At 36.1% G+C, this 288,358-nt stretch overlaps 2 protein-coding genes, 1 long non-coding RNA gene, 1 other non-coding gene and 1 pseudogene across 8 annotated transcripts; 4 read left to right on the forward strand and 1 right to left on the reverse strand.

The window, feature by feature from the left end:
* Nucleotides 1-9,182: 9,182 nt before the first annotated feature.
* On the forward strand, nucleotides 9,183-9,254 carry trnam-cau. The gene has a single exon. It is a non-coding gene; the product is annotated as a tRNA-Met (tRNA).
* Nucleotides 9,255-9,634: 380 nt separating this feature from the next.
* On the forward strand, nucleotides 9,635-26,132 carry LOC121295232 (zinc phosphodiesterase ELAC protein 2-like). The gene is made up of 22 exons (XM_041219662.1): nucleotides 9,635-10,246; nucleotides 10,676-10,726; nucleotides 10,817-10,887; nucleotides 11,422-11,486; nucleotides 12,106-12,163; nucleotides 12,466-12,534; nucleotides 13,425-13,595; nucleotides 13,768-13,826; nucleotides 14,341-14,453; nucleotides 14,752-14,850; nucleotides 15,246-15,384; nucleotides 15,654-15,739; nucleotides 16,450-16,569; nucleotides 17,482-17,577; nucleotides 18,427-18,565; nucleotides 19,986-20,024; nucleotides 20,773-20,882; nucleotides 20,990-21,089; nucleotides 21,541-21,661; nucleotides 22,421-22,499; nucleotides 23,004-23,148; nucleotides 25,245-26,132. Exons 1-22 carry the CDS (start codon nucleotides 10,056-10,058, stop codon nucleotides 25,527-25,529), a joined length of 2,406 nt encoding a protein of 801 aa, XP_041075596.1. The 5' UTR covers nucleotides 9,635-10,055; the 3' UTR covers nucleotides 25,530-26,132.
* A 1,476-nt stretch (nucleotides 26,133-27,608) lies between these two features.
* On the forward strand, nucleotides 27,609-134,582 carry LOC121295925 (annotated as a pseudogene).
* Nucleotides 76,967-83,342, forward strand: LOC121295541. Its single transcript, XR_005946939.1, has 3 exons — nucleotides 76,967-77,006; nucleotides 79,319-79,564; nucleotides 82,572-83,342. It is a non-coding gene; the product is annotated as an uncharacterized LOC121295541 (long non-coding RNA).
* Nucleotides 134,583-156,709: 22,127 nt separating the features above from the next.
* Nucleotides 156,710-255,986, reverse strand: LOC121295162 (protein shisa-6-like). Of its 5 annotated transcripts, none has more exons than XM_041219558.1 (8): nucleotides 255,879-255,986; nucleotides 254,420-255,376; nucleotides 251,114-251,271; nucleotides 237,376-237,474; nucleotides 173,135-173,173; nucleotides 168,498-168,560; nucleotides 164,326-164,454; nucleotides 156,710-157,387 (listed from the first exon to the last, which is right to left on the reverse strand). In XM_041219558.1, exons 2-8 carry the CDS (start codon nucleotides 254,956-254,958, stop codon nucleotides 156,825-156,827), a joined length of 1,590 nt encoding a protein of 529 aa, XP_041075492.1. In that variant the 5' UTR covers nucleotides 254,959-255,376; nucleotides 255,879-255,986; the 3' UTR covers nucleotides 156,710-156,824. The 5 variants fall into 5 exon arrangements, with proteins under 5 accessions (XP_041075492.1, XP_041075491.1, XP_041075489.1 ...); XM_041219557.1 differs by having other exon boundaries at nucleotides 156,710-157,384; nucleotides 164,299-164,454; XM_041219555.1 differs by having other exon boundaries at nucleotides 164,299-164,454.
* Between the last annotated feature and the right edge of the window lie 32,372 nt (nucleotides 255,987-288,358).

Consider the following 288,358-nt stretch of genomic DNA (forward strand, 5'->3'; position numbering starts at 1 on the left):
TATTATTATTATTATTATGGTGCTGTGAACCCAGTGTATTAACGTTGGCTCTACACTGCTGAGTAAGAGAGTGATGCCTTCTTTTCTCTCCCCACTGTTTTATTTTCTGAACCCTGCAGGGTACAGGCTCCAGTGAAGAAATCATAGTTGTGTTAACCTATAACACAGCTACTGTAAAGTTAGAAAATATAAAACAGCAGACAAGACTGTGATGTGGTTATATTGTAACTGGGGATAATAATAATAATAAATAATTAATAATAATAATAATAATAATAATAATAATAATAATAATAATAATAATAATAAAAGCTTCTAGGTGTCTATTGAATGATCTAAGCCAGGATTTAGCAACCTGAGTTAACCACTTGTGTGGCTCTCAATCAACCCTGAAGGCTCAAGGGCTCCCCTGCAAAACAGCTCGGTTATAAGAAGTTGAATTTTTGGATGTTAATAAGAATTTTTCTATTTTACATAAGAATACCGTTGGCTTTTTTTTTTCTGTCTGGAAAACAACTAAAAACAGTTTAAAGCATTACGACTCGCTTGATTTCGACACTCAGCCTTGCATCTGAGACATTCTGTAATGCATTGAAATTTTGATTGACGTCGCTGAGAGGCAGAGAGACTGTTCATCATAGCGAGGCCGAAGGTTGTGGAGGTAAACTAGAATGCACTGCATAGACTGCAAAGAGAGGTAGCTTTAAATGTACCTGTCTTGAAAATTATTAGCAGCTGTCATTGATTGAAAGTTGACATGGAGGCATGAACTCCCTAGTGTAATCCCTGCTGGACTTTTAAAGATGGTTCCACAGATTTATCTGCCAATCACATATTGATATTTTTAGATTATAAAATTTCCTGCCTGAAACTCAGCTTTACACTTTTGTTTTTATTGTATTGAAGCCAAAGTTTAATCATCTCAATGCTGTTGATTATCTGGTTTTGGTCTGATTTGAATACTCTTGTTTAAACAAAAACAACAATAAAAGAATAATTTGTAATGATATAGTCCTATTTATGATATAGGCCCACAGGCCACAAACCTCTGTAACACATAAACAATGTGAATTTTCGAATCAAAATAATCATATTTTCCATTTAGTGTACTTGTTAAACTAGCTTAGTCATATATTGTTTTTAGTTTTTTTTTTTTTTTTTTGTCACACTATGAAATTGTATAAATAAAACAGACCCTACATAGTGATTTGAAATTAAGAACTAGTAAACCACAGAGTACTATATGGAACACCTTTAAACTGAATCACTTTGAGTTGGAACATCTTTCAGTTATTTGAAACAGTCACCAGCCTGAAAAGGAAGACAGCCATATTTCTAATGGGCTCTTTCATATCTGTAATGAATAAGTCATGTATGGCTTTGTTGAGTTGTGTTATTGTCCATTGAGTCATTTTACCAAAAAGGAAATGGACACACACATTCCCTCTTTCTAACACTTCACAGTATTTCATTCTAAGTTTGAGAATAGTGAGAATGGTTCTGTTTAAGTATAGTTATATTATATCACACAAACTTAAGCTTTGGCACTGCAGAACTCCTTACAATATCAGAGAATATGATGTGAGCCATTCTGTGCAACGTTACTTGAGCTGACATTGAGACATAAAGTTTAAATTTAGTGCTTCTTACTACATTTCTGAGCAGTATCGAATGCAATATATTGCAGTTTACTATAATGACAAAACATCTGAAAAACTGACACTCAGCAGCATGCTTCATTACTGCTGCTATTATATAGTTGAATATATATATATATATATATATATATATATATATATATATATATATATATATATATATATAAAAATTAAGTTTGACAAAACAAACCAGTTTGGACCGGATGACCGCTAAGCTATTTAAAACGTAAATGAATATCCTTTGCTTGTTTTACTTCCCTGCATTACGCATAAAATAAGCGTCACAGAATCAACACAGATTATATGACAGGCGATAACAGGACACAATACAGTTTCAATAAACAAATGTCACAAAGGTTCCCTTTCACTGCACAGCCTGTAGCTGGATGGCTGATTCCATTGAAGTCAGTCTGACAGCAGAAGCAGCACAGTACTGACTTTTTAATTAAAATCCAAGATCGTTAAAAGAAAAGTGTTTAGAATTTGTTACATAACAGATTAGAGGATGCATCAAGAATACTAGGAGACAACAGCTTGTATAAAAACCTCCACGAGCCACTGAAAATAGTAGCATGGTGATGGCTGTTCACTTCACAGAGTAAAGCTTGAAAGAGGGAAGAAGCGTGTGTGCAGGCAACTAAAACTACCTCAGGTGAAATAAACAAATGCTGGGTTCCCCATGATTAGAGTGCACAGAAGGCTGAACTATGGGAGAATTTAGTAAACATTCACACATAGATTTTATTATTATTTTTTTTTATAGTGTGACTAAAAGGCATGTAGGCAAGGCATTATTAACAAATCAATCGCTCAGTTTAGATAAAAATAATAATACTCTGACTTGGCACATCATTTTTTTTTGTTGTTGTTGTTTTATGAGAAATATGTTGTTACACACAATCCTGTATATTTACTATACATAACATAAACACGTCTGTATAGTACGATGGTAGCAGATGTTTTTAGAAGTTTCACAAACTTTTTAATGTTCTAGCACCCCTTAGTGGACATAGTGGGTAATGTTCGACGAGACTTTACATGTACAGTATACAGTAGTAGTTTTCTCTAATCCAGTTTCGTAATTCAAATTGTATTTAAATGATCTATTTTTCTTTATGCCACCCATGCCTCTTGTTTTAGAACACTTTATAGTTCTGCTCGCAGGATAGTGTTTGGAATGTGTCTTTCTTTATGGGAGTTTTTATTTATTAGCAACCTTATATTGGAAATAACTGGTTTCATAATACTGTTATTTGATTTAATTTAATTAACCTATCTTTTATCCAAGGTACAGATAATGTACAGACCTTCTGATGCAACTTTTATGTCTTACAGAATACATACAGTACTTGAGGACTGCCATCTGTGAAACAAAATTATCAGTCATGTGAGACACTAATTTACAATCTATTTTACCTATACCAATACCTTATTGTGATATATCTTGTTCTACCTTTTAAGTGTATTTACAGCTATATCATTTATTTAAATAATGATTTACATGCTTCACTCAGCATCCCACAATCAAGTATACACCACTTTAGGGCCTGTCTTTACTCTGCTTTTATAGTTTAGTTTCGGTGCAACTTGTTTACATTCCCTTGGGGAGTTTTAGCATCAGGCACATAATGTATTTGCCAATTGAAAACTGCTTTCCAGTAACTAGACGCACTATAGGTCATGCACGTCACCCCCAACTCCTGTTACATCTCAAAAAGCAAAGGTGATTTATTTTTTATTTTTCTATGTTGATAAGATTTAAAAGGAACTATGCACAGCTCTTGTTTTCATTACCTACAACCTTTTGAAGACAAATGTATGGCACAGTACAGTTTTAAAAGCATAACAATAGCATGTGTTACAGTTTAGATATGCTAGTTGTCAGCATTTGATACACAGGGCTTAAAACAAAAAAATAAATAAAACAACTGCCCAATAAAATTTGGTGGCCATTTTTTTTCTCCTTGAAGGCCATTTAAAGCCCTGTCAACACTAGAAATCAACTACATTACTGTTAAAAACCACCTACATGAACCTTACTATGCTTCACGTACTGTAAGACACATTCTAGCTCTTTTGTCTATAAGGTTAGACTGATTTAGCCTACGTTACAAACGTCACTGGCAGACAACCGGAAGTGACAAGCAACTCCAGAACTCATGATCCAAACACTTGAGTAACTGCACTCAGAATAAATGTAAAGGTAATCATTAAAAGGTCAATGGGGACAGCAGAAATACTAAACACATTCAATGACAAACGTTCCGACTTGAAGTCTTTTTCAGTCTTGAAGACATTGCAAATTACTTCTAGTCGAAACGTTTGTCATTGATTGAGTGTTTAATAGGATGAAAAAGCAGGTTTTACATTTCCAACCGGAGAAAAGCATGTAGGCTGAACATGAAGGTTGTGAATATAGTATATCGTCAGTGTATTACACAGGTATTTTTTTACTTTTGTGTAATGACCGGTTGCAGATAGGATTACAGAATGTAGATAGAACCAGGAGCAGACCCAGTATTGATGTTGGAACAAGATGAGTTTTACACACTGCTTTCATGGTGCAGATGGAAATGTGGTGTTAGAAAATTAAATTTTAAGCAACTACCCTTTTAACATCAGAACATTAAGGACTATATAAAATCCTCCAATCTTTAATTAACTTCTATTTTTTTTAAATTATGTTAATGTTACAAAATGAAAAACAAAACACCCCAAGAGTATTTAAGCAAACTTGAAATATATGACCGTTGTTTGGTTCTAGATTTGTAAAATTAGCAGGTGTTTAACCTCCTTTAAAAAAATAAATAACAGTAAATTAAAGAGTGAAGCAAATGCTTTGAAAACATAGCCCTTTGGGACTAATGCAAAAAATAGTCCCTTGGTTTATATTTAAATTCCCATCACATTAACTAGCTCTTTTGGGACATGGTATTTTCCTTCTTTGTGTGGGAGTGCATCAAATTTGAACTCCCATGTCCAGCCTTGCACATGAAATAAATAACAAGTAGACCATGGTGGCTCCTTCCTCCTCAAGTTGCTTGAATAATTGAATTCTGAAGATTTTTATAAACTAAGTTCATGCACAGTGAAACAAGACAAAGGTGATGTTATTTTAATGCAGCGCTATCTTAAAAGCAGCACAAAATAACATGAATAAGTGTAAACTAAGAAGGGTTAAATAAATAAATTACTTAATATTTAACATGTTTCAAATCAAGACCAAATATTGCAGTATTCAGATTAGCTCTCAATTAAGACCATGCCACATACCATGTAACCAGTCTGTGAAACTAAATCACCTTTCTTTTGTTACACACGGGCCTAATGCCACGTGTACATAGGCCACTGGAAAGGGATTTAAAACTGGACTTTCAGCCCGTAAACATTAATCTTCTTCTGGTTTCTATTTCTGAGAACAAAGTGGTGGCTAGTTCAGGATTCAGGATGCAACACTTTATTGAGATCCAAAGTGGAAAAAAACAACAACAACAACAACAACAACAAAAACACTTCCTCAATTAGATTCAACAATAAATTGTATCATTTTCACATTATTTCTCTTTTCAGGTCATCTGCTTCAAATTAATCTTTCTGCTGTTGGATACCAAAATTACAGCATGTACTAGCAACATTCAGAGATCTACATACTTATTTTCACTTGAATTGTAAAGCTAGGTAAAAGAGAAGCAATGCCTGGAGATAGAACCAGTATTTAAAATATCATTTTAAATTATACAATGCTTATAAATTATTTTGTGCATTTAAGGGACATAGTAGACAAGCCTGCATATATGCCTTTATGTCACAGTTCTATTTTTACATCTGTCGAGAGAAACGCTTAAGGACTATCTAGAGGCAGGACCTACAAGATTTAGAAGGAGAGGAGAGTGCTTGTGACATTGTAAAGAGGTCAGGTTCTCGGAGAGCTGGGCTGCCAATGCTGGGGAGTGAGCTTTGTTTCCCCAAGAGGAAACAGAAAATACAGATAGCAGAAGAATCAAAAAGATGAAATGCAGATGTCTTTCCTGAGCTTGTTGGGAATCAACCTTGCTAAGGGAAGTCAGCACGGCCAGATCTCCAAGACTGGGTAGTGAGCATCACTTCCCTTGAGGGGGAGACTGGAACACTGGAAGGAGAAAGAAGAAAGAAACATACAAGGAGGCCAGGGGTCCCCAAGCTCTTAGAGAGCTGCGTTGGTGGAGCAGAGGCTGACATGGCCTGGCTTCAAGGCTGGGAAGCAGGCTTGCTTCCCCAGAGGGGGAGTCTGGCATGGGAGAAAAGAGAGTGAGCACGAGAATGGAAAAGAAAAAAGGGTTTACGAAGGTTTGGCCAGGGACCCCCCTCTGGCTCACGGAGAACCATCCTGGCGGAGGAAGAAACCGATGAGATGGGGTATATGGGCATGAATGAACTAGTATTTAAATAGATAGTTTGAAGGGATCAGAACAGGGGGGAGGAGCCCTAGGTCCTGCCTCCTGTACCACACAGCAAGGTTACAAAACTGACTGTGATGACAAAGGCATCAAGCTCATTCCAAACATGCATCTTGATAAAGATCTCAATATTGTGGAGGTCATGGAAGATTCCTGAAGTCTCTGTCATGTCCCTCAAATCATTTATGTACATTTCTGGCAAAGTGGATGTCTCAGAAGTAGCCATCAGGGTACAAGTGCAGCATTGTTGGATAGACTTGATCCACAAAGATGGTGCCAAATCCAATCTGACTGAAAAGTCCTAATTAAGTGTCCATGTATATCCCTGCCTATGGTCAGCACAAATTCAATGTTGGGTAAGGTAACAATTTAACTCAGTACTTTAATATCATTATATAAAAATATAAAAATATAAAAATATTTTAATAGTAAATTCAGAGTTTGTATGATTACATTTAATATGCAGTTGTTTTGTAAAAAATAAAAATAAATATGCAGAATTAGGAAATGCTGATACTTATCCTCCATCTGGAAGACTTGGCTCACTGAAAATTATATAATCGAAAGGTAATATTTCCACAAAATATTAAGTTACCCATTAAATTAGTCTGTGAGTTCATTCCATCAGTGTGTGCCAAATGATTATTAAAACATGGTCTTTTGATCAATTATATTAATAAGACCAAGGAAAACACATTTCTCCTAGACATTTTAGAGGAAGTTAGTTGACACTTGCCTTGGTTTAATTAAAAAGTACCATACATTACATTTACTGACAGTTCATTCTAGGCTTGCATGACATTGAGTGCATCTGACAAAAACAAAACATCCTTTTAGAAAATGTACCATTGAAAAGGTACTAAATAAATTATAAAACAATTCAGTGAAACAGTGGTATCAATGATTTAATTGTAAATGTATCCTCCCCATATTAAACTTCTGAAGTTAGACAATTTCATTGTCAAGGACTGGCTGACAAGTCTACGGTCAGTTTCTTTGGTCACAAAGGCAGGTACTGTAGAAAATCGAATCCGTTAAACAGTTTGAAGAATGTGAAAATAACTTTTTGTTTCCCCTCCTCCACTAACCCTGTCTCAGAGCCCTATCTTATCTGCTCTGTTGGGGCAGAGGGACCCCTGGGTAAAATAATTCCCAATTCCCACATTCATCACACCCACAGGAATACCGCTGGGTTCTATTGAATTGATCTGAACTGTACCAAATCTTTCAGTGAAAATGCAGTTTTCCCTACTGTTTAATTTATTAGCCCATGCTCCTGTGCCATGGTTGAAAAATGTGTTGTATAGTAAAACTGATAAAAGGCTTCATAGGTGAATTTCTCATAGAGTTTTGGTTAATGGTGTGGTAATAGGGACCACCACTGTTTATGTAACAGGATGGGCTTGGTGGTCATTAATTAGGGAATACTGACTAATGGATGTTGCTATGGCCGCCTTTCCATGCACATTAGAGTACAAATTAAGCATTTCAATTCAGCAAGGGAAATGTTTCATGCATATCTCTGTAGCCTCTAGATATAAGACATTACTTCATCTCTTAACATTTTGAGTAATTGGTCTTACTATTCCACAAGCATCAATTGAAAATTAATTGCTTTTGCTTCAGAAGAGAAGAAATGACATACTGCCAATCAACTGTCATTTAAAACCATATGACCATATTGCATTGAAAAACATATTCATTATGCTTTCATTCTCTGTCACCTCCAGACTCACTGTTAAACATTGTATTTAAAAGACCCCGAATGGCCAGTTATGTTTCTTTAGGGCAACACTTTGTTTTAAGTACTGTCAACTGCTTATAAATTCAGATTAAGTTCTCATGTCAACTGTTTTTTTCAGTTCTTATGTGCACTATTTTAAATGTATTTTCACTGTTGAAATGGGTCAAAGTTTAGCCCTGTTGCCTTTTCATTCAGGAATGTTGGTATAATTTCTATCTACAGTTGACAAGGCCAAGACATAGGTTAAAGCATATGGTGTGCTCCAACACCCACACTGTATATACAATAACTTTACAGCTATGGTCAAACGTTTTGCATCACCTATTCTTTTATGATTTTTTTTTTTAACTATATGAACATAATTTTGATCTTTTATTTTACATCATGCAATCAAAGACACTACAAAATTTGACTGCAAAAGTCTACCAGAAACCATAATAGTAGTACAGTATTTCATGTTTCATGAAATGTCACACATTTGTCAGTTTTACTTTAAAGGGAAACTACAAAACGGCATGTAATTCAATATGTATTAACTTAACATTATTCAGCTGGTTTCATTCGACTTTATGGCGCAACATTTGTTAATTCTATAAGCTGATGCAAAACTTTTCGACATGGCTGTACACATTTCAGAAGGTTGTTACATAATAAGTACGTCCTAAAAACATGGTTCTGTTCCTTTTAATATGTTATTAAACAAATAAAAGTTCCACGTTTTTGTATTGATGAATTAAGGAGCAACTTCGTGCACGTTAGTTAATGTGACAGTTGTATGCTTTTATGGTGATGTGCTGTGTGAGCGCTATGACCGCTAGCTTGGATTCTTACTTGTTTACTGGCAGAATTATATGTGTTTGCAAGGCCGTGACCAGCTATGAGGCAAGCACGTTGCTTAGCAACAATGCATGGGTAAGTCTCTCGGTGATTTTTCAAGGCTGGCTACTGCCCTGGTATGTGACTCACACAGCACAAAGGACGGGGCTGTGCTGCTTGCAAAGTGACTGAGAATTCACAAGAACTCCTGTGCCTCGCCAGAAGTATCACCCCAGATAAAACGGCAATGATAACAAATAGGAGGAATGCGTTCTAGAGTACAGTGCACATAAATAACTCAACACGGATAAATATAGGTCAACCATAAAATATGTTATAAATTCGAAGGGTACGTCCACTTTTCATATGCTAAGTTGTAGACGACGTTCACTATAGTTTACAGTGCTGGGAAAAACAACAACAAAAAAAGGTTACCTACCGTACATAAAGTTGATGCAGATACAAGTTCAGTAACATTCAGATACAAGTTACAGAACATTTGAATTTTCAATAGCTACATGTATGCAAAGCAGAGTGGCGCAGCGGAAGCGTGCTGGGCCCATAACCCAGAGGTCGATGGATCGAAACCATCCTCTGCTATGTTTTTAAGAACTAGTATTAAATTTGATATGTAATGCTGCATTTTTTAAAATAAATAATAAATACGCAACAGAAATGTAATTACTAAATACATGTATTTAAGCTAGCTACCTCATGATTAGAATGAAGTTATTAGTAAGGTACGATTCCATACGTAATTATTAAAAAAAAATACACACGCTAATGATATATTTTGACAAATATAATTCGTTTGAAATACACACAAAGGCGTATCTATAGCTTTTTAAAGCTCAGTTTAATTTAAACACCTTTATCGGGGACACTGTCTTCAGTCTTTATGGGTGGAGTTTGTGAGTGAAAATGTCATAATAAAGCACCGGAAACGTTTTATAGCAAGAAAGAGACCATGTGATAACAGGACGGGGCCGGTGGTATTGGAACTAAGGACTGTAAAGTCAAAGCAAAATAAATGGAACACGATTAAAACAATATTACTTTTTATGTGCATTTAATAAAGGCAGGCCCACCGCTGATACAAAACAAAATTACCTGTAAAAAAACAAAAAAAACTGTAAAAAAAACAAAAACAAAACAAAACACACAAAAAAACATTAACGTCACCAATTCAGAGAACAGAACAATATTATTATTAGTTGATATGACATTCACTCCACGCCGGCGTTACTGTTGGTTCGCTGAATGTTTATTATAAAGAAAATCACTTTAATAAAATTAACATCGCATGCAGCACGTCAGTAGGTTAAGGCATGCTTCGTGGCTGGTACTGGTATTAAACAGCGTTGTTGTTACAGCCTCTTGCCTACAGACTCTTTTTGCAAAATGTCTGATGGGAATCAGAGAAACGCCTCGAAAAAATCCAGACACCCAAAAGAGACACTGAGACACCTCAGAACACGAGAACAGAGAAAAAATGTGGACCAGCACGGACCTGCCACTGTATATGCGCAGGTTGTGGGTGCTGGTAGTCGAGATAATGGGCCATCCTTGTACGTTTTCTCTGAATTTAACAGGTAAATAAACAGCGTTGCCAAACATTTATCCAAATACTGCATTCATAAATTAACATGATGTGTTTTTATACAGTACATTCGAAATTATACGCAATTTGACACATAAAGAAAAAAGTGGGGTTTAAAAAAATTTTTTCACGTAAAAATATAATATAATTAGTATATTATATATCCATATATATTATATATATATATATTAAGCACTATATATATATATATATATATATATATATATATATATATATATATATTATTATTATTATATTATTATTATTGTTATTATTATTAATTCTTTCTATATAGACTACAAGCAGGGTAATATTAAGCGATCTGTGAGTCCAGCATAAAAAATGAAGGGATTCATTTTAAAATATGCCATTATTATATGCCAATTTATGCCATTATTCATCTGTGAGCATATATTTTCAGGTATCTCTTCAACTGTGGAGAAGGCACTCAAAGACTGATGCAAGAACACAAGTAAGCTGACTTGTTTTATTTGTTTGTTTAGCTAAAGCTACTTTTGTACAAGTTTCTTTTACTAATTCAGAATACTCCTTCTTCCCCCAGATTAAAAGCTGCCCGACTGGATAACATTTTCTTGACAAGAATGAGTTGGTCAAATGTTGGAGGATTATCAGGTAGGATTATGCAGTGAATAGAGAAAAAAAAAATGAGATACCCCCAACCCTAACCATTCTTTTTAATTTTGAGCCAACAGCCCTCAAATGAAAAGTTTCTCTCCATGGCTCCTTGAAGTTAGTTACTACTGTCATTCTGTTTTAATTTGAACAGAAAGTAATTATTCTGTCTGCGTAGGGATTAAAACTTGACAAAAGAGCAAGGCTTTAAAATTGGTTCTGTGTGCAAATCACTTGGTCACACTGGATGTAGCTTAATAATAATTCTGAATATAAATTTTGATGATCAAAGTAGTGTTTTAATTTAGCTATTGGAGCACATTTTAATTTTACTTATTTGAATAATATTTCATTTGACTATGATGCATGGGGATGCAGAATTCAGAATTTCAAATCCTATGCAAAATGTCTTTGCCTCTGTTTTTGACTTTGCACCCATTCAGAGTATTGTACAGTGCCTTGATGCTGACCTCTAAAAAGTTGAGTTGCAGTTATATACTAATGTATTGTTAAACACCTGCCCCTTGTATTTAGGGATGATATTAACACTGAAGGATACAGGGGTTCCTGAGTGTGTTATTTCTGGACCTCCACAGCTGGTAAGTACATATATAGATTTCACAGTAGTGGATTTCGTAGTATGCTATAACTTCTTAGACATGGCATGTTTTTTTTTTTTTTGTGCAATAAAAGAAACATAAATATCAATGTATCTGAGCAAATACAATTTAACAGTACCTATACTTTAACCCTAATGCTAATGTACAACTGCTTCTACCATCTAGTGGCCACATATTGACCTGCACATTTTTAAAAAAACGTAGAATATCAAAACTTTTGAAAATAACGTGGCAGAAATTTTCAGTGTGATTTTTAGATTAAGAAATCATAGCGGTCGTATGAGGAGGTTTTTTTTTTTTTTTTGCTTCCACTGTTAGAGTTGAGTTGTTTAACTGTTTTGTTTTATTTGAGGAGCTGTGGATCATTCTAAGCTCCCAGAGAGACCCCCTCCAGATAGACACATCTCATTAAAACAGGGCCCAATGAACGAGAAGTATATTTGTGCAATATTGCTATACCTGTGTGTTAATTTCCTATTACCTGAATGCACCCCTGTGTAGTTATCAGTTCCCCTCGGCATGGTGTGATTTATGTTATGACTAATGGTAAAACCATTGTACCTGCCTAATTATTTGTATCTTGTATGTATCCTTGAAGGAAAAATATGTGAATGCAATCCAAGTCTTCTCTGGACCATTAGAAGAAATCAAAATAGGTACACAATTTAATTTATCGAACTGTTTTCCTCAACAGGCAATGCAATCTTATTTGTGTGTAATACCCATAACCAATAAAGAGCCTGTGTCTCTGCCGACCATTTTTACCCAGGCTTTATAATGTGAATTAATACTGGAAATGCTTCTTGTTTGAACTGCCTGTAAAATATTGTAGAATAGGCAACGTCTTATTTTATTTTATTTATTTATTTTAAAGTAGTTTTTGGGTTGAACGTATGACACTGTTTTAATGTGGTTTGTGTGCATTCATTTAAAGTAAAGTCTTTGTTACTTTTTATAGCTGTACGGCCCTACACAGAACCACAGTACTCTGACAATACCATGACTGTTAATCAAGTACCCATATTTGGTAAGTGTCTTTTGTGTTTTTATGACTTACGACACATTTTTCACACAAATTTGTATACACTAAAATACGTTAGTAGAACTGTTTAGAAAAGGCAAGATAGTTATTGAGAGAAGGTTTTTCTCAGGTGTGAATACTACATTGCCTTATTTGGTTTGGCTACCCCTTTTACTGTTATGCAGCAAATGCTGGTTAGTGGAGGAATGTGCTTGTCAACGTTTTTGGAACGAGGAACCATATTGTAGATTTACTACCAGTATTTTGAAAATGTACTCTACTAAACATTTTGACTGGATTTTTTTTTTTTTTTTTTTTTTTTTTTAATATATATCATTAACTTAAGGTGCTGGATTTTAGCTCTATTCTAGACTACCATAAGGATCAAGATTGCTAAAGCTAGTGCATAATATGTAAATATATATGCAGTCAAAAATGTTTAGCAAATCATTCACGGGTAGGACAAAGCTGTCTTCTGGAATGTTGGCAATTGTTTTTTTTTTTGTATTTGTGTAGCGCTATGTCTGGGTTTATGTTTTATTTGCCTTTTTTTTTTTTGGCTGTTGCCAAGTGAAGGCTGCATTTGCTGTTCAACAGAACCTATAAAGTAATTATAAACCTAGTTTAACAAATCTGCACGAGATATCTAGTCACGCAAGGCCAAATTGGAACACTGAGAAATATTTATACCTTTCATACCCTTAAAGAAAACTGCATGTAAACATGAAGGCTGAGTTTCAGAGCAATATATTTTTAAAGGCTGTTGCTTCTTCATCCTGGTTGAGATCTGATAACACAATTTAAGTAGTGTTTGAGGATGTACTATTAGGAGTTTAGGACTATATAAATCACCATAGCCAGTTTATTTAATTTTTTTATCCCATTGCCCCATGCAGCACAGCTGAAGCCCAGCAAACGGAAGATGTCCCCCAGCCCAGAGAGAGGCAGCCCCAGCAACTCCCCTTGGTGTCGCTCTCAGACTCGCTCTCCACAGGCCGAGCGCTGGAACCTGGAGGACAGCGAGGAGCTAGTCAACGCCAGGGAGAGAGAGAGACCTGGCATGCCTGGTAAGCAGGCAATGCGTTGTACACTGTAGTTACTGCAAACAAAAGCATATTTATTTCTACACATGGCCCTTTGTGTCACCAGTATTTAAATTATATGTAATCATAAACTTTTTTGATGGGTATAAAAATATTTTGTTTTTTGTACTATCTTTTTATTATCGTTTTAATAAAGGAGGAAGTCCAAGAATTTTCACAAGAGATCTTTCTTTGGTGGTGGCTTTTGTTTGTAAGGTGAGATGTACAAGTACAGGCATTTCGCTTGGAAATTCTGGTCTGTGATTGGTTAAAACCTCATCATAGGAGCAAAAATAGATTTAACTATTGCCCTCACATCCTTACACCACCAGGCAATAGTCTCAGTGTGTCAAGTGATTGGGCACATCACTGTCAGCCCCGCCCCCTTTCAAAGGATCGCCCTCCACCTCCACTCCTAAACAACAAGATAAAAATGGCTGAATTAAAAAGCTGCTGAAGAATGATTCTGTTACACAAAATAAATTACAAAACATACTACAAAAAAAAGAAAAAAACTTGCTGTATGAACTTCAAAAACATTTTCTGTTATTTATTTGTTACTTAGTTATTTACATATGCTGTATCTTCTATATTTAAACAAAATACTGTAAAAACATAAATATTTACTACCAAACTATATATATATATATATAACTGGTTCGACTGAATTGAAGAACCGAACGAGCCACAGTTACTTTTATTAGAGAGGTTTGTTTTGCTGATATTGCAGATATTACCTGGAGAGGTCTGTACTCCAGCAGACCCGGGTCCTGCCTTCATTGTTGTGGAGTGTCCCAATGAAGACTTCATCGAGGCAGTCTGTAACAATGAGCTCCTGAAGAGGTACAGACTTGTAGTGTTTTCTAATATGCTCTTGTAATAGTCACCACACTGAGCACAGGACTTGCTCAAGGATCGGGTGGGGGGGTGGGGATACGGGTGTTGTAAAAAAAAATAGTACACAGTTGCTACTTGCTTTTGAAAGGACTAACTTGAGTGTAATCCTTGGACTGCAGTCTCCACTGTCATGCAAGAGTGTTTTCACATTATATATGCACACTAGCTGCAGTGCACTAAACTGTAGGAATTTATGCTTGAATTCAGTTTGCTACCTCTACTGTTTTGTTGCACTGTTTTTCAGGTACCATGCTGGAGGAGTGGAAGACCCTGCATCCTTAGTTGTCCATATGACACCAGAATCGATTTTGCAAATTGACAGATATAAGGAGTGGAAGGAGAGGTACAGTAAGCACAATTGGGCACCTTTCTAAACATGCCATTTTTTGCTACAGAAATTTTTTCTGTAGAATTGAAAGGCGTTCTGGCTCTATTTTAATGATCTGAACTGTGGCGGATCTTAATACCGCTGTCCTGAAATCTATAAACTTGATTTTGCATGGACCTCATTTCAATGTATTTTTATTGTATATAGTAATGTTAATGCCTAAGTCAGTAAATCAATCAACCAAGGAAAAAACCCAGCTTGATTAATCTAGAGTTAATCTAAGTTAGTACATGGCTGTATTCTATGATTTTCTCAATTGTCTCAAATTGTAATTATTTTATACTACTTTATTATTTTTAATGTGCAGTCTTAGATTTGTCTTTGACGTCATCTTGGGGTTTTGACTGCAGGTTTGGACCTACTACTGAACACCTGATTTTAAATGAACATGTACACACAATCCATAACATTCGGAGTCACAAGATTCAGACCCAACTCAACCTTATTCACCCAGAGATCTTTCCAGCACTGAGGAACTGTGAAACAAAGGTACCACTGTTCACATTTTGAGTTGTGGACCTGTGCTGAGTCATGCACTGAAGATTGGTGGCAGTTTCTGACATAGTGTATTTTACAGAAAGTGTAATATTGGGATGTTGTCGGTGTTTGTTTAGTCTTTAATATTTATTGTATCAAAATATTAATTTTGATTAATCAGTTTATAAGCAGTGATAATCTTGTTGCTTCTAGGACTGAATCTGAAACCCAAAGGCATCTTTGAAAATCAGAGACTAATGCAGGGTTTACTTTTATTTCAGGAGAAACAGGCTGCCCTGCATGTGCCCAGTGTCTGGGGGGAGTGTCTGCTCAAGTATCAGCTGAGGCCCAAGTTTGAGTGGCAAAGGTCAGTCTATATATCCAGTATTAGACATGACATGTCGTTAAAAATAATACATAAATAAATAAATAAATAATTTCAAATTCAAAGAACTACGAGTGATTGAAAACAGAATAAACACCAAACCACTTTAAAAGTAACATTTCATGAAATACTGCATTATGCTTGTTGTTTTTTTTCCCCCAAAACACAAAAAAAAAAATTTTTTTTTTTTTTTTTTTAGATTAGAGCCCCTGGTCTTGTACAGTAATAAGATTTACAAAGTGTTTTCAACAGTTATAGAATATCAGGCAAGTAAACTAAGCTAATATATTTGTGTCCATTTTTGTTTGTTTTTAGTAAAGCAGGAATGGAAATAAGATTCAAAAACTGCATAGCAGTGTCACTCATTTCAGTAAAACCAGGCATGGATCAAACTGCTATGCAATGGGAGTCTTATTTTCTTCCCTGAGTATAAGACACCGAAAGTATCAAACTATATAAAGTTACTTAGTGCTGAAATAGTTAAGCTACCTTGAATTTTATCACGTAGGTGCTTGGTAAAACTTTTTTAGTTAAACATTTCCCACCCCTCTTCAAAAACACAAGAGTTAATGAAACACTGATGTAAACAATTTGGAAATACTTTCAGTAGCTTCTGTAAACACGAACTAAATGCTGTCACTAGTTTTGTGACAAGTGCAGAGGTTATTAAAAGTTGATTTTGCAATTTGCAGAGATGCAGTTCCTTTGAGCGACTCCCGCAAGTTTATTAAAGAAGCGACCGAGCTTCCTGGATTCCTGGAAAGAGTGGAGGAGTGTAAACAGTCCCTGGCAACAGATCCCAGTTTTATCTGGTAATTCATCTTTTAAACCATTAAACGGGAGTGGATAAAACAGCAGACCGGTAGTCTGAAAATACTGTTTCATTTTTAGAAAGTTGGTTTAAAGTAAATCAATCTTTATGTGCAGTGGTTGAGATGATTGAGAACTGCAAGGTTGGCAGCTGGCGGATTACACAGTTACTCTCTTACCAACCTTAAACATGCTGCAGGGCTCAGTTATCTTAGATTAAACACACAAGGTTGTTTCAGGTAATCGTAGCACAGATAGATGTTCAGTTTTTACACAGCAGCAGCAAAAAGCCAATCAGACTATGGAAATATTCATGCAGTCTTATTGCTAAATGTGTAATTATAGCCGTACACTTATACAACAGCCCCTTATAAAATTTGCATCACAATTGAAGTAGACACAATGCATGTGCTGTTATAATAAAGTATCTTTTAGTTTGGTGACTTTATTTGGTGCATTTTCTTGAAAACATCTTGCTGATGACAATATATACCCTAACCACGCATCCTTAGTCATGTACGATCAACACACGTTGAAGCCACCTGATTGCCTTTCAATCAAAGTTTTCAAAATGAGTTGATCATGCATTATATAGGCAGCGCCTATAAAAGGTTATAAAAGTAAAAAGCTTTGAGAATCTAGCGGCTGTCGGAGGAATAGACCACCTGCACTGAGAAATAAGTTATTTTTCCAATTATGTTAGAGTGGGTTGCAGCTTTGAGTAGAGGTATCCTTGCCAGACCTGTATCTAAAGTGTTGAAAGACTGATAGAAATATTAGTAGCTGTTGTGGACAAAATGTAACGGCATGTTTTTCAGAATTTCAAGATCCCTGTGTTTCCCTAGGAAACCTACCTGTTCAGTTGTTCTTCATGTTCCCTGTGTAAAACACGCTACATGTTGGTGTTTCCTCAGGGAAGCTGACCGGTATCCAGAAGTGGTGTTTCTTGGCACTGGATCTGCCCTCCCTATGACGATTCGGAATGTCAGCTCAACACTGCTGAACATCAGGTAAGATGTGTTTTAAAAATTAAACTGCAGTGTGTGGTGGAAAGTTATAAAATAAACATTTGCACATTTTGTGGCCTCTTGATTATTATTTTTTGTGCTGGTTTTACTAGCAAGGATAAAGGAATACAATATAGCAATACTCAAAGTACGTAAAATGTATACAGAATAAACCCTGCTTGCGAAATACAAATCTGCTAAAAACAATAAGCAGTCAATAGAACTAGCAGATTTCATTTATGAAAACTGTTTTCTTTGTAACTCCAAGTTTAGTTTATAAAAAATAAATAAATAAATAAATTCAAACTTGATTAAGGGGCTTTTTAAAAACAGTCTTTATCAAAATCTGTAACTATCCAGAGAATCTAACCTTTTATCTGAATGTTTGAATAGTCTGTGTAGAAATTGTCTAAAATAACACTGTCCTGTAATGAAATGCCTTTTTACCAAAATTAGACATTCACTCAGCTGGCAGTTACAAATACATCTTTATTTTGTTTTTTGTTTTGTTTTGTTTGTTTACTTTCTAGGTACATTCTGTTCATTAGCTGGTTGGCTGAAAACCTAGGACATTTTGCAAACTGGGAGCAAGAACATTGTAACGAACAAAACCATAGTTTTAGACTGTAATGTTCATGAGTGATACACTGTCATTTTTGTGAACTTTTGTAGTAACAATGTCCTTGCAAGGCCAGTGATTTTAGCGAGTATGCACGTCCAAGTATGTTTGAGATTATGTAGTTTGGAATATGCAATATTGACAGTTGGGTAAAGTATCTTTCCTTACGTGAAAATGAGAAACAGCAAGTATTAAAAGTATTGCAGTATTTTTGACCACTTTCTTCTCCTTAGCCTTACTCAGTCTGTGCTGCTGGACTGTGGCGAAGGCACTTTTGGACAGCTGTGCCATCACTATGGCAACAATGTAGATGAGGTCCTGAGTAATTTGTCGGCAATTTTCATTTCGCATATGCACGCGGATCATCACACAGTATGTATTCAAATTGTTATTTTTTTATGGTACAGCTTTGATTCTAGATAAGCTAAACACCTTTCCCTCTGTATTTCACTATATAAAAATTAAATATCAATATGTTTCTTTCAGTACATAATTAATATTTGTCAAAAAGCTTGATATTAACTTTGGTATAGTTAAGAAGTATCACAAATGTATTCTTGTTGTGGCATTTTAAGTTCAGCTGGTATACCAGAGTGTAACAATCAGCCTACCTCTGCAACACCCAGTACCACATTAAATTCTATGTTTCTTGCTCAGATGTAGCAGATGAACTTAAGAACATAACACAGTTTACAAACGAGAGGAGGCCATTCGGCCAGACTTGCTCGTTTGGTTGTTAGTAGCTTATTGTTCCCAGTATCTCATCAAGCAGCTTCTTGAAGGATCCCAGGATGTCAGCTTCAACAACATTACTGGGGAGTTGGTTCCAGACTCCTACAATTCTCTGTGTAAAAAAGTGCCTCCTGTTTTCTGTTCTGAATGCTCCTTTATCTAATCTCCATTTGTGACCCCTGGTACTTGTTTCTTTTTGCAGGTCGAAAAAGTCCCTTGGTTCGACATTGTCAATACCTTTTAGAATTTTGAATGCCTGAATCGGGTTGCCACGTAGTCTTCTTTGTTCAAGACTGAATAGATTCAATTATTTTAGCCTGTCTGCATATGACATGCCTTTTAAACATGGAATAATTCTGGTCGCTCTTCATTGCACTCTTTCTAGAGCTGCAATATCCTTTTTGTAGCGAGGTGACCAGAACTGAACATAATATTCTAGATGTGGTCTTACTAATACTAATAGTAAAGTTTTAACATTACTTCCCTTGATTTAAATTCAACACTTTTCACTATATGTCCGAGCATTTTGTTGGCCTTTTTTTTTTATATAGCTTCCCCACATTGTCTCGATGAAGACATTACATGAGTCAACATAAACTCCTAGGGCTTTTTCATAGATTCCTTCTTCAATTTCAGTATCTCCCATATGGTATTTATAATCTACATTTGTATTGCCTGCGTGCAGTACCATACACTTTTCTCTATTAAGTGTCATTTGCCATGTGTCTGCCCAGTTCTGAGTGCTGTCTAGATCATTGATCACTGTTTGAGTTTTTAAAAAGTCACCAGGTTATATGAACTGAAACACAAACTGATACACTGTGAAATATAATTAAGATAACTTCGATATGTCATACTCATACCAAGTTGGCCTTAAGTTTATTATTTATAAAATACTTATGCTTGAAGCTTTAAATTGTTTGCCAAGAGAAATCAGGTTACGTCTTAAGAACAATTGATGGTAGTTTTTTAGTTTGACTCTTTACTGCAATAACTGCCTTGATATTTGTGTGATATTGAATAACTGTATGATATTTTTCTTTTCTTTCATTCTGCTTAGGGCCTGTTAAATGTACTATTACAGAGGGAGAGAGCTTTGGTAAGTATCCAGTTGATTTGTGTCTAATTCTTTGTATATGCCTGCTGATATTTTTTTGTTTTTGTTTTTTTTGTTCATTGTAATTTCACTTTTACCGTCTAATGGTCCCAAAAATGGTTTGGTGCTCGTTAAGGGCGCCAAGAGACCTTGACTCAATAAAAATATTGGAAAGGATTGGATGTTTAATAAATCCAAATTAATAAACCAGGACATCTACCATCTACACTTCTGAATGTTTAATTACATGTGTGTTTATAATCATGTTATGCCTGTTCCATATAACTTGGTTACTGTTTCTGCATAGATCATCTGGCTATTTAAGTAATGCCATTTATAATTACAATGGTGCTTCTGTAAAGACTCCTAAAAGCTGAATTTCTGAAGTAAGGCAATTTTAGAAATGACCGCTAGGAGTGTGCAACAGTGATTTGAACCTGTCTGCAATTCTGGCCTGTGAGTTAGTAGATAAAATGTTCTATACAAAGTCTCAGAGGGGGCAGAAATTATAACTACACACCTCTAGTGGGTTTTGTTTCTAAGCATCTAACCTGGTGTAGATTTGCTGCAACAATAGGCATGGCAAATCATGATCTATATCAGAAACAATTATAGAGAATGATGAAGAATACACACAATTGGATATTAAGCAGGAAATAAATAACATATTCTGAGATTTGTAGTTAATATAAGTATAAGCACATATTCAAGACTTGTTTCTTATCCTCTGCATTTATCGTTGTCCCCTTAGAATTCCCTAGGATTGCCCTTCACACCAGTTCTTCTAGTGGCTCCACTTCAGATCATGACGTGGTTAAACCAGTACCACGATCACTGCCAGGGAATCCTCAGCCATATCAAGTGAGTATGCACTGAGGATGCCTTTAGACAACAATAGCGTCCACATTGCAAGCATTTTATATGTTGCACCATCTTGCTCTTCAGTGTGATATCTTGATTTCTTTCAGCATCATTCCAGTCACTTTCCTCACAGAGGGAGCTGATGATCCCAAGTACAAAACCAAGATCTTCATACAGTCCCTGCTTAAGAAGTTAGATTTGGAAAAGGTAACTATTTTTTTTTTAGATATTCACTTTTCTATGTCTGGCATTCTTTGGCAGGTTCTCAATCTTTTCTGGTACAGTACTGGAGTTGGATGCAAACAAAAAAAGAAATGTAACACGCTTTGTGTAAGTGGGCTATCCTTGGCTTACATTACTGATTATTAAGTTGTTACACATATAGAATCCATGGCATCTATTTAATATATGTTGCAAGTCTCTGTCAAAGTCTAATGAACTTTCAGACAGTCCTGATTGTAGGCTTTCAGTTGTGCTTCTCTATCCAAGACAAAAACCTGATGTGTCACGAGGATCTGCCCCTCAAAGCCAATGACTCCTCTGAGATTCATCATAAGGAGTCGTGCCACCTTGGCTATTGACGCTGATATGGCATGTTCTTGTTTAAAAAAAAAACTTTGACTCATTTCCTTGTCCTGATTTTACCTTGTGCTCTTAGTTCCAGACCAGTGTGGTTCGTCACTGTAAGAACGCCTTTGCATGCTCTTTAACCCACCGTTCTGGTTGGAAAATCGTCTTTTCTGGAGAGACGATGCCTTGCGATGCTCTGGTACAGCTGGGTTAGTAAATGCTTTGTATAGTAAAGAAACTATCTTTTTTTTTCCACACACAAATTAAAAGGACACTGCCAGACACACTTTTGGAATATAATTATGTTTTTGTGTTAATTTGTTTTCTTGGCCTATCAAAAAAACATAAGAGAATTGTCCTCAAAAATAGGTAACTTTAATAAAGAAACAAATGGCAACTCCAATTCATTCAAAATGGATCCAGAAAAACTGACTGGATTATTTGTTGGACCTCCCTTTCATAGGGGTTATGTCTCCGTGGCAACGAGGATATAGTGATGGTGGCCAGATACGCATGTTGACTCTCTGTAATCTGAATCCCAGTAGTCCTAATTGACCTGTAATCCAAATTCATATTTTTCCTATCATCAACTGAAGAAACTTCACTGTCACAATTCTGTGTTTGAACATATCATGTTAATATGAATGTTTTAACTGATTGAAATTGGGTCCAGTCCCAACCGATTTGGATTAGCAAGAGTCTACTGCATGTGGTTATTCATAGCCGTTAAAGGTGAGGAAGTATGTTACCAACATGCGGATTATATTGCAGTGGTTGGGACCTTATCACGCCAACGCATTCAAGCTCACTTTCTCCACTCTCAGAAAGGCAGGGATGACTGTTTGCATATCCATTCAGAAATTTCTTTTGTTAATGTATGTTAATGTGCCTCAGTATATATTGAGGCAAGGTTCTGTCTGTGCACAGAGATGGAGCTCCTTATGTATTTGTGCCCTTGTGTGCTGCAGGAAAGGATGCCATGTTGCTTATTCACGAAGCTACACTGGAGGATGGTATGGAAGATGAGGCTACTGAAAAAAAACACAGGTAAACCCTCGATGAAAGAGCTGAGGTGTAACCAGTACATTATACTGGCAATACACGAGAAAGCATCAGAGAACATCATCGTGTTTTTCAGAAAGTGGTAGAAGCATGGCTTCAGTTTAGGTATTTTTGTGTGTGACATATTTATATGATGTATTCCTAGTTGTAATTACAGAATGACTACCCACTTGAAACCCAATATATTAAAGTATATACAACTTAAATTATCATCTTTCATGATTAGGCAGTAAAGCAGAGAGCTTACAAGTAGTGTCGGCCTGTAGCAGTCAAAAAGAAAAAAATAAAGGAAATAATTACAGAAATCAAGGCATGAAACTAATATTAATATTGTGGACTTCGTGCCACACATATTCAAATTACCTAGTCCAAGTTGACAGTGAAATATCGAAACACAATTTATGAAAAGTGCATATTTTTTATCTAGCTTTGTGTGGTAAAGTAAGTGTTTAAATAAAAATATAACAAAAAATGTGTCTCTCTTTGTAGCACTACCTCTCAGGCCATTGGCATCGGAATGGAAATGAATGCCAAGTTCATCATGCTGAACCATTTTAATCAGAGATATGCTAAAATCCCCCTCTTCAATGCAGATTTCAATGACAAGGTTGGAATAGCTTTTGACCACATGAGGGTGAGTGTAATCTGCTTGTAGTTTACACACTTCGTTTTGCTTTGTGGTTAAATGAGCAAAAGCTGAACAAAACTGTCCAGGTGCTGCTTACACCTTAAAGAAGGCCCCGCCCCAGGAACCTTTTACACCGACACATCTCTCATTATACTGATGGGAAAAATATCCCCTAAACTAAATCTATTTGAAGGTATTAATTATCCCGGTCTGCTGGCTTTCCAGCTCCAGGTCTAATTGATCATCAATTAATTAATTGGCACCTGGCCACATAACACACATGTTTTAGTAGGGAGGGGATCCTAACCCTAGCTCTGCCATATTTAGCACATACTTTTTTCAAACGTAAAAATCAAATTACAAAAAAAAAAACCCAAAAAAACCCACCACACTGTTTACCTGTGCAGGACCTCAGCCCTGCCTCAAGGCTCTGTTAGATAATAATAGGGAAGACAACATCAAATAGGAGGTATTTCCCTCTGGCCCAACAGTTGTTTACACAAAGTTAAAAAGTATTTTCTTGTTGGCTGCTCACTTCTATTTCTGACCATAGGTTGTGCTTTTTTTAATACAAAATATTAGTAACAAATGTAACCCGAGCGATCCACCACATCATTAGTGGTTCACATTACCTAAATAATGCAAGAAATGCGCAGAAATTAAGTGAAAGACAGTAATGTGGTTCAACAGGTGTTATTTATGTAGTGCAGAGGTATGTTATAAGAGAGCCTTCTGTAGTAGGTTGGTGGCTGCCTCGTAACCTCTCCTGTCTTTCACACTCCCTTTTAACCCATGGAACTGCCTTAGGTACTGTAGTTCAGAAAGTCACTTGACCAGGAGGCTCTATCTGCGAGCTGTTTACTTTCAAGCCTGCCCAACAGTCAGTTACCAGACAGCAATGCCCTATTTTCAGAATCTCTTACTCAACTATTTGTCAACAGAGGGAGCAAGTTAACAGGGTTGGTGTTCAAGGCAATACCTTCTACAATAAAGTTCTTCAAAACAATTTTAAGTTTAATAAAAATCAGATTTGCTACCTGGCATTTTGCTGAATAAGCCCGTTTTAAATATTTTATAAATGTATTCTGTGTGCAGAGAATTAATTTATAAAGGTCCCATATCCCTGATGCTGCAGATCAAATTGGAAATTGGCCAACAGATTATTATACTGGGGGACTGTTGTTAGAAATGTAATCAAGTGCTAGCTATAGTGGTCTATTTTATACCCCAAAGCAATCTTGGCAATTTTTTTTTTAAATCATTTGTGAAAAGATGAGTTAACGATTTATTTTTGCAGGACATTGTAAAATTATTCAGCATAAAATAAGGTAATTCCTGATCCAGTGGACCATGTTCTTGGGAGGGGTTTCCTTTATTTGTGGTTGACACATAAACCTAGTGATTGAAAAGATGGTGCTTAAGCAGGTGTCGTCTTGCAAGTAAAGAGCTTCGTGGTGCCTCACGTGGTGACAAAGTGCCTGAAGGTTATAAGAATGTCCATTTTGATTACCTTTTTTATAACCCTTTTCCATAATTGTTGAAAGAGGTTGATTAACGACCCTTTAGTCCCCTTGAGCTGGAGTGACCCATACGTTTCTGATGGGCATTACAGGACATTTCCAAACGTTATACCCTTCACGAATGGAAGAGACTCAATCTGATTGTGTTTCATTGCTGTTATTTTCTTATGAAAGCTTTTTCTTGATAATCGTGTCCATTTATGTAAAAATGTTTGGTATGGACATTCCTTGGCAAATGTGTTCTGAGTGTATTGGAACCTGGATAATGATGACCTTATGCATGAGTCCTTGCTTCAGTCTGGTTAATAAAAGCTTCTATGCATCTTAGAAACTTGGAAGCATCTTAAACTTTTTACATATATCTGTTGTTATTCAACATCCTTATGTATGCCTGACACGTTGTGATTAAACTATTTTAACCCAAATGTTGGCTTACTTACATGTAAATAAAGGATATATCTTTCAAACCGGGTTCCTGAGTCTGAGGTGCATTTGACAGAAATTAAAGTATGTAACGTAGCTGTTCAGAAAGTAATTAGCAGTTGTTTTAATTACTCTGATATACAGTTCTGCTTGTATTAGATTCGGTTTGGTGACTTTGGAGCCATACCTAAACTGATCCTGCCGTTGAAAGCGCTGTTTGCAGAAGAGATTGAGGAAATGGTGGAAAGGCGAGAGAAGCGGGAGCTGAAACAGATGAAAGAGGCCAGTTTAGATGTGTTAGACTCTGGCCGCATGAATGGTACGCAGGCCCAGCTATCTGTGAACAAAACTGCAGGAACTGAGGACCCAACCCCTGGCAGTAACAAGCAAGAGCTGGAACAACCACACCCAGAAGGGGAGAGCAAAAAACTGGAAGCTATCTAGGGAGAAGGAAGGAAGAAAGACAATGGACTGCATGACTCTTTGATTTTATGCACTGTTGAAGGTTTAGCAGCTTAAGGTTTTAAGTACTATTAACATCTCTTTACAATGGAGACCTGATCAAGAAGATGGCATAACATACCAAATAACAATAATTGAAATGAACGCAGCCAGTCCAAACAAGTTAAACAATATACCAGGATCTGGCAGTTCTCTTCATATCCACTGTTATCCTTTTAATTGTTTAGTAATTTCTATAAGTGGACTGGTTTTCAAGACAATCCTCTCATGGCCTCTAGGATTTAAACTAAAGTCATCTCAGTGATAGTGGCATGTGTATTCAGCACATTGGCTACATTATTGCTTCATATGTTGCTTTTTAACAGTTTATAAACATGATGGGTAGCTTCTTACATCTCTTTATATGCCACATTGACACATAAAACTCCCTATATCGTGTAATCTATCCTGCATGTAAACCTGCCAGTGCACCAGTAAAATACATGATGAGATACAGAAAATTAAATGATTTTTTTTTTGTACATAGAAATGGTAGTGTTTTAAGTTTGCTGTTTTGCTTTGTTAATAAAGCTAATTTGATTTTTCCTCCTATTGCATATTCTTTGAGTTTAAATACTATATGCAAGAGGAAATTGGTTTGTATGTACAACTATCAAATACATTATTTCCAGAACTTCCATTCCTTAGGTTCACGCTCAGTCATTGAGGTAAGACTATAAATAACCAATCAGTGTTATCGCTGATTATACATATGGTTATTGTGTTGGAGACACTGTACTGATACATGTAAAGGCCTGTTTTATCTTCAGTAATTTTGTATTGCACAACAAATAAGAGCCTTTAAACTGTGCACATACTTGCACCTGATCTTAAATTTCCAAACATGTCTGTTTAATATTGGTCAAATTGACATAAGTTTCTCTGTGGCTGCAGTGACCTGAAATAAAATGAATAGCCACACTGTGTTTGAATCCCTTTACTTCCAAAAGGTTATATTAGGAAAGAGGCACTCCGATGTTTATAAATCCATGTACACATTTACCAATTGATTAATTTGGGTAAAACCATTCGGAACTTCAGTAAGATAATGGTAAAGGAAAAACATTTTTCTAACATTTTAGCTTCTGACCTTTTTGTGTTTTAACTTCTTACAAATGTACAGTTAGATGCGTCAGCCATGCACAACTGGTTGTCACTTAGTTGCAGGTTAAGGTAGATAGCTGGACAGGACCACATACAGTGTTGATGATAGTCTTACCTTGTCTGTATACTTTTCATGGAAGGCATCTGCTGGACTACAAGTATGTTGCCCATGACCTGCTCACATGAATGATTAAGTCTGCATGTTGATTAACATTATAAGTTCCTGTTCACCATGACTAGACCTGAAATGACACATTGTGTAATGTTTTAGCCTTGTGTGTTTTGAATGGATCTATCCTGAGATGCAGGGCACTATTCACAACGCTTTCACACAGGAATGTTTTGTATGCATAATAAGCATTCTAGACTGTGGAAAGTAGAGATGAGTTTACCTTGGTGGGCAAAAAGCCTGCTATACTTTGACTTAATGAGGAAATGCAGCTTAATTAGACTAAGCAAAGTACATATGAACCTGAACTCATGTCCTAAAACCTAAAACCCTGATTTTCATTTGGCAACAATAAAAGCAAATAGTCTGATTTAGGAGTGCAGACAATAAACTATCTAAAATAATAGAATAGAAAATAGAGTTCTTTTTGGACCCACTTAATCAGCTCCAAGAGAAAGCATTATCATTATTATGTTACACTATTATTATGTTATATATTGTACCAACTGCCATACATACCGCTGCTTATCACAGGCAAAAAACAAACAAAAAAAAGACTTAAGCAACGCTTCTAAAAATCTAAGAGAATCTTTTGTACATTCATAGTTGAATATTTAACTTAACTCCGCCTTGGATCATGTTTAGTGACGCAAGAACGTCCAATTAGTTACCAAAGAATGTAGCAACAACCACCTGTAAGAAGAGAGAAGAAAAAAAAAAAAAAAAAAAAAAACTGGGTCTGGGTCATAGCGTAGTTGTCCCTGAAGCAACAGCGACTTCATTAAAGCAAACAGCCTAAGTACCTGGGTTTAGATCCTCCGTTTAACATTGTTACTGAAATATCTGCTCCGGAAACACACGCGTCTAAAAATGAGGGATATACCGACTACAGACAACAGGACGCTTTCAAAGAAGATAATGTGTTTAAAACTATGAAACTCAAGCCTTTTTTTAAAGATAGAACTGATTAATTAGTGCCACTGAGCGAGGCTGGGCAATTGACCACCTCTGCTGAATTTCCAGCAAGTAGTTCAAATAAAGCTGTTTACTTCGTGCAAAAGTCCAAAGATGCCCTTGCTCCTACTCGATTAAAAGTAATTTGGTGTTCAGGGATCTGCCTTATGACCCTGGAGCAGTTTTCATCCCTCGTGGAGGAGGTAAGATGCATTTTCAACGTGAAAACGTCACACGGCAGATAGTGTAGTGCATAAGGGAGCGTTGCTTTGCACCTGTGTTTTACAACGTTTTATACTTTAATGCACGTGTAACTTCATTGTGTACGTTAGAACAATGTATAACAACATAACTGTCACATTGTAACTAATTTGTGAAAACGGTTCATATCGGTACTTTAAAACTGGATCATAAAGTTTCAATCGCTCAGTTTCCAAAACAAACAATTAATTGCTGACAGCACATGGCTTTTTGCGGTACTTTTAAATCCTGTAGGTAATATTTGTGGAGGTTACAAGTAACAATGTTGAAGTGTAAAAACTAATTTTGCTACATTATAACTGATATAATGTATATGTATGTGTGTGTGTGTGTCTATGTATGTATGTATGTATGTATGTATGTATATATATATATATATATATATATATATAATATAATTGCAGTGTACAAAATTGAAGGCATATGAGAGGTTTTTAAAAAAAATGTTCACAAAAACATTTTAAAAACTTATTTTCTGGACGTTTTGGGCAAAAACCCTTCTTCAGCTGTTTAAAAAGAAAAGTAAACACAGTACAATACACTTGTTGTTATTCAAGAATTGTAATTATACAATAATTCGCTGGATGGTGTCCATTATTATTATTAGTAGTGGTAGTAGTGTTCATTCCCTGAGGTTCCAAAGTTCCCAGTTTGAAGTTAAACTCTTGTTCCATAGCACTGATAGATCACACAGACTATGATGCCTTCAGCAGTGTGAGCACCACTGTTGAAGTGATGGGCTACTGGAAATGCTGCTAAACACTTTAGTTTCTCCAGTATACAATTTGTCGCATTTCTTGCAGATAATGCAGTAGCCTATTGCTTTAGAGGTATTGTAAAATGTTCATGAATGTTTCAGAATGAATGTATTTACAGGTATTATGCTGTGGTGTATTACATGGATATGTACCTTTTCAAAGATTCCCCAGAAGGATTAATAGCATTGTGTACCCACATATTCTCTGATATTCTTGTTTCTTCTATATTACATCAAGGGGGGAGTCTTAAAAATAGGCGCTGTAGGCTTGTTGTAAAATTGTAAAATTTATTTGCACAATTGTCTGTATCTTTCTGGTGGTAAGTGAGGACCAGAGAGATTTTATCAGCTGTGCTGTATGTTGTTATTATATAAAGCATTTTTTTTTTCTATTTATATTTGAAATGTTTGAAATGTGGGATTTAGCTTCTTGTCCAGAAAGCCATAATTTCCAAAATGCACACACACACACACACACACACACACACACACACACACAAACATACATTTCCTTGCTTTTGGAGAAGAAATCTGGATCGTCCCTGCAAATACATCTGAGTCTAAGCAGTTGTGAATAGGGAATAGATTTACGCCAAGCCTTAGGGTGTGAGGAGTCATGCTGTAGATATGAATGTGAATCAGTTGGTTTGTAGTAGACTGTGGTGGAATTCAAAACAGTGATGGGAATGTCTGAAGATATACTCTTGCTTGTTTCTGATGTGTTCCATGTGAAATCCGGGGCTGGGTGGAAATTGTTACTGACTGAATGAACTGTTTTAATTCCTCACTGGAGTTGGTGAAAATTCCAAAGATGTTATATGTAATATTTGGAGATACAGTGAGACGCAGTAAAATGAAAGGGGGTGTTTTCAAAGTTATTTATTTATTTTATCCAAACTAGAAAAAAAAAACAATGGAGTGGTTCAGGCTATATTAAGAAAACTTTTAGCATTTTACCACAGTACTGTTATGAGTTTGATGACTGAGATGAAACCTGGTATTTACATGCATTTGCATTTTTTGCTAGATTCTTTTGTAAGCCTAATATGCTTATTATGCCCCGCTGGGATGCATACCCATAAAACAGTAATATGTCTCGCATATTAATAATGTCAAGATTGTTATTGGGTAAGCTAATAAAGGCTATAGCTGGCTGATTTGGGCAGATTTAACAATGTATTAAAACCAAAATTTAAATTGCACCATTTTTTTTTTTGTGAAATTAAAATAACTGTTACACAACTGATAACACAGTGCTACTTAAGCACCCTTTTGAACTTTTAATACAATGGTCTTCAATTGACTGCAGCATCTCATTCAATTGCATTGGAAAATGATTTGTCTGTCTTGTTTTGTATTTTGTCCATGCAGCGGAGAATTAGTTGACAAAACCATCATACACTCTATTGAGTCCATTGTGACTGAATCGAGCCACCAGATCAGAGGGGTTGTGAAGAGGGATTCTTCTGAGCAACTCTTTGAAGTATGAAACCCTACTCCTCAAGTGGAGCTGGAGTTCCTGAAAAACAGGTCAGTAAATGGGATCTAAGGGCCCTATTCACAAAGCTTTTAGGACTGCTTTAAGGAATGTTTTTAAGGACTTTTTTTTTTGAGGGTTCAAAAACAGTTCTTTGAAAACTGAGAACACATTATGTGACAGTAAACTTGATTTTAATTTGTCAAAATGGGTTTTTGAAAATACAGGGTCATTTCTCTTGGGTTTGTTTACAGTAAAACGCGAACTATTGCAAAAAAAGGTTTTCTTTAAAATCGGACTGAACACTTTCTTGTGGCTGTTATTATCACTGTGCGATGCATATCCTTGCTGGCAGAGATATCAATCAATCCATCAATCCTTATTTATCATACCGCCCTTCGCAATAGAATTGTCACAGAGCGCTTCACAGGGTGAAAAAATATAAAACACTACATGGTCAATTTAGAACAGAATCCAGGTACTATACAATAAGTATGTCACACTTATATTTTTAGCATCTGGCCTGGAATTGTGTCTCTGTCTTATTAAGGTGTGTTCAAAATGTCTATTTAGGTTACGTACCCCAATTCCAGCTTGTGAATAGTTTTGCTAATAAAGCATATGTCTTGGGAATCACTTGCTTAAATCTAGATGGAATACTGTGTACGATGCTATAATCTAGACCAGTGACACCTGCTTTTCTTAGCTATTGAAGGTCATATCTTGAGAAGCATTTTAAATATAACTATGCAAAAGACTATGATAGGCTGTTAATATTGTAGGTCATGGTGATCTACGTTATCATGATGTAGCCATGACAGGGATATGGGTTTAACTATCATAATGTACTTGTTGCAAACAATTTCAAGAAACAGGTTCATCTCTAATGTTCATTTCCATAACCTCCTTCACCCTGATATTTTCTGTTTTTATTTATAAAAAAGACCAGGCTAGCTCTAATGAGATCCAATACCTAATTTCAAAGCAGTCAAGTTACTGTTCTTTAAACTAAGAATTAAAACAGAAATTCTCATTATCTTTCTTTAGGTATTTTACAAGTACTATGTCCTGTGTTCAGTACGTTTCCTGTAATATTTATTTTTTGTGATTCTAATTCTTTGCCGCTACTACCATGAGTATATATTTTTTAGATATGCCGAACTGGACTGTATTTATGACCAGCTGAGCTCCACAGAGGTAGCAAAGATGGGTCAGCTGTTGGAAAGAATGGATACCAGCTATTACCCAGCATTCATAGCCACGTTCCGGGATGTAGTTGCCGTTGACGACTTCTTCAAGCACAATGCTACTAATTTGGTCAAGAGTTTTCCAAATATCTAGAGACTCGCTTATCCAAATGTGGTGAAACATGGCTAGAACAATCTTTAGCTTGAGTTTACTCTCATTTTTATTTATTTTTCAATACACAACAGTGCTCTAGAGGTGTATGTGCTTTTTAATATAGACACATATGTAACATGGGCTAGATCTAACTTATCTTTATATTAAGTGATAGGACCAACTAGAGATCATAGTACCTTAACGAGAGACTTATTATAGTGCACAGTATTTTAGAAACTGCAATAAGAACCACTCAAAATGATTGCAAAGATCATAAAAATGAAAGGGCACAGTACAAAAAAGAGAAAGGAAAATGCAATTTGACTCTACTTACTCTTTAAATAACAGATTATCCTCTAGTTAAACCAGTAACATAAACCTGCACTTAAACCCTTTACAGCATTTTGACGATATTGAGAATGTGGAGTTCAATGAAGCCAAGCCTATGATTTGCCCACTGATGCATCTGGTGTGTCTAGTGTGGGCAAACTCTAAATACAACAACACTCCATCCAGAATCATAGTGCTGCACCTGGAGACTTGCAACCTTCTAATACAACAGGTAGTTCAGAACTGTTTCAGGCTTTCAGATTTAAACTGGACTTGGAAATGCACCTAGGACAGGTTCCACTAAGCGTTGCATGGCAAAGATACATGTTTAATTGATGTTAAATCTGTTAAGGTTCAGGGACATGGTATTAAACAGCCAATTGGTGTGCACTACACTTTCATAGCGATGTCACACATACATTTGAAGTTATCATTTACTAATTTACTCTGAGATAAATGCGGTATAATGGAACTTTTAAGCTAAACTATGCATAGTATGAAGCATTTGACTTCTAAAAATAAATGTGCTCTGTGCTTGAACCCACAATCCAGATCTGAACTCTTAGACAGCTATGTAAACACTGGTTGTTATGTTTTGCAATAGAATACCGAGGTTTATTAGGTTTATTGCCTATATTAAACTGTACATTGGCAATGGCTAGATGATATTTCTGCATACAATCTCATTTGGATTGCAAAACCTGTCTGTTAATGTCTTTTCCATGCTTTGGCAGGCCCGTGCCTGTCTGAACACAGAGGATATTCTGAAAGGTGAAAATCAGGAGAGTTTGAACAAGGTGCTCCAGACACTGGATATCCTGCAGCTCTTCAGACAGACTTATGAAGAAAACAGAGGAAGCCTGGGCGAATATTACAAGCGTGGAGAGGAGGTGAGAGAGTGGGATTTCAGCTCTGTGATGGTCTTCACTGGGATGGATGGCTTCCTTACAGAGGTGGAGACTTTTGAGGTAAGACCTGTGTGCTGCAAACACAATCAGTAACTGACAAACTATGTTTAACGACCTAGAATAAAGCAATCGTGTAAGTTTTTTTTTTTTATTGGTAGTGTTTGAACATTGAAAATTGGCATGTAAATGTGTCCCTAGTATGGCTATTTTGTTCTGCATCCCAAGACTACAACTTTTTAATATTAGTTTTAACTGTCATTGTCTGTTTCTTTTAATGTAAACATAGTATCAGAGGCAAGACATTGTGTTATACCATGGTTCATTTGAATAAAGTACATACATTTCTGCTATGGTTGTTATGCTGTTGTGAGTTTATAGTTCCTTATTTATATAAGGGCTAAATTCGCCTCAGCAAAAAAGCAGGAATAATTTACAATATCTTGAATAGCAATTGCTGTATCAGCATATTGGACATAAACGTTTGGTTAGCAGTTAGTTTTGATTTATTAAATAAGCTTATCAGGGTAATAGTTGTGCAGATATTGATATTAATGTTTGAGGTAAAACAAAAAAAATGACACATGTTAGTTTAAGATTATTTTAAACTATATTAGAAGGGATTATGCAGTTTGCACACATATTTATAACATTGTTTTAATAATCGTAAGCATTGTTTTTATAAGTACAGTAGCCACATTACAAATGTAGCTATATAGCTGTAAATACATTAAGTACAATTAACTACAGTAAAACATTGTTAGATTTTGCAAAGAATATTGGTTGTTACAAGTTAACAAATACTGAATTAATTAATTGTTTAATTTATCATGAAACATGCTGAAATCATCTGCACATATTAAAGCATGAATTTCAAAGAAATATTATCACAAACTATCAGTGCAGGTCTTGTTATAATGAAGAGCCCTTCATGTCCCTAGTTGTGTGGAGAAGGGCTATTGTGTTCTTATTTAATACTGTTCTCTGACAGGTGTGAGATACAAAGCCTGTGCCTCCACTGGTAATTCGCTGGTAATCCTTAAAAAGATTGCAGCAAACAAATTCATTCAATAAATAGTACGCTGTACTGTGAACGCTATGAACTTCCATTCGTTCTGTACATTTCAGCACGTGCATTTTTATAATAAAGGCAGTATCTGGTACTACACTAGGTTATAGAAATCTGTGTTTGCAATCCATGCTTTCAGATAGTATTGCACTTCCTTGGTCATTTCACCTTCAACGGCTTCTTTCCTGTCATTAACCAATCAGCTGCTTACTTGATTGACTGACACTATAAGATGTGTTTCTTCAAAACGGCACATTTGAGTGTAGTTACTTGAAGTGCAAAACGGTAACATTTATGGGATTATTCTGTAAGCTACAGTCTATTCAAAGTGCCAGGCTTTTCCATCAGCAAAAGAATATTTTAAAGCATGATAAATATGTTGGAGTGGACTGCTTTTTAAAATGTGAATGCCCCAAACCTATATACTGTAAGACTGTGTACCCATGTACCTATACTTGAAAGGGAGGCAGCACAAATATACGCGTGCCTACAATTTCATCTTTCTTGCTGCAACGTGAAGCATCGAACAGTTTGCTCAACGCAATGGTTTTCTCATTAAAACTTCTCTTTGCTAAGATAGACAGACAGTCTGTTGCTACGGGACACTGATTTCCTTGAGTCTGTGATGCTCAAAGTATTAGTGTTGCTTTCAAAAGAGCAACTGATGCAATGAAACCGATCTCAGGCCCCTGGTACAGAATGGAAATGAGCTCTTGCTGTTGCAAAGTGCTTTCAAATGAATCTGTCTCTTGTAGGATCTCATGGTAACTGCTCTGGACATGATTAAACTGGAGAAGGTTGAATTTGGAGGGATCCGAGGGAAGGTTCTTAGTCAGCAGGTCCTGAGTATGTATGAAGAGTTTCAGGAAATCTACAAACTGTTCACAGAGCGCACTTATGACTGCCTGGATACCACTAACATGGTGGGTTTTGACTACTGGAGTTAGTCAAGTTTTTCAATTATTTTTCAAATTATGATAATGTCTACTGTTCCTTCCATTTGCTGTCTATTTCATCACTGTAGTTTAGTTTTTAATGAAAAATATTTCCACTTTCACCTGTCCCGTATTTGGCAATATATGAGGGAGAATTGCATCTACTTTATTTCCTACAAAACGCTGACAATAAGCAAACCCAAAAGACTCAAGTTTAAATTAAAAAAAAAAAAAAAAAAAAACAAACAAAAAAAAAAAAAAAAACAAAGTACTCCTTACAAGTTGTACAAATTGGTGTAAAGACCTGAAATGATAATGAAAATTTGTTTTTAAAAAAAATAATAAAAAAAAAAAAAACACTGAATTTCCTACTTAGGCCTTAAAGTACAGTAGCTACCATTAAACTACTTTTTATTTTGTTAATTTAGGGCACACCTGATCTCCCACTTTAGGAGTAAAATTATGTTTGATCAAGGGGACCTAATCCTTTCCAAATCCTTTTGCCACTCCACAGTTGAGTCAAAGCTGCTTGTACAGTACCGCACTGTAAGCTAATTACAATAAGTGATGTGAAATTCGTATATTAACCCCCTCTTTGCTTTCCTGGCTTTTAGGGATTTGAAAAACTGACTTTAAGCTGAAAGTAGAAGACATCGACAGGTGCCTGGGAACAGTTTTCAACCAGGCGTTTGAGGATGCGTTCGGCTTGGAGCATGCCTTCAAGGTTAGTATTTGTTACCTTTTGTTACTTTGATGAGAGTGTCTGTGTGATAGCTGTGCTGATAACAGAGCTCTCCAAATCCCTGAACATTAAGTTCTGCTTTGGATGATGCAAAACTGTTGAATAAATACAGCCTTATAGTCACAGCTGCTATTGTTTGTCATGCAGTAGAACATCAACTCACAATCATTTTGCCTTTATTTCTACTTCCCTGATAGGTAAAGCAGTTTTCTATAGTTTTGTGACAGTGATAAGTTACAGAACACTGAAGTGTTTAGAAAAATCTCATGACTGATATGCTTATTCTACATATTTATTATTTGTTCTACTGAAAATAGCATATGTAATTAATGTGTGCAATGCATGTGACTATACATTTTACTAGACATACAGAAGCATGTTATTTATCACTAACTTCAGAAACATTTTATTTGAGTTCGGGGATGACAGAAATATGAAATGTGAAATGAATAAAATAATAATTTTAGGACATTCTGCAAGGGTTAACTGCACATCGATAAGAACACTATTCTCACCTGGGATCCTTTTTGATTGTGTGTTTTGTTTGTAGTTGCTGGTCATGTTTGGCAGCCTGCTTGAACGACCATTGATTACAGCAGATGCTCACGATAAATGTCCTCGCCTAGTGAGCATGTTTGACAAGGAGCTGGATGGGTCTAAAATCCTCTACAATGGGCATGTGCAGGACGCGGAATTAGGTAAAACACACATTTTGTTTAAAAAGGCTGGGAGGCTTAGTGGTTTAGTATTTGGGTATTCAAGGACTACTTTATGCCAGCTACATTTTGTGTTGTTCTGTACCGCACTCCTATAGTTGTATTTGCAATCATTGTATTTCCTGCCCTTTTGTTTAGGCTACACACCAGTCAATAAGAACAAGCCATCTGTAGGTGGTGGGTTCCAGTGGGCTCAAGAAATTCAAGAATGTACCCGTGTGCCATTTGGAAACTTCAGCTGTGAGTATCTAGGTCTGGGTTGAATTATGTATGCTTTGTATGTTTATTGACTATGAATCTGTATCAGTTGATGCATTTTGGTAGCAATGGCTGTATTAAATGCATTGGTTCAGAGGTGCAAACAAAGGGCATGTTGGTTTGCTTTATTGTTGGACCACTATATAAGAAATACAAAGAAGGTTTTAGGAGTACTTTGGTCTCTTCATCAAGTTTATTTAAGAAATGATTGTGTTTTCCATATTGAATTGTATCATTAGAAATGCAGCACTCTTTCCATTCCTAAATTTACAGTTTTTGTGTGTGTGTTTTTTAAGTAGTCTTTACAATACTGTTGCACACCCTTGTACATGCTGTTGGGCTCAGTTACATTAGACTTATATACAGTATGCACATATTAAAAAGACATTTAAAAGCTAACTCAGTTTCATCTACCTAGATGCATGGAATCATTGGAGGGAAAGAATGATACAGAAATATGAAGAGATGATGGAGCTGCCTGACAAGTGGGGGAAAAAAATGCATTTCTATAACCTTAGATTTAACTAGAAAGACTATTACTGAAGCAGTGTATGGAAAGTCTGAAGTAACTGTTTAAATGGACAAAACATTGCAAAACTGTACAGCAGCCAAACACTTTTCTCATCTATCTAGGCTTGAAATTTAAACTCCACTTTGGCAATTCAAAAAACGACAGCCACTTGTATTTCATACAGTCATGGTAGTGGCATCCCGCAACCACATAACTCCTTGTCATTTTGGGAAAATGACTTGTACAGTGTATGGCTGTTACAATTAAAAGCATGTCAGTTGCAAAGGGAAGTTGTCTGACAACTGTTTGTTTTCAGTAGCTCCGAAGCTATGTGCGTGTGCACCAACTTACCCAGAGGTCCACACAAACCTATTAGAAGATTAATAAAATGTCATTGAACAGAAAGCAAAAAATACCTTCTTGTGTTCCAACAAAGTTCCACCAAAATCTCTAAGCAGCTGCAGTACAAACGAAGAGAACGAGTCGGAATTTACAGAACAATGCAGTTCAAATTTTGATCCCACGACTTCAGAGTCTTCTGAACGTGTTCAACAAAAAGTTCACACTGGATGTCAGTCATGATGCTAACAGTTCAGCTCATTAGTTAACAAATCTGGGGTCATGTACTGCAGTTATTGTAAGCAAACATAGTAACATTACTATTCAGAACTACCTATTCTAAAGTGTGTTTTGGACTGCCTTTTTTAAATTTGTTTTTTCTGCACAGAAAAAAAAAATAATAATCTGCAAAAGTATTGCATATATAGGCTATGCAAATAAAACATGCTTAGAGATGCGCATTATTGTTTACATTAAATGTATACATTAAGATTATATTATTTTGAACAATAGTTTTCATTTATATTTAACAAACTTCAATGCCGTTATGGGCAACCATTTTCTTTTTCTGGCGACCATAAAGAAAAAAAATAGGAGCCTGCTGGTGCCTAAAATATAAAGCTTACCTCGAGCACTGTATTAGCTTCAAAGCTACACAAATGCTACTTAACATTCAAGGAAAGTATACAGTATTTGATTTAATCTTTGGAGTACATTCTGTACCATTTAAAAGCGAAAGCTGCAGAACCAGTTTGCTGAGTTGAAAGAAATTTTCTTCACAGTGGAGTTTGTTTTATAATTCTACTTTATTGATGGCGGCAGGGTTGATGTTGGAGATTGCTATGCACAACCGTACTGATATCGCTGCGTTTGCAGAGAGAAAAAATACTCAAGACAAAACAAGAAAAGAGCACTGAGATAATGTTTTCTCCTTTATTGACTTGGCAACAAAATATGTTTTTGTAAGAGAAGCACTTTATTATTTTTTTAACTAGGACTTGCGTTACTCAGCAATGTTTTAATGCAGCACAATGTCAGTTTTCTGTCTTGAGACAGATCGTCAAATGGGACTATCATTCAATATAATAATAAACCAAGCCCTTAACTGAACAGGTGATGGGTTGTGGGAGTTTAAAAGTCCAGTTTTAAAGCGAAGTAACAAGTGTTTTGTTTCAGTTGAATGTTTGCAGAACAGAAAACAACTTTTTTTTATATTTGGAACATTAAAAAAAATCACCTGCTTCTTCATTAGAACCACTCTCCTTTAAAGGAAAAACATCTTTTACAATTTTGAAATGTATAAAAAAAAACAACTGAAGAGTTCTTACAAGCTCCAAATTTAAATGTTGGATTTATTTATTATTAACTTGTGTCCTTTCTCAGAGTAAATGGCTTAGAAAATCTAACCCCATGAAATGTGATAAACTCCAGAAGCAGAACAAAACTCTGAGTTAATGTACTTTGCATCATTAGATGTTAAGAGGTGTCTTCTGTGTAGTTTGCTTCAGCAATCAGTGCAATGCAGCAAACTGTAGTCTTTTTCTCCCAGGATAACAAATAATATAATAGGCAGGTTAAAAACTAAAGGGTCTTCAATCTATTTTGTATTAGATTAGGCTCCCTGTTCGCACACAGGCTTTGCCAAACTATTAAAAGTACCAAAGTGGAAGCAGTAAGGTGGCAGCCGTTACTTCTTAGCAAACCAAAGAGGTGTGTGATTTATTGCCATTACCTTGCTTGTGGATTGCTATAGCCCTGGTTCCAGAGCTTAAGATGAATACTCCTGAAACCCTGACTGATTAGGCAGCAATGCAACATAGACACATGGGCTCTGTAATCTGTTTCTTTGGTATGACAGTCCAGATAAATGTCTCTGGTTAGAAAGGGGTGCAGAATGGATAGTACTGCTTTTAGGACAATATTTTGAAATACCATTTTGTGTATGTTTCAGTTTCACCAGCGTTCTGTTAAGAAATAGAAAAGCACATAGAAACGGACAGTAATGCTGTACAATGTTCCTCAGTGTTCCTCTGGCTGTGTGGTTCAGTGGTTAAAGAAATGGGTTTGTAACCAGGAGGTCTGACCCTGAGCAAGTCACTTAACCTCCATATTTGGGGTGAGATGTTGTAAGTGAATCCTAGTCTTGTATCTTGTAAAGTGCTTTGTGATGGTGGTCCACTATGAAAGGCGCTATATAAAAATAAAGATTATATATTAAATATTTTCTTACATAGTCTTACATTTCTGTTGATTCAGGTTCAGAGTAGAGTGGTTATTATTCCACAGGTGGGTATCCTTTAAAAACTAACAGGCTTTAAAGGGTGACCTAATATAACCAAAAGAAAAGTTTGGTTTATAATAGCATTAATACCCACTGCAGCGGTCATTACTTGTAGATAATTGACCTAGTCTTTAATTAAGTACCATTCATCAAGTGTTGGACAGTAGTGCTTAAATTCTACGGTGCATTTCAATACCTCTTGCACACAGCGTACCTCAGCTTCTGTTGTAAAATTCTGTCAGCTTTGCTTCTGGGATGCTGCGGCAGATATTAAACATCCTTTGCTGTAGTTTCTGGTTTTATGTGTCTGAAAGCGCTTTTATATTTGTGAAGGTGACAGAGAAGCAATGTGTTTAATTCACACTCTCAATTGCAGGAACTTTCAGAAGCTCTATGATATCTGGATGCAGACAATTGCAGAAAAATCTCAGTACAATCTCGCACAGCCACTTATTTCACGCGATCCTGACTTCGAACTCATTGCTGTCAATTTTGATCCTGAGGTAGGCTGAAAATATGTGATTATTTTTAAATTTGTTTAAATTTGTATTTCTTTTTTCCAGGCAGGTTTGGGTGAACAAAATTGTTATTGGTTTTATGATTACAATTGAATTATCCCAAAACCATGACTTATTTTATTTACATATAGATATAAATCCTTATACTGATTGATTCAGTATGAAGGCTTATTTTTCATATGTTAATCCAGGGTACAATTGGGCCTTTTTTGTGAATGAAAAAATGTGTACTATTCTCCATGCGCATAGTGCTAGGCAGGAAATTTAAATACTACATAATGTAAACGAGAAAATGGGTGTCTCTAAAAAGGCTAAACATGTATCTTACGCAGTTCATATGAAGCAGGATGAAGCAGGAGTTTTACACCGCGATGGAGGTAAGCTCTTCTGTACGTCCTGCAACGTTACTGTGGATCACTACCAAGAATCGACTGGTGACAGGCATTTAGATTCAGGTATTCACTGAAAGAGAGAGGCGGAACTCCAGAGCAGTGCTGCGACTTGATTTGCTTGCAAAGAAACAAATACAGTGACTTCCATGTTCCAAAAGTCCACTGAAGCATGAAAGTCATTACATTTTGACCTTTTGTTTGCACAAATATCCCTCTTGAAAAATTGGACAACCAAAAGCTACGTAAATTCTTTAGACTGGGTGTCGCAAATGGTAGTGATTCCTTCATCTGCCCAGCTGATACTTTCCTAAAGTTGTATCACAAGCAGGAGATTATGGGATTGGTAAATCAGTCTGGTTGCTCGACTGAGGCCCAAGGTCAGTATGGGTTACAGATTGTATGTTTAGTATGGGTTACAGATTGTATGTTTTGGAAGACCTAAATGGTGAACATTTGAAGGTTTTAGGCACTTTTTTTTTTAACACCCCAGCCTTCCTCTGACAGGCTTCAAAAACAATTATGACCTGGCTCGAAGCAACAGTCACATTCATTTTAACAGGGTGAAGATCCATTATGCTGCTTTTTGTTTTTGCTTTGCTTAAGTGAAATGGACCCTGTTACTTTCCCTGGGTTACACTAAACTCAATATTGCTCCCAATCTCATATACACCATCAAGCACAAGTTGATGGCTTGCACATCAAATTATTACTCAAGCAGTACATTGCTACACAACCTAGCATATTTTTTTAAGGAATACACATTGTTAACATTACAGGTCCCTCTTTTGTTGTGCTCTGTGTGTGTAACATCGTCTGACAGTCGGTGTGAGTTTGAATTAAAACACATGAAATGATTAGGTACCGGGAAGAAGCGGCAACTTTTAAACTATATAATTGTATTCAAAATCTTTATTTAAAGAATAAAAAAACATGCAAAGAACAAAAACATACTCGGTATAAGAAAAAAGGGGGAGCAGTGACAATGTTGCTATTGCTAACAAGAGGTAAGAAATTGATTTTAAAACCTTGGTTAGCACTCCATTGATGTAGATAATACACACGTTAATGTTAGTTAAGCAATGATGTTTTCTGCTGGAAAGCAGCTCAGGTGACGCAGATCCTTACTGTGTGTTTGTTGTTAATTGTGATTCTCTCTGTTTAATATTGAAGGTGTCTGGGATTATATCCAGGCAGTCCAGGATGCTGTTCATGATCTTAAAAGAAGGTTACGATAAACAAGACAATGTGGAAGAGATGCAGATCATGAGAGGAGAGGAATATATATATATATATATATATATATAATATATATATATATACACACACACACACACACATATATATATATATATATATATATATATATATATATATATATATATATATATATATATATATATATATATATATATATATATAATGTGTGTGTGTGTGTGTGTGTCTTCAGATCCAAAGACAGATCCTTTGTTTGAAGCACATATCTCCATTTCCCAGATATGGTGTTCAACCCTTCCCTTGAGTTGGGGAGCAGCAATGGCTTTCATGACCTTGTGGAAGGCATCATTAACGATATCTACAGAATGTCTTCTCTGGTACAGAGGCTTGCAGAGCACAGTAGCTTCCCACATTGTCAGGTAGGTTTACACAGGTTCATTACCCTGATGTACCACACTGCTTCACCACTCCTCTGCTTTACAGATTGATGTACATGACTTTTGAAACACAATTGTGGGCAGTGAAATTGCTGCCTAAGTACTGTAATTAGAATATGAAGTTATACAAAGCGAATGTTTGAATGAAGAAATATGAGCTTTTTTGCTGTATGTTTTACTTGGAGGATTTGTTCAGAGGAAAGGCAATTATAATACAAAATACCTGAAAATTGATTCTACACAACATTAAGTCAGTATGTTGGTTTCATAATAAATATATATTTTTTAAAACTTTAAATCTCGTTGTTAACCAATCAATAAAACAAATAATTTTACAGTATACACAATAGCTTATCAGCTCAATAAGGATCCCTTCCTTAAATTTCAACATTTTACATTAGGTTGGATAGCAAACAAAAAAGTCAAACCTTTTTTAACTGCTGCACGCAGACTATAGGCTCCTGCTTTATTGATCAGTCACCTGGTCATAATTTTTTGTTGTGTTTTTATTGGCAGTCTGAAATCGGGCACACGGTTTAACCCTTTGCGGTCCCATGTCGGACCAGGTCCAACATTACAATTTTCCCTTTCCCGTCCCGGTGTCCTGACCCTGTCCGACATCATCAAAAAGACGCCAAGCACAGGTCTCCGAAAAAAGCAGAGAAAACCTTTCAATGACCGAGTGAGACTGATAGGAGCCGAGTGAAGCCGTAATAGATAACACGGACACAAACAAAGGAGATAACTGCTTCCGCATCTAGCTCTTAAATAATATCAGATGTTTGCAGAGCATTTTGAGATGTTGTAGTAAGAAAATAATGACTTGGATCGCATTATTGAGGAGTTTGGTGATAAAATGAGTAATCGGTAGAGGTTTAATCACTATTCATTAATATAAAGAGGTATGTGAAGAATACGGCGAACAAGGGGTGGGGCTTGGCTGAGATGCAGTACTGATGTCCTTTTGCTAGGCAGTGCCTTTTTAAACCTATTTTACACTCTCTCTCTCTCTCTCTCTCTCTCTCTCTCTCTCTCTCTCTCTCTCTCTCTCTCTCTCTCTCTCTCTCTCTCTCTCTCTCTCTCTCTCTCTCTCTCTCTCTCTCTATATCTATATATATATATATATATATATATATATATATATATATATATATATATATATATATATATATATATATATAACAGCACGTATGAAAATAAATTGGACCTGATGAGCCTGACAAGCGCTGAATAAATGGACCACTAAGGGTTAAAGTCTATAACTGGATACCCTGTTCTATAATTAATATACAGACTGTATGTTGATGTATGAACCATTAAGCTTTGCAACTGGTAATAAATTATAGCTAGAGTTATATGATTTTTAGTATGTGTGAACAGGATGGTTACCTGTTTTTAGCTCTTAAGTTTTTTATAGAAATAAATACTATATCTAAAAAATTGAAGGCTAGCTATTTATGATTATAATAATGGGAATATATTTTTTTTCCTAGGCGGTCATGGAAGACATAGTAGTCCTTGCAGACATGTGTCGGTTTATGATGGAGTGCGTTCAGCACGTCAAGTCCAAAAGCTGTGACTACAGGAACTCCTTTGACCATTACTCATACCTGTATGTAGATGATAGAAAGTTCATGTGACCGTTCTTGCTGTGTGGGCATGTTCTTACCAGTGAACAAATAGAGGCCCATGCTGTAGATGGGGTTTCCAAGACAACCCCCCTTGTTAGATCAGTTAAAAAAATAGGTCGTTTCCCATGAGAAGATCTACGTTGAAGTTAGCAGTCTGGAGCCCATCAGTGTTCTTGATGGATGGATGAAAGTAGATGGCGGTCGGCCCTTTAAATGTGTCCTTCTGAACGTCATTATATGGAGCGTTATGTTCAAGCAGCACCTCATTGAGCAAGTAACAAACAGGTAATAAGACCAGCTGTTTGAATAAAAATATATACTATTTTAAAGGGATGACATGAACATATCCTTAAATCGTGAGTGCTAAAACTTGAGTTATCCCCAGCGACTGGGATAAAGTAAAGCTGTGTACATGACAAACCATTGAGTGTCAACCATTTCGGTATATAGAAGTGTGACTGCTTTGGCCAAATACTCATTTTGGGTCACTGGAGGCATTCCTGCAATGTAATTGACCTGTAATGACCTAGAAAAATGTTCAACCCTTTTAACATTTGTTCAACATTTATATACTTCCCAGTGGTTACATATAACGTTCCTGTGTTTAGTTGATCAGGATGCTGAATAGACAATTCTGATTAATTCTTATTTTTGCAGTAGTGAAGTGGTGTTATACTGTTTTTATCCTCTAGGGGGCAGTAGCTCCTTTTTTTTTTTTTTTTTTCAGTCCTCTGTTCTGCAGATTCATGCTGATCAGAACACACCAGACACTGACATGACTGCAGTGATGCATTTCTTTTATATTAAACATTTTCTGTCCCCTATAGTTGCAGACCATTATAAATATAGTGCTGGATGTCCCTCCTGTGGCATTTTGTCAACGAAATATAGGCACACTGCAAAATAACAGAATCTACGAAAAAAACTAAATCTAAAATTAAACAGACTTCACATTGTAATAGTAGCTCCAAGTGTGTGTGTGTGTGTGTGTGTGTGTGTGTGTGTGTGTGTGTGTGTGTGTATATATATATATATATATATATATATATATATATATATATATATATATATATATATATATATATATATATATATATATATATATATATATATATATGTGTGTGTGTGTGTGTGTGTGTGTGTTTGTCTTCAGATCCAAAGACAGATCCTTTGTTTGAAGCACATATCTCCATTTCCCAGATATGGTGTTTTTAAAACTCAGTGGTTTTAAAAAGTTATTATTTTTATCCAGGTAGATCACTGAGATCCCGAAACATGTTTCTAGTAATAGTGGCAGGCAGTCACATTTTAAACAGTTATAAAAGAGCATATTGTATTTTAGAAATTGAATCCCTTTTTACTGCACAGGTTCAGTGACATCTTTCCAAGCTGTTTGGCAATACAGCAAAGATTAAGTTTGACACATACTCTGAAGATAACCCTACTAAAACGGGTCTGGGGATGTATAGTAAGGAGGATAAATATGTTACCTTCAATGAGCCATGTGACTACAGTGGGCACGTACTGTATATTCTCCTAAAATGTGTCCCTGTTTTTTTTAATTTAATATTTATATACAATGTAAGACTGCGAATTGAGGTGTCGAAGATATACATATAATCAATATTTAATCTAGTTATTATTATCTCAAATACATCTCCTGATTCCGTTGAGTAAATAAGGAATGTGTCGTCGTATGGAACAGGATTTTGTATCTTCAGTAGCTTAGCCTATTTTAGTAAAGTTAGAGGAAGCAGCTCAGTACATATCCTTGAAGTATATTGCTTATCCATAAAACACTGTGTATGTATTTGGAAAAGGCTGAAAAGGTACTTTTTAATAGAGTGTGTGTTGTATTCCTGTAGAATATGTACTTTGAAGTCCTTTTCATTGACCGGTGCTTGTATTTTATCTGAAAAGTCAATATTCCATGTTCATTTTACAAAAAAACAAACAACCCTGCTTTAAATTGTATTACAGAGCTGTTTGGTTCTAGTTTTGTAAAACTAACTGACTTTTTTTTTTTTTCTGTAACCCGTGTCAGGTTTTTAAACGCTCTTTTTGTTTTGTTGTCAGGTTGAGACGTGGCTGAACAGAGTGTTGGACAATGTGAGGTCAACTGTCCATCACGAGATGACCTGAAGCTGTTGTGGCTTATGAGGAGAAACCCAGGGAGCAGTGGCTCTTTGATTATCCAGCTCAAGTAAATCACAACTGCATTGTAATGGCTGTAAAGGAGGCTGTGACTGAGAATCAATGCACTGCAGTGCTATAGGCAGTCGCTGTTCAACACCGCTGCAGGAGAAGAGTCCCCAACCAGAGTAAATTATTCAACCATGGCAACCAAATTGATTGCACAATTACAAGGTTTATTAATGTTTTAATTAAGAGTCTCTGTCAACTTAGAACTAAACAATAACAACTGCAAAGTAATCGGCCCAGTGCGAGCTTTGTTTTGCAATTAGATGTATTTTTAATTTCAGCGGTACAGGTAATCAAAGATATGCTGTGTTGGTCCTAGTGGCTCACCTAGTAAAAGTGCCTGGAGTGCAAAGTGAGTCACGTTAATGTGGTTCAAATCCTGGTCTTTGTGCTCTGTGCTCTGGTATTCTTCCATTTGGGAGAGTTCCTAAAAATGAAGATCCTTATTGCGTTTGGCAGGGCGGTCTCAGGTAGTCGGCTTGCAAGTCTTTTGCCTTAATTGACATATATATACCATTTTACATTTCAGTCGGCCGATTTTTTATTTAGAAATTTTACCCTCTATCCTTAGGTGGCCCTAACATGCACTCAGATCTGGTGGACAACAGAGGTTGGCATTTCCTTTGCCAGACCTGAACCATCTGAACACACTCATCACCGTGTTGATTGGGCAGCTGTCTTCGGCAGACAGACAGAAGATCATGACCATCTGCACCATTGATGTCCACGCCAGAGATGTGGTGGCCAAGATGGTTTCTCAGAAGGTATGCTAATTTGTTATGGGGCAGATGGAACCCTTGAAATGAAATGTCTTTTGCATGCCATGTCCCCATTATAACCTAGAAGTGGCAACTGCACTTAGAACTTGGTGTTGAGTCGCATAAATAAAATATAAAGATTTTCTTCCTGGTTAATTTCTAATAGAACTGGACTGCCATACGAGGGCTACTGTTTGCAAAAATCTTGCTGCTAATTGTCAGTATGTGCATTAAACACTTTTGTAAGTGTGACCTAGAAATTATGCAGCAAGACATTAGCTTTGTAATAGTGGTGTTCTTTAACAGTTGTGAAATTCACAGGCATTTGTTTAGCTGTCTCAGCTTAGACAACGCTGGGGTGATGACAAAAAGCACTTTGCTTGGTAATCACACCACTGACAGAGAGGTGGGTTGCTGACTAGGTGTAAAAGGGTCTCAATACTCAAAACTGATAACTAATCAAGAGCCAGTGCTTGTATTTCTGTATTTTATTAAAAGATTGTCAGTGATGTATTCATCAAATCCAAATCCAAATAACCACTGCTCCACATCAGGCCAATTTTAATATATAATAATATAATACTATATTCAAATGATCTGTCAAATATGTTGGTCATGTATGAATATTTTAAAACTCAATGCATTTTTAACGTTGAACGCATTGATAAAAGGTTTCATGTTACCTGTTTGCCTCTGAAAAGTTATAAATCATTTTATTCACATTTTCCAGTTATGAGAGCAGGTATTGTGTGCTAAATTAAATGATATTAACCACCAGTGGTATAAAGCATATTAGCATAATGGTCTACCTTTTAAAAATGTAAAATAACATGCATTCACCTACCCTCCTGGGTCCCACAGTAAAATAACACTGAGGTAAATCAAGTTATTTGTATAGGAGTATTTTGATTGTTTTGTTAAATGCCATTTACACCCCAAGGCTACTGATGATTCAATTGCTAGTATCCAGTTTTGTATAATATTTCAGTAGATTAGATATATTATGTATTTTTTAAATTAAAATTACCATTTTAGCTCATGTTCCTTGCCGGGTATGACACACTGAAATTGTATTAAAACAGTAGGGTACACAATTCAATTAGTAAATTCTGTTCTGAAACACATTTAGTCTTTTATAACAGATTCACATTTACTTGCCAAAAGTTTACCTGCATTATTTAATTTTTAGCAATTGTGTGAATCCAGTCATTTTAAAAACTCCCTAATATTCAGCAGTGAAAGACTATAAGAAATATAAGAATTGAGTTTCTCTTTGTACTTATCAACGCTATCATACATTTAATTTGATGACTGTGGTGTACTAGGGTACATGACAACAGTCTTTAGCCCACATACATTGTTAGCAATGTGGAACCTTCTTTTGAATGTGATGTATACTGGTAACTTTTAAAATACATTCGATGTAGACAGGCGTGTGGCTCCAGATGATATGCGTGACTAATATAAAGCTCATTATGGTTTGATTTCTTTGATACAAGATGTTAGATGACTTTGACCCAGTCACTGCATCTGACAATGAGTGGAGCTCCAGCAGGTCCCGCAGGAACAGGCAAGACTGATACCACAAAGGATCTCGGGAGCCCTCGGAATCATGGTCTACGTCTTCATAGAACATCAATCATCATTTACAATATATACAAATGCCAAATGCCCATTATCGTTATTGTAGCGAACGTTCTGGATGGTTTGCATTAAGACGGCTTGCTTCATTTTCTTCAACACTGTTGCTCTGCACTGTAGCAAATACACAACCCCTGTCATCCCAAAATCAGGAAATTATAAATCTGGGTGGCGCTGTGGTCTGTCTTATCTTGTTCTTGGGCTCTGTTGGTTTGCCCTTTTACAGTGAATAACTGCGCCCAAAGAAAATAGATGACCTACCTTCCTTCAAATTTGTGTTTTGTGTTTTTGTAAGCAAATAGAGAAAATAGAGGGGACATAATACTATATCGATATACGAGTCCTTCTCTGCTTTAGGGGTACAAAAAAAGTAACCAAATATCTCTCAAGATAACATGTAAACAGATATTTATAAAAAAAACAAACAAAAAAACCAACCTTTTTGGATTAACGTACTAATAAAATTAAATGCATGCATTGTACATCAGAATTGCTCAGAATATTTCACTTTGAAAATTGCTTCAATTTATGCATAAGATAAACCACCGCTTTCACAATCTAATCAAAAATAAACTTTTCAAAATGCATCTGTGGACTTTTCTAAAAGGTGATTTAAAAACCCCAGAGAAAATAGCTATGTTTAGTATGTTACCTTGTCCAGATTTTCTGTACCCCTAGAGTAGAGAATGACCTAAATGTTGAAAAAACTAAAAATAGACACACGATATAATAAAAAATTAAATGAGATGCGTAGTTAATTTAAAAATGAACTATAGTTGCCTACATTTCACCTTCATTTCACTTTAAATACTGGGATAGCAACGCTACTGCTTCAGGTATTTAATAAATCCCAGCAACTTATATTAACACTGAATAGTTACATCCATGAACTCAGGTCTAAACTATTATTTAGCGAGTTCACACAGGTAGCCATTTACAACAGCACACATACTCTTCACATCTGACCAATCACACATCACTTATTTGTATATTAGAGGCCTGAGGTGATCTACTTACAAACACCTGGATATTGTATCCATCCATTATTGTATTTTTTTATATTATATTAAAGTATTTATTTACTGCTATATTTTGATTCATCGGTTACTGGTTACCATGGTCCAGTGCGTTAATCCGCCACTGGTTGAAACACAACACTGTAGCTTCTTCTTACCTATTCAGGGTGACTCACAGAAACCTACAGTAGATTATTATAAACTAAAATAGACATGTAAACAATCAAGCAGACATTTTAAATGGTTTCCTTAAATTATTACTGAAGCATTAATCTGTTAATAGCAGTGATACTTTTGTCAATGTTCAGTTATTTATTATTATTATTATTATTATTATTATTATATTATTATTATTAAGCATATCTACTCTACTTTCACTAAACCTGCAATTACAAAACAATTTCCCAACCACTGGTATCAAAACTTAGAACAGAAGCCATTGTGAAACAGTCTCTTAACAAAAAACCTTTAAACATTTAATTTATGATTTATAGAAATTGAGATGTGTACCTCTTAAAAGCACAGTCCACAACAGTGTAGTGGAACATCTTGCTTTTCTCCTAGGTCCTGTGCTATGGTGGTCCCTGACTTTGAGCTGATCTGTGAAATCATGTTGGTGGCAGAAGGGTTTATTGAGGCCAGACTGTTAGCCAGAAAGTTCATCACCTTGTACCAGCTGTGTAAAGAACTGCTTTCCAAGCAAGTAGGAAACAAGTCTGTTCTTTTACTCCTGTGCATGTATACTTATATACCTGCTTCATTGACATTCTGGATAAACTGTAGACAAAGTTTAAAAAAAAAAAGGCATTCACTAAAATGCTTGTGTTATTTTTCTGCAGTAAATGTTTATTTTAATTTTTTTTTGGCAGTAGCCAATTTACTTTCTAATCACCCTGTTAGTGTTGCACTAATGATCAAATTAATCTATTACCCAGTCAGGTTTTTTTTTTTTGTTTTATAATATATAAAAACAAGACAATTGCCCACACATTGAGAGTCTCCAACTTGAAATATTTACATTTTAATTAAAAAGCACCAAACATAATCAGTAAATCTGATCTGCTAGACCATGCAGCTGTTCTCAAGCTTCCTAATTCACTTTTAAAGCAATGTTTTATTTGCAGGGTTATTGTAGCAGTGCTGTGGCTAACAGTTCGATGATTTCGCTCTCTAATGAATACTGGACTACAGTGCTCCTTCGCTATAAGGCTCTCGGTTATAATGCGCCTTGGATATAACGATCCTACAGCATGTCCCCTTATTCCCTATACTAGTGATTCATGTAACATTTCTACAGTAAATACAGTACTAGTGTTACTGTAAACAACTTCTCAGTCTAACTTCCATTTCTGTCTCTCCCTTTTGATACAGTATCTGAACTGATGAAAAGCTGCGATGGCACTTTATAACACAGACATCTTATTCAGCATTCGTTTTGTAACTAAATATATATTACACCTATTATGTGGTTTCCTAATGTGTATACTTTTTTGCTGTGAGAGGAGCTGCAGCTTTCTTCAGGTGACAAGACGCTTCAGCATTGCTTCAGCCCCGCTCCGGCAACCGAACCTGGGACGAGCCCATTCCCTCTTTCTCTCACTTGGTTTGCTTGTTTGTCACTTCGAACTGCGAACATTTAGCCAGGCTATTTATAGTTTAAAAATGGCTAATTAAAATGATCGAGTGTGAATGTTACCTTTTTATTTTTTTGTAAAAAATATAGCGTTGATTACATGGTGCTTTATGAATGGTTAAGTCAAGCAACGTTATATTTTTGCTTCAGTATATGTGCATTAGAGTTTTTTTTTTTTTTTTGTACTTTAGACAGATGTGTATTCTGTCCATCTGTGCCCCCCCACCCCCTCCCTAGTTTATAATGCTCTTCGGTTACAACGCTCGTATTGTGTATCCCAAGTGACCTGCGTTATAATGAGGGAGCGCCGTATGGCAACTTGATTGCTGTGTCTCCCATCAGGACTATTATCACTGGTGTTAACGAGTGATCAAGTCTGTGCTTGTGGTAGCTGTCTCCTTGAAAAGATGGGATCCAGGGAGATGTGAAGACCAGGTGCTGATGAGAGCCCTCCGAGGCTTCAACATCCCCAAGATTGGGACTTATCGTAGATCTTTTCCCTGTGCTGGACATCCCCAGGAAGAGAGACCTTGATTTTGAGAAGTTCATGAAACCGTCTGTTCTGGATCTCAAATTTCAGGCTGAAGACAACTTCATACTGAAAGTAAGTAGATGGCTAATATTAATATAATAATTGTAATATTGCGTTTGTAATTGCAGGTGATCTGGTTCTAGATGACCACGCTTTTGTTATGTCTGAAAGTGCTCTTCTAAGACAGGTTACTGTGCATGCAGTTAACAGAATCTGTTCTGAAGGCATCTGGTTATTGCCAACAGTTGTGGTCTTTACACAGATTTGATCTATACTGACTGATGTCTAGAACAGGTTTATATTTACGTTTGCCTACTATTTTATATCTTACCTTTTTAATATCATATTATGTGAGTTCTCTGTCATCCACTATTACCTTAATAAAGTTTAATTGTAGATTTTTTGGTGGGGTGGGGAAGTATAGGAGTGTACAGGCCATTGGCATCGGTGCACAGTGCAATGCTAATATGCTTCCCTACCTCGCTGCAGAAAACTTGCCTCTAGGAGCCTTTTCAGAAGTAGTAGTTGCTGGTGTTTCAGTACTGAAGCATTCATAAGCCTGATGGTAAAATATTTTTAGATGTTCATTTTAGTTATAAATGTCTTATCTGTAGCCTCTCCTGAGAGTAACCTTGGAGAAGCAATTTAATGTGTGCTGAAATAGGACTTTTGGCCAGGCTTTAATAGACTAATTTGGAGGATATGGTGGGTTTCAGACTTCATAGTTATCTGCTTCTTGAGCCATGGGAAATATGTGTAATCTTCAGCAAACCACAGAGAAATGAGGATGTCTTGTAATACTGGGAAAAAAGCCTCTATGGTTTGAGTTGGGGGGGGGGGGTTATATATATATATATATATATATATATATATATATATATATATATATATATATAGATATAGATATAGATAGATAGATAGATAGATAGATAGATAGATAGATAGATAGATAGATAGATAAATAATATATCAATGGTAAGGAGTTGACAATAGAACAGAAGGTCATCTACTTTGGTGTTCTCTTGCAAACATGAAAAGTCCTGGAATTATGAATGCCTAGGTACTTTAAGCAGCAAGTTGTTTGATTGTTTTGGAGTCTGGTGTAACAGTGTGAGGTGGTTATCTGTTATTAACTGTAACCCCCACAGTGACATTCCATACAGTAACAATTTCAACCTTTTCCAAAATGATGGGCCTACTTTGAGTAGCAGGGGATAGGTGCATGATGGATGACTGATTGAACCCATCATACGTGACAAAGGAAAGGTTTCCTCGCTTCATGAGGAGCTTAGCTGTTGTTGGATTAAATGCTTTGTGGTCTCCGTAGATGTAAGAAACCCAGTTTATTTAAGGATTCTCAGGGTCCTAATATGCTTTTTATCTCAAAAGAGCTTGGAAGGCCTCGGGCAGCCAGTTTTAAAAAACCTAGCATGAAAAAAAAAACAAAAAACAAAACACTTCAATAAGAAGTAAATTCAGCAGACAATAACAAACCACCTAATTTTTCCTTTTTAAAGTAATTAATTGCTACCACCATTTCAGTTAGGTGTCATTTCATCTACATAGTCAAAGTAAAATTGAAAGTATTTTATTAGGTTTTTCAGCTGCATGTCTACCATTGCCTTAAAGGAGTGCTAACCTCATATTCGTTTTACATTATTATTGTGCTGAGGAACTTTGGGTTTATCATTTGTGTTTTTGCATGCATTCAGGACATAGAAATATTTCAAATATTAAGGGTAGATAGAATGCTGCATCCATGTACCTCTGCAGTGGACTGGGGTGAGTTTGAGCTACAACACTTGAAGTGAGGAAGCAGCAACGTTTCATCTACAATGTCCAAAATGAAAGAATATAGATCCAAAAAAGCCCAAAGGCTAGGCTTTTAGTGTGATACAATTAAAAACAATGTGGTCTCATCTTAAATATATGGTGTATTAAATTCAAATTCAGCTCTAGTCAAGCATTATCAAATCAAAAGGCGGCAAACAAGTGGAAGGATGGTAAGTTTATGAGATGCACCTGGAACTTCAAAAATGCTCAATGATAATTTCCTAGTTGATTTACCTATGAAGTTGCTTGTCAAAACATAGACGTTGAGGGATGTATACAGTAATACAATACTGTATGTAAAGCAATTGAAAATGGTGTTCATTTGTCTCATAGGTCTGCTTTCCAGCATTATGCGTGGCCTGGCGAATGTCAGCCATGATGGTCCGAAATGAATTGTGCTGAGTGGTGACACTGACCCATGAGGACTGAGTCTCTCGACACTGTTATGGATGACGACAAGATAAAGCCATTGTCAAACTGGGCAATCTTTTTCTTGACCAAACCCTTTATGTATTCTGTTTGTCACCATATGTTCACGTGAACTTCTGGAATGAATGCTTGTGGTTTCATATCTTGTTGCAAGTGCTTACATTGGTGAGCAATGAAAGGATTCCCCTAAACCTGGTCGTGATACTGGTGTTTGAAATCAGCCACCTTTGTACAGCTACCCCGGCTACAGCTTCCAGAGCAGGAAATCATATTACTGTTTGATGTGTTCCAGTTTTGGTACAAGTAATACTTCAACAAGACTCATTTTCATTAAAAAAATGACTTAATTGTTTTGTCCAATTGTGGCATCTTGTTATATGACATTGACAAAGAGTTTAAGTAGTGTGTCCAATTGTATAACTCATAGTTGTATGTTGTTTCTACCACTGAAGCCCAAGGATCAACAATGACCATGTGTTTGTATTTCTCTGTAGGACTCTTGTACATCAATTCTGTTGATCTGGGGTGGAATCCTCCAGTTACAAGCTGGATTGACCAGAGGGAGGTCCAATCGGAGAAGGCAAACCTGACCATTTTGTTTGACAAGTACCTCCCATTGTTCCTCGACACTCTCAGAACAAGGTATGTCAAGATTCCTTTGCTCTGTTGAACTGTTTTACTTACTTTAAATTACTATAATTTTGTAAGTAAACAGTGTTTGCATGAACTGGATGTCCCAAAAGCCTTGGGCTTTGGCTTTTCAATGACTGGTGTGTTTCTGTGACCTCCTTGTGGTAGAATGCAGGGACGTAGCAGAAGTGTGCTAGTTGTTCTTCAAAACCTTCTTGCACTGTGGGTAGCAGTGGGAGCATGTCAAGAGCAAGATGATGTCAAGGGAGAGGAAGTTTGACACTGCCAGCTTAAATTACTTTTGAAACTGAACAGTCACAACTTGATGTATGGTCAACCCATAGAAGTCTAAACTAGGCCTATAGAACAATGCTGCATAGAGACAATCCTACTTAATATAGCCTCAGATGGACATTTGCTGCTGCTTCCTGGTACCTAATCACTTCATGTGTTCTAGTTCACTCTCCAACAGGTGTATAAGATAACCAAAGGTAGCAGGATGCATCAGTTTATAGCACTGTATTTGAAATGTCTGTATAACGCTAATACAAAAAAGACAAGTGAAGAACCAACATAATGAAAGAGGGACCTGTTAATAAAACTAATGAGGTAAGAAGATGGATTTCAAAGAGCTGATTAAAACTCCTTTCCTGCAAGTCCTTAGCCGCCATTGTGTAACCAAATGCCAGATATGGATCTGAAGGACCACAGTATTTGCCAAGAATTGAACATCTTCCATTTTATTTGAAAATTAAATTCATATTTATTTTCTTTGTCCGAATAATTTTTTGATCATTATTATTCAGATTTAAGAAGATCATTCCTCTCCCCAGAGCAGAGTATGGTTTAGATGCTGTATATATTCATATATGTCATTTACACCTGTAATTGGGTATATGTACATACCCGTTTCTTTTGAAATGTATGTTTTATTATATTTTTTCACTGTTTGTAGTCATGTTGTATATGCGCTCATTTTGAAAATTAAAGCCTTTTATGTTTTATTTTTTTATTTAAATAAGGCTTTTCTGTGATGCAAATGTTATATGAATAAAATATTTGAGTTTCATCCGGTCTTTCATTTTCATAACAAAGCAGTTTAAAAATGTATGGGTCAAAGTGACCCAACTGATGGGTCTTGGTAGTTCGAAAATCCAGTGATTGTGGTGTTTTTATGCAGTAGGCGATGTGTCAGTCACAAATTGGAGAAGACCTGATTGGCTGCGCTACCGAAACAGGGTGTGACGGAGGGTGTTTAGGGGAAGTGGCCCCAGCAATCTTGTCCTTTTGATTGATGTGGTTATCACTAGGACCGAGGAAAGGAAGTGATCAGTTTGCAGTCATGAGTGAAGTGTTTTGTTTGTTTCATAACTGTGTATATTTGTCTTTGCCAGATGGCTAGTATGAATCCTGGAGCTGCTGCTTCAAGCCAGCAATTAACCCGGGCTGCACTGCACCTGTGTTCAAACCAACACCACTGTTTAATCACTGCACCTGTAACTAGAGCACGCACTGTCCAGAGAGATGTCTGTATCTGTGTTGTGTGTCTGTGTTTTTCTACTATTATTTTGGGACTGCAACCCCAGGTTTATACTCTGGCAATACCCACAGTTAGGTAGAGCCAGCATTATTATTTCAACGATCAAGCTGACCACTAAAGAGAATAAAAGAATATGAACTGTTTACTTTGTGCTTGTCATTATGTAGAGCACCTGCACCACCCCTACAGCTACGCACTGCAACCCACACGATCACGTACCCTCAGTGTATTCCCTCATTGTGAATACCTGTGGATATCAGCAAGCTGACAGTTCTAACCCTCACCTCACCCTAGCCGATGATTTTGTAAAATAATCCCGGGTCTGTTTTTCTGAACATGTATTCCCTTGCTGTGCTAATGGTTCAATTAAGCTCGATCAGCCTCTCTGTAAATGTCAGTTACCCGGACTAACTGCAATTCTCGACAGTGTGATGTTGTATTACCTGCTTTAGTTCCTTTGGAATGTCATTTGGAGCCAAAGGTGCAATATTGTGAAAAAACAGCAGCCCAGAGCTTTCTGTAAAGTAAACCTTATTGCACTTCAAAGAAGCAGGCCTTGAATGTGACCTTTCTTTACTAATAAAGCAGTTCCATTGCTTTAGTTCACTGTGGCTCTAATAACTAGTTTCTCAAAATCGCTGTCAGTGTCAGAAAAGCAAGTGGTATAGCTACAGTCTTTATATTTTACTAGTAGCTTTTCAATATAACAACATTGTCAAAATAATTAAGTTATCTGGTCATTTCTAAATGTTTAATGTTGTAAGCCATGGTAAAAGTGTAGCTGCGTATAGCATAATGAAGGCTTTGTGAAGCACAGGTAGACATGACCCATAGCAGTGCATTGTATGAATCATAATGAGCCAGGAAATGCACAGCTATATCACACCAGACCTGTGGAGATTTCTCATCTTTCTATCTTCTCTTCTGTTGTCAAGCTGTCCTTGAAAAGCCTTTGGAGAAGAAAGCTGGTAAAAACCATGGGCCGCATGGTAGCAAGAAACTAATCTACTTAGTTGATGACATGGACATGTCAGCGGTGGACACCTACGGCACCGTCCAGCCTCATACTTTCATCAGACAACAAAGGAATTACCACCACTGGTAAGGCTGCCTTTGGATGTCCTGAAATTTAAGCAAATATGTACGAGGTGCACTGCTACCCAGAATGTTGCCTTCTGCTTTTATAAATGTGATCTTGATGACTGACCCTTTATTAAAGACAAATGCCAATATTAAAATGTTTATAGCTTACAGAATAATGAAACACTCTGACCTGTCATGCACTTCTATGTAGGCCTTAGATGTGCAGTTCTGAAAGAAACACACATTATAGCAAACATCTTCATTTTAGAATATCTGGGTAATTGGGTTCCAGGGGTTTGTGTGCCTTACATTCAGGTAGTTTTGCACCTTCTAGGTCATTGCACAACCTTGTTGTTGTCTTACAACTCTATACAATAATGTTTAATATTTAAAAAATCATTTTAGATTTGTTAAGTAATCCAACAGCAGCTGTTAATCCTTTCACTATAAACAAACTTTATTTAATTCAGTAAAGCTTATAAATGCAAGTATTTATTCAAATTAAATGGAAATGAAATCATTATATAGACACTTGAAAATTGAGCTAATTTCATCTAATAACTGTGTCTGAGCAAATCGAATTAGGCCTATACGAAGGTCAAGAAAGTTGTTTTATTGCATTTTTTAAAAATATCTTTTAAGCATTACTTTGCAGGTAAACTAGATTTATCTAATTTTGTGTGCTGTAAGCAGCTGGCTGGCCAACATATTAGCTGAAGGAAGTTAAAGTAATAAATAAAATATGTGGAGTAATACTTTTATTTTCTATCGTGAACACTTCCTCTTTGTTTTATTTAAACCCAGACCTATCTTTCTACATAGACCATATTTATGCGTTGGTACATTCTAAAATGTTGTAAACTTACTTTGTAAACGTCTATGTTCTATCATTAAAGGTAAGACAGAAGCAAGCTGTCATTGAATGAGATTCACAATGTGCAGTATGTCTCCTGTATGAATCCTACGGCTGGCAGTTTCACCATTAATCCAAGGTATCATTTTTTTGCTTTCTCCATATTTATTCTGTAGATTTATAACTGAGCTTGTGGGTACAGTTCAGGAAAGCTTGGAAAACACGACAATGAAAAACACGTTCTGTAAAACCCTTCAAAACGTAATTTCATTTCTAAATTGGACACCTGGTATGTGGCATAAAAGAAAGTAAAATCGTCAAAAAAATGTATTCCATCAAGGTGGAAAAGTGTATAATGGAAAACAAAATGTATTTTACAAATGACTTTTATTCAATTCCCCCTTCATTTCCATTATGTAAATAGCAAGCCCTCTGCAAAAATAGTGACTATTGAATCTACAGCAGTTCAAAAATACTTACTCATTCCAGCAGTGATTTACTTTGACTTTGTCCTTTTTATGGAGCAAAAAAAATTTAAAAAAAAAAATCAATTTTGACTGCAGGGAGGCTATGTGTGGTAATTCACCCCAAAAAATATTTTGATGCAAGCAGCATTGCATTTAGACATTCCTCTTATCTGTTTGAAGCGCCAGGTGACAACCCTTATTAACCTTTTTTGACGTATAAATCTCTACACCGAATTTATCATCGTCATACTGTACCCCAGGTGGTTTATAGGCGGTGTTCTAAAAGTTTACTGTGTGAAACGTGTTCTAAATCCTGGTATGATAAAGCACAGGCAAGCATGGAAGAGCACAGTAAAAAAAAAAAAAAAAAAAAAAAACAACTTCACTTTAATACCAAATTTACTTTTTCTGTGTTTTATGAAAAAGTTTGGGCCTATAATCGTCAAGTTGGTTTTTGAAACTGGATTCTTAGGGACTAGTTTCATTGGTTCCAGAAGCACTATTTAGATCTACTGTAGACTGATATTGTAAGGTTTTAAGGTTTTTTTTTTTTTTTTTTTTTTTAAGCATCAGTAACCAAATAAATAAATAAATGAAATGATAAATGGCCCACCGGTCTTATGAAGGAACAACTGCTCTCCTCGTTACACTGTTTGAACAAAGCATCCAGTAGCAGTTGAAACTTATTTCTCAGTCACTTTTAACTGAAGCTGACTTTGGAACATGCCTTTTGACAACTGTTTTGTTAAAACTTTATTGACAGAGGATATACATGCTATATACATAACATGTTAGGTTATATTTGAATACCTTTTCAAAATTAACCTGCTAGAATAGAGCAAAGTAATATACTCTGAAGCCTTATCACTGTATTAACTTCTCTCCCTTGTGTGTAATTTTAATATTTAATGCTTCTCTGCCCCCCCCCCCCCCCCCCCAAAAACAACCTAATTTCTGTTTCTTTCCTTTCACAGAGTGGATGCTTTGGCCACTATCTACAACTTTATCTTCACGCAACATCTGAAAGTGGGGAACTTCTCCGTGGCTTGCCATGCAGCTCATTAATCTAGCCCTGGCACTGCCCCAGAAAGTTGCGTCAATCTTCCTTCCATCAAATTCCACTACATCTTCAACCTGAGAGACTTCTCCAATATCTTCCAGGTATCGTATTGTTTTCCCCCTGTTGGCTCATATTGTCATAGACTATTGCAAGCAAGACTGTCACTTACAACTGCCACAATCCTATTAATTTGTATTTACTAAAATATTATATAAATATGTTTATAGACAGCTTGGGATCTTTCATCCAACTGCAAAAATTCTAAATGGTGACATCACAATTGATTGTGTACCTCAACCAATTAACAGTTCTTTTCTTTTCAATGAAATTGACAATGGACTAAATAAGTTGGTAATGATTAGAAAACAAATAAAGCTGGATTTTTAACTTATGTTTTAATAATGCAGCAGTGTATAATAGATTTATAGGACAGTGAGCGTCTGTGTATGGATTAAATCAGCAGCCTGTACATATACTTCTACTCGTGCCAATATTGCTATGTTCTCTGTCCAGTAGCCCTACAATATATACGTTCACTCAGAGTTAAAAAAAATAAAAATAAAAAATAAAATAAAAAAGCCTTGTTAGCTTCTATTTTGTTGTTGGTTCCCCATAGGTATTTTATATGCCTTCCGTGGTCAGTCACTTAACTGCAGCTTTCTCTTTGCTTCAAATTCTGCCCAACTTCTCGCTCTCTAACCCTCTTCACAATGACCCACTGGCTTAACACGCCAATTGAGAGTTGTTGTTTTTTTTTTTTTTTACCTTTGCGCATACTGAGTGCTCCCAACATATGAATGGGACCATTTGTTAATATATTATTCAGGTTTCAATTATTCACAGTGCTGCACAACTCGCTCAGTAATGTAGGAACTATACATTTGGCAGCTTACCCTTTAGAGGAGGAAGGCAACTCGCTCAAGGCTTCCCTCATGCCCACTTGTTGTAAGACTAGCACTGCTACAAGTCTTTGCGCAATATGAGAGAACCACTCGCCCGATCACATGCATATTTGTATATTTTGAAATATGAACCACGATAACTAGAGATTGGATAAACAGGTTACTTAAAACTAAAGTATTTAGAGACTATTCATTTAGGATTGTTAAATGATCATTTGTTATTAAATATGTATATAATCACTATTGTACTAAAGAATAGTATATGGTTGTGTGATTGAATGGAGAAGTGAAAATGCAAATTTGTGAATTGTTGGTGTTGTATGCTTCATTCTCCACACAAGGTGTAAAAACAACCTGTACTGAGTCTGTGTGACAGAAATAGAATGATTCTTGGTGGTAAATCTCCCTCCCTACCTGTGAGGGCGCGAAGTACAGGGAACAGAGTACCCTGGACTGGATAGCCTGAAAATTCATAACCAGGGTTAAAAGGAAGTTGGTCATCTAGAAAGGGGACGGAACTCCGGTGCACTAACTTCCGGAAGGGAAATTATGTGGCAGCTGTAGCTTGGAGGAGCGGCTGCAATCGTTTACCAAGGGGTAATGCAGACGGTACAAATAGGGTACGGAGCGACGTGATCTGTTCCTTCGTTTTATATTTAAAGAAACTACACGGAAGGACCGTTGTTAAAAATATTGTACGTGGGTGCTTTGTTTGTTTTGTATCGTCTCTAATTGTTACTTGTTATTGGTAGATGGCTAACACGTTCCGAAGCTGTCGCCAGAGACCAGCACGAACCTGAACGTGACTGCACCTGTGTCACAATAATAATTGTATTAGCACCACAAGCATTGCAGCGTGCATCCAGGACTGGTGACCGTGTTTGTATATTGTATGTGTTACTGGACTGTGTTTATTAATTGGGACTGCAAACCCTTTATTTTGATGTGCAGTACACATTGCTGTATATTGCCTGGGATTATTGTTTGAGGTTATCAGACCTGGATTACAATATTGAAAGCCTTTCTAATTGGATTATCACTGTCTTGTCTCCTTATTAAACGCCGCATCACTTCTGCACCTGTACACTGTTAACCACTTTGACACAGTCTGTTAGTGTTTCAGCATTACATAGTGACTCTGTCCACCCATTCATTTACAGCCTTTTCTTTTCCTGCCTGCCAAATATCTGGCAAGCAACCAGAAGTATCTCTGTCGAAAGAATTTTTAAAGGGAACAGTTTCATCCTTTTGTGACTGAATAGAAATGGAAATGCAGAATTGCAAAACAAATAGAGAGAGGTGCTACAGAAACTGAAACTCGTTCAGTAGAGTAGACTAGATTGCCAAACTGGCTGTTTTTTTTTTTTAGTTCAAACTCTCTTCAGCTATGTAAGCATTTAACCTGCTTGATTAACTTTTTTGCAAGGGTTTGCTTGCACTCTGAGACATATTGTAAGATATGCTTGTTAGTCACTGAAGAGATATGGGGATTGTAATAGGCAGTCTCTTCTGAGGGTTTGCATTTTTTGCAGACTGACAGGTAAGATCAAACTGCAGAACAGGGAAACAGCAGCCCATTATACTGCTTGTTATTTTATACTTTTTATGTTTCACAATTCTGCAGAATACCAAGAGACTTCGAGTCAGGCATTGTATCTTTTGAAGTGTTGGCCCTAGTTATCCTTTGTTCTTTCTGCAGTAGGTTTAACTGCCTGAAGTACAGATTGCATAAACAAATTGTCCTTGAAGAAAAGAAAAAACACTTTTTTTTGTTTTTCTTAGCGTTTACGCCATTATTTCATGTCCACGTTCTAGACGTCAAAGCCAGTGACCCATATTAAAGCATGAAGCAAGATTCCATCTTTTAAGGATGCACCGAAAATCCAGTGACAAAGTAATCTCTCAGAAACACTGTTTTTGAGAGTCAGACCTTTAGTATTTATTAGAATTCTAGATTTCCTTGACGTGGGCTGCACCTTTTTATTCATTTTTTTTTCACCCTCCAAACATCCTCAAGCCTTCAATAATGCTGAAAAAAAAAACCCTGTTCAATATGGGTAAAAAAAACTGTCAATCATACACGGAATGTTAAGGTAGCTAGTGCTTGAAAGGATTTTTATATCTGTCTCTGTGTTGGACTGTTCTGAGTCTCAAAAATACTGCTAGCTGTGTCCTTCTCCAAAAAACTGACTTCAAACTAAAGTGTTACTTGCTGTAGGGATGCTCCCGTAAAAGAATGATTTGCCTTGCATCACATCCAGCCCTCAGCAAACCCCAAACCCCTTTAACCTATTAGTACCTACACCATTTGGTTGCTATTTACTCTAACAGTAGTTAAAGAAACGGGCTTGTAACCAGCAGGTCCCCGGTTCAAGTCCCATTTCAGCCACTGACTCATTGTGTGACCCTGAGCAAGTCACTGAACCTCCTTGTGCTCCGTTTTTCGGGTGAGACGTTGTTGTAAGTGACTCTGCAGCTGATGCATAGTTCACACACCCTAGTCTTGTATCTTGTAAAGCGCTTTGTGACGGTGGTCCACCATGAAAGGCGCTATATAAAAATAAAGTTATTATTATTATTATTATTATTATTATTATTATTATTATTATTATTGTTTTTTAGTGAAAATGTTTTTTTCTGTACCATGTTTCTTTGTGCTTTACATATCTATTCGTTTACTATATTGTATTGTCATTTCAACCTGCATTTAATCAAGTATTTAATAATAAATTAACATTTGGGTATGCCTGACTGTTCAAACGTCTACCTCTTGATAGATTAAATGATGATCTTAACTGACAGTAGTTCTACAACCCAGGAATGGGTGCAACACATGTACCTGTCTAACCATTTTAAATTGTTGCCTTTTTGAAGGCTGTATGTTTGTTTTTATCTGTTTATTTAATTTGTCCTTGTGCTTAGTTACAATTCCTGAAACTATGACATTAAGATCAACATGATTTAGAACGTCAAGGTTCTTTTATGACTGAGGCTTTTAGCTAGGACTCAAAGTGTAGGTCTCAAGGTTAGGATGGTGTTAGAAAGTAGGACATCTCCTCCTTTTGGGATGTTACTGACATGCTGTGTAAAGCCAAAAACGATCTGTGCTAGAATTAGAAAATTACCAGGGTTCTTTAAGTTTACAGTATGTGTAAAACATAATGAATTTAATGATACAATACACAAAATGAAAAAAATCAAACAATATGTAGCACATGATTTTTTACTATGCAAATGACTGGCATGTATTGTGTAATATAATTTTCTTCTGAAGCAGTGTTGTCCTGGATGATAACAATGACATAGCAAGTTTCTTATGTCCAGCCTCAGTCTAAAGTGTAGGGGTCGAACAGCTACTAAAGTGACAGAGTTGAATAGGTCACCAAGTTGCTGTTTCATCACACATTGCTGTTTGTGCTCTATGTTTAAAAAAAAAAAAAGAAAAAAAAAAAACTACTTGGATTTTTTAAAAGTATTTAATGGATTGCATCTGCAACTCCACTTCCATCTATCTGAAATCACTCGCTTCACAATTATTTCACAGCTATGTGACGTGCTATTAGTCCTATACCAATAGTTATAATTCATACAACTGAAAGGGCCTGCACGATTAAGATAGCATTGGATTGCAGATCATTTAAGACTCTCCTTTCTGTTCAGGTTTTATATTTCACTCTTGTTCTGAAACCAATGCAGTACCTCAGGTATCCTTTTGAGAGCAGCAGTACATGTTCTACAAATTGTGAGAGATTTAAACATTTTTTAATCATTTAATGATTGTCAGGAACCGGTTGAGGTTAAATTTATTTGCAAACCATCAGTCAGAAAACCATAGTTTTATAATGTAACAACACCACCTCAAATGACATGAGCCAGTCACTGAAATGTATTACAGTTTGAATTTTGTCCAAAAAAATAAAAATAAGTCCAATTAAAAGCTGCAGCCAAACGTATAGAAGCTGGTTGTTTTTTTTTTCTTGAGGGGGTTCTGAATTACTGTGGTGTGCAGTATGGAATTCTATATGGGAGCACAGTAAGCAAAGAGGAAGGATTTTCTTTTGTCAGCAGTAACTCTGATTCAAAGCGCAAGGCTGTATGTGTTTTCAGTGCAGGCCTGGTTTTACATTAAGAAGAGACTAGTTGGCAATTGCTTATATTATCTATGCCTCTATAATGTGTTATTACACACAGAGTGGTTTCTTGAGACTGACAGACATCTGTTCTTTCCAACCCTGTGCCTCATTTTGTTTGTAGAGCTTTGTTAATAGAAGAAAACACTAGTAGAGGCTTTGAGTAAATTGTTGATGCTCATAATGCATCAGAGTAGAAAAATATAACATGTCTAAGACTTTTTTTGCACAGCAGTGTGTGTGTGTGTGTGTGTGTGTGTGTGTATGTGTATATATATATATATATATATATATATATATATATATATATATATATATATTATAATATATATATATAAAATCACAAAAACAAAACCTTTTGAATGCAAAATGCTTTAAGGAAATTTGATTTGGAAAATATGGGCAAGCACTATTTTTACAGATCGGAAAACATATTTTCCAGTTTTTTGCCTAACCATGTCCTGGACTGTCTTATAGCAGCATCATGACATTAATGGAGCCTGTTGTAGATTTTGACAAAATTATTTAGACTGAACTTTGGCTTTCCCTGTTGCTTGGCTTAACCCTAGGGCATAAACCATATGCACATCTATATACAAATTCCATCAGCATTCTGAATATGGTACCTTTCATTTAAATATGGGATAGAAAATGTATTTTTCTATCACGTAATTTTGTATTCAGATTTGGTATGTGTAAGCATTAGGTTTCCTGATCTCTCTCTATTGGTTAAGACTATGGCTTGCCCTAAGTTTGTGTAAACAAACCCACCTCCCATCATGTATTGACAGTTGTCTCTGTAATAAAATGCTGTAGCCAAGCAACGTTTCGAGAGAAAACATTGTTTGATACAAAGAAAATAGCCTTTTAAACACTTTTCCATAACTTGAACACGTTTTTTTTTTTCCTCTTTTTTTTTTTTTTAAATTTTTTTATATTTTTTGTTTCTTCCCATAGCTCACATCACATTAGCATCTGGTCCAGAGTGCTGATAAATTGGAGAGAACAGTTTCAATACATTTGGTCAATTCATATTTTGTGTATTCATCTTTGCTCATGTTGGCGTCAGAATTAATCCTCTCACCATACACTCCGTAATCAGGGTAATTACTTGCACCATTTAACAATGGATTCAGATGGCAACACATTTAATACGGGACAAATCACCATTAGAAGGCTTTCAATAACAGTTACTGTTACTTTTGAGCAGAAGCCAGTAACTTAGTGTGGTTTTCATCACACGTTGACATTCTCTTATAAAAGACCTTAAAGAATAGTAAAAATAAACTGATGGCTGTAATTCACAGGTTGAAGACGCATGTGGTGTGGATGGAATGGAACTGCCCCCTGCCTTCTTAATTTCATGCTTGGTTACCATGTAATCATCCCAATGGGGAAATGACAGGTTTAAATCTCCCAGTGGAAACGTAACTAGAGATGAATGATGTCAGTGACCCCATTACTTCCCAGAGCCTGATTTCTAAGCATGAAAGATTGACAGAGTCCAGTTACAATATAGTTTGTTACTAATGATTTATAATGTGTGGAAGTCAAGCACTCAACATTTAATGGAAATAGACGCAAATCTTTGTATCTCTTTCAAAAACTATCTAGGGGCACAGTAACTACATGGACTACAAGGCCAACCTAAATCTTTAAAGTTTTTTTTACTGACAATTTTCGTCCAATTTCTATGTTATGAGCTGGTACTAATACATGTGTTGAATGAGTAGCTTGCCTCCCAAAAGCTACCATGAATTGCTTGTTTTGTACTGTTTGTAACATAAGCTTTGACACAATAGCAACGGTGTATTTGATACTGAAAAGCTGTCCATTCAACATTCAAGAAATATCTCTTCTTGTAGGTAACAAAGATTCCAAACGTATCACATTTCATTTTGAAACATTTTTTTTTTTTTTTTAAGAAGTTGTTTAAGAAGTTGTTGTTGTTGTGTACCTCTGCTGACATCGCAGTGTCCCTGGGCTACTGCATGTTATTCACACACTCTTTCTTGTGTGACAGCTTGCTGCATTGCTGATTTCTTTATGTAGATGTTTGGCATACTGGCTGCCACCTTGTCAGAATGGTTGTGATCTGTGTCGCCACAGTACGTTCTGTGCTTGTGACACACACATAACCGTTGTGATGGATTTAATGCTTGCATTGTACATGCTGTTTTTATTTTTTTATTATATATACATAAATTATAATCATAAATAAATGTATTGGGATACCATAACACATGACATCATACAAATAAATAAATAAGCTGACTGAAAAGGTAACTTTCTGTTTATTTAAATCCAGACTTTCACATTGATAGTTAGTGAGGCAACACTGATTTACCCTGGTTGATGTTTGTAATATATTGTCAAAGAACTTCTGAGGTGAAACTAAAGGTTACCTGTGTCATAACTTTGAAGGGGAAATGTTTGATATCATCTTGGTCGCATATCATTTACTCCAGTCCTGTTTTTTTTTTTTTTAAAAAAGGAAAAAAGCGCCTCTACTTTGAACTGTTACCTAATACCACATGTTCATCATCTTGTTGGTGACATAGGATTTAATCTAGTCTTCTGTTTTTTAAAGGTGCACAACATCTGACCATTTTAACTGTTAACTAACAAGAAGTTTAAGTTTTCGTTTTATGCACTCTCACGTCGTTTGATTCGGTTTTGTGAAAAAAAACTAAAGTACATTTAAATAGTTAAATAAATGCTTGCATAAACATTTATAGAAGTATGGAGTTTCTCATACTTTTACCTAAGAATTTAAGATTTCCTGTCAGTGATGTATTGGTAGAAATGCGAGGTAAAACTATTTGATTGACACCACTAGCTTTTATGATTTTGTGATTGCGTGTTTAAGAGAAACACGTCTTAAAAAAAAAAAAAAAAAAAAAACCTACATTCTTAGATTCCTTGACCTGCTAATACTACTTTTCAGAATCCAGCTGAACAAATATTTGAAGGATGGGAACTGTAGTAACTACATTTCTTCTCATTGTCAGCTGATAGAACATGACAGTGAGAAGTTCATTGTGCCATTATGATAATTAACCACTCATGTATCTATTCAGAATTGTCTAGGTAGCCAACCATCACATTCACCCAGTACTGTACCAGTGTGCAGCTCTTAATAACACCCCAATGTGATGATGCACAGTGGGGATTGTGTATCCTGTCTTCTTGGGGCACCACGCCCTGACATTCCCGTTGATTTTTTTAGTGGGAGAAGAACCATCTTGCAGTATTCACACTGGCAGTCCTAACAGAAAGATAAGATGTTAGCTTGGCAGTGTTGGGAGCTGAGGGAAGACACAGGGAGCCCCACAGGTTGTTGCTGTTGTGGTTATTGCAAGCTAAGAGAGACAGCTGCTGGAACCACTTATGCTAAATTACACACATTCGTGAGATGCAAGCTGGACTATTTTATGTTCTATAAGTTTGTAGCCTTTTTTTCTATTAGTACATTGGTTGAGAATGAAAAAAAACACACACATCTAATATCTTTTTTTTCTTCTTGTTTAGAATTACTTTGCCATTTTCTGCATCAGTCATGATATCCCTGGGGACTTTTTTAAAAATCTCCTCTGCCCCGTGTTTGAATTCTCAAAGATGTCTTAACTCCAAGTACAGCTGTTATACCAGCGTGTAAACTTTAATCTGTCCCCTTGCAACACTGTGCCCCCGATGGTTGTTAGAAATGTGCTATTTCTTACTGATGTATTTTATATCCAATTTGGGAGTTGTTTTTGGAGGACACGTTAATGGTTACACTCTAGTATATCAGCTGGGCTTACATAAGACATGCTGAATTAATAACTTTTCAAAACCTCCTGTGTCCACAAACAAAAGCAAAATATTATGCCAAACCCCTGAGAATGGCATGCTGTTGGAATATTCCAATTCTGTTTCTGCCTTCCAATGCCTTATTCCTTACTAATGTATTCTTCCTGTTCATATGTACATACAGATATTTCACATAATGAGATTGGGATGGTAAATTGTATCCCAGGCAGGGTATGCCAAAATAATAATAATAATAATAATAATAATAATAAAAAATAAACTCAGTAATTTAGTAGTGTTTGGTAAGTGGGCTTCTAATTCTGTTTCGATAGTATAAGACGTGATAAGAAATGTAGATGTCTGTTAGTCAAGTACAGTGGTCCTCATAGTATGGCACAGGTCACATGAGAAACTGAAGTTCACTCTTAAGAGAATATCTAATTATTGTAACTAAATTATATATTATTGCTATTGGTTTTTTAGGACATTCTTTTCTCTACGCATGACCTGTCTGAAAACTCCCCAGAACCCAGGAAAACTCCACAGAATTAAGTTATATCCAACAGGGTCTACAGAGACAAGATGGTGGATGAAAAGGATTTTGAAGTCTTTGATAAAATACAGACTTATTTAGTGAAAAGGTTTTATGAGGTGAAACTTTAATTTCATTATATTGAAAGCAACCACTCTGATGGATTGTGAACATTTTGAAGCTATTTGCTCATTAAATTGTTATTCTGAAAATAAATAATCTAAAACATTTGATTGCAGAACAGCAAGAGCTGACAGGTAGTTTTGTTCTGCAAAATAATGGTTTCTGCATATTGGTGAGAGGTAAGAATTTTTCTCTTATTTGAAGGATATCGAGGGAACTCTTGAGAGTGTACTGTCATTTTGCTAACAGCATCAGTAAGCCTAAGTACATGAAGGTTCAGTCCTGGCAGTCCTTGAATAGAACCCTAGTGGAAGCACTGGACAATTGTAACAAAGTCAATGCTGTGATGAACCTTGTTCTCTTTTGAAGATGCCGTGTGTCACATGTAAGATCTCAATGCATTAATAAAGTCGCTTATAAAATATTATCAAAGAGTAATAAGGCATAGTGAGGGCATTATAAAGCATAGATAAGCATTTTAAAAATGTACGGTGAAGCATATTGAATAGTAGATCCATAGAAAAACTGCAAAACTACTGTGAAAATATACTGTGGTAAACTTTTATAAGGGCAGTGAAACATTTCAACAACAACTAGTTTATTTTAGTGCCGTTAATTGTTTTTCTCTTGTGCTTCTAAGTCAAGGTCAATGTTGCAGTTAGATGGCTTTAATCAAATTCATACAGTTAGAAACGTTTCCTGAAAAAGGACATGTAAATTAGGGGTGTGCCAATTCATCGATTCACATGGTAAACCGTGATATTTTTCTTGACGATATGGTTATTGATACAGTGCCTGCTAACAAACATGAGCATCTATTAATTTGTGTCTACGCTGATAATTAGAGAATATTATTTATTAAAATGTAACAGCCTAGCCTACCAATCATGGTTTTGAAGGTTTGTCAAGTCAAAAAACTGATAGTCATTTTACACTTGCAACAGCAACTTGGGAGTACATCAAATACCTTTTGATTACATTGTTTACATGTTTTGATACTAATTTTGTAAAATTAAAAGTTTTGCCCCTTTCAAAAAAGTGAATTAAGGACTGGAGAAAATGTGGCCCTAATATGTGTTAAAAAAAAAAAAAAAAAAAAAAAAAAAAAACAGCAACAACAATTAATCTCGCACAGGATTACACGCCATCATTATACTACAGATACTACAGTGGATAGTAGTCAACGTAACATATACAACACATACTCTTACACAATTTGGACAGGACATTTTCAAGTGCTCACGAATATAGTAATGTATGAATATTGGGAGTGAACTGCTTCCTTCCCCACAAGCTGTTCTAGGGCTTTCCTGTCGGCGCCCAGGTTCGTCTATTTATGACCTCTCTAAAGCCCCTTGCCATCTTTTAACCTTTACGTTATTAGTACTATTATATCTACCTCTCTGTCTGTCTTGTTTCACCTCCACTGTATCTCTGTCTGAAACTACTTGTCAAAGCAGTGTTTTAGATATGCATAATCAAACAGAGGGTAAGCCAGCTCTTGAGTGAATCCATAAGTCTCCCCACCCTTCTTTTTTCATCTTCTCCTGCTACCGGTGTAGCTGTCGTATCATCCAGGAGTCACCTGGGGAAACTCTCTCCTGGTTGAAGTAGGCAGCAGCAGCAAGCAGAGCCTGACAAGACTAGCAGCTTCTATAAGCTCCTTGACGGTCTTTCACATTACTTTAAAGAAAGACTACAGCATTCCTGACCCTTAGGTAAGACCATGTATAACCAATGTCAGAAATTGATTTACGATTCTCTTCATGTCCCTTTTTCATATTGGAAAAGATCTCCCTGCATATTAAGGAAAAGCAAGCAAGTATACTTTTTTAGTTTTTTTATAAACCCAGCAGTGCCCACTTTTCTCCTAAAGAATACATTTGAATATGTAATGACTAGATATTATCCTTCAAGGAAATCACCTTAGGAATATCATAATACAACCCTACAAACTAGCTGAACCATTACCACAAAATTATCATTCTCAGCAATGGCAAACCCCCTTTTTTTTTTTTTTCCCAAAACTCTGGTCTTGGAAATGTTAGCATGGTATTGCAATAGTCTGCCAGTGTAGATTTAATGAGTAAATATAAAAATAGAGAGTCAGACATTAATGCACAGAATGTAACTAGTGAAATATTAAAACAAATATTGTTACTGTTTTAAAGTTGGCACATCATACTTTAAATGTGACCTCAGCTTGGTGAATGTTATGTTTTCTCCTCTCTAGACTGATTTGGTGACCTAGTATATAAAAGCTGGAGTAAAGAACATTGGTATGCATTGGTATTATTCCTAATGACTGATACCCAAATATCAGATGAGAAGTTCTTAGTCCTGGTCAATGATCTCCTGGCATCAGGTAGGGTCATGATAGATATGACAGTTATCACAGCTGCAACAAGTAATTCCACTTGCAGAGGGTATTAATAATATTATGAATTGAAAAATGTAGCTACCCAGTAGTCCAAACTAACATGCAATCTGAACCATGCTTTCATAATGAAATGCAAGCTGATAGCAGCTGTAGAAACTGACCAGCTTCAATAATTCTTTAGTTCAATATGTTTTTAAGGATTGATCACATGTACTTTTACAAACCATCAAACAAATAATCCATAATCTGAATAGGGTCCTTTTCCAACATGTTTGTATAGGCGAGTCAGCTGTAATGTATTTCCTCAGTGTGCCTGTGCATCAGGGAAGATTCTCATCTACAGATCATTTTTTATTCAAACATACAGGCACCATGCAGGTTACAGATAGCTACAGCTCAAATGTAGACCTTTGAAAATGTTATCCGCAGAATGAGCAGCTCCAGTAGGTGTGTACTGTAAATGGACTGGAATAGAGAGAAGTCAACGTTCTGCATCCAAAATTGTCTCCTGCTATCGAGCTTTTTCAAGACTCCAAAAGCATCCAAAGGGAAATGTTGCCAAGGAAACCATACATGTCGTACACTGTTTATGCAGTTATCTTGGAAACTGTGAGATAATATCGAAGCTGGTGCCTAGGAAAAAATAGAGAAATACTGCTCCAGGCAGTTTCAGAATTTGTGTGACTATATATGGAGTTCAGTCGCACATCTGTATGCTCATGATATGATAACTTAAATGGACAATACTTGTATTGAGATTAAAACACTTTAACAGCGTAATCAAGTGCTGAAATGATAACTTTTGTGTTCCAAGTTTCCATTAAATGTTTTTGACTTTTTTTTTTTTTTTTACACTGACTTACCGTGTGTAAATATTTCAGCTGCACTTCCTGTTCCGTGCATGGAAAAGTGGCATTTGACATTTTTAAGAGCATTTTAAGTAAGTTTGGGATTGTACTACTGTGGTTGTATTTATTTTTTCTGTATTTTTATAATGGGCTGAGCTCCACTCTGGTAATGTCAGTACTGATTGCCCTTAAACTCTACACATTTTGTGAAGTTCCCTAGAAGAGGAGCTCAGCCATGTGTGAAAGGGAATTGATGAAAAAAAAAAGCTTGTTTCAGACTTTCTTTATGTAAAGTCCTACGAGATTTGCATTACCAAAGAGAAATAGTCAGATTGTCAATTTTTTTCAGTCGCAAGCTAGATAGGATTGTGGCACTGTGCTGCAAAGTCAATGTATTTTTGGCTCGCATACAGCATGAACAATTTCTATAGCAGACTTTACTGAAGTTTGATGGAAAGGAACATGTCTGCACAAACAGGGAGTGAAACGCATGTGAACCGTACTTCTCTATACTAGATATGGAAATTCTATTGGTACTGCCCACATAAAATAAAGGTGGTTCATACGTGGAATCAATGGCCATATTTAACTCCCTAATTATTTAATCTATTTAGATGAAGGAGAAGTTTGATTTTCAACTGTTTTAGACTGTTAAAAACTCAACAACATCAATACCAAACTTAATCTGATGTAACTGGGGAGGTAAAGCTTTGTGAATAGGATCTTGTTTCATAGAAGCACTCATGTGAATGTCACTGCACTTTTACTATGTGAAATATAGTAAAAAAATATGTGACAGTTACTGTTGTGTTTTTGACTAATGTGGTTTAGGGGTGTTATTTGAAAAAGTGAATATACTAACTAAAACTATATATTGTTATGTTTCAGTACCCACATAGATCAGAATGTTAGCCCATAGGCATATACGCTGCAAGTCATTATATGAGATTTTGTACTGACTGGCATTCATGTTTTAAACTTTGGTCTAATCAGCTGTTTTCTTTTATTTTTCTTTGCTATTCCACTGTTATGTCCTAATAACCTCTTTGTAAATAGAGCTTCTCTGGCATAAGAGTCCCCAAGACATGATTAATGCCAAGTGCTCCAGCATTGCCTCACAGGCATGTTGTGTTTTAGCACCTGTAGGAGAAATCCCTGGTTTTGTTTCCAGACGATGAAGTTGAGAATATCATCAGCAACATGAGGAATGGAGTGAAGGGTCTGGGCTTTGATGGACACCCGAGAAAACTGCTGGAAATTCTTCACAGACCCCGTTCGAAGTCAGCTCAAGGTGAGGCAGCCGGCGCCAAAAAAGGCTTTGGAGGCGTTGATTAATGATCTGTCTGCAATTTAATTCTTAACAGTAATATCTGGAGCATGCAGGAGAATAATATAAAATTCAAATTTGCATTTTGCAGCCCCCACATCCAATTTTGATCCAAACTCATTTCATAATATATTTGTCACGTACCATAATATTCTTCATTCTTGTCATACCCCCCTCTCTGGTTATGAACAATGTATGGTCCCAGGGGCACTAAGTTATAGCTTATGACCCCTTTTTAATTTTAATGGATGACTTTTGTTTTTTGTTTTTCAGCCGAATTGTATTTAAATATGTTGTGGACCAAAAATGTGACAGTAAGGTCCTTTTTACAGGTGTGGTGTCCATATTGTCTTTTTTTTTTGTGTGTGTGTGTCTATATATATATATATATATATATATATATATATATATATATATATATATATATATATATATACACACACATACATAAGTATACTTATATTGCTTCAAGAATATGTGGTTTATTAACTTCGTTCCTCAGATGTAAACTGGGATGGATTATAATGCAGTGCCCTTCCATAATAGAGGAACAATTTCTCTATTTGTTTGTTTTTCAGACTGTCAGTGTGCAGTATTGGGAGTCGACTTTTATTACAGGATCAATTCCAGCTTATCTTTCCCCTAACGTTTAACAAAAAAGGATGTAGCTTTAAATAGGTCATTTACATTTTATTTTTTATTTTTGCATTACATCTACTATTTTAGCAAATATTTGGAGGGCTTCTGCTGCTCCACTATTGAGTTACTAAGTCTGCCTTTACCTGACTTCAGAGCAACAATAACCAGAACCTCTAAAAATGATTTCAAGCAACATGCAGCAGTACCAGAAATTTAAACAAAAAGAAGCAAAAAATGTAAACAAATAAAATGACCTTTGAATTACTTGATTTTTTAAAGTTACAAAACTAGAAAAATAAGCTTGCATTCTGATTTGTTTATTTCTAATTGTGCAACATTTTTAAAGCTACTGAAACTAAATTGGGCTCTTTGTCAGTCAAATAGAAAAACTGCCTTGATAAAGGCATCTGTTGCGAAGTTACATGCTTATCATTTAAAGTTTAAAATTATGGGTGAAGTGTTGGTTAAGACCCTGTGAGGTATGCAAGTCCCATTTGATTCCCATTACACTTAGTTCAGTTTGTCTGATTTTGTTTCTCCTCATTGCTCCAGATTGTCCTGTGCTTCTCACCCACTGGTAACAGGCTAAGAGTGCGCAGCAGGAAGTTCCCGGCTGTCGTCAGTTGCACAGCGATAGACTGGTTCTACGAGTGGCCTCAGGAAGCTTTAGAGTCTGTCAGCTTGCGTTTTCTCCAGGAGACAGAAAACATAGAGGTGAGGTGCTAGCGAGTTACTGATGTGATTGGAAATGAGCTGGCACGCTGCAACTGTGTTAAGAAAAAGCCCTGTGGTTTAACTTGCTGTGTGGGCTTCACAGGTCCAATGAAATGTGTACAGTACTGACAGATCAGAGAAATTTGACAATTTGTGATTTGTAATGAAAACTGTTAGTCATGTCTTGCCCCAAGGCACAAGAAGAAGCTTTACTGTAACAATAACAATAAAAATAAGTTAAATTGTAGTTCCTGTGTAGTCTTTTGTTTTTGTGAGTTTTATAGTAAGTTTGATTTAACATACATTTTGATCGGCCATAAAAGGTTAATTTCACAGTCCTCCCATCCAAACTGTATGATCTGGTATCTTTTTCACAGTAAGAGATGCACACCATGTTGACTTATACAGTAATTTTGATGTATTTTATTTTTTTTATTTTTTTCACATCTAAACATCATTTAGATGGCGGCTTGGTCTGGTGGGAAGAACAGACAGTATGGCTCTGTGGTTTGTTCTTTACGGTGCTCAATATGTAACTACAAGCATCTATAATTTTTGTTTTGTTTGTTTTATTTAGCCCTCAGTAAAGGAGTTGGTCAGCAAATTCTAGCCGTACCTTCACACCAGCATGAATGGGAGCTCCAAAGTTATCTGACCAATAATCGTCGCTACAACTACGCCACCCCCAAGTCCTTCCTGGAGCAGATCAAACTGTACAAGAACCTGATTGGAAAGACGAGCAAATAGCTGACAGCCAAGATGCAGAGTCTGGAGAATGGCTTGAGAAGCATGTCTTGCACTGGTCATTGTTCAAAGGGTCTAGCCTCTCCAACAGAGCTGCCGTTTTGGTGAATTAAATCAAATTCATATTTATGAAATTTGCATTTCTGACAGTGTGTCTCTTATCTGAACAGTGAGGTTTATTGTTAAGAAATATAAAGCTTTCTGATAAAAACAAAAGACAATTAACAGGAAAAGACAGCAAAGCCCGGTCAAGGTAAATGTACAGATAAATGACATTGGAGCAACAGATCCTACAACTAGAAACTGATTGCAAGCATCATAAAGTGTAAAGCGTTTGTAAATTGCCCTTGGGGGGGAATGCCAGCTGTAATAATACAGGAGTTAGATCAAAAGTGGCTCATATGGGTATTGAAAACCTACAGTGCATATAGAGAGTCTGCACCCCCTTTTCAGAATTTTCAACTTTTGTTGCCTTATAGCCTGGAATTAAAATGTGTTACTGTTTTTGTTTTGTTTTTCATTTATCTACACATCCTACCCTGTGACTTCCAAGTGAAAAAATCACACACCAAGTTAAGTGACCTCCACCTGTGTTAAATTGTAGTGATTCACATGATTTCAGGATCAATTCAGCAGTTCCTGTAGGTTCCCTCTGCTGGGTAGTGCATTTCAAAGCAAAGACTCAATCATGAGCACCAAAGAGCTTTCAAAAGAACTCCGGGACAAAGTTGTTGAAAGGCACAGATCAGGGGATGGGTATAAACAAAATAGCAAAGGCCTTGAATATCCCTTGGAGCACAGTCAAGATGGTTATTAAGAAATAAGTGTATGGAACCACCAAGACCCTGCCTAGATCAGGCCATCCCTCCAAACTGAATGACCGAACAAGAAGGAGACAGATCAGAGAGGCTACCAAGAGGCCAATGGCAACTTTGTAAGAGCTACAGACTTTAATGGCCAAGACTGGTCAAAGTGTGCATGTGACAACAGTATTCCAAGCACTCCACAAATCTAACCTTTAGGTAGGGTGTCAAGAAGGAAGCCGTTACCCTAGAAAGCCCACCTTGACTCCTGTTTTGAAGTATGCAAAAAGTATGCACTTGTCAGGATATAAGGGAAAATGAATGGAGCAAAGTACAGAGAAGTTCTTGTGGAAAACCTGCTGCCCTCTGCAAAAAAGCTGAAACTAGGATGGAAGTTCACCTTTCAGCATGACAACAACCCAAAGCACACAGTCAAAGCTACATTGGAGTTGCTAAGGAACAAAAAGGTAAATGCCCTTGAGTGGCCCAATCAGAGCCCTGACCTAAATCCAATCGAAAATTTAAAGACTGCTTTCCATCAACGTTCCCCAAGGAACTTGACGGAGCTTGAACAGTTTTGTAAAGAAGAATGGTCAAATATTGTCAAATCTAGATGTGCAAAGTTGGTAGAGACCTATCCCAGCAGACTCACAGCTGTAATTGCTGTTAAAGGTGCTTCCACCAAGTATTAACTCAGGGGGGTGGAGACTTATCCAATTATGATTTTTGAGTTTTGTATTTTTAATATATAATTTTTTTCTGAACAAAAACTTTTTTCCCCTTAACAGTGTGGAGTATAAGTGGAATTTAAATTCATTTAAATGCATGAAACTCTGAGGCACTGACAAAGCAAAATGTGAAAAAAAGTTCAAAGGGGTGTTTCTATGGGCACTGTATTTTCATAAAAAAAGTGATTTGGTAAACTGTTACTACATGTACAGTATTTCCCTTCCTAGGTCATTTCACCTCAGCAGTGTCTTCTGGCTATGATGAACTCACAGTGAAATTACCAAGGAAGTGCAGTGCTGCCTGAAAACAAGGCTTGCAAAAATAGATTTATTTTACCCTAGTATAGAATCAGTTATGTTTTAATATGAAAATATACATTTGTGATAAAACTGTATCTTTTTAAAGTAATTGTAGCTAGCTAAATAACCACATCTTATCTGATTTGCACTTCCATTGACAGAGTTGGTCTCAAAGTGTAGTTTTGAAAGAAACATCTTATGACACACACCTGTATATTCATTTTGAAAGATGATATCTGGTTCTTAACTTCCATGGCCATTTGACCTCAGCAGTGTCCTGTGGGTCAAATCATGTTACTGGCATACCAGTCAACACGGCAAAAGAATAGCTGGTTAGTTAATGACTGGAAAGAAGCCAGTTTCACCCTCCAGGTGAAATGACCAAGCAAGTGCAACTCTAGTTGAAAGCATGGCTTGCAAACTAAGATCTATTTAACTAAGTGTAGTACCATATACCATGTTTTTAAAATACAAGTCTTGTTTCCTTCAAAACTGGACATTTGAGACATTTAAGTATATAATGAATGGAAGAAGGCAGTGCCTCCTGCTGAAGAAATCAGCGATAGCATCAGTAACCTGGGGAACAAATGATTGATGTTTTTCAAGTTATCATTTCCTGTACATTAGGAAAACCTCATGCTGTGCGTTTGGCCTGTGGTAGTAATATACATCGGTTTGATAGCTGCCTCCCAGTGGTTGCCTAGTGTGCTTCGTGGATGTCAGCACCTTTTATGTTCATTGTGTTGTATTATTCCCACATCCTTCTCAGTAATAAGTTAAAACAATCCCAGTTGTATCCATTTATTAGTGTGTATGTGGTCTCTAAGCCATGCATGAGATCTGAGTCAACATCTGGAAGAGCAGATTAAGCTCACATTGAAATCTGACATGACATAAATAGAAATACAGTTGCTGACTTCTAATGATTTTGTAACTCATTGTAAAACTGAGTTGATACAAGCTCAGCAGATTTTATTTTGTATTAAATGTTTTCTCCTTTATGTATTTTACACTGTTTCATACTACTGTAGAAAATAAATAGGCAACAAGTTAACTGATTTACAAAATACTATATTCATGCTCTGAATACAAAATACTTAAAACAAAAAAAAATGCTGTTAGTTTGATCCGATTCGGGGGGGGGGGGGGGTGTAAGCTAGTGAAAAGCTTAATTGCTTTAGAAATAAGAGGGGAAAACATATAAAGGTGATTCTGAGCATGTTTATTTTCTGCAATAATGCCCCAAGTTTAGTCTGTGATTCTATTCCATTTAGTTTTTCTTCTGCCTTCCTGTTACTCACTGTGCTAATGCTTTTGGTGTAGGATGGAATGTACAGTTCAGTAAGCATGACTGGTTCTTTTGTTAGTGATAATCAGTTCTGATGTTTTATTTCTGGTGCTGTTTCCTACAGTTTAAGCATATGATGCTTAAGCTTTCAATTTCAAGCAAATGCGTTGGTGTTTCCCCCAATAAATTTTATTTTTGGTTTGAATGAATCACTTATACAATTGAATAAAGTAAGAACTTTGACATCTTTTTTGTAACTTTTTTTTTGTAAGAAAGAAATCTGAATATTTAAGATTTTTGTATTTTTTTAATCGTATGAATCCACTTGGCAGCTCATCAAAATAAATAAGCAGTATATCTCAAGTACAGTAAGGCTTTTTTTACTACCAGTTTTAAATGGCCTGTTTGACTTTCCCATGTGTGAAAAGGCCACTGATCCTCCTTTCTCTTCCTTCTCTGACAGGTAGATGACCTGAAAGCCAAACTAGCTGCCCAGGAAGTAGAACTGAAACAGAAAAATGAAGAAGCTTGCAAGCTGATCCAGGTGGTTGGGGTGGAATCTGCGAGGAGAAGACTATCGCTGATGAGGACTAGCAGAAGGTAGCTCTGATTGCTAAGGAAGTCAACAGGAAAGAGAATTGTAAAGATTTAGCCAAGGCAGAGCCAGCACTGCTTGAACCCCAGGATGCTCTGTATACTCTTAACAAATGTGGGTACTATTGTGGTTAATATTAATATATTCTCAAGAGCAATAAATTAAAGGAATTAAATCCAAGAACTATAGGGGATAAAGAGATGCCTTTGTTAGTCAAGGTCTCGTGGGACCTCCAATTAGAGCTGTTGGTACTATTGTAATGTACAAACCCGTTTTTAATATCGCTCTTTGAAAACGATGGCGGATTTACTCGTTACAACAAGCTGAAAATAGACCACATTCCAGACTGTTCAAAGTTCATAAATCGTGTTTGTTCAACATGAGCCAATGATTCAATACTGGGAATCTCTTCTTAGAAAGATGGTATTTATTAAGCATGCAACAAAATAAGTTTGAAAATCACCCAAAAGTTACACAATTAAATGTCGCATTAAAAGCATTACAATGAGAACTAAGGTTTAAAACAACAATTTACCAAAGAAATACTAGTACATACTGACACAAGGGGTCATAATACCTGAATAGATATTTTAAGAGCATTGTTACCTAGCCTGAAAAGTAGTCACTTTCAGCGTTCCGTTACCTTGCGTTTCTCCGAGTGTCAGGGCTCTCAACCTTGATGGATAAGTATTAGAGCTGAGGGCTCCAGGTGCAGTCTTTAGTTTCTTAGAGTCTTCTTAGGCCTGAGGCAGCTTCAAAGGTCTGGGGCGGCAATCGCAGTCTGGGGCAGCTAGCAAAGGTTTGGGGCCGTAGTCACAGGTTTGGGGCGGTAATCAAAGGTCCGGGGCAGCTAGCAGAGGTCTGGGGCAGCAGTCACAGTTTTGGGGCAGCTTTCAAAGGTTCGGGGCAGCGAGGAGCTGGGCTAAAACGGGGTTTTATACTTTTCAAACAAATAGATTATTTGAATTTCCTGCTGCATGCTCCAATTGGCTATTTTGCAGCACGTGGGCTTGCAATCTTGATTGATTGCTCCCCCACTTCCTCTGCCTGATTATCATAATCTGGAAAGGGGAAACTTTAAAACGTGCATAACTTTTGCTAAATAATTCAGATTTTATTCTGAATTCCCTTTATTTTTACCATAAGAAATTACATTTCTTTAGACTCCAAATGTGTCCGGTTGCGACTTTGGTTAGACATTGCAAACAGTTTAATTCTCTTAGGGATTTATTACCTGGGTTATTCTATACTTGTTAGGGAATTTAAGAATAAACACTTGCATCTTGTACTCATAGTGGTATTAAATCAATATGATGTGAAATTTGTCTTAAATCTTTTAAGCTATTTTTCTCTCTTTTTGAGACTCCTATGCTCAACCACCTCTTTCTCACTAGATGGGTTAATTAAATCACAGAGACGGGTTTGATTAGCTTTTTGTTTCCAGAGTGCCTGGTGCGTTCAAGGTGTTAGGTTGATTGTTATCTCTAGGCAAAGCTAGACAAATTAGATTAAGGTTCATTCAATGTAGATTCCTGATAATATAATATCATAAGAACATAACACAGGAAAGTCCATGACATTTGCAATATATTTGTGATGACAATGTCTATAGAACCTACACAAGGAACAGCATTTGTGTGACATCTCTTGAGAGGACTTACCGGATTTTCTTTTTATATCATCTACATTTTCAGAATATGTCATATAGTTTCTCTACTTTCTCACTATTATTTACACTTTTCCACCACTTCATTTTGGAAATTAGGTTCTTCACAAGGTACATTTTTTCCTTTACGTTTTCTCACTTAACTTGTCCAGAGAATGCTTTACTAACATTTCTCACTGAGAATGAACGTGCTTGCACAGGGAGGGAAGAACAGTCATTGGGACAGCACAGTGCTCATCAAGAATGCTGTTTAGAATGGGGTTCATGGCAGAGGAAATGCAACTCGTGTCAGGCCGCTTGCTTACCCATGTTGTTCCTGACTGCCAGTGTAGTAACATGTATATTTTTTGTTTTTCTACTTTTTAAGAAAAAACAATGATGTGAATTTTGTGCTGAAGCAAAAGCTATCTGCCTGTGTTATAGGGAGTATTTTGTTTAGTTCACTCATAGTCTGCACTGTAGCAGTAACCCAGTTAAAAACACAAAAAGTGGTGGATATGGAAAGAAAAAAAATAGAATTAAGGGAGAGAAAGCAATACTGGGCTCAACACCTTAATACCAGCATGCTTTCTGGTCCCATCATACCTCTTCAGGTTAAGTAAAGGCTAATGTAAGTAGGAACAGATACTAAAAATACAGCTTATGAAAAAGTAGTTCATATCTCCCCACTCCAGACTGCCTTTGATAAAAACTCTGTGGTAGTTCTGAAATTCCTATATTAAGGCATACTGAAATACATTTTGCCAACATTTAAGGGAACAGAATACTATATTGTAGATCATTATTACATTGTATTTACTGGGCTTCATTGTTTAAAAAACAGTGGTAGTATCCCTTTAGTTTTAATGGTGTCTTAATTGAGCCATTAAACAAAAACTAAAAGTAAGTTCAGTTCCATTTTAGTGGCTTTGAATTGATTGGTACTGAATTGGAAGCATGAGGAAGACAGTGTTTTTGTTTTAAAATCAACACGTAATGAATGGATTTATTGGGTGCCTGCTGATTTATTTATTTATTTAAATACTTCTTAAAGACGAGTATTCTGGATACCCCTACTTATGACCTGTTAAAGAAACCACAGCATTCTTTTGGTGTGAGTGGATAGCATAACACTACACATTTAGCATGTTTATGTAAAACTGGTTAAAGATCTATATAATATTGTTACACTTTTACTGTAAAATAAACATACACCATTGTTAAAATAGGCTGGAAAAGTGCATAAGAGGGTTCAACTATTCACAGTTAAGAAGCCTTGTGAGGGCTGTCATGCTACGACAGAGTTTCATTGCATGCGGTGAAAGCATTATTTAAAATTCAGAACGTAGCTCCAGGCTTCAAAGCTACTCTGTTTCAAATTGCTACCTCTGCAGACTTACTGCATTAGTGTCTATGCGTACAAAGAAAACTCATTAATTTCATTGTAACAACTTTTATCCCCTCCTTTTTTTTCAGAACAATTTGACAGAGCTAAAGTCTTTTAGCTCACCAGTCTCGGCTGTTACTAACGTCACAGCTGCCGTCACGGTGCTCCTACCACCTGGGGTAAAAGCTCCCAAAGACTGAAGCTGGAAAGCGGCAAAGTAGACAGCTTCTAGTCAAGTTCAACAAGGAGAATGTCCATGAAAACTGTCTGAAAGCTCTCCAGCCTTACCTGAAGGACCCCGAATTTAATCTTGAATTGGTGTCAAAGTCCCTTGCAGCCACTGTTCTTTGTTCCTGAGTTGTTAATGTTGTGAGGTTTTATGAAGTGCATTGTAAAGTGGTGCCCAAATGCCAGGCCCTGAATAAAGCCAACACAGTACTGTAAAAGTGGTTTTAGCCAACAATATTATTTCTTAAATCTGTTGGGCACTTTAATTCTCTATAGATATTTATGCTTTTTTAGATTTTAGTAAACATGTATTTTCAATTCAAAACATGATTTTTGGTACTATACCAGGTTTTTTACATTTTTTTATACTCTTATACAGGTAGTGTTGCACTGCCTGACACTCACAGTCTTGCGCTAAGTTAACTATGGCGCAGTTTACATTGAAAAGTAAAAATAGGTCTCACCTTTTTGTCACTATTTTGGTGGTGCCTTTTGGGCGATGTAGTTCTTTCAAGGAGAGAAATGATCCTTCAAAATTCAAATGGCCTAATTAATAGTAAAATCTGTGAGGGTGTATTTAAATGTTTGTGTCTGTGGTCCAGTTTGGCGTTGCGCGACTACTGATATTGTGCAGCTTTCTTAAACTGGGTTTACACAACGTTTTTAGGTTGTGTTAAAAAAACTGCAACCAAAAAAATAAAAAAAGGTTAATGATATAAAACAATAACCAGTCATAATGTTTAGTAGACTACATTTTCAAAATACTGGTAGTAAATCTACACTAGCCTATTATTATTATTATTATTATTATTATTATTAATAATAATAATAATAATAATAATAATAATAATAAATAGAGGGAGCAGTTAAGCCTCTATGCCCAATAAATCCGTATCTCTCATTATTTATTTTTTTTCTTTTACTTAACACTAATTGATTTGAAGATCTTTAAAATTTTAATGAGTTTGGATCAAGTTTTTCAAGTCTATGCCTCGATTTATCTTGAAATGAAGCCAATTAAAATGTTGGAGGAGATGCAGCAAAAATGAACATTTAAATTACTAGAAATTGGAGCGAGGATTGTTTGAACTGTGGACTAGTGTAGTACATTTATCCACTGAGCCCTGTTTTCAGGCTTTTCTTCAGTGACCACTTTTGAATAATTATCATTTATCTCAAACGATGTAATCTTCTTTTTAGATTTACACTTTCTTTTACAACTGACTTTTTTCCTAATGAAGTCACAATTCTTTCATTTATTATAGATCATGTTTAAAAACTAAAATACAGTATATATTATATTGATGTACTGTAATTCTGTGTAGAGAACACATGACGACAGTTGTATGTTAAATAGTAGTACAATCTTAAAGAATCATAATAAATCAGTTTTTGTGATTTCTAATAAGTTAAAACATGTGTAGCTTGTCTCTTACCATAAGGGACGTCACTTTGCACAATTTAAGCAGCTAGAACTACAGTATACAGGACGTGATGACATTTCTTGGGCCTTGTCACGTATGTTCTAATTTTGTAGCAGGAAAGTTATTGGTTCGTTACAGTTCGTAAAACAATCCTTGCTTTCTAGGTTGGAGGACTAGCATCAGAAAATGTGCGCTGGGCAGACACAGTTGGAAATTAAAAATACAAACAAACAGGAGAGTACATTATGTGGAGATGTTTTGCTGATCACAGAGTTTGTGTCCTACTTGGGATATTTCACCAAGAAATACATTAATGGATTGGTCTTGAAGGCCACATCACAATCAGTTGAAGGTAAGTCTTGTAAACCCAGTGTTCAGTCAACCAAAAAAGACAGATACTAACTAGATATAATGGGAGCTAGTATTGAGCTACACAGTGGCAGATCTAAATACCACTATTATTAAATATTTACTAAACCTGGCATAGACAAAACACACTGTTCCAGATGTTGCTTTTGACAAGGTTCACATCTTTTGATTATTTATTATTGATGTTTGGTTTTTGGAAACCCTTTGTATCTATTTTTTTTCAAAATGCAACCACAATTTTCAAACATAGCTGCAAAACAGTGAGCATAACTTGTGGCAATCATTAAAAAGACCATGTGTAGAAATCTTTCAAAAAGTACTTTGTTAATGCCAAATTCAATACATAGTGCAACGCTTCATTTGTTTAGCAGTTAAAGTGTTTATAGTTGGCTCAGTTTTAATTAGCATTTAATTTCCAGTGTTCTGGAACTGCAAGGTCATTGTTAATTTTCCCTGCATTTTCAGAAAGCTAAAACAGACGACTCTGCATTACTTACAAGTCAGATTGCTGGAACGTTAACCTTTTAGTTTTTAAAAAAAAAAAAAACTTTTGAGAACTACCAACTAATGATATAAATGCTGAAACTAGTTGTAAAAATAAAAATAAATAAATAAATAAATAAATAAGCCCCAAGAAGGTAAACCAATTTCAATTAAATTCATACCATGGCGTTTTATTAAGCATTGAGGCACAATCTCGGGGTAACATAAGATAATCACACCATAATATATTATGAGAACCCAAAGCCTTAATTCTCTTATTCAGTGTTTTAAAACAGATATTTTTCAAATAGTTTTGGGGGGGGGGGGGTTGTTTTATTACCTCAATGTGAAAATATGCATCGAATCTGTTGAAAAACTAATTGTTTTGATAAAAAACTAAACAAAAAATCATCATAATATCATTAACCAATGCTGTGCTGTAGTGGAAAGAAATGCATATTGATATAGAGAGTAGATATTTTCCTAATTTACCTTCAGTCTTACAAATGACTCATATCATATAAGAGCAACACAAATAATATCTAAGCAAAAAGTATTTTTTTACCAAAACTGGGAGCAGAGCGATTGCTGATGCCGTGTAACTAGTTGTACTTTGCTTCAATGGTGTGTTAAAACTTAAATAAGCAGGACATCCCTGGGAAAGCAGGACATGCTGATTATATACCAGTACTGTACAGTAGCAGCATTTTAGTGCAGAGCTGTCATTTGTGCAGCAGTCGGTAGTCCACAAGAGATTCATCTACCCCTAGCATGTCGCTAACTAACCACAAAGATGCATACTCCTGTAGTTATTAATGAAATGTCCTTCAATTATGTAAAAGTGGCATTGCCATACCATTTGTCTTTGTGTCAATTCCAGTCACTTCTGAATTAGACCCCTTCACGATGCTTACTGACGATGCAGATGTTGCAGCCTGGCAGAACGAGGCTCTTCCTGCAGATTGAATGTCTACAGAGAATGCCAACATCCTCACCAACTGTGAACACTGGCATTTAATGGTGGGCCAACAGCTGCAGGGAATCAAATGGATAAAAACCAAGTATGGGGAAAGTCCAGATTGACCAGAGAGGATAAATACAGTACCTAGATCATTTGTGTCATAAACTAAGGACTACAAATAGTGTAGTATTAATTTTTTATGTTCGTGGCAGAAATCTCAGTTGCATATGCCTAGTGGGCTTTTCTAAAACCACCACACTTCAATAATTCAGACTTCAGGAGGTTTATCAGATGCAGCTCCTGTAAAAAAAAAAAAAAAAAAAAAAAAAAAAAAAAAAACGGAAAAAACACTAGTTAGTAACCCTTGCAAATATGCAGAAACATTTATACAGAACACACATACAGTAATTGGAATTAGTCAAGAAAATACATTAAATATTGATAAAATGTAGGTGGTATTTCTCAAAGTAAATATCCTTGTATTGGTTAATATCCAATCTTCTCTTCTCCAAACCAAACCTCCCATCAAGTCACACATATAGTTATCACATTATTAATAAACCATATTCTTTTCATAGCCCCCTGCCCAATCCAATTCATGGCACTGTGGGAACTAACACGAATATTCTACTTGTTATATAAAAAATACTTACTACTTTAAGTGTTTATTTTGGAAATTTTGGATTTTGAGAACTGCATGTTTTGTTTCAGCTTGAAAATTGCCTATGCGCCTGTTTTTTTGTTTTTTGTTTTTCCCCCCAACATACATTAAATTCAGGCATGGTTTACATCCTACGTATATTAGTGAATTGCTGGCTTTCGTGAAGGAAAAAGCAGCATTTTTTTTTTTATTATCATTTGTTTATTCTTGTAAATTAATTTTAGCCACACATTAAGATTCAGCACGACTTGCTCAGATTAACGTGAGACGTTAATGCAGTTACTTTTAACAATGGATGCATACCTTGAGGATTGCGTCCAAGACAAAAAGGAAAATGCATTAGAAGTGAATACAATGATCTCTTGGCATTCTGATTTTTCAAGAGCTATCTCGACTCAGTGGAGAGAGGGCTGTCAGACGGGGAAGTGGTTTTGATTGAAAACTTGGAAGAGGCGGTCAGTCCAGTTTTGGGGCCGCTGTTGGGTCGTGAAACAATAAAGAAGGGCAGGTAAGTCATTTCTGAAATGTTTTCTGTTTGAATGATGTTAACTCTCCTAAATCTGTTGTGTTTTATCTTCAGACACTGCACCATCATGCTGATTTTGCTTTTCCTGTAAGTTGAGTTTTCTAGGTTAATAAAAAAACAAAAAAAAACACATGAAAAGTAAAAGGGAAATCAAGAGAAATATTATTCTACCCAGTGTTAGTCAGCAATGGAACCAGCCAAACTAATGGAAATATTAAATACTACAGTAATTAATATTTATAACACACATGGCACATGGATTACATCTCTTAAATAACATGCACCTCCTGTTCCTTATAAAAACACTATATAGATACTCTTAGTATACTGTATACCTTTTATATAGGGTATAACATGCAACTCTTTATGTAACACGCAGACATTCAAAAACATGCAGTAGTTAAATACATTTCTTAAATACATTTCATTTCTAATAGTGGACGACACTCGGAAGGACATTGTTCCTGACTCTCTCTTATTTTCTCTCCCATTCAGGTATTTGAAGATTGGAGATAAGGAATGCGAGTATAACCCCGGTTTCCTCCTCATTCTACACATCAAACTGGCAAACCTCCACTACCAGCCCGAGCTGCAGGCCCAGTGCACCCTCACCAACTTCACCAGTCGCCAGAGGACTGGAGGACCAGCTGCTGGCCACTGTGGTCAGCATGGAGAGACCCAATCTGGAAGAGCTCAAGGCAAGTTTCAAATATGAGCCAGTGCTCACGTCCCTGCAGGGATTTCCATAAGAACTAGAGATAAAAAACTTGTCAGTGAAGTATTGACAGAAGGGAGCAAAAGTTAGCTCCTTGTTCCTGACTCTGTCATTTTATTAATGGATTTACTCTACCAAAAAATAATACACAAAACCTTGTGAGTAATTTGAAAAGATAAGGAAAGGTAAGGGGTGCTTTTTAAATGAGACATGTAAAGTGAATTCAAACAGAAGAATATTGTTTGATATTGGACCTTCCTTTCACTTCAAAAAGTCTTTTCAGAACTACAACACATACTTCCCAGAAAGTATTTCCTCTAAGTTTGAGATGATGGCTCGAGATAAGTGGCAAGATATGTAATTACATAGACAACTGCACCATAGAGGTGGCTGCAATGGTTAATGAAGTATTTGCAATATGTACAACTTCACGCACCCAATGAGCACACACATTTACAATTACTCTTCTGTTCTGAAAGCCTAGATATGAGAGAGATTAAATCTTGCAGAGGGGCTTTGTAAAAGACCATTTACCAGAAATAATTCAAAATAAAGCCTGTTTTTTTTTTTTTTTTTTTTTTTTTTTTTTTGTGTGTGTGTATGTTTTACTTTTGGAAAAATAACAATTTAACAACAATTGTAACAATAACAATTTTTTCAAGTTGTCTATCATATCACATCACTTCTATTGAGCTTGTTAGGTCAGTGGTGAATCACAGCATTCGTTTTATTTATTTTGACAGATTTAGCAAAGCTGCTTTTCATTATCTTAACAACCAAGGGCTTTATTAATTCAGGTTATCTATCTCTGCTGTGTATCCTTCTCTCCTGGGGGCTCAGAACTAATTTAGTTCAGAACAACTTTGCTACGCTTGTTTGCCAGTTGCTCTTTGGTTCAAAGATTTGGTTGCTGATAGTTTGAAATTTCAATCTATGCAGGTCAGAGAGATTTAACAATAAATTTCAATTTTTCTATTCTTATCTAGCCAGCCTTTAAGTCAGTGTCCCCTTAGCAGTATTCAGTATTCTGTTGTAGTAAAGGAAGATGGTCTAATTAGAGTCTCGGTAGGAGGAAAGAATAATTGTGTGCAGTTGTTTTATCTTTCTAATCTAATTAGGCTGGAGAGATGTTAAGAAGACAACAACTACAAGGAGTACCTTCTATAAAACAGTGCCTTTGTAATTTTATAATTGATTTGTGCATGACGGCTTTTATAAGTAATCTTTCTGCCAGCAGCTGTCCAATTGCTTTGTTTCCTATGTGTGCTTCCCATAATTCCTTACAACAGGTTTCATATGAATAATATACTTTACCCATGCAGTGGATCTCTCTCGGAATTTGACTGAAATAATTCATATCGCTCAACAACATAAGGTTTAATTTAACTTAATGTACACTTGTTGGTTGTTATTTATTTGTTTGCAATACAATCAGGTGATCTGTTACTTTACAGCTATGCAAAGTCTACACAGACGGTGTGCTGTTGTTTCCAAGTTGAATATTGATTTTACTGCGATGACAGACATATCCTCTTAATTCCAATCACCATTTGCAGCAGATGATTAATTCCTGGCTTGGTTTTTTAAAAGCACAGTAAGCCAATACTAACGCACTGTCCCAGTACAATGTTAGATTTGGATGAGTTTTGCTTTTTGTAATCAGCTCTTGGACTGATCATTGCTCAAGTCATTTTATATCTGTGTTTTTTAAATGGTTGTTAAAACCTTTATTTTGTGGGAATAACAAGACACTGCTAGGCCACATTATTCAGACCTGTCTAGCTGATTGGATTGGACCTGTCTACCTGATCAGGCATTGCCTGATTTACTCTGGATGGTGGTCAAAAAATGTAGTTTATTTTAAGCATCACTGTGGATCAAGTCCAGCCAACAGTGTTGGGCTTGTACCCAGATGGCGATGGGTACTTTCAATACAATAGTGCACCCACCCAGTGTGCCTGCATTGAGGAGCATGCCAGAGACTTCAGGAATCTTGCATGGCCACCACAATCCTAATTGAGCATTTTTGGGATACATGTCAAGGCTGAGATCTGGGCAAACAATGGCCCAGTCAGATATTATTATTATTATTATTATTATTATTTATTATTATTATTATTATTATTTTTTTAGCAGACGCCTTTATCCAAGGAGACTTACAGAGACTAGGGTGTGTGAACTATGCATCAGCTGCAAAGTCACTTAAAACAGCGTCTCACCCGAAAGAAGGAGCTCAAGGAGGTTAAGTGACTTGCTCAAGGTCATGCAGTGAGTGAGCCGGGATTGAACTGAGGACGTCCTTGTTACAAGCCCTTTCCTTTAACCATCGGACCACACAGCCTCCTATGTATGGCTAGACAGTGCATCCTGAAAATGAACCTACCTGTGTTCTCTATGTGTTTCCTTTGCTAAATGATTTTTGTTGGAAGTGGCCTTACAATGACAATGCAATGTTTTGTTTTGTTTTTTCATTAAGGGGCAATGGTAGTACAATCCAATGGCAGCTACACTGATGTTGAATGATATCCGAGCCAGTATGCTATTGTATGTAGTCCAAATCAATTGTGTTGCCATTGCTACTAAAGCTATGGTCTGCTAATAGGACTGCTAGGAATTCTTCAAGACCATCATTTACCAGTATAAGAACTCTATATCGGGCAGTAAAAACAAACTTTCATAGTTGCGGAATATTTTTCTTAATTTATTTTTTTATAATTTATGTTACTGTATTACAGCATCAGTGCTGCAAGCCAGAACAATTCAATAGAGAATTGTTTACTCAAATATTGCACCAGTTGTTGCATAAATGCAGTATTTTCTGCCAGACACATCAGTTTGTAGGTGCAATAGCCCAGGAAGGATTTTGTGGCTGAAGCCTCAACTGTTGAAGTCAATCAACAATTGAAGTTTTCCAATAAACACTGCAATTCTGCAGTTTGCTATACAATTTTAAATGGTCTCGTTTGCATGGACGGATCAGATTGGAAGCCAGTCGTTTGTTATGAAACGTGTGTGTGTGTGTGTGTGTATATATATATATATGTGTGTGTGTGTGTGTATATATATATATGTGTATATATATATATATATATATATATATGTGTATATATATATATATATGTATATATATATATATATATATATATATATATATATATATATATATATATATATATATATATATATATATATAGCAGTTTAACTATAATATTGTACTGGTAGTATAGCTACCCTGAAAAAAGCTACAAAAACAAGTAAAACAAGTAAAACACCCAAATACTCTCAGTACTATAAAATGGGAACCAGTAATGAAGCTAATAAGAGGTATGGGAATTTTGTAAGCACATCTTGGTGTACTATACTGTACATAAGCTTAACCCACACTCAGAGTAAGGCATTTGGGTTCTGAGAAAGAGCAAGCATTTTATTCTTTCTAAATAAATTATATATCTGGGATTGTGATTACCAAGAGCTGCAGCTTAAACACTGGGGTTGTTTAAGATACAATTAGATACTGCCCTGCAGTTATGAGTGTGCTAGCAAGGGACAGGTCTCAATAGACAGAACAGCCTCTTCTCGCTCCCAGTATTTCTTATTTTCTTATGTCGCTATGTAGTTGATTTATGTGTTGGAAAGGTGAACCTATTCATTTTGTTGGATCTGTAACACCTGTTGCTGGGTGCAGCCTCTGTAGGAATTTCAAGAACTCAAATGAGAACACATTTACTTTCTTTGTCTCCTGGCAAGAGGACTGACTATCTCAATTCCTCAGAGACATGTCCTGCCTAGTGGCCTAGTTTAAGTCTTACTATTGAAGGTGAAGGTGTTGTGCAGGAGGAAGTTACCGGGAAACCAAACTGAAGAAGAAAGTTGATCTGTTGGCTTTCGGAATATTATAGTCTCGTATTGTATTTTAGAAAAGTAAATTGCTTCACATTTCAATGTATTTATAATTTTACTGCCTCCTTGGAATCATTCGGTATGGCGCTCAAATTTCAAATACTGTGTTTTCTTTTTTTATTGTTCAGGTGTTTAAACCTGAGTTCATATCAAGAGCTGCTCTCGGTTCTAGTGTCCCTCCATAGATATATGTAACATAGGCTAGATCAGCCATGTCTTTTTATGTCAATGCACTTCTGAGCATTGGGGTGCTGGTGCTTACTTTTTGGCTGAACAAGCCTACATTTCATGCATCTCTGGCATGTAACTAAAACTGAACAGCAGCCCTGTAATCATAACCAAAGCACCAGAAAGAAAATAAATAAATACAGTATTTGAGTAATAGCAATAAGAATCATGCAGAATGGTTTCAAACACCATAGGAAGTGAGGGAACAGTACAATAAATGTAAAAAATGTCGTTTGCAACTAAATTTCACATTCAGTTTTATTTATTAAACTGAAGGTTGGGGGAATTGGAGGTAGGGAACAGGTTACGCAGGTCAATGTTGCTGAAGTATAAAAGACGATGTACACTAAATCCTGTAAAGGAGGTGGTCTGAGATAGAAAACAGGGTTTAAAGGGAGTACAGTCACTACCTGGGTTCCTCCAGCAATTACTTTAGAATTTTAAGTAATTGCAGGAGCTGTACCTTGGATTCTGATTTTTTGATATGCATTATTGTTGATGAACTAAGGTAGATCCTGAAATGGCAAGATTGAATTAGATTTATGTTTTGATTTAAGGACCTGCTGAAAAGATCCTTCGATGTCACACTTTATTTTGTAATGAAGATTATTTGGGCAGCCATGCTACAGAAAGGGAAAACTACCCAACCAACATTTGCTTTCTATTGACCAGTTTGTTCCTTTGCAAAGTCCACAAGTTACATGTTGGTTAAACGTATCTGTGTCAAGCAAAGCTTTTATCACAGAATGCATTGCATCAATGGCTCTTAGAAGACTTAATTTGTGTTGAGAAGAGAGAGGATGGCTGGAACATGTAATCGATAACCTTTCAGAGTGATAGACTGGACAGGGGGAGGGGGGTAAACATTTACTTGAGTGTATTACTTATTACTTGCAAGCAGTACAGCGATGAAACTGATTCAGGTTAGCATGTTGGCACAAATCCAAAGCATTATAGAAAAAGGTCAATACCGGGAAATATATCTGAAAAGATGGATACCACAAATTGCATCCATTAATCATAGAACTTTTTTATGCTTGCAGGAGCGTGTTTGAAAAATAGCAACACATGTGATATGCAGCTCACACGTTTGTTTAAATGTGTGCCATGTAAATTATGGCAGCTGCTGGTCAGTTTCAGCTGTGTTGACCAAGAATACACAAAATAATGTTTTACGAGGAATGGCCTCAAAACTGCAGTCTCTACAGGCCATTCTGGATCTACAGATTTCCCATCCAACTTTTCTGAAGGCCTTAATTATTGAGGCATGTTCACTTATCTCTGCTGAGCATCTTGCAGCCTCAAATCTCTATCCTGGCCTGTACCTCATCGACAGTGTTATGGCAGGAGTTTTGGTTTACTCCCTAAATGTGTGTCTGTAGACGTGTGTATGCACAACCTTGCTAATAGACTCCTATATCATGATTTACGCTCATATCGGATTCCCACATGGTGAGATGTATACAAAACATGTAGTACAATACTCAATTTTGGGTCTCTTAACTAATTAATTTACTTGTTCTCCACAGTAAGATATTGATGATAAAAAAACACGTCTGGTACTTGTTAAAGAACACTTTCCCAAGCTGTTTCCTTCCAGGTGAAGGAAGCCAACATGACAGAAGCAAAAATCAATGAGGCGAGAGAACACTACAAGCCTGCAGCCTCCAGAGCGTCTTTATTGTACTCCATAATGAATGACCTCAATAAAATCCATCCCATGTACCAGTTCACTTTGAAGGTACACTTATTAAGGCCTACCTACAAAAAAAAGCCCCAGGTGGATTTCTCTTTGGCAGATATACTACTTTAATAAGTCATTCGAATCTGTTTTAAGGATGCTTCTAACCATTTTCATGTACTGTGGGTTTTTGTTAATTTAATTGTTTCTAATTTATTTATTTGTATTACATGAGAAGGTTTCATATATTGATAGCAAGAATCCCCTCAGGTTTTACTCGGAGGATCCTTGCACCAAAAGGAGTTGTGTGAACCAGCAATGTACAGTTTAGATCATTACAAAACTGTCAGCCGTGTTCAATAAGAATATTCCATTGTGTGGCCTTTGTTGCACAAAAGCAATTAAAAACCCATGGTGAACGTACAATTCACAAGACAATTTAAATTTACATTTAAAATGTTTACCTTTCTTTATCAGTTGTGCACAATTGTCTGGTGGTTTTATGAAACTCATTACAGTTGAGTTTCATAAAACCAGGCATTCAGCATGGCTGTGCAGAAAGACCCTTCAGGTGACACTATCAAGCAGGGAGTATCAAACCTCATCGATAGCATCACCTTTTCTCTCTTCTAATATACACCACGAGGGATGTTTTGAATATGGCAAACTAACCTACACAGCACAACTTGCCTTCCAGGTACATTCTGAAATCATACCAATTACTTGCCAACCACAAAGTTTAATTTCCAGTAGAGGGTGATGTGATCTATAGTGTAACTACAATATAGTGGGGTTCCACTTTTACTTTGGAGTTGAGGGACCTCACAACCTACTAAAACCACCCATGATAAAGAACTGGCATTTGCGATAAGTGGGCATACAATGCTATCTTCTGGTAATTGAACTTCATGAATATACAGAATGTGTTCCACACATGAATGGTGCAATGCTACTGTATTCAACACTGCTTTTTAGTATTCAGCGAATTATATAATAAGTGTGTATACTAAAGTGGTAATTTGAGCAGCATTTTGTTGTTTTAAACAAGTTAGTGGTTTTGATCAATTCAATTATCAAAGCAGTAATTACTGTTTTTAATACCATCGTGATTGTTTAGATTGAGTTCAGTAATATCTTCCAGAATTATTACATAAACTGAATCTGATGTGAATCATCAAGATATTGCTTCAGGAACTATTTGATAATATATCCTTTTTGTCAAGCCCATGCCCTTCACCAGGGTGATGCCAAATCCAATCAAGTATACAGAGCCTCATAAACTGGCCAGGCATAGGCAGTGTATTTTTCTGTATAATCCACGACCTGTTATGCTTATCAACATACTGCATGTTTTACTTGATTTGTGTGAATTAACGTTGTAAATAACCAGCATAAAGGAGACAGGGGTTATTGTGTATAACTCCTGTAGTAATACTCTTTTTGATGTACTTTGTCATAGAGATAACGCAGTTGGACTTCCTTCAGAGATATTCAACCTGGTCTCTCCAGTCCAGTTGATTTCCTCTCGAACGTCCTGGGTTGGAATCAAGGTAAAGCTTATTACATGGCACAGTGGTGTTGTTTGAGGTAGAGCAAAATATGAGAGAGACATCCAGTAAAGGGATCTATTGACCTGAATGGTGTCTAATCATTAGCCAAAAAGACACAAAAAACACCTGCAGGCACTGCTACACTTTACAACACAAATGTTTAGTTCAATTAAATAGAAACCAAAGTTATACATGGTCTCAACTAGGTGTCAGAGACTTCTCTAGGGCTGAAGGTTCACTCCCAATGGACCCAGACAACAGATAATGCAATGTTCTGAGTGGATCAATGTAGTTACATGATCACTGCTGTAATTTGCCTGAGGTTATTTCAGTAATACTACTACTTTCATATCTGCTCTATAATGGAGTCCCTATCATCATTTCCAATGCTTGAACGCTAGGTGTGACTATACAGCAAAAAGGGGGGGTTCTGAGTTAACACATTTACAAGTGTTTAACACGGCTGCTATTGCTGCATGTAGCTGTATCAAGCAGTTGTGTAGCTATAAATACTGGTTTCGCAATCAAAAATAACGTCTACCTCTCCAATTGCGATTCCTGTTTTTTTTGCCCTATAGTCCCCATAGTCACGAAACTGATCTCGCATGTTGTGAGAGTTCATAGAGCTTGGGGTCATTGGTTGATGCAGAAAGACAGTATCTGCAATAACAGTAATGACTTGCATAACTATAACCCCTCTTATCTGTCCCTGAGGGCTGTCAACCCCCAAATCAATTAAAGTCAAGAGCATTGAACACTCAACTGATTTGTGAAAGTGCATTACCTCCCATCAACTCATTCATGGGTTACTACATTCCTTGAAGGGATGGACATTTAGAGTAATAGTAGCTAAGGCTTATTTGACCTACAAACTGGTGTCGTAGGAAATAAGTTGAATGGGAAATAAATTGATCACACAAGCGCAGTAATGCAAAATTAAGGAGGGGCAACAGTTTGATTAAAGGGAAGGTTCATTGCATGGCTTTTTTAAATTTTTATCTGACAATTTTATTTGCAAGACTGCATGTTGGTGTGTGACTTTTTATGTTTCTATAACATCATTGTCAATCAGATGTATTTTATGTGTGATCACATATGTTTCAGTAATATAATCTAATGACATGCTGCATCCATAATATTAGTATGGCAAGGTTGTATTTCTACATTTTAATGTTAGTATAGCTGTAACTTAGTTTAGACGTGGCAAAACATAGGCTTACCACTGCCAGTTTATATATATATATTATATATATATATATATATATATATATATATATATATATATATATATATATATATATATATATATATATATTATTTTTTTCTGCATGTCTGAAGCATTAACATTTATTGTTACACATACAATTATGTTTATTAAAAAATGTTCTAGGTTTAGGGTTGTGGTTTTTAAATTAGGATAGGGTGAAGAAAATTAATCATATTGTCAGACGAAAGGTTTTTTTTAGAAAGGAATTGTGTTGTGTACTCAGGCTGGGAATTCAAAAAACAAGCTCATGTTGTTTGCACACACTACACTAACATAAATGCCATATTCTTCGTAAACGTGACACTTGTATTCCTTGCAGTGATACATAGTATTACTAAGGGATAAGATTTATACTATGTTAAAAAGGGACCCTGTCAAATTCTCTGTAGATAGGACAAATCACTCACATAGCTGTCCATACAGTAGTGCTTCCCAAAACAAAAACACCTCCAGAAATGTAAAACAACATTAAATATATAACACATTTTGCTAGTTAACATTTGTTACACAAACTAAAATACACATTAATATCACAGGCTACTTACAAATTTCATTTTAAATTATGTATTTGTTGCTAATATATATTACAGCTATATTCAAATTCCCTTATCTAGCATCATACTTATTAATATAAATGATATTACAAAATTCATTTTAAATTATTTATTATTTGTTAATATATCTGATCAGCTTATTTCCTGGGCTCGATCCACTTATGTCCCAGCCTAAGCTCGTAGACATTAGAAACAATGGAACCTCCCTTTTAAATTGTAGAGCTTGATCAACTTATTTCCCACCAAATTATTTCCTAGGACACCGGTATAGAGAAGAGAGAGAAAGAAAGCTCCAAGACCCTCTGTGAGCAGCACATGCCTCTATTTAACACTAGAACCGCCGGGCTTATGCTACTGCCTAGAACGACCAGCAGTAGTCATTTTGACGGGTACATTTTAAACAGCTTCGATATGAAAATGAAACACAAGATGTCAGATAGAACTCAAAAGTTTTATTTATGAACATCGTATCTAACAATTTCATAGAATATTTCAAAAGAATATATTGTGTAAACAGGTGTAAACTACTATATGTACATAAAAAAATTGTAAAAAAACAAAGTAATTATTTCCAAAAATAACATTAAAAGGCTTTTTTTCACATCAGTCTACTACATAGCATGACTTCAAAAAATGAAAAACTATAATAAAATAAACATTTCAAAAGAAAATATTGTGTAAGTGTAAATTGGTATATGTAGGCCTTTTCTGTTGCGTGTGTCAATTGATGCACACTGTATCCAGGATGAGCTGTGTTTCCCTGCTGCTTTGCAGTCTGATTGAAATGTTTCTGCCAAAGCTCCACGGCTACCATGATCAGAAATCTCTCCAACTGATATTTTCCCTGGTGTATTCATTGTACAAAATGAAGGAATTGATGGCTGCCATGTCCAGTACATTGTAAAATACAGCAACTGGACATTGGTGATTGCTTTCACTGAGTACTACATTTTGTGCAGATGGTGAAAAATCTCTTCTCATTTTGTTCACTGTTCCAACCAGGCTATTTTTTTCTTCAACTGTTTTATTAATTACAGTGAAATAAAAAAAAAAAATTGTCATTGGTAACATGCATCCCTTTTCCTAAGCACGGTTACATCAGCCTAACACATTGTCAACCAGTCTCTGACCAGCTGGGTGGGTTTCCTTTTTGCACAGGTAGGAGTAGGGTCCTCTGCCATCCAAAACTTGATCACGAATTTGACAGGTTTGTGCCCAGCTACACTGTGCTTGTGTCAGAAACAGTTGCTTGTCCATGTAATGTTTTATATTTAGCTTGAAACAGGCAATGCTGTTTTCAATTAAGTCATTCCAAATTTCTGATGCCAAGGCAAATATATCTGTAGTTGCTCTCAAATGCAAAAATCTCAAGATTTCTCAAAAAATTATTGCAATAGTAATGTTATACGACAGCCAGATGACAGTTCTCCAAGGAATTTATAGGATTACAATAGATATTTGGATAACACATATCTAGACTTCAAGAGCAATATTCTATTCAAATAGTGCTGTAAACTCAGTGGGGGTAGAGATAACAAACAGGCTTCTATACATGCAAAAAAAAAACTGTATTGTAGGTTATATTAACAATAAAAGCATGTATTGTCACAAGCTGTCAAAATGACTACTTTTGATGGTTCTAGGTAGAGGTGCTTATAACTTTTGTTTTTGCGATTCTGGCTTTCAAATGCTGTTAGGGTATTTTTAATACATGTATTTAGGAAAAGTCAAGAGCAGACAACCGTAGATCTTTTACACACGCAGAGTAATTTAAATTTTAAAAGTGAAAACCATCAAAGTGACTACCGTGGTGGTTCTAGTGTTAAGATGTAAAGGTATTTTAAAGCCTGTTTTATCATGCTTTTTAATGCATGTTACAATTCTGAAGCATAATATTGCTGAGCTGCTGCACTTGTCAAAGCAAGTCTTCAGCCTTGTTTCCATGCAGAGTCAGCTCACATCTGGCAACATTTATTTTATTTTATTTTTGTTTTACCTCCATTTGTAGTCATGCATCTACCAATTACATAAACAAGGATTTAAGTGTCATTCCTTTCTGCTTATTATTTATTGAGATGCCACCTTGGGAATACAGCTTTAAAGTTGATTAGATGGTGAACCATCCACTGGTTCTTCCTGTTTAATTAAACAAGCTTCTTTGGAATGGGTTTAAGTTCACAAGAGTTTTAATGCGCCGCACTGTTATTCAGCGTTACATTATGAAACACAGTTACTCGCCTTTCTGACTTTAAATTCTTTGCTTCCACAAAAATGTGTTGAAATACATTATTCAGAAAACCATGATTTCCATTGCATGAGAGTAGGTGTTAAAACTTGCTGATGTTGGACTCAGCTGTAGCCAAGATAAGCACTACCTAAGACATAGCTTATTTTATTGTAAACTAATGTGATCCATCTGTGTTTCCTTCCATCTATTGATGTAGATATCCTTCTGCCTGGTGTTTGGTGGCTGAAGTGTAATGCTGGCTCCAGGGATCAGCCTATTTTGCTTCCCTGGCACATCAACACACACAGCGGCTGCAATTCTGACTCCAGAGATCAACCACAGTGCAGCCTCCCTAGCACATCAGCATGACAACTGTCTGGACTGCGCTGAGTAGGGTACTTCTCTGGGGTCTTCAAGTGGGCACCTTTCATCCTTTGGTGTTTCTTAGACTAGCCCACGATCCCTTAAGAGGGCTAGACAATGATTCTGGCATCCCAGCATGACCCCCCCTCCCCCCCCAGCTAAGCCCAGCTTACTTACCTTCCTTTACATCAACATTTTTCTTCTTCTTTTTATTCTACTGTGCTTGAGGTCCCCAACCAGAATCTTTTCGTCTAAGCCAGATCCAGTTGTTGCTCCTCTCTGCTGCTTCAGATAAGTTCTTCACTATGTGTCGCAACTCTTGACCACTGAATCCAATGTCTCTGAGAAACCAAATTGTGCAGTGTGCCACAAATCCTCGACATCCTGGGTAAACCTAGACTTTCCATCCCCGCTGTACCGATTTAATTACTAGTTGAGCGTACTGAAGTTTCTTTCATACACCTCATCCACAGCATCCCCTCCATGGCACTGTTAACTTTGCTCCAATGGACGGAGAAATGTTTTTGTATACTGCTGGCATTGGTGGTAACATGATGGTCATGCTGCGCTTGTCTTCATATGCTAAGGACAAACGTCGCAGCACCTGGTCATGATGCCAAGTAAACCATCCTTTGCTAAGACCCGCCTTACATCCTGTCAAAATGTGTCTTAATGAAGCTGGCGATGGACACAAAGGACACCATGGATCCTCTCCCATCCATAGATTAAGGTTATGTGGTGATGGGAGAACATAATATGTGACCTGAAGAGGAAACTGATCCTGCTCAGTTCACTTGTCCATAGATCTTGCCAGCCAATCTTGTGTTGTTCCACACCCATCTCATCCATTCTCCCTGCTTGACCTGAGCTTTTGTACCTTGTTAACTACCAGCTTCCTTCGTTGAGCTTGGGCTGCTTTGTGCCATGTAGGAGGAGCCGAACTGAGACCAAGGCCTCCTCTTCCACGCTATACTTGCCCCATGATATCACTGATATGAAGGCCAGCCTTTGCATCTTTCACAGCTTCCTTTGCCGCCCACTTTTCCAGTTTTCAACACGGGTGCTGCCTCCCTCACACTTCCGTCGTGTGACTCAATGTAATTTCCAGTCGAACCTTGGCACACTTAAACTCCTTGGTTAGACCTGAGACTGGCAGCTGCAGTATCCCTTTAGAATACAGTGCCACTCTTCTGAGGCAGCGTGGAACTCCTAACCATTTCCTGACATATGAACTGATTAATGTTTCCAGCTTCTCTACTGTTGTCAAGGAAGCCTCATCGTCCTGAGTCCTGCCATTATTTAAATTTCTAGACATTGCCATGTTGTGGTGAATTCTGAAGTTGAAAAACAAAATTGCAAATCTCTGAAGTAATCTTTCACTAAGTGTTTTATTGTCCTTGGTACACTGAAAAAAATCAAATGCTGCCCAAAGAAGCTCATTTGGTACTGAATGGAATGTCACATGGATTTCCTTCCTCTCCTCTCCTTTTTAGCTGTGAATTTGCTGCCAGATCACACTGATGTGCTCTAAACTTCCTGGGAAACCTGGCATACGAGCTTTCTGTACACAAGTGTCAATGAAGCAGTTCTTCAATAGATAAGCTGACAATCTCTGAGCAACAATGCTGAAGAAAATCTTGCCTTCCACAGGGAAATAGCAGAACTAACCGATACTCGTAGAATCTTTTTCTTTGGGCATAAAGACCCCACCTGCTCTGCGCCACACTCTTTGTGCAACCTGTTTTTTCCATGCTACTTTCATCAATTTCCACAGGACTCGTAGAACACTCTTGTATACTCTGTACAGAACTCCATTAGGCCCAGGAGATGATGATGCCCTTGTCTTTTTCACAGCTTGCTCTACTTCTTTCCACATAGGTGCACAGTCCTCCATTTGGTATTCTGGTCGATTGATAGGTGGGATGTCTGAAAGAATGAACATTGTCTCCTGCCTTTTTTAATCTATGTGCATTTCCTCGAGATATCTCTCCAACTCAAACTTAATTACTTTTAGTGTGCCATTTTTCTCCCAGGTGAATAACTTCTTTGAAAATTTGAATGGGTCTTTTTAAAAATTAGTTCTCGCATGCTCATTCTTTTTGCAGAGTAGGCACTCGGCTCTCGTAGGCACTCGGCTCTGTAGGCACTCGGCTCTCGTAGGCACTCGGCTCTCGTAGGCAAGCTCGGCTTTTATGACCCTTTGTAATAGATTGAGTGCCTCCTTCTGACATTGTTCTCCTCTCCTCCAATGCTTCCTCATCTGCCCCTTTTCTCTCCTTTCTCTAACAATCTCCAGCTGCCATCTAGGCTTTACAGGAACTCCAAACCTCTCGTTTCCATATGCGTAGATGGTATCCTCAAATGTATCCAGCTTCTTTTCATCTGTTCCACCTAACCTTTCTAATGCAAAACAGAGATCTGTGTTTACTGTGTCCCATGCTGCTTTCTCAGAAGCTCTTGACCATTTAACTCCAGCTTTGTGCCTGTTGAGGACCTTTTCTCTCTTATGCTGGTTCATCTGACTGGGTTCACAAGGATCATTAGGTTCATCACTAGCTGTGTTTATGCAAGTCCTCCTCTTGTCTTTGACCTGGATGCTGATATCCTTCGAACTGTGGTTTGCTTCCTGTCACTGGATTTCATTGACTTTGTAAAAAGTACTGATCAATGCAAGGCCCTTGTGAATTTCTCCATCAAGTATTTCATTATCCCTTGATGAATCTTCAAACCCCTAACTGTTGTCACTTTGCTCCAGCCACAGACATAAACGTGGAGCTCCATGTCTTTGCTAACTGCAGATCTTGAGCTAGTTCTTTGCAAAGTATTGTTAACAAGACAATAAACCTCAAGTCTGAGATTTGGAACACATATTTTGATCAATGTGTGGAATAGCTTACATTTTCTCAAATATAATGAGAACGAGAACATAGATTTTGCACCCATATAAACATAAACATATTTAACATTTCTCTGTTCCTTAAAAAGCAAGTATATTAAACTTACTATAAAGCATTTCCTTTGTTCATTAACTGTAAAATACCTTCTGGTTGCCTATCATTCAATTACACCAGTCTCAATGTTGTACCTGGGAATTTATTTCTTGTCAAATCTGCTTAAACCATAGTAGGTGTTCTTTGATATTTCCTAAATTCCTTTGATAAGCAAAACTTATAATCCTGGGGAAATACATAGCAAATTGTTTTCTGAAATGAGTTAATACGAGGTGGTTATAATTAAAGCATATGAACATGTTTCATGCAATATATCAGATTTTAGCTACATTTCTGTGGGTTACATACATACATACATACAGCATATGTTTTGAATTTTACAATTGTTTGCTTTTGTGTTTCATTATGTCACAATGATTACATTTACAAAAAAGAATTGAGGTATCACGCTACGATTGTCACTGTTATTCCTGAAAAAAAAAAAAAATCCTTGGCCCTTCCTTTTATTTTGGTAAGGGTTTACAGCAAATGTCTAAGGGGCTATGCTAATGTTTCATATAGCATGCATCATAAGAACGTACCAGTAATTAAACATGCATTACATTAAATTTGTGTTTCCATTGAATTTGTAAGATTTTAGAATGTACCGAAACTTTTCAATTTTACTTGCCTAATCGTGGCTATCCGGATTTACAGTAGATCTAACTGGAGTCTGTGTGGTCTCTTTTCATTAACATCCTGACAATGTTTTACACTTATAACTTAAAAGTGTATTTCAAAGCTCTTTTCAAAATGGTCGCTCTAGTGCATTGATAGTGTCAGGATTATTCCCCACGTTATCAAGCAGGTAACACAGCAGTAACGATCCAAGATGTGGTACGGAACAGAAAAACCACAGCACTTGTTGTGTTTTTTTCAATCGCTCTTCCTGCAGTGATTTAAAAGACAGATCTCAAACCCCAGTGCACTAGAGCGGCCATTTTGAAAATTACAGGTACGTTATTTAAACAGTTGTAGCACCACATGGGGATGTGGAACGTTATATTTTTCGGAGCCCAGATACTTACTCTTTAAGCTTTCATGATCTCTTAGATGGATTGTCGTGGGTTTATAGTTTATAGATGAGTTTAGGTAAATCATGAAACGATTGAGGCAGTGTTGATTGAGGCTGTTTGCAATAACCATCCTGTGGGAGAGCTGGAATATTAATAATGTTATTCTTGTGGTACTTCTATCAAGGACAAAAAAGGTAAAAGCAATACACAATGTTTGTTTGGCTGCAGCTACATGTTGAAATGATCCACTTCCAGGCTGGAGGGAAAAAAAAAACATGCAGTCCTTAATAAAAACATTTTAATTCATTTAGTGCACAAGGCTATGTGAAGAAGAAGAAGAAGAAAAAAATATATTTGATTTTGCATAATCCTATTCGGATAGGGTCCTCTCTATGAACTGTGATTATCCAATGGATTTGCCAGGCACCATTTTCTACTTAATTAATATTCAAGGTTTCTAAGGCATTAAATGGATACATATTGCTTTGTTGTGTGACGTTTAATAATGGTGGTAAACCTGTTTGTATATTTAAACTTTAGCACTAGTGTCCATATAAACAAGTTTAAAAATAACTTTCTCTCATAAACAAGTAGCAAATGAATTAATTTTGTCGAAAAAACTAAACATAAACAGCTTGCAGCACAGACGTTATAACATGAATGCAATTAGTCATGCTAATTATTGACAAAAATGAGATGGAGAAGTGACAGGGCAAATTTATCTTCAGCAGGCACAGTATAGTTAATGAAGTTAATTTGTTTAAACCTCACACTGATACAAATATGGCATTGATACATTTTTTTAAGAAAACTTATTTTTGAATTATCTTGGCTCTGGGAGATTGTAGTTTTCTATTTTATCTTGACTCTCAACATTTGGGTGTGTTGCAAAATCTAGAATTATGCTCGTATGTCTCTTTTATAATTCAAGACAGGACATTTCTGTAAAGACAATTTTTCATGATTTAGAAATTACCTAATCACTATGGGGCATTTACCACATACCACTCTTGCTGTTACAGAAATAACATAAATCCCAACAAATGCTTTTTGTTTTTTTCTGATGGCACATAATAACAGGTGCATCAGTTTAAGCAGGTAAAAAGATATATTAAAATGCATGGATTTGTTCCTAAAACACTAGTGTGGGTTTTACAGACCTTCTAATATACACTGTGATTTCAGGCCTTGGCATCTAATTAATTGCATTACGGGCAATTTTATTATTCATAAGTAGCTTCAAATTACATTTTCATTTTTTTCTTCATTCCATGTGGCTATTACAGTTACTCAAACATTGCAGTTATTTCAGTTTCTGATATGTTTTAACCTTTGCTAACCAGCATAGCAATTACTGTATGTGAGCTCTGTAGTGATTAGTTGATAATAATAATGAACATTAAATATGGTGGTTAGCACACAGTAATCTGGCTCAGAAATCCTGCTGTAAAACAAACGATAGTGTTTTGACCAGATCTCAGGACCAGCTTTTGAGTTGCAGTCCACTAGTCAGCTTTTCTACTTGAACCATCTAATGAATCAAGCATCCTATTGTATTGCTGTCAATACACAGTAGCAGCATATAATACAATGTCATTGAATGGCACTAGCCTATACAATTATACAGAAACTGTGTTGATCTTGCATATGTTAGTTATGGTTTCGGTGGCAACTAGAGCTAGAGAGCTCCTCTTTAATTCAGTACCTTATCACCAGGCCCACTGACAGCAATTCAAGGCCCCAGGGCAGAACAGTCAATGTTTTTAATTTGATTATTGGTGAATTTCTAAAATAACCTTAAAAAGCTGAAAGAATTACTGAGTCTGACAGGCTGCCGTGTTAGCCCCGCTATTACACAGTCAACAAGCTTGTAAAAAAAACATTCCACTTTAAAATCCCTCTCCTCATCCTCTTCTCCTAATTTGACTTGTGTTTCATGCAATATTACTTTTTTATTTGGGATCTTTGTATTTTCTTCTATTTTAACAATGTTTGTTTTGTCAGTCTCATCTGTAGCAATCCCAATGTTACTGTTTTGAATATCGAATATTTCTTCCTGTTCAGCAATACTAGTTGTGACTGTTTTCATATTAAAATTAGTTGTTTCAACACTATCAATATCATCATCATCATCATCATCATCATCATCATCATCATCATCATCTGATGTATTTTTCTCAACAGTCTGCTTTGAATTGCTAGCTGTAGTAACTAGCAGTTCTGCCTGATCTTAACTGGCCTAACTCCACATTCAAACAAGGTACGACTACCCTTCTTACTTTTTTTAAGTCAGGCTGCTTTGTTTTTCTCTCCATTTCTGAGCTACTGATGTGTGTGTGTGTTCCATAATGTAGGGTAGTACAACATTAGGAACGATCCAAAATACCAGACTCTACTCTTCAGAGTTGAGACGTCACACTACAGAGTACTATACTCAGGCTGATGTTGCGGACACTCTGAGTCATACCAGCAGGGGGCAGCAGCGCGCTGGTAAACTGTCAATGTTACGATGGGGGACAGCGCTGTGTACAGGGCATCAGCTGCATGAAAACCCGGCAATTATTTTTGTGTTGCAAATCTTTTTTAATTTTTTTAAAAAAGCATCCTTTTACATGATACAATAGGTCAACTTCATATTAATGCAAAAATGATTCTGTTCAATCAAAGCTTACCTATATTGTACACAGAGCAATGAGTATGGGTAAATATAATCAAACCTAAAAGAACCACAGCAGCCAAGTGTATATTGTGGTTTTAATATGTTCAGAATCAGCATACACACATTCCTAATGATCCTGTACACTTTATCCGTATATTAACATCATTAGTTAATATACGGATATGAAACAATACTGAATACGTTGAAAATTGTTTGTCATTGGTTTGACTGAGCTTCTTTGTAAATATAAAACAGTATGCAGTGATCAAAGGGTACTTTAATTATAAAAATCCCAAGCCATTCTTCGTCAGTCATTTCTGTGTCTGTGTTTGACTAGTCACTGTCCTCCATGGACAAGTTCTGTAATTTGGACTGGGATATCGAGGGTTGTACAAAGCGCTGGAAGAAGTTTGTGGAATCAGTGTGTCCGGAGAAGAAGTTTCCTCAAGAGTGGGAAAACAAAACTGGCCTCCCATGGCTGTGTATAATGAGAGCGATAAGGCCTGACCGCGTGACCAACGCATTGAGGTAAAGGACTAAAGCGGTTTCAAGGAGATGCCATCGGTTCCCAAGCAGTTTCTCTGTAACAAGATTTACACAGTATAATAAACACAATAATCCCTCAGCCAACTTTAAGCACAATAATGCCATCAAAATATTTTACCTGTTATTAGCAGGAGCATGTTTAAACCATTCCCACAGAAAGACATTCACTTGCTCGTACTGCACCTGCATGCAGGGTTCAACTTGCTCGTACTGCACCTGCATGCAGGATTCAACTTGCTCGTACTGCACCTGCATGCAGGATTCAACTTGCTCGTACTGCACCTGCATGCAGGGTTCAACTTGCTCGTACTGCACCTGCATGCAGGATTCAACTTGCTCGTACTGTACTTGCATGCAGGTTCAACTTGCTCGTACTGCACCTGCATGCAGGGTTCAACTTGCTCGTACTGTACCTGCATGCAGGTTCAACTTGCTCGTACTGCACCTGCATGCAGGATTCAACTTGCTCGTACTGTACTTGCATGCAGGATTCAACTTGCTCGTACTGCACCTGCATGCAGGATTCAACTTGCTTGTACTGTACTTGCATGCAGGATTCAACTTGCTCGTACTGCACCTGCATGCAGGGTTCAACTTGCTCGTACTGCACCTGCATGCAGGGTTCAACTTGCTCGTACTGCACCTGCATGCAGGGTTCAACTTGCTCGTACTGCACCTGCATGCAGGGTTCAACTTGCTCGTACTGCACCTGCATGCAGGGTTCAACTTGCTCGTACTGCACCTGCATGCAGGGTTCAACTTGCTCGTACTGCACCTGCATGCAGGGTTCAACTTGCTCGTACTGCACCTGCATGCAGGATTCAACTTGCTCGTACTGTACTTGCATGCAGGATTCAACTTGCTCGTACTGCACCTGCATGCAGGATTCAACTTGCTCGTACTGTACTTGCATGCAGGATTCAACTTGCTCGTACTGCACCTGCATGCAGGATTCAACTTGCTCGTACTGCACCTGCATGCAGGATTCAACTTGCTCGTACTGTACTTGCATGCAGGATTCAACTTGCTCGTACTGCACCTGCATGCAGGATTCAGGAGCTTTCTGCTGGCCTTCAGGTTTTCTCCATATTGCTTTTTAAATTGACATCTTTTCTTTTTAGAATTTCTATTTGCCGAATTATACAGAATACTGTTTTATGGAGGGGCTGGATTAGACAGGTTTTACTGTTTTTTAATATGCAAAAATATTAATCCAGTGTTTTGGTACGTTCTGGTAAAACCTTATCAGTACTATTATTCAGCTTTTTAGTTTTAGTGAATAGAAGTATTTTAGATTACGTCCTTGTTTGTGAAAATGTTTTTACGGTGTCCATGTCTGAGATGTGTAATGTGCAGGACAATATGGCTGCACACAAGTGGTTTTTGCCACACTTGGGCTGTTTATACATAATCTCCTCTGCACCCTATTCTATGTGTTAAAGAATGTAATGGAATTTCAGAGCAGGATGTTCTAAAGACAGCTCTTGCTGTTTGGTCACACGCTGAAGAGCTGGAGTTTTGTGTTTGCTGTCACCAGATTGCTGAAGTGTGTAAACCAGGATCTTTACAGTAGATGTAACTCAAAAAAAAACAAAGTTGCTTATTTTACTCTTTCCTAAGACTGTCAGCATTTTTTTTTTTTTTTGTATGTGTTGTTCCAATATTTAATTTGTGACACGGCTCATATTCTCACAGCATTTTTATAGGTCGGTTGTCAGTCATTTATACTGCAGTTTTCTGTTTTGGCAGAAGTTTTTTTTATTTTATTTTTGTTGGGTCCTTCTACATCTGCTCTCTTAATCAGAATGTGATACAGGCCACCAGGACATTTCTGATTGGCATCAGTGACCATGTAAAAGGGTATTGAAAACAGATCAGAATTTCACAGAAAGGAACAACTAGTTTAGTATATTTTTAGGATAGTTTCCTGAGCATTAGTTATGTGTTTATTATTTATGTTGGTTGATGGAGTAGGGCCAGGATATGACCTAGGGAGCATTTGAAATTTTAACTTGCTCTGTCAGAAAGGTTGCTAACCCCTGTTGACACATTATTAAAATACTCTTTATGGTTTCCCTTCACAAGGATTCTGTGCAAGAGAAACTGGGAAGCAAGTACGTGGTGGGCAGATGTATGGACTTTTCAACCTTGTTTGAAGAATCTGGGACAGCTACTCCAATGTTTTTTATTCTTTCTCCTGATGTTGACCCACTTAAGGATGTTGAGAAACAAGGTAATGTCACCAGTCCTTTAGAGAACGGGCGCAAAGCACTCAATTCTCAGCTGTTACTTGCTGGTATATAATTCATAGAACTATTTACTATTTGCCTGTTGCCGCACTGTTTTGAAGACCACAACAAGTATTTGCTGGCCCTTAGAACACTGTATTTTTAGCATGCATTCATATCAAAACATGAACTAGGGTGAAGTATTCTGACAAGTGGACTGCTAGCCCTTAACAATTGATTGTCGTCTGTTATAAAGTCGATTTTATCCTAGCTTGATTTCTCTTCCAATTAAAGGCTCAAGGGCATCTCCTTAAGTTTGGTTAAGATACCAAGAGTAGGTTTAACTTGACCACTAGGCCTTCTTGTAATTCCTGTTGTTTACTTTCTGTATCTGTTTTGAAATAATACTATCCCCTGGGAGTGAGCAAATTGATTATCTATACCACTGTGACAAACACAGCAAGGTCAGCTCATACATTTAAGGGTTTAATTATGTATTTATTTATTTATTTATTGCTTCTGTTTGAGTCATACTGTTTTCAGATAGATAGTCTGAACACTAGAACCAGCATTATTTGATACAGATTCTTGATAAATGACCACTGTGTGTTCACAGGCAACTTATATTGTCAAGCATTTCACATACAGTTTTAAAACTATTTTATTACTCCTTTTTACTGTCTCAAGTTTGTGTTAAGGTGCTTTCACATGAGTTTAATTGTGACTCTTCAGTTCTAGTTGTCTGCCATAGACAAATGAATATAGGCTACTGTAGGTTACAGAGGTCTAAAAAAAATGAAGATCAAAGAAGCGTGCCTGCATTTTGCACGAATGGTCGTTACAGATTCTGACCCAGCTGGTGCTGAGGTTAAAAGCTCTTAACTGCTTGTACAAGGCGCCTGGTTTACGCCCAGCCTCTGCCCTGTTACACATGTATTAATAGCCTCGGCTTCTTTCAGGCAGGAAACTGGGTTATACCTTTGACATCAAAAACCAGTGTGTCTCTGGGACAAAGGCAGAACAAGCCTTCTACCTGCCAGCCAAAGATGGACACAGGGTGATTCTACGGGTGAGAAGGACAATATTTCAAATATGTATTACTTCTAAGAGAACTGTGAGGAAATTTTGTGGTTATAGTTCTGGGTTCTCTACTGTATTTTTTAGTTTCTTTTATCTTGCTATAGATAGAGACGTATCTATTTTAAAATGTTTTTTTTTTTTCAGGCTGTTTTTTATTTTTAATACAATTTTTTTTTTTTTTTTTTTTTTTTTTTTTTTTTTTTTGCAAGAGCTCTAAGTCTAACCCATAAATAGCTCTTACATTATTCATAACATGGTAGATTACAGGAACTAGCATTTGTTGCAAAAAAATATATATGTGCAGAAAATGTTGGAATGAAACTACTCTAGTATGCCATTTGAAAGAGGACTAGGTGGCACAGTGGACAAAGTCCTCTTAATTCTGTCATTTCTGGAGATCAGTAGACATTTGTCTCCACAGAATTGCAACTCAGTGCTTAGAGATACCTAGGACTAGATAGCAGGGGTGTTCATATCCATGATGTGCTTGCAAAATTGGGAGGGGAGATTCTGAATCACGCTTACCAGCACTGTTCCTGACTAGCAAGCCCTACCTACATTAAAATTTCCAATGATGTGCTTGCAGGAGATCTCGCTATGCTTCCAGCCAGTACATTAGAAAAGAAAAGCTGGTACACCACCCTGAGGTTATTCTTATAGACTAAATGTATTTCAGGTTAGAACTCTAGGGTAAAGTGGTGTGCTGAATCTCAGTGATTAATCTTGATGGCTATGGACAGATGCACACACAGGAGAACTTGATACTGTGTATCATGCAATTAATGAAATCGAAATCTGTGCTGAAAAAAAAAAAAGAGAAATTCTTGCCAGCTCAGACCAGTCTAGATCAGACCAGTATATGTATGTCTACTGTTGGATTTGGAATTGTTTGCAGCGTTTTTTTTTTTTTTTTTTTTTTTTTTTTTAATGTAGTTGTTTTCAGTTATCCACGCAGGTTATCCATGCATCAGTCAGTGAATCTTTACAATAGGTGTATACTGTTGGGCACTCTTTTAAAGTAACATTTTTCTACCAATTTTCCTGAATTAATTTTCTGAGGCATTAATTATTGAACAATACACATGCATTGCTCAAAAAGTATTTCAGTACCTTTGCAGACAAGCTACGTCAAATCATTTTGCTTTCAAGAGAAGGCAGATTGTGTTTTTAACATTTGTTTAAACAGTAGACTGCCTTTAGCCTTCAAAAGAACACAAGAACACATTGCAGAAGATAATAATTACAAAAATTTTATGTAAGGATGCCAGTTGTTCTTTTTTTTTAAAAAAAAAAAATATATATATATATATATATATATATATATATATATATATATATATATATATATATATATAAATAGAGATATATATTACACCACCCACTCTGTCGCAAGTGTCAGGATCCAATATAAATCTGCTATATGTCGAGGGCCCTGATATAACGAGAGACCTATAGAAAAACAAATAACTAATAACAAATACTGTACAACCACTCCTTTGTTTTATTGGGGGCATCAGGGTCCAACATAAGTCCTCTACGCAACCTGATTTTTGTCAATTTTCGTGTAAAAAGCAGCAAACCATTTTAATTCGTAGAGCGGTGGGTAATTGCTTCTCATCAACTTCAGTCTCCAATTAATTTCACAAGTCTTTCTCTCCTTTCTCAAATGCCCAAACCCGCTTCATTGAAAGAATCCATTCCCAACAGGCCCTGTGGCTTATGCTAGTGCATTGCTTCTGCCACAAGTGAACACCTCGCTGACTAAAATAAAAATTGCTTCAGCAAGTAGATATTTAATTTGCTTTTGTGTTATTGTGCAATGCGCCTGTATAGGATAATAACAGTACGATATCAATGCTTTGTTTTTAATTGTTTTGTATATTTGTTTGTGGTGTGCAGTATGAAATAAAATGAACAGTAATTCTAAGTGCCTATGTATATTGCAGCAAGGCATGCACAGTTAGACAGCAAAAATGGGAAGCCACCTCCAGGACCGCGATATATCTGAATCCACAGCATAGTGAGGGGCGATATAACGAGGGATGGGTGTATATGTTAAAAAGAAAAAAATACATACAAGGGTTAAGAACAAATGTGTAGTGATACGCTTGGCAACCAGGATGGCGCCGATTTGGATATGACAAGCATTGTCCTGGGTGATTTACTGTATGTGACCATTTCTTAATAATTACTAACCTTGTTCTAGGAGTTTTTGAATACTTGTGCATTTTTCCTTACAAACAGCAGTGCACTGTGCAGTGTTGATACAGAATCACCTCCCAACAGACTGCCTCTGTCAAACATATGTGCTACAGTACATATTAAATGTGTTTCTTTCTGTAAATCACCATGTAGTATTCAGTAGGGTTTGATACATTTTTCAAAGCAAGAAATGATTAATGCAATGCTATGCATTTCCAGGATTTGTTTTCCCATGAGTAGCATGTACTGAACATAAAGAATATATCGGTTCCCCACAGCACAGTATAAAAAACAAGGAAATATTAATCTTCACCTTTCTAACAGTTTTTACGTCATTCGTGCCTCTTTCCAAAGTAGGTGTCACAACTTTATGAGTTATATTTTAAATAAGGCATATCACATGTATGTTGGTTCCATGCTTTGTCTCTGGCTGACACAGAAAGGCATTGCCTGGTACACTGGGGATATAGCGGTATTGTGTTTTGGAAATCAAATACCTGTACATCTTGTGCCTGTTCCTTCAAGTACCTTGTTGTCCATCAAACTATGTCAGGTATTTTTGCGTTTGTGTTCTTTAACCCGTGTGATCATCTTTTTCCATTTGTATTCTATGTTGCTCCACTACATTGGGTTTGCATTCCAAATTTAACAACTAGCTCACCAATCTTCAGCTCTTTGTTAATTAAACTCTGGCAACCTAATTCTCCTTACACGTTCAGCCCTGCCGAACCTTTTCACTAGGAGTTATTCTTCATTAGCAAAATGAGCTAAATGTAATTTCAAAGATTGCTAGCTGAAAATGTTTTTATGTTTTTTTTTTTTTTTTTTTAAATTAAGACATACAGCTTATTTGACAGTAATGCTTTATTGTAATCCTCTTTCAAAAGTCTGGTAATAGGGCAGTATTTTTCATTATTTATATTTTGACAAAGAATAAGTTAATTAAAAAGGCAATGCATTTGTCAGCCTTTCCATTCCACTTTACATTATTATCCTTAAAGTTGACCGTTTACAAAAGATTAGATCTGAATTATACCAGCATTTCAATTTTAACTCTTGACAAAAGGGTAGAATGTAGATTTGTATGCAGCTTCATTAAAAAAAATAAATAAATAAATGCAACCAGAAAGCAGGTGTGGCAGGGCAAAAGCTCTAAATAATGTGTGTGTAGAGGGAATGTAAGGTTTAACCCCATCCCTGCCAGCAATCACAGGTGTGGCCATCCCCCAGTTAGGTCATTTATGCTAACTGGGTAGTGGCCATATGTATAAAAGGAAGCCCAATCCTTTGTTTTGTGAGAGTGAACGAGCTATGCTTTTTGTACTGTTTCAACTTGGTAGTGAATGCTAATGCCCACCCTAATAGTGTGTTATTCTTTTGTTTGAGCCTTTAGTTTGGCCCTTGTGCCGTGCTTTTGTTTTTTCCTGTGTTTTGTGTTGTTTTGTTTAATAAAGTGCACCACTGGTGCTTTCTGTCTCTGGGTCTATTTCCTGTCACACCAGATATTAAATGCCGTCCATTAAGCACACTTATTTGTTCCTGCTAGAATATCCACCTGGTAGCCAGGTGGCGGGTACCCTGTAGAAAAACCTGGAGCCAGCACAGTGAAGGCAACCACGAGGTGTTCCGTGTCTTCATTAGCGCCGAGCCTGCCTCCTCTGCTGACAGCAACATCATCCTTCAGAACATCCTGCAAAACTCCACCAAAATCACCAACAAGCCTCCAAAAGGAATGCATGCCAACCTACACAAGGCTCTGGACAATTTCAATCAGGTACACCCACACCTTCACTGCTACACATCGACACAGATTAGAGCCAGTCTGAATGATTGCAAATATCTTAAATAGGTAAGGGCTTTTGAAGCTACTTGCTGTTTAAAACTGTGTGATGTTTTGGTGTCTCTTTCCCTCTATAGTTTCATATGTACTCCAGCTTTGTTTAAAATTCAATGTGTAATGAAGTTCTATCTGCAGGGACACATGCTTTCTTTGTCATCCTAAAACTGGTTTACAAATGACATATTCAAGCAAGGTTTACAAGTGGTATATTTAAGCTCTGTTTCAGCTAAAAATGCAATACCGATATGATATTTATAGGAAATGCCTACAGATCTCAATTATTTCAAAGGTAGCAACCTTCTGAAATCCCAAATTTTCTCTCTTAAGTTGTGCCCTCAGTAAACAATTTCGTATCCACTTGATGTCAAAAGGCTCCCTTCTTTGCAAGCTTTTTTTTTTTATGAAGAGTTTGTGAAATCTAAAATTGTACATTGAAAAGCAACTCAATCATTTTAAAAAGGGTACTTTAATTTTCTTGATGGAACAGATAAAAAGCACTTAATGTATGCTGTTCTTCAAACACGGAAGGAAAATTTAAATCCTGTGGGAAATTTGCAATGGGAACGTCTCTGATATGTATACTCTCACAATAGACACAGTGCATAGATGTTCATTAAAAAAAAAAAAACCCTTTGTTTTGTAGTTTCTCTTTCTAAACATGTCAGGCTTGTAAGAGTAAGTCTGTTACAAAACTTTGGCCACAGTACAACGTTTACACGTATTAGAACTCACTTGGTTTCCCGGTTTTAAGTAATTTTACTTTAGCACCTCGCTTGGTGTCATACACCAGTCAGACACCATGTTCCTCTTCATTTGTGTTGTAAAAATATATGCTATAGCCCTGACATATCTCATTCAACACATCTTATCAGGCAAGCCTGTGAAAACCCATTACTTCTACAGTTGCTTACAACCCATTAAGACCGGATGAACTGATAAGATTGTTGTGTCTGGAGATAGTGTTACATGTTATGCTGTTGCAGCATTCAAGGGGTGCCACTTTAGTTTATTCAATATTAAAGCTGTTGTGCCGCGTATGCTGTTTTTTGTTATGCTGATAATGTTTTGCAGAAAAAACCAACATCTACATAAAGTACTATTCCCTGGGCATACAGTGGAGGCCTGTATGTGTCACATGATTTATACATGCAAGAACTGTACTATTGGATAAAAATGTCAGCTTCTGGATTTTGGCATTAGAAGAAAAACATTTAAAAGTTTAAAATAAATAAATAAATAAATAAAAGGTTCACAAATGTTCAGGAATTAACCCCCCCCATCCCCCCAATAAAAACAAAGACTAACTAATGAGTCCATGAAGGTACTTTTTTTAATGTGTTAACAAAAAATGAGGTGGTTCAAGATTGATTGAAATCATGTGTATGAGTACAGTTTGATGTTCATGGAACTTGTAATGAATTAGTAATACTGACAGCAGCACTAAGCTACAGTGCTTCTTTGAACTGTATGGTTTGCAGTTCAGCATCTAGCCTTGTCTTTCCATTCAATTCAATGGGCTGAGATGTCAATTCATTACACGCTGTTCTAGACTGACTACTTCTACAACAGGCAAGTACGTTTATCATGATGATTATACTGTACAGGTAAATACCAGTTATGGTTTTTTGGGGTGTCATCACCTGGTAATCCTTACCTTGACTGTTCTCAGTAAGTTCTGTTGCTATTAAAGGGATACAACTGAACTCCCTGACACAGAGGATTAATCAGAATTTATCCTCACAATTTAGAAAAGTGCAGTAAACATTTTACAGGGGTTATTGATATGGCTATTTAAGCTTCTCTCCTTGGAAACTATACTGTCATTTGTTTTTATTTAACTCATTTGAAATAACAAGCATCTGGGACTGCCAAAGTTGAGGATCTTTAACGGGCCGTAAATTAAAACTAAATCCAATTAGTGTCTGTCAGTCATGTGCCTGTCTGAAGAAACTTAGGATGCTTTGAAAATGAAAACTAATGGCTGCAAATATGTAATGGGAGCAGGTTTAAATGATAATGTATGAGCTTGTTTGAATTTCTAAGTATTTTAAATGCAGCCCTCTTTTATGCACTGTATATTAATGTTAGTTGTGTTTTATTTTTTGGTTGAGAATGTAGTGCTGTTTTGTCTTTCAGGACAATTTGGAGATGTGTTTATGTGAGAGCGAGTTTATTCTCTTTGCTCTGTGCTACTTTCAGAGGCCAAAATTTGGACCACAAGACTGGAACCGGTCGTACCCCTTCAACACCGGAGTCCTCACTATATCTCTTAATGTTCTTTACAATTATCTGGAGGCTAATTCCAAGGTAAGATAAGTGCAGACTGAGCAAACAAAGCTCCTCTCCTGTAGGAATCAAACGGAGCGAGAAGTCATTACAAATTAAATAAGATAGCAATCATCGCTAAGGGCCAACTCCTGCTTTTCCAGGGAATATAGAAGTTTGTAATTAAATCATGTTCCATTGTTGTAAGGAAATAAATCATTGAACAATCCATTTTTGCTGATAAGTTTTCAATTTCAACGAAAGCTCAGAAAAGTACAATACACAGATGGTTCAGTGTTGTTTTTTTAATGTTTTAATCCTTATCAGGCAGAGCAATTCTTCATTTCTATAATTATTCAAATTATGGCATACTACAGGTTGATGGAATCAGAGTTTGTATTTTATGTTTAATATAAAGATACATGTTAAGTTTTCAAAACAAAAGATGAGGTAGAACTTCCTAAAATTAAAAAAAAAAAAAAAATAGTATCCTACTGTGTGTGTGTGTGTGTGTGGAATATTACCAGTGTTCCCCGAGTATCGTGTTATTTGACCCTCTCGGTTCCCAGCACAAACTTGTCATTAATGGAAAGTTGCCAATAAGCGAAAATTTAACTACAGTTGTACTTCCAATGAGTAAAGCCAACATAACAAATATGTGTTGTGCTTACACATAATATGCAATTTTAAAATAAGACATTGTCCAACATTGTCTGCTTTTTACAATATACCACCTCCCGCTGTAAATCTTATCTCAATTTTGCATGCAGCTTCGTAAACAGTTTCAAAACCACGATTTTGCCTCGGTCCGCCAGAAACACGCAGTTGCGAAGTCAGTGTGTTATAAAACCTGCATCAATAAGCGGATTGCATTTGCTAATATGAGAATTCCGTTAACATTAAAGTCTATGGGATGGGATTGGTTCCAGGGAAAAATGTAATTGCACGACTAATAGGAGACACAGCATTTGCTTGTGATTGCAAAGGCTGATTGGAGGTACATTTTCCAAGAATTCCAACAGCTTTCTAACTCCCTTTCAAGCATTTAAACTAGAAAGGAAGGGGGGAGAAATTAACAAAAAACTGAAGGGGAGATTACATCAAAACAAGGTCAACAACTGTGGTAAGACAGCCATTTAAATGTATTTATCTAAATGCTAGCATTACCAGAAACAAAATGTTAGAACTTGAAGCTATTGCACTAACAAGTAACTATGATGTGATAGGTGTTACAGAAACTTGGTTATCTGAGAGTGATGGAGAAGAATATAATATTAGTTGGTATACACTGTATACGAGAGACAGGCAGGACAAAAGAGACTGAGGGTTAGCATTATCCATCAAAAATAGTCTTGAAGCCCAGGTGTTAAATCCTATAATAAAAAACAACGCAGAATCAATATGGGTCAGAATAATGGACAAAAATTCCAAGCCCATAATAATAGGAGCATGATGTAAACCATCAAAATCAAGCACTGACAAAATAATCTGTTATACAACGACTTTAGAAATGCGTGCTGCAAAGGAGAAGCCATATTAATGGGGGATTTCCACTCACTTTTTTACTTTTACTCAATTTTTACAAAGGAGGATATGGACAACTTGCTCCACATGTCAACCTGTTCCTATCCTGTTTTAAATAACTCTAAAGAGACTAGGAGCTCTTAATGAGATCCTCCCGATAGTACTCAAAGAAGTGAAAGATGTTATTTACAAACTGCTAACCAAGATCATGCAACAGTCTCTTGAGACAGGGGTTGTACCAACAGAATTGTAAACGTAATACTGATCCACAAAACTGAACCAGGTAACTATAGACCAATACGCCTGACTTCTATTATGTGTAAACATATGAAAACAATAATTAGATCCAAAATGGAAAATTACTTGTATGGTAACAGTATCTTGGGATGCAGTCAGCATGGTTTTAGGAAAGGGAGATCGTGTCTAACTAACCTGCTTGTTTTTTGGTTTGAGGATGCTACATCAACTATGGATAATTGCAAAGCATATAACTTGGTTTATTTAGATTTCCAGAAAGCTTTTGACAAAGTCCTGCATAAAAGATTAATTCTCAAACAAAGTATTAGGGATTCAAGGAAATGCATGCACATGGATTAGGTAGTGGTTAACATGTAGAAAACAGAAAGTACTGATTTAGAGAAGAAACCTCAAAATGGAGCGACGTAACCAGTGGATTACCACAGAGATCAATATTAGGTCCTCTGCTATTCCTTATCTACATTAATGACATAGATTCTGGTATAGTAAGAAAACTTGATGCAGCAGCAAAGGTCATCCAAAATGATCTAGACAACATTCAGAACTGGGCAGACACATGGCAAATGACATTTAATAAAGAAAAGTGTATGGTACTGCATGCAGGCAATACAAATGTGTATTATAAATACCATATGGGAGATACTGAAATTGAAGAAGGAAGATGTATAAGTATGTTGACTCAGAAATGTCTTCATCTAGACAATGTGGGGAAGCTATAAAAAAGGCCAAGATGATGCTTGGATATATAGTGAAAAGTGTTGAATTTAAATCAAAGGAAGTAATGTTAAAACTTTATAATGTATTAGTAAGACCTCATTTAAAATGCTGTGTTCAGTTCTGGTCACCTCACTACAAAAAGGATATTGCTGCTGTAGAAAGAGTGCAAAGAAGAGCGACCAGAATTATTCTACGTTTAAAAGGCATATCATATAAAGACAGGCTAAAAGAATTGAATCTAATCAGTTTTAAACAAAGAAGACTATGCAGCAATTTTGAGTCAAGCATTCAGAATTTAAAAGGTATTGACAATGTTGATCAAGAGGGACTTTTTCGACATGAAAATGAAACAAGGACCAGGGGTCACAAATGGAGATTAGAAAAAAGGGGCATTAAGAACAGAAAATAGGAGGCACTTTTTTACACACAAAATCATGGGAATCTGGAACCTATCCCCCCAGTAATGTTGTTGAAGCTGACACCCTGGGATCCTTTAAGAAGCTGCTTGATGAGATGCTGGGATAAATAAGCTAGTAACAACCAAACAAGCAAGATGGGCCGAATGGCCTCCTCTTGTTTGTAAACTTTCTTTTGTTCTTATGTTCAATCACTGTGTCTCCTGGGGTGATGTAATCAGACTAGCAAAGTAAATAGCATCGCTTTTAAGACAATATACCGAATCTATTTATTGAACTCTGCCGTAACTACACAACTACATGTGCTATTACTATACAATTAATGTGACATCTGGAAAACAGATGGCCGATGCTGAGCACTCCCACAGTGTAAATATATTTAGTAAATATTTTGTAATTTAAATCTACACTTTTAAAGTTTACGAAAACATGTAAATACCAGAATGAAGACACTTTGACGCTACTTTATTTTTAATTTAGATGGCTGGAAAGTATAGTCTTTATTTGAGGTTACATGTATGTGATTAAAAAGAAGCATACTGTAAAACTATACCATCACAATTTAAGGTAGGGCATTTTTGAGACTATTGGTTATGATTCATTTTAATATGCTATACATTGCAAGTGTGAACGATAAGAACAGCATACTTTTTATAAGGCGACCCTTAATATCTCTGAACCCATTTTAAAGCAGTATGGTTACGGCTCCAATGTGTCCTATGATACCATTTCAAACGCTTGTTACAAGGTGGAACACAATGGCTCATGGGTATAACATTCGAAAGGGGTGTCTGTGTATTACTTACTGTATTATTGAACTTATGTACATTTAAAATTGTCTTTGCTTTTCCCAGTGGGTTTTGTAAGTAGGCAGTTGTGCTTCCTCCAGAGCTTATTGATTTTCTTGTTTAATTGCTTAGCAAGCTAACCATGTCTAAATGAGAGAAAGGAAGGAACTCTGTTAAAGCACGTAGGTTTTATCCTTGGAGGTGCACAGTTAGTAGCAGCACATAAGGTCTACCTATTGCACCAGTTTAATATTGTTGTGTTTATCTGATTCAGACAGAGCCCTCAGGCAACAGGTTGTTTTTCTCTTCTACGCACACAGTACAATCTCTCAATTAATCATCACCTGCATCATACCTATGGACTGTGTGTAACGTACATCCCCCCCCCCCCCCCCCACATAACTCACAGTAGCATGAAGGTCAACTGGATAGATGCAGTATCTTTCATAAAAAATATATATATAATTACTAACATGTGTTGCCTCTTAAAAGTGTAATCCCACAATACGAAACCTATAAGAAAAAGCAGGTTAGCTGATGTGTTTGCACTCTGCAGCCCAATGTTTGCTTAATTATACAATCCTTATCAAAAGGTTGAAATTAAGTTATAATGAAGTAAATTGCAGTCCAATCGAGTGTATGATGGATTTCTGTTGTTTTTAAAAAGAAAAGGGTGAATTGTACAGCTTAGTATGGAGAGTACTTTTATTGGAATTAAAAAAAAAATGCTTGTAGAGTTACTGTTTAAACTGAGTCAACATTTTTCAAGAGAGACTTCCACCACCGTGACTGTAACTGTTGACGTCTCCCATTCAGATTAGACTTGGTTTACGTCTTTATTATAATTCACTAACCGTGTCGCACTCAGATTGACTACCGACCTGAATTTGTTCATGTTTTCCTCCCACACTCCCAACTCTTAATAACCCATTCAAATGGGTTGAGTGATTACAACAGCTATTGCTAAAGGGTAAAAGAAGAGTCCTTCCTGTTCTTCAACAAAGTAAAACGTGTTGTAAATGAAGACCGATGACCATGAAACGCTGCATACCTATAGGGATTGACATGGACTAGGAAGTGCGATTAGTTTGATTTCTGTCCCCATGTTTCTGCACACCAGAAACATTTGACATATATTAAAACAGCCACATTAGTAAAAAGGCTTTTAAAGTGAAGGTCTGTACATACTGTATATAGAGTAAATGACACGTATATATAATTGAAAGTCTGGCTTAGTGAGGTGGTGATGAATATATATCAATCTATGTATTTTGTGTATTTTAAAGTGCTTTGTGGCCTATATTCTTCTGTTACCAGGTCCCTTACGATGATATGCGCTATCTGCTTGGAGAGATTATGTATGGAGGTCATACCACAGATAACTGGGACTGACGTCTATGCAAGACCGATTTTGAGGTGTTCATTAAGCCAAAGATGATGAAGGGAGAGCTCTCCCTGGCACTAGGCTTCCCTCTGCTAGGCAACATGGACTATAATGGCTATAACCAGGTACCTCTTAATATTACATCATATAAATATGTGTAGCACATTTATAACTTTCTGATTTTGGTTATATCGTGTTATCAACCTATACTCCTGTACGTATTTAAAAAACTTTTTTTTTTTAGGGTTCTCATGGTTTTGTTCAACAAAATATCTCTTGCAAATGGGTAATACGACCTGTTTAAAAAACAAAAATTCACAGTGAGTTCTATCTGTAAACGTTGTCCTAATTAGTCAGAATGGTTGGTTTCAGTAAAGAAGCTTATAAGTAGGGGTCTACCTAAATCGCGATTTTGCGGAAAATCGTGAAATTAAGGGGTCACCGTGAAATTCACCTTTTAGGGGCTAATGCATACTGGAGAAGTACAGAGAGAGAGAAAAATAAACCTTGTTTAAATGAACTACTGCACAATGCAAGTGATGCAAACTATGCATCTTCCTTCTGTAGATAGCCCTTTTTTTATTCCTTCACTGTCTTGTGTGCATTGCACTTAAGCAAAAAACAGACAAACAAAAAAAGTCCAGAAATCATTTATAAAAAAAAAATAAATAAAATCTTCAAAGTGGTTAAGGTTTTTGTTTACCATTCAAATGACAACAAAGTTTTAATGAGCCAATCGGTGTGTCTGTACTGCTTTTCTGTGACCTGTACTGTGCCGAAGGGGGTGGGACAAAGTTGGTGCTGCATTGTTTTGATTTAGGTTGCTAAAAATCTAGTTTTCAGCATTGGAGGTAAAATAGCAGAAATGGACAACAAAAAAAGCAAAGTATATTTCGGCTAATGATCGTTTCAAGATATTTCCCAAAGAAACTGTACATCTAGATTGAGGTCATTGTTTTGCATATCTTAATGTGTCTTTGGAGAAAATACAATCGGCCGCTATTTAGCTTCAGAATCACACATTAAACAAGACTACAGAGGCTGCTGGCATTAAAACACAATTTGATACAAGACATATGTCTGTTTTGGTCTGTTTTGCTGACAAAACGATATACTAAAAAATATATATATATATATATATATTATATATATATATATAATATATATCTCAGTCATGAAAATTGTACATTAGACTGTTAGACACATCACCATTGTTTTAATGCCTCTGGTTATTCAAAGCCGAAAGGAAATAGGAAACAGTATCTCTCGAATAAAATAATTTGTCACTGAATGTTCAGGGTGTATTTTATCATATTTATATTGTATGAAGGCTTTTGAGAATACAAAACCATTTTCCCATAAAGTATTTAAACACTAGGGACTTTCTAAAGTGTTTTGGAGCAGTAAAACCAACATGGCTTGCAGTGACTTCTTGCCAGAAATTGCACAGATTTTAATAACAGTTAAGTTAGTGTCTTTGTTTTGAGGAGTGCGCAAAATACCGCAACAAATCACCTTTTGGAGTGAAATATTTATTTTGACCTTAGGGTTCTTCGTTGAATTGTAAATTATATTTTGCAACTTAAACAATTATGACCAGGTATATCTGGTAAACAACAGGAAAGCAAATGAGTTTAAATGGAAAATCAATCAACCCTCTTGTGTATACTTTAAATTGTTTTTTATTATTTATTTATTTATTTATTTAAATGTATCTGTCATGTAAAAAAGTAAATATTACAAAACCAATATTGCTTTATTTTCTTCTGTGCCCTCCCCAAGTCAGGCTACTTTACACATGATCAGAAGCAACAAATACATATAAATCTATAATTTGAAGCAGCAAAGCCTCTGTTTTACTGCCAACCTGACTATCAGGTTGTTTCAATGAAGGAGTCATCTCAAAATACTTTATTAATTACTCTAAATATGAGTGCTATATTGTAGTATTGTGTGTCTGCTCCTCTAGAAATATAAAGTGAAAACAAAGGATCCTACAGTTAAGTGACAATTAACTTTGTTCAGGACCGTGCATGTGACCTGTGGGCTTCATCAAATGCCCACTAGTCCTTATTTGACTGATGGCTGTGCTACTGTAATTCTGGCATCTCCTTACTGGTCTTCATTTTAGTTTTTCTGCCACTTTCTAAAATCTTCAGGGCTGTCACTGTTATAAGCAAAGCAGTCTGTCTTTATCAGTAATAGCCTAAAACATGCGAGTAGTGTGGCAGCTCCTTATTATACTGCCTTGCATCTCAGAATCAAACCACTTATTACATAGATCCTTTGTTAGCTGTTTCAATGGTGTGTTCAAAGGTGTCCTTATCACGTATTTCAGAAAATTACAGTACAGTGTGCGCTTCATTCCGTTTGAGTTCAAATTGCCATGATATTAAACTTTTTTGTTTTTCTCTCTCTAGCTTGACTACACTCATTTCAAACTATCAGTTTCTATTAACCTGCTACTGAAACCATGAATTATTAGCCCTTCTTAAGCTGCCCTCAGCAAGTGCCACTTAACATTCACTGTAGTAGATGTCTGCTCTTAAAACCGCGCCTTTGGTTGTCCTTAATAGTCTTGTCATACACAATTGTGACATGGTGAAGTGGGACATAGATCACCATCAAGAAAGGCAATCTCAGTAGTCGCGGCCAGGCGGAGTTCTGTTTTAATATGCAGAGAGCTGTCTGAGACTGGGAATGCTGGCTTCCTCATAGAATGCTCTTCTCCCCTTCCACTGCAGGTGAAGGTTGTTTTGAATGAACTTATGGAGAAGGTGATTTTAACATCCCTGAGCTGATTGGCAAGGTGGAAGAGATGACACCTTACATTGTGGTGGCTATCCAGGAATGCAAGTGCATGGACATGCTTCCCTGGAAGATCAAGCACTCCCTCAAAGAGATCAACCTGGGGCTAAAAGTAAAGTAAAGGGGAGTTGGGGGTGTCTAAAACTGAACAAAAATCCACTTTGTGGCTTGAAACTTGGTTTCAGAAGTCTAGGTTTCAGGCCATTGCATGGCACACCAGGGGAGACTTGGGGGTTTGATGCAGCAAAGTTGTCTCATACTAGGTCTCCTAGAACTCGGTTTCAAGTAACTGTAACTGAACAAGTGTCTTTGTGTTCCCTCAGCTTAACACATATAATATAAAAGCAACTCAAATTTGTTTCAATAGTTTATATAAGCTGTATCAAAGGTTAGAGGTTTTTACATATTAAATGAAACCTCAAACCACCATCATCAACTGCAAATAAAGGTTATTTTATAACAAATGTTCAGAGAGCTTTATTTCCATCTGCCAACCAAGATAAATCTCATTGACCACACTGATTGTTCTGATGCTGAATGATAAAATACAATACATTCTCCATTATATATTGGTGAACAAAAAAAGTACATTTTTAAAAAAACCCAGGGGTCTGCAGACAACTTTTAATACAAATATTTTTCAAGATGTGTAAATGGTTAAACCAGCCATTGTATAATCATTATTGAAGTGTATTATTAGATTTATGCATCTGGCATCATTTGCATTAAAATGTCAAGCTTTAGTGTGAATATTCATGCTGTTATAAAGTCATCGCTTCTGTTCACAATAAGCCTTCAAATATGATTCCACCTCATTCTTCTTATTGTACTGTGGCGCTTTTGTTTCCTGAACTGTAGTTCATAGTGATTGCCACATGTGTTTGTTTTCTGCAGACGCTGTTTATAAAGCAGCACAAAGCTACTGGTCAATCTCATCAATGCACCCACGCGAACAAATCTGTTATTTTACTGGGAACATTCCCAGAGCAGACAGAGAATATGAGGCCAATTGCACTTGCTCTTGTGGGAAAGAATATAAGCCTTTCACATTATTTTGTGTTAGACCCGCAGAAAAACTGAATTTTTGCATTATGATGGGAAGACAGTAGAATTCAAAATGTACTAATAATTATCATCTGAACAAGTTATGAATAATATATATATTCTTATTTTGAGAGAGAAGGAACAGGTGAATCGCTGTTCAAAATTGTGCTGCAATATAGGCAGCTTGGTCCAAGAGAAATAATTCTTTGAATTTAGCTTTTTACTTTAGGTTTATTCCTTTCTTTCTTTTTCTTTCTTTTTCATGCATTTTACTTGTTCCATAAACTGTATACATGGAGGATACACCATGAACATTCGTGGAGTGCTGTGATTACTTCATCCATGCTTGCGTTCTAAAAACATTTGGGTTATTTAATGTGTCCTTTGACATGGAGGGAGTATTTCCTGCTTGATGAGGACTGAATTAAACTTTACTGTACTCATTAGATTAGTTTGAAGCACAGCAGATCTGGTAATTTTTTTCACTTGCTAAAAATGTGTCACCCAATTAAATGCATTACTGAGAAAGACACATGTACCTGTCTATAAAGCATTATTACAGTATAAATAATGTAGCTGTTCAAGCAAAGATATGTCATCATTGACAAGGTAGATGGTAGCCTAATAAAGACACATGATAAAGCACACATGTTTAAAATCAGAAAGCACCAATATTTCTGATAGGTATAAATAAACCTGATTGAATAATGGACATTGGATTAGCCAATCAGGATGAAGGATCGTCAGTCTGTTGCACAATGGTATTAGATTCTACCACTGTAATTTGAAGCACAACACAAGGATGTTTGATAATACAGTTAAGTGATAGGATTGCTTGGCACTAAATTGGATTTCAGCACTCTTCTTATCTCTCGGATTACTTTAACTTGCATCTGTGCTGCTTTTATAAAGTTAAAATTGAACCTGCAGTACAGGTAGAACCGCAAGTGGGCTGGTTTGTAACCAAAACACAGTTACTCTGATGTGGAAGTTCTTGCAAGTTATTAACTGCCAGTAAACGATGTCCACATCAGTGTAATTGCGTAGTCTAGTTTTCAAGATGTTTTATTGTTTTAGCTTGGTTTTGGTCTTGTTTTCAGCCTCTCCCTCCTGTAAATTGTACAGTGGCAGTCCTCACTGAATACAGTTACTTTGATTTAATTGTCTAGTGCTAAAGTTCTTTATGTGGCATACTTCTAAACTAGAATCTGAATCTTGCAGGAACTCTATACTTCTGCAGAAGTAAAATGCACAAAATAACGCAGTCTCCAGTTGCCACATATTGAAGCCAAGAACAGTGTGTGTGCAGTTTCTATTGCCAGCATGGGTATGTTTGTCTTAACATCTATAAACAGTTAATGAGGTCGGTGTGATAAATGAGCATCTATCAGTCAGGGGAATACAGTGAAAAGGGGACAACTTTCAGTCATTGTAAACTACACTAATAAAAATGGAATGAGCTAACACTACAACACTTTTTTTTTTTTTTTTTTTTTTTTGCAGAAAGGTTGGAAAAGGTCATTTCAAAAAGCACTGACCACTTCTCTTTTGATGATGCAGTTTAATGAGGTTTTGAGAGAGTGGTATTTTTTTGTTTGTTTTTGTTTTATAATCTAAGACTTTTTGTGTGATTTAATTTTACCAGATTGCTTTTAAATAAATAATAATAACAAATAAAAAAAAAAGAAATCTGTATCTTGGAAGTCTTGGCTGCAGTCAAGAAAGAAACTTGTTAACACTATTTAAACTCATCCTCTCTCCATAAACCCTTAATTTACTACTTGTAATTAAATACTTACCTGTAGTTAAGATAAATGTTACTATTGATCACTACTAAGATATATCTGACATTTTTTTGTTCTATTTTCTTTCAGGGTGAACTAACAATGACCAGTGATATGGAACTTGCAAAATGCCATTTTCCTGAACCAAGTGACAGAGTCTTTGATCAAACGAACATACCTTTCGATGGCTGGACTGGCAGGCTGGTTTGTCGACATCCTCAGCCGGATCAAGGAGCTGGAAACCTGGACCTCAGACTTTGCTCTCCCAGTGTGGCTCGCAGGCTTCTTTAATGCCCAGTCCTTCCTTGCAGCCATGATGAGGTCCATGGCGAGAAAGAACTAATGGCCCCTGGATCTAGAACAGAGAGGATTTTAGTAGTTACCCGCGAGAGGGGGCCTATGTGCATGGCCTGTTCATGGAGGGAGCTTATTGGGACACTCAGGTAGGTTTTAATGGTTATCCATCTGGAGTGCAAAAATAGCAATGTGGAAATGGATCACATGCTGCGACCTGATCCAGCTCTGAGCCTGTATGCATGTACGCAGCCCCTGAACTAAACTGCCTGACCTCAGACATTGTATCTCTGTGACGACTTCACTGTACACAAGCCTAAAAGTTTATACAGATTTCCAGAGATAACAAATTATTTCAATCTTTCTTTTCATGTTCTAGATAATATGGCCCTTATTTGATCACTAACAAACATATATTGTAACATTACAAGCATTTTCTTTTTGTTACATTACAACCTGAGGACCCAGACAAAGCAGGGACCATGCAGGAGTATGAATTTTATATCTGTAGAAATCTGTATATGATACTGAAGTGCAGATATTTCGCCACTTAAAAAAAAAAACACTTTCTAGTGACTAGCAGTTGTGATATTCACCTTAAACATAAAGTAAACAACATGCCCGTCATATGTTTATTTCTTTCAGGTTGTTAAAATGCACTTTGTTTTTCGTACCGTTGCAAATAACATCTGAATTACAGAATACATCTTTTGCAAAGTCACAGAAATACAACACAGTATCCCTTTCAGGACCTCAACTAACGTTTTATTTTCTTTCAATATTTTTACATTTAGCTGTTTTAGTCAGTTTAGTTTTTTATTAGGTATACACAGAGTATTTTTTATTTTTATTTTATTTTTTTTTTTTTTTTTTTTTTTTTTTTCTCAAAAACTTCCTGCGCCAGCTTTTCTCTTAGGATGCATTAAAAAAAAAATAAAAATTGGTTTAGGGCACGCAGGCTCAGTATTTGCATATATCTGCTAGTAGTTGCACTAGCTCCTTTCATCAACAAATTAAAAAAAGAAAACAGACATCGGCACACTCTGACCGAGTACCATTTCAGTTCAGTTTTTTGTTTTGTCCGTATTGTTCAGTTTCGATGCGGTTTTGGTTTGGGGAAATTATTGCAACAGTGCCCTACCATAGTAAAAGTATAGCAAAACATAATAAAGCATAGGAAAGCAATGTAAAGAAGTATGGTATAGTATGGTAAATTATGGTTAATACATGGTATTACCAAGGAAAAAACATGGTAAAAGTGCAACAGTACTGTGCAAAAATACCATGGTAAACATGTATAAGGTTGTGTCCTACTTAAACATGTTTGACACTCAGACCTGGATAAATGTTGGAGAAGAGAAAACACATTTTCTTTAATACACATTCCATTCCGAGGACACAATACAAAGAAAATGCTTGTTAATGTGTGTCTCTTCATGTTTGCATCACACATACAATGCTTCAATAGATAGACACAGGGCAGCAGTTCTAATTGTATCATTACATAATAGAATTTGCAGGCTCCGTAGGACAGTTTAGTCTGCTTGAGGTCTACATCACCAGTGAAACTGGTAGAGCACAGCAGCTGGAGGAAGCGTGTGTTTAATTAAAAAAGTAACCCAATTGAACCGACATTTGAAAAAGCTGAATTCCAGCTGTGTCTTAATCAAACACAACATCTGAGTACCCCCCACTGATTGCAAATACAAGGCAGGTGTCCGTGGACAATTAGTAAATTCTTCTCAAAAACACCCAGCTGTTCAAATGTAGGCTGCAAGGTTATACATGTTGAATTGGCGCTGATGGGGGTCATCAAGCCAGTGAGTAAGAACGTATTTAGAGAGATTGCCATCTCCTTGTCATGAGGAATGTGCTTTTTTAAAAAAAAAAAACACAGAGCATAAACCACTTATGATCTATCAGAATTGCCTTGTTTTTTTTGCATAGGCATTTTGTTGCAATTAGTTAATCCACATGCTTTAAGTGTGGGCTATGGGGATGTACTTTTCATTTTGTTTGCACCTGATTACATGAGCTACGTCTTGAAGAGATTGAGATACATTTGTCAGTTAATCTTGAAGATTATTTTAGTGTTACTACATATTCTACCATTCTAGTTATTTTTTTATATTTGTGAACGATATATCTTGGGAATCACTTATGTTGTTCTCTTTGTTTCATAGGTAACCCCTTCTATAGAAAAACATACTATTTTCATAACATGAAGTTAAAATTTGCCAGGAAAGAAAGTTAATTAAACAAAAGGTTGTGCTTAATACGCCTGTTTTTGGTTCATTTGCTTTTTAAATCAAACTTGAAAGATAGTGAGAGGCTAAAGGTAGGTCATCACCTTGCTACATTCAAGTTGAGAACGTGTAGCTGCCTTGTGAGAACGATGGCTAATTAAAAGCTTTGGGGCAAAATAGAACGTTGCTCACGGCTAAAAGGCTTTCCCTGCTACTTCTGTTTAATGTATGATAGGCAGCATGTATTATCAATGAAGAACATGGATGTAGAGTGCAAAAACAGAAACATATTAGTTCCAATTCCCCTAGATAAAGTTGATCCTCATTCCAGTAAGTGACCACTTGCTTTCAGAAGTCTGGTGTGGCCCCTAGTAGGAGATGCAAGGCTGACATGTACATGGTTGTTCATTGATCCCATATATTTCTTTGAACTTGGAATTGAACGCTTCTTTACAGTAAAGAAAAGGAAAATATACACCACATATTATCTAAAATGTAAAAGTAAGCAGCCATCAAGGACTGTCTCCATTTAAAAGACCCCATACAAAGCCCTTAAGATGCATAAATAGAGTGCTGACACATGTTCTATCGACTGACATTATTAAGCCCCTTCCTATTGAAATTCAAGAGATGATGGGTCAAAGGAAAATATGTATTGCTCAAGGGATAGTTATCCACCCACTTAACAAAACCCTTGTGAAACAGACAGTAAAGAGGGGTTGATTGTTGTAAGTCATTCATCTGTATGCTAAAGAAAACATTGTCTGGAGAGAGGGGTATAGATATTTAGTATACCAGATAGATCAGCATGTGGGTTGGTAAATTTTTCAAATAAAAAGTTGGTTAACCATCCTTGCATTCACTGGTGCATATCCTTGCCTAGATATGACCCATGTAAGCAATGGGCAGAACAAAAGAAAACTGTGGAATGCACTGCCAAAATGCTGAATTAGACCAGGAAATACACTAATGTAACATGTGACTTAAATTGATTTATATGCTTTAAATGTAGTAGTATTTATTACATATTCTACCATTTAAGTGTTATATTCTCAAAGCTATTTATGTTATTAGCATTATTTGAATGAAGGGAAAAATTTACAATTTTACAATGAATTTGAAAAAAACTTCAGACTACTCATAAGGCCCTAAATGAAATGGTTATTGTTAATAACTGGTTTCGTAACTCTATTGAATTTTTACTGTCTGAAAAAAAACTGATGAGAAAAGTGTTTAGCATGCATGTGCAGTCGATTTGCAGGCCTGGTAAAGCCCAACCATTAACCAGTACTGTATGTCTTTGCAAAATTCAAACACATAACTTTTTAGTCCAACTTTGGGGGTCAGAAGGATGCAGTGGCAATACAATCTGTAAACAATTTGCTCAGGGCACTTTGCTGTCGCCACGGTCAATTATCTATCAGGTAGTGCCTGCTGTGGAGGGTATTAATGCTTCATTGTGACCTGGAACAGAAGAGATTATATAGTGCTCTGCTTATGTAAGTAAGAATATAGTGAAAAGCAACAAAACTTGGCTGAGACCTCCACTGGCCAGAATACCCTCAGATTGATGACTGGTAACTTTATCCCAGTCACCTTCATTTTATAAGCCTTGTACTGTCGCCTATTTTATACTGTGCGGCAATTAGTCACAGGAAGAAAGTCAAGGTTGAATCTAAGAAAGTTCTTAAAGCATTTCACTGAAATAACTGGTTCCCGATGGGTTCTTATGAACTAAATTCACTAATGAAGATGCCATATGACCCACTTTATAAATTGCTCCAGGTAAATAATCACTACAGTTAACTTTACAAAATCAGCTGAAAATGATAGCTACTGAGCTGTTCCCTTTGGAATCTGGACGAAGGGTGTTTAGAAGTGGCTCTATACGATTGCATCTTTTTAAAATACATCAGGATATGGTGAACACTCCAGTCAAATGCAATCACTGTACATGAACAAAATTATTAAATCATAAATTCAAGTAAATTTCCCCACTTAACTGTTGCTCATTTGAGCTGGCATGTATCTTAGTGAGGTGACAGGAATTTGATTACTCTTTGACTTTTATTTACAGCCAAGAACATTTATTTAGGGCTGGCTTTATTGTAATGTGTGCATTATTCTAACTGCAGTTCTATGTGAGGATACTTGTTTAACAGCTCTCTGTAGCCTTTAGTATGCTGGAATTGATATCGGGTTCAAAAGTGATAGTACACCAATTTTAACTTTCAATTTCTCCACCCATTCCTTCTGTCAAATTTCAAGTACATATTTCTCAAAGTACTTGATGCATCCCTTTAGTAATCTCTAAAATACACTTCTTTTTGAGTGTTATCTCCCAGGTAATTGCCACTTTGAGTTAAAAGTTCTTTAAATACAGAATTAATATAGTTAGACATAATCTAATCAGTAGCCATACACGATTTTTGTAGGGCTAATGAGATAATATTGATCTTGCTAGGATAAATTAAATTGTATAGATTTTTATCAGATTCCAATTTCAGATACCCATTGCAATCTGCTACTAGAAAAAACTTTCAGGACGTAGTATTAGTGTGATTTTTAGTTGTGTTGATGGTAATGAAGTAGAGTTTATAACATATGTCAGATTTTGATTAGATCTACGAAAACATACCTTGGTATTTAAGAAAAAGAGGGATAAGGTACAAGATGCAGAATTGAAAGTGAATCAAAAACTGAATTTACAAATCCTTCAAATGTTTCATTAACTGCCATATGATAATAATCAAGACATGCCTAAAGCATAAAGTTTCTGAACTTGTTACAACAATGAATTGTATATGTGAATCTTTAAGCACAGCAGCAGTACAGTATTCTCGACACTGCAGTATTGTGGACCCTGTAACTGCAGTTGTATGCATTGGGTTATGAATGATGCTTAACTGTTCATGGTATACATTGACTATTAATTCAGGGAGTTTCAAAATCAGTCTCACACCCTAACATGAATTGAATGTTACGGTGAAGCAGATGAAAGCAGTTTTCATTTATGATGATGATAATGATGATGATGATTTTCATTAGATACTGATACAGCATTTCTTTTAATGTTGGAATTTATACCACAGTTTACAGCAGTAATGCTTTGGTAAACTCTACATGCTTTATTAACACCATGGAAACCCATGGCCTGTTCATTTATATTGAAGTTTTATTTTTATTAGCTCTGAGAGTTAAAGAAATACAGCAATATGGTCCATGATCATGTAGTGCAACAATTGTTTTAGAAGCTATCCAGTGTTCCGTTATGTAAAAGTGCATCTGTGCAATAGTATTGCAGGGTTTAGCTGTCCTGTTCACAAACTATACAACTTTACCCCATCAACCCCAGCTGCATGACAAACATCTTTTAATATATTTATGAAATGATGTACATTGCTTACTCCCCACCTAAAATTAAGAGCTTTTTAATGACATTTGGTGAGAAATGACATTTTTTTTGCTTGAAATCCATCTGCTGAAAATAATACATCATCCTTAAACAGGAACAAAGCATTTATTGCATGAACATCTGCTGCAGTTCTAGCATAGACAAATGTACTGATTCTACAGTGAAATGAATTGAACCATATATATATATATATATATATATATATATATATATATATATATATATATATATATATATATATATATATATATATATATATATTATGCACTGGCTGACAAAGCATTCACAGAAGTAGTTTTTATTCCACACATTTATAGCAATACATGTCTTAAGAATTCTGAAGTAGGAGTTAATTGTGCTCTCTTTATCAATAAATCAAAAAACCTTTTTTTTTTTTTTTTTTTTTACTGAAATGTCCCAGAATACATGCAGGTTATCTTCTATGGTTTTATAAAATCAATTACTAATGTGTTTGTATGGCACTTCAACACCTGTCAGCATGTTTGCAGCTTTTGTATTGTACTGTATATCTGGTGCTAGACATTCTCTATAAACCTTTGTCTAAGGTTAACACTAGTGGGTAAAAAAAATGCCTATTATAGATGTACACAGGGCTTGAAGTTTTCAGGTTTTATTTTTCATCACATGGCGTCCCTTTTAAACTTATTTTAAAACGAAAAAGCGGACAGGGTCCTGTAGCTCGCAAAGTATCAAGTATCATACAGTTGCTTCTCCAGTCAAGCCAAACAGTATCCTGTCATATTTCATAATTGATTGCAAATGAGCATCACAGGTTTTTAAGTATTCATAACATGTTGTCATAAAATCTATCTGTTCTGGAATCGTAAAACCATGCTATATCAGGTTTGTGCACATATTGATGCATTTTTCTGACACTTTAGTTCTGCTTTTACAAATGAGTTATATATGCAGGGCCCCGTTTTAGCGAGATGAACAAAACAACTGGAACGTTTTAAAAGTAACAAAAGTAACTGATCCAAACCTCAAGTATGTTGTTGACCAGCATAGTGTGACTTGCTATTTTAATGCTCTGTTATATCACAATCTTTCTACCCAACATTAATTCATGTTCCTCTTTTGTTTAGACTGGAATAATGGCAGATGCTCTACTGAAGGAATTGACACCACCCATGCCAGTCATTTTCATTAAAGCAATCCCAGTGGATAAACAGGAGACCTGCAATGTGTACCCCTGTCCAGTTTACAAGACAAGGCAGAAAAGGCCTACCTTCGTCTGGACCTTCAACTTGAAGACCAAAGAAAACCCTTCAAAATGGGCCTTAGAAGGGGGGCACTTCTCCTGCAGCTTTAAAGGAGTACATTTCTTCTTGCCTTTAGAAAAGAAAAGAACATGTCCAGTAAAGCCTTTGTATATGTTATCATTTTTTCTTTCACCATTTAGTTTGAGCACAATTGAAAGCACAGTAAATGCACTTTATTTTCTATACAGACAGTTTATCATATATATATATATATATATATATATATATATATATATATATATATATATATATATATATATATATATATATATATAATATATATATATTATATAATTTTGCAGCATGAATTTGCATTCTTCTGTACAGTGATAAAATGTCATTTATAAACTCTGTGGTCTAGTTGTGTGTTGCACAAGTAGCTGCTCTTTGTACTGCATATATAACTACATTCAATGATTCTGAGAAACATTACTAGAATGTATGTCAAGTAGAGAACTGTTTCGGCTAATGCCTTTGTCACTGTGCAAGTGTAGCTTGTTCTGTATTTTTGCAAGTGCAGTAGGACTTAGGAAAGGCGGAAAGCACAATCAATTTAAGTCAAACCTTTGTATTTTCAGCATTCAGGTTTTTTTGGCTGAGAAAAGTAAAATGGTTATAGCTAATGAAATGATTCCATAATGTGATGTAGCCACCTGAAATTTATTTGTGTCAGGCAGTTGAGTCAGATGGTTTGTATCTGATGGAAATGAAAATTAGCTGTCCTAATTTTCATTCTGACACATATAAAAAAATTAATTAAAAAAAAAAAAAAAAAAACTATCATAGGGTGCTGTGTAAGACACAAGCTGATTGTCTCCATGTAAGCCCACTCTTGGCTAAGCCACTTGTAAGTAGCAGCCCTGACCCCTGGTGAAGTGAAGATTGTGTCGTACTGCACCCCATATGATAAGCCAAATATATCACATATGTTATGGTAATGCACAATTTCAAATTGTATTCAGTGCCTCGATATAGACATATATGTATCTAGACCAGTGCAGCTTTGGTTCTGGAGGGACATTCACATAGAGGTTTAAAACGACTACGTTAGACTATAGTCTGAGGATCAGCTGGTTCAGTGTAATATTTAAAGTGGTATACAGGTGGGATTTTAAAGATTTTTAAAGTTGAGTATATAGAGATAAATGGTCACACAGCTTGAACTTTTGATTTATTTAAGGCGTGCTAACATGCATTTTTCTTACCTCCATCTTTATTAATAATTACTACCCATGGCCATTGTATTGTGCATTAATTCAGAATATGCAAATATTTAAACCACAAAGCTATTGATATAGATTGTTGCATTCTAGTATCTTTGCTGTATTGTAAGCTGAATGGTTTTGTTTCAGTAAGGTATTAAGTTCCAGGGCACCAGCAACCGTTATTGAGAAAGGTTTCCTGTGGGATGTACATCCATTTACTCATTAATACAATGTTTCCTGCATTTGGTGCAGAGGATTGTGATGACAAATACAGCAGCTGTCAAGTTCATCCCAAACATGCTCAATTGGATTGATATCTAAGGACTGTGATCACCATAGAATATGGCTGAAATGTTATGCTCCTCAAATCTGTTGTGCAAAATACTGACAAGGTGGGCAGATGCATTATCATTTTAAAGTAGTCATTGCCATTAGGTTTACAAGTGCAATATTATTGGACTTGATCCACAACAATGTTTAAGTAAACTAGGAACCCTGAGTAAACCCGGAATTAATGTTGGTAACAGGATCTGCTAACAGTACAAATGCATAAACCACATAGAAACCATCTTGATTACAGTAGAATGTTTTATTTATTTATTTATTTTTATGTCAGACAATGCAGACATCTTTTTTTTTGTTAAAACAAAATAAATATATAAAATAAAATGACAGCAAAAGGGTTAAACATCAAGTATTTAGTTGGTCATTTGTCCCCCTCAGCTTGAATGATGTTATGTAGCCTATATTCATATTAATATATTTTTGGAGTGTTTTAAACTAAGTCTCATTTTACAGGGCTTTAAAGATGTAGTTTGTTTTTCCATCATTATATTATGTACCTTGTAGCATTTTCAAGAAAAGGAAAATATACCTAAATCAGTTATTACTCTGTGGACAATATATTTTACCTATACTTTACAATTTTGCTAAAAATGTGCTTTCTCTGCATATTGTTCTAGAGTCATATGTTTTTAAATAATTTCTGTTTGCATCATTTTGGTTTGTGCCTTGCAATATATACAGGTCCCCTAAGACCAGTGATGCTATCTAGATTGATGCCTGTATAGATAATGTTGTCTTATTAATTTGCTGGAGGGGGTCATTGCAGCACCTGAAGTACTTTCATATGAGGTATACTGTGCATAGCATTTGTAATGTTTCTACAGCAGTGATCCAAGTCAACATACACAGTACATCCCTTAGGCATGGTCTATGTCTTTTTTGCTGATGTTAATAATGCACACAGAGACTTCTTAGAGAAAGGACATTAAACCCCAGGAAGGTAATAGAAATATTATTCTTGAGTGACCTAAGGCCAAGGATTTATTATTGCCAATTTCTATATAACAAATAAACAACTTTATTAGCTTCAAAAAGGATTTTTTTTTTTTTTTGTAGTAAGCAAGTTCTAGCATCTGTCACTGTAATTTAAAAAGTAGATAGAAGTACAGCTAGACTTACTAGTAGTATTTATTTCAGGTATACCACAAACTATGTGCAACATTTTTTTTAAACACAGGGGAAATACACATAATAAAACAACCTTCCAAAGTGAAGAATGGCCCCTTAATCTAAATGTTTTTTTGGCATAGATGTTACAAAAGACAAATAATGGCTCCATAATCCTTTATTAAAAAAGAAATTAAAGAAAACCAAACCTATTCATTGTTCACATGACAAGAACAAATGTGACTACACTTGGCCACCCGCTCTCATGCCTTTGCTAACACAAAGCCAATTTGCAAAGGGTAAGTTTAAACTTTAAACAACATGTATTTGTATATAACATGTTTATATTTCTAACATGAGACATTTGTATAAAAGCACTTTGTGTATTACAAATGAACAGAGACATGACACGGATGCCAACACAGATAAAGTCCTTGCATAGTTTAGCCTATGTGCATTCTATATTACCAGAACCATGCTGATAATCACAAGTATTTATTTATTTATTTTTTAAACTATATATATATATATATATATATATATATATATATATATATATATATATATATTATATATATATATATATATATATATATATATATATATAATTTCAAAACTAAGAGTTTTTAAGTTAATTGAGCATGTAAATTTATTGTAAATTGTGTGTTTTTTATTTTATCTTTTTACATGGGGGGGGGGGGGGTTTTTACGCAGACTATTTTCCCTATAGTTTATAGGAATGTGTGGTATTGCACAGTAGGAAAAATCATCCATGTCTTTCAGCTCTTGAGGCTCAGGTTTGTCTCGGCATCTGCTTGATAACCCAAGACTAAAGAGAAGAGGGTGTTCAAGACAGGGATGAGGTGTAGCTAAAGGTTGCCATAGGAAGTCCACTGTACCTCATGAACACACAATCTACTGAAAACTCGTTGTTGGGTGATGATGAGTTGGTTTTGTTTTGGTGTGGATACCTAAAGCTGGTAGATCAATGAATTTTGGATTGCAAGGTCAGTGTTGATGTACCTTCACAGCCTGTGTGACTGACCCTTTTGTCAAACTCAGTATTCATTAATGTTCATCTTTCAAAGATGTTCTATAGATTTATTTTTGTTATAAAGAAGTTTATAGGAGATATTTTTTATTTTTATTTATGTTTTGCTGCAATCAAAAGTACCAAGGACAACCGGATTATATCCCATTCACTCAAACTTTTTTCCCTTTTATTTACAGCTACATAATTGATAGATAGTGGGCAGGAGAAGGCTTCTACAGCTATATAGATTTAAGAAAATAGTTCAAAGTTAAAATAATATTTTTAAATGAAGCTATACATTTTGAAAAAACAAAAATGTTGATACATCTTACATGTGTGCTCTTCATCTCTGAATATCAGTTCAAAGAACAGTGGTTTTGTTAGTTTTTTTTTTTTTTTACACCCCCAGTATTTTTTACTGTACAGATGTAGAACCTGTAGTAATTCTCTGGACCTAACCAATAGCCTTCCACTGACATATAAAAACATGCATGTGAAGAGATACCAGTCAGAATCACCACCTGTGTTAACATATATAACAAGACCATCTTGGTGTCAAGTACCTCTACCTTTTGAATCAAGTTTTAGGATTACTGGTTGGGAAAGAATTACATATCCAGAATGGAAGACTCCAGATAAGCATTTGAACATTTCAGAGAGTCGGGGGTTGGGGTAGGTGTCCTTTGTAATCTCCCTCTCTATACAGTATTACGGTTTTGATACATGATAGCAATTTTAAAGTTATTCTCGGTTATGGTATAGATAAGGTTACCTTGTCACATAAAGGCCAGTAAAAGCTGAGGTGATGCTTGTTTATCGACTTGCTCTTGCAGAAAATGTTTTGGAAGATAAAGATACCAGCTCATAAATATGTTTTTTAATACTCACAAGAGGTGGCCTGAAATCCATAATTGTGTTTACTAAGTTTAAAGATATTTAATTTTTATTATTAAAGTACTACATAATTCCAATGTAATAACACAACTCAAAATGTGCTTAATGAGTGCTAATGTATTCTTCTTTCCAGGTACACATTGGCAAGCATAACCAGCCCCTTTGTAGACTACTTGGGCTATCTGACAAAAACTACTTTTGTAAATTCAATGACAAACTTTTTGACCTATAGATCTTTCTCAGTTTCTTCAATCTGAAAGACGTTTGTCATGGAATTTACAAGTGTTTCTTTTAGTATTTCTGAATGTACCACTAAGTGTTTTGTAGTTATGAATCTGGTGAAAGTAGACTATAAAAAACTGTTAACAAAATATGCATACCATGCTCAGTAAAATAAAAACTATTTAGAAATAAGTTCAAAGTACACTTGTCAACATTTCTTAATGTTGACTATAATCCTCTGTGAGAATCATTTACCTGTCTCGTTTGTTGGTTCTCTTTCCCACTCAACAGAAGTCTATTACAGTACCATAAGACAGGGACAGCTGTGCATATTAACTTATAAAACATACTCACAAGTTTAAATCAGACTTAACCTAGAGCGTTCCTTTTTGATTCCATTGTAGAACTTCTCATGCTTGGTAATCGACATATGTGTCTTTCCCCTGCTTTGAAGTGGGGATCGTAGTGTAGATGACAGACATGTCAAAAGGATTTGCTGAGCTGTCAGCTCATCCATACAGTTATGTATTGTTAATGTATAGGTTTATATTAAAGGCCATCATAGTTTATTTTCAGACACCATGGAGTCAGTCATGAACTGTGTTCCGCAATATTGCTTCCATTCAGCTTGACCGCATAAATTCACAATGAACCCATTTAAGCAATGTGACGCTGGTGCTGGAAAGGGGAGTTTGTTAAAATAAGCCACTTAAACAGTGCTCCACTGGGCTTTTAGCCAGTGCTAATACATAAGTCCATTTAGTACACTAATTTGGTTTTGTTAAACACAACCAATTGCTTTACATTAAAGCAATCTCTCTGCTAAGCACACACACAAACACAACATTTAGCACCACATTCCATGTATTCATTGTTCTAGTCCTTAAATGAGCTTCTGGAGTGTATTTCTAATGAAGATATCTGTGTGCTTAAATCAACGGTAGCAGTTATTGCCAGAGACATTAAACCAATAAAGCACGACTGATAACTGTGCCTTAATAGATTACAGGGAAGATTTTCAAAAGGTTGTAAATGATAACTCCACTGTTAGTCAAGAAATCGGCATGCAACATTGATTTTGGCATTTTCAAGTGGTAATCATGCTTATTTCTTTATTAAATAATTGTCCTAATGTGATTTCCGAAATCGTTGATTTATGAAATAATGTTAATAACTTAATGAACAGTCCTTCTTGCGATTATTTCTTTTGTTTGCATGGGAATTTAAAAACAAATCCATCTTAATTGTCATAATTTATCAAGAGTTAATTTGCACTTGGAAAAGGAAGATTTTAATTAAAGAAACAGTATATAACTCACCTTGAAACCAGAAATTTGACAGACCGCGGCTGACGATACAGAGAGTGTGTACAGGACCAGAGTAAATTTCTTAGTCAACCTAGATAATTCAATATTTGTAGTTATGAAAATATTTTAGCCTTTTCTCTGTTTGTGGTTATGAAGTAGATTCATTCACTTTGTAACCTACAAAACATTTGTTGTATTGCTAAAATGATTACTGTTATTTGCACAAAGTGTACTGTTACTGCCAAGAAATTATCAATACAGCTGTAGCCTGTTTGAATTCTGCATATGCATATTATATGACAGCTGACCTCTGCTGTAGATTTTATTGGAATTATACAACTGAAATCTTGGTATAGAAAACAAAATATTCGATACTACAATAATGTTTCCTTAGGTGATTGCGGATTTGCAATGCGTACATGGCTTTTAACACCTGTGTCTTATCCACACAAGAACGAAGAACAGGCGTACAAGGGCATGCAAGGTCGAGATTGTTGACATAAAATGAGTATTTAATGTTGTCAGACTCCCCCCGTACTTCATGTTCAATGTAAACTATCACCTTCACAGTGTTCGGTAGCTACTTCTAACCATGTTAATTACACTATGTAACACAATTTTTGTTCCTGGGTAGTAAGTGTTATTTCTTAATTGCTTATGCCTCAAAAGTTTTTTTCTGACTTTATGTGAAAGAAAAGACACACATTTGCCCATTTTCCCATTGGAAATAGTGATATTTTGAAATATCACTGTCCTGGTCACAAAAACAAAGTTTGTGGGGAATAATAGCCATGTTCTATACTTTTGAGGCATAAGCAATTAGGAAATAACACTTACTACCCAGGAACACATTTTTTTTTTTTTTGTTTTTTGTTACACAGTGTTATATGTAGCGCAAGAGTACCAGAGAAAATGCATGATTAGAAGATTCACCAAACAATTAATTATAAACAAGCTGTGTATTGAGTTGGGACTGCTAGTGGAATTTTAAAAGCTATCTCTCTGCTGTTTATGGTATAGTCATACAATTTGTCACAAAATCTCTACATTGTTGATGTGAGAGAGAATACAGACGTTTGCCCAAGGGGAATATTATGTAATCAAGAACTAGGCTAAAATATGCAATTTGTTACTCAGAGGTGTTGATTGGGTAACGCTTTGATTGAAAATACATGAGCATTTCCACTACATTCTGTTGTTCCAACACCTTACTGTCACTTTGTAAAAACTATTACATGACAAAAAATGTAGTGTAACCATTCAAAATGATGGCAAACATGAGACATGTTATGATGACATCAGAGCTTTGGTTATTACAAATTGTAACGCTGGTGTATTTAGAGATGTGCAGTGGTGGACTGGATGATCGCAAGGTGTTAGCTGTTATCTGGGAAATGTATTTATTGTATTGACCAATATTATACGGATGATATTGCATTAAAGTGCAACAGAGCGATCACTACGAGGCGAAAATGTTTGCAAAACTGTCTAAATCACAGGTGCCTATTTAAAACTCCAATTAAATGTTGCATCAAATGTAAAGCATCTAGGCACTTTACCTGTTTTACTGTGTGTATAACTTGAGAGCCCTTGTCATTTGTCAGTTTGTGTTTAACTATTCTTTTTTGACCTACCAGTCACGTGGGTCTGTAAATTGGCCTATTATATTGCATGCACTGTAAACTAGGTTAACATGTAGCTGCATAAGGTGTATGCTACAGTTTCCTGGTAACCGTAGTTTGCAATAGTATAATTCTCACATCATCTGTAACTATAATGACAATTTAAAACATGTGTATAATTGTAATCACTTCTAATTTAACATGTTGACTTCTTTTTCTGAAACTGGATACATAATTTTGTACAAAAAATATGAAAAACGTGTGGCTTCATTGGAGTCAAAGCACAAGAAGTCGGTAACACTTTATATTAAGGTGCTGCTTATTCATGTTTTAGAAATGTTTTATTGATATATAATACATGCTTAATAATTGTTATAGAATATTAATAAACCATTATAGATGGTTTATAACCTTGCAATAGCTATAGATGGAATTACAGTTTTATAAATGGGACTATTTTTAGCCACCTATTGTACTTTGGGATGTTTAAACTTCCGTCTATGGCTGTTGCATGGTTAAAAATCATCAAATGTTTTTTTTTTAACATTCTATAACATAGTTATTATGCATGTGTTATATATTTATAACATATCAATAAGCATCACCTTAATATACAGTGGTACCACAAAGTCTTATAACTAAGGAAGCTAAAACTAGCCCGGTATTATTAGAACTGGAGACCTGGACAACATGAAATCTAATACCATGATGGTGGCTGAAGTAGGTCATAATTGTATTTCCTGTGGCTTTATCTGTACTCATTTTGCTTTGCACAGCGTTTGAACGTCATATGGAATTCCTTTAACCAAATTACAAACCAATTTAATTGTAGAAGGAGTTTGAGTTTCTAAAATCAGCTTATTCTAGCTTATTCTAATCTAAATGCAGATAGGCTGAGGTTTGTGTACATTGAAGAAATTATTTGATGGTGGAATGATATTTTAAAATGTTGTTTTCCGTGTAGGAGGTAATGCATTTTCATCTTGGCTTTTTAATGAATTTTAAGTAGTTTTGAATTAGTAGTGGGGAGTTTTGCAATGAAGTAATAGATGTAGAGAAAAATCTGATGTTTTTTAATCCCTGGGCTGATATTTTGGATGAAAAACTGAATTTCACCTGCCATAACACTGTCCGTGGGTATCAGACATCAAACTACCATGGACTGCATGGATGGGGTTGCTTTTCATTCAAGATGGCAAGGTTGTTTGGCACCTTCTCCAATGTCTTTTAAAAAGAAAAGCATGTTATATCTAACATTCATTTTCGTTTAAATATTATATCGTACAAAAAAGTTATTTTTGCATGCCTTCTTTCCTGTTGTCAAACAACAAGCTGCATCCCAGTTGACTGTTCTGCTTTCAAGTCAATGACCCACCTAAACCCCAACATCAGCACTGAGGTGAAATGTCCAAACAGTAGCAGACTGGGCTCTTTCTTTAACCTCGTATGGTGCCAGGTATAATTTATTTAAAATTAAAATACATGTCATTTATTGTAGGTGTTGCTCTATGCAAAGTGAAATAGTAGTGCACTTGAATATGCTGAAAGTGTGTGCTTACCGTACTGTTGTCATGGAAACCATTCACAAAACCATTCTGTATCAGTCAATTTAGTCTCTATACTTAAAGGGGCTATTCCCCTGCGATCGTAGCTGACAGCCAGTTATGAGAACAACTAAATGTCAGTTTACAGATTCACATTAAGACTCACACTAAGATGTGCATTTAATATTTCAATAATGTTCATCTTGTTCATGTAATTATACTACTGTGAGAATGACCACAAGATAGCTGACCCTGTATCCAAGTGAAGATGAAGGTGCTTAACAACACAGTCAATTTTCTTGGCAGTGGTGTCAGAGGGTATATTTACTGTTATGAATTAAAAGCATATAGGGAGACATCCTTATTTTATATTCAGTTTAACATTGCTTTGGCCTACAATAATTCATGTGTGGGGATTTGGTGCTATGGCAGGTTAGCACAGGCATATGACACAGAAGCACAGTCAGTGCTAGTGATTTATATATACCCAAGCTTAATTTATATCTGAAAGTTGAGGGAACACAAAGCCACTTTTTTTTCAGAAAGAGTTGTTTGAAACCTGGTTCCAGCAGACCTAGTTTGAAGCAACTGCTGTATCAAACCCAAAGTCTCCCTTCGTGTGCAATGTAGTGGCCTGAAACCAAATCTCCTGAAATCAAGTTCCAAGCCACAATGTGGCTTTGTGTTCCCTGAGCTTTAGATTTATACTGTAATAAAGTTTATGAATTGTAGAGTAGTTCTTCTAGCTATTGTGTTTATATGTGTCATCCATTAAGCACAAACATTTCTATTGAAAGTTGCTCAATATGTTGTACAGGCAAATGTTTTTTTTTTTTCTTCTTCTGTATTTAGTTTTCTTATTGTATATTGAAAACAACAACAGGTTAAGCTAAAGGATGGCTGTACAGTACTGGGATGTGGTGTCAGAGGGCAATAGTTTTTGCTAGGTCAATAGTTTAATTGCTTTCCAGGTTAATAGTTTAATCTATACTTGGTCCTTAAATTATGTTTAGGCCAATTCATTACACAGCTTTTATTAAGGGTTTAATAATGACAATCAGCTTGTGTTTTCTTCTACTACTTTAAGTACCTGAATCATTTCACATATTAGGAAGGTATAAGATGCATGTGCAGTGTAGCAGTTGAACTAGATGATACATATATGGAATATTATCATGGATCATTAAAGGTTTCCTTATTATATAAGGAGATAAGGGAGGCTAGCTTGATTCAAAAGACTGGTGGCTTTAAGTGAGTGAAATTAAGTTTGTGGTTCATTTGTATCCACATGCCATACCAGTATTGCTTGATCCCAACAAAACTGAGCTTACATTCTTTGAAACAGATGAAAGTAAAAAGGCCATTTTCACAGGCACATATAAATGTCACCAACAATGTGTACAAATGGATTTTCAGAAGTGGCAGTCAATTTAAAAAGAGGCTGTGTAATGAAAGAAGTTGACTGAAGATGATTGAGTCTGTGTTATTGCCTACAAACTGGCCAATAGTTGCTCTAGCAGTGCGTAGTCAAAGAACCATTGCCCTCTGACGTTACTTTGCATTCCATAGTCAAAACACTATTGGCCCTTGATATCACAGGGTTAATAATATCATTATCATAACTATAGTAGCTCTGTCTGCTCTCTGCATTTGTGCATATCTGTGGGTATTGAACGGGAGATGAATAGCTGAAGAGCTGAATCAATATGATGATGGCTGATGCCAAGTTTAAGATTACTGATTTAGCGATATCTTGATTAATGTTTTCTGAGTTTGCTTTTTTTCTTGTTTTATTAATCCCTAAGCAGTTTTCTTTGTCACAATAGACAGCAATGTCCATATCTATTAAATCTTGTTTAGCTGACCTGTGTTCCCATCTTTGGCTAATCTTGCTTATTTCAACCGTTTGCCTATATTTGAAGAGGGGACAATTATCTTTTCAGGGATACCAAGATATTTAAAAAGCAAGACATCTGGTTTGCCTGTGTCCCAGTCTCAACTGTTCTGCCAAATGGAGGGTGATGTCATTTTGTACAATTTAACTAAACTAAGCTCATACATTCTTGTAAGTCTTAAGGGGTGAATATGGTTACAGATTAATTTCCAACACATTACATCGCCTGAGGGCCTGAAGAATTTTTCAGGCAGCAAGCAAGATGAAAGAGTGGCCTTGTTATATTGTTAGCAAGAGGATGAAACACCAGTGAGAGAGAGAATGTTGGTGAGCAAATGTAATGATCTGTTTTCAAAAGCCAGATCTGTACCCTTTTTTTTGTTACTGAACATATACTAAGGCAGTATTCATTAAGCATTAGAACCCCAATAAATGTGTGACACTGTACAGGACAGGATTTAGTTTAGTTGGAAATAGTTTTGCCATATCACATAAAAGGAGAGCCCAGGGCTCCATCTGGAGAGAGGAGTTTGAGTGTACACTGTTTTTGTTACTGTGTTTCTGCACATTTTGTTTTTGTAATGTAGTGAAGGTGAATGCCCAGCCTACTTCTGTGTTTTGTTTAAACCTTTATTTTTGCCCTTCTACCTTTTTGTTTGTACTTCTGTGTTATTTTTATTTATTAACTTAGCACTTTAGCAATGGTACTGCAGTTTCCTGGCTTTCCTGTGCAAAAGGCGGGCACTATACAGTGTGCTGCCCCCTCTACGGTGAGAAGGAGGAGCTGCCACCTGCCCGGAACAGCAAAAAGGGGAAGAGTGGCCACTCCCAGAAGCAAGCCAGGAGGACAGGTCGTCCCCAGCGCCTCAGAGGGAGGATCCAAAGGATCACCCAGAAGGAGGGAGCCTGAGCGTCCAGAGCACAGAAGGGGGGGGCCCAAGCATCCAGAGCCTTAGAGGGGTGAGGCCAAGTGTCCAGAACCCTAGAAAGTCGCACCAGTGACCGAGGGAGAGCCGCTCCCACCTCCGTCCCTAGAGGAAGACTACCTGCTGCTCCCGCCTCCACGGCTAGAGGGACACTACCTGTCGCTCTTGCCTCTACCACTAGAGAGGCTACCTGTCATTCCTGCATCCAACACTAGAGGGAGACTAACTGTCACTCCCACCTCCTGCGCGAGAGGGAGAAGCCCCGCTGTCTCCAACGTGAGAGGGAGAAGCCATGCTGTCTCCTTTGAAACTAATAATTTTTCAATTTTTTTTTATTGATTTTGGTTATAATATATAATATATATATATATATATATATATATATATATATATATATATATATATATATATATATAGTATAGGGATCTGCTACCTGAGAAACACGTATTTTCAGCGCGAGAGGGAAAAGTCCCGCTGTCTCGATGTTGTCTACGGGACAACAGGCAGGCCAATCTCAGCAGGCACAGCATTTGCTGCTGATGGGAGCCTGGCGAAACCTGTTGCATGTCCGCGTCCTATCTCTGTCTGGTAAGATCTTGATGATTAACATTAAGGACAGCAATATGGTTCAGTCTACCCTGTCCTGTGGATGACTGAAGGTAGTTCTTAAGTCTTCTGAGGTTGGAGAATTAGTGTTCCACAACGTAGGATGACACGGGCACAGTGAGAAGGATTCTTATAAATTTGTAGTACTCCGGTAGCATATTCTGCAAATGTTCATTCCCTTCAGATTTTAGAAATGTGACTACATCATGAACACTGGGGACTGTGATACTTTACTTTTCTGCTGAGCTATATCCAAAAGCATGTCTCAATGAAGTTTTAATTTCTGCACATCCAAGTTATTTGCATAAATGTCTGTTACTTGCTCGACTTTAACCGCCTCACTGCCAGTTGCAAATTTGTTGCATTTGTGTCAACAGACTCGAATCTTAAATCAAGGCTAATTGTATAATTTTCGATGCAAGTCCTCTGGGGTTGAAAAAACATGGGGACTGCTTCTTTCATCAATCTTTTAGATTTAAGTTTTTTGCCGAGGTACAAGCTTCTTTCTCTAGATCCTCGAAATCATTTTCTCTTAGCATCTGTATCGTCTCGTTTAAAGAAAAAATTATTCTCTGCCCTTCTTGCAGACTTGCACATTCACAGCTCTTGGTTTTTTAAACTTGACCCTGGCATGCACTCCAGATAACACACCACTGACATTCATGGCCCCATCATAACACTGACCTTGATGTTTTTTGATGTCAAAATTGAACCGTAAAAGTCCATCCTTTAGAAAAATCTTCTTTAAAAATCCTGATGCAGATGGATACTTGCTTTTTTACAGAACTGTCTGTTATAAGTGCAGAGTAAACACTGTACTGTAAAAAAAAAAAAAAAAAAAAAAAAACTGCACAGCTTTCGCAACACATTGTTTGACATCAGTATGTCGCTGATAATTTCATGAGACATCCATTTTTAAGATGTTCGCTGTAGCCATTTTTTAAGCTCAGATATGTCCTCAGCATGCGTATGTAGCACCTGAACGAAGTTCAAATTTTCATCTGTGAAAGGGCATTCTGTGTGCAGCTAAAAACTGCAACAGTTATTATCTTTAGCAATGAAATCTTTGCATGCTGCACTTTCCTTGCTTGCTGACGGAAGACATGTTCTCCCTTTTCAGATGCAAATACACTCTTAGCAGCAGCACGGTGTACAGATGACATTTCATGGGATAAATCTTTTTAAAACTTTGTTCCATGAGCAAAAACTGTTATTCACAAAAGCCACTAACGAATCTTTGTCACTGTTTGTAGCAGCAGCATAGCAGCACACAGAGCAAAATACACGATCCTTCACAACAGCATGTTCAACAATCGGCTCATCCCTTCTAGCTTCTACCTTACAGCGTTCCTGCTTTAATGAAGTAATACAGCATGTTTTGCCTTGCTACACTAGTGATGTGATTTCCTAGTATAAACAGACCCCTGCGCCAGTTTTTACTCTTTCAGCCTCAGGTAACTTCACTTTTTATCATTTTGTGTTTCAGTCATCATATCCAGATTACTTTTTAAAACTTAACGAAGTTAAATCTACCCTTGCGGCCTCACAAGGGCTGTCACACGTGTCTCTAAGTAAAGCTGCTATACCAATGTAACCTATAAGCACCGACTCCGGGGCTCACGAGCTAACAAAGTACATGTTTTGAAGTCTATGTACTACCAGCACTGTCATTTGTTTACTACTTCCTCACTCGCTGTAATTGCTGGTTTGCCTGTGTGCTGTGTAATATTCCTGTAAACCAGAAACAACCTGCTATTAAATCAAATTGACCCTTTAGTTCACAAAACAGACTGCTCCCATGCTTCTAAATAATTACAACCCATTCACCGTTGCAAACTGATGTGAGGATGTGTGCTGCCTGAACAAGGAGGAGAAGGAGAAGAAAAAAACTCTTGATCTGTGTTAACTATATCAAATTATTTCTTTATACTGGTTTTAATGCAAGATAATAACCACTGTTGCCCAATATAAAATGGGAGATAGATGGGCAACGTTTTGAATTTGAATATGGGTGAACCCAACCAGCTACAGTTATTTTGTTTGACCAATCCCAGTTCTTTGATTCTTTTGCTGTAGATCACTGATATGTAAAAAAAAAATACTTGATCTTTTTGATTTGTATGTTTAAGACATGATTCCAAAGCCAGAACAGTGGACCTCTATCTTGAATAAAGCAGTCTGGCTAATTATCCTCAATTAAAGATGATCACTACCCTTGCTGCTGTGTATTGCTTTAAGGATGACCACATCAACCACAATAAATAATCTAAATGTGGTGGCAGATTGTTGGAGAGGGCAATCTGCCACAGCTTCTGTAAAAATGGAAAACAGGCAGAACATGATGTTGAAGATGCATTAACAAAAACATGAAGATCAGCCAGAAGTATCAATCGTGTTGACAATGAACCTAGAAGACCGTTCCTTTCTTCAGTGTTTCAATAAGTCATTGCCATCGTCCTTGAATTAAATGCATTTAGACGCTATTCTCTGCCATTGTGTTATCCTTAATGGCACAGGACAATACGGAATATGCTTGAAAAAAACATAGAGGGAATCGAAATGAGTCTCCTGGCCCAGCTGCAATATTCTGAAATAATTTTAATGTTTTAATTCTCCTCCTGGGTACCGTTTGATTTAGATTAATATCCATGCAGCCTACAAGATGCAGATTTGGCTGCCTTCCACCAGGTCTCAAGATGGAAAAACTTGGGAAATAAAATATTCTGGATGGACATTTTTAGTTGACCTGTATTAGCTTGTTTCTGGTGCTGCTGTATTCCTCTAAATATAAAGAAAGTATAATTATCTGACAATACAAGCCAGTAAACCCAGAATAAACATTAATGCTCAACACCTGCTACCCATTACATTGATCAATAATCTAAAAGGCTCAATTTCATCATCCTATACCTTGATGGCTTATTCCACTTCTGGATTTTTTTTTCCTTAAGCATTTTACAAAATCCACCGGACTGCATCAAACACGTATTTTTTAATCTCGGGATAACCACAAATCCAATAGGTTGTTGATGCAATTGAGGGCGATGCCCAATTGCTGTAAAATTCTCTAAAACAATCCAGCTGTGGCTTTTACTGGTGGGGGATATACAGTAGGTTGATCAAATCAACCATTAGGGAAACATCTTGTATACTGTAACATCTTGTACACTGATGATGGGACTAGCCAAACCATTTGTCAACATCACTTAGATTCTACTTTCTACAGCAAAAAGATCTAATAATATCAGGCAGACATCTCAGACCACAGTGAAGATGAAAAATTCCATCCATCAAGTGGTGTTTTATGGCCCTGTGGAAAGTCTGTGGTCTGCTGTGTCATGCTAATTGAACTTTTCCTTGGGGCAAGTGATGTACATTTTAAGCAGTTGATGCAAAAACACTTGAAGTCAGCTATAAAGCCCGTGACATCATGATGGTGGTCCTAGAATTTTGTTTCTCATTTGGTGCCATCACATGTAGTGCTGTAAATGTTTGGTTTTTTTACCAACATAATGAAGTGAGTATTACAAATATGTAGTAGTACAATTAATAGTAGTACAATTTTACATGTCTCCTGTCCTGAGAGACATGCCAGGACTGCACAATTAAATTTATTGGTTTGAGTTTAAATTGATTGTCTTCTACAAGGAGTATTTTCTCTTTCTGTGGAAACATATCAATGTGATATGATTTGCAGGGCTTATTTTTCATGAGCATTTAGGAAACATTCTGCCCTTTAGCTGCAATTAATAAGCAATCACTTTTTTAATGAGTATGCAAACTTTGCACACACAATTGGTTGCGAGATCCATTAAAAGTGTAATAATTAGGGGAGTGATTTAGAAACGGTGGTATTATATGTATTTTTTAAATAATTAAAGTTGTGTTTACTTCATAGTTAGGTTTTTAATAGGTTTCTTCCAATAAAACACATTTAAGTGAACTCAAATCTTAACCAGTTTGTGCCTCATTTAATGATGATAACTCAACCAAGGTTCAAATGTGATACTATGATTCTGAATTCTGTTATTTATCAACTAAGACGGTCACCATATCAACCACTGTCATACCAGGATAGCCATGTCCCAGCAATCCCATATAATTGTCTTCTTTTCAATGACAAAGCATTCAGTGGTATGATTGTGACTGCCATATCCACTTAAACTGGCAGCAATGATTTTCTGTAGAATAATTTGTTTGGTGCTCACGCTTAGCTTTGGCTCCAATTCATGTGAGGGGGCATGTTTATGAATGTGCTGGGCTTTCCATCATTGGACCTGCATCTGTACACATCTGTCCAGATAATTCTGGATTATGTTTATTTCTGTATTGGTAATATTTCAATATGTTGTGTATAGCCTGCATTGGAATGTGTGCCTGTTTTAAATACAACTGGTTGATTAAATAAACCGAACACTGGAATCTTACACAGTATTTAGCATTTTATGGCTCCAGTTGCATAATATATTAGTACAACTGGGTGATGGGTATCTACCTTGTGTTTTATATTAAGTGGTCTAACTTGATTGGAGTTTCCAAAGTGCCTGGACTGTACAGGCTTCCTCATTCCATTGAAGTCATGGGGCTTTTCAACTCTTCTTGGCCTAGGTGGGGCTAACAGAGTTAAAAGGTTGAATTCTCACATTTTCGATTTGAATGGAATGAGAATGGCTTTCAGTCTCAGCACTTAGGCTTCTCCTCAATGCCAGCCAAAGTCAGATTTAGAGAAAATGGTAATATCTCAACACATTTGAAGCTAAAGTACTTACTCTTTAAATAATAATAATAAAAAAAAAAAACCTATGGGTCTTTGGTAGCTACAGTAATATTTACATGTGGCGATCAGCTGCTATTGGTCGTTATATTATGATAGTGTGTTATTATTCGTACTACCAGGGTCTATATTAGTGGATGTTGTCTCTTTCATCTGTGGCATATAGGGATTTTCCACTCGTATTCAATCACTGAGGCTTGTGTTAATTCAGTTGATTTGTGCACCTTTCTTAAGTATAGAAGAACGACGTTAATGATTGTTGTGGCTTCTTTGTTTTGAATATTATATGCACGTTGAACTATGGCATATTTAGGGAGTGGGAATGCATGTTCTGCAAATACAATAAGGTCTAATTATGTTCCGCTCAGAACAGTGCATTCCCTAGCATTCAGCAATTTACTTTTATCTAGTACTGTGTGTAATAGTTACGTGGGGTTTAAATTGTATTTGGCTAATGTACATGAGAAACAGTTTGATGCTTTGATCATGACAACATTTGAGGGGTGAGATTCTGGCTCCAGAGTAGTGTTAAGCTATGACTGTATTTTAACACTTTAGGTGTTGGCAGTTCATTTTCATAACTAAAATGCTGGTGTTTTTCTGCAGCCTGATTTTAAGGAAAAAAACAAAACAAATTATATATATATATATATATATATATATATATATATATGTGTGTGTGTGTGTGTGTGTGTGTGTGTGTGTGTGTGTGTGTAAAACAGTATAACATAATAAGTAAGACCAGAATAGCAGTCTGTGATTGAGTGCCTATATACAGGGGTTTAAATATTAAAAAGTCAAATTAACTCAGACAAAATATGGTTTGCCACAGCTTAAACACCAAAGGCTTTGGTGGCTTTCTGATCATGGCAAAAAGACACAAACTGTCAATTGTTAGCAAAAACTAAGGATAATTAGGGATGAGTTTTAGTATTTGAAATGAAATCCTTATTTCAGTACCTTAAGGTATGGCTGTTTCTTTTCTCACTCTGCACATACCATAAATTCCTGAAACAATGCTACTGACAATTTTGTAAAGCCCTGCAGATTTTTGCCCAATACGCACTATTTAGAGATGAAAACCAGGTAGATAATCTGTAGCAGTGCTTTCACTTTCAGGTGGCCAATAAGCCTCGATGTACCAATGACACATTAACAGAACTTTCTGGCATGTGTTTTATGCAAAGGTACTTTGATGCCTGAATGTTTGATTGAATAGTGCTGTAAAAAAATGGGAAATAATGCATAGCAGTGCTGTATTATTTGATTGAGTCCATGTGAAGTGGCTCCTGCCTTTTGGAAATGTGTGCATACTTGGCATTCCTGTTCCAGGCATTGTTCACACTTATTTTCAAGAGTGGATGATGTAACAAATAATAAGAGGCCCTCTTATCTTTCTTCTTACAAAAACACTGGAGTTATATGCACATTCCCTCTTACCAATCTTTTTCAAGTACTAGGGATCGTTGTTTGTACATTAAATGTTCCTAAATAAGGTTAAATTCTTGTGATAAGTAGGCCTTTCACCATTGTTTTTGTTCAAAACAATTTTGCCTAGTAAAAAATAAACACTGAAAATTCTCAGGTAAGTTATGAAAGCATAATGATATTTTTTTTAGTGTTAAATAACTTTTTTCGTATTCAATGCTGCAGTATGAATATGTGTTTATTACCAGATCTTATTTTGGAATCATTCTTGTGTTCAAATCCAATGTCAGAATGACTGGCTGAATCACACTGTTCTAAGTTCCTCTGCGTTGGTAAGCAGATGCAGAGCTTGATCTAAGGAAAGCAATTTTCTAAAGTCATCTGTTTAATTAGGGTAAACAGCTATTTTCCATACATTATACTTGTTATATAAACAAAATACAGAGTGCTGTGTTTATTTCTCTCATCAAGATGGCCGTAGGTGACCCACTTGCCTCCTTCAGGGGCTCCCGTTTTTCAGCTACCTACATTGATGAAATAACTACAGCATTCCAGTAAAATGTGTACCATATGTTATTCCTCGGGTGTATATACAAAATACAAATCACTAGGGATGTTAGCATGTAGGAATACCAGTGCGCCATGTCTATGTCAACAGGGTCAGCAACTGGTTTCTTTAGGTGATATAAAAACTCCATGGTACAGCTTAGAGAGAGGTGTACAGTTGCAGTGAGGAAGCAGACAAGTGGAAGCAAGCTTGGTGTCTACTCCTTCTATAACAATGCTCTGATAATAAAAACGTCTAATGAAAGGGAGAATTTGAATAGCAACTTAAGAGCATCTGTATTGTTTTACAGTTATTTGACAATGTATTGTTGAAATCTCTTTATTTGTTTTTTAATCCATGAATAATTATAACTGAGAAATGGAAAAAAAATGTTCTTCAGACTCTAAGTTTAATAAACTGATTATAGTTATTTTTTTTTTTTTAACAGTACATACAGAATGTGCTTTATAGATAAATTAGAACAACACGAAAAATACAGAGAACAGTCAAATACTGCTTGTTGTGAAGCTTATTCAATGAGTAAATAATAGTTTGTGCAAAGTTACAGATACAAAGGTACTTTGTCATCAATACTATCATAAACATTGAACCCAGAAATGGACCTAAACACAAAATTACCACCTTACCCATTTAAGGAATTATTGTCCCCCAAATAAAATGTTACAGTAACATTTGTCTCTTTTTAGCCAGTGAGTACTTACTACAAAATTTCTAATTATGTAATAATTCAAGGTAGTTAGCTATTACAAAGCCACTTAGTTCAAAACGTTATGGATATAAAAGATTACCCAAGTTGGGCACAAAGCATGGTTATAAGAGAAGACATATGATCCTACAAATAGAAGACACAAATATGTAGTTTTTTTTGTTTTTTGTTTTTTTTTTTTTCTAGTAAAGATAGCCGATAGTTTTATTCAGATATATACTGGTAGTAAATTAACAAACAAATATAAATGCAACTTCCTTGCTGAAACAATTGGAAATCTGAATGTTTTGTTCATGAATGATAGCAGTGCACCTCCCATGTATTACACTACATTACTGCATTAGTACTGCAATAATCAGTTCAGCATTACAGTTTATACGATGCTATGTAAAACCATCTAATCAACACAGAAACTATCATATTGTTTTACACATCTCGGCAGAGCACTCTTTTGCACTTGATTGTACTACTTGTATATAGAACAGTCTCTCAATTTAGGTACCTGTACAGACACATCTCAGTCAGCCAGCTTTTGATGTGCTCAGGCATTACAGTATGTCTTTGCCCTTGCCTCTCATTTAGAACAGTTTCCATCAAACAAAGCCACACATACTTGGTATTTTTTTTTTTAATGCCATGCAGGTCTATGTCCGAGAAGGCTCTAGATTTCTTCTCTAATTAGAATTATCATTGGGGCATGTACTTTTTACTTCATTCTGCATGCCTTCTCTTCAGTAAAATTAATGTAGATAAACATTTTGAAATACTGTCGTCTTGTTATTTTGGGTATAATAAGTGTATTTAGTCTAATAAAAATAAAAGGAGATTATTGGCTGACTTCAAGGCGAACACCGTACATATACTACTTATATATTTATTTATTTATTTATTTATTATAAAGATAGCAATTAAAAAAAAAAAATACTGTAATTTCATTCAGTGTTTCACCAGCTTCTTTTAAGAAAACTCTGCAGCTGTAAAAGAAACTCTTTCAAGTTTGAGGTATATTCTACCTGTCCATATTAAATTGCTGTAAGTACAAACAAAGCCAATTTCCATTTTAACAGAGACGGTAATGAAACATATTTAAATAATGTAAATAAATGCTGCTAATTGTTTGGGATACTGCATAAGGCATTTTTTAAAACAAAAGCTACCAGGGCATACAGTTCACAGTTTAAATCCTTTCCTATCAAGTTTTAGAACAATAATTTATTTTGTTGCCTGTTTTTAGCTACATCGTGACAGCTGTAACATTTCAACAATTAAAAGACAACAATAATTATTCCACTTTGACATATTCAGTAATTATTTACAACAACACACAATTATTGATATGTAAATGAATGCATCTTTTTCAGGACTAGCACAATTAAGACTTTGAAAATGTGGGACAGCAGAGGAAAAAAAGGATAATTGTTGCAAAATAATTTTATCTGCCAGTTTGACTTGCACTACTAGCCAATCATTTGTATACTAAATCCTACTAAAAAATGTACATCCTCCATTTGTCTTATCTCTCTTCTTTCATCCTTCTTATGCTACTGCAATCTGATATCGATATACTGGTTCAAAAGATAGTGTATAACCCACAGTTTAGCAGAAGCTGCAACAGCCTATTTAGAATAACACTGATCTGTTTTTAAAATTATTTAGGCTAACCATTAAACAAACTAAAAAAAAAAAAAAAAAAAAAAAAGAATATAGCTTTTGGATATCTTGTGCTTATTAACCACAAAGTCACTTCATAATTGAAATGCGGCATTTTTGAGAGACACTGACAAAAGTGCTCACACTAGTTTGGTATAAGAGGTATCGCTAAAGCTAGTACTAGAATTGAAATCACAAATATTTAATGTAATATGACAGTTCCCTTTGTGGTACATCCTTCAAGGCTTACAATGTTCTCAATGGGATGCCTTGGATGATTACCCCTGGAGCTATTAAGTTTACTGCGCCAATATGCTAAGCCCTTATTTGTTGCCTTAAGAATGTACGCCTTTCTTTGATAGAAACTGTTGAATGCACGCAGAGGTCTCTTTTATTCTTTTGCACCATGTATTCACCACCATGACTGAACAAACTGAATGACTGGGAAAAGCCGGTGCTGAAAGCAAACACATTTGTTAAAATAGCTCATCAAAAATGGATCGCCGAGAGATTACCTTGGCAACACTAGGTCACTATTTTCTTTTGCTGGGATCTTTTTTTTTGTTGCTTATGCCCTAGCTCTCTCATTAAACAGTTACTTCAGTTTTGCTCGCTGTACGGTAGTGGTGGTGGTGTCCTGGGATGTAGTGGAGCTGCTCCACTGTGTGGGTCCGTCGCGAAGCAAAGGCCTGCCGCTTGTTGGAAGTTTGGTTCGTGGTCAAAGTGTTATACACATTGTTTGAGGCACTAGGATGAGAGTGCATTTTTGTCATCTTGTATCGGTCCATGACCGGCGTTGACACAAATACATCCGTGTGAGACAAGGCTCGAGACATGGCCTTTTCACGAAAGCGTTTGAGGGACATCACCTTATCAGGGGAAAGGAGGGGGTCCTGGGAATGAAGCCGCTCAGCAGACAGGAGTTGCTCGTCAGAAAGGATGCGGCCTCCGTATTCTTCTGGAGGAGGAACTCTCTCCGGTGATAGAACTCTGTCCTGTGACATAGCCCGCTGAAACTTTCTCGGCCTTTCTCTATAATTGCTCTGTTGGTCTTGATTCATTTTTATGACGTGCGGTGGGAGAGTTCCTCTGGCAGCTAAATCAGGAAGGTGTCGTCGTCTTGTATAATATTCGTCGGCTTCCTTGTCTGCTGTAGGGCACAAAATGCACAGATTTGTTTTCAAAATGCTGACATTAATTTTTGACTCATATTTGCAGTCCCCTCAAAACTACTTGAATTTATTTATTTATTTATTTATTACTTCTCTGGATCTGAATTATACTCTTCATCCCTATTCAAAACACCAGCTATGTCTTCAAACTACATCTACAAATACTCATTATGTTACAGCTGTATCTTACACAGGCATAACTGTAAGATGTGTTTTATTTAAAATATTGTACTATAAATTAAAAGTACTAATAGTAAAATGAGTTTAAAGGGCAACTTGGTACGGCTATGAAATATCAGTGTTTTCTTTTATATATTCTTTGCTTTTAAAAATAGACATGATTTGAAGACTGAAACAAAAAATTATATACAAAGTACACATATTAGTTAAGATAAGTGTGATATACCTATGCCAAGTTGCTATTTAATTTTGAAATTGATGCAAATGGACACAAAAGTACATAAAATCTGCTCAAATGAAACATAGTTTATGTCATGTTATTGATAGCATTGCTATTGGTGTTTTACAGAAAAGGCAACCAATTACAATATCCAGGCAAATAGTACAAATCTCCAATATACATAGACAACTTCCAACATGCCCAATTTAGGACTGTTATTACAGTGACACAGCTGGTTGCATGCGGTTAGTGTTTTAAGTATATATTGGTTAGACATTCAATAGGCTTTGTTAAACAGGATTCAGCACTTGTGAAATAAAAGGACTTCAAACCAATCAACAAAGATAAGATTGTTTACTGCAAAGTTTCATTTTAGGGAAAACCATTGCATTAATGGCACGCTAACAATATTTTTTACATGAAGTAGTGTTAATTGTAATGGAAAGCTGACTAAACCTTGTAATTGCTTCTGCATGAAATGATGTACTCTCAGACAACATGCGTCAGATACAATTGTGACTGGTGAAGTAAAATGACACTTGGCTTAAAGTAAAAAAATAAGTAATTAATGTTTTGCCACCTGTAATCAAAAACAACCTTTAATAATAATAACATTACTGTTTTTTTTGTTTTTTTTTAATTTAGTTGTGGCCAATATTTTTTAATTTTTTATTGTTTTTTTTCCTCAATTTAGTAGTGGCCAATTATTTTTAGGCTCAGCCAACTACTACGAACACACGCTGTCCTTCAAAGTGGGTGCTGTCAGCCACCTGTTTCTTTACACACTGCAGACTCACCATGCAGTCACGCAGAGCTACAGCGATAGAGGACAACGCAGCCCTGAGCAGCTTACAGGTAAGCCCGCAGACGCCCGTCTAGACCACAGGGGTCGCTGGAGCGCGGTGAGCTGAGGACACCCTGGCCGACCTAGCCCTCCCTACCCCCAGGCGGCGCTCGGCCAATTGTACGCCGCCCCCTGGGAGCTCTCATCCTCGGCCGGCAAAGGAATAACCTGGACTCGAACTGGAGACGTTTTTACTAGATGCATCACTCTAGAGCCTATACTGTTTTTGAATAGTTTAATTAAATAAAAAAAGCTAGAGCATGACTTACAGGGGTGGATTTAATTAAACAATACAGCACAGCTTCATGGCTTTCATTATTCCCCTTTTTCTATGGTAACATTTGACGTCAGTGGGCTATTGTATTGTATAAAAATGTGCTATACAATAAAGAATAAGTAGGTTCAAATGCTATTTGAATTGCTTACATCCCCCTTACAATGATGTTTGTAATCTTTCTAAGTGGTTTCCCAATACTGAGTTATCCTTTTTTGTACATCTAAATCCTCCTTTTCCTTGCTTTGTGCTTCATTTGAGCTTGTCTCCTACTGAGCTTGTACACTACATATTTACTTAATGTGGCCAATAGATTTCAGAGGTCCTTTACTTTTTCTAGCAATCACCTTCAATTCTAGATTGCAATTGGTCATCACTTTAGAGCCTTACAATTGCTGTGAACAAGTTTACATCGATGGTACTGCAACAGAGACAGTGCTTGCCATTGAATCAACCTGTATGCTTGCTGCTTAGAAATTCTGCTGCTGTGTTTCATTTTGCTTTTAGTAAAGGAAAGATCTGAAGATATAGTATTGTGTTTCCTAGAACAATATAATTACAGTGCTTGAGTTTGTGACAGAGGCAGTGTTATTACTGACAAGTGGGAATGCAGATGGCAGGGACTCAATTTCACTTTAGTTTCTGCTTTCATGATTCATAATGCTGACCTTTTAAAGGCAAGACCTTCAACTAATGGTGAATTGAGATATATATATATATATATATATATATATATATATATATATATATATATATATATATATATATATTCCTTGATTCTTTCTTCTTTGTGTATGAGATATAAAACTAATATATATATATTGCTGACATGTTGAGTGTTGCAGATGCGGTAGGCTGCTTAATATTTCTGCATCTTCTGGTGAACTATCAACAGAATGTTCTTTAGTAGTTTTGTTCCTAGCTTACTCATGATAAAATGATACAAGATTATGTTTTAATATCTTTTCAGTTATCCATTGTCTGCTTTTCAAATCTTTTACTAAAAAAACTAAACGTTACTGTATTAGTTACTAGTAACTACTGTGGATTTCAAATGAGTTAAACAACTTAATCTGAAAAATTTAATTAAAAAATGTTTTATTATTCTGTTATTTTGAAGTATATTTATTCCCTATGTCTGCTTTTTATTTTTAAGGTGATGTTAGTGCTTATGTATTTGGCATTTGGTCCAGCTAGTCAAGGAGAAGGAAGCCTTCACCCACTGAAAGAAGAAGTAATCACACAGGTCAGGGCAGCAAAGTGGACATTGACAAAGTGACACACGTCCCTTCCATCAAGGGGACTGCCTTCAAATTAAGTTGAGGTTGAGGAGGTGGAGTAGTGAAGCTGTAACTTGGATTGTAACAGCAACAGCCATGTGAGTTTCCTTGAGGTTTTAATAAGTTAGGGAGAAGGGATCGATAGGAGAAGAAAGCCCTGAATCTCAGCATAGGCTTATAAATGTTGCTCTTCTGGGAGTTTCATGTGTTGAAGAATCCTGACAGCTGCTAAATCCAAGAACAGCACAGCTGTACCTGTACTATTGTAATGAAACACAGTAAACTGCACCATTAACAGGAGCAAGTCAACACAAAATGCAGTAGTACTCTGTTCTAGTACTCTAATTTTCAACAGGTTTGCAGTTACATGGTGCTTGAACCTCTAAGTGCAGCATCTGCTATACTCCCTATATTCACAACATTTACACAAAACTGAACACACACCGTTAGATCATTTAGTGTTCTCATTCCAGGAGACACTCCTAGAACATTTGAATCTTATACAAATTTCCAGTGGAAGGAAATCACTCATTATCTATGTTAGTCAATCATCCCAAAACTATATATTCAAGTAAGGGGTGTAATCACACAGAAGCAGACTTCTCACCGTATCTGTTGTTTGGAGATACTTGAAAGGGGTTTAGACAAGGTGTATAACATGATGGAGTATAAACATTACATTATCTCACCCTCCTCAATCCCAAGCTTTCACTTGCATGTTGTTGTTGAAAAGACTTCTAATTGCTGTGCTCTTTTTCTGTCTATTTCTTAATGGTTGCTGGGGTATTCAAAAACAAAACTTAGAATCATCCTTGCAGTTATGAAAATCACATTTAACATACTCTGACAATTTTACATTAAAGGTGCTACTATTTATGTATATAATATATCTACCGAGTAATCATTCCTGAGGTTACAAGGAGATGCTGTTTGCTTTTTTTTTTTTTTTAATTTATGCAATGCTTTCGATATTGAAGTTAATGATTACTTCTATGTGAGGGTTTTAGTAACAAAACCAAAATGTACTGTGTTTAAACTGAAGTATGGCACACACACTGTGTATAATTAAATTGTGATGGAAGTTTAATCTGGGGCTGAACTGTATGGCTATTATTACAATATTAATTAGCATAACATTATTGTTGAGGGTATATTTACATGGTTTCGGACTGATTTGCGCTGTTGCTGCGTAATAAATGAATGCCTTTCAGTTATTTCAATTTGGGTGAAACAAACTTGATAGTTATATAAAATTTAGATAGCTGTATACAACTAGATAGAACAACTTGTCTCTTATATGCTTAGATGATGTCCATAACTGCTGGGATTATTATCTAGAACTAAGCAAGAGCAATAATAAGACATGAATCTGCAAACTTTTTTGTTGAAAAAATCCAAACATTTTCCAACCTGGAAAGTCGCTTTGTTCTGGTTATTAACGGAAATAATGGACCTTAAACAGGTCTTTTCCCAGTAGGCAATGCCTTTTCTGTCACCAGTGTATGGCCCTGGACTTTATTTCACACCATTCACTGACAAAGCCTACCAGAAAAGGACGACTTTGTCAAAGATTGTTGCTTCATTGTAATGTGATTTGTACTTCACAGCAGGCACTACCTATCATCTGCTTAATTCTTACACTTTTAATAAAAATATACCATATTTTTTCAAATCCAAGTCGCTTTTTTTTTTTTTTTTTTTTTTTTTTTTTTTTTTTACTTAAATAAAAGTTCAGATTTCGGGGGAGCAACTTGGATTCAAGGTTGACTTGGATTTGTGGTTTTCCAGTTCAGGGACCAATTTCCATTTGTCAACTACTGTGGTGCTTGGACATAATGCCCACTTCAGCAATTACTCGATATTGCCATCCAGTACTGCAAGTACTGTGCTGCACATATATTCTTATTCTCGTTTGACTCTTTCCACTAGTTCATAAGACTGTGATGTCAGCAAAAAACCAGAGAACTCCAAACTGATCCAATGTTTCCTCAAGTTTCGCTATTCGATTTTCTACATCCGGGAGGCTCAAGCATGTACTTGAGAAAGCAATTGGAGATACAAGCATTTCTAAATTTAGACTACCAATCTGATCCGAAAGACATTTCTAAATGAATAACACAAGTCACACTGGATGCCTTCGACCTTCTATAAATGTTCTCATTTCCTTGCTTTTTTGTTGAAGGTAATGTGAAATTCCAGTCTTGTGCTCACCAGTAGAAAATTTAAAAGGAAATGCATCTTGATTTCCGAAGTCTATACGGGGCCGTTATGCAGTCCACTGCAAACATTAAAGCAACAGGTAATGGAGAGAAAATTACTTTACATTTGTCATGGCTGTCTTTCACTGGTCACAGTGCATGACAGGTAGGACAATATAAAGGCTAGATTTTTCCACTTTGGAAACAAGTGCACGTGAGTAACTGCCAGACAGTTTATACATCAATGACAGGAGGTCGACACAGATAGTGAGAAAATAAAATGATTAAGCACAACCAGCTACCGTACTTGTACAGTATTTCATGGAGCATTGAATGCACTGAGCTTACTCGTCCAGTTTACATTTAATTATGATGATATGCATTTATCTTTTTTTTGTCTTGACGCTTTCCCACCTTGCCTATCAATTCTGAACCTTGAAAGTAAATCATTTAAAACTACATCAAGTTAATCCCCAATGTCACGGTGGCTGAAATATTATCTGTGTAAACCTACTGCATTTCAACTAAACTAACAGTCAAATTATTTTAGAACATTTAAGGATGAAGGCTTGGCAACAACTTGACGAGACGCAAATAGCTTGCAGGCTTAGTGTAGGCTACCTGCAGTAACCCCATACAGACACAGACACATCGAAACACAGTTTGTTCTAAGCCTCCTGTAAAATCCTGTAATTGGACTTCTCAGACAACACAGCACTGTATTTTCCTTATACATTTAAGAGATCTTAAATGTACACACATGGACAAAGTGATATGGGCCATGGAAGTTGCCAAATTGAATGCCAATTCTTATCTATGTAGTGTCAGTGAGGGGGTGGTGACATAGATGCAGGCCCACTTGAACCTTTGATGAATCTTATTTTACTAAGGATACTCAATAGCAGGACCGAGGAAAAATTGCCAGATACCAAATAGGGTCACATTTAATATACAGTGCACCTGCATTATTTCAGGCCTTGATAATGCACTAATTTCGCTCACTTGTGCTTAGGGCATGACTACACCTGCTGTACTATATTCCCTAATATAACAGTTGTTTCTATTTTTTATTTTTTTTTTACATTATAGCTGCTTACAAAGTACTGTATTCCCGTCACGTCTATGCGGTCAGGAATCTAAAATACACATGCTTGAACTTACAGTAGCACCTAGGTAACACTTCTACATGCATGATGAGAGGCATAGTGGAACCATCAGAATTTTAACACTATATTCTCTAAAAATAATCATAACCCATGCACATGGAACACCAGGCAGCTTACTAGCAACTTTTCAAGCAGCTTGTTTCAGGGCCAGCTAAATTGTAATTGCTTTAAAAAACTAAAACAAGTTATTTCATCAGTTGCCAGAAAAAGTCCAAAAGTTGCCTGGTGCTTCAAGTACATGTCAAGATGTATTCCAGCCCAGGTGCCAAGTTTGGTATGCAATTTTTCATATGAAATACTGTTAAACCGCTTCATGCAACTAATAATTTTGGATTTCTATCCGTATAGCTGTGACTATAATGTATTGGGACAGGACAGCTTTATGTAAATGTTATGCCATACAACACTATGGAGGCCTGTGGTTAAACATCACCAGCCAAAAAAAGTGCAACCCTGTTAGTGGGACACACTGCTCTAATATGGGGCAGATTCAAACATGAGTGCCACAGTTGAGAAATGAACACTATAATTTGATGCATCAACACTCTACCACCCCGTCTTCTACTTTTGAAGTAACATTAATATCCCTTCAGTTCAGCAGGGATATTATTGCATTGCCTCAAGGGTAATGCACAATGCCTTCTTTGGGAAAAACCTTTGCTCTTTGTGCTGTTCGTCCTCACAGTAGGAAACAAATGCATGGTATATGTAATGAAGTAACACCTACTTAATCTCTTCAGAGAGGAATATTTACTTATATCAGCTTTAACCGCGGATTCATAGGATGGTGGGAGGTGGGATAGATTCTGGAATGATCTGGAGAAAGATAGATCGTAGGGTTCGGTTGCTGAAGTAAGAATGCTGTTCATCATCCGAGGGTGTTCTGTAAAAAACAAAAATAAATGATTAAAACAGTGAATGGCAATATGGTACGCAGTAGTAGTATGTACTTCAGTTGTAAAAATGTGCAACCAAAAACTCATCAATGCATACTGAGGCACTAGATAAAACATTTTTATATTTTACTTAAAGTAAGAGTCAGCGTTCCAAACAACACAGTGTAGTAAGTCCACACGCATTGCTACAACTGTTTTAAATAACATACCAGTTATTGAATTAAAAAAAAAAAATAAATAAAAAATACAAAAACACAAAAAAAACCTAACAAAAGCTCTGGCTTTTCTGTTCCGTACCACATAATGGACCGTTAGTGCTGTGTTACCTGTTTGACAATGTGGGCAATAATCCTTACACTAATGGTGCACTAGAGCAGCCATTTGGAAAAGAGCTTTGAAACAGACTTTAAAGTTGTAAGCGTAAAAAGTTGTCAGGATGTTAATAATGAAAAAAATACAGGTGTGTTATTTAAACAGTTGTAGCAACATGTGGGGATGTGTAAGCAATATTTTTTCTTAATGTTTAAGCATTGATTTAATCAACTTGCAACTGGATTCTATTGGAGCATTAGACAGCACTGGGAGATCCTTGGATTTCATCAACCAACTATTGATCAGGTTTATCCTAGAAATTGATGTAATCCCATACAGCAGAATGCTTTCCTGTGGGTTATTCTGGCAGGTTATTGGTTAATCAGATTGACCCCATACATGAGTTTTACCTTATATAGCACTACATAAAGCAACTGACATTTTACAGTAAGAAACGTTTTAAGCTGCTACAGTACCATTGTCTTCTAGTCTAAAGAATTTTAGTCCAAACGTTTATTAAAACATTTCTTGTACTTTTTCTGCATTTTCTTTTAGGGTTTATTAGTGATAAACCAATTACCAATGAACCTACATCTTATGTTTTATTATTATTTTTTTTTGTTATATAATTCTTTGTTAAGGGTTATTTGAAAAAATAAAAGAAAGAAAAATGTGAATTACTAAAATAATTTTTATCAATTCACATTACACACCATGCCTCTGGAGAGGACGATGGCACCCCATTAAATGGTTTCTAATTCACTTTCAAATAAAATAAGTCAATTTATCCCTAATACGGTGTGAAATGTAACACTGTGCATTTATGACTTGCTTTGGATTATATGTGAACTCCATTCCCTTCGGTGTCTTCTTAATCCATCAGTATAGCGTAGGAAGTGATTCTAGCATGTTGAATGCTAGCAGGTCACCTTCAAACCAATTTCCTATTGCTCTCTTATTTAGGCGCTGCTTTGCATGCTTTGTGCTCGGAAGGAAACATGAAAGGACTCTGCTTTCAAGCTTCAGTATCAACCTCATGGACTGTAATTAAATTATTTCTTGATGACAGGATATTAGACATGGAAACAGGAAATCAGTAGACCCTCTTCTATTAAGCAGGTGAACCACAGCAATATTTACGTATTATTCTGAAGATAATTAAAAAACTAAATAAATAAATAAATAAAAACATCACAGTAAATAGTTTATGTGGAAAACCAAATGAATAACAACTAATGCACTGGAGCCATTATTTTAAACTGTATTTTTTAAATAAATAAATAAAACAAGTTTTTAGATTTTCTAGTAGTAAGTTTTATTTTTAGTGCCAAAGGCCTTTGCCTGTCTTTGTTTCAACAGATAACCATTTCCCTGAGACTTAAAGGGTAAAGCTTCCTTTTGAAGATCTTTTAATGCATTCCTTGTCTGTGACTTAACCAGCACAAGCTTCAGGTGAGAAGTGGCATCAGAGATAAGACTAGAAAGCAGCTGACTGCTTTCAGGTAATGAGGAGGCAGATTACATGCGAATGGTGGTGGAAGATGCCACCAGCCCTGGTATCGGTAACACAGAGTACCAATACAATTTTAATACTTAATCTTTTTACATAACCCCAAATTGTTAACACAGGCAATGCTAACACATTGATTGCTTGGTATGATACTTTACTAGCGCTGTAGATTATTATTATTATTTTGATCTGCAGTGTTGTGGAGTTCTGCGCAGTGTGCAAATAGAAACAGTCCTTAACAAAATGAATAGCCCTGTATTACCTTGCCCTACATAACAACATTAATAATGTGTATCATTTTGTGATCAGATCTAGACATACTAAAAGAAATACATTTAATGACAATGACAGAAAAATTTATTCAGACATGATTTATATTGCATGTTTTATTCAACAAATTTACTAATGAGGTTGGATCTTCAGTAACAGATATAAATGATTTGTCAGTTTATTAAAATATATTAATAATCATAATAAACAAATATTTTTTTACACAGGAAGAGAATGAACTTAAAGTATAGTGTTTTGGAAGCAAAAACGTACTATATAATAAGCTAGGTACTGGAGAAGCATTGATAGGACAAAAAGCATCCTCTCATTCCCAGTGTTTCTTATGCACTTATGTAAAATAAAAGATGAACTGTTCTATAGCAGTTGTTCCCTATTAATAAATATATGCATAAATGCATACATGTTTTATACAGCATAATGTATAATAAATACAGAAACATTGTCTTTGTAGCTTTGATTAGTTAAACCTAAACTTTTCCACAAGTTTACATTAAATTTCATTGAATGAAACTACTCAAATTTAAAACAGAGAAAAGTTAATAATAATCATCTTTTTTCTTTTATAGCACCTGTCATAGTGGACCACCACTACAAAGCGCTTTACAAGATACAAGACTAGGGTGTGTGAACTATGCATCAGCTGCAGAGACACTTGCAAGAATGTTTCATCCAAAAGGAGGAGGTTAGGAGATTAAGTGACTTGCTCAGGGTCACCCAATGAGTCAGTGGCGGAGCTGGGATTTGAACTAGGTACCTTACTAGGTTACAAGCATGTTTCTTTAACCACTGGACCACACAGTGATCCATAAGCATTTAAATTTCTTAAGCTCCATTTAATAAAATACTAGGAAGCTGCCAAAATTAATTAAACTCGTCAGGTGTAACCAAGCAAATCTTTCATTAATAGCCCTTGATGTGCATGTGTGCGACTGTGGTCACAGAGCAATTTCTAATGTTCCACAACATTTATTTTAAAGGAATAATATGACAACATATATTAATATTGAGTGGTACTACAAAACAACTCTGTGTTGCACACAGACTCATAACGGCGGTATACTGTGGTAAAACCATAGCAAAGTGCAGTATAGTACTGTATTTTGTATCAATACCAACATGAAGCATGTGATACAATACACATAAATGTAACAGTATGGTTCTGGGATCGTATACTGTAATTTTAAACTTGTATCGTTCAGTTTATGTGAAAAAAATACTGTAATATACAATTATTGTAACATGTGAAAGTGGTACAGTACTGTAAATGGAAAGTGTATGGAGGTTACAGTAGACAGAAGGTCAGTATGTAAATCCTGTTCAATCAGTGTTTGGTATTTGACTGTTATGTGCATGACTTATTGGAAGCAACACTACAGATACAAGTTCAAGTATCAAGTCATGGAGCAGGTTTGATATTGGCAAGGAGTAAGACTCAACATGCAGTTAACCTTTTATGCAGCTCACTAACTGTGATTATTATGTAGGCTGTCACAACATAACCTAATGTTTTCTTGCAGCATGTTTGAACACATAGAAGAACAATTACAATAACTACTTTAAAGTAATTGACATATGTTATTCTTAGGTACAACAAAATAGAACAATAAAAACATAAGATTATCCATTAATAATAAATAGATGAACAAGGTAGGGGTGGCTCTCACCGAAAGTTGACAGTCGGCCCCAGAAACTGGTATTCGACTAATTCCATTTCACCTAATTCTAAAATATGGTGCATAAACAGCACAGCATTATAAAACAGCAATGGTAATAATAAATAAATATTTCCTTTGGCAAACATATGCCTTCATTCTGAACAGCTGGTATGATGCACTGTTATGGATACTGCTGTCCCCAGTGGCTCAGACAAAGTAGTGTTATATAAAGAAAAACATATTCTTTAGTTCAATTCCTTACCATTTGGAGGTGTGTGGGTTGGACTTGTAAGTACCAGGTGGTTATAATTGTGTTGGTGGTTACCTATGAGAAAAAACAAGAACAGTAAGTCTAACTAAAATTTATATTGGGGATAGCTTTTCATTTTGCTCAGTAAATTCTGCAAAAAGGCAGATTTACAATTAATGAAAATGAAAATAAAAAACTGATATGAAGATACACATTTGAGATGTATACATAAATATGGTTTAACGCTTGACTGTGTGACAAGCTGCTTAAAAGCCTTACTATGTTCTTATCATGCCTGCTTTTAATTGAGCGTGCCTGAATCTCAAACTGAATAGCATATCAAAATACTAACTGCATTTTACGAATTCATGGAAAACAATTAGCACATTTTCTAAACAAGAAAAAAAAAAAAAAGTTTAAGGTTCCCTGAAATATGACTTGAAAAACAAAGTTGCTACACAGTCTGTATATCAGGCTTGCAGTATCTGTGAGTCAAGAGCCAACTACACAAGAACTAAATACCCCTAACCCAATCCTTTTAAATCAATTAAACTGCATTGCCTACAGTACCACTGTCTGTATACCAAGGAGGAATAGGCTTTTAATATTCTAATGGCTTCACATTCTATCTGTTTCCACTTACCGTTGTACCATATATGTTAAACGTAGTGCATTTTAAGGCAGTTTGTGGTATTTTGTACAAAACTGCAATGACAATTGTTTCACTTATTTTGTCGTACAAAGTCTAGAAAACGTTATTAATGGAGTGAGAATAGTAAGATCTGACATACTAAACAAAAAAGGCAAATTTCTATGGATTTGTAAAAACGGCCATTCTTCATATTTGACTGTAGTAGCAGGAAGACTGTGGCATGTCCAGAATCTTACAAGGTGTTCCCAAACTGAATGTGCTTCATTTAAACCCTGCATTTGCACAAGACTTCTGGTACAGCAAAGGATGTACTGATCAAACCTCAGAATAAATTATATCTTCAAATTTCAGGCAAACAATAGTAAAAAGAGTTAGCTTGGTAATGGATTATGTATCAGCACCATGAATATATGTTCAGTACTGGAAATAAATATGTATCAAGCTCACATTTTGCAGTTTTAACAATTCAATTAAGTTAATAAAATAAGGTACATATAAAAAGATGTAATCTGTTTCCAAAGCTTCATGGACGACCTGAACAAGAATAAATAATAGAATAATTGGGTGTAAATGTAACACACATTACTGATATCTGTTTATCTATTACCTAGATGTGTGCACATAAATAATGTATGTTATAAATAACAGTAAAACTGTTGCACCATTGCCACAATGGAAGATACAATATTATATTTATAGCAGGTTTTGGATCCCCTGTGTCTTGTCACCCTGGGACAATCCTTTTTCTTTAATGTGTATAATGTATTCTACTTACAAATCCCAGGTATAGGTCTTGTCCTGTTTTTGTTATACACAGCTAAACACCCTTAGGAAACAGAATCAAAATGACAAGACTTCTTTTCTTAAACAATTGAAGGAAACCATTGCAAAAATAGGAAAGGACGAATTTAAATATACCAGGGCGTCATGAGGCTTGTTAGTTGTATACATTCATTGTTCAATAGCAAGGACAAGGCTCCCAAATACTGTCTGAAGAAGGGGTTTGTGTACATGGTAACATTTTATTTATTTATTTATTTGAATACATTTATACGTTGTGTGTAGGATGTCTCTTCTTGTGTAAAATATACCACCATGTTCAGTTTGGGCTACTCAAGCTGTGCAAAATGATGTCTCTTGTAATAAGAAACACCCTACACATGATGTGATACCTTATTATAAATTGCAAAAACAAAGATTGTACTCAGGAAATATTAAATTAAAATAGTTTAGAATGTGTCTTCCTGTACACAGAACTTACAGGGATGAATCAACAGGTAAAAAAAAATAATACTGTATTTTTGTCTTTACTGTGGGCATAAGAACAATTTTTAATATAGAACACCACCATTTTTCCATTGATGTTATATTATTATGAAACATTGCATGGTTCAGAACCTCCACTCTGAACTTGGGACCAATTAGTGGCCTTTCCAAAGGCTACGTTAGCTGAGCCTTCATTAAACGTTTTATGAGGAACAGAAGCTCCTGGTACAGGTGTAATATGTGATATTTGATAACTGTTGGGCTGTTTTATATTCAATGTGATCCTCTAATTAACTATTAGACTACAAATTCATGGCCTGAAATTGGATTTCTCCAGAGAACCGGCAAGTCTTTTTTGATTTGATACAGGTTTTAACAGAAATGAGAAGACAAAACTCACTGTCAGTTTTCCATGTTTTAAAGGACATTTAGGTTAAGAGTCCTGCACACTGACAGTAGGGCCTGAAGTAAATCAGCTATTGCTAAGATTTAAATAACATTTATCAAACTGGCTATCACTGTGCTGTAATTTTGATTGAACCCAGGCCCTTAGTAATTAAGAGATGGAAAAAGCTAAAATTAGACAATCACACTGCACTTTATTTATTTATTTTTTTTTGTAATAATGTTTCACAAAAAGACAGTGTTTTCAATCTGACAATGTGTATTTTTTTCTGTTGTCACAAAACTAAATCACAAAAGTTCAACAGCAACAACACAGCAATGCTAGCATTTGTAAAGTGCCTACTGTATAGTCAATTGATTTGCTTAAACTGGTCATTGTTTTATTGTGCTTTACAGTTTAGAGAACACATTTTAAAGGAAAACTGGACCCTAAAAGACAAGGCAAGGTTATTCATTAGAAACAAAAATAAAGTGCTCTTAATTTATTTAGGTTGGTTCTGTAAAGATTGTAGTCAATCATCTGGGAAACTAGGATGAAAGGGTAGGTAAAACATGTTGCTTGTGGTTTCTGAGAAAGCCAGAAAGACATTGCATTAATCCAATCTGGTAATGCTATGCTGATGAGATGTTTTGTGGTGCTGGATATGAACATCAGGGTTAGCGCTTATCAGGACACCAAGATTAATTTATGTTGTTTTGACCTGCAGAACATTTCAAATATTGCCTTGCATATTCATTATAACAACGCTCTTTAGATTGGCACCTTAATATTTTTTCTAGATATCTTGTTCAAACCCCGTTATTCATCCATAACCTAAAACAACAGCTGTCAAGTAGATAAATGTCACTATGTCACTGGCATTTTTTAAATACTTTATTCCATGGTGAAACCATGAACTTACTATGGTTAACAAAGCCATTTTGAATCTGATTTGTCAAATCATAAACCACAAAAGTATAGTATATCGTTTGTAATCATGGTTTCTTACATCATTAAGGCTTCTTTCATTGCTTCTAAACAAATGTGCCTTCTGTTGTACTTGAGTGGCTGGTTTTGAAATGATGGAAGAGCCTGCAACTCACAAACATATTGAAAAGCTGTAATTTGGGTTAACTGAAGTGGGTTTATAAATAACTATCAAGACGGCTTTGCATACAAAGCTTATTGCAATGTTCCTGTACAAATTAATGATAACCCTACAGGCATATAATAGAGCAGGCTTCCTAGAACTATTTAGCTGGACCTTTGATTTCGCAGTGCTTCTCAGTGTACTCTGCACAAAACAAATAGCACCTGGTGCAATCTAATTATGAGTCTTTGTCTATATAGGAGGCTGTGTGGTCCAGTGGTTAAAGAAACAGGCTTGTAATCAGAAGGTTCACATCCCATTTCAGCCACTGACTCATCATGTGGCTCTGAGGAAGTCACTTAACCTCCTTGTGCTCTGTCTATCACATCTTACTTGAAGGCCTTTACACCCAGTATTCTTGGACCCATTACCCTATCTATTTCCCCCCTCAAAAAATTCAGCAACATTGACAAAGGTATTAGCCAAAACATTTGTTTCCTTCACTTGGTTATTGTAATTTGTAGTTAATTGTCTCAGTGTGCGTATGAGCTACTCAGCTTTCCATCTTGGGTATAGCGTACAAACCTTTTCATTTGAGTTCCTACTGTGCAGAATTTGCTTCAAGGCATGTACTAAGGTTTTGTGATAACTGAGGTGAGGTTTAATAAAAATTGTGTTAAATTGGCAGCAGTCTCTTGAAAATGTCTGGCATAGCGTTTAGGAAATTTCTTACACAGTATATCATCTTCAGTTGGCAAAATGATATTACTTTTCAACATCAGATTGGCATCAATTAATTTTAATTGCTTTATTTTTAAAGCAAACGAACATGTCTTGCAGTTCCTGGAACTTGATGGCTTGGCTTAGAAAATGGTTGCACCCCTGAGTGGCTAGCAAGGATAAGCACAGATTTATCTGATGTCTTCTTCAATTATTAAGAAGTAACATCATTCAAAGCTGCCTTTATCCCAGCCAATGCAGGTTTCTTCGTGATTGGAGAGATCACAGCTCGGTCTAATAACACTGACTGCACAAGCACAAGCTGATGTTGACTCAAGAAGATAGTTAGGTAGTGCACCCAGGATTGGGCAAAAGCTTAAGAATGCGTAGTCTTCCTGCTTCAGGCCCTAGGTGATCCAGGGCCTTTCTTCTGTCATCCATCATCAGGGACTAGGTCCTTGCAACACAAATGAAGGCTTTATCTGGCCTGAGTATACACACTGGACATACAACTGGGGTTTAATATGCATTCCTACCGCATTGGGACAGCAACTGCACTGGCCACTGCTGGTCTCCTAGAAGACAGAATCAGGCAAAATGGGTAGGTAGATGGGAGTTCAGTTCAGAGTGTTCAGTGTTAAAATACATTCACATAAATATCTAGCATGTTTTCAGAATGTATCTAGAATAATTTCATAGAAAGGAGGACACATACTTTGTTATGCATTCAAACCTCACCAGGGATACATTATAATCATATCAAATTTGTTTCTGACACGAATATGTATATAAACACAATACAGAAAAACTGAGATTTGCTTAATGTGGTCTGCTGATGTGATTAAACAAGATATTGGTGGACTACTTTTATCTGCAGCTACTGATTTTATATCTATATAAAAATACTACTGTTCTAATGGTGATTTATGTACTAGCTGTATTGCACTGACAGCACAGGAACCAAAGCCCTCCATCTATTCATTGAACATGTACAGCTTAAGTCAATGCTATGTGTAATTCCCCCTCTCACAGTTTCACCAATGGACCTCAACAGTGGCCTTGAGGAAATTCATTTTTAAGGTATTGAAAGTTCAGACCCCATGCCTATCTTATCTTTGTGACTGTAGTGGTCATTGTGGCAATTGTTGAAATGGTTTTGGTCTTGTGGAGAATGGCCAGCCAGGATCTGTACAAAGACTTATCTCAAATTGCCCAACAACCAACCTTGGCTGCCATTGGTGACCTTGTTGGAAAAAGGCTTCAACCATTTTCAAATCACCTAGGTTGTGGTATTTATTAGTTCTAGATTGGACATTTTACAGGTGTTAAAGCTGATAAGCAATTTGAGTGATTTATTACCAAGGCACATTTTTAAGTCTGGTTTCCTTTTCAGCAGCTGTTTTCTGATAAAAGCATAATGTACAAAGCAATTAGCATCACGTGTGCACAAATGACAAAAATAAATGGATGTGCAGTGATATAGGCAGGAAAGTGTAATCAGGAGTGTGCAGTGTGGAATCAGAATCCTGTTTGGGTGGCAGATAAGAGGAAATATGATGACACCTCTACAGTGTAACACCCTGCAGGACTGCAGAAATGTAAAGTGGCACACAGCTGTGTACTGAACAATAAGTAGCAGAAAGCACAGATCTCTCTTGGGCAAGGGTTGAGTCATTTTACTGGGGCATCAGGCAATTAGTTGAACATAAGACAAGCTACTTCCCAGAGTTTATTGTGTGTTTTCCTGAAATTACCCATGGTTAAATTAATCAAAGACTTTTACTTGAAAATGTTCTCTGCACAGACCATGGGGTAGTGAAACTGGGCATTGTACAATGCAGAACCCAGGCTACACAAGGCAACTCTCACAGTCTGGTCCTGTAATAGTAGGCTTAATGTAGGTGATGTGAAGATCACATTATGTAACTTATAGATTTTGTTACTTTTGCTATTAGCAAACTTTTCACTGGTGGTGATGAAAACCTTTTAGTTGTGTATGAATATACTATGACTAAGCATAGCCAATTTTTTCAGTACAGTATGTTGCCTAAATCCCTTTCTATTCTACAGTTTTGGAGCTCTCTATAGTAATCCTAGTGATTGCACAGAGTTACAGGAAAACTGAATCCTGGCCGGCTTTGAGAGGGTTGCAAGTTGGAACAGGGAACTCACACAGTCTGGTCCTGTAATAATAGGCTTAATGTAGGTGAAGATCACATTGTGTAACTTATGGATTATGTTAGTTTTGAGAGACAATTTGACATCTACCCCTTGAGAAAGGCATGCATTATTTGAAAATAAATGATCTTCTTAAGTATCAGATAAATCAAATAAATGCTGATTTTAATAAAGACAATTCACAATAATGAAGCACAAAATGTCACTGCATATGAACTTAAGCAGACCCCAGGCACAGGTCACACTATTTTCTCATTTCGGTTCATGCAGGGGGATTGAAAATGCCTGGTAGCTAAACCAGCTGTACACCATGTTCCCTCATAAATATCTTGCATGCCTGTAAAATCTTTATTTATTCTTCAAATACACTTGTATAAATATCACCAGTCTTTAAAATCCATTTCAAGTATGCCATGTAGCATCAGAACAATATTGCTATTCTGCTTTGTTTCCAATTTCACTTGTAAAGAATCAATCAATCATTGTTTTTCTTTTACCAACGCCATCAAATGTGATTGATTTTTAAACATTCATCTCTTATAAAATCTCCACTGGACCACTTCAGAGCCTATTGAAATCCAGTTTCCACCAAAAGATATGCACATCCCTTAAACAAGTGTAGGGGCAGATACATAAATGCAGAATGTGCTCCATATTGCCCCACTCAACCCCCTCCCCCTTTCACGCTGACTATACCATATAATCCTAATTGGCTTTCCTATACCGTAATAGGGCAATTCCATGTAAAGTTATCAACATCAGACTGTTTTTTGGTGATCAAACTTCTGTGTACTATGACTCATCTCAACAGTCTGAAAGTATGTCCATGACAGCTTTGTTATTGTCTGAGACATATACTGTAGAATGACTAATTCCTGTTTGAACTCGCATAAATTCCTGACACTGTCTTAACATAAATGTATAGAAAACATGGAAAGATTTGCAAACATTGGTGACTGTACACCTTTACATAAATGTCATCTGGAAGACTATAGTGTAAACAGATTATTATTATTATTATTATTATTATTTTTTTTTGTTGAAGTATGACATTTTGGTTTTATTCATTTGTAAAGTATTTCTGCTTTGACATTTGGAGATGGCTTATCAAGAAAATGTGTCTGTCAGTGTGTCAGTTGGCATTTGTTTTATTTCTTATGCTTGAATAATAGTATAAAACCACTCACTGACAGGCATAATTGTGTATGTCATGTTTATATAGTCACAAAGGGACATGCAAAGCATTTACTTAACTCCCAAGTTAACTCCTATTTTTTTTAATGCATTACTTAATGGTAGTTGTTTGGTCTTAAAGACAACACTCAACATACAAGTCTTATTCCTACTCTGCTTTATTATTATTCATGTTTTTTTCAGAAACATTTAATTTAAGACTTTCAAGTGTAATGCTTTTTCGAACATTCATTTATTTTCAAGTACTGTATTTTTTCAAAGCAGTTTTACATTTTAAAGGGTGTATACGCAAGCATATTACTATAATTGGCTGCAAAGTATCATCAATGTAAATTACTTAATACAGCTCCTTAACTAAGGAGTAAGCATCTTTTACAAGCCTAATAAAACAATAATTACAATATTAGCCCTTCCAAATGTCTGCTGTTTACCTAGTGGCCAAACCTAAGCCTGGGGGTCAAATGTGGTCATCTGGCCATAGTTTTAATTGCTAGCCAGTATAAAACCACTTAACACAACCATTTTCCAACATGCTTTTTCATTAAACAGAAAAGAACAAGAACAAGGCATGATATTTTGTAGTGGAGTTTCAGCGCAGCACTGGCGCTGATGAAAATCTTTTAGTTGTGTACTCAGATACTACAACTAATAATAATAAAGTGCTGCTTCCTGGAACCTAACTACTCCCTACGCTGTAGGTCAAATAACCTGATAACGTATAGACCAATGAGGTGAAATAGACCAGCAGCATAGGAACATGTAATCTGTAGCATTTTGTATTAAAAATATCTTCATTTCTCTAATAAAGTATGCCAAAAACAAGCAAAGAATCTTAAGCACAACAAAAATGTCATAGGAACCTTTACTTAAGACTTTTCTTGAAGACAATATGCCCTATAAACAACCACAGTCTTGCCACTTAGCCCTGATCTAAGCAGTAGCCCATTCTTTCAGCTTTTTATCAATACAGTATATTGCCTGAATCCCTTTCTATTCTACTGTTCTGCAGCTCTTTATAAAGTAATCCTAGTGATTGCAGAGTTATAGGAAAACTTAGTAAAACTCACCAAGTAATTTAATGGCTGTTCCTGCAATTTCCTGGCTAATGTCATATGACACAAACATTGTAAGAAGCACTTTTCAGCTCATAAATACACGTATGCCAGTTCTGCAGATAACACTGTAAAACTTGTGCCGCATTGGAGAAAATTGGGCATTAAGGAGTGGCGGTATTTAGTACTTTAAAATGGTAGCTCATACCAAGCGGTATAAAGATTCACCGTAAGTAACAAGACTGATCTGACTTTATGTGATATGTAGTCAACATTGGATTTCTAGAATGCTCCAGTAGTCAGATACTGTATATCAATTAATGTCTTGTAGACGACAAAGGACCCACCACTGGGGATACAAACGTTCTAACAGTATTCAAGATGCACACCACAGCCATCCCAAGAGCTATCATGGTTACCTTCTGTAGATCTGGTGAAATATACTGCATATCAATCATGAACTTTCATTACTACTATAATTAGTTTGATCACGTAAAATGTGTATATTTTGGTATTAGTTATATGAGATTTTGAAGTTATGCATTTTCTTTAAAGAAGTATAATGATATATTGCCTGCATACAAATTCATATTGTATAATGAAGTTTCAGAATTATTAATAAACTGTAAATTGTTTTACCAATGTGCTGTGGCGAACAACTTATTAATTCACAAAAACCCACAGCTTCATCGGTTTCAGGTTATTAAAAGTATATCCAAAGCATTCTATTCCATTATGGGTGTCATTTTACTGTACAGATTACCACCGATGATAAAATCCACAGCAATGAAAATAACATTCCACTTCATATTGTAATTTCTTGTCATGTGTCTTTTTTATTCACTCAAGCATAAAAACAGATTATTTCTATGCTGCCTAGGGGAAGAGTGTTATTACCATCGTCCAGAAATCTTATTTAAAATAAAATAAAATAAAGCCAAGTACAACATTTTGAGCAAAATGGTTCTGATCTGTTATATTCTGTTTTTTCTTAATTAGATTTTTTTTTATAGTCAATCACTTTTGCTTGCTTTATATACAAATGCCACAAAATAATGACACATGGGATTACTTTTAAAAACATTTGTAAGTGAATTGTATGTAAATGTACTAACTTTTTAGGATTTTCAAAAGTATAAGCTTACTTAAAGCTTAAATTCATTTGTTTTTCTTCCATTACGTTGTTTAGGTAATGCCCAAAATGCCAAAAGTTACCTATCTATATTGTGCAGATGAAAAATACAAAACTCAGGGGCTCCCAAGTGGCGCATCCAGTAAAGGCCCTTAGGTTAGCAGAGAAATCCACAGTTTGCACACCAGTGACTCCTGTGGCCAATAGGGCATCTGCAGTTCTGCAGTGGCACCATCAGAGCTGTGTTATCCTCTGGCACTATAGGTCTGGTGGCCTCACTTTGGATGTGTATTAATTTGTATGTGGACTTAAAATGTATATTCATTTACATTATATTTGTGGACTAAATCACTTGCACAACTTGAAGTTAAATCAAGTCCTGACAGCTTTTTTGAGGGCATCTCATAAAATAATTGACAGCTAACTTGCTTGCAAATAGCACCTGCAAGTTATGAGCATTTCATCATATAATATGACTGAGCTGCAGATTAGAAGCAATTTAATTTGATATGCTTCAGTTTATATATGCAGACAAGCTGACAGTGTGCCCAGTGTCTACAAACTTAATAAGAAAATGTAATTGAAGTAATTTTCTTTTATCAATCGACTTTGGCCGGTATTAGCTTGTTAGTGTTACTGGTGATGAATTCAGAATTATAAAAGGACAGGAGGATGTTGATATATTCCAAGAGACAAGTACAAAACAGTTCCATAAATATTTGGAAATTGATTTGGCAAGTTGGGTGGCAATTTTGAAATTGTTTTTTTTTTTTTCTTCTTTTTTATGAATGCCAAAGTTTTACATCACTTGTAACACAATTGTATCAGAAAAGGGTTAGGGTAAGATCGGCCAAAAACATTTACACATTAAGTGCATTGCAACTGTGCATAATAACATTGTAATTATGTATAAGTAGAAATCTATTTACTAAGTATCTACTATATAAATACACAGCAATTAGAGATACTTAATGTAAAATGTTACCCTGTTTAATTTGGTTTCCTACAATAGACTAGCATACCCATGTTGCCTACCCCAGGCATACAGTAATACCTTAGTGGAAAGTATGTATTCAAGCATTCTGTAGAGATTTACAAATGGATACAGTACCTAGGTTAAACTGTAAAACAGTAGAAATGGGTATGTGAACTGCAAACTTCCTCAGCAAAACACTGCTTAAAACAAGTAACATGGCTTTAAGAGTGCTTTCTTGTGTGTTCAGTGATGCCACAGACCTGCAACACATACAAAGCTATTATAAATTATGCTGCTACAAAATAAATGCATATTCTATTCTCAGGCTCTGCTAAATCAGAAATGGGCAAATCTGTTTCATGTTCCACCGCTGAAGCAGTTTTATGGCATTCCTTTCAGTTTCATTCTTTTCAAGTAGCTATTCTTATGTTTGTCTTCTTATCCTAGAAGAAACAAAGCCTGACTTCTATAATAAAGGCTTTGTTATGTATTGGCTTTAATGATCTGGAGGTTAAAAATTGAGGTTTTCATAAATAATTCATGTGTATGTGTTGTATATGTAATTTCACAAATGCAATTAACCATAGATGGTGAAAAGCATATTATTTAGCCCTTTTTGGACATATTTATAAAAGTAGCAGTAAGGGCACTTAAAGTAATTGCTCAAAGATCAAATCATTCGTTTTTCTAAACCATTTTGTAGAGCTGATTTTTTATTTTGACAAAATTAACAGTGACGTCATTACAGTGACATTACTGTGGCCATATCTGATTGGCTTGTAAACAGATTTTAAGAAATAATTGTAATATGGATAAATATCTGTTTCAGTGAAATAAATGAATGGGATAAGAATGTGGAATTATTTAGGTCTAATGTAATTTTTAATGTAGTCATGAAAGATGTATATACTGTATACATTGTTATGAGAATGTTTATTTACTTCTATAACCCTTAGTGACAGTCAAGGTCATTTTTAATTCCACTTCTGATAAACATTAGAATGCAAATGGATAAACAAATGCAGTATGTGACGTTTTCCAAATGACAACAGGCTCTGGTCCTAACTACATATTACTGTAGCTTGGAGCAGGTCAATTTTGGCTTTGCAATGTATGCATTGTCAAGAATTATAATGCATGGGCAGCAGTACAACATATTTTGCAAACCTTTTAAAATTGAGTAGAAAGCATAATTTCTGTTTTTTTGTGTTTACGGGGCAAGTTTTAATGAAGCAAGTATAATTCATTGCTTTGTAAATGAAATTTGTACAATGGAAGGCTGATTCTTAAATAGCAGATGTAATTTACTTTTTGGCAAATATATTAGTTTAACCAAGTGGCTAAGACATTAACACAGTAATTACAATAAACGACATGCAATATATCTTGTGTGCCGTACTTGGTTAACTACGAGAAGCTAAAGTAAATATGGTATCCTTACTGGGAAAGAGACAAAAGGGGGAAAACATTTGTTGTTCTTAAAATGATTCATGATCAATAGCCTTGGATGCTGGTAAATTTGTTGGCGCTATACTCTTGGATTTTTCTGAGCATTTCATTCTGAAGATCATTTAATATTGAGTAAAAAACTACTCCAATTGGGATTAAGTAATAGAGCAGTGGATTGGTTTAAGAATCATTTAATAGATCGAACACAAGCTCTTAAAGCTGATGGTATTACTTCCAATTCTGAACCTCTGATTACAGGGGTGTCTCAGGGTTCTGTCCTTGGCTCAAACCTTTGTACCATCTAAATTAATAATCTAGGAACTAGCTTGGATGATACTATATGAACAAGCATCTCAATACTGACGATTCTACTCTATATTTGGCAGGACATTCGATATAGGAGGTCGAAAGGGATCTGCAGACTGCATCTAATAGAAAGCAGTATAAAAATCCATCTTGGACTATTGATACATTGAAAGGTGAGATAATAAAGTTCCTTTTTATAAATACTTGGGCATATGGATTGATGAGCATCTTACGTTTATTGACAAGCTGATTTCAAAGGTAAGACCTAAATTAGGCTTCCTTTTTAGAAATAGGAAGATTTTTTTTTTTCCTCAGTCTAGCAGATTAACATTGGTGACTGCTACTATTCTCCCTGTCCTTGATTATGGTGATTTACATTTAGCAGTTCACTTCTATTCAGTCTTTGCATAAACCAGATGTACTTTACAACTCATACTGCAGATTTGTATTAGAATGTCCCACCTTAACTCATCGTTGCGACATGTATGTAAAATTAGGCAGGCTTTCACTTACAGACCGAAGGCTTTATCATTGGTAATGTTTTGTGATTAAGTTTCTTAAAGGATTGGTGCCCTGTTATTTAACTGCTCTGGTTAATAGGTATGACACCAAATACAATCTGCTTCCTGTGATTCTGCCAACCTGCTCGTCCAAGGGTTGGCACCTGTTAAAATGTCCTTTGCCTTTTAACTCTTTTAACCATGGTAGAAGGAGTACATTTGATAGCTTCTCTTTTAAATGTTTTAAAAATGATCTCTGTAAATTGTTTATGTCTTCATGTAAATGTTTTGATCCTGATTAAGGATCTGCACATTTTCAGGTGAATGTCCTTTGCATGATATTGTGTTGTTTTATTGCACAAGTTTGTTGACAGGACACCCTAGTAAATCAGATCTAGGACTCAATGGGTTAAATTCCTGTATAAATAAATACATACAAAAAAATAATAAAATAATAATAATAATTGTATACATCAAATGCAACAGAGCAAAAAAGATAAATTATAGAAAATGACAGTAAGGTGTTACTATAAATTCCTTTTTGGACTGAGCTTCATGCTTACATATGTTCTGGTGTATTAAGTCCAGATATTGAATAGATCTAAAAAGCAAAACAACTTTTGATTGCCTTGGTTTGTAACTAGCTTGAATAACTTTCCATTTGAAACATGAGCTTTAGTCACAAAAAGTACCAGTTACTAGTATCAGCTATATCTAGAATAGCACACATTGAAGTAAGAAATACAAGCAAACCCACCCCCCCAAAAAAAAACAATTACCTGGTAACAGTATAATGTAATACCCTATACTATGGATAAGCTCTGTAGTTTTAGTCCTGGACCAAATGAAAAGAAAATGTATTGTGTATTTGCATCTTAAAGGATTGTAAGACACTGACAGCTAAAATGGCTGTACGGTTGGATTTATGCCAGCTGAAGTATAATTTGCCGCCCAGTTTCTTTAATCTTACATTATGTGGAGACTGTCAGGATGAGGGCTGTTAGCTCACATACAATGTATCTGCTTTCTTTTCGTAAAGTTCATGGAAAATGATTCAAGGCAAAACCAAATTGAGGTACTCATGGTACACAGAGCCCATTGCTGTTGATTTCTTTAATCTGTAATGATGTGCATTGTTGCTTGTACCCAGAGTAAATGCCCGTGGGACACACTGTGAAGTACATTAAGGCATTTAAATGAAACACCCAACAGAGCACCATAATGGGGTTGTGGGTGGTCTTTCTTGGCAGCCTACTAGCCTACCGATAGTTCATTGCAGTCTTTAACTAAAGAGTGCTAATTATTTATGAAAAGGACACATTAACCCTTTTTAGAGAATTCAAGGAGTCTATCTAAGGGGGGTATTCAATCAAAAACTACAGCCCTGCATTATTACTTGCCTTATTTCTTTGTGTTATGGTGCTATTCAAAATTTAGAAAATAAAGGTCTTGACACGTCACTGAATTAACAAAATTGTTAAAACGTTTAAATTCTAAAAAGGCCTACTTTAAAACACATATATACTGTGCATATACATATATATACTTTTAAATTGATTATATTAAACAAAATAAAGGTGGAATTTAGAAATGTAAATAAAAAAAAAAGACTTGCCTGCATTCGTAGTGTGACAGAAATAGAACGTTCTTTGGTGGTAAATCTCCCTCCCGATCTGTGAGGGCGCTAAGTAACAGGAACAGGGTACCCTGGACTGTTTGGCTTGACCATTCATTCCCAGGGTTAATAGGAAGTCGGTCATCTAGAAAGGGGGTGGAGCTTCAGTGCACTAACGCATCGACCCGGAAGGGAAACGATGTGGCAGCCACGGATTGGAGGAGCGGCTGCAATCGTTTACCAAGGGGTCATGTGTGACAGTACAAGAAGGGGATGAAGTGACGTAATCTGTTCCTTTGTTTTGGTTAAGAACAACCCGGTAGGACCTGTTTTTGTGAACTCGTATCGTGAGTGTTTGTTTTGTCTCTAATTGTTTCTTATTATTTAGTAGACAGCTAAACTCGCCCGGCGCTGTCGTGTGTACTATTGACTGTGTTTATTATTAGGAACTGCAATTCCTTTATTTAGAACAGTGCAATACCCATTGCTGGGTATTACCTGAGAAATATTATTTACTATCACCAGACCAGGATTATAAATAAAACTACTTGCACTTGGATTACCGTTGTCTGCTTTTCATTTAATCACCACATCACTCCTGCACCTACACTGAAAGCCAGTTTGCCACATGGTTTATAGAGCTTTTACCATCTAACGTTGCGGACTGGGGACAGAATCTGTAACGGCAGTGCATCACACAACACTGCCCGTTACACAAGCATACAAAAATAACTATCCACTCAGCCATGCAGTTGGGAACCAGGTTCTTATCTAACAGCTTTCTAACATGATGTCTGAATTACCCACAGTTTTATTCATGGAGAAAATAAATGTTCTTTCACTTGTTAAAACTGGCAATATTTCAAAACGTGCTCTGCTTGCATCTGTATGATCAAAGTGAAAAGCTCAATATTAATTTCAGGAATCACAGCTTGTGTGCTGGCGAGTAGCTCATTATCTAAAAAAATACTGGTGGAAAAAATATTTCTTGATGATGAAAAATAATATTTTGTCTCGTGCACATCAGTCATACATCGGGCTTCAAGGCTTCCGGGTAATGATCTAGTCGTGTCTTTGTTCTTTGATTCACACTGGAAATATTATTCACTTTTCTAAAAAATGGGTTGATTTGGTGTGGAATGACCCCATACTGATTTCAGAAAATATTATCAAATAGTAGTATCCAAATTGTATCCACTGTGGTGTTTTTCTACTGCCTGTACTTCTTAAAATGGTATTATCAACATACTTAGAGTAAAAAAAAAGCTTCACAATTGATTGCCTTTGTTCCCCTAACCTTTTTATGATTTTTGCAACCATTCTGAATGGTATTTATTACACGTACATTCTGTGGTTTTCTTCAGTTCTAGCTGTCTGCCACAGACATATGCAACGTAGGCTAGAGCCAATGCCATCTAGTGATCTGCCACTTTAGATCAAGTTTGCTTTTGTTTTTTCTAGCGGTGCTTAATAATGTAAAATCACTTTGGAAGATCTAGCCTATGTTACACACGTCTGCAACTAAACTTATCAGAAAAATCGCAATACAAACCACTTTGCTAATATCGTAAAATAGTTAAGGGGGCCGTAGAAATATGAAGACAATGTAATTTAATGTTACTTACTTTATAACCTTTTGAGACAGATAAGTTTTGAATCTTTTGGATGCAAAACAAAAACCCTCTTTAATTCCCATGTCATTACCAATTAGTTTATTTACCAATTTTCTGCTCAGTGAATTAGGCATACCAGACACACTGGTAGATAACTGGCCTTGGAAATAGTTCCCTGGCTTGAAGCACAGGTACTTAATGAAAACCTGAAGTCCACCACTGTTCCACTGACTGGTTTTTAAATATAAGTAATGTATTTTTAAATCATACAAGCAGAATTGTGTATTTTTTTTAAGGTAAGACAATATTAAATTAAACAATAAAACATGCATTATTCATAGAACAAGATTTTTGTAGATGTGTCTCTTGGAGCAGCAGCCTGACAAATAGACAAAATCAGGTTCCATGTACTGTAACATACTAGTATAACAGAGAGAACCTTGCAACTCTCACATTCATAGTAGCTTAAATTGAAATAATATAATAAGATACAGCACAAAAACATGAAAGCAAATAAAAAAAGAAAATGCCTTTACTGCACACCTTACTGTCAGGACACTTAAATTATTATGTAATTAGAAAACGATTCAGTAATGTCAGCCAATGAGCTTCTAGCTTCTACCAGACAGTAGATGCATGCTGTGATGTATTTTAGGAGTAATTGTTGAGTTTTTAAGGATAATGAGAAAGAAAATAAAAATCTTGGAGACACTAAATCTTGCATGTCATTACAGCCTGGCACAATTTTTTTTTTTGTTGTTTTTCATCTGTTCTCTACACAATATACAGTAAGTGCTTTAAATGTAAGACTTCCTTTTTGGCAACCTGCCTGTGAAACAGATACTGTGTCATATAGGGTAAGATCAAGCTTTTCTTCTGAAACTGAAGAAAGGATAGATGCACTAAAGAGGTTAAGTTGCTGCAAAACATCATATTCTCAACATGACCCTGGTCGAGAGTGCTTAAATAATGGGTTGACCTATGTATTTTAGGTTAGAAATAAGGCCTACAGTGCTACATGTACATTTAAACATTGTAATAGCTGTCTATGTTTTAATGCCTCCAAAGTATTCATTTAGGAGATGCTGTTTTGTTAATACAGTTATGAAAGTGGTTTCAAGACAAGGGTATAAACCAGTGATATTTTGTCCTCTTTCTTACCAACATGTTTTACACTATAGAAAGTTATTAACATGAAAATAATCTTTATATAGCACCTTTCATAGTGGACTACCATCACAAAGAGCTTTACAAGATACAAGACTAAGATGTGTGAACTATAAATCAACTGCAGAATCAATTACAAGGAGGTTAAGTGACTTTCTCAGGGTCACACAATGAGTCAGTGGTGGAACTGGGATTTGAACCAGGTACCTACTGGTCACCAGCCTGTTTCTTTAACCACTGGACCACACCACCTCCTATGATTTGTCATATATATACTCCCTAATACCCTTATTGTAACCTGCAATAGCATCCTGACAAAATACACCTTTAGTTTCCTGATTTTGCCTGTCGGCTCTGTTGTCAGTAAGAAAATAAATTTGCAATTTATAGTAAAATTGATCTGACTAGCAATTTGTTGACATTTCTTATCTTCACTGACTTATGGGTTATGCTATCTAATATCCTAATTAATAATGACCATCATAAAAAAAAAACATGATTGTGAATAACAATGACATGATGTTACAGATAGTGTATACTATGGGGAGGGTGTTGCTGTTTTTGCTATAAAACTTTCTGTCCATATTCAAGAAAGAACTTATGTTCTATAAATGCATTTAAAATTGCTTCTAAAACAATACTGAAGTCAAATTGTACACTTTAAATTAGTGTCCAATCTACAATCCCCAATTATTATTATTATTATTATTATTATTATTATTATTATTATTATTATTATTATTATTATTATTATTATTATTATTATTATTAAAACTAAATAAAAGCAACGTGTATCTGCTGTGGTTGCTATGTGTTCATCTCTACCCAGCCACCTTTATATATAAAAAATTGGCAAATCAATTTTAGTTTGGATTTGATAAAGATAAAGGTGACACCTGGTGTGGACTAAAAGTGATTGACTCATTGGTATCAAGATCACTCTAATGTCTTTTTATAGAAATACTGACAGCAGTGATACTTTGTTTCTATATAACTTAATAATCTTTTGACAGAACTAACGGGCACATTTGAAACCAATAAATAAGGACCCCGTAACTTAATGACCAGCTGTCTGCTTGGCTGATGCTTTGTCAAAATGGCTCTTGACCTTCTCTGGGTTTCATTCCCAACTGGAGTTTGTTTTTCTGTACCTTTTGGTGTCATTGCATTTTTGCTCAGCCTCACAAGGTCAGGCAAACATTTTGTAGATCACCCCATTTACATTGGTTACCACGGTAATGTATGGAAACAGTGTGACACAGCATTCTCCAATGGCAGGTTGGGAGTGAATCACAGGAACGAGCCCTTGTGACGGAGAGCGAATAAATCCGAATCAAAAATCTCCCTCTCGACCAGTGAGGGCACTGTACAACAGGAGCTGCGGGCTTCCTACTGAATGGTTGAGCAGTTCATCCTGGGGACAGTCGGGAGCCGGCCATTCAGGAAGACGGCGGCGTTACGGTACCTGGAGTCATCGCCCTAGTACAGTCATGAATTGGAGGAGACGTGATTGAACTAGCTATCGGAGGGGGCGGGGCTTAGGGTACTTTAGGGGGACGTGACGCCGTAATCGGCTCCTTTGTTGTGGTTAATGGGAGGAGACAAGGACGGAATCTTGAATGAAGTGTGGGTTCATTGAGGAGTATTGTGTTTGTTTTACCAGACGGCTGATACGAAGCTGGAGCTGCAGCAAGAAGCCCGGACCTGAACGCGCACGAGCACCAGCACTCAGAGCACCGCACCTGCACCAGAGCACCCAGTTTGGAGATGTGTTTTTGTGTTTATTATTTCGGGACTGCAACCCCTTTGTTTTGTAGCTGGTAATACCCATTGCTGGGTAGAACCAGCTTTATTATTTTTGGTCCAGTTTTCACTGGCAATACCCATTGCTGGGTAGAGCCAGCTTTATTATTTGAAACCCGGTTTAAAAAGGGCATTAAAAGAAACCTGACCGGTAGACTTCGTGTTTGTCCTTTGTTGGAGCACCTCAACTCACCTATACACCGGAGCACTACAAACCACTTTGCCACAGCCCTATATTGGGTACTGTATATGTGATTCTAAAAAGTGAAAGTCAAGACTCAATGGCCTAGTGACCACTCTGTTTGTTTTATGGTATTTCTTCAGATCTGCTAAATCTGTTTGGGTGGTGTTACAAGCAGTAAATAACCTTCTGTACAATCACAGTCCAAAAGCTATGCTGCAAAACACAATTTGATATACGATGACTTGCAAGCAATTTAATGGTAATTATACTAAATGAGTTGTTTGTGTACCAGTAAGCTTTTGTGTTCTAACTGTAGTAACCTTTCTTAAATGGCAACTCTTCCATGCTGCTGTGATCTGTTTCAGCACACCAGAGACATCCACATGTGTCAGTGGTAGCCTACTTTCCTCCTACTGTCATTATAATATTTTACAGAAAGATTTAAATAGGTCATCAATGGTACTTACTGCAGAACTAGGTACAAAATAACAGGTAAAATTATAGGAAAGTCAAGTAGACAAATGTTTCAGTTAATGCCTTTGATTATGTTAAGTACATAGAGAGTCAGGGGAAAAGCTGTGTAAAAACCGATTTCTTATGAAGATTAAAGGTCTTTCTATCTTGTATTTATTTATTTTTAGAAGGATTATAAATGCCATAATCAACCGTAATTAAGTTAGAATATCATTTTCAAAAAGGAGGAAATTAAATGTAATTAAGTTGTAACATGAGGTCCAAAAACAGCAATGTAAATAGCTTCAAACGCAGAAGCTACATTAACCTGAGAAGCTGCTTCAGTCCCTTTGGATGTTGCCCTACTTTCTTGTGCTTCATAAGTTGAAAAGAACATAGAGTTACAACCATGTATTAGGAAAGTGGAAATGTTATGTAACTGTTTCCATGACAACAGAGAAAGTCATTTTAGTCCTATGTGCCAGAGGTCTTGACATACAAATAGTGTTAAACATAAATGTTTTAAGTTTTGGCCACACACACACACTTCCTTTTCAAATTCATTGGGAAGCTATAAAGTGGGTGTAAAATACAGATGCACAGAGTCACCCCAATGATTAATTTGTGGTACAACCTTTAGAAATATAAAAAACACACATGAGAAATTATTGTTCTTGCAATGAACAGGTGTTGTATACAGTACATATGTGTAAGCAATTAAAAATAATCCATGCATTTAAAATATATGTTAGGTAACACGCAGGTCCTGTTTAAATCAACAAATAGATGACACTCCAAATAAGTTGTAAAACCAATTAATTACTGTGACAGAGACAGCAAGATATTGGTGATAAATCTCTCTCCCAACCTGTGAGGGCGCTGTGTAAAGGGAACAGAGTGCCCTGGACTGGATAGCCAGAAAATTAATTCCCAGGGTTAGGCGGAAGTTGGACATCTAGAAAGGGGGCGGGGCTATGGTACACTAAATCATCGACCCCGAAGGGAAATGGTGTGGCAGCCGCAGAATGGAGGAGCGGTTGCAATCGTTAACCAAGGGGTCATGATTGATGGCATATACGGGGACGTAGTGAGGTGATCTGTTCCTTTGTTTTGGTTAAATCTAAACCGGAAGGAATTGTAATCGTGAGTGTTTTGTTTGTTTTGTCACGTCTAAAAACTGTTTGTTTGTTGTTATTAGATGGCTAACATTATCTGGAGCTGTCACTAAAGGCCAGCACCAAACCCAGACAACATTGCACTTGTGTCACGATTAATTGTATTTGCACCATGAGTGCTATAACACTCACTGTGGACTTGTGATCGTGTTTGTGTTACGTGTGGGTGTTTAAAATATCTGGACTACTATTTCGGGTTGCACATTGGACAGAGCAATACGCAACCCATCATGTATTGTCTTATAATTTTTGTTTACTGTTTTGTCATCAGACTTTGGATTATAAAATTAAATCTCCATTTCACTAGTACTTTGTTGCTAACGTCATGTGGCATGTTTTATAGATTTTTTTTGATGTTCCATTACACGTTTGTAAGTTCAAAGGACAATATTTACAGATGATGCTAAAACTAGCAAGAAAGAACTCACTCACTACAATCATGTATAACTTCAAAATACACCCCTGGTGACTGGAAGTTATGTCAACACGTCGCATGGCCTCAGGGTGTCCTCATGCAAATGAAGCCTAGTGGAAAGAATTCAGTCAAAGCTCAGCATTCCTTGTATCTAAGTCAAGTTCTTAACTGAACATTGAAACCTGCTGTGTCAAGCACATCTCTATAGAACTTGAATTGTAATAAACCTCACATGCTGTCTCAGCAAATTCAATGCTCTTATTATGCTACAGAAGATGCTCTCTAAGCTAATACAAGAATTTGCTATCTTGAAACTTGGCTCTAACCGTCCAGATACAATCCTGTTAAAAAACACCCTGTGAATCATCCTGCCACAACTTGCTGCATATAAAAAGTCTGCGGCTACATTTGATGTAATAAATCTTGATATGAACAGAAAGCTTTTCAATGCTGTTAAGCTTTAAAAAAATAAACATATTGCATTCCTCAGCTTAATGTATCTCAATAGATTTTATTTATTTTTCAACAAGATATTTACAGTATCATACAACATACTGTATTAAGTCTTGGCCCTGCTGTTTTCTTGGATAATTGGTGTATTTTTTGACAGGTATTCTAACCCAACATTATTTTTCATTTGCTGCAGACAAGATGTTATGTCATGACTGATGTGACTTTGGCAATTAAAGCACTCTACTGAGAGTTGCTGTGAAGTTCTCAGCCAAAAGGTCTGACAATGTGAATGAGGTTCCCCCCTCAAGACTCCAAGCTTAGTGGGAAATACATTGCATAAAACTGTAAAACCTCTCCAAGCATTTAATTAGTACACAGGCTTCAAAACCCTAGCTGCTCTTAAATATTCACAGCCACATGTTGGCCAAGTCAAACCAATGTGCTGGTTTGTAGAGGACTTCTTAGCTGTGGAAAGAAAGTGTGTGAAGAAAGTGGACTGCAACGAGACAAATGACCATATAACTTTTTATTTATTTTTTCAGTAAGCAGTCAACGTCCCTGTGGACAAGTTACTATCACAAACATAAATGTACATCAAATAATGTACTTAGTTTCTTGAGGGGCTCACAGAGTCTTTCTTCTAGGGTGCACTACTTCAGAGCAGCTTACCAGCTGGCACAAAATATTGCCTTGAGGCATTTGTGTTTAGCTCTCTGTCTGACTATATCAAGGTATACCAGCCTTGCCTTGTCCCCCCTTTCTCTACTTATTAAATATTTTGGCTTAACTGAATAGATAATTGACTTTTCTTTAAATATAAGCAGATGACTTTAATGAGAAGCCAACCCACAAGTGTAGTGGTACAAGATTTATGTACAAGATTTGTGAAAACATGCAGCAGTATTATGTTTATTGAATAGGGTCTTTAAACAAAAATATATATTTATATTGGATAGAAAATGGCTTTACATTCTGGTTTCCCTGACAACAGTGATGAACTAGAAACTACACTTTTCCTTTGAAACAACCTTATTCTTGAAGCTCTTTTCAGATTTACAGATTTATCAGATGTGTGCTGACTTGTTCTGTCTGTGGTTGAAATGGGTAACTGCATTAAATGGGATTATTCACTGCATCCCTCAGTGGTGTCCCAGAAAAAGCATTCATGCCAATTGAAGAAAAACTGTGATCTGTGGTTCACTATTTGTTAGTTTTTGGGCTGCCCCTCAAATGAAATTTGCATATATAGTACACAGCATATATTGTAATATAGATAAAGATGTTTGCCAAATAAATAAATCGCCAGAATGAAATAATAATTTACCAATTTACTAAATATCTAAATATCTGGTAATACAGGCTGTCCGTGTATGTGTGTTTTGGGAGTGAGGATGCAGAGTAGAACAAGTTATGCAGTCAAACCGACAGTTAGAGGACGCAAAATCACCTGGGAAGTCTTAAAATATACGCTTAACTAGGCCAAAATGTTAAACTATGTGTAGGTTAACTTTATACACATGGATAGCCTACTTTCTGTCAGACTTTTTTGTTTCATTTATATAATCAACTGCATTCAACAACACAAATGTACATGTTCTATTCTGTAAAGTGAATAGTGTTGAAGCTATTAATATTAAACTGATGTTAGTAATAGTAGTAGCTGAAGGAATATTCATAATAAATTATTATTTATGTATGTATGTATGTATGCATGTATGTAAAGTATCAGCAGTTACAATGGATGGAATTAAATTAATGTCAATGTACTTTACTTATGCAGGTTAATAATTTCTTAGGAAGGTTTAACTTGACTTTATTAAACAAGAAGAAACATGTTGTTTACTACATTGAGAATACACATCAAAGTAAGTAAAGCACTTGAAGAGGGAAAACAAAAAAAAAAAAAAAAAAAAAAACTATTTGCAGACTATATGGAGGCATTCGATTCATTGCAACTGATACTCGTTACTAACCAGAGAATCGCCCACAAGTAGTATGCAACTTTTAGTTTACTGCAACTGAACAACTGGTACCAAATGTATCACAATCATAAGCTACTTGTATAGGTCCAGTGTGCAATACTGTCCACTGTGCAGCCTTCCTGTGGCACACTGTGTACAAATTAACTTAAAGGACAGTGACAACTGACAAGTAATACATTTTACTATTTACAAAAGGACAACAGATAAACAGCAAGCCATTTACAGCAAGTGTATACTTTACAGGAGCCCAGCAGGGTCAATAATACTTAGTGTACCAGTAAGAATTACAACAATGTTTTGGTGCGCTGCATCACGCCGTTGATCATGTCTAACTCCCGCCTTGTCGGACTCACAGCGAATCAGAAAGAGACGGATGAACCCCCTGAGCTCCCATATTGGAACACTGTGTCAATGAGGAGGGGCACAGAAAAAAGGAAAACAGACCTATATTTGGAAAATGTTTTCAGTGCTATGTTAAATTTGATTTTACATCTGATGTTTTTTCTATTGTTTACTGGGATATGCTGATGTTAAGTGGTGAAATTGAACAGGTTTTCCATGAAGAATGTGAGTCAGCTCAAAACACATGCTTTACTCCAAAAGGTGAATGTTTTTTTTTCACAGTATTTTGCATGCTCCTCAAAAATACACACTGAATATGAATAACCCGAGGCATAAACTAACAAAATGGTAGGAGGAAATTATCAGTATAAAATCACAGCTCAAAACTAAGTTAATCAGCCAGTGATCTGAAAACTGAAAGAAAAACTGTGATCAACCTAATGGTGGTGGGAGGTGTCCCAATAGAAGCTGAAACATAAAGAAAACCAAACCGAGGAACGTTGAAAAATTATGAAACCACGATCAAGATCTGAAGCATGGAAAATCTCACAGCCCTTACACAGGTTAAACAAAATCACGAGAAACGATTCCCAAGATCAGGTAAGGAGCCAGCACCATGACCTGTAGTCACAATAAGTGGTGTAAGTTCTAAGTTTAGCTAAGGCAATGTATTCTGTAAACTGTATTCTTTAACATAGTGTGGTAAAAGTTTTTAAAATAAAAATACAATGTCTGCTATTACAAGTGTGTCTTTCAAAACTGTGCTTGTGAAACCTACAGTACATAGTAAAGTGAAGTAAGATTTATGAAATTATTTACCTATTAGCCCATTATTAACTGTTGGCAATAGCATAATTGATTAATTTTAATCAAAAATGCCCCATTTGCCTGGGTTCAATAAAATCACACATCACAGAAAAGTATGATAAAACGTTGTCAATGAGCAAAAGTATGCATAGCAAAATTAATGTGGATATTTAACTGTAAACTTTTATAAGAGCTGTAGACACTAATAATTTGAGTTACACTTGTAATCAACATGCTTACAACATAAATTGATCTTGCCCAAGCCAGATTTATGTCTATTTATACATTATTTTCTTTTCACACCTGTCATTAGCATTTCAATCACATTATTACACATGAGCTGACGATTAACCAATATTGACAGTTCCATCATTTATCATATTTTATAATTAATTTCAATAGACTATTTCCATGCAAAAACAAAATATAAAAATAATTGAATTCCCTCACTGGAACTGATTTTCAGCAAACAGCTGTAATTACCTAATTTAGCTATGGATTAGACACACTGAGGTCCACATTAGACAAGACTGAGTCTACTGCACTAATAAACAGAGCAAGGCCTAACACCTTATCTTTTAAGTGTATTCTGATAAACATTTTGCTTACATAGCAACAGAGGTGGAACCAAACCATTCCTGTGCAGGGATATTCAAATAACTATGCTGACTGGACCAATTCAAAACTTTTTTTTTTTCAAAGCACTATGTGATTGGGAAAAAAGAAAACATTTTGCTCTGCATCACATATACAGTATTTTGAATGTACACAGTATTTTTTAATGATAGCTGTACTAAATATTAAGGAGCATTACACATGCAGAATATATTGTGATAACTTTGTAAGCACTGAGTGTTATAACTTACATCATTATGACTACACTCTGATTCAGTAAGGACTGGGATTGTTCATCTTTTCATTGTCACAGTTAATCAAGGGCTGTACTACTTTTGGAATACAAGTACATACAAGTATGAAATGAATGCATTCACTTTTCACCCCCCAAAAATTAGGAAATACAGTAATGTGTAGCCTTGGAAGTCTGGGAAATCTATATCAGCGAGTGGATATCGCTTTAATTTTAAAATAATTATTCAAGCTTTTATTTCAATGAGTTAACTTGGGATTCAACCCATGTGTGTATGGCTACCAAATGGTAGTTCTTTTACTAGCTGAGCCCTTACAAACACTTTTTTGTGTTTCTTGTTTAAGTAAATTGCTTTTGCTATACTATACTGGTATGTAAATAACTTTTTATAACTTTCTGGATTTTTTAATATAAATTCAGAAACCACTTTTAATGATGAGGCCGAGTACCTAGTCATTAAAATGTCTTATTTGTTGTAAAAATTGAAATTGGCATTTCAAAATGTAATCCATAAAATTTAAAAAGAAAAGTCTTAACAAGAGGCGCAAGCTCTTGGTGTATCTTAGTTAATTAGCACGGTTCCTAAGTGTATTATAATTAAAATATAAACGGACAAAAAAATACCAATTTTACATTCTTAATTTCTTATTTTTTACAGAAATAAATACGCATTAATCTTGAAGTATTATTCAAAATGTGTTAATTCCTTCAACAACCTCCAATTGGTCTTTGATAGTATAATAATTGAAGCCCTCCATTCAGTCTACTACAGTATATGTGTTTTTCAATTTGTTCTCACTTTCTGCACTTCCAGCATAATATCCCAAGTAGGAGAGTCTGTTTTCTCCTTGCCCTCAGTCCTGACAGGGTTTGACAGAGTCCTTTCAAACCAATTCGACTTGATGGAAACAAACAGATTTCAAATCTACTTTAACCTGGCCAAAAACGCATATGGAAATGTGCTATAATTCACTAAGCTGGGGCTTTGTTTAAAGCTGGAAAAGTGGGAAATAAAAATAAATAAATAAATAAAATACATTGGAAAAAGAGAGGTCAATCTTTAATACCAACCAACCCAGAGCACATTTTATTTAGTTAGCATGTACAGTAACTTCAAAATAAATTGTTCACAGTCCATTTGCTATGATCATTAGATGAATATCTTGAGCACTCTTGGTGGTGTGTGTGTATATATACATATATAGCTTGTAGAACATTTTGGTTGGGTAGGTACCAGATTTTATAATCGTACTGCATCTTAAGCGGTATTATGAAAATCATCTTGGCTTTTACAGAAAATTATTTAAATTACATATTTTACATTAAAGTGTATTTCTTTCACAGCGTACAATATATAACACAGCACCTACTGTAGAAAATTAGACAGGCACTCAAAATGTACCTCAATTTCCGGGTATACATTTTCTGGGAACAAACCAACCCTTCTTTTGTCTACATGCAAGGCTAATATTTGTTCTACAGCTATGCTAATGTTTCTGGACTGCAGTAACAGAAGACATTGACTTCCAGTCAAAACATTCTAAATCTTTTAATTGACTGCAGTTGTACTGTTAAACCACAATACAAATTGAATAAAGACATCTGTATATTTAAACCAAAAGCAAAGCTGAGTTGTTTTGGTTTTTTTTTTGTCCATCTAAAGAATAACTTTAGCCTATACCAAACTCCTTTGCTGAAATTGCTGGAAAGGAAACAAGAGCTGCCAGCAAAACAAACAAACAAAACAAAGCACACTGAGAATGTGCTTAGCATCTTCCTGACAAGCACTATGAGAACACAGAAGCCCTTCTGATGATACATTACATTTAATTTGTACTGTGTAAGTTGTGAAACTGAAGAATGATTGTCCACTTTAATTAAATAGCAGCCACTGCACCCTGCCCAATTCAGAGCTTATCTGCACAATCAAGGGACTAATGTACAAAAGAATGAGTTCTGTGTATAATGATTTTCCTGATTTAGCAGATTAATAAAAATGAAAATCTCCTTATTGCTATCAATTATTAACTTTTTAGAAATAAACTGTGCTGGAAATGCTTTTTAAAGTTATGTTACCAGTAACAGAACAAATAAAATAAATGTAATATTTTGAAATCTTTTGGTTCTTTGCTTGGTTTTTTGTATTGTAACTAATACGTGGCTCAGTCTCTGAAGTTGGCCGTGCCGATCTCCCGAAATGTTGTAGGCATTCCTTGTTAGTCGGGGTGACTTCTAGTCTTCTCAAATATATCTATCCTTCTATTCATTTTCCCCTTTGGGGAAGTATCGCTTGATTCCCAGTCTTGGAGGCCGATTGGTTTGGTCTCACCTTTGGGGAAAGCATGTCATCTTACTTAAGTCACAAGCACAAAATTCCTATTTTCCTTACAGTCCTTGCTCCTGTTCCGTGAACTTAACTGTGGGACATGCAGATGTTTCAAATACAGTGCAATGCTACAGATGAAAAGCAGCTGCTGCTTCCTGGTACCTAATCACGTCATGCATTGTATTTCCAACTTCCAAAGGTCTAGCTGCAATTTACAACATAGCGAGAGGCAGCAGTTCATCTATAGCTTTGTAATTTAAATATAGCATATCAAGCACCAAAAAAATCTTCATACCAATAAAAGGGAGACGAGAGATAATGGTAATGCATTTTCTGTGAAGTTATCCATGAAAGCTAATGAGGCTTGTAATGCCTTGTTGGGTTCAGCTGAAAATGTGAATAATGGTAGAGGAAGGTACAGGTACAATTGCACATTTTTGTACCAAAAAATACCCACCACTAAACAGATCCACAAACATTAAGAGTGCACACTGGTGTGATTTGCTATTTTAGGGGATTTGCATTAACTCTAGCTGGAAAGTTTGACAGATTGAAATTAGTAACAGGGATATGGTTATTTGACTTGGAGTGCTGTAGTGGCACTTTGGGTCCAATTACAAGAACACTTGTGTTGCTAAAGCTAAAATTACATTTGAGGAATGAAAACAAACCAGACGGCCAAACATTCTGATCAAGTAGAATGCACGAAAGGCCAATTATGTGATGAATTGTATTTCAGTCCAAATCTTTGTTACAGCTTTGAATAATGCCACTAGGGTCTTATTACTGATTAAATCTACACCTTTAATTAATCTCTCAAAAATCTCCTATACATTATTAATGATTTTCACCTCTGTCAAAAAGATTTATAATCCTTAAGGGCAGTTTTGATCAATGGCAATATGGAGGTTAAGGTTATGTAAGTGAAAAATGTCCCTCAGTAGAAGGAATGGCTTTCTGATAATGACTTGTAAGGAATGGACATACAGGTAGATACATTTTCTGAGTGTGTGTCTAGACTTCATAGTCTGAGGTGACTGATTAACAGCTATTAGCTTCCCTTCTGGGGAAGTTTGCCTAACCTGTGAAATTATTATTAAAAAAAGAACCTCAAAATCACTATTAATAAAAGTCCAAGATGTAAACAGCCCCAAGACCATAATTTTTTATTTTAGTGTGCTTTTGTTGGGATGGAAGCTGACAGGAAGAAAATTAACAAAACACAACAAGGAATGTGCTTTCTCGTGCTTGACTTGTGGTAAAGTATGCTCAAGTTCTTAAAAAAAGATTTCATATTTATGCCGATGATACCCAGATTTATCTGCAAACCACACCTGATATTGGCTTGGCTGTTTCTGTGCTCACAAATTGCATTGCTGACACCTAGCTCTGGATGCAGCAAATATTTCTGCAGTTAAACAATGACAAGACTGAAGTTATGTTATTAGGTACTCCACATCAACTGCGTAAATCCAGTTGTCAAAACATTACTATTTATGGGGTACTAATTTATTCCAAAATGAAAAACTTGGAGGTCATTTTGAATTGTACCAAGTTGTCTTTTTTTCATCTTCGGAACATTGCCCGACTGCGCCCTGTCTTGTCAATGTGTGCTGCAGAAAAACTTGTACATGATTTTGTTTCCTCCAGACTTGATTACTGTCCAAAATCTCCAGCTTGTCCAAAATTCAGCAGCTAGGGTGTTAACCAGGTCCCACTCCAGTGAACACATAATCTCTGTATTAAAATCTCTACACTGGTTGCTGGTCAAATTCCATACTGATTACAAAATCTTACTGTTGACTTTTAAGGCCAATAGGGGAATTTCTCCCCCTTAAATCTCTGATCTTCTGTCAAATTAAACTCCCTGTCGCGCTCTACAGTCCGTTGATGCTGGTCTTTTAACTGTAACCAAGCTGCAAACAGTGGGGGATAGGGCTTTCTCGTTCTATGCACCAAGGCTGTGGAACTCACTCCTGTTCGAGATTCGAGTTTCTGAGTCGCTGACTGTTTATAAATCTTGCCTAAAAACACATTTATCATGGCTCAAAGCTAGAGCTCAACAATGAATTGAAATGACAGCGATTTCCATCATTTTATTAACCACAAATATAAAAGATTTGCATCACCATCTTCTCAACATGACACAAATCCTGTATTTTTTGTTTGTTTGTTTGTTTTGCTTTTGTAACCCAAGAGGAAATAACATCCTATTAAAAAAGGAACATGTTTTTTTTTTTTTTTTTTTAATATGTAAACAACAAAGCCAAAATGTAATGACTACGCTTGCTCAGAAATTCACCCTGCAACAGTGGCTGAAAAGTACATTTTATATATATATAAGAAACACTAGTCTTTCAAAAAAGGTGTTTTTTTAAATGTTGTTTTTTATTGGAGGATATCTTCAAAGACTCGGTACATGTCTTCCCAAAAAAACGGTTGCCATGGACAGAGCTATTTTACTAATGTAATTAGCGCCTGCAAAATGCAATTAAACCCAAAACCTGACAGCAAACCAATATTCGTAATCCTGACCATGCATGATTTCATTCTAAATTATGCATATTAACTAATCACTGTTATTTGGCCCTTCATTTTTTCAATTTGAATAAGCTCATGCATTTCACACACAGGAGAGTTGCTAATTTAACTGGGGAGAACTGCAGTTAAAATCCTTGAAAGCAATTAGTGTAAAGATAAGCTACATTTTACAATACATATCTGTTGCAGGTGATATAAAATGATAAATCCTTTTGCTGAACTTTGCATGATAAATATTTTACAATAATTGCACTACCACTGTTTATTTTTTTTAGCTTTTATTAGGTATGTACACATTTTGTGTTATGGAAAATAATAGGTCAAAAGTCAACAAAATGATGCCCACGAGGAGCATCCACACAGCCATTATTTTGTATCAACAGAACACCTACCCTGGAACTCTTCCCAAGTTTATGTATCATCAACAACCTTAATGGAGGAGCTAGCTGCCCAGAATTTGGTCCACTAAGTTACATGTCTGACATTTCTAAGTTACTACTTCACATTGAAGCAACAGTTATTATATTTTAGGACTGGGTGTCCGATTGGTATGCTGGGCATTTGCTGTCCACGATTGGTATGCACAGTATCATTTCCATCTAAACTTGCCATTTGAGTCCTTGTTTGCGGTATCAATACACCATATACCAAAATCATGACAACTCACTATCCAGGATGACCATGTTCCCCATGTGTGGCTCTTTCACAGCATCACACTATTTGTGGCTCAAAGTAGTCGGCAACAGGGCGGTATCTGTTTTACTGCAGAAAACTAACAAAACAGACATCAAGAATTTTAAAATAGCAGAGCTAAATTAATTGGTGCTTTCATTACCTTGAGCATTCACATTCAATACAATGTATGAAATGTTACATTAAACAGGGGAATAGATTTAAGTAAAAATGCAAATGTGTTCTAAATTTAATGTAAAAAATATCCCTAAACAAAATCTTATGGCCTCAACAACTATGAGTTTTGCATTATGGAGCAGCAGCCAATGGCCCTGCTGAGAACAGAGACACATGGATTTGAGGCATGGCCAGCAGAAAGGAACAATGAAGAATGAAACCGGATCGTGTAGGTAGCAAAATCACTGAGCTTTTGAGGTTTTGCTTTCGCTAAGTGCTGTATATTCCCTCATCTGCCCCAGCCATCTGGTAACCAATATCCTTTTTTGGTATATCATTGACACAACCATTAAATATTAACCTTAAGAACACATTTCAGTTTTGGCCTTCCTTGAGGAGCACACTATAACATTAAGATGCCCAATATGGTGTTAGGGCTGTTGAAAGATACGATGAAACGGAAGTATAATTTGTATTCTTTTCCCTATAATTATTTATAGGGGAAATGTTGAGTTGCTCATTTTCAAAGGTGTCACTGAAGACACAATTATTCAGTCAAAATGAGACAGTGTAGTTTACGTTGGTTAGGAATGGCTTTGTTCCCCCTAAATTTACTCTAGATTATCAAAACCAAGGTACCCTTGAGGTTTCATCCATCTCCTCCCTCAGGACACTGGATAAGCGAGACACGGGAATTGCTATTTAATGGGATGCCATAGCCAAGCTGAAAAAAGTTACCTTTGTCTGTTCAAGGTACCCACGGGCAAGACTAACTGTTACAGCAGAGATATACCAAGACTGAACCCACTCTATTTTTTGTGTTAAAGTTGTATTAAATACACAGAAGCAGCAGACAACAGCCAAAGGGACTGAGTAAATCATCTAAAAAGAAAGCTGGTCCCAATGGAAGGAGATCCAATTGAGTGTGGTTTGCCTGGAAGCGTATATGAATGATCCTATTCTAGCTTGGCCACTTATATGAAAGGGTCCTCAGGTTGTCTCCATATTAGAAGGGGAGCCAGAGTGGTATGAATGGTGAGCTGGTCTCTAAGGAGAGATTTTATTAGCTGACAATAAATACAATAAAGGATGGTTTTTGGATGATAGAATCAGCCGATGGCATAACATCTTGAATGAACATGTAAAGTCGACTCTGTAGAGAGCTTAGTGAGGAGAAGAATTAGCACTAAAGTGTTACTGTAAATCAAAACCAAATGCATTGCAAACAGTTAAGTCCCCTCTGTTCTAAATAACTAATATCGAGAGTATTACTTTCCAGCTACTGGGCATCTATTCCCAGGGGCTTTGTCAAGCAGATGCGTGAATGCCTTTCCAAGTTTAATTTAATGCTTTTATGCATCCCTAGCTTGGTATATGTGATGGATAAAATCTGATTCAACTGCTCATTGATATGCCTACACACCAAAGAGATTTTGTACATTTAACATGCATTTACATCCTGGGAATGCAAAGTAATTGGGTTATTATTATAAATACACAAGTCTTGCCAGGGCTAAGTTATTTATTATATGAAATACGGGCCTCCGAATGTATACTGAATGTACTAAACAATCTTTCTTTAAAATGTATCCCCATTTTAGATGTAATTGGAATTTTTAAATATCACAGATCAATTCTAAAGTGATGTACAACCACTGTAAATGACATATATATATGTATATACTGGTAAGTCACTTACTAAGATGAGATTCAAAATCAATGTGTAGGCATTCATTCTAGAGAAGGGCTTTTTGGTTTGTAATGTACACTTTCTGTGTTCACCTCTGAATTCAATACATTATGTACTTTTCTGTAAATACTGTAAATATTACAGTAGTTATAATTCACATGGGGAAGAGGGGTCCTGCTGTTGATGATGAGGATGAGGTGATGGTGGGTCAAGACTTTAGTAGCGTGATTTAAAAGAATCTAATTTAGCCAGCAACAACTCAGAAAGAACCGTTTATTTTTTGACAAAACAAGTCCCATTTTGTGTTTATTTGTTATACACATACGGGAAATAAACAGCAGCCATTGTGATTGTGTGTGTCAGGCCTGTGAGGGTGGTTGACAAGTGTCTTAGTTGCACTTCTATTCTAGAATATATAAAACAAATGATTTACAGATTTAATATTGTCTCAATAAAAATAAAATTGATCGTTCTAGCTTGTTCTACCTGAGAGCGGTTTGAAAAAAAGGATAGGCGGGGGGTACTGGAAAGATATACGCAATGTTTCACAATATCTCAGAACGAAGATTGCAACAATATCTCAGAACGAAGATTGCAACATTTGCTCATCACTGTTTTCTTTTCATAGCAGTACATCAGGTTTATCGAATCATCTTAGTCACAAGTAAGTTGTTATCATTCTCTCTCTCTCTCTCTCTCTCCCCCCTCTCTCCCACTTATATGGTACTTGCACAACTACCGTACATCAAAACACATTAGAATGAATGTTACCTTGTGATATTATGTAATAAAATTTAAACCATTACCTTTTCATTTTTAAATTGCATTAACTGAAAGGTGGTCAAAACCTGATCCTGATCTTTATTAAAGCATAAAACAGGATTTGTCTTCACTATAATTAAATCACTAACTAGTGTATACTTTTAATTATCTAACCACCCTTGATGTGCCTGTAATCGACAAAGAGGATTCGCTTTTAGGTCAGGCTGCAATCCCTTCGTTCCATTCGTCTATTCAGAAAGACAACTGGAAATGATTGGGTGTTTTGTTAACAAAGAAAATGGCCGTCTTTGTAACTGCAACAGTAACTGGCTCAGTTTAAACTGGTCATCACTACACCGTTAAAAAAAACACCTCTTCCAGCAAATGAAGCTCATTTCCCTTTTGTGAAGAGTGCAGTTCTTATTAACCATATAACAATACAACTGGAGTACTGACAAAAACACTGTCGTTGTCTTACTATCTCTTGACTCTTATTCAAAAAAACACAACAATGTTTTGGTATTCTCAACAAGATAAAGTTGCCATTTCAATTACTAATAAAATCACCAGTACAAATTGTGCATTTGTAATCTTGTGCTAAGATGACCTTTTTCAATATAGTCCTTGTGAAACCAGCTGGATGCTTATTAAAAGGATAAATCACTCACTGAACTCATAAAACTAAATTACAGCATTTCAAAAAACAAACTAAGAAACATCAGTGTTTTGATATGAATATTGTAAAGCTCAAAAAGCAAAAATGAAATTGTTAGTTAGTGTTTTGCTCTCAGACAGCATTAAAGGTAATTGAGTTGTTTTGTGGTTTCAGATGTTGATATAAAAATGTTTTTTAATGATCAGGGCTTGAATTTCATTTTTGTGTGCTGGGGGAATTAAAGAATTTTAGGGGGAACGGCAAAAAAAAAGTCTCTTTTGCTATATATATATATATATATATATATATATATATATATATATATATATAATTTTTACTGCATCATCATTCACACTGGTGTTGCTTAAAAATAAGCTGCTTTCAGGAGACCTAACAGTTGTTCATCACTGTGAGACAGAGCACTCTCCATTGCTTTTGCCATTGCCTGTCGTGAAGTTTTTGGTGCAGCAGAAGAAAAAGGTGCTTTTCTTTTTAACCAGTGCTCCATTTTTTTTCAACTCTTTACACTCAGCCCTATTTCCACCTGTTTTGCACTGTTTTCAATTATGTATGTTTAACTACTGGGTAGTATGTACTGCATGCATGTAATATATCAAATGAAAGGCCACAAAATATCCTTTCATATTACATAAGTTCCAACAGGAGCAGGCATACTACGTGGTAGAGATGAGAATATATGTAAAAAAAAAAAATAAATAAACGCTTTTCCCAAAAAAATATGTTTGGTCACTGCTATATATATTGTAATCATAGATGGCTAAAAAAAAGAACACTGCACCACTGAACCTCAATATGAAATGAACATGGGGGGGGGGGGGGGGGAGCTGAGCTTCTAAGCTTTCCAACAATACTTCCTCTTTCAGTCTAGTTGCTACAATGACAGAGTAATAGATTCAAAACCAAACCTAAACTGTGAATTCTGTCACATGATGAGAGGTTTAACTTCAGGCAGACGAAGTTCTGGCTAGGAGTACACAGGAAACACACACTGAATATGTATTTGAAAAACCCAGAGTCTGTACTTTAAAAAAAGCCATGAACCAGATTAGTGATTTTTACAGTACCTGAGTAATATGGGCGTAACCTTCGGTGCACTGGCAAAATGAATGGGGCTGAGTTTTAAGAGTTAAAGCAAATGTTACCGCTTGCCGAGAATCACGTACAAGAGAATAAAGTCTCATGGCACTTAAAATATCCAGCACTACTTTTATTTATCTATTGTAAGCAAAACTACTCGGAATGTGGCTCACATTGCTTTCATCACTGATAGCCACTTCCTTAGAGACTGTTGCAGCATTTCAGGCATTCTAAATTGGGTGGAAAATACAGTAGCTTGGTATCTCAGAATATCTCTGCAGGATTGTCCTGCACTGAAAGTTGCTAATATGCGCGAGCAACTTGGAAAAATTCCTTTGATCCCGTGCTGAAATTGAAGCCCTGATGATAAACCATAAGTCGCAGAAAAATGAACAAAAGTCACCTAATTATTATTTGACAGTACATATAAAAGACACAGCCATACAAAGATAATCAAAACAAGCAGTTTTTTTTTTCTGAAGAGATTACATCACTGTTTGTGTTCATTACATTGTAAGCGCCTTTTGAGTGTGTTAAGAAAACTGCATCTTCATGCAACAGCAGTCTGTCTGATGAAATGTCACTGAAGAGATCATCAACTATCTTGTTATGTAGAGCTCCTCTGTGTCAAGTAGTTTCCAATAGTAATTCTTTTATTCTCTGATGTAAGCAAGTCTTGTAAAAGAACCCAGTTAAATAAAATACGTAATATCCATTTCTGTGAGAAACCATTCCAAAAAAGGGAACAGAAAGATTGTTTTTAAAATCAGTATTTGTGGTCCATTTGTGGTTAATGTATATGCTACACAGTGCAACTCATATATTTTTATATCTCTGGGTTGCTAAAGAGTTGTTCACAGCCTGTCTTAAAAGCTGCACAAATTAGAAGTGCAGTCAGCAACCAGTATCTGAAACGAATATCAGAGAGGTAATAATCGACTGGTGCATTGAGAACAGTTTATTAATTAAAAGCCAGCAGCTACAAAATGTGTAGACTCTTCATAAAAACCTTCAAATTTAACTGAAAACATGCATGCATTTTATACATAGTAATAAAACACATGCTTTGTGAAAGCATTATTAAAAAAAAAATAAATGAAACAAATACAATATATACACAACAGGGCAACAATGTGATTTAATTGACGATCACAAAATAAAAGCAATGGCTATTATTAATTAATTAATTGTTAAATATGTAGCACCAGCATATGGGATTGTGAGGATTTACCCAAAACGTCGAACAAACTCAAATGTACAGTATGGGTGCAGCAGCACCTGAAATGAACAGTGCAGATGATCTTCAGCTTGGAATAAACTTGGCCTTGAGCAATACCCCACATTGTCCACAGTGTAGGTGTACTTTTACTTTCCACTAACTTCTGAACTGTGCTCATTTAAGAGCTGTTACAAAGTTTACTTGTCTAAAATGGGTCATTGCAAACAATTATGATGTGCAGATAGACACAAGTGGTTTCAGTCAAATAATCAACAAGATGTCTTCAGGCACTAAGTTTTTGGAAGCCTTTCAAAACACAAATATATTAAACAGCGCCCCATGGGATGTTGCAGAAACGAGGGCTCATATTGCTTGGAAGCCAGCAGGAATGTGGACACTTTAAAGCAATTACAAAAAGAAAAAGGAATCGGGCAGTATTTTCTCTGGCAGAAATCATATTTAACTTTACCTCCACAAAACAAGCTTTACACACCACACATCTGGTCTCCCTAATCTCAAGCCCTTAGCAGTCCTAATGTTTGTGTGAACCATATTCAGAATGCTACTTGATTCTTTCATTGTTATACTTTACTTAAAGAATGAAATGCAGCAACCCCTTTGCACACTCAATGGTAATTTTGACTAATGGTACTACAGTGGCATTAACCAGTGTTTACTTCAAATCCAGTACAATACTACAGTACCATATCAGGACAAGTGTGTATTACTGTATGATCAGCACTTTACAATACCATGCTGTTGTCAAGGTTGTCAACAAAATATTAATACTTTTAACAAAGGGAATATAAAGTGTTGAGCATAACTTTGAATGATGCCCTGTATTTATTATGATTTTAAAAGGAGTTATGGGCCTGAATGATGTATTAAAAGCTTATATTTGTAAGGCCCAATAATAAATGACTTTCAGTTGATTGTTCCACACAGTTGGTGGAGTAAATCAGTCTTTTACAATTTAGGGGTCTGTCTGTGCTGAAAATGACAAACACAAATAATATCCAAAAGCAGGCAAAACAATGAAAGCTAATATATTATTCTGTTAACTGCTGGGCTTTTATGCATGTGTCATGTAAATACATGACTTCTGTACAAGCATTGCTAAAATTATTTATTCAGAGTTTCTCTACTACACATCATAGGCGAAATATTAGCTAAGGAGATGCTAATTAAATATGGGACAGAGTAACATAGAAACATATCCTGTAAAATAGTAATGTATAGACCATGTTGGAAGAAACTCTCCTGAAAATAACTGTCAAACTTGAAGCCACATTATTTTGCAATAACTTATTGCAATATGTTGGCATCTCAACCCATTGAACTGAATAGAAAGTCAAGAGCTGGACGCAAACTGCTAACCATGCGGTTTAAAGATGAACGTCTTACCATTCAAGGCAAGTACCTGTCTTATGCTGATGTCAGTATTCTTAACTCATCACCCACTAGGAGAAGACTCAAACTACTGTACATACCATCACTGTAAGTACTCTGAAATTACCCATGTTAACAATGAAAACCTACCGATCTGAACTTCAATACCACAAATGAAATACTTATTGATCACCAAACACCAAGAACATATCAAGCCTGGAGGGAATGATTTGTCAAAGTGTGATTGGAAGTGGCGAACAATGGTAAGAAGCAACTACAAGGGGGGCAGAGGGAGTGCGTGAAACATGGACATCAGCTATGCTACAGAACAGTGTTATACCCATATTAAGTGGTTATAGTTAATTAATGTGACATCTTCCAGTTGTTACCTTTATAAGCAAAATACAACTGCTAGGTTTCTCTCGGCAGTCAACAGGTATGATGTGAAAGTGCAAACTCTAATACAAGTAGAAGGACCTTTCCACAGCGGATATAACAGTGAAGACGCAGCATGCCTGTGCTAAGCTCTTTAAGAGTTGTATTCTAGGTTTGGGTTGAGGAGGGCACACAACGGTAACATCAGTTTGCCAGGTCTGCTTCTAACTCCCAGAGAGGCACTAAAGCTTGTAAGGAGACTGTGGAGAAGTCTGTTTCAATCCACAAGAATCTCATAAAGACCTGTGGCAATTGAACCTTTTTTTTTGCTTGTTTGTTTTGTTTTATAAAAAATGACAAAGCTTTATGTTGTGAGAAAGGTTTTATATGTAAAATAATGAAGATAAAACAGAAAAGGCCTTAGGCTAATAGTGTTTTTCCATCTGTTTTGAATGAGGAACAAGTGCCCAGTGACATTTCACAGCTTTTGTTTAAACCCTGTAAATTATCTTACCTGCCTGTTGAGAAAACAGGATTTATTTTTAAACTAAACATCACTTCAATGACAGTATATATAGGTTGGTTTAAGATTTAAATTAAGTGAGTCATTGCTTAACCTTGTGCTAAGCTCATTTACACAGTTCGATATTGGTATAACATCTCCTTTTAAATTATTGATGTGAGTGCTTTCTAAATGTGAAGAGGAAATTGAATGCAGTGACCACAAAAAAAAAAAATATCTAAATGTAATGCCATTGAAAGGTGAACCACAAAGTGACCAGTGCCTCTTATACCTCAATCCTGCCTGGACACCACCTACCATTCACACATAGCCCTCAAACAGAGGCTGCCATTGTCCTTGTGTGGTGTTTTTTTATGAGCATTTGCAGCATGTCCAGGGCTGGGCTGAGGCCTGGGCTGGATTTAAACCCAGGTCCAGATGATACTGACCTACTAGCAAATGTACATTTTCACCCAGAACTAAATGTGTATATATATATATATATATATATATATATATATATATATATATATATATATATATATATATATTATCAATCTCAATTTGAGGACTTGCAGTGCTTCCAGTGGCTGTGAAAGGTCAGATTTGACTTATTTTTCTTTTTTAGAATACATAATCTGGCATACTCATCCATAACTTTAACCATTCAACACTGGATACACAGCTATAGACACTGCATTGGTATAGGAGTACTAGGTGTAAGAGGCTAACATTTTCTGAGAGAATTCTTTATCAAATGTATTTATGTATCATGAATAGATAAACCTTCAAACAGAATAGTTTAGCCTTGATCGCAGCAGTGTTGTGGTGGACTATGTTTTTTTCAATATTAATAAATTCCACCCGTCCACATGCATAGCACACACGGCATGCCAATTGTTGAAGACAATGATGACGTCTTCTGTCTGATACAAATACAACTGATTTGAAAGTATTTTCCACCTGCCAAAAAGGTCACTGACATGCCTAATGCAGCATTGGGGTGTTATGCATATGAAAGAAATTAAAGAAACACTTCTTAAAAGCCTACAGCTTGAATTGATTAATGAATTGAAATGCAACAGCCTCTGTTATATAAGATTCACAGATCTTGGAGGTCACAGTGTTTGACTGCAACTTGGAATATCACACTGAGTTGGTTTACTTTAAAAACTTATCAACATGTGATTAATTGAGAAATGAAAGGCTCCTATACAAGCCTGTAAAACCAACTGTATCACTGAAACATGAAAGCAGACTACGAAAAGGCAGTCGTTTTTCTTTTACACCACCCACTCGATATATATCGTGGGAGTTGGTGTCCAATACAAATCCGTTATCAAGGACCACACTACAGCAAGTGACCCATAGAAAAACAAATAGGCTAATAACAAATACTGTTCAACCGCTCCCTCGTTTTATCATGGGCGTCATGGTCCAATATAAATCCTCTACACAAACCTGATTTTTCTCATTTTTTGTACTTTAGTTTGTACTGCAGAGGGAAATTGCTTCTCATCAACATTAAGTCTCCAATTAATTTCATGAATCTCCTTTCTCAAATGCCCAAACCCACTGCATTGAAAGAATCCATTCCCAACATAGAAGGCTTGTTGCTAGGGAGATGATGTCACTGCCCTGTGACTTCTGCTAGTGCATTGTTTAAAAAACCGCTTCAGCAAGTAGATATTTAATTTGCTTTGTGTTATTGTGCAATGTGTGTGTATGATAACAGTACAATATTAATGCTTTGTTTTTAATTGTTTTGTATATTTTTGTTTGTGATGTGCAGTACGAAATAAAACAAACAGTAATTCTAAGTGAAATTGTGCATGCATAGTCCAGTTAAGGCATGCACAGTTAGACTGTAAAAATGAGGAGCCAAATCCAGGACAATATAACAAGGGTGTAATTACCACAGTGTGAATTTTCTCATTTCTCTAACAGTCGTGTAGTCTGGGTTGACCCTTATAAAATTAATAACTAGTTTCAGCAAAGAGACTAAACTGTGAGTGTGTGGATTTTGATACAGAAGCAAACTTTTTTTTCATACAATTTTACGGGAATTTTTTGACTGGAATTGCCCACTAAGATGTAAACAGTATAGTATAGTGAAACTATATTATATACTGAAGCCTTATCACTGTGTAAACTTTACAACAATGTGTAGCAACTTTATATTTACAGTAGCTCTCTGCCACATTATTCATATTGATACTAGGTGCTCCACTATGAATAACACTGATAGTGAGCTATTTACTCTTTAACAAGGCATTTTTGAAAAAGACTGTATAAAAGTACAAAAACTGTAGAATAAAATATCAAATGGAAAAACTGTTTATCCTGGCAATTCCTGCACCAGAATCTGAACGAGATTCATGAAATAAAAATTATAATTATTTAAATATTGTCTTTTTGCCTTTATCCTTAATAAATCTTAAAAATGCATCTTTATTTGTAATGTTTATAAAACACTATTCTGGGAACTCTTGTGGTGATTTAAATATTAATAAATGCAAAGGTAACCTGTATTAGTTTTCCATTGTATCCTCAAGTTTTAATACTTTAAAGAGTAGCTTTTTTTTTAAATATACCATCTCTTTACCTTACATTTGCAGTTATTCTGAGTGGTTCTTATGGCAGTTTACCCAGATGTGTCTTTGGCAGGCAACTAGAACTGAAGAGGAGCTCCTGAACTCATAGTCAAAATACCTTAACAAACTTATCAAAAATGTATGCATATTACTTGCAATAATAGTCATTTGGAAGGACTGCAAACACCATAAATCGGTAAGAGAACAGTTTAAAAAATGACATTGTAGTTTGAAGCTACTTACTGTGCTTCCATTATTTAAACATGGTTCATGTATCCATGGATGCAGACTGATTGAACATGATCACCCATGCTCAAAAAGGTTAATTGTCATGACAGATGTTACAGACAATAGAACTCCTTATTTTATTTTCTGCCAAAATGTCACTTTGAAATGACAGCATAGGCTGGAATGGCCAGCAAAAACCATTCCAGTCTACATCTCTGTTCCAAGTATGTCATAAATGATTTAACTCAATATATTAAAACTCTCCAGTTTCTAAATGCGTTAATTATTTAATTGCTTCTATTAAACCTGAAAAGGAAAACTTTCAACCGCAGCACATGCATAGAATTAAATAAGTATGTGTTTCTGAAGTATAACCATGTGTGTGAATATTAAATACTGTATGTCACAAATAAAAAGGTTCAACAGTTCAAGGAACACTCTTCTTCTTCTTCTTCTTCTTCTTCTTCTTCTTCTTCTTCTTCTTCTTCTTCTTCTTCTTCTTCTTCTTCTTCTTCAATTATTAAAGACACTGCTGGACAATTGGGAAGAACTGGGGTGTTAATCTGGTGTTCTTGGTTCCAGTTGTATCTGGTTTGGCTAAATACATGGAAAATATATTCAAAATCCTCAACTACTTGCTATCTGAGAACAGAACACGCATGGGAATGTGTTTTATTCCGTGGATCTATAAATATCTTCAAATGAAAGACATCCTTATGAATAATTTGTATTGATTTCAAGGCTAGGAAGTCTTCACTTCAATTAACTAAGTTGCATATAGATCTTCCTCTGTAGAGTTTTGGAGCTTCCTGGCCTTCCTCAATCCCACTGTGCATACACCCTTTTCTGGGAAGTTGTCTTCTAAAAACTCCATGAACAACACATTTCAATAAGAAATATTGACTTTTTTATGGTGATCATATTGGAGCAACCATTCTTTACAGTTTATCCCATGCAGATGGACCTCCTCCCATCCCCTATCAGTTACAGTTCGTCTGGATTTATATCTTAGTTATATTACCACATGGGACATATTTTATTGATCAAATCTTACTAGCTAGGTTGGTAATTTTAACCACTTGTATTATTGTTGGTTCAATATCTTAATATGCTTTTAGCTTCTGTTTAGCGATTCTGTGATATTGTTTTCAGTGAACAATAATGTATTGCATGAACTAGTGTCTATACTTCAACAACAGTTTTAATTAGTATTTAACTATATTGGAACCTGAAAAAATTACCATACAATGGAGCCTAAACAAAAGCTTGGTGTCTGTATTTCTGAATACAGTAACTCTGTCAAAGCAAGAGTAGTTGGCATGCTTATGTATATGTATAATATGTTAATATAGATTGTATGCGAAACACCACAACAAGTCTGCTTTCTATATTTTGTAAAAATCCTTCTTGGCTACAAGCGATCCGTTATTGAGGCTATTGAAGGAGGGAGCAATTCTATTTGCATTTGGTTATACAAATGTAGGGTTCTTTCTGTGCATAAGTACTATAACACGGAGACTACTCAGCATAGCCAGATGGATTTTGTAACTATGGGCAGGCAGGTTCTATGTTAATCCAGGCCAGAAGGAAGTATAGAGTCCAAACACTGATTGTGAGTACAAACACAGAGCACATTTATTTTAGTAGTCAGATCACACTTGTATGTTCCATTCTGTAACATACATGTCAAGGGGACTTCTATTATTTAGCCTGCTAGCTAACTCACATTACTGCACATACAGCCGAGACTCCCTGTTTGAATAATGCATTATTTAAAGGTACAGTAACCAAAAAGGATCATTACAAGGTACAGCAGTCTCCGGCTAAGAGAACACTTGCTTGCTTCCCGAGGGGTGTTCACTTAGTGTTCTTTAAGAGAGAGTTGACCACCAGACACAATATGAATCAATAAATAAATAAATAAATATTACTTGTCATGATGCATGTACATCAACATATGACAGAACAGAATAAGTAAGAGAAAAGCAATAGGCAAGTGTCAAACTAAGTGTCAAACTAAATTAACACAGCACCCCTACACACGTAAAAAAAAATAAAAATAGAGCAGGAGCTCTAGATTCATTATGAATACTGTAAGGAGCAAAATTCAACAAATGTTTATTTAACAGAATGGTGAAGCAACTCACCAGAACGGAAAACACCAAATTGCTCTGCAACTTGTGTCTGATTCAGGTTTTCAGGAGCTCTAACAATTTCCAAGTTTTTGTAGCAAGAGAAACAGAGGCGCTTTTCGCCGTTTGTTTACATGCAACTTTGCAGCGATGAGGTGCACCCGTGGAAATCAGAATACGAAACGAGGCAATGATATGACGGCAGTTCTGGAAAGATTGAATAAACCAATTGGTGTGCCTCAAGACACTCTTGTGATGACAAGTCACATTTGAAACAATTAAATAAACCATTTGAATTTAAGTTTGATGATGATGATGAATTATCAGGTTAAAAGACAGTACAGTACGAATTGCTAGCAGTGTAAAAAACATGTTCTATTAAGCAAAGTTCCTGTTCCTTTAAGCGGAGCATTTGCAATGGGAAAAATCTATTTCACCACAATGGTGTTCTCTTAGGCGAATTGTTCTCTTATGAGGTGTTCCTATACACAGAGACTACTCTACCATGGTTGAATGCACGGTTTGATTTGCCAATATAACTTTTTCAATAATACCATCTCCAAGGAAGGTAACATATTTGTTTATAGATTGAGATAATAAACCTTAGTTGTTATGTTACCAGTAGTGAACGAGAAATATAATTTAAATTAAATTGATAGAGGTGTTTAGTTTGAGATGAAATAAGAATTGTAATTCTTAATCATATGAAAAATATTTACAAAAGGATGACATGTGATGTGTGTTAGAAATCTGACAGGGTGGAAAAAGCAGCTGAGAATCGTATTGACAGAGGATTGTCAATATCTTCTGAAATAATGGTGGCCTAAGGTACAATATTGGGAAGAACAAATCAGTGTACTGGTGATGTATGCACTAGTCTTGGCCATTGGAGTGAAGGGTCCTTACTTCAGAAAGCTATTGAGTGACCTGATATTGAAATATCCACTTTACAACACTCTAATGTTAATGCAACCCTTACACTGTCCCATTTAACCACATAAAAACAAGAAGTATTGAAAACTGACTCACGTCTGCTTTTGTAGACATAGCTTACATTTTCTGTTTATGATCACATTTTCTTGTTGTCTGTGCTTTCAATATTTGCATTACACCTGGCAAATGCTGTAAGTGACTGGTCATAGAATGCAGGAATGTCACTGTCATACAATACATACAACAGACAGTATTTGAAGGCTTTAAAATAAATATCAGTACAGATCTAGACATTCAAAAACCAAGTGCAAAACAACACTTTACAATTTGGCTTACCTCAATTACCTTAATTATCTTACCTCTGGGTACCATTCCAATAGGTAATGCTGATTTATTTTGCTTAATTATTCTCAATTTGGTGCCACTTCAGTATTTGCATAGACGTATAACACTTTAACAGTACCAGTAATGCTGTTAATGTTAAGAAACTAACAGACTACTCAAACTGTGCCTGCACTATTCTGCATTTCCTCCTTTACGGAAACTGTTTTTGAATTGGTTTTCCAATGATTGTCTTCCTTTTGGGTTCATTCAAATTGTTAAAAATTACAAATAAAGCTTACTTTTAATTGAAGATCCAACCAACTCTGAAATTGACATGGCCATCTGTAGAAACCATATGAGCATCCCAGACTAGCCTCTTATTTAACCACAATAAAGATTAGGTGACAAATAACCTAGTGGTACTATTTGTAAAAATATGACATCTGCATGTATCTGAGTCGGATGACAATCCATACATAAGAAGCGCCCTGTGCACAGCAGAGTGTCACTTAGGGCTGTGATATTAGTCACACAGATGGTTTCTTGGGAAGAAGGCATTTCTCCTTGCTGCCCAGAATTGCTGTTATGTCACCCACTGCCCAGTTGCCATTATTTATTATGAAACTACATCAACATTGATTTCTATTTCTTTTTTGTCTGTGTGGTCTGAATCAGGTTGTACAGTTCAACACTACAGTTTCTGAAGGATCACATTTTCCCTTCACTCATAAAATAGTTGTCTTTGTACTTGTGGTATAACTGTCCTTCTGGCATAATAGTTTGTTTCTTTAGATGCGGCACAACATATTTTTGCGAATAGCCCTGTAGCATACTAATGGCTCACCTTATTGTGAATTAGTGTAAAATTTTCTGTACGGTTATGGATACAATACAACAGCATAGAGCAGTCCTTAATGTTCGTATGCCACAGATACACATTCTGACCTTAAAAAGGGTACTGAAGCTAAAGGTAAGGTTTCTAAAATCCTTTTTCAAAGCATGTAACAAACAAGATAAAGAATATACAAGGCATATACAAAGGTTTTCACTTGTTTGAGATTCTTTGAGTCCTGTAAACTGAAATCTGTGCAATGATACAACTGTAGTCATCCATGGCTGTTGGATTCAAAAAGCAGGTATGACAGTAGTCTTTTACTCAGGTAGTAGAGTAGGCTCATGGATAAAAAGAGGATTTTTTTTTTTTTTTGGTCTTCTGTCATTTGAATATGTTTGTTGTAACATATGAAAGGAAGCGCATGACATGTGAGATGTATGGAGTTTTTTTGTTTTCTACAACCACTTTAATTCATAGTTAAGCCATATATTGTACAGCTGTCAGTATGTTGTGTATTGTACATTACACAGTAAAAACCCTGCCCTCAATATTTCACAATTAGTTTTCATGTGTGAGTCAGAAATAACCATTACATTTGAATTACTATTCGTTACTATAAAGCGGTACCAAATTAAGTCAACACAAGATTTATGTTGTCGTAATCCATGTCGGACTTGTTTTCCTGTGAAGCTAAGGATAAAAATAAATTAAAAATCAAATGACATGTTATAACATAAATATTATAAAACTTAAAAGCATGAATGGCAAAACAAATACTATTGACAATAAACCTATCAAAAGCATTGAAGTGGCAATAAAGCAACCGTTGAACAAATTGTGCTGCCTTACAATAAGCCACCTAGTAACGCATCATCCGCTATAAAACTGCCAGCAGTTAACAGCCTAAACTGTCCAGGAGAAATATTGCCTTAATGAATACTCTAGAAGTTTTTTTTTTTTTTTTTTTGCAAACCGCAGCTAACAGCTCCCTTTTCAATGTGCTTAATTAACCAGGAGATTAAGTCACAGGTAGAGGGGGCTCTTGCAAAGTGTCAACAACAGATCTATGCAACAATCATTTTATCATTATATAACCCCTTTATAACCCCGAAATAATGTTAATATCTTAACGAGACGTGTTTTGTGCGACTATTTCTTTTGTTTGAGTGGGAATTCAAAGAGGGCTTTAATTAACGAAAGGCTTATCTTGAAACAGAAATTTAACAGACTGCGGCCGTGACGCCAACGATACAGACATTACCTAGATAATCAATATTTCTAGTAATATTTTAGACTTTTATATACTTGTGGTTATGAATGAGATTTGTTCGCTTGTTTCAACAATTTGTATCCTTAACCCCAGAACACAATGCCTAATGACATCGCAGGAAGGGATGCATGGATGATAAGTACAGTGGCAATGGGGCAAATCAATAGGTGAAAAGATAAGGCTATGGCAGTAATAAATATCTACAATTTTGGTTAGAATTTAAGGCGACGTGATCGTGAAAAACAAATGTTTATAAAGTTGACAAAAACATGTTTTCCCTTCGTTGTAAATAAAAATGTGATTTGGTATAGTTTAATTATAACGCTATTAATAATAAACAAATCATTTTTTAATGCCTTTTATTTAATATTTATTATCTTTTCCCGGGATTTGAACTGCAGACACACTACAGTTTCCCTAAAGGGGTTATCCGGCTATCAAGTCTCGTTCATTACAAACTACAAACACAAATGATACTTCAAACATATTTATTTATAGCCTACAATTGTCATACTAAAATACATACAAAAGTAGATGTCGACATAAGAAAATTAATTCCAATCAATATAAATAGATGGCTTACCCCCGGCACCCTCCAATATATATATATATATATATATATATATATATATATATATATATATATATATATATATATATATTCCAATTTTAAATGGGGTCTATTAGCATTTAAATCGTAACACATACACTTAGAATTATCTTGCTTTATTATGTAAGACGTTGACACGATGACAAAATGCACACATTTAATGAAGTTTACAAAATAGATATTCCCATTATTTTTTTATTTAATTTCAATTTGGCTGCTGCTCGCAGGTGAGAGATCCGTCTCGCTAGTAGTTTCCATAACAGCGAATTATGCTTCCATTCATTTTTCTTGATCTCATTAACATGCATTTTGATAAACGAGTTCCCCTTATTTAGTCATTGAGCCAGGAAGTAATGTATGTGACCTGCAACAACTAAGCTTTTTAACAATAAATGTGTTCATTAACAACCTCATTGACTCAATTTCAAAGCATTAACGGATTGATTTAATTAACACATTTCGTTTGAAAATCACTTGCTACTAAAGCTCTTGTTACTGTACCACGAGTTCTGTACATTAACACTGTTTTTTGAAAATCCTGCCCCACGTGTCAGACTCCACAAGGTGCTGGCAGATGTCTCGAGGCACTTTAATCCATTCAGTCATTAATATTTCAGACCGTCTTTTCATTCTGTCTTGTTGGTCACTGTTTGTAGCCACAGCTGTCCTGGAGACTACTTCCTCTTTGTTTTGCCATTTCTGATCCACTCTAATGTCTCATGGAGCAGCACACCAATGTGACTGTCCTTGTTCATGTGGTACCTGCTCAGTGTGCACTATCATATCTTTTTCAAATGCTGTCTGGTAGACTATTTGCAATCCAGCTTTATAGTGCTGCTGGAATGCGATAGCACATCACATGATCAACCTAATTTGCAACTCTAATTCAGGGCAATGTCAAATTCAATCAGATAGAATCTGATAAAAGTGAACAGGCAATGTATGTTTGTCAAAAAAGATGCAACCATCTCCAAAGATGTGTCCATATAAAAGATTTTTACTTTGCAAGAAAATTCAGTCGCTTTCGGTTCCTTCATTTATACTACGTAAGACAGAAAACGAGATGTGACTACCACCCTAAAAATACTGACAGCCGCTTGCCTATAATCTGGTTAATGTTTTCCCGAATTGAACAATTAACAGCAAGGATAAGCTTCTGTGCTGCAGCTGCCAAAACTAATTAAGTTAGGCAAAAATATTTTTTGCGCTGTCTGTCTCTTTCTTGTTTATACTAATGTTCTTGACAATCCATGATACTTTAAATAAACAGAAATTGAAGTTGGTTAACTAAGCCCATTGATAGTGGAATAAGCAAAATAAAACATAGCTGTTCCTTTATGAGGTTTGTAATCATCCAAAATGTTTTTTTTTTTTTTTTTTATTTTTTTATTGAGTTTGGTCTACTTAGGTCTCTCGTTGTATTAGTGCTTATACTATTGAGGTGTACCTGTGTGGTGGAAGAAAGTTCTGAGGTTTATTTTCGAAAAACAACATCACATATTTTTACTACATCTTTGCTGCATCCCAGACAACTTTTTGTTGGCTATTTCATTATTCAAAGAGGGTTAATTATAGAATTCAGATGGGCAACCCAATAAAGCAGACTAGCTGCTTTATAATCTTCCCTTTATTGCTGTCTGTTGTGCCATTACTTTCAACCATTAAAATGCAAGTTGTTACTGGGGCCGGTGTGCAGGGGATATGGACTAGCGATACACAAACTCATAAATGAGCTAATTAAAAAGCCAACTGACAAAAAAGGAGGGCAAGTTTAACCCAGGGCTACCAATCCCTATGGAAGTTTGGTTAGCTGATGATGCAGATATTTTTACTTACTTTAGATGATTATTTGTATGCCAAAATATAATTTGAATTTTTTTTCAACTGGTTTAAATAATTGATTCTTATTCGTAAAACAAAGTATAACTCATTTTTATAGCTGCCGGAATTGTTGGTTTCCGTCAAACTGCTTCTAAATTACAATCACACACGATTCCCAGGTGGAGGAAAGCAAGCTGATTAATGTTTATCATTTACAAAGAGGCACTTGTGTAGCTGCTGAAGAAATAAGGTACAGTGCTCCCTTATGACCTTCATTATTATCCTGTTCTGTGGTGCTATTCAATCACTCTTTAAAGCATCGAAGGGCCTAGGCCCTAGCTACTGCGCTAGCAAAAATGCAAAGTTGTGTTAACATTCAGAAAATAAATGAGAAACACCTTGAACTCACAGCCAAATCACTCAGAATGTTAAGCAAACCCAGTGTTTTGCACAGGGTTTGCTTTGATTTACATACACATATATGTAGAGGCCATTATTGTACTAAACCCTGTTTGTTTTTGAAAGAAAACAATTCTCCAATTCAGAATGATGTATAACGAATGCTACAGCTTGTCACTGCATTCTGAATTCCAGTTTCAGAAAAATACAAGTTATGAGGGTCAGGGACATTGGACGGGGATGATATCCTCCTATTTATCCTGCAGGAGCTCATATTTGAACTACAATCAGTCATGTAGGTATACTCGCTTGCTGTGTAGAAACAAAATTACAGAAACAATAAATCCACAGCCAGATCCTAGTTGCTGAGGAAAGCTCACAGTATGACATGTCAGTGCAACAAGGGCTGAATCAGACAGCTGAACCGGGGGACGCGGGGTTCAGCTGCTGACATTTAAAAGTTGGAAACTTATCAGAGAAAGGGAGGGAGGTGTTTCGTGCATCTTGTAGTTCTCTTCCAGTGATCCTCACCCTGGTCCCTTTTTAGTGCAACATTAATGAAGTTGCTGGACAGGGACCCTAAGTGAGGTCTTATGACAACTTATCAACCTATGAATTTACAGCATTACTATTATTACAATCACTGCATACTCAGCTCTGATATCTAAAGAGACCATGTGACATTGTGACATTGTGGCATTGTGGCATTGTGACATTGTGACATTGTGGCATTGTGGCATTGTGACATTGTGACATTGTGGCATTGTGGCATTGTGGCATTGTGACATTGTGGCATTGTGGCATTGTGACATTGTGACATTGTGACATTGTGGCATTGTGACATTGTGGCATTGTGACATTGTGACATTGTGGCATTGTGGCATTGTGACATTGTGGCATTGTGGCATTGTGGCATTGTGACATTGTGACATTGTGGCATTGTGGCATTTTTATTGTAGTGGTATTGCATGCAGTCAGAGATAGTTGGTTTAGTTGTGAATTTAGATCCTGTTCAAACTGCCCAAATATTACACAAAATAAGTGTTAAGGTACCTTGTTCGATCAACTGTCTTTTTCTATTTTGAACTAACTTTAACAGGGGTACTGACAGCATTGCCTGTGTCACCCCTAGCAGTCACCACCAAGTGCTTTTTTGGACATTTCTGGTGATTGCCTTCTACTAGGGCTGCATTGTGGTTGCATTTCTCAAAAGACATTTTTCTTCTGGCACCAGTGAAAAAAAATAGACAGTACAGTCAATATTTCTTGCAATCTTGAACTTACTTTGGTCTCCAGTTTTATGTCTCATGGGAGATTTAGTTCACTTGATAATATACAAGTGCTTCACTTTTAGTTTGTGGGAAAGAAAGGTTTCTTTGTATCTTTAACATTAGAGACTGATATTGTACTGTATCTTTTGACTATAAAATGTTTTGAAGTAAATGTCTGCTTTATAAACACTAAGGTATTTTTGAAGATTCTGATAAGAGTTGAATTGTGCATTGTTGGATTGAAGGAAGAGGAGATATGAATATGTATGAGGGCCCAGCATGCAAGAAGACTGACAGTGGACTATGTATAAAAATAAATGTACTGGTGTTGAAATGTACCAATTGTGTCTCAGTGGAAACTAAATTATCCACAAACTTAATACCGGTGGTTTAAACTATCTCTAGCTGGAACTCAAAATACTGAAGTAAATTATTATGATAATAATAAAAGCCATTGTTTTCTTGTATGTTCCCATGGTGTGCTTTGAGTATTATTTAAGCAGTAGTTAATTGCTGTATGCTGTATGTTGACATTGTATGTTTCATTTTTGCAACATGTATACAAACATGTATATAAGTACTATTGGGACAAACATCTGATACTTAACCTGAGGGTCCTCCTATAAAACAGGGTTATTATTTGAAATCGGTTTTCATGTGCATGAACGTGACACTGCTGGTGTACCTAATGGCTAAGCACTAAGGAAGCATATGCAATGTTTTTTTGTTTCCACAACTATGTTGAAGAGTCTCTCACAGTGCAGCTTAGTTGCCTATCTTTCAAAGCTATTCAGTATTCCAGGAGAGTTCTCTCTGCTCAGCATTCTATGAACTCTGGTCCAGATTTCTTGTACTGCACTGCTCTCTTCATGCTGACGGAAGCACTTTTATGGGCAACGCAGGCCTGTCCTTGCCTTCTCCATCTAGCACATATTGACATTTAGAGTACTGCAATGAATTCCAAGCCTAACTTCCTCTAGTCAACAGTGCAACTGGCCCTGTGTTATTCAATTTTTTTCGGGGGAGTTTTTTTTTTTTTATTTAATGTATTTATATTGGAAATGATTCCCAGAAGCTGCAAAATACACTAAATAATAACTGTAGGTGTAAAAGGTAAAGTACAGATGCTTCTCTCTAAATATTCAGTGTGGCTAATGCTATACTGCATTACTTCATTACACATTCATATTATTGTATTTTACATATTGCACGGCCAAACCCTTTGCTTGAATTTGTGACTGATCTTGATTTTGTCATAATTAACTGCCCACATGGTAACAATAGCAATAAGTCATAATCTATGTTGCATTTTTATTTTGTTAAGCTTCATTTAATGCACATGTAAATTTCTTGAAAATTTCTGTAAAATTCTTGAAATAATACCCCATACAAAATCATTATACATTTTAAAGACACCTGCTTTTGATCTCCTATTTCATAACTGAAACTGACAGCTTTATCTGTGAATCACATGTTCTTGTAGGTAGCTATCATTTACATGCTACTATTAAAGCCATCTTCAGCTTTCATGCCTTAGAATTAGGACATGGCCCCATAGGGTAACAATATTGATATGAAGCTGCAGCTTCAAACTGTGTTCTCATTACTAATATTAGATCTGGTTTTGAAGTAACTTATTAAAGGGCTCCACACAGCAATGCAATAGGCCTGTTAGAACTGAACCCTTTGTGTAATAATTATCTGTGAATCACATGTTCTTGTAGGTAGCTATCATTTACATGCTACTATTAAAGCCATCTTCAGCTTTCATGCCTTAGAATTAGGACATGGCCCCATAGGGTAACAATATTGATATGAAGCTGCAGCTTCAAACTGTGTTCTCATTACTAATATTAGATCTGGTTTTGAAGTAACTTATTAAAGGGCTCCACACAGCAATGCAATAGGCCTGTTAGAACTGAACCCTTTGTGTAATGGTCTGCTAAAATTAAACCTCCTTTAATAAAAATATAATGTTTTACTATGCATGACTTAAATTGGTCAGACATTTTAAATATAATACAATGTGAATATACTGTATCTGACATTAGTTTATTTATTGGAAACATAAAATACAATATCGTCCCTCATCAGCAAGAGCAGTGATAAAAAATAAAAAAAAAATGTACTGTGTGAGTGTGTATATCCCATTAAATTCAATCACAGCTCCCACCAAGAATCAATATTTTAATAAATGAAATCCTCTACAATGCATACCACGGATCACTGAATAATAAATACTTCACCGACTTTCAGTTTCTGTGTTAAACAATGGCAACTTGGAGAAGGGCCATCTGCAGGACTTTAACTCTATTTATTTTATAACATAGCTTGGAGTATTTAAGGTCAATTATTTTTAGCTGAACTAATGAATAACATCTAGTAGAAAAAGTCTGATGCTGAGTTCACTATATAACTAATAAAGCAAATAGGATACTGGTACTGAGATAAAATGACTACAGTTATGTGTTTATACTTTACCATACATTGCTGAAGCAGACCGCCATCTCGATGATGTACTCTATTATAAAGAACTGTTAGAAGATCCTACTAGAGAATATATATTAAAAAATAAATAAATAAAATAAATACCATCATAAAATAATTGTAGACAACATTCAATATACTTTGCAAAATGGCATCTTGAAACAACTGGGCAGTTACTTTTTACTACTTCCCAAGACCCACAAGCCTGGTAATCCTGGAATGTGGCCAAGCACCCCAAAATTCTAAACTAGTCACTATGGATACCCTGTATACCAACATCCCTCATAACAACGAACAATCTGGAAAACAAATTTCTAGAGCAACGTCCTTAAAAACCACAATTTTACTTAATGACATCTTTATTATCTGGACAGAAAGAGAGCCTTCATTACACCAATTCCACCACGCTCTCAATAATTACCATCCCACCATTGAACTGACAATGAATTATTCAAAAGAAATAATATAATTCTTAGGCACAACAATAACCATCAAAAATGGCAATATCACTTCATCCATCTACAGAAAACCCACTGATAGCCAAAAATACCTACACACAATCATCCACATCACATCATCATCCACATCACACAAAGAAATCTGTCAATTATCTGTCAAAACTACTGACAGAAACTGACATCTTTGCAGAATTCATGATGCTTTCATCCAACAAAGACGTTCTCCAAAACAGATTGACAGAGAAATGGAACATGCCGTCAGGATACCAAGAGAAAATTTGTTGGAATACACAATAAAACCTGTGTCTAATAGAGTACCTTTAGATGTCACGTACAAACTATCCCTATGACCTCGCCGCAAAATCATCCAAGAATTACACCCAATTTTAGCTGAAGATTTCACCCTCTCCCATATTTTCTTGGAAACACCTCCCCTATCCTACAGACAATCATCTAACCTGACCCAGATTATCATCCAGCGCAAACTACCAACTGATCTAAACAATGCACACAATGTAACTAAACCCTGCAATACCAACAGATGCAAAACCTGTCCCCATATCTGTACGCAGAATACCATCCTCACAACACAGGGAAACGAGATAAAAGGATTATTTACCTGCGATTCCAAAAATGTAATCTACATGATTAAATGCAGCAAATGCTCCGATGGGACTTACACAGGAGAAACCAAAGAACATCTTAGGACAAGAACGAATCTACACAGACGCACCATCAGCAACAAAATTACCAGCACTCCTTTTGGCAACCATTTCAACACGCCTAACCATTCTCTGCATGATCCGACGGCTCTTGTTTTAAAGGGCAATTTCAAAAACACACAAGACAGGAGAACTTATTTATAAAATTCCTGAACTCAAAAAACAAAGGACTCAATAGGGATACTGGTTTTCTACCTCATTACAATTTATAGTACTTGTGTATATACATTGCATATATGTGTATGTATGTGTGTTTGTGTATGTTTGTTTTTTATGTATATATATATATATGTATGTGTGTGTGTATGTGTATGTATGTATTTATATATGTATTTGTATTTATATACATTGTCATTGCTTATTATACAGCTTTTTTCTTACATTAGAATTACAGTGATTTAAAATGAGTTATTTTTAAAGTTCTGATGCCACCTTTGAATATAAACATCAATCTCTCTTTCCTACTTTCACCTGAAGAAGAGACCTTGAGGTGCAAACCTCACACCAAGCCTGCAAGCCGAGCGGCATCTTTATAAACCCCCCTCCCCCCACCCCCAGTGCTAGCACAGCTGCAGGAGACCAAGTGAAAGAGTGGAAGAGAAACAGTGGTAAGAATGCAGTGAGATGGCTCAAGATCTTTTCAGAGAAAATTGGACGCTCTGTTCAAATCATGCTGCTCTGGATCAATGCCCTGCTGTCTGCACAAGTTATCTACTGCTTGTGTACATCCAAAGCAGAAACATTTCTGTTTTGAAGTCAAGTCCAAAGTTATAATGTACCTTCCTGAAAGTGCATGCTGTTACATAGAGTATGATATCTGCTTCACTGTCTGATCTTCTCTGATTCAGTATGTGTGTGTGTGTGTGTGTGTGTGTGTGTGTGTGTGTGTGTGTGTGTATGTGTGTGTGTATTTGCACTTATATTAACTACATAGGTCTCAATTGTGCAGTTTTGAAAGAAACACATGGTATAGAAAAACATGTATTTTTATTTAAAAAAATATCTGGTACTAACTTTAGGTTAAAGGAAGCTCTCTATGTCTATGCAGTTGCCCCCTTTATTCAAACATTGTATTTGTGTGCTCATCTGCAATATGTACATTGAACATGTTTCTTAAGACTATTTATTAAGACAATAAATACTGAGCACAGAAGACAAAACATCATTGTTTATTTTTATAATACTGATATTGTATCATTTGCAAATTCCTACTGCTGTATACATGACTACTTATTAACATGTAACTGAACTTTAATAAATGGATAATTTGAATAGCAATCCAATACATATTTATGCCCGGCAAAAGAAAGCATTACTGAATAAATTTAGACTGCAAGAATGTCTGAAAATCACAAGAAACCTTCTCTAAAAAGAATGTGCATATTGAAAGCACTGTTAAAGAGAAAAGTACAAGGTGAAACAGAATGCCTTAGGCTGGTTTGTCCATATCATAAGCATGACAAGCCTCAGAGACTGATCTGCACACCAGCTAGTACCACACAGCAACGAAGGCTTTGGTTTGTTAACTCAGATTTGTCATTTTAGGTGACTTTTCAAAAGGCATGCTTTGCATAAGTTGTCAGTTTATATTAATATTGTCCTAGACAGGACAGTTTATTCAACTGGTGATGGAGCAATACATTCTTAAGATTCAGGACTGAAAAAAAAACCCATAAAAGTAATTTATGGGGATACCTGCATACCTGCTTAGTATATAACCGATTTTTATCCGATACCATTATATAATACCATTTGCCCCTATGCTTCATATTTCAGTAGCTCATCGTCAGACTTGATTGTGGAGCTGCAAACACTGCAGCTATTGGAGTTCAATCCCCATATGTGAACCAAGCATTTGCTAAAGGCAACAGAAGGCATTGCATTTGATTGGTTTTGTAATTGCAGGTGGATTTCTGTTTACACAAGCCTATGCTTCAGGTCATCAGAACTAAACTCTAATTGTAATACCGTTCCAGATTCTGTGGTCATCAGCAATTCTGCAGATGCAGTTAGTCATCCTCAGTAGGGAACAAATGATCATTAGATGTTCCCATTAGACATATCCTATGAGGCAACCTATTGTGTGCACTAAGACTGAAACAGTAATAAATAAGGAGAGGGATGATTTAGAACATCTAAAGGACTAGGGATGATTTAGAACATCTGCCTGCAAAGGATGGTCAAATTTCAAACATAAAACAAATCTTTGGAATTTAATGTAATGCCAATGCAGTGCAGTTCCATTATCTGCAACCAATCAACCAAGAAAATGCAAAAATGTAAAATGTGTTCTGAGTAAATGAAACTTTAGTAAATGTTCTGTCTATTTTGACTCCTAAGACTAGTGTCATTTTGTGATCCTTATCTTGTTGGATACAAGATGACACCTGGTAGTCCTAATTACAATGTTTTATGTACACTGTGCCTAAAATACATATCCCCTTGTATTCCATTTGATGTCAGAGACCTTCTTGACTATAATTATTTTAGGTAGGCCATCTCCCACAGCTCTGCTTAATGAGATTCTTGATCTTCCCTATTTAGACAAATACCCTCTAGGCTCCACCTTTACGCTTTCATTAAAAATGCATGCTAGAATAAACTAATGTATTCTGCTTATGTAAGTAATGTATGTTTCCTCGATGTTGCAGGACATTGACTTGTGTTTAAAAAAAAAGGTAAATCATCTTTGTCTTAATTTACCCATTAGAGTAGTGGTCCTCAAAGTAATTTGGGCACGGGCATGAATTGATCTTACTTGGCTGTTTACACAGATAACCATGAGTCAGCACTACTGTTTTAAAGATCGCTCATCTCCAGTACAATTATTCAGAGAAAGTGGATTCATAACTAAATTTACTACGGTGTTTCCCTTGTAGAAAAGACAATTAAATTATAAATACTCAAATGTATTATTTTTCTCAATAACAGTCGGCGAAATTCAGTGCTTACCCGGCACATTAACACCCCACCTCTGCTCACGAATGATTGGACAGCTGTCAGATCTTTCACTTTACCCTTAACCATTAGCTACTTACTCGCCTTCAATTTTCATGCAGAATACTGTGAACGGCTTCTGCTTGCTTATGATTGGACAGCTGCATAAAACTTGTCAGATATAGTATATGACTCTCCTGTTGGTTAAACTTACTGTCAGTACCTGCAACTGAAACAGACACAGTTTGTGTCCCACCCAGCTAACTTATGATTGGGCTACCACAGAGAAAATGCAGATATTCAATTGGTTGATCGTATAGCAGAGGCCCTTCAGGTAAAAAAAAAATATGCTGAGTACGTACAAGCACAGAGTAAGCGAGCAGCACTGTCAACAGACAGCTGTGGCGCTTTTGTTGGAAAACGTGTTTAAAGCTTTATTTATTTTCCCACGCTACGACCCGCCAGAAATGTGTTCAAGACCCATAATTTAAGAACAGCTGCCACGGGCACGACGGTCTGGCTTCCACTTTGAGGACCACTGCATTAGAGCATTAAAATGAGTTCATGTTTCCTTACTCTACTATTCAAAAGAAATGTGGGATATTTATATACAGCATTACGTTATTACCTGTATTACTGTAGTTGTAACCAAAGGTCTAAATGTCAAAAATTGTCTCTCGAAAACCTCTTATTGTAGAGTGCTAAAAGTCAGTGTATTTGTTGAGGGATAGTCCAAGATTAATTGGTGTTCCTAAGAAGCTGATAGGTTGTGTGGTATGGTGGCCATGCTGCATGACATCATAAACACACAGTACAGATGTCATAATCACAAACTAAAAAAATCTTCTTCTCCCAAACTGCTAGTCCGATTGAACCAAAAATTGGCACACATGATCTTAATGTGGTTGTCTTTACGATTTGGTCAAGGGAAGTTGCTACAATAAAAAACATGGCGGCCACTTTGAATGATATCATCAACATACAAAACTGGCTTACAAAAACCTGTGTCTCTGAAACCACTAGTCCGACTGAATCAAAAACTGTCCGACTGAACCAAGAAACTTAGACCAGCGTTTCCACAAGAGGTATTTTGTCAATGTCTTCCCACCGAATGGTATGTATTTTTGTAGATTTATTCAGTTACACCTGGACAAATAATATTGTAAGGCAGTTAAAAATCCTACAATGAACAATAACAAGCATTTGGACCCAAACTGTTTAATAAAAGGCATACTGAATTTCAGCAGACACAAGGGTGACTGGGGTCACTTTGTTGCCATCTTCCCTGTCACACAATTGTCATATTAGAGGAACGCGTTCCTTTTAAATTAAAACAAAAAGCTACAAACATCATAAAGGAAATACAAAGGGTTGCAAAAATAAATAAATAAATAAATAAATAAAGATCCAAGACCAGTAAAACTAAAGTAATGACTTAATTATTGTTTAATGTTGAAATATTACAATTCCAACTTGTAAAACATTAGAAGTTGACTTTGCTTCACATCAGCGCCTTCAAACATCTCTGAAGACTCTGCCCGCAATTTAATCAGATCCAGTTTCACTCAGCTATGCTCAGACTTCCATTTAATTTGTCTTAACTATGACCCTGAAAAGCACTGAATTCAGGAGGCATTGACTGTAACAAAATAAATACTAGGCAATGCTGGGATGGCAGTTTAATTTTTCCTGTCATTCGTGTCAGCACTCGACACCCCCAGAGTCAAGGTTTCAGGGTTTTGGTACACAGAATAACTATAGGCCGGTCACTTTTATATCATCTGAATTTCTTCATATGGAATGTCTTACCCATTTAATTGTGTCGGTGCTCTTTAGTTGTCTCTGCTTAAATCTTATCTATCACACTTTTTAAATATTCCTGGATGAATTCAGTACTTTGTCAATCACTGGGCATGCTTCTGAAAGAAAGCTGAATTTCTGAAGTATGGCAGTTTGAAAAAATGACCACTGACATTGTGCAACTGTAATTTCTGTACCCTCTGTAACTGTGAGTATAACTTGCAGGAGTCTTTTCAGAAGATCCCTAAGGTTGAAAAGGGACACAGTTAGCCTGGCAAATAATAAATAGAAAAGGCCATGGTGAATTTCAAAAAACACACATAATCGTATATAAAACAGATAGCACTATACACTTGCTTTATGACAGCACACTGTGAATCTACATTAATTTGGAATACTGCATTACTTACACTGAGAACTCATTGGATTTCTCACTACCAATTATGATGTGAATAAAAGATCTGTGAATCACTTCTTTCATACAGATGTACCATAGCAGGCCTCTTTCCTGGTAAAATGTGCATCTTATTATTGGTAATAAAATTAATATCTATGTCTTCCTTTGTCACTTTAGAGCTGATTTATAGATTCCAAAGCTTCACTCCAGTGCATAGAAAAAGTTCCCAAAAGGCAATCTATCCAAGTGTTCCTGGCATACTACTTAGCCAGACCCTACTTGCAATTTCTATTCAAATTAATAGAAAGATCAGCATGTGCTGAGAATAACTGCAGCTGTGTTCAGTAATTCAGCTACGAGAACCCTGAGGTGCCAACAATGATCTGCAAAAAAGCCTGACTGAAATACAAAATGTTAGTTCTCTGGTTCAGAAGAGGGAACTGTATTTTCTGTTTGAAAGACCCCATGTAGTTTTAAAAATCAATGTGTATGTGTATATACATGCTTTAACACATTTAAACATCAAAAAACAGAGAAATGGCAGCTTTCTTTTTTAACTTACTACTGTGGAATTGGTGACTGACAACACAGATTTTTGCCGTCATGTATATTATAAATCATAATACAAACAAATCATAAAAATAGTGCACAAATATACATAGGAGCGGGGATCCTCATCACAAGGCTTAAATATGAAGTACCTTATTTGCAAAATCTAACAGTTTTTTAAGACAGATGCCTACTTTCCATTCACGTGTGCATGTGAAGCTGGCCAGTGAGTTTACATGATGATGCAATGTCCCAGCATCACTTGTCATAGCTTGTAAAACTGTGGGTGGCCATTGGATAGCATTAAAGTTCAAATTACTCATTTACATTTATTGTAACTGCTGTCTCAAATTTCTTTCTCATTGCCCACAATCTGTCACATTTTAGATATGCATGTTAACTCCACACAAAAAACAAATGCAGTCTGTAATTGTAACCAATGCAAAAACCAATTTGCCTTCTTAAGGTAAAGCCCAAAATAAACTTCCTTTTTATTTAAACAGCTTTGACTCAACCCAAACCAGTCTCCCAAACCACAATGGGGCTTATACTATCTGAACAATTTCATTTGCGTTATTTTTGAAAATGCATGACACTTTAAAAAGCTTTATTTTTTTTTTTTTAAATGGTCCATCTCATTAAATTAACTTTAATGCAACTTAGGGCCAGATTTGCGTTAATGTGTCTAATAGTACAGCTAATCAAGTCCCTTTCTCCTTCAGGGGACTCTGGAACAGGATGCTCTGTAAATCTGGTTAACAGCTTGTAACCTGGAGCTAGAACATTCGGATATCAAACACAGGAGTAAATCCTTGCTGTGTGTTTCAGTGCTTGCTGTTAATAAAATGGCAATTGCTGTTCTTTCAATATGTTTTCAAATTTTTGTATTGAATATTAGTGATGGTTTAACATAAGGCATGAGGAAATAGTTTGCGCTTATGGGTTTGAAAAAAGCGGTCCAGAGAGGATGGCCAAGTGTGATGAACAATACTGTGTTGATTCGTTGTAATTATTGCTACAAACTACAAGAGAGGAGAACAGATGCTTTTAACCGTGACTATACCATACAGATGACTTGAGGCAATAGTAAGGATTGCAGGTGTTGAATACAGGAGAGTATAGTATTGAGCAGTGGACATCATTTTTAACTCTCCAATGCAAGTGGTTACTAATCTCTTTCATTTTAATAGTGGGAACTGTCAGCTCAGCAGCAATGTTTTTTTGCTGAGATCAATATTTTAAAGAAAGCTTGTACGTAATACATACATACAGTATGGCAAATACTTTTTTTTTTTTTTTTTACTTGATAATTTATGATTGAGTGTTTGTACTCTTGCATAATTATCACATTCTGTAGTTGTATCAACTAGTACTAGACTAAACTGATCTGTTACCGACCGGCATATGCTTCATAACCACAAGCACATCTTAAACTAAATTATTCTTAACCACATCACTCTAACTGCTAGTCAAGACTCCTTCCCTATGTGTTTCTGAAGAATAATTAGCTTTTTACATTTTGAAGTTGTTTGGCAGAGATCTTCAATTGGCAAAATGCTTGTACTAGTACACAAAACCTGTGAGCTTTCTCATTCGATGAACAAAGTGAATGAGGCACTGGCAGGCATTGTAAAGAGGGAAATTTGCAACGGCTGAATAGTAATTTGACTGCTTTAGATGAGCAAACCTCTTTGGAGTTCTGCTCTACACAATACAATGTTTTGGGGTAACAGGTGGCAAAGGGGGTGTTGTTTTGTTTATTGTTTTGTTTGTAATGCAGCATTAAAAAAGAAAGGGTGTCTACCATATATATATATATATATATATATATATATATATATATATATATATATATATATATGTGTGTGTGTGTGTGTGTGTGTGTGTGTGTGTGGGCGTGTGTGCGTGTGCATGTTATCTCTCGCTTCAAAATTGGAGCTGATGTTAAAATGCCATGTGGCCTTATTGGCACTGAACAATCCACTGTTCGACATTAATAAACCTAAGTTCATTAATCCTCACACATCGCCTTAATGGTGCATGAACAAGTAATAGATTCACAGGAAATGGTGATGATATCAAACATGTCACTGCACCAATGCATTATTATTAAACTGAGTAATTATCAAACACTTCTTAATTATTTATACTTCAAAGATATCTTTCACAAAAATAAAAATAAAAATGTAAGGAAACCCTGTTTACAATCAACAGTGTGCCTTGGACTTCATTAAACCAAAAAAAAACATTAAATTTATATTTTACTGTGCTCTCTTGAGTAGACCTAATTTTATAGAAAAACACATTCATTGACTGTGGATTGCTCAAGCTGCATCAATTTATACATAGCCTAACTAATCAATGCTTTCCCTTGACATGAATTGTAAATTGTATCTTATGCCATGATGCTAACCTGCATCAATTGCTTCTAAAAGATGAAGAAAAATAAATGAAGATAAATTAGGCTGACATAAAGCTTAGATGTTTTAAATATGCACAGCAGCAAGACATTTTAATGCTCATAAGATTGACTGTCCAAACGAGGATTGCTTTCTTGTGCAATTGATCATAAGGGGAGGAAGTTTAAGGTCCTGAGTTGTGTTTGGAACAGGCTTCCAGCAATGGCAAAATGTATTGCAACTTAATGGACCATTTATTAAATTCTACAATGTGCATGTATTTTCTGACGGTTCGTATATCTTGTTCTTTAATAAGTAATTAAAATCAATCAAGAAAGAATGCAGCATTGTCTGTTACTTACATTGTATCTGACATTGTGTGACATCTTAACTGTACATTAAAACAAGCGGATTGCAATGCTGAAATACGCTTGTAGCAGATAGTTTTATGATTTTCTTTTCTCACCATTTTTATACAGGATTGACTGTTAAATAAATTAATTTCCATAGTTGTGTTGACCTATAACCATATTATATCAAGTTTTCCATTCCAAGAAGGAAGGGAAGATAGAGGACATCACAGCTAAGATTGTTTTCTCTTAAAACGGTGGGATTGTGAGAGGCAAGGCACATGTAAGGTCACAAATCATTAGTAAGTGGTAGCTGTTTTCATAGAAAAATATTCATAAGTAGCCAATTCAATTGCTATTATGCATTTTGTAATTAATGTTTTATCAGCAAGATTCAGCATGGTTAATCCCCTCAGAAATAATCTTCAGAACAGTGCTGTGCAAGTGCTACATCCCCTAACATCAGCAAGAGAGGGGGGTGGAAAAGAGATGATTATATTTCATGGATCACAGCTGTGTTGGTCCCAGAAGTTTCTCTGGTGTATGCACACACTGTGTGTGTTTACCTCTCGGAGAAAATTCTTGAAGTATGATTGTGACCCTGGGTATTAATTATGCAACATTATCAATCATGCTTACAAATGATCTTGAGGCATATTGATACTGATTGCAACTACTGTATTCTATTTGGAGCCCCTGTTTGAAGCAATTGGGTATAAGACACCCATTGCAGACCATCAAAACTAGTTACACTGTGGTTGTGCGGGCCATGTGCTATCATTTCTGAGATCAGCAGGAGCTTCTACTTAATTATTTAATCTACGCAACACTTTAAAATAAGAAACAGTTTTCTGCCATGCTCCAAGTTGAGGGCTCCTTCCTTTTTAGCAGATTCAGAAAGGGCAGCTGTTTCGATCTTCGAATTGAGCAGAGATTTGGTCAAGACGTCTGGTATTTTTGGTATTAAGTTACCTTATCGGTTAGCCAGTAGTACAGGAACAAATACGAGGTGGGCTGTGTTTCAACTGAACAGTGGCACATTTACAACGTCTAATTGTGATGGAAAGTTATCAGGACTGTACATGAAACTACATGGCTATAATTACACATTAACCAGGTATATGTGTGAACAATGGATGTGGTATTTTTTTTACCTGTGCCAGGTTTTTACAACCTGATTACCACAAATTCAAAATGTGTGTTGTTGGAGAGTTTATATATAAAATGTTTATAAGACACGCTGCCTTTGCTGAAACCCGTGTATGTACTATGTCTAGAATGCACGGTTTTCAGTCCTTGCTGTAATGAATACAGTTGAATAACACAAACTTGTGAACACTGTATAGAAAGGAAAGCTATAAAATATGCATGTACACTATAACACTGCGACAGCACAGAACCATGTTGCCATGCCATATACCAATCTCTATAACAACGGTCTCCAAATCTGGTCCTGGAGGACTGGTGTCGCTCCTGGTCTTTGTTCCAACTGTACCTTAAATTAGTTAATTGGACCAATTAAGTGCTTATTAGAAGCATAATTAATCCAATTCATTAATTTAATAACATGGTCCCAAAAATAGTCCTCAAGCACTTAGGTTAAATAGGCTCAAACAATGAAGAAAGGTATGATTAGTGTTCTGCATTTCCAGTTTATTCAGAATTGTATTCCGAATTTCTGGAAATTACAGGAATTTTTTTTTAACTGAACCTCAATTGATTTATACCCAATTTTTGTCTACTATTCAATATTTTTTTAGGTACTATTTATATCTAGGAAATACACAATATTGTGATCAAAATGCTGTTTTATTTTGGCTCAAGTAATTCTCTCTCTCTCTCTCTCTCTCTCTCTCTCTCTCTCTCTCTCTCTCTCTCTCTCTCTTCTGGTAAAACGAAATGAACGAACGTGTACTGAACCAACACATACATCTTTACTACGACGTGGACTGATCAATGACATGCTTGTCATTTAGAGTAATGAAAAGGAATCACTGAAGGCATTTATTGCACCCTTCGATCGAATTAATCTGCAACAATACCATGCATAAATCTCACAGCAGACTTTCAAAATCGAAGACAGTGAAATGAAAATAAATTTTTAAAGCAAACCTATAGTAACATGGCACTACCTGGATCACACTGCCAGTTATAGTATGCATCGCAAGATTCATTTTGTTTATAACCTTGACCTTAGGTTCTAATAAACTGCTACAAGGAAAGTGTGGATTAATTGTGTCCTCAAAGCCACAAACCAATATCAGTATATCAATGTATCTATGAGTGTTATGTTGATTTGCTAGTGTATTTTGTTAATTGCAAGATGTGCGGCCATTGTGTGATGGGACAGTTTGCCCCTGGGTGAATTACTTTATACTTAGAAATTTGTATTGATATTACAGTACCAGCCTACTGGTGCTTAGTTGTCAATCCCTGCTCACTATAGCCTTGAGTGAGTTCTGAGTGATATACAGGCTACACAGGAGACATTGCTATGCAGTGACACACATGGGCAGTCTGCTGGGAGTTGTAGTTTTAATAAATCATCTGCAACTTCAAAAAACTCAACCTATTTAAGGTAGGACTTTGGAAACCACGGTAGAGAATGATGCTACATTGCAGCTTTCCTGGAAACGTATAACATTAAGAGATTTCGAATCTGAAATGAAATAGCAGGGATGATCACATTGGACATGTTGACTGCTGGTTTAGCAGGAGATTAATGATCTCTTTTGACATGTATAGAACCACCAGACTCCCAGCTGAAAAGCACAGTTGAATTCATAAGATCTATGATTCAGCTATAGAAGATATGAATGGACTTTGGAAGTGGGATACAGTATATGTGTATATTGCGCTTTTTGAAACAAGAGTCATCTTTTAATTGCTTGTCTAGTACTGATTTGTATAACTTTTGAAAATACAAAATGGTGGCTGGAACCCTATTAAAAAAAATTAAAACCAGGATAAACTAAATACTACTGTTTATAAGTCTAGACAGGTCATATAACTCAAATGAGGATGCTCCCTTTTTATTTTTCAGTTGAAGATGATTATGAAAAGAGACTGAATGCTCAGTTTGGCATTTGAATTAGTCATACCTAACAGCCTGTCAACACATCACCTCACTATTTTAATTAAGAACTTCTGGTTGTATTAATATTACATGGAATAGCAGGCCTACCACCTGTCTGTCAAATACATCTTAATCTATATTTTAAATCAAAGTAACAATAGAACTTTTATATAGATCAACTGTTTGCAAACACTGCAGAAATCCTCACAGAAAAGATGACTCCATCAAAATGTAAATCATGTGTTGTTATTTTGGAGAACAGTCTCTGATAAAAATCAAATCTCAGGAAAAGAGTATGGCTTGTTCTTTTTTTTAACATATACAGGAATATTTCAGCGTCCTTTTCTTGTTGATTTTTTTGCAAACTTTTCCAAAGCTTGAAAGCATTGTATCTCCAAAGTTTTCAATAGAGTAAAACCGTTTGGGACTTTTAATTTGAATTGTATTATTAAACTTTACTGATGAGACAGTGAGGTCACTTTTTCTTCCCTGTCGAATCACTGTCTTAATACCACATTTCAATATAGTAGATGCCTAATTCAATTCTTCTGATAGAGAGCTAAGGGAGGGAGCTGGGAAGATATTTGTTTCACTTTTAATCAGCAATAAACTCTGCTTAGTTTTTTTTTGCAAGAGTAACATCGGTATTCCAAAATTATGGAAAAATTCATCATTACAAGGGTAGCAGATTTTTCTTCAATAAAGTTCTTAATATTGTAAACTGGAAAATATAGTTAGAAATAGTTACAAGCTGCAAGTAAAAAATAAATAAATACTACAGCCAACCCTCTTTATACCAGCTGGTAAGGGACACGGGCAATAAGAGAGGGTGGCGTTATAGTGAGGGTCAAAAAAATAAAAAATAACACACAACAAAATTCTATGTTTGAAATAAATTCAAACTTTTTTTTTTTTTTTTTTTTTTTTGTTATACAATTACAGTATCTCTGCCATTTTAAAACTACAGTACTAGTTCTTAACATAACACAGGTCCACTAATGACATTTTATCATCTTTTCCCATCTTTATGATACACGGTTACTTGTGAGGAACACGTTATACTTAAAATAATAAAAAAAATAATCACCCAAACAACAATTCCATAAAAACAAACAGTACAATTTTTTTTTTTTTTTTTACTGTACTGTCATTTGAACTTCACTGTTTGTGGCATGACTGTAAACCTGCTGAATACTATCCCCCATTGAACGATGCCAACTGTTTATTTCACAAAGCAATTTAAGCTCAACAGCATTATTTTTTAAGCAGTTTAAAAAAAAAAAACAATATATATATATATATATATATATATATATATATATATATATATATATATATATATATATATATATATATATATATATATATGTCTTTGGGACTGTCTTTAAGACCTGAATATGTCCCAATTACTTATCCAAATTAAAACAAAGGTCGAAGTTAATAACAGGATTTTCCATTTTGCTATGTTTTTATTTAGAGTGTTTTATTTTTAAAATACACTTCATTCTATGCACAGGATGACATTTATATATAAGAGGTAAAGGAATATTTGGAAATGCTGCTCTATGATTGGCTGATTTCCCATATGTGATTTATAATCAGTAAACTTGACTCTACTTGATAACAGTGCCCCCTATGTTTTTTAATGTGTTACTGTGTTTCCAGTGGCTTGTTCTCTGCCAACATTTAGGACTATGGAAGGTGGATATGCAACTGCATGTGGACTCTGATCAACTTACTGCCAGCTCGGTATGATAGACTTTACCATAAGACTCAAACTGTCAGATCCATCAAGACAGAATGGGCTAAAATTTGAAGAGAAATCTGGGATAAACTCGATGTATGTTGTATCATTCACACCAGACTTACTAATTGGAAAAGGGCCAATGCTTCTTCAGGCTTTGCATAGCGATCTGTGCCTTATAGTGAGCAGTGATGCCTACATTGGCAACAGAAGGAATATCTACAGCATGTTACCAGAATATACAGTCAAGTTAGAAGAGCAAGTCAGCATTGTTTTTCCCCCTGAAGTCAATCCATCTTTAAAAAAAATAAAACATGTAGTGTATGTGAGTAAGATTTTGTTTCTTGATGGTACAGAAAGATCTACAGTACCTTTTTGTTGGCCCCTTCCTAACGTCACGAATCCTGATGAGATGAAGTTGTGCAGATCAGGCCCTCCACTTCTGAAGTTATCCTTTCCGTGATGCCCTCCTTTTGAAGCAAGCAAAGATGTGTAGAAAATTCAGCCACTGCGATTAAAAGTGCGCCTGGTGATACTGTTTACCTTTGAGCGCAATGGAATTTTAATAACAGTATATCAAGGGTGCTTTTTTTTTTTTTGTTTAGTGTTACACATATTTGACACACATTCTAACATGAACATTTTTTTTACTAAATCACTTTAAGTAAACTATATATCCTATTGGCTTACTCTCCTTGAAATAAATATGCCTAATCAATGCCAAGCATGTATTAGTGTCTGTGAGAATGACACCATACTAATATAGGGCAAGTGTCCGGTTGACCTGTCCCAGCACTAAGTGTGATGCTGTATTTGTCTATATTACCTTACCTGTTTTGTATTCCAATTACCCTATAAGACAGCATTATTTCAATAGAGGATTTGGTGATGTATATACGCTTATATACAGTGTGAGCCAATCATGTAATGAAAAAGGACACAGGAAAGGACATTGGCTGTTCTGGGATGTTTCTGTATCATATGGGAGATACTGAAATTGAAGAAGGAATCTATGAAAAAGACCTAGGAGTTTATGTTGACTCAGAAATGTCTTCATCTAGAAAATGTGGGGAAGCTATAAAAAGGGCCAACAAGATGCTCGTATATATTGTGAAAAGTGTTGAATTTAAATCAAGGGAAGTGATGTTAAAACTGTACAATGCATTAGTAAGACCTCATCTTGAATATTGCTGCTCTATAAAAAGTGCAAAGAAGAGCAACTAGAATTATTTCGGGTTTAAAAGGCATGTCATATGCAGACAGGCTAAAATAATTGAATCTATTCAGTTCTGAACAAAGAAGACTACGCGGCGACCTGATTCAAGCATTCAAAATTCTAAAAGGTATTGACAATGTCAACCCAAGGGACTTTTTTGACCCGAAAAAAGAAACAAGGACCAGGGGTCACAAATGGAGATTAGATAAAGGGGCATTCAGAACAGAAAATAGGAGGCACTTTTTTACACAGAGAATTGTAAGGGTCTGGAACCAACTCCCCAGTAATGTTGTTGAAGCTGACACCCTGGGATCCTTCAAGATGCTGCTTGATGAGATTCTGGGATCAATAAGCTACTAACAACCAAACAAGCAAGATGGGCCAAATGGCCTCCTCTCGTTTGTAAACTTTCTTATGTTCTCATGTTTTTATATGCCTGTTGTATCTTTTCATCTGCCATTTCTTGCTGTATCCTTATTTTTCTTTTTGTATTTTCTTTTTCCTTTGTATACAATTATCTGATGCTCCATCATATTCCTTCTGTAAATAATACTATATTATTTTCTGTTTTTGTGTTTGTCCAGGGACTGCCAATGAAAATTAGCCCATTTCTAGATCTGGGTGCAATGCATCTTATGATCTGTCCTACCTAGGAAAAGAAAATGGGGTCTATTCAATTGATTTTTAAATCATTGAAAGATGAGGACTGTGAAAACCAACGTACTGAATCCAATAGTGTGCCGTCTGTGTATTTCTGTCTTCAGGTTTGATCCTTACTTAATAATTAAATGGTGGTAATATTTAGATCTGCAACTGTTTAGAATCAATAGAAATCTAGGTTTTCAAAAAATACATACTTATATTGCCAGCTAAATCTAAAGCTAACATGCAAAAGAGCCCCTGTTAATTGAAGAGTTTGATTTGGCATTGTATGCTGTAGAGCTGCCCTTACACTCCGAGAGCCAATCTCTCCACTTCCCTGCCTCCTCTGCATAAAATGCCAAAAATAAACATACAAATTTCAAAACTGTTAAGAATGTGTTTCTTAACATGTATGTATTTTGCTAAAACTGCACTTTTATTTGTTAAATCTAGAAAAAAATAAGCAATTTACATTAAATATGGGAAAAAAACACCTGTTAAAATATTTGTGATTTTTTTTTACATTTGGAAACCCATACATGGAAGCTTCCATTTCGGCTCTGTTCACTGCAGTTTCACTGGCTCTCGCCACTTCAAACATCATTTCCCCTAGAGTGATCATCGATGGCTCATTTGAAAGGTAAGAACTTGGACTAATTAGCTTTTATTTATGTATTTATTAAGAAAAATGTTCTATCCTTAATATATATATATAGTCGAAAACACTCCTTACTGACTCTCACACTCTGCGGATCAGTGACTTAGACAACACGTCAAGAATTTATCATCTGTGATGGATTGGAAAACCCATTGTACTTCAAAGGTCAAACTGGCCCAGAAGAAGAAAAAGTTCAATGTTGTCTTACAACTGTGCCACGCTGGTATTTCTGGGCAGAGCCACCATGCACCCCCTTCTCTGCCAGGTACCTAATAATAATGATGTATCCCTTGGTATAAGCATCCAATTCTGAGGGCATTGATATTGTTTCTTAACATACTCCAGCAAAGAGGTGTTCTATATTGTATAAAGGTTTTCCCACTTCATTAATACTTGTTGACAGTGTCCTAATACTACGCAGCTACCCTTTCAGGGTCCTCTGCACTAGTTTATGTTCACCTCATCACTGTATCTGGTTGTCTTCCAAGTTTCAGTATGTAGTCCAATCAGAATCCCATGTTATCACCTATATTGGCAGCTGCTAATCCACTGCCCACAGAGGTAATTAGTTTTCTTTGGTTTTCCCGTCCGTTTTTTGGCAGATCCTAATTTATCACTCTTTCTTCAATAAGCCGTCTCTATGTACTAAAGGGATCTCGTGCTAAATCCTGCATGATCCATTTTATGAGAGGAATACAGTTGCTGTTGTTTAAAGTATTGTTATACACACAACAATGTGAATAAAAACGGCTATAGTGAGATTGCCAGAAACACAAGAATTTACAATGAGCTCAAAAACGGATATCTTTGCTCATAATGGCTGTGGTTGACCTTTGAATTTAGAAATACCAAATAAAAACTTAAATTCAATGACAAATCTTTTGCAATGCCTTCCTTTTTATCTCTCTCTTGCTTTTCTCCAACTGCCGTCTACTAAACTGTCCTTCTTTCCAATCGCTCTGTATATGGACACGTGAGACCTACCTACTGTCCCCGTTCTCAAGCAACATATGCTATTATACAATATATGAACAACCATTTGAACGCAACTGCACCAAAAATAGGCCAGCAGAAATGAGGATGAGGAGATGACTCCACAAGCTTGCCTTGTTATCCTGCAGTTCTATCAATCCCACACATGGAACATCACTGTAAACTTTTCCAGACTTCAAACATGCTGTTGTTTAAAGCTGAAATACAATATCACTCTATTACTACTACATCAATCGATAAGCAATCATGCTCCATTATAAAGTACAGCTCGTGTCTTGCTGAGAAAAAAAGAAAAAAAAACTTAAACCGAAGTTTAACTGTCGGAACTGGAGAACATTTCAATCAACTTTTGAGCCACCCTTTAATCAAATACACGTCTTAAATGTTTTCAATTTTTACTTTACCGAGCATGAAATTGCAACATTTTGTTCATTGGGTGAGGGGCTTGTCAGCCAAAAGTACTATACAGTAATTATTTTCTTGTACTTAAAGAGCAAATAGCTTGAAATGTAATTTAAATATCTGTGGTTCTGAATTATGTTGCTTCAGTATTGAATTATTACCTCACTTCCTCACTTGAGGAGATCCCAGAATATTTTTTCTGCTGGAATAGACAATTATAGTATCTTCCATTTAGCAAGAAAACCCAAGTATTATTGATATAAATAATAATAATAATAATAATAATAATAATATAATAATAATAATAATAATAATAATAATAATAATAATAATTTCATTAGGATTCATGTCAATATCTGATTAGCTCCTTATTCAAGCAAGCCTTTTTCATCAGCCCTAGCATTTAGCCTGGAAACTCTCAGACATACAATATGTATATAAGTGAGTGTAAAGCAAAAATTATTTTACTCTACCACCTTCAGTGCAGTACATTTTTAATGCCTGTTAAGTGATACCCCTATAAAGAATTTTTAACATTACTCATTATTCAGAATAAGAGCCGTGCCGCACTACTGCTTTTAGACGCAACTGTGGTTCCATCCTAACTGCTACGCTAACTCTGTTAGGAATGCAGAGGTGCTCTCATTAAACCTATGAAGTGCAGAAGCAGCGCTTCACATTTTCTCAGAATTGGCTGATAACTTCTACTTGTTCAGTCAATCACAGATAATAAACTTCATGTGGGAAGAGAGCGGAACTAGCAGTTGTGAGCGAAATTAATACTAAACATGCAAAGGGCAGACGTTCGGCTTCTAAACAGAACCATTTCCGAGTCGGCCCAGCAGCCCTCACCACATTTTCCAAGGATGTCTGGCCAACGGTATATTCCCTTCTCTAAAGAGCTGGTTTACAGTCCACTCAGAAGCTCTAACCCCCTTACCAAGGGACCATACTGCTGCCTCACTGAAAATTATCATAATGAGAACTAACATCTGGGATATTTAAATGAGGCCTTCAGAACACTGAGCTTTGCCACAGGTGTAGATTTTAAGTAGCTCACATTAGTAAAAGTTGCATGTATTGCTACAGTCTGCATATTAATTACAAAGCTTTTTTGTTCTACTTTAGAATTACAAAGCAGTTGCCAGTTTTGTGATTTATGCCCATTAAATAAAATGTTATCTCCATTTACCGGCATGCCAATCACTATAGTTTTAATGAATATGTGTCACGTGATACATTTAGAGCTTCTGATGATATATTGAACAGCTGCTAAATTCTTGAAAACTATTACATCAATTAAATAAGATGGGATTAATGTATAACTCCTCTAAAAAATATCTTCCCTTATTTGTGTCTTGATTGCAATGTCATGTGGTGGTAAAAGCACGAAAATAAGAAATTGAATAAACAAGTAAATCCCAGATAGAGATGGTTCATCCCTGACGACAACAACAGCATAACTATGTTACAAAAAAACTGCCCTGTATCTTTGTGTCCATTGCTTATGTTTTGTTTTTTGTAAAGGAACAAGATAGTATTCATATTCTTTTTTAAAGAGGAACGCAGCTTGATTTACAATTTACCGCTTGCTGGAGATGCTTATTAAGATGCTTCTCACCAAATGGGCTACCTTTGGTAAGCGATCTGTGTTGCTTTTCCACCACTGATGTATGTGTAATAGTATACAATGAACTAAAATACAATAACCTTACATTTTCTGAAATAGGTGCAAATGCAAAACTAGCGAAAACTCAAGCAGGCAGTGGAAGTGGTGTCAAAAGTAACACACACAAACACAACAAAAAAAAAAAAAAATGATATGATAGATCGATGCATCAACCCAGCCTTACTATGCAGTATTGTTTTATCACTGTGTAACAAGATTTGGAATCCCAAGGAAAGTGAATAGCAGAGACATATAATCTGAATTATAAAATAACAAACTGATTTAAGCTGAGACCAGTCTTTGTCAGGAATAAATTATATTGATTGATTTTTTCTCTCTATAAATGCATTTTATACAGAAGTTATATAGGTAAACTTTGCATTTTAAGATGCTTTTAAGATATCAGCTTTGTGTGCCCATCCAAAAGTAATACAGGAGAGTGACCTGAATTTAGGGCTGTATTAGAAGGTTTGAAGGTTTGAATGTTCGTTCGCTAGCCAGCAATTCGAAGATTGTTTTAAATCTTCGAAGGTTCGTCCGACGCCATCCACGCATTGTTCATCTTCTGTTAACAGAAATCGTTTGATAATGTGTGAATACTATAAATGACACACTAAATGTCACTCACATGCAGAACTCAATCTTTTGATTTGTATAATGCATATTAGTTCAACAAAAGTTGTTGTATTAAAATCCGCTACCAAATCGTTATACATAGCAACTCTATATGGTGCCGCTGTCATGTATGAAGCAGGTATATTATTATGCCAAAGCACTGGGGGGTATCTACAGCGGTTGTAGTGCTTTAGTAAAACATGTACTGTATACCTAGTGTACAACAGAACTGCTATGGTACAATATGTTTGAAACATACAAAATATACACTAGCACTAATAACTGATTCCAAGGCAGAAAGTAGTGGCTGATTTTATGGTTAGCAGTGGTGTAGTTCACCTTAATGATAATGCGGGTGGCTTTTTTTTTTTTATTATTGTGTTTTGCTGTGTCTGGTCTGTCATGTTGTATATCTCTTGTGGGTTTACAGTTCTGTATAAAACCACTTACCATGAACTGTGTTATGCCCATGTTAAAGTAGTAATGCAGCTGTTTGAGAATACCCTTGCTGCTTAAATGTCTAATTGAATTAATTCCTGTCCTTTTTTTTTTTTTTGATCCCAGCTATGTCCAAAGACAACGTGTGTCTGCCCTCCACTTTAGTAAATATAGTTGGTGAACTGGATGTTATGAGCCAGCTCAATCGCCCAAAACAGCGCAACAACATCCAACAAGTTGTTGATGCCCTCTCAGAACTGACCAAATAAAATTGCAAATGAACATATTGACTGTGTTTTATTTGTTTGCATCATTAATATTTGACACAACAGTAAAAGCAACACAACTTAAAAGAAAGGAGAGAATCTGACAGCACGAGACTCCTCAGATCGCTCCTGTCCAATTGAAACTGGCGGCTGAGGTAATCTTCACAGTTGCCAAGACTGCTTATAATAAGCAGAATTGGGCTTGTTTTTGAGAGTCGCTGGTTGTTTGTTTTTTCTTTCTCGTGAGACTTGGCAACACTGGTAACCTGCCCCGTCTGTCTCACAGCACAGGCAGTGCTAATTTTGGGAACAAACTATTGCTGCACTTCACTCTGTTTCCCCAGTATCCACCACCTCCCTATTTGCCCAAGCGTGGTGTTGAATGCTTATTCAGCAGCTATCAGCCCTCTGGACAGGTAGGGTTTCTAAGCCAGGGTACGCAGCATCACCTGATCCCCTATATGTCGTATTGCCAGTTTTCACCTGTTGGTCAGTTTCAGTTTCATGTTTATTTTTAATGAATAACTTGCAAGATAAATTGGTTGAAACAATATTCACTACTAATGAAATTTGAAAAACAATTTGGGCAAGAGCAGTAAAACACATAATTAACCAGCCAGGAACGAGGTATTTTGCTTTATTACAGCAGCTTAGATTCACTCGTGTACCAGTTCTCTGCGCATGGAAACCACATTTTCACAAAAGTTCACTAGTAATCTACAAAAACAGCACGAGTACTTTACGCATAGCTAATTTACATATCAACCCCCACCTTCCCCATTCATTTGCATGACGTCGGACGAAAAGCCCGGTTTACTCGAGTAAAATAAACTGAGCAAATGGAAACCCAAAAAAGCATTTTACATGAGACATTTTTCTCGTGTAAATGTCTCGAGTTAAAAGATAAACTTGCATAGAAACCCCATGGTAGAGACAATCCCCGGGGTCACTTTACAATTGTAAGTTCATGTTATTATTATTATTATTAGTAGTAGTAGTAGTAGTAGTAAAATGTGACTGTGACTGATAACCTGCTTGGAACGGTGAATGTTAAATTAAGTTTGTTTTTCTTAAGTCCGCTGCAGTTAGTGCTTCTGCAATGCAAGCTTACTCGCAAGCAGCATCAATTATGTGTAAATAAACAATGTGTATTTTTATTTAAATTATAAAAACATGATTGCTGTTCTATATAACATATTTTTAAACTACACATGAATATTTTATTCCAGTTATATGGCTTAACTGTAAAATAACAGTATTTTCAATCAAAAATAAAAATATTCTATTATGCAAATTAGTACCATCAAAGGTTCGAACTTTCCTTTGGTAATGTATTCCGAACCTTCGAAGATCAAAATGTATCCTTCGCTGTAGCCCTACCTGAATTTGTATAAAATATTAGAGGTGTGCAGAAACTTGTACTCGTGCTTGGAATTTACTGTAAGATTTATTCAATAAATCTATTAATATGTTGATTTCAAAATATGAAAAGCTATCCTCCCACACATTTACAATTGAGTACCACTCAAAGGCAATTAATTTCCGCATTGACTGTTTTAAAAGTGGTTTGGAAGACCATTTTCCCCTCATCTGGGGAGTTGACATTTTTTACTGGCGTACCAAGGCCGTAAACTGACGTTTAATTGATTCTGGAATTAGATTTGATTTAATCTTCCTTCGAAATTATGATGACTCTCAAGTATAGTTTTAATAGCTGGATATCATTGCCTACAAGATCTAAAAGCCAGACATGTCAGTTGACTACTAACAAGTTCTGATTTTGTCTAACAGTTTTAAAATAGAATAACCCTACCTGTCTGTTTCACAGTCCATGATTCAAATTCCGAACACTGCCTGAGGTACTGTGATCGTTATGTATATGATTTATGAAGCAGGTGACAACCATGCAGAATAAGACAGACTCAATGATTCAAGGTTCAGGTCACGAATAGAGATTGATTGTGGCGTGCTGAAGTACACAAGAAACTCAATCTCTGGGTGGCTCGACGCCCCATTAAATAGAACATGAGACTGGGATTGTATCGCATGGATATTTAACTATTCTAATCAGAACGTGTATCTATATCTGCCAGACACTCTGGTCTAGATAAAATAATCTGCAAAGCAGATTTAGAAAGTGACTTCACTGATTTTAGTTTTCATTGACTGTCAAACAGGCAGCAGATATGTTGTTTGCTATTGACTACCAAATGGCATTGTATGAAAAAACAATGATCAAGTCTTTATACAATTGAAAATGTAGTTTTGTATCCAATTTGTCATATCTGTTAAGGGTAGGGGTGCACTGAATCCAAGTTTTTGGTATTCAGCTGAATACAGGAAACTGTTGATTGAAATAGAGACTGGCAGCTACTAACAACGTACGCGCACAGTCTATAGTTTTGAGCCTTTTAGTTGATAGTATTTTTATTATATAATGGAACTATATCCCTGATTAAGATTTCAGTTTGAAACTAACAGAATTTACCGGTCGCCTACTCCCACACAACAGAAAAGTCAAAATACAGAACTGTTTACTTTACCTTTACAAGAAAGGAGAGCTGCATCTTTGCCTTAACCCACTATTTTCTTTAATAACGTTTCAACCTGTGTCACCTGTTCTGAGAGTAGGGTTGTCACTTTACAGGTCGAACACATTGCAGTTTAGAGAGGTGAGTTAAAAAACCTGACCTGCCTTAAAGTGTCCCGAGATTCTGGAGCCTGTTGACAATCCTACCTAAGAGATATGAGGAAAAAATTACCGTGATGAGTGACCTGAATCTCCCTGCGAAATAAAAACCACGTTGATTTAAATACACTGTGTGCGCAATATCAAATAGGCTATGAAATAGTTTTAAAAAATATTTTAATATTCTATAACAGTTTGCTTTTACTACATATTACAGGTTTACTGCATAACTTTACTCCATGAAAAGTGAATGTGCTGTTGTATACAGGGGTATGTTTGCATTCAGCAGCTGCGTGACGTGATTAGTATGTGCGCCACCAGTAATAGGGAGTTGAGAACCACAACAGAGTTCATCAAACGTGTTCTTGTTATTAAATACAAAAGTTACATTAAATGCCTGATTCGTTTCTTTTATTTAAAGAACTGCACACATTGGAGGGTTGTATTAAAATGCCTGTGCGGATGTAAGATTCTGATTCGATTCACAAAATCCTAAGTATTCGACCGAATCGGAACCCTGCTCAAAAAGAGTGCATTCAGGCCGAATCCGAAACCGAATCCTGTATTCAGTGCACCCCCCAGTAATATCTTGTGTCCTTTTCACAGTTCTGGCTGTAAAATGGAAACTGTCAATGTGTTTGATGTAGGGGGACATATATTATATAAACTGTAGCTGGAGGAGACAACCCTTAGTATCTTTTTTTTTAAATTCATATCTACAGTCACTGCTAACAAGTCATCACAGTATCAGCTTGCTATTGCTGTGATGTTAAAGATCATGTTCAGTTCTAGCAGGTGTCATCACATGTGGTGTTCATCATAAATGAGAAAGTGTCAGGATGAGACAGCAGACCCTAATATATGGTGTAGCAATGTAATTAGTTATACAAACATTTCATTTGGACAAATCAGCTGTTTGTTTCATCAGATTTTGAACATGTACAAAAGTGTTAAGCGTGAAACAGTTTAGGAGTAAAACTAAATATTGAACATGTGCAATTATAATGTAGATGCTGTGAGAAATATCTGCTTTTCCTAGTAGGCATTGTTTTTTTTTTATTTTATTTGAACAATCAAGTGTACATGGATATGATCTGTGTTTTTAGTGTTTACATTACATAAAACATCCTTAAATCAAAGCAAAGGGATTGTTAAATAAAATCTACTGATTTTGGTTTTGTTTCCTGTCTGAAAGGTAATATTAAATCAAAGATTATTTTTGTGCATTTATTTTAACAACATTTGCTCAGAGGCATTGCCAAAAGTGACATTACACCACGTGAGTACCAAATAGAAAATTTGAGAAATAGGTGTTGCTTTCTGATATAGATATTTTGGATTGTATAATCACAATTGGAAACATTTCCATCATCTATTCAAAAAGTGCTGCCACACAGGAGACGACCACAAAACATTCAAGCAGAATGTCTAGCTTTTAAAAAAAAAAAAAGAGAGAGAGAGCAATGACCTATACTCAGAGTTCAATTACTTACATGCATGTAATTAAATGAGGCTCAGAGCTTTGTGTGCTAATGGACAAATAGCGGAAAAAGGCTGGTATGCAACAGAATTTTCTTTTTGCTGACAGAGGAAGCTAGTTGACCACAGAACCTTTGGATAGAATTTCTAGCTTTAAAAAAAAAAAATAAAAAATATGTAAATAATATGTAAAAGCTCTCCACTCAATCACATTGCAGTCTGCTGTATTACATAATTCATCTTAGTTTTCTGTAGTGTGAATGAACCTTAATATTGCGGCAGACTCTACTAGTGCTCTGTTTAGACACTTCAGCACAAACCCAGAGCCAGCTCATGTATATAGTGTACAATGAAATGTCAGGCTGCAGCAGCACCAATGAGATTATATATGAATACAAATGAACTGACAGAAAATAAACTGTTCCAGCACAATATAGTTGTTTCCCCAGTACATAAAGGATATTGCCTCTGATCCTTAATCTGATTTTAAAAGCTTAGTCATGGAAGCTCAAAATATACAAAGGCTTGGCTTGAGTATACAGTGCTACTGCAAAAAATCCCAGATCAGGTTTTATGATAAGCATTTGTCTGTACTAAAACCTCTGAATGCCCTTACCACTTACATGTTGCCCCTATATCATGAACTTGTTGTTTCACTTGACACAAAACAATTAATTTGATTGTTCAAAAGAAGTTGTGTGAATATTAACCTGCTTTGAGATAATCCTGTGAAATACAGTAGAAGGGAAAGGAAACCACTGCTCTCCTTGATATGTAATCCCCATTTTTATGATGGTCACTTCAGAATCTTTTTTTTTTTTCTTTTTCTTTCAACATAGTAATTGTTGCTATGGTAACCCCCACTCTTTTTATATCAGTGCGGCAGATAACAAGCTACTACTTAAATAACATCCCTTGCCCTGGTAATGTATTCCTTACAATAGCAAACTAATGCAATAGATAAGACTGCAGCACAATTGCATTTGGATGCTGCCAAATGTTTTATTAGTCAGACAGTTCAGTAATTCGGGTCAAACACCGATCACAAAATGTTTTAATACAAATATTTACTGTGGAAAATGTGGAGTATGCGATTTTACAGAGAAGTATGTTGTATGTACACATTAATTTGGCATCAAACCTAATTTGTTTTGAGGGCTCGCTGCCTGGCCAAATGGACGAGGTGGAGACCCCCACTGACAGGTGGAGATGGGGATGTGTTGGGTTACGATGAAATCGAAACGCAACTGAGAGGTAAGTGAAGAGGGTATTTATAGTGCTAACAATCTTAATTAACTAATGTATAAATTTAATTATTCAATTTGGTGACGCAGAGATTGGTGTTTGACCCTGCTCCCAAATTTTTGTTATGAACTTCATTTGTTTCCACTTAATGTTTTAGAACTTGATTTGCCATAACAAAATATTCAGTTATTTACAATGTAATTCAACATACATACATGTACACCCTTTCCTACAATACAGCATTTATTTATTTATTTATTTATTTATTTATTTATTTATTTTTAGTAAAATGAAATACCTGGTATTTTTATATTTTAGACCACAGCCCTCACTATCAGCCATCTACCACATAGTTCTGAAAAGTTGATACAAAACTGCCCACGTAAATCACTGGTGTTGACAAACACCTCAACATTATCAAAGTGTGACATTGAATTGTATACAAATGTATAAAGTGTAGTTCTGAATTGAGCTTTGTAGATTAATTACAAATGTACAACATACCGCCAAAAAAATATCTGCTTGCCTTTATTTGTTACAGGCAGCAGGTTCTGAATCCTCTGATGCCGGTACAGGGCATGTTGTGTCACTGACCTCTCAAGGTGTTTGCACAGTGACGTTGCTATAGAAACTGTAAAGCTTGTGACAGAATGGTGTGTGTGGTGACATCAGACATCAGAAGCAGGAACTGACACTGCAGGTAGGGTGCAAATGGCACTTGCGCTGTTTTATATTTAAATAACAAAAATAAAGAAAATATTTAAACAAACAAACACCTGGCTCACCAAGAAAATAAAAGGTTTTAAAAAAATAATTATGAACGTTAAAACACTAAACAATTGTTCCAAGTCAGGTTGTTGGCAATCGCTTTCACTGATCCTTAGATTTGTTTATATTTATTTACTATTCTTTTCTCCGTTCTAGTTCGCTCCTCTGAACACTCCCCCAAACAAGAAAAGTGGGAGGCTTTTATAATTGTGACTGGGGGATTAAATAGCTCTTAATTACCTTGCTAACCCCTCGTCACATTCTGCACAAGTTTATTAAAGGTGCGTAACTGTCACCCAGTTTAGCAATCAGTAGCTGACAGGCACGCATTCTCACGAGGTATGTCAAATAATAAAAATATACAAAGTATGGCTTTTCGCCTTCAGATTTATACATAAAACAAATAATAAATAAAACAAGGGTAGGACACATATATGTTGAAACCTGTGCGGATGCGTCAACTTTGACCAAACCAATTTGTTTCATCTAATTTGGTTCCCTTTTAAAATAAGATTTGTAAATGTTTCCCATTGCAGTTATAGGGGATCAAGGCTATTGTCACAGATCACAACTACAGAGGCTCAAAAACAGACACTCAGAAAAGATTCAGGAAAGAACTCCTTCTATATCGATACTGAGAATTCTATGATCCTGAGTGCTATTTACATTACCATATTGCAAGTGTTTTACTCTTCAGTTACTTCCTATAAAAAACATTTTACTAAAACAGAACCAAACTATGCATTCAAATAAGACTTATGTTTGTTTCTCATTTTGTAAAACAAATGTACACCACAGTATCAAGGTACATTCAAAAACCTGTATTAGTCAACATGAATGAAGAAACTTGTTCCCATGTTAAACTTACAAAGAAGACCACCGATCTAAAAGTAACTTCACCAGCTGACTTGACTATAATAAGTTTGACCTTAAGCACAGAACTAAGATATAGACACCCACAATCTTACATAAGTGTTCACTGCTCACAGAAAATATAGTGCTGTAATTAGAAGAAACATAAATACATACCGTGGTTGGCTTTCGTTGTACGGACTGGTGTGTAATGGTTTTTGGAAGTACGAACAGGTGTATTTTCTTTGGGTGATCCATCTATTGCCGTTATTTTTTCTCGCTCATAGTGCGGTATTGGGCTGGCTCCTTGTTGCCTTAAAATGTCTGCAAGGGCTCTGGCAAAGCAATACAAAGTCTCAATTAGCATCCTGAAATGAGCCTGCTTAAAATTAGTATACATGTCATCACTATTATACATTTTGTTAATTGGCGGTAAATGTCTCACCCCCAGTTGTTTGTCATTCCTAGAACATGGGGAACATTTAGGGGTACCACTGCTCCCCTGAGAAACTTCCTCATTAAAACTGTTTGCATGTTTTACTGTTTTGCTGTATATATGTGTGTGTGTGTGTGTGTGTGAAGAGCAAAAGCAGGGGTGATCCAACACTTTTTCCAAGACACTTTGGTACTTTGAGGTATTAGCCTTATAAAATAGACAAGACCATGTTCGATAATGGATCTCTACCGTTGTGCTTGGTTTCTAGAAATAGAAAATAGAACATCATGTTGCCATAGCCCCTCGGTTGAAGAAGAGGTTGATTGATGGTGTAAGATGTTTCTGTGCCAAGAAGATGGGAATCTAGCACAGGTCTGCACCAAAAATAACTATGTTTCCCCATGTTTTTCCCGCACGCAAATACTTTTCTTGAAAAAAATACAAAGTGTACCTTGTATCTCAACTTGCCTTCCTAATTATCAATTTATAAATTTCACCTAAAATCCTAAGACTAATTTACCACTGCTGAATAAGTCAGTGATAGTAACAAGTTTGAAATGTTTCTTGAATTGATATTTACTTCAGATTCAATAGACAACATGTGAGAAAAAAGTGCACTTCAATTTCTGACACTTATTGATGTTTAAATAATTTTCAATGGGTTGATTATCATTAATTTGCTGTTTTACCAATATGACTAATGTAGTGACTAAAGTATGTCAATGTCAAACTATATTTTATGAACCATCCTCTTTATTTCATTTTACATAACTAAGTGTGACATTGAAAAGGGTATTAATAGCTATTGCGTCCAGGCTGAGCATATATATTTGAACTGATCTTGTCCACAGACAGATCTGACCTGATTTCGGGTTGTTCCAGTTAGATCACTGAGCTATTTCATCCCTTTACATTCACTGTACTTGTCGGAAATCTGTGAGGTCTTTCGCATTAGTGATATCCTAAAGACATATCACACCACACTGTCCTTGACTGATTAACCAGATACTTACATGTTAGTGGTAACTTGGGTTATAGTAAAGACATCTGTTTCGTTTGAATAAATAAACTAACTAAGTAATCTAAGATGCAAGCACATTTCGATTGGAAGTTTAGATAGCAATCTAATTACATGGGTGAAAATATGCAGTCTAAACATTTCAAACACCTATATTACTGTCTGGCACTAGAATTTACAGTACTATAATTTTTATCATCATCCTATGGTTAGTGAGAACGGTTCAGAGTCGCCCTGCACACCTTACCTTACAGAATACCGTGTGCCCTATTAAAAACAAAAGTGCATCCCGAGAAACACACAGGTTAATAATATGTCCAGGAATTTGTGATTGGGATTGGTTGATTTCTGATACTGATTTATAATTGAACATTCAGCACCGTTTAAATTTTAATAGTAGTATAGTTTTTGTTTTTTGTTTTGTTTTGGACATTTACAATAAGTTAATACAGAGCTGGTGTGCAGGGTGTCGCTATTATCATCTAGCACAGTTAGAGCACACGAAACGCTCAGCTTCGATTCACGGATCTCTCATCTAAACTGGAAGAGCTAAGAACGCTTAATAAGACACACCCAACACACTACAGAATACCTTGCTTCATTAACATGAGGGCACAACATCGGTGATACTGTGAATGGAATTATACTTCACGATAATCAAAAATTATAGAAGTAACTTCGTGTTATTTTAACAAATAATCTATGACGCGAATGATCCTGTGTGGTTTAAAACTAAAGCGTTGCGATTACCCGACCCGACCAAACCTAGCCTGACCTCTGGCTTTGATGAAATTGCTTGGAACAACAAACCGGCACGTTTCAGTAGGTTAGCAGGTTCGTAAAAACAACAGGAAATGTTTAGGATTCGGAAGTCAGCCCAATACTTTACGGGATGTTTCGTTTAAGATTATGAAGACATTCTGTAAAGCATCGTGGTACTTAATTTTGGGTGAGGATGCTTTCGATAGATCCAATTATTTGAGATACATGTCTGTAAACACTAGCCTTTATATTTTATATGAAACAGTAATCAAACACTACTTCTCAATACTCGTTCCCACATGATCAGTTTACAATACTGAGGGCAGTACATTATAGTATGGAGGTACGATGTGACATGCACTGAAATAACTACATCTAAAACAAGATACAGATATTGGCTGTCGTTTTGTCCGGAAACAATACTACTTTATTTAATAGTAAATGCACCTGCGATATGTAACTTCAGTATCTAATCAATATTTACAAATATACGGTACAGTGTATCGATATAATCTTCTTAGCCTGTCTTGATTGTAAAGTGACTAAATAGTTAAACTTTCTGCTGTATTCAAAACTGTCCTACCTGGATAGTGGAGACTGGCTTCAGCAAACTTCTAAACTCTTCGCTTGTAAATTATTTATCCAATCCTGCTTGTTTGGTCTAATAAACGGTATTATTTAAACACAGCTTACTTTATGTTTCAATACTTTAGAAGCACAAAAAACACAAGTGTGACCGAAATAAAGTTAATGTATACAGTACTGAGATTGTGTTAAATTCATATCCATTTGTTTTTGCAGTGTAGAATGTACATGCTCTTTCCAGGTACATTAATGTGTAGAAGTTGGTATTTGTCTGCTTGGATTCATGTAATACTAAAACAACATTATTATTATTATTATTATTATTATTATTATTATTATTATTATTATTATTATTATTATTTATTTATTTTTATTTAGTTAGTTAATACTATTGGTTATTGGAACTGACTCGCTAACCATGAATTATGTTACAAAATATTACGAAATACATAATATGTTAGAATAGTTCCCTATGTAATTTATAGTAGATATTGCTATAGATACAGCAGAAAGTTTATTGGACACAGTATTATTACATTATTGCACCAAAACTTTCACCGTTCCTAGTAAGAGTTTTGACTAAATGTTATACGCATACTCTATACAGACAGCAGCTGACATTTGACTAGTCGTTATACCAATATTGCCAGAACTGATTAAAAAAAAAAAAACGGTATTTTACCTGTGAACATTCATTTCCTGAGGTGGTCGTGTTGCTTTGTCATAAGCAACTTTTGCGGCGACTCCAGCGACGATGACAAAAATGATTACCCCACATGTGATGTAGACTGTTGTATTGGTTTGATCCAAATCGGGGTCGTAGGTATTGACTGTTGGCTCAGGCGGTCCAGGCACGGGGGTTTGGATCCAGTCCGGACTTACATAATTCCTACAGCTTTTTTGATCAATTCTTTTCACTTTCTCATCACAGCAGAAGCGTAGGTAACAACTCCCACAGCAGTAACGGTGACTTGTGTTATTGCATTCAAATTCTTTATCAAATTGTCCGCTCACGTCGTAATAACCGAGGCACGTATCGTGGTCAGCTTTTAGTGTATTAACCTTCCTAGGGGGTTCCACTGGAGCAATAACAGTGCTATTGACCTCCTTCCCTTTCCGCCTCGGAGACCCGTTCTTGTTTCTTGTCCTTGTTCCCGCACAGAGCAGTACATTCAGGGGGTCCAAGTATATTAAAATCACCAGAAGATGCTGTATCCCCATGACTTAGTTCTTTTTCCTTTCCTCCTCTTAAATCCCCCCCCAGGAAGCAAAAACCGATTAATCCTCTCTTGCTGCTGCAACCCTGCTAAAAAAGTCCTTTATCCACGGGTTCCCTCCAGATGCCCTACTCCAAATGTCACCTATCCACAAACTCAACGAAGCCATCGTTTGAAGAGTGAAAAGGATCTTACAAAATCCATCGGATTCCGCTGGGTACTGCTGGTGTCATTCGTGTTTGTTTGGTTTTTATTTTTGTTTTTGTTTTTTCTTTGATAAAGTTCTTCAGCTCTGCTCAGCAACGTATTACTGGATGGATTCTTTTTCAGTTTAGAAACTGGGCGTTATACTGCCCTTTGGAGTCCAGGGTTGTGCCACGCAAGAAAATTCAACTTGATGAATGGAATTCTCAGTAGCTGCGCTGAAGGGGGAAAAAAGCATAGTTAATTCCTTATACATGTGTCTCAGATCGTAATGCAAACTCTGGGGAACTTAACTAGATATCACTGCTTTCTTTAAACGAGTCTTCTTGCTAAAATGCACAAAAGAAACATTGATTTCTCAATAAAAAATATCAGATTTGTTAACTTTAATATTGTTTTCAGTTTCTCAATGTCGCTGGTTTATTAATAAAAGCTGATTAAGGTCATGCAAAATAACACAAAACAGTTTGTCTATAGTCTTTTCAAATATTGCAGCATGCATCTTTAAACAGACATACACTGTATCTGTAAGCGATTCAGACGCCAATCGAGCACTAGTAAGCATCCTTTACCCCCAGTTCTGCAAAAGCATGCATTGGAACTCGGGGAATGTAAAGTGAATAGCGGTATCTGCATTGGTTAAACCCTTAATGCAGCAAACTGCTAACTGTTTACAATTCCAAGTCAGCCCGTTCCAGAAACACAAACTGCAGATAGTACCTTATATGTGTGTCATCGGGTCCTCTGCAGTAGGAGAGGACTTACCTAGCTGAGCTGGGTTTAATCTGCCAGTGTTTCTGCACTATCTCTGAATCAAGTGAAGATCAGTCTTCACCACCAAAGAGCTCTGGCTCTGAACCGCCCCCGTCTCTCACTCTTACATCACTCCAACGCCAACGTCACCAATACACCAGGTACCAGTTAATTACAAATCACTCTCCAGCAACAGTGCGACGGGTTATGTCTGCAGGCGCAGTAGCTGCATAGATGTCCCTTTCATCAAGGCGTTTCTTTTATTTCTAAACAAGTTTAATACCAGAGGGCTGCTTTAAAACGCATATATGCTTCATTGGACACTGAATGATGTGCGCAGCAATATAATGTTAACATGGCATGTGCATTCATGCAATAATAAAGTTTTGGCGTAACATTGTATTACATTATCTGGCCCTTCTAATATATTAACTGAGTAAAACCACAATGAGCTACGCTCCACAACTCCAAACGGGTCTAGCAGTGTTCTAAAAGAGTTCGACTTAAACTCGATTGGCTACAAGGACACTTTTAAGTAACTTCAAAATGCAGGTAGTTACAACACCGTATTTACTAATATATCTGCCCTTGTAACACAATTCTGTGATTGTGTGGATGGAACACACATTACCAACATATATGTAATACGTTATTTTTCCAATATAATTTTGTTGTAAATCGCATTAAATATTATAATACACGTGCTTGTGTGTGTGTGTGTGTGTGTGTGTGTGTGTGTGTGTGTGTGTGTGTGTGTTATAAACCAAGTATAAATAGAAAGGAATAAAATAATACATTTATAAACGTAAGCTAACCAGTAATGAACGCAAACAATTACAAAAGCATTAATAAACAGCCTTGTTAATAACCTTCAATGATAAATGAATGGACATAAACAGACTTACTGATATTCGACAGTATAGCAAACACACAATTTGCTCTACCCTCATATTTCATTGCGAATGATTCAAACCATAATGGGAGACTGATGGGGTGCACAGTAAGTTTACCTTAATATGTTCATCTGTTTACTCTTTTGTTCTGTATTTTAGAAATATACTGATTGTAATCCTGTGTTTAACATTTTGAGATACAAGGAACATATGTGCCCCACCAAAAAATATACCAACTTGGTTATTTTTGCAATGAGGTGCACCAAACAAGATTTCACATTTACAGACAGGTTGGATCTGCTCGTGTCAGTTTTCTCCTTATGGTACCTGAATCACTACCAGGTGTATTTTAAGCAGAACCCGTTTTTGAACAGCAGATTAATCCGTTGTTTACATTAAGTGTTTTAAATAAAGTATATAGCTTTAAGAAAAATAATATTTGCTCTAGAAGAAGGTCTTTGGTTATTTTGAACTTCAGATAAAACTGAAGAGTCCTCAAACACAAATAGTCCTACTATCTAAAGAAAAATACATTCTCTGAATTGCGTGAAAAGTGACTTTATTATTATTATTATTATTATTATTATTATTATTATTATTATTATTATTATTATTATTATTATGTGCTTTTCTGGCAATTCCTGGTACGTAATCACGGATTGACAGTAGACGAATTGTATAGCAGTTTGAGCCATTCCTGGTTTTACTATGAGTTTAATAAGACACACCTTTGCTTGTTACCTATACACAGAGGCTAATCAGGCTTGTAGTAAAACCTGGAATGTGTGAAATTGCTATGCAATAAGAATCCTATTTCCATCCATGCTTAATAAAAATAAAATGTATCATCTAAGGCATTTGTCGCCATTTTTTATATATTTAATATATTTATATATTTAAAATATAGTTACACCTTCGCTTATCGTGAAGCCATGTATTAAAATGTATCACCAATATACACCATACAGTATACAAAATTGACAGTCTATTATTATTATTATTATTATTAGTAGTAGTAGTAGTAGTAGTAGTAGTAGTAGTAGTAGTAGTATAGTAATAATAATAATAATAATAATAATAATAATAATAATAATAATAATAATAATAATAATAAATGAAAGCATGCTGATATCAATAAATAGGACACAGTTAGATGTAGAAGTTCCATCAGATGCAAAATTATTCATCTAGCACTGTAATATCCATTCAGGGTTAAAACCAATTTAAACAATTTGTTTGATTATAACTGTAACAGCCATTTAACTCTTTTCAGAAAACTGTTATGTGTAAACAGTAAGGCTTGAGATTAAACCAATTATGCACTCTTGTCAACAACAAAATGCATGATACGGTATATACAGGGCAATAGCATCAAGTCAATTGACTTGGAGTATACCCACACATGCTGTGGTTTATCTAGCCCATATAGAGTGCTAGATTTTGGTATTGGCACAAAAGACATGGGGAACAAAATGATTTACATTTAAATAAATACCCACAAGGGGTGCTGTTGAAGCCTGCATGCTCATGTCACAAAGACGGTTAATTAACTAAGAGCTACTATAAAGCTGTGAGGTTTCAGCTTGTTCATTCAGCACTGTATCACTCTGTGATGTCGATACATACAGTAATATAAGTTAATACATCATGTGAAAACTGTAACCCCTGTGTATAATGGAAGCAATGCAAAGCCAGGGGGTGCTAACGCACCCCCAACACCCCTAGTTCCAGCGCCCCTGATATTCTTAGAATCCTGTAGTACTGTATAATGTATTTGTGGTTGTTTACACCTTCAGCAACGCCTAGTTGGGAAAGACGCTTTCTTCTGCTGAAAACAAACAAACAGACAGACACTGGCGAGAAAATATACCAATTACAGTACTGTATCAGCAGGAGGAAAGGTAAGCGATTGACCTCCGCTGAGAAAGGTTGATTGCTATAGATCAGTCGGCTGAATGGAGATCGCAGACTAATGCTAGGGCGTAAGACATACACGACACAAATGGAAACTGGTAACTGTCAAGCTACTGCTGGAGAGAATGCTGTTTATTGTCTGGTAGGCTGGATTGTTTTACTGCATCTTTTGCAGTTCAAAACAAGAAATCAGCAAAAGATATTTTAAACCATAGACAGGCATATCAGATTTAAAAGCAACCGAGCTGCTATTACTGTTTAGGATCAAGTTAGTAGGCTGCAAGGCTAGCGAGCAGTGGCAGAACTAGGAGCCTTCTATAATTTTGAGCAAGCATCAGCGGTAGAGAATTGTACAAGTCCTGCTTTTGATTATTTTACAGGTTTTTAATAATGCTGCCTTAAAACTCATAAACTTCCCTTTGGGATATCTGATTCCATTATGATTGCATTGCCATTGGTGTTGTGGGGTTAATGTTGAGTTGAGGTGTTTGGATCTGCACCTTTTCAGATAATTAAAACAGATCACTAAATTGATGACGATCTCAAATGTATAACATTATAATGGACATTTATATAGAAAAACACACGAAGTAAACAATAATTTGAAGTGAACCCTAAACCTTATTAGTTAAGAATTAATATATTCAATAATGTGATGTGCATGGTGACATACAGGGTGATTAGAAAGTATGTTTACCACATCGACGCACTATATCATTGATGTGGTGAACTTACTTTCTAATCACCCTGTATATTATTATGATACATATGTTTATTTAAGTGGAGAAACATATAAATATATTACATATATATTTTTCTACATGGGAAAACCCTTTTCCAGCCTATGGGGTGTTTTAAATCATGTATTGTAGAAGTTTGTCCAACATTTTGTCTGATTCTTTTTAGTGTTTCTAATATATCAGTATTGAGTGTATAGATGACCTACTGACGTTACTTAAGGATGGAATAATACTGTATAGTTTTGTATCTAGGTCAGATACACATTGTACTTGAGTCATTAGGTACTTTATCTACATAGGTTATTAATGTACTTGTATAGTATTTCACTGTTATGAAACATGTAAAAAGCATAACATACCCCGCAGCTGTAGACGATCTCAAAGCCCCCTTCAAAGAGTTGCTTTGTGAATTCATTCTGCGTCGCCATCTGAATATCTATCAGTTATCTTTATGTTGCCCTGCTTGAATCTTCCTATCTCTTTTCGGTATTCTTGATCACTGTTTATAGGTCAAGCTGCATTTACAGCCTCTTCCCCAGATACCCTGGCATTCCTCAACAACACTATATGTTGTATGGTCTCCATCTTGATAACATGTAACCCTTAGCGGTCCATTTATTCAGCACTTGTCAGGCGCGGCAGGTCAAAATTTATTTTCACATGCGCTGTTTATTTCACATATGCTATTTAGAAAAAAATTAATGTTCAGAGTAAAACAGGTTTAAAAAGCACTGCATAGCAAAAGGACACTCAGTACTGTATCTCCAGCCAAGCCCCACCGCTTGTTCGCTCTATTTTTCACATACCTCTTCATACTGGTAAATCCTCTCCTGATCACTCGTTTTATCACCAAACTCCTCAATAATGTCATCCAATTCATTATTTTATTACTATAACATCTCAAAAAGCTCTGCAAATGTCTGTGATATTCTTTGAGCTCTGGATGCGGAAGCAGCTATCTTTGTTTGTGTCTGTGTTATTTCTGTGGTGCAGATCCGCCCCTTTTTTTTCAGCTTCTCTTGGCTCCTATTGGTCTCACTCGGCCAGTGAAAGGTTTTCTCTGCTTTTTCCGGAGAAAAAAACGACTAGAGACCTGTGCTTGACGTCTCGGACTGGAAAGGGAAAATTGTAATGTCGGACCTGGTCAAAGGGTTAAACTGTTTTACAATACTGTTGAAATAGTTACAAATTGAAGATATATGACTAATAGAAGCCAAATGTGCCACATTAATAAACAAATAACATGACTCTATGTTCAAACAATCATAGTTTTAAATCCGTTTTAAATTCATCAGAAAGCTGAAGTTAGTTTTAGGAAAGATTTCAAGATCTTGCTTCTCACTCGTTACATAGCTTATCCTCTGCATATGCAAATGCGTGAATCACCCCATGCATTCTGTTACGTTGGCTTTTCTGTCAATTGTCGTACCCTGTTTTTACTGAGAATTGTCATCCTTTTCAGATATTCTTTTTGTAAAGTGATTATTCCAAGATTATTGATGTTTTTTTTGCTGTCATATCATATCCATGCACTTCTGGCTGGCCCTGGTGGCTTTACACCTTGATCACAGTCCAAGATGTTTTTAAGCAGTATTTAAGACATTATTTTCCTGTATCCATCTAGAAAAGTTCAAACACCTTGCACAGCAGTGTATATCAAGTGTTTGTGTTTTCATCAAATCTCTTCACTTCCAAAGAAACACTGTTAACCAGAGGCATTTACTGTATCACATGTGTGTATTATGCAACTGCAGATAATGCCTATACAGTCATACCAAGAGACTTTCACTGTACTGCTTGAAATGTACAGCAAGTATGAGCTGGAGAAAGTTTATGAAACACCCTGTCCCCATTCAGCTGAGATCAGAACTTCACTTGCTGCTCTTACATCTCTGAATCGGTTTTAAACGATTACATTTGCATTGATGACACAGAAAGCACTTTATACCTTGGTCCTTAATCTAGCAACATTCTAGTACATTAGAAAACTCAGCAGAAGATAGAACATATTATTAAAATTGCAATTAATTATATTGTGGAAGGGTGGTGGGTAATTCACTGACACACAGGAGACAGACAGGTGTAATTGAAACACCACACAGGTGCCCAGTTTTATTTCTTTACCGACTCTAGTCAGTGATTTGTATTAGCCCGCAGAGGGTGCTGTTGTCCATGGTCTGACTATCAACAATGATAGACAGGACCATGGAAATACCAATCCTGGTACTTAAGCCAGTTGTGGGCGCACAATAATGGAAATTATTATTTGATAACACTGTAATAAAAGGTGCTGCACTTCGCAGCTTTACCCCGGTCGTCGCTACCCGCACGACCCAGGTCACCGTCCTACACTCCCCGCTCCCTCAGCCTTCTACACACATAGTATTTCGGGGTTCTGCCCAGTGTTTACCCACTACCACTACGACTCTCCCTCGGGTTGGTTTCTCCCGGCCGTTCGTAGTCCTGGAACAGCGCTTCCATACACACGGCACGTCTAAAAGAGCAGACCTGTGGGAACACCAGTGTGTTATTTTATAGAGCTAACAATCCCCCAAGACCCGCCTCTCGACCACTCAGAGAGAGAGGGAAAGCAACACACCCTCTCTCCCACCTCTCCGTGTCACTGCCGTAACCGCCAAGCGGGTGTTGGACGAATGCTGCCCTCTTACGGCAGCACTATTAACATGCCAGCAGAGTCAGCACAGATCTCACCCTGTTACATATATATATATATATATATATATATATATATATATATATATATATATATATATATATATATATATATATATATACACACACACATACACAAGCAGTTAAACAATTGTTTTAATCCATTTATTTCCAGGGATAATCCATCAAGACCAGAACACTAATGCTGTGGCCAGGATACAGATCTAATGGCAGATATAAATGTCACCACAGGAGCAGCTAGGAAATGTATTAGGTTTCATTTAATACAATAAAGTTTAGCAGTGCCTAAGGCCCAAACTATCCCTGTGGTTGTGACGCAGATGTAATTCAGTTCAGTCCAGCATGGGCCTGGCTTCAGTCTGCTCTATTGTTCCTGCACTTGGAGGGAAGTCAGGCTCCCAGGTTGACCTGCTGCCAACCATTACCCCCCACATGCTTACTTTAAAGGCCTAAAGGCTAAAGCAATACATCCTTTGTATCCCACCTTTGAAATTAAGAATGAAAGTAAATAGCTTTGAATGTTTTGCATTTCCCTTATTATTATATGCTGTCTTCTAAGTTCTGCTGCTTCAGTATTCCGTTGCTGTACAGATACTCCTTTAGTTCTGCTTTTACAATTGATTCCACAGTTTTACTTGTTTTTTATATATATATATATATATATATATATATATATATATATATATATATATAGATACACACACACACACACACACAGAGCTAGAGAGTAGGTGGGTTGAGCACCTGGCACTTAGCACCTGGGGCTAGCTAGAAAGAGTAGGAGGGGGTAGCACAGTTTAAGGGTTACATTCTGAGTTTGATTCGAGCCAAATCAGTAAATCGGTCCAGTGACAGGCTTCTGCTGCTATGCTGTCAATCAAATCTCTCTGGTGCTTTTTTTATCCAAACTGCACTGTATTGGGTTTTATTGGAGGATAACAAGAGTTGCAACCCCAATAAAAGTAAATGGCTGCTAGATTCCACCTGCTTTATTGAGAGAATAAACCACTGTGCTCATTCATTGAATGTGATTTCTCCTTTTTCATACAGTTTAAAACATACATTTTCACGATAAATCCAGTATCCTTTTGTAAAAAAAAAAAAAAAGCGGTCTAGTTGGCAAAAGTACCATATTCCTCCATTTCCATTGCTGCAATCATTTCATTGCATTGTAACCCATTGTGTCAAGTGGGGTAATCATGGCAAGCAATTCCCATACAGCCAATGTGTATGCAAAATGCAATGCTATTTTTACCCTAGATGCAACAATACAAGAAGAGAATTTAAAAAGCATGAATTGTAGTTGTGTTAAAATTTCTTTCGAGTCAGGCAGCATTCACATCGTTCTATATTCATTGTATTAGAAACCCTCTATTTATTGTATCATTAACACTATAATTTAACATTCAGCTTAACAATAGAAAGCACCTACATTAAAGTAACCATGCTGTGAAGTGTACAGTGGTGAACAAAAAGAATGAACACCTGCCATAACACTGTCAATAGGATATAGGGCCATCATGAATGGAGGAAATATATGTGACTCTTCCTTAATTATTATCATATCAGATTCTTTCAGGAAAGGTTGACTGTTCCTCGTGTAACATCAGAAATGGATAGGGAGATACATGCAACTAAGTACTTCCTCTACTATAAGACCCCAATTAAATTCTATAATGTTCTAAATTGGTAATTAGTAACACATTAATGGCAATAGACCCCACATGTCCAGATGGTAGGTAAATGTTTTTTCCTGCTTGTGAGTGCATGTCTCAGTGGGAGAATCTATATGGGATTGAGAAGTCCAGATTTCTCTTTCTGTGAGAGAGGCAACTACTGCCAGATAAATCAGCCCAGAGGATCCCAGCAGGGTTTTCTTTCTGTGCAAAGACAACCCCTAGATGGAAAGCTGGCATGTTTGATCAGCCAGCCTCTAGCTACAGTGGCAGCTTTGGTTCGGTGGACTGATTCCTGCCATGGGAGCTCCTGGAACTCCATTCAGAAGGAGGCAGATGTATTCAGCTTCTTTCTGTTCTCCATAGTGGTTTGCGAGGTAGCCATGCTTGTCTCACCTCCCTCCAAGTTTAGCATTTAATATCTGACTGTAACAGGGCGGGTGCCCCGTATTTGATTATTTGTTTATTTTTAGAACGGGGTACCCCTCTGCCCCTGTGCAGTTTATTATTTTGTATTTGTTTTGCTGTGTTGTTATTATTAAGATTTATTTATTGTATTTATATATGACGGCAAAAGCTATGCATTTTTGTTTTGTTTAAAAGTGTTCTGGCAGAGGCGAAGTTGGCAGCCAGCCCTCTGCCAGTTACTAATTTAAAAACTTGTACATATTGTGGCCGAGGGGTAATGAGATAATTGATAGTTAACCCCTCAGCCATAGTAAATAAAAGCCTGCAGCTCTCTGTGCTCTGGGTGGGTGGAGCGGAGAAAAAGAAACAAAAGTAAAAACAAAACAGGATAGGATCAGTGAAGGCAATTTCCCACCCTGACCTGGGTTTTGTTGTATTTTATGTTTGAGATTTGTTTTTGTTTAAACTTTTATTTCCACTCTGTGAGCAGTGCGTTTTGTTTAAATATTTTTGTTATTATTTTTGTTTGAATAAACAGCACCACAGCGCCCTTTTGCACTGCAGTACCTTGCCTGTGTTTTGTTCCTGCTTCCGTTCCACCCCTGTCACACGTGGTGTGTAACGTGGGATCATCAGCGCCTCCTGGACTCAGGCCGGAACAGGTATTACAAGTGCTTAATTTAAAATTACGTTTTGGAGTGAAGAAAAAGATGGGGAGGAAGAGCTGCAAAAAGCAGCAAAAGCGACAGCAGCCGCAGTCTAACAGGTGGTGGGCCCGGGTTCCAACGCAATAGAGGATGAAAGGGGCTCCTATGTGCAGTGCCTGTGGAGAGGCACATCTGGGAGGACTGCCCTTATGGGGATTCGCGGTACTAGGAAGCATGGAACCATGGTCTGGTGAGAGACACTGCAAAGTGGTTCTGGGCAGTGGACCAGACCCAGCCATCTCCAGCTCCCAAGAGGGTGGAGACCGAGTGTCCACAGCCCAAAAGGGGGTAGGCCAAACGTCCACAGCCCTCGTCTCCACCAGCAGAGGGAAAATACCTGCTGATTCCACCTCCACTGCTGTGGGAGGACTGCTTGCTGCTCCTACCTCCACCAGCAGAGGGAGAGTGCCTGCTGGATCTGCCTCCACTGCCATAGGAGGACTGATTGCTGCTCCCAACTCCACCAGCAGAGGGAGAGTGCCTGCTGGTTTTGCCTCCACCACCCACTGCACAAAAAGACCTGCTGTGCCCATCTTCACCAGCAAAGGGAGCACGCCTGCTGGTCCAGAAGGGGAGGAGCCCCTGCCGCCTTTGCAGCCAGTAGGGGAGGAGCCTCTGCCGCCTTTGCAGCCAGAAGGGGTGGAGACCCTGCCACCTTCACCGTCAGGAGCAGAGCAGCAGGAGCTGCCTCTGTCTCCACCACTGCCAGAAGGAGAGAAGCAGGAGCTGCCTCTCCCTGCACCCCTAGAAGGACCAAGACAGTATGCTGGCAGGCCTCAGAGTGGAGCACAGGGAAAAACCACCCGGCCGCAACGACCACGAAGAGAGTCAACCCCAGCACCCCAGTTAATCCTTGCTCCATCACAGGGAGAAGTGGAGCTCCTGCTGCCGTCGTCGCCTCCCGAGGGCACACTGCCGCCATCGCCTCCAAAGAATCTGCTGCTGCCGTCAGCTTTGGGCTCTGGCTCTGCCTCACCCGGGGACGCAGGTGTGTCACTGCCAAAGAATGCCTGCCTTGCACCGCACAAGGATGCCACACCCGCTCCGCTCAGGGATGCCACATCTGCGTCGCCTGGGGTTGCCTGTTTCTCTGCATCGCCTGAGGTTGCCTGCTGCACTGCGTCGCCTGGGGTTGCCTGCTGCTCCACATCGCCTGGGGTTGCGTACTGCTCTGCATCACTTGGGGTTGCCTGCTGCTCTGCATCGCCTGGGATTGCTGCCCGCTCCAAATCACCTGGGGTCACCGCTGGCTCCGCTTCACCTGGGGTCACTACCGGCTCTGCTTCGCCTGGGGTCGCTGCCGGTTCTGCTTTGCCTGGGGTCGCTGCTGGCTCTGCTTCACCTGGGGTCGCTGCCAGCTCTGCTTCGCCTGGGGTCGCTGCCAGCTCTGCTTCGCCTGGGGTCGCTGCCGGTCCTGCATGGTGAAGAAGGGGGGGGGGGGGGGGGGGAGGGTCAAGAGACCAGTTTCCCCCACAGCAGTTTCGCTACAGGAGATCATGTGGCTGGAGCCCCACAGAGGGGAGCCATGGTGAACAAAGGTGCGGGGGAGCTGCCAGTTACTAATTAAAGAACTGCTGTAATCAAGCCCCCACAGCAGTTTCGCTACAGGAGATCATGTGGCTGGAGCCCCACAGAGGGGAGCTGCGGGCCATGAAGAGGGGTTGGGAGGTCAGGGGATCAGTTCCCCCTGCAGCAGTTTTGCTGCAGGAGATTGTGTGGCTGAAGCCCCAGAAGAGGGAGCTGCCAGTTACTAATTAAAGAACTGCTGTAATCAAGCCCCCCTCCCCCACTCTTCAATTAGTTTTTAGTGTTTTGTGGATGAGTGTGGGTGGGTCATATGAGTAGCCCCAGACCCAATAAGAAACTATCATCATCTATGGTTGCTAAGGAATAAATGGCCATGGCAGCAAATTTGCACCCCTGCCAGTTGTGTCTATTTTTATATCATATGTGGTATAAGTATGTATAAGAAACCTCCTGTATAAGAAACCTCCCACATAGGGAAACAGAACAGAAATTAAGGTTTATTAGTTAAATAGGCATCTGGTAATTATATTTAAAGAGAAAGTAGCTACAAAAATAATGTTCTAAGTTTTACAGCCTTTACAACTATATAGTCTGATAAAATGAATTACAAAGGGGTATGTGTTAAATAATTACCTTAAATATAGGATTACAAATATGTGTCTTCCTATGTGACCTGATGTACAACCTGTGGAGCAGATCCTGTTCCGTCTGAATATGAAACACAGTTCTTGTTGCTAGGTAACAACATGTTTTTTTTTTTTTTTTTTTTTTTTGGGATGTTATTATTAAGGTAGGGAATTAATGAGGGTCATTGATGGTTATTGCAATGAAATATTTAAACACTTCCCAGAAGTGTCCCATGATATGACCTGAGGCATGGTCCAGTGTTTAGAAATGTTTTGACAGTGGAATGCATGATATAACTCAGGCATGAGTCCAGTGTTTGAAATGTTTTGACAGCGCTATCCTCAAAAATAATCCAAACTGTCCCAAAACTTGCAATGGTGATTACAGCAAAGGTAAGGAACATAACACATTGTAACAGGGTGACATGTTACATGTGTGGGTAGTCACTGGACAATACTGACACAGACACAGAGCATTGGTGTCGATACGCCGCGCAGGCACGCAGGTTTAATTTTAACACCAAACTGACACTAGGGTACCAGCGTTGGTAGACCTAGTGTCACATTTAATAAAAAAATAAAAACAAAAACAAAAGCTAAAAATGAAAGGTTGCCACACAAAGTGACGAGCACTGGCCCCACTACAAGGAACGTCCCGCTCAAGGAACATCCTACTCTACGGTAATCCTCTCTGTACTGTTTTGGGATCCACATCCCCTAAGCTGTCCTACTTCTGTTCTGTAGCTTTCAAAGTCCCGGCCTCCCAGCGACTCTGGGCTCTTCTGACGGTCCTGGCTGGGCAGAGCCTTCACAGGCACCGTCTTACAGTTAAAGGGTCTCGTGGTAGCAGTTCCTGCAGAGCGGATGCTCCCCGCTTCAATGTAAACAAACACCGCGGCCGTCTGTGTCAATGGCGTTGCAATCGCCCCGAGCTGTAGCGCAGCCGCTTTTTGAGCTCTGTGCAGCATCCCCAGGCACGCCCCTTAGCCAATCTGGACCTCCCGATCATCTTAGCTGAGGGCCAGCCTGCCACTCAGCTGGTTGCATAGCAACACATCTCCAGCTCCGTGTCACAGCTGATTTATCACAGGCACACACACTTGTGCAAGAACCAGCGACCCTCACACAAAGACAATTGTTAGATACTGTATATACAGGTATGTTGGTTTAGTTATCCGATGGTGGGGTGTACATGCTTTCAGATTTTGTTTTTTGTTTGCTTGTTTGTTCTGGGATGTTATTATTAAGGTAGGGAATTAATGAGGGTCAATATGCATCACAGACTGGGACAAAAAATAAAAAAAATATGAATTACATTAATGGTACCTGTGGCAGGCTGGCGAGTGGATAGAGGCCCAGAGACAGTCTGTAGTTAAAAAAACTATTTTATTATAAATAAACACAAAAATGAAAGGGCACAAGGGCCAAAACAAAGCAATTTAAACACAAATAAAGCAAAAATACACTAATTAAGACTTAGGCCTCATTAAGACTTAGGCCTCATTAACAATGGGGTCCTGGTACGTAATAGAAAGGCAATTACAATGTATAAAAGACCATTACAATGTACAAACACTACAATAAGATGTGTGTGGTTCAAACTTAATCAGCAGCATACAGAGATCAACGAACAAAATAAGACATATCATTTTGCTAATGTGGACTAGAGGAGAAACATTAGCAGGAGGTTATTAAATTCCATTTTCATGCCATGTCTTTGGGAGTTGATATGCAAATGATAATAGTTCATACATACAAAGCATCCTTATTGTACTGTCACTTGAAGCTCCACCCCTTACTGCAACTCACTCAGTTTAGTTACACAGTCTGTTGGCAGAGTCTCTAGACTTTGATTCGAGGTCTTGTGTTAGGAGGGTAGGCTTGTGCCGACTTGGGCTGGAAAGGTAATTTTAATTTAAGATTCCATCTGTCCATTTGGTTCTTTTTTTTTTTTGTAATAACTGTTGCAGTCAAACATACTTATCTGCAGTTCTAATGGGAAGTGTGGTCATTGTTTTAAAGCTAACTGAAAAAATAATTACTGCAGCAGAAAATTGTATCAATTAAAGGAGGATTATAAAGGAGGACCATCTAGGAACTGATGCATGGCTTTTCTAAAGAAAGACAGACCAGTTCCTAATTCGTTTCTGACTTCCATGTAAACTAAGTGTAATAGTCCTTGATTTCAGCCCATGAGCTTGTACCCTGCTTTTTGCAGCTTCACTTTTTCACAGCTGCATCTTTTCTAAAGTATGTGGAGTACAATCTAATTGTTTTCCCTGTTTATGAATATATAACATTGTAGTTTGTGGAAAGAAGCGACTTAGCTATTTTGCTTTATCGTCCTCTAGCACATTTAGTTTGTGCAACAAGAGTAGTCCCAGAGGTGTTTCTTAAAATGCATTCTTCTTGTGGGGTGCATCTCTAATGCTGCATAACTTTAAAGACCAAGTATTTATTTATTTTTTTTGGTGTGTGTGTGTGTGTGTGCGCGTGCGTGTGTGTGTCTGTCTGTCTATTTAGTGTGTCTGTCTATTGTTTATATATATATATATATATATATATATATATATATATATATATATATATATATATATATATATATATATATAGATATATATATATAGATATATATAGATATATACACACACACACATTATAGCCAAGGAAAAACTGGGTTATCTGTTTGCACTTGCACATCTTTTTAACTCAGCAGTGCCTTTGCATCAAAGTATTTCAGTCAATAAGGGAAGCAAGTGATTAGTACCAAGCAGAAAGGAAGCTATGAAGGAGTGGGGATAATTTCACTCTCCAGGTGAAACAACACAAGAAATGTATCTGCAAGGCAGTCTTAAAGCATGACGTAAAAAGAGGTTAACCTTGTACATGTATCATGTTTTAAAATTTAGCTATAACATGCTTCTTTCAGAATTGCACCTTTGAGACATATAGTGTCTGGATGTGCATGGCAGAGAAATTGTACCGAACTATTTCATGAGCAACAATTACTTCAACACATTAGCATTCACTAACAAACCTTCTAAAACCAAAGTAAAATGGTTACTCACAACATACTTATCTACTGTACACATAAAGTACTCTCGGTATAGAGCAGCAGAAATAAGAATTAAAAGTAATCCACCCCAAATTGACAAATAGTTATTTTGTTATATATTGTTTCAATGCACATTTGTCTTGCATTATCTAAAAATATTACTGAATGAAACTATAAGAATGAAACTTGTGGATTATAGATTAACAATAATAGTCCTTTCAGCATTTTCCATTTCTACTGTTTACAAATGTTATCTAACTATACCAGTTTTTTCACATCCTCTGCTTACTTAAAAAAAAAATATATTAACGAAACTCCTGAACTGTTAAAACTAAAATTAATCTATTTTTTATTGTTTTAAAAAGGTTGTGCTTAGGAATTTAGTACAATGAAGGTAAGGGACAATGGCAAATTCTTCAACTGTAAATAATGCAGACAAATATTAACTTTCTGAATAAATAAAGCTCATTATAAGGCAATGAAAAGTTATCGAAAGCAGCAGAGGGGTTATTAATAAAGCATGCACACACTGATAAATCTACTGGACTGCATTGTAAACATGTCAAATATTAGGAAATGGTAGATAGATAAATAGATAGTTAAATAGCTTTAACATGACATATCTTAAGCCGTTCATTTTCAGATTTTATTTGAATTTTTCAGTGTTTATAAAAATAAATAAACAAATAAAAACAAATCAGTGATTTTTAAAATTGTATTTCCTAGTTGTTGAGGAGCAATACTCAGAAAAGAAGCTCACCCATTCTATTCTTTGCAAATGCAAACCGTTAAAAGCTGGTGACATTAACCTGCCTCAATGCCATCCATATTAACCTTTTTCATTTACTTAAATATAGGTACCGAAATTTAAAGTCATACATCTTTTTGGGGTGTAAATCAATATTTTCACATACTTGAGTGAGCCAATGTTGAATGTAAATCGGTAAATAGCAACTCATAGTTTTGCAAAACCACAGACATTTTAAAATACAAAAAAAAAAAGATTTACTGAAGATTATATGAAGAATGAATTTGAAGTTATAACTGTATTACATTAGCGATTCTAACCTCACCTCACCAAAATTGCAACAGCAGCACATGACACAAAACTGTCTGTTGCATAAACATGAATTAAAAGCAGGAATTCATTGTTCCCCCTTTGTTTCAGAAACCCTCAGATTTGTACAGAGTACTGATCACAGTCAGTAACATTCTAAAAATGTCCTTGTCTATTTTTTTTTTTGATGTTTTTAGTCTATATAGGGATGTTTTTTTGTTTTTGTTTTTTTAAACAGGGAATCCAATGGAGCCCATTTTGTCAACTCCCTTGTCAAAATCATTTTCTTAAGAGCCTTGCTAGTATTGATCACAGGAAGAATTATTTAATAATATATAACCTAAGGATATAATTTGTCCTGAACTACAGCTCTGTGAAGGAACCAACAGTAAGAAACAACATCTGAAAGATTTGTGAGAACATTAAGTAAGGTCTAAAGGTCAAGTGAAGTAAAAATGACTAACAAGATTTGGAACATGAAAAACGTTATCATCTGACGTAATCAAAAAGGATTGGAAACTAGTGTTTGGGACTTTTAGCATCAGATCATTTTTAGACAAGAAGCGGATACAGCTTTTGAGGAATTAATTGTCCATTAATTGATCAAGCAGCTGCATGACACAATCCATTATCCTTTTATGGGTATTGGTGTTTTGTTTTGTTTTTTTCCTAGGGTTTTACAAAGTTCCAGCATTATTATAGAAATACTAAATCAGCTACCTCATTACAATTCAGTCAGGACTGTTTCCTTCGGTGTGTCTATAAATTGGATCACCAATAAAACCCTTACTATTAACGTGAATCCAGGAAATCACTAGCAGTGTTTCTGAGTATTTATAAACAGACACAGTAGTACACAGTAGTACTTTTAACCTGATAACATAACTTTTTTTTTTTTTTACAAAATATTCTTTCACACTAAAAAGTGCCAAACACCAGTTTCTGACTCTTCCACTGCTACACCTTAACTGGGGAATCAGAAACAAACCATTGGTGCATGTTACAGAAAAATAAAATAAATACAACAAAATAGAATGTCTCCTGTGAGCAACATTTGCCAACGCAAGGGTTAATCGTAAGCAAGGTGGTAATGTAGATTTTAAATATAGAAAGGGTCTGGTTTGAAGCACATGCTTAAGCCACCAACATGAAGTCTTTGCATTTATAATGTGTGTTTTATTTATTTACCTGCTTAGCCTCTTTGTGTCTCCTTGCACACACTGCTGGTTGTCCTGGGCAACCCTATTTTCTGTTGTCCAGTTAGGTCTGCAGTTGTCACTTTCCCCCACCATCCGTCAGCAGTTTTTTTCTTTAGAAAATGATTTATAACAGGATTCCTGGAGACACACAGACTCCGTATGAGGACAAAACTGCACTTGCTGTTTTGAGGGACCTAAAAACAATACCAAATACTGTAGTAGTAGAGTGTATTTGCACTCAAAACAGACGCAAAACAACTGTACAATAGTAAAATGTTATAATATTGTAAATCAGTCTGATAATATTTTACATGAATGCTGAATCTCACCTAAATATTTTTTTATTATTCTTATATATTTTTTTTTTTGTGTAGATTATCCCATGAATTTGTGCTTGATGTTTTCAGAAAGTCCCTTGATGCCAACATGACCAAATATCTTACGAATAACGTTGCTTCTTATTTGGCCTCATTTTTGCCAACGATTTAATAAAATATTTGAAGTGAAATATTTTCAGAAATAATATCTTTACTTTTATATGAGAGTATGTATGCAGATAATTTTATTTAAACTATAAACACTTTTAATGCCCGGTTGAGAACTGTTTTTTGGTGTTATTTGCATTTAGACGTATTTGATTGAACTTATAAAGCTTCTGTAATATGTAATACTGTTCACATTTTTCAAATAGGCTTACACAGACTCAGTGCAGTTAGCACAATCTTTTTTCAAATTACTTTTACTGAATATTTGGCCTATAACACAGATTGTTAACCAGTTCCCAGTGTGTTCTACATCCCTCTCCTATCATTTTCCAGTATACCTTAAAGGAGAACCTTGAGTATGTAGGCACAAGAAAATGGTGCTTGATGGTTAATAACATCCCATTATGTAAATTGCATTGCATCCAAGTTGAAGCAGGAGCACAATAAGAACATACTTTCATTAAATTCAGGGCTATGAGATTGTATTACACCTAAGACATTATTGAACCATTGTAGGAATATAAGGGCTTATTTTAAAAGTAATTACTTTCATAACTGAAATCTAAACTAAACTGAGGCATGCAATTTCTTTTATGATGGTTTTCGGCTATATTTACTGAGCTTTTACTCATAAAGGAAAGCAAGGGTTAAGGCAAACACAATTTTTATTGCTTGAGCATTGTTCTTCATATATGAATAATCTGTACAAAATAAATATCCTTCAACTCAGATCAAATGATGCACAACATACATTGATATCATAAGGTTTATGTACAGGAATTCAAGGTGCTTTACATAGAACTTTACAGAAAGCAAGTCTGTATACTAGGGATGTGGCGAGTAATGAGTGTAAACGAGTATCCATTTATTCATACTCATATTTTGGGGAACATAAGCTGCTATAGCACCACCCCTTCTGTTAGTAACAATATATGTTACGACTTCACAATGATCTGTGTCAGAAATGTATTTTAAGAATGTATTATCCCTGTGGTAAAAATGACACATTTCAAAACCATCACATTCAAAATATACTAAACCTTATACTTTTACAGAATTGTTTTACATATATGTTTCCTTTGTCAGTGTTTTACAAATGAAAAACACAAGTAAAAGTACTGATATGACGTTACAGCAAAACATTACTGTATATGTTTCCTTCATACTGTCTATGTATAGCGTGCACTGTTAAAAACCCTACCCAAAATATATAATCATTTGAAAAAACAAATGTCTGGGTAATTAAATTATGTGGGCCATGATCTCCTGCTGCTCATTGGAGGGACCCTTGCTAAAGTGGGTTGTGTTGGTTGATTGTGGCTGTGACATTATTTAAGGGGTGGACAATAGGAAAGGATTTATGCAGGCCTGTGAATATCATTTAATCCTTCTTGATTTTGGTGCCAGCGTCTCCTATTTTTATTTTATTGTGAATTACGTCTTATACCAGGCCATGTTACATTATAATACTGTTAGCTTTTTGCTACATTATACCCTTATGGAACAAACATATATTTTTAATATATGGTAGAAAAGTATGATCCTTATACTTTTCATATATAGAAATTGACCCATTTTTCTATAGATTTAAAATATATATGGGATACATTTAAAATATATTTTAGTCTGTAATCCATGTGTTTCTTTTATATGGATTACAGATTAATGAAAATATATGATGCACCATATATTTTCAGCATATAAAATAAATGCATGGCTTACAGACTCAAATATATTTTAAATATATCTCATATATTTTAAATATATAAAAAGGGGCCAATTTCTATATATGAAAAGTATCATACTTTTCTACCATATATTAAAAATATATGTTTTTCCACAAAGGTAGGCTAATAAATAACATTCACAATGAACATATCACACTTTATCTCCTCTAACCACAGAAAAAAATAAAACCCAGAAAAAGTGTTAGAAATACCTCCTATCCTTCAACGCATCATCTGTGGGCATCATCTATTTTGATTACTGTGACTATGATTCACAACCTGCCTATGATTAAATCCATAATAGGGACACATAGCAAAGAAATAGGTTTCTTGGAGAAAGCATACCATGTTACCACGTGTCAAATCAAGACTCTAATTCATTTGAGCAGTATTGCTGTTGACAAACCTGTAACAATCTCTTGCATGTCGGAGCACAGCTGTCACTTTATGTGCAGGACCTCATTATCAAAACACCAGGGACAAAATATGGAACAGTTATCAGGTGTCTGAGCAAGTCATAAAGCAGTGACCTGCAAAAAAAAATAGACTGCCTTCACAGGGCTGGTAATATAACTTTCTTCTGCTATGGTTCATGTTAATCAGGGATGATTATCTTAGAGAATGTGTTATATTTGTAAGGGGTTAATGTGTTTATTTACAGTATGTTCCTTTTTCTGGATTAACAGCCAGTATAAACTATATATTACATAATTACAATACAGTCATGGAAGGCTCCATTGGGATTCCAAATCCTGTTATCCTATGCTAACACAAACTGTACTGATTTTTTAAATTAAACCTAGAAACAAGGAAAGACTGAAGCACTTTTACTGTAACAGCTATAACTAGACAAAGTGTCATGTGGGCTTGTAGACAACAGTCCCCTTCGATAGTTTAAAATCCTCATCTTAGTCTTGGATTGTATCCATGAAGAATGTTATTTCCTCGCAGACTTGACGTGCCTGTCCTTTTTACTTTATTAAATGCTTAGTAACTGAAATGAAATTTGTACACACTAAACATTAATTAAGGATATAGTCGAAAATGAATTAAACCACAGAGCCAACAGGGAAAGTATCACCATGAAGAGGCAACACGTTGCTGATACGAATTTTGTATATTTCATTTGTTATTGACTACCTATCATTTCAGTATAATTAAAGTATTTATTTGGTTAATCATGTGGTTGTTCACGTAATTATTTGAAATTAAAGGAAATGAAAGAATGCTGCAGTGTAAGGCAATAGTTGGACTATTTTATGTTCTTGAATTATAAGAAAAAGAAAACATAAATACTGTACATACAGTATAACCTAATAATAACAATAATGCAAAAGTTGACCAGTGATTATTTGAAGTCTTTAATGTGCTGCATAGGCTGTAAATGTGTATCCTCTTATATATTATTTATCAGAGCCACTATTGCCATACAATAATAATACAAAAACTTTAATACATAGCAATTCTAATGGCTTGTGGATTTATTATTATTGTTACGTTTAATAAAAAATAAATCTTACATTTTGCGAGCTGCAAAAATTGGGTATGCAAGATTTGTTATTGTACTGTGTCTGGGTCACTGTATGAATTCAAAATGTAACATTGTAAAGGCCAACATACAAATTAATTGCCTTTGGCGTTTTCTATAATTTGTGTCTCTGTGCAGTAAACATAAATCATAATGAGTCAGAAAACTGGTGGTGACCCTGGATTTAAATTACATTTTCGTTCCTTATATTGTGATTAGCCATGGTTATTCTAATTGTTGTGCTTTTGGTTCTTTGCTTGTTTTAAAAAGTAATGCTATCTTGGGATATGCAGATTTTTCAAGCACCACATTATTGCTTCAGAAGGGTTTGAATTGCTACTTCCTGGAAACTTGCCACTTCCTGTATTGATGATTCGTTGCCATGGTTTAGCCTCAGTCTCAGCTTCACTCTGGTAAATCGAGGAATGAATCTGGCACATAAAGCAACAAGGTATAAACAGACTGAAGCTATAACGTGGTAAGTGGTGGATTTATACCTAGGACTACACCATTTATTAAAATGAAAATACTGAAGGGAACCAATTGCACAAGTTCAATGGGAACTGCAGGAAAAGCCTGGATAACTAAGGTTGAAACTATAATTAGAGCTCTGTATGAGGTTTAAATGTGTTGTATCATGTTGGGTATGCAATAACATGCTACAGGGATCAGTTGCTTTTTAGGTGCATCTGGATCAGGGTTTGTTTTACAGACTTGCAGACCTACATTTGCCTTTTTTACTACCCTAATTTGAAAAAAAAAAAAGTTATATACAGATTTACGGACAGTGTTAAAATATGCCTTTTTTTTTTACCGACTGCCTATTAATTTATTGACGGTTGACAACGTAGGGGCAACCCAGAAATCCACCCATTACAAAAGAGCTGCTAAATACTTACAGATACAAAGCAAAAAATAGACCTGCAATATAACTCTAATCGTGCATTTCCCATCCTCTCCTGAGCCCCTCAAAACACATCAAAACAGAAGTGTACTGCACCACCACGTGCCACTTCCACACTACAGTCCCCTTGTCCATCACAATATATTGCTACTCCCACTAAATTGTCTCTTTTAGTGCGGTAAGTGATATATTTGAACTCTCATGTAGTGCTCCACTGGCTCAGTGTAAAGTGAATGTCAATAAGTGCTGGCTGATATTCAGCAGACAGCGTCAGATCTATGGCTGGAGGCCTGCTGAGCAGTGGATGTAACGTAGACTGGCTCATCGATAGTGCATTAAAAGTCTCCCATTCTTTAGGGAGGGCTGGCAACTCTCTGAGGGCTCATGAAAAGCAATTAACCCAACTCAATGGAGAATATATATATATGTATTTATGTATTGCTAGGAGTGAGTGGATGAAAGCTATTTCAGTTTTACTGTTGTTAAATCAAAGGCACAGTACAGACTGAACCTATTCTCCATCTCTAGCATTTAAATGCAGATGTCAGCACCATGAAAAGCAAAAAATGCTACTGATATGGGGGGGATAATAGAACAAAGGACTGGCCACTTTGGGAATATTAAAAAGCAAATATCACTGAAACCAAACTCTGGTTCAGTTAACAACCTGGTGTTAAGAAATATGCTTATTTAGTACTAAAGGCTTATGGTCAAATTACAATGAAATGTAGTCAACTGCCTACTGCACATTACACTAAGGCAAGCATTGTAAGGACATTTATAAGCCATCTTTAAGTTATTGTATTAAATATGTTTGATACAATTAATTATCATTAATTTAAACTCAAGTAACAAACATTTCCTCTTAATATGACTATTTCACAAGGGTGCTAGGGGTGATAATACATGCTACCTTAAATTTTTATGACTTTCGTATAAAACATTTCAGATGCTACATACATTAAACATCAAGCAGGGAAACAGACACCATCTTAAAAAAAAACTCTACAAAAGCCCCTGTTGTTCACAGTCCTATGTTGTCATTTATCCAACCCATTGTTCTCCTAATGACACTGTTTTGCAGATATTTGGTTACTTCTGTAGGAAAGCGTGGTAAGAATCTCTACATTGATCTTGTCTGGGAATAGTGTTCTACAGGGAGCTATCAAGTATTCATATTAGTCACGTTTCGTCTCTGGTGCTATGACCTAATTCCTTTGAAACCTGTGTTAACAGTCTGACGATATGCTGTTCAAAACCCTTTATTTCAAGATGTTGTTGTGATCTGGAGGTTCAGGTTGTATATTCATCTTCTAGTGGTAAAAAAAAGCAATTTGGGACAACATACAGCTGTCAGAATGAAAGTTTTGGGAATTAAATATCTCCAAGTATACATGAAAATGGTCTAAACCCCATAAGGCAAATTCACATATTACAATTAACTTTAAGAAACAAATCAGTTTAAGAGAATGTATAATTCTGTATAAATAAGCATCTTTCTCCATTCTAAAAGGCCTTTTTTAATACCTTCTCCAAACCTCCTACTCAAAGGGTTTATTTAATTTCATTATCCCCTGTAGGGACTCAGGGTGTAAGCAGTTTAGAGTTGAAACGTTTAAACATTTTCCGAGTGTTAAAACCTTTCAAATTTTGCCTAAGTGCTTTACTGTTGTTAATATTCATGACAAAGATGTTTTGCTTTATTGTACAGTTTAAGGAAATTCAATATTTACACATACATATTTTAATATACCTTTATACACAGACACAATTCTGTACACTTGTAGTGTGCAGTAATTTATCAATAAAAATCACTTTTACAGTAAATATGTGTGCTGCTTCTGCGTAATAAGTTAATGGTCATCTGGGCCATGATTGATTTGAAACAACACTGAGTGTGGCATATATAATCAACTTTCTCTCATTTCTGACACCTCATCTGTCTGGATGAGCTAATGTTTTACCATACAGTATAATACTATACAAACAATTTGAAAGTTCCCTTCATCCAGGCATCACAGAGCGCTTACCTAAAAACACGCTTGTACTGTATATACGTACACATATATGTATAAAAGAGGCTAATGCTAATTAATAACCTAATTAAATTATTCTCTTATACTCTGAGGAATAGAATTCCAAAGGCAAGGGGCATTGTAACTGATGCCCCTGGGTCCAGCCAGTGCCTATGCCCTTATAGAAGTTGGCCATGGTAAAATCACAGCAAACTGTGATAAAGCATGCTAAAGCATAGGACAGTATTGTAAAACCCAGAGAGGTATGGTAAAGCCTATTTTTAACGAGATATGGTAAATGCATAGTGTGTAACCATGGGAGAACTGTAAAATGTCTGTGCATATTAGGGAGAGACCAGCATCTTGAGATTTCACAGTATGAACAAGGGGTCAGGGAGTGAGCAGTTCCAATTGAAAACCAATGCAAAGAATTTAAAACTGGTGTAATATGCTGCTGGAGTTGAAATCAAGACAGATATTGATCAATCTCTTTTTCCTACTTTCACCTGAAGAAGAGACCTTGAGGTCTCGAAAGCTTGTGATTAATTATTATTTAGTAAGTCTAATAAAAGGTATCACAGCTCCTTCTCTTTGTCTGTCATCTCTGGACTAATACGGCTACCATTTAAGCTATCAAAGAGTAATGTTTATATTGTTGAAACAGTAGATTCTGGGAACCATGCATAGTTTTCTTTTTATTTGAGTCGTACCATTTAGAATCTACTAACTGGTTGCCAGTACATTGTATATGTGAAATGTGTTAAACCCTGTTTCCTTGCAGTTATTGTTGCATTTGAATATTTTCTTGAGAGCTGCTCTCATTGTGAAATACACGCTTATAACTTTGACTTGTGTTGTCTTGTCTCTTGTGCAAAGTGCTGGTTGCATCCTATGATTCGTTTTTCATTATATTGCCCCACTGAAGAATTATGCCAACTATTCACTCATGTTACTGAGGCTTTTAACGGCCACCGCATGTGTCTGTCAAACACAGGCAGCTTATGACAGTTCAATGGCAGCAGTCTTGTTCGCTAACTTTTGTGTCTAGCATTTTGAACACACATCACACTGATATTATCACTCAAAATTGTATATTGGGGTGCATTGGCATTTCACCTTGATTATTAAAAGAAATGTTGATGCAAAAGCTGACATATTTTCCCTTGTAAAAAATAAATAAATATAAATAAACTTGAATGAGATCGTATTAACCTCTTGAGACCCAAAAGATTTCTGTTCATTTGATTTTATTCCCCTTTGAGCTATTGATAATCCAAATAAATCTACTGTTTTATTTTAGGACACAGTAATAACCATGTACACAATACACTAAAGGCTGCAAGCCTTTATTAGTTCATATGTACACCATACGACCATGCTTTTATGGGGACTGTTTACTATATTTCTTTTAGGTGTTGAAAATGCAGTGCTATTTAAGAAGAAACATGAAATGATACAGTAGCCCTCCCCCCCTTTCCCCTCCTAGCAGCATCTGTGGAGCAGATACTTTACCTAATCTAACCCAGCAGACCACAGCCTGTATAATCAGAAACAAACCATCTATCAAATGAGGAAATCTACATCTCATCCCTCAGTTAAACATCCCAGGTTTTAGGACTTTGATTTTAAAAAGTATTAAAATTGATCGATTGACGAGTGATTGCCAATGCCACCACTGCCATGTTTGTATCATTCCTGCTTATGGTACAACCTGTGGCTATAGGAGGGTCCTTGTGACAGATCCTGCCTAACACAATGTGTGCACCTGGAATATCCTGGCTTTGTGGGTGGATGCACTTATTACAGGCTTCTGCTCAGATGGATTAACATCCCTTTAAATTCCAATGTATTTGTCTGGAGGTTTGTGTTAATATAAGTCTAATACACAGACCAGAGTGGCAAACATATTCATGATGATGCATTCTTACAGCTTTGTTCAAGGAACCTAAATACACTAAAGATGTGATCTTGTATGTAAATTAGCACATGACAAGAGCAGAGTACGCCTTTATAACCCTTTGTTCTGTGTTGCTTGAACACATCTTTTAGATGTTTTATTGGTATTTCATTTTAAGCCACTGCCTCTGCCAGTGTGAAATCCACTTTCTCCAATTCACTCTTTTACTTACCTTCAAAAGTCAATTCTGACAGATCTCCATGACTCAAACAATTTAAGATTTGTAAGTTTTGTTTACAATATGGTCTGCTTGTAAAATCCTTATTGATTACAGAACTAAAAATGAGTGGCAGGCTATGTATACTCACAGAGCAGGCAAATTGAAAAATAAAATAAACCCAGCACAGTGCAACAACTTGAGGTCCTAATATATTTATATACATCAATATGTCAGGGTGGATTTTATCTCAAAAATTGCTTTTCATGTTACACACTAGGTTGATGGTAGATGGCACGTGAATGTGCAGATACTATTGTATTGTGAAGTCTTTAATTTTAAATGTAACATTTCGTTATGAGCATGATTCTCATATGCATGTATAAGGCACACTATGAATGTGCTTTTATTGAAGATGGGACAGGGAAGAACAGGCAAGAACTACTTGTACCAGAATAATTTCAAACGGCATAAGTCGTAAAGCTTTTACTTACATTGTTACATTTTTCTGTGCTTTGTTTGTGAGAAAATGTGATCGCAGCGGTTTGCCCTAATTGGTCTTAATGTAATGCGTTTTGTATGGTGGGCTCTTCCATCCCACTCTTGGCTTCATGGTGTCCATGTACGATCTGCCCTGCTCTGTGTTCAGTCAGTCATGCTCTGGGTTTACATTATCATTAAGACTGTATTGGTTCTCTCTACATTAATTATGGCAACATGTATTCACGACACCTTCTAGTTCTGGCTTCCAATAATTCCCTATGTGTTTTGGTAACAAGTTGTCCTTCAAAATTAGAAATTGTAGAAAGTCAGTTGCTTCTGCTGTGTGACCAATGCTTTGTTTACCACCATCACCAAGCGTGCTCCAATAATGGCATCCGTAGTGATGCGGGCATTGAATCATGGAGTAGCATGATTGAATTACGAGATTGATTGTCCTATCTTGCTTGCTCTGTGTTTTGTTGTGTTTACTTGTTTGTACAATCCCGGCCATGCTGACCCATTCAGGCTCCAGAATTAGTAGTAACACATTTATTCATACTAAAATATTCAATTACCGCCGAGCCCCTACGTTCTGTCTACATTAATTATGGAGTGGCAATGCTTACCCACAGCTCTGTGTAGGCTCCAATAATGACACCTGTAGTGATATGCACATTGAATCATTACGATTGCATGCACGATTAAACAGTTCAGACGTCTGCTTTGTCCTATGCTTGATTTCACTATGCTCACCTGCCACTTCAGCTGCCAATATTTCAAGCTCACATCATCTTGTTCTATCTTAAAATGCTATAATCTTATGCAATCGGCTGCAACTTGACCAGGCAATCCATTCAGCAACGTTCTTTCTCTTCTTCAGCAGTAGCCATAAACTCCCAACTGAAGCCGTAAACTACAAGCTCATTGTAAGCTACAAACTCGCTGTCGCAAGTCAAGCAGTTGCCAGTTTCTGCTGCTAGAGATCTTCCTTGTCCGATTTTGTTGATTAGTGGGGGGGGGGGCTCTCCTCTGAAAAGGTGAGATTATTCATAATCATACACATTTTTTTGAAAGTAAAAAAAAACCTCCAGTATTGAATGTCACTTATTAACCTTATTATGTTTCTTTACTAACCATGATGTTTATTTATTGTTTTGTACTGGTGGCACAGATGTGGGGAGCCAGGGGTCCTCTTTTGGGGGCAAGTCACTTTCCAACCTTAGGCCAAGCCCACATGGTTCCCCTGGGGTGAAGCATACATGCTCCCCAGCCTTGGAGAAACCCCATATTCTTTACTAATAACTTGCTTTCACCTATGGCAGTGTTCCACTCTGTACCCTTTGCATTTTTATTTCCTTCTCTCTTTTAGAATTCCTGTCACCCCTCATAGAGGTCTGGTTGTGCCGATCTCCCGAAGCGTAGGCATTCCTTGTTAGTCGACTTCTTCTAGTCTTCTCAGATGTATCCTCTATCCTTCTCTTCATTTTCCCCTTGGGGGAAGTAACGCCTTGGAGACCGATCTGTTCTGTGTCACCTCCGCGAGGGCAGCTCTCAGTGAGCCAAGGGGAAAGCATATCATCTTCCAAAGCATGTCATCTTCATAAAGTCACAAGCACATCATTTCTATTTCAAGTCTCAAGGCTTATTCCTCACAGTCCTTGCTCCTGTTCCGTGAAATGAATTTGAGCACCAGAAGGGCTAGCACACTGCTGTTGAATATTTGCTGTATTTCCCCCTAGTTTTGGAATAGGTCACAGATTTAATTGACGCCAAGAAATGTATAAATCATACTTTGACCTTTTAAAATGCATTACACTTGGTATCCAAAAACTTTTTTCTTTATTAAAATAAACACATAAAGTACCAAAACCTGATCTTTATTTTCAGTAATATATTTTTGAGGTGAACTATTGCATATTTTATTGCAGTACTTGACTGAGAAAGAAATAGAAGTTGTTTTGGTTAAGCTTTTCAGCTGGGAAAATATTTTCTGGAAAAAGAATATAAATGAATACATTAATATACTATCCACATTGTCTAAATAATTCATATTCTAACACATGTCGAACGCGCATGAATGTTATTCACAAGCATGTTTGGAAAACACAATCATCAGGCATTAAATTCGTAGGGTAAAAAAGGGGTGAATCTGAAATGAATATTGTGACTAATTGTCTTTTCAAATTGTTTAAAAACTATTTAGTTGGTGTCTTTGAGTGGCAAGATTTTGCCTCAGAGGTTTCAGATAGTCAAATAAGCCTGTGTGATTCTCATATAAACGTCTTTAAACATCTAAATAATGGTAAGTGGTAACCCTGACAACACTGCATACACTGCCTATTCAAATAAATTCTCATTACTCTCTAGCATTGTCAAGAGATGCATAATTTAACAAAATTACATTTATTATTCAATAAAAATTATCATTTAGTCACAAAATGCACTGATCCTGTGGTATTTAACTTGGGACTTTGGGACCCTAGAGGAATATGATTTGATTATTTTAACTAAATCTTAAATAATCAATTTAAACCCCAAGGTCGTAAAGCACGTTTTTTGTATTAAACTGTATATTGTATTGGAATCGAGGGTGAATACATAATTATTTTAGCATGCAGGTTAATCAGTAAACAATATGATCTTACTGTTACTGATTTAGTATTGGGTCATATTTTCAAAGCTGCTCCAGTCTTTTAATCAACATCTATACTAAATAGTGGATACTTTCATTATTAAATACTACATGAATCCTGCTGATGCCATTCGTTAACATTTAGAGTTTAAATTCCTTTTTAGACCCCTTTTTAGATTAGACTTCTTGATAAACGCTTATATTAATTAATAGCTTTCAATAATTAGTTAGTGTTAATTGATACTTGAACCTGAAATGCAAGTTTTTCCATTGCATTATATTTGTTTTCTAACATATGTGTTGAGCCCTGATTACTTTTTAAGTCTGTTTTCAAAGGGGTTATGAAGGATTATGCAAGTAGTTATACAGTGTTATGTAGACTTTATTATGTAAATGTCTAATTAAAATATAATAACAGGTTATGTGTGTTTCATTGATATCAGTCATAAACCACTCATATTTTCTCATTTCATTTAATTCTCTTTTCTTTCAGAATGTTATTCCTAGAACTTCCTTATCCCCTGAACGATTTTCCATTTATTCACTTATAACAACTTAATTCATCTTCTACTGGAGGTTTACATTTTACATTCCCACCAACCCCAAGCAGACACAAAACCAGAAAGGACATTTCTTGGTTTGCGTGTGATAGACATACATTTCTTTTCATTATGCACGTTCTTTGGACAGGAAACATACTGCATCACATGCCTGCATTTTAGTAGGCCAGCCTCTTCCCACAATGACACCCTTTCTTCTGCATCTTACAATGTCCTGATACAGCACTTAATCTTGGGGCTTTTAAAAATGATTAATTTTTTGCACCCTGATGCTTCTTGGCATACAGTTACCAAGACCCCAGAAGATATATGTAGGTGTTTCTTTTTCAGTCCAGACTCCCATCACTACACCAGCTATAACTTCTCATTTAATCCACTCTCCTCAATCTCTTGTGCTAGTGAAGTGACATTGGGTCCTGCCTAGCAAAATAAATGGTGGCGCTATATAATTAGGGCTTGCCGAGGAGGGGAGGTATCCCCAAATATATCATCCTAGCATGTCACCTATGTACACTTCACTCGATCTTCATGTCAAGGCTTTTGGTGAGTGAACGGAAGCCAGTTAGGCCAGAATTCATGTCTTGAGATTTGCTTTGCTCACTCAACTCTGTGCACTGTTGCGTTTTCCTCAACAAAAAAACACTGACCCACTAATATAGAATAACATACACCTAAATTGTTTATTTGTGTAACAGTCTTAGATTGGGCACCAGTAACAAATCAGCTTTGTATTGTGTTCAAGTGATCTACGCTACAAACACAGTTTTCAGAACTGCTGTCGATGAAAAGAGTTGAATGGTCTTTTATACAGTTTGTATTGTCTAATAAAAAATACATTACATTTTCTTCCTGCTTACATTTCTGAAAGTTTATAAAGATTATTATTATTATTATTATTATTATTAATAATAATAATAATAATAATAATAATAATAATAATATTATTATTATTATTATTATTATTATTATTATTATTATTAGATGTGTTACAAAAAGTGGTTTACCTCATAATGTGGTAAATACAACTACCTATAGTCAGAAATGCATGTGACTTAGCAAATGAGAAAGATATTCGTTAATAGCAGGCCTACTGCTGTATGCAAAGTATATTGCATATTGTAATCCAACTTCAAATGTGAAAGTTGGAAATAGGCTAATTTGCATTGTAACATTCATACCATTTCAGTACCAGCAATGTTATACAGGTATATCATTAACAGCAAAATTGTTTTGTAAATAAGGATTTACATGTAATCTCTGCAGCATGGTGTTACCATGAACACTGCATTGTTATAAATCAAAGTCAAATGTCCAGTAGTCTGCTTATGGTACATGAATCATCATCATATTATGCAGTAAGAAACAACAAGAACATTAAGATCAATATAAATGCAGTAACTTAACCCTTTCACTGCCCTGTAAATAAACAATATGTCTCTGTATTGACCAATACTTTTAATACAACACTACTGACAATGGGATTCACAACCCTCATGTTCTCTCTACATATTTGTTCCTGCAAGTCAGAGATTTAAAACCCACCTCAAGCATCTTTTGCTGTGGATGCTCATTAGGAACCGCCAGTGCTGGCAGAGTCACAACTGAAACAGATTTGGATCAGATCTGCTGCTGATCAATGGTGTAGTCCTATAGCGAAGGGTTCCGGTGTCACGAGAAATAAGTCAGCCGTGAAATAAATTATTGTTTGTCTTTTTGAGCCTTTCTACGCACGCGCCAAATTAGAACTTAAAGGGAAGTTCGTCGCCATTTTCTGTTTGTGAACTTTAATTCAGAACAGACTTTGTGACCTTTATCTGTGTATAATAAATTGTTTTACTTTTAAAAATGTTGTCAGGGTCTTTATTAAAGCTACCTTATATGTGGTTAAAATCGAAAAAAATATTGTTATAATATTAATAACATGTTTTATTATATTATATTGTATTTTATTTAATAATAGAGGTTAACTTTAAGCTTACAAAGACGTGATAAACCATGACAACAGTCATTTTAAGTTTGTAATCGCCGCATATTTACATTATAGGTTTTCTTTGTACAAATATTAGCGAAAGAGAAATAAATACGATGTTCTGTTACGATATTGGTTATGATATCAGAAGCCATTAAGCATTAAAACTTTTTTTTTTTTTTTTTTTTTTTTTTTTTTTTTTTAATGTGCAATTAGATTTCCTGTATAATGTGTTGACTTTAAAATGCAGAAACGTCATGGAAGAAAAACTTCATTGGATGCCCTTCTTCAAGTCATTTACATAATACGCCCTGCAACAGTCTTGCTAAATTTACGATTGGTTATACCTGTGAAGATGCTCTGATTAAAAACTGCGAACCGGTAACAGACGTTTGTAATGGACGTTTTTATTTCCAGTGGCATTTTTAAAGGTAAGACAGACTCTTTGTCTTTCATGTATATCTCAACTGTAATTTAAAATACTCTGTATATAAACTGTTTCGAAATGATAAGCCTCAAATATCATGCATGTAAAATATTTCTAATAGAATGTTTAATGATATTAATAAATACAGTATACGGTTGCTTCAAGTTAATTTTAAGACAGCAGTACTTAAATTTCAAAGACGTTAATTATTATTATTTTACGTTAAAAGACATCATGTAAGAACTTCCAATAGCCATTTAATTACGTAATCGTACATTGCCCACCCCTCCCTTAATAAGACATTTAAGTTACTTTTAGGGTACTGTATTTATCAATGCTATAGAATAGTCTTTTGCAAAACTATCACCAATGTATAACTATCAGGCAAAGTAAGTAACTTATGCAGTAGCTAGTTATTCTCTATGGTCTAAGTTAAGATGATAATATTGTAATATTGAATAACAAAAAGGTAAAACATAATTATAAACACAGGATACATGTAAGAAAAAGTCAAAATTGTAGCAACTACATTGGAATGACCACATCACTTTTTACTGGTCACAAATTTCTATCATTTATGTTCTAGTTCATCATCCTTGGAAGACGTGAGGGCACTTCTGTCGACAGGACAGTGCCCAGGAGACTTTGACAGGAATAAGAAGCATGCTTTTCGGAAGTATGTCAAAAACTTAAGACTTCAATGTGAAGTATCTTATTCCGCAACTTGCTTTCTGATAATTATTATTATGCAACATGTATCTACAATATATTGTTGTCAATTAAAGATGATGTTGTTTGAAAATAACCTTTTTTTCTCAATGAGGCTCTTTTAGGTCTGTGCACATACTGCTTGTAATTGATTGTTTCATTTTTGGTCAATAATAGAAATCATGCTTCGTTTACAATACGTTTTAATTATGGCTTTAATTAAAGATAGTTCCTCCTATGTTACTTCCATCAATCTAGTTTAAGTTAATTTCTATTTGCATTTATTTCTGCATACCTGTAATAATGTTACAAATATTACATTTAAATCCCAGGAATCATGGTAAACATAAATATAATACATAATATATATATTATATATATATATATATATATATATAT

The sequence above is a fragment of the Polyodon spathula genome, chromosome 20 (assembly GCF_017654505.1).
Source record: "Polyodon spathula isolate WHYD16114869_AA chromosome 20, ASM1765450v1, whole genome shotgun sequence".
Classification (NCBI taxonomy): domain Eukaryota; kingdom Metazoa; phylum Chordata; class Actinopteri; order Acipenseriformes; family Polyodontidae; genus Polyodon; species Polyodon spathula.

What these genes read in the sequence shown, in the direction of transcription:
- LOC121295162 (XM_041219555.1), bottom strand. Translation starts at nt 254,958, where the DNA reads ATGGGGATACAGCATCTTCTGGTGATTTTAATATACTTGGACCCCCTG. An exon ending in CAGGAAATGAATGTTCACAG is followed by an intron (nt 251,272 to 254,419) that starts GTAAAATACCGT and finishes TTGCTTTGCCAG; the next exon opens with AGCCCTTGCAGACATTTTAA. An exon ending in AGGAAGGGGCCAACAAAAAG is followed by an intron (nt 173,174 to 237,375) that starts GTACTGTAGATC and finishes TCTGTCTTCTAG; the next exon opens with GAGACCAGCAGTGGCCAGTG.
- LOC121295232 (XM_041219662.1), top strand. Translation starts at nt 10,056, where the DNA reads ATGTCTGATGGGAATCAGAGAAACGCCTCGAAAAAATCCAGACACCCA. An exon ending in GTTTTCTCTGAATTTAACAG is followed by an intron (nt 10,247 to 10,675) that starts GTAAATAAACAG and finishes ATATATTTTCAG; the next exon opens with GTATCTCTTCAACTGTGGAG. An exon ending in ATTAGAAGAAATCAAAATAG is followed by an intron (nt 12,164 to 12,465) that starts GTACACAATTTA and finishes TACTTTTTATAG; the next exon opens with CTGTACGGCCCTACACAGAA.